Genomic DNA, 288,358 nt, shown 5'->3' with positions numbered 1-288,358 from the left:
TTAGGCAGGCAGGGCAGCTGTAATAATAAAACCTCCCAGGTGTTCCTGGAGATTTAAGGCTGTTGCAGAAGCCTAAGCCTTCATTTCAGTCTTTCCACCGATCGTCTCTGCTGCTTTCCCACAAGTCCTTGATATTCATGTAGGGTCCCTGGGATTTCCAAGTGGTTCCCCCTTCTCAGCTGTGCTCTTCCAGGACCTCTGCTGAGGGAGGGCTGTGCCACATCACTAGTGTGCACTGACCAGCCAGGGAAGCCCTGGGTCACTGGGCCATGCAGGGGCACTCCCAGCCCACCTCAAAGATGTTTGAATGGGACATGTTAACTTCCCCCTTTTCACACAGCTCTGCCATCCCAGCTCCGGGACAATCAGCCATGAGTGTATTAAAGGCCAGTGTCCATGGCAAATATTGTGGCCTGTGTGTAGTACTGCAGGAGAGATTCCTCATCACACTGGGTTTCTTGGCATGGCTCTGGGCTGTGGGTCTGGCCCCGGGCAGGAGTGTCCCCTGCCTGCTGGGGAGATGGCTGCAAGGAATGCATTTTTTTTTTCTCCTTTTGGCTCCCCTCTGCTCCTCTGGTCTTGAGACAATCAGCAGCGGGTGCGGGAAGGGGTATCCTCCACAACAGACACTGAGGTATTAGCCCAGCCCGCTCCTGCAGTGCTTCACTGCGTGGCTCTCCTGTCGTATCTGCAGCGGCTCTTTTTTTTAAAAAAACTAGTCTGTCTCCAAATGCCAGCCCACTGTTTCCTTATACTGCAGTGCGGCTGGGACTTTCAGCTAACTCACTCACTCATTTCAGAATGCAGGCTCCTGGTTTCACCAAATGCACATTCCCTGTGGATTTAGCAGACCTTGTCCAGCTAGTGCATCACTGGAAGTGCTGTTCTGAGTCACTTTCTGGTTTTTATCTAGTATTTTTCATGGAGGTGTTTTTGTGCCCTGTCTCACCTAGCCACCATCTTAGGTTCTCTGAGACCCATTCTTTCACTTTTAACCCATTTTTGTCTGTGGACCTAAGGTGAGTCTTTTGCGATCAATGTATAGTTGGATCATACTTTTTAATCCATTCCTCCAATCTGTGTCTTTTGATTGGGGAGTTTAATCCATTACCATTCAGTGTTATTATTGTAATGGCATTACCTACCTCAGCCATTTTGTCCTTTGTTTTTATATATCATATCTTATTTTTTTATCTCTCTTTTCCTTTATTGCAACCTCCTTTTCTGTATAATGGATCTTGTGTGATATATCTAACTGGTCCTTTTCTCATTTCTCTTGCTGTATATTTTTAAAATACTTCCTTTGTGATTACCCTGAGCATTATATTATACAACCTACATCTATGACCTACTAACTTGAAAAGATACCAACTTAGCTTCAATAACATCCACATTCTCTGTTTCAATATTCCTCTGTTTTCCCTCTTTATGTTGTTTTTGTCCCACTTCACTTCTCTATAGTTCATGTCCATTATCAGAAGATATGCTTTTTATCTTTTCCCTGCTCAGATGTATTCTGACTCTTATAGGAATTAAAGAGTAGAGTTGTACACTGAGGATACAGTACTATTGGATTTTGCATTTACCCTTTTAGTTACTCTTAACAGACATTTCAGAGAATATATCCCAGAGTTAACATTTAAAAATATTAAAATGTACAGTGTGCAAAAAAAAGATTACAAGAAAAACAAGGAAATAGGAAATGATGGCCCATCCAAAGGAAGAGGACAAAAATCCAGAAAACATTAACAAAAAAGACCATATTATGAAAGTACCAGAAAAAGATCTTTTAAAAAAGTGAATTTCCATATTGTTCAAGGAGATGAAGGAAAACACAGAGAAAGCACTAAAGAACATCAGGAAAATAATGAACAATATGATAATCTCCATAAGATTATCTCAAGTGGTGTTATTAGAGGAATTTTATTGGGTGTCAGGAGCTAACAAAACCGAGCAAACCCAAGCATGAAAAAAAACAAAAAAACAAAAAAAACCCAGCACTTTTCACTTTCTTTGCAAGTTGGCTTTGCATTGGCTGGTGATTTCCTTCAGAGTTCAGCCTCTTAACAGGAAGGTCAACACAAGGTGAATGCAAAGTACAGGGTCTTCCCTGCCTTTCCTGGGTTTATGTCTTGTCCTGGGCTTGTGCTTACTAGTGGTCTTAGGAGTTTCCCTGTTTACAGGAGTTTTAATGCCCCCTCTACTTTCCTAGAAACAGACTTTCTTCCACTCCTGGAAGGTCCACTGCAGGACCTAAAGTAGGTAAGCCTTTGCCCCAGGCTGCCCTCCTCAATAGTTTCTTACATTGTTTTAGTTGTCTCATCTGCTTTTGCCTAGTCAGCAAATTCTGGGAGGGGAAGCACCATGGACATGAGATTGCCAAGTCAGTTTTTACAACGTGTAACAAGACCAGGGACCTACAGAGGAAGTGCAGTCTGGCTCCAATCTGCCCTGTGGAGGGGATGATAAAGAGGCCAGGAATGGAACCAGGAGCTTTTACCATGTCTCCCCAAGGCTGGATTGTCTTGATTTGGCACCTGCCCAGCAAGGGGCGCTCTTCAGCTCCTTTGCACCCCTGAAGAAGCTTACCATCTTGTCTTAGTTGGATTGGAACAATGAGACCACCTTCATAACTGGGCTCCCAGTGATCTGAAGTAGCTAACCAAAAGCAGTGAGCAGCAGTGGGATGGTAGCTCTCCCCCAATCTCCTGGATCTTGGGGAACTGGATTTTGTGGCCTTTTCTGGCGTCAGCATACTATGCCAAGGGCCAGACACTCTGCTTTTGCTGTGAGAGTGGGGCATGAGTTTTGGTAACCACTGTATTGAGAGGGCAATTCACTGGTATTTACTGCAATTTACCAACCTCTTCCTCATGCCTTTCCCTTGTTGCTTCAGTGTTCGACTGGACTCTTAAGTTTTGAAATAGTTGACTCATACAGTTCCTGCCTGTTCAATAGTTGATCTGGTAGAGGGACTGATTTTTCAAGATTTATGTTCTGACATCTTCCCACAATTCCCTTACACAATATTTAACATAGGTTCCCTTTATTTTCTGTAGCATCACCATTTCCTGGTTTTAGTTTTACTTCTTGTACCATGCCTTTTTAGACTCTTGAGGGTTTCTTCTCACTAAATACTGGCCATCTCCATATGGATATCTCATAGATACTTCAAACTCATGCATCCAAAATACATTCATTCTCTTCTTCACACCTGAGCTTTCTGCTGTCTTCCTTGCCTCAGTGAATAGCACCATCATGTTCCCAAATACTTAGAGCACAAGCTAGGTGTTAGCCTTTCATTTTTATCTCCTTCACTGTCCACATCTAATCAATCCCTGTTGTACATGGGATTGTATACCCCCAAAAGACATGTTCAAGTCCTAACTCTTGATCCTGGCTGTGAACTTATTTGTAAATAGGATCTTTGAAGATTTTACCAATTAAGATGAGGCCAGATTAGATTAGGGTGGGCCTAATCACAGAAGGCTGGTGTCCTTATAAGGAGTAGGACACAGACAGAAACAGAAAGAAAGAGATGGCCATGTGACAGAGGCAGAGGATGAGTTATGCTTCCATAAATCAAGGAATGCCATGGATTGTTGGCCACCAACCAGAAGATAGGGGAGAGGTATGGGAATATTCTTCTCCTTGAAGAGGAAGCATAGCTCTGCCAACATCTTGATTTTGGACTTTTAGGCTTCAGAACCATGAGACAATGCATACTTTGTTAAGCAGCCCTGGTAAACTAAAGTATTACCAAATCCAATGGATTTCCCCCATACAGGCCACCATAATTTTTCACCTATATTACTGACACAATCTTCTAATTTTCTTCCAGCTTCCAGCCTTGATCTCAGCTAATGCATTCCCCCAACTGAAGCCAGACAAATCTTTTTTTATTTCTTTTTGCAATTTTATTGAGATATAGTTACATAACATACAATCATCCAAAGTGTACAATCATCATATAGTTGTGCATTCATCACAACATTCAATTTTTGAACATTTTCATTACTCCCCCCCAAAAATAAAAATAAGAATAAAAACAAAAGTAAAAAAGAACACCCAAAACAATGCATCTCCCCCATCTTCCCTCATTATTCATTTACTTTTTTGTTCCCATTTTTCTACTCATCTGTCCGTACTGGATAAAGGGAATGTGATTGACAAGTTCAGGCAGATCTTTTAAAAACACAAATCCATTTTTTGTTTGTTTGTTTAAGTCCTTTAGTTCTCTATTATTCTTGGGCCCATGTTAACAATAAAGCCATGGCTTAAAGTATTTACAAGGCTTTACTTCGCTTGATTCCTGAGTACTTCTCCAGCCTCCTGTATCAACTACATCACCTTCACTCACCCTCCACCCCCTACCAACTTTGTTCAATAACAAGACTGGTTCCATGCTGTCTATAAACTCCAGTCCTTTGAATATTATTCTTAGCTTTGAAAACTTCTCTTTTCCTGGCTAGTTCCTACTCATTTTGCAGATCTGAGCTTCAATATCACCTCTACTGGAACATTTTCTCTGCTTCAAAGTCTCCATCATAGAATTTTTCAGAGGGTATGGTGATTGCTTTTCACTTTGTTGCTTTACTTATCGGAATATATTATGCCTGAGGGGAGCAATGACCAGTCTGCCACACTCCCAGGGCCTGACACTCACTGTTCTTTGCACATTGTGTGTTCCTCTTGAATAGTGAATGAATGAATGCATGAGGATTTGTTAAACTAACCTGCAGAAATTTGTAGAAATTGAGTTTGAACATAAAAAACAAAAAAGCAAGACCCAGATTTGCGGCCATTATAAAAGTTTGGCTCTTTTAAGAATCAAAGAGTAACACTAAGGTGGATTAAGAATAGATGCAAATTCTTTGCAATGACTCCTATTGAGAGGTGAAGACCTATTACCCTCTCTTTGAATCTTGAATGGCCTGTGACTATTTTCATCAATAGAATATGATAGAAGTGACTTTGTAAGTATGGACATGGAATTTAGGAATATAGGCACCTTCCACCTTGGTCCCTTAGAGTTCTGAGAAGTCATGTAGGAAGTCCAGCTATCCCACTTGAGAGGCTATATAGCAGTCCTGATACATGCGGAAGGAGAGGGGCCCAGCTGAGTCCATCCTTCTAATTATTCTTGCTAAAGCTCTAGGCATATGAGTGAAACCCTGTTGGATCTTCTAGGACTTAAGAAACCAGGCTATCAGGCACAAGTGACCCCAGTAGACTTCACATGAGCAGAAGAATTTCTTAGACAACCCTAAACAAATTCTTGACCCACAAAATCACATGACACAGTAAAATGGTTTTGTATTATGCCACTAAGCTTTGGGATAGTTTGTTATGCAACAGTAGATAACCATGAAGCCAATACTTCCTTTCTCCTGGCTACTGAATATCCAAGATATGGAAGAGATTTTCTCAATTTTGCCATGTTCTCTCTTCAGTTGCCATGGCTTAAGGCTTGAAGGTGGGGTGGAGAGATGTGTGTTCAGAGTTCTGGGTCCCAGCTCAGAGAATGTTTTCCTATAGCAACAGTTCCCTTTTTGTTGGGTTGCCAGACCAGCCTACAAAAACACCCTAAACTCACATGGAATTTGAAGGATTACTCTTTTAGCTTACACCAACAAAGTTTTGGAACCTGACTTAATTGGAAACTGTCAATTGAATATGTAGAAAGAGCCTATTGATTTTTGCCACTGAATAAATGGCAAAAAACAGCACTCAGTGGTCTGACTTGAAATGAAGCCTGCAAAAGAGGTTGACAGTTGATGTTGTGGAGAGGCAAATGGTGTTGGTTGATAGACACTCTATCCTTGCTACTTGTTCAGTTTCATCCAAGATTCTATGGACAGTCAAACTTCTGGGTGGAGGGAATGTAATGGCTAAATCAGTATCAGTTGGTATCCTGTGTGGGCCTACTAGGATTCCAATGCACCAAACTCTTAATTATCTTTACTCTATGTTCTAGTTTGCTAATGCTGCTGGAGTGCGAAACACCAGAAATGGATTGGCTTTGATAAAGGGGGTTTATTTGGTTACACAGTTACAGTTTTACAACCATACAGTGTCCAAGGTAAGACATCAACAATCTGGTACCTTCACTGGAGTATGGCCAATGGTGTCCGGAAAACCTCTGTTAGCTGAGAAGGCACATGGCTGGTGTCTGTTCCAAATTCTGGTTTCAAAATGGCTTTCTCCCAGGATGTTCCTCTCTAGGATGCAGCTCCTCTCCACAATGTCACTCCCAGTTGCTCTTGGGGTGTTTGTCCTCTCTTAGCGTCTCCAGAGCAAAAGTCTGCTTTCAACAGCCATCTTCAAACTGTCTCTCATCTGCAGCTACTCTCTCAGCTTCTGTGCATTCTTCAAAGTGTCCCTCTTGGCTGTGGCTCCTCTTCAAAATGTCACTCTCAGCTGCACTGAGTTCCTTCTGTTTGTCAGCTCATTTATATGGCTCCAGTGATTTAATTTAGACCCACCCTGAATGGGTGGGGTAACACCTCCATGAAAATTATCCAATCAGAATCATCATCCACAGTTGGGTGGGGTGCATCTCCATGGAAACACTCAAGGAATTACAATCTAATCAACACTGATACGTCTGCCCATGCAAGATTACATCAAAGGCAATGGCTTTTTGGGAGACAAAATACATTCAAACTGGCACACTCCACTTCATTGCTCTGTGCCTATATATATATACGTATTTTTTACCCAAACTCCAGTAACCCTAAGTTCAAATCTATGGCACCTGCTGTCACACATCTCTGACTCTTATTTCTCATCTGTTTAGAGACTCTGCAGTTCATGTGGTATTTAGAACTCTGAAGATTCTTGGCCTTACCTCTACCTACAACAGCATCCTGAGTTACAGACTCCATTTGTACTTTTTCCCAATCATCCCTATTCTCTACTTCCCTCTCCAGTTATTATCACCACCCCCCTGCATCAAAGGGTAAATCTCCAGTTGGTCCCAGTTGACAATGTGCCAAAGACTTATGCTTGACTTTGTTCCTAGAATCCCACCTTCGATATATTAGTCAGGGTTATTTCAGTTGTTAAGTGGCACACACTCAAGTAAGTCTAGATTATTCTAAAAGTGGAAATTCATTGCTTTCTGTATCTAACAGAAGGATGGGGGAGCTGTCCTCTAGGACAACTGGAACTAGGAAAAGACCCACAGGATTATCTCCTGATCATGTGTGTCTGCTTCTCTCATTCCCTTTTGCTATAATTGAGTCTGGAAAAAAGGCTACAGAAGTCCACATCTTATATCCTTTTAGTGAGACAATGAAACATAGACCCCTGGTAATGTAATCATATGGGTAATTTTAAAGATCAATACTATCATACAGTATTTTTTTGTTATGTAACTTCACTTTTTACTTCTTACGGTTTCTAAAATAAAAATCCATAAAAATTTACGATAAATCTTTGGTTTGGGACATGCAATGTATAAAGATATACTTTCTAACAAGTACAATGAAAAAGTAGGGTGGAGGAGGGGGGTAGGAACAATGTTTGTTCATGCTATTGAAACTAAGTTGGTATCAAATTATCCAATTATAGATTTAGGGTATTAAATTTAAGGTGCATGGTAACCACAAAGAAAATATATGAAGGACATATACAGAAGGAAATGAGAAGGGGCTCAAAATTTTGTTATTAATAATCAAATAAATATGAAAGTAGACACTAACAAAAAAATTAAGAGCCAATAAAGATATGGCTTACAAAGGCCAAATAGCAAAATGTCAGAAGGATGTTCTGTATTGTCAGTAGATACTTAAAATATAAATGAATTAAACTCCCCAGTCAAAAGACAGAAATTAGCAGAATGTATAAAAAAGTATAACACTACTGTATGCTGTTAAGAAGAGACTTACCTTAAATTCAAGGCATGAGTTGGTGGAAAGTAAAAGGATGATAAGAAAACAAAAACAGAAACAAAAACATACCATGCAACTAGTAACCAAAAGATTGCTGAATAGCTACACTAATATCAAATAAAATAGACTTTAGGTCAAAAACTATTATGAGGGAAAAAGAAGGCCACATGTACTGATAAGGGATCAATTCAACAAGAAGATGTAACAATCTTAAATATATATACACCTAATGACAGGGCCTCAAAATATATAAAACAAATATTGACAGATTTGAAGGAGAAATTGACAGATCTACATTAATAGAAGAAGACTTAAATACACCACTTTCAATAATGGTGTGAACATCTGGAGAGAATATCAATAATATAATAGAAATAGAAGACTCTAATTATACTATAAACCAACTAGACCTTACACATGTATAGGACATTTCACCCCAAAAAAGTATAATATATATTCTTTCTTTAGTGCACATGGGTCATTCTCCAGGATAGACCATTTGTTTGGTCACAAAACAAATCTCAATAAACTTAAAAATATTTTAATCATTTAATGCATCTTCTTCAACCATAATGAAATGAAGCTAGTAATAAATAATGGAAGAAAAACTGGAAAACTCACAAATATGCAGAAATTAAACAACACACTCTTAAACAACCATTGGGTCAAAGAAGAAAACACAGGTGAAATTAGGAAATATTTTTAGGAGAATGAAAGTGAAAACACAATACCAAAACTTATGAGATGCAGTGCTGAAAGGGAAATTCATAACTTGAAATGCTTGCATTATAAAATAAGAAAGATCTCAAATCAAAAACCAAATCTTACAACTGGAAAATCTAGAAAAAGAAAAACAAACTGCAGCCAAAGAGCAGAAAGAAGGAAATACCAAAGATTAGAGCAGGATATAGAAAATAGAGAATAAAGTCATGAGAGACAATCATTGAAAACCAAAGTTGGTTCTTTGCAAAGATCAAAAAGGTCATCAAGTCTTTAGCTACACTGACCAAAAACAGAAACAAAAAAAAAGAGAGAGAGAGACAAGAACCTGTTAGGGAAGTCACAGACATCTGTCAAGCTACCATTGCCAAGACCTCACCTACCCCCACCTCCTTCTTTGGGGAAGTCACAAACATGCTAAGCATCCATTCACATCCTTTTCTAGTGTGTGCAATTCCACACCCTGAGGGAGCTATTAAGTCTAATGAAAGGCCCTGACAGACCTTAAACCTAGAAACCAGGAAAAAGCAGCCCCAAATGCTTTTCAGAACAGGAATTCTAATTAGCATGGCCCTCTCCCCACAGAGGTGGATAAAAACCACACTCAAACAGTATAGATTGGTCTCTCTTCTCCAGCACAAAGTGGGGCATGTGGCACTGCCTTCTACTGACCTGGACCTGGGGCAGTTTTTGGCCACTACAGGAGACTGGCCATAATGGGAGACTGGCCATAACTTCTTCTCTTGCTCTTCTGGACTATGTAGGCAACAAGGAGATTTGCCCAGTCTGGACTCTATTCTGTACAATAAAGTGATCGTTTGCTGAAATTTTCTCTTGTATCTTGAGCCTGTGTTCCCATTATGCACTGTTATAATAACTCACTCCACAGACACAAATAAGTAAAATCAGGAATAAAAGGAGAGCCATTAATACCAACTCCACAGAAATTAAAAGCATTATGATAGGATACTTTGAACAACTGTAAGTCAACAAATTAAATGGCCTACATGAAATGGATAAATGCCTAGAAATACAAATACTACCTACACTGACTCAGGAAGAAATAGAAGATTTTAACAGACCAATAACAAATAAAGAGTTTTAATCAGTAATGAAAAACCTCTCAACTGATAAAAGTACAGGAACAGATGGGTTTACAGGGGTACTTTTCCAGATGTTTCAAAAAGAATTAACACCAATCCTACTCAATCTCTTCCAAAAAAATTGAAAAGGATGGAACACATCCTATTCCATTATAGGGGGCCAACATCACTCTAATACCAAGGCCAGATACAGATACCACAAGAAAATAAAATTACACACCAATATTCCTTTAAATATAGATGCAAAATCCTCAAAAATTATAGCAAACTGGATCCTACAGCACTTTAAAGGAATTATATGCCACGATAAAATGGGATTTATCTCAGGTATGCAAGGGTGGTTCAACTTAAGAAAATCAATTATTGTACTATGTTACATTAATAAAAGGAAAAATAAACACACGTGATCATCTTGATTGATGAAGAAAAGGCATTTCATAAAATCCAGCACTCCCTGTTGATAAAATCACACTTAGAAAACTAGGAAAGAAAGGAAACTCCCACCATATGATAAAAGGCATCTATGAAAAACCCACAGCCAACATCCTACTTTATGGTGAAAGACTGAAAGCTTTTCCGCTAAGATCAGGAACAAGACAAGGATGCCGTCACCAATGTTATTGAACATTGTTCTGGAAGTCATAGCCAGAGCAATTAGGCAAGAAAAAGAAATTAAAGGCAGCCAAATTGGAAAAGAAGGAGTTAAACTTTCCCTATTAGTAGATGACAAGTTCTTATACATTGAAGTTCCTGAAAAACCACAACAAAGGTACCAGAGTTAATAAATAAATTCAGTAAAATGGCAAGGTAAAAGATCAGCATCCAAATATCAGTAGTATTTCTATATATTAGTAATGAAAAATGTGAAGAAGAAATGAAGAAAAAATCCATTTATAATCACAACTAAAAGAATAAAATATCTAGGAATACATTTAATGAAGTATGTAAATGTATTGTACATGGAAAACTACAAAATATTGCTAAAAGAAATTTAAAAAGACCTAAATAAATGGAAGGACATTCTGCATTTATGAATTAGAAGACTAAATATTGTTAAGATATCAATTCTACCCAAAGTGATTTACAGATTTAATGCAATCACAATCAAAATTCAAACCGCCTTCTTTGTTTAAATGGAAAAGCCAAACATCTAATTTATTTGGAAAGGTAAGGGTCCTGATGAGCCAAAACCATATTGAAAAAGAAGAATGAAGTTGGAGGGCTCACACTTTTTAATATAAGGTTTTAAAACTTATTACAAGAAGCTAAGATGGCAGCTAGGTGAGACAGGGCAAAAAAACACCTCCGTGAAAAACACTAGATGAAAACCAGAAGGTGACCCAGAATACCGGTTACAGTAATGCACCACATGGACGAGGTCTGCTAGTTCCACAGGGGCTGTATACTTGGTGAAACCGGGAGTCTGTATTCTGAAATGAGTGAGTAAGCTGCTGGAAGACCCGCAGCTGCACAGTGGTCTGGGGAAGCGAGGGTTTGGTGTTTGGAGACCGACTGGCTCCTTTAAAAAAAAAAAGGGGAAAAACCCAGGAGCAGCTGCAGCTGCGATAGTGGGAACCACACAGTAAAACACAGCAAGAGGGGGCTGGGCCGGCCTCTTGGTGTCCGGTCTGAAAGATAGCCCGCTGCAAAAACCTTGGGGCTGGGGGAACGGAGGGGAGAGCTGGAAACAGAAAGAAACCCCAGGGCTAGCAGCTGGCCTCCCGGAGGGCTGGATAAACTCCTGCCCGGGGCCGTGCCCACAGCCCAGAACCCCGCCAGTTGTCCCAGAGCTGGGAAGGAGGAACTGTGCAAGGAGGAGGGGGTTGAGACGCCCCGTTAGGCTATTTTTGCTTCAGGCTGAGAGCGTGCCACTGCATGGCCCAGTGGCCCAGGGCTTCCCTTGAGGGACGGCGCACAGTGGTGACAAAGCATGGTATTCCCTTGGCAGAGGTTCTGGAGGATCGCGGCTGGGTGGGGGGACCCACTCGGAGAACCCAGGGACACTATGCCAAGTCCGGTGGTTTGTGGGACAGTGAGAGAGAGGGTCTGGGGTTGAAATGAAATGAAGGCTTAGACTCTTGTGGCAGCCTTGAATCTCCGGGAACCTGGGGATTTGAATATTAAAGCTGCCCTGCCTCCCTGGCCACCCATACACACACCCCACATTCAGGGCGGATGGCTCCAGCAACACACCCAAACTGAGTTCTTCAACTGAACCCCACAAGAATCATTTCCCCACACACTGCGGGGACAAGGTGGAGAACTGACTTGAGGGGTATAGGTGACTCACAGATGCCATCTGCTGGTTAGAGAAAGTGTACGCCACCAACTTGTATTTCTGAAAAATTAGATTGGTATTTTTTTTTACAACTTGAAAGAACCCTATCAAGCAAAGCAAATGCCAAGAGGCCAAAAACAACAGAAAATCTTAATGCATATGATAAAACCAGACGATATGGAGAATCCAACTCCAAACACACAACTCAAGATATCAGAAGAGACACAGTACCTCTCACAATTAATCAAAGGACTACAATCAAGGAATGAAAACATGGCAAAGGATTTAAAGGACATCAAGAAGACCATGGCCTGGGATATAAATGACATAAAGAAGACCCTAGAAGAGCATAAAGAAGACACTGCAAGGTAAATAAAAAAATAGAAGATCTTATGGAAATAAAAGAAACTGTTGGCCAAATTAAAAAGACTCTGGCTATTCACAATACAAGACTAGAGGAAGCTGAACAACGTCTCAGTGTCCTAGAAGTCCACAGAACAGAAAATTAAAGAACAAAAGAAAGAATGGAGAAAAAAATCAAAAAAATCAAAATGGATTTCAGGGACACGATAGATAAAATAAAACATCCAAATTTAAGACTCATTGGTGTCCCAGAAGGGGAAGAGAAGGGTAAAGGTCTAGAAAGAGTATTCAAAGAAATTGTTGGGGAAAACTTCCCCAACCTTCTACACAATATAAATACACAAAGCATAAATACCCAGCGAACTCCAAATAGAATAAATCCAAATAAACCCACTCTGAGACATATTCTGATCAGACTCTCAAATACTGAAGAGAAGGAGCAAGTTCTGAAATCAGCAAGAGAAAAGCAATTCACCACATACAAAGGAAACAACATAAGACTAAGTTGTGACTACTCAGTGACCACCATGGAGGTGAGAAGGCAGTGGCATGACATATTTAAAATTCTGAGAGAGAAAAATTTCCAACCAAGAATACTTTATCCAGCAAAACTCTCCTTCAAATTTGAGGAAGAGCTTAAATTTTTCACAGACAGACAAATGCTGAGAGACTTAGACAATAAAAGACCTGTCCTACTTCAGATACTAAAGGGAGCCCTACCAACAGAGAAACAAAGAAAGGAGTAAGAGATATAGAGAATTTTAACAAACATGTATAGTACCTTACATCCCAAAGCACCAGGACACTCATTTTTCTCTAGTGATTACGGATCTTTCTCCAGAAGGGACCATTAGCTGGGACATAAAACAAGCCTCAAAAAATTAAAAAAAAAAAAATTGAATATATTCAAAGCACATTCTCCAACCACAATGGAATACAAATAGAAGTCAATAATTTTTGAACTGTAACTCCACTATTTACTTCCTACATAATATAAAATACACAAACTCTAATGACAAATCAGTGGTTTTGAACTCAATGTAAATTATGTAATTTTAGACAACTATATAAAGGTGGGGGAATGGAGGAGTATAGGAACATAGTTTATGTGTCCTATTGAAGTGAAGGTGGTATCAAAGAAAAACAAGATTGATATGGATTTAAGAGGTTAATTTTAAGTCCCACAGTAAACACAAAGAAATTATCAGAGAATATAACCATAGAGATGAAAAGTAGAGTTTGGGTTAAGAGAAATGGGGGAAGGGGCAATGGGGAGTTAAGAAATGAGTGTAGGGTTGCTGTTTGAGGTGAAGGGAAATTTCTAGTAATGGATGGTGGGAAAGAGCATTACAACATTCTAAATGTGATTAATCCCACTAATGGAATGCTAGGGAGGGGGTGGAATGGGAAGATTTAGCCTGTATATATGTTTCCACAACAACAAAAAAAAAGACAGTCTAAATAGATGACAATTGAATGCCAAGGATGAACTTGGATGGTATTGGAGAACAGAGGACAGATGGTTCAAAGGGACACAGTTGAGACATAAGGAAAAGGAAATATAGAATGTAAGCTTTGTATCATTGTTGAATCTCCTGTACTTCTTAGCTGTGCTTAATGGGATTGCATAAAAGAATGTTCTTGTTCATGGGAAGTGTATACGTGAATTATAGTGTATGTTGAAGGATGTGTGCAGCTAGCTCTCATATGTTCAGAAGACGGAGCAATAGACGATGGATGATAGATAGGGAGGGAAAGAAATAGCGATGTGGCAGCATGTTAAAGTTGGTGGATTGAGCTATCGGGGGAGGGGGGTCAGGGTATGATGGAATTCTGTGTATGGGGTTGTTTTTGCAACTGTTCCTATAACTTTGAATTTATTTCAAAATTAAAAAAACTAAATGAAAAATAGGGTGGGGGGTGAATTGGGTATTCTTTTTTATTTTTATTTTTTATTCTTATTTTTACTTTTTCTGGTATAAGGAAAATGTTAAAAAAACAGACTGGAGTGATGAATGCACAACTATATGATGGTACTGTGAACAGTTAATTTTACATCATGGATAATTATATGATATGTGAATATATCTCAATAAAACTGAATTTTAAAAAAAGTAAAAAAACAAAACAAAACAAACAAACAAGCTTATTACGAAGCCACAGAATCAAAACAACATTGTATTGACACAAGAACAGATACATAGATGAATGGAATCAAGCTGAGAATCCAGAGACAAACCCTTATATCCATGGACAATTGATTTTTGACGTGTGCCAATTCCACTCAATTGAGAAAGAATACTCTCATCAACAAATGGTACTGGGAAAACTGGATAAACATATTCAAGAGAATGAAGGTGTATCCTTACCTCACACCACATATAAAAATTAATCCAAAATGGTTCAAAGACCTAAATATAAGAACCAGAATTATAAAATTCCTAGAAGAAAACATATGGATGCATTTTCAGGACATTGTGTTAGGCAATGCTGCCTTAGATTTACACCCAAAGCAACATAAGAAAAAAATACATAAATGAGACTTCCTCAAGATAAAAACTTTATTTCATCAAAGGACTTCATAATGCAAATAAAAAAAAAAAAAAAACAGACAGTGGGAGAAAATATTATGAAATCACATATCCAATAAGGGCTTAATAAGCATAATATATAAAGAAATCCTATAAATCAATAACAAAAAGACCATCAACCTGATTGACAAAAAAAGACTTGAATGGACACTTCTCTAAAGAAGAGATATAAATGACCAATAAGCACATGAAAAGATGCTCAACATCATTAGCCATTAGCAAAATGCAAATCAAAATCACAACAAGATACCATTTCACACCCACTAGAACAGTTACTATTTTAAAAATGGTAAATAAGTGCTGGAGAGGATGTAGAAAAATAGGAACACTTGTTCATTGTTGGTGGGAATGTAAAATGGTACAGTCAGTATGGCAAACTTTATGGCCATTCTTCAGAAGGCTAAGTATAGAATTACCGTATGATCTGACAACTTATTTTCTGGGTATATACCCAAAAGAATTGAAAGCAGGGACTCCAACAGATATTTGCACACCAATGTTCATAGCTGCATTAATCACAATTGCCAAAAGATGGAAGTAGCCAAAAGTCCATCAAGAGATGAATGGATTAGCAAAATGTGGTATATAGAAATGACGTAATATTATTCAATCATAAAAAGGAATGAAGTTCTGATACATGTGAGAACATGGATTATCCTTGAAGACTGTTGAGTAAAATAAGTCAGGCACAAAAGTTCAAATATAGCATGATCTGATATGAGATAATTAGAATAATCAAATTCATAGTCGTAGACTAGAATACAGTTTATCAAGTGCTAGAGTGGGGTTAGGGAATGGGGAAGTAATGCTTAATAGAGTTTCTGTTTGGAGTGACGGAACATTTTGGTCATGGATGGTGGTGATGGTAGCACAACACTGTGAATGTAAAAAACATTCCTAAATTACATATTTGAATGCGGTTAAAGAGAAATTTTGGTTGCATTTATGTTACTTGAATAAAAGTTAAAAAAAAAATAGCCATAAGACTGTACAACACAAACAATGATTCCTAATGCTAACACTATGGACTATGGTTAATAGAATAATTATAACAATATTGTTTCATTAATTGCAATAAAGGTACTACATTAATGTAAAGTGCTAATAATAGGAAAAACTGCGTGTGGGTGGCATATATGGGAACTCTGTGTTTTCTGCATGATTTTTCTGTAAAACTACAGTGTCTCTAATAAAAAAATAATTTAAAAAAGAATTTTAGGACTTGGTGAACTTGTGATTGAGGTATTTGTGCTGGTTCTGTGACAGTTATTTCCTGCTATTAATTCTGTTTTATTTGGATTGTGTTTGTTTCCCCATGTTGTACCCCAAGGATAATAGCTGGCCTTCATTTAAGCTGTTAGCAGACTCAGGAAGGGTGGCTCTGACCTGAAAAAGAGTATGAATTAAGATAAGTAGGTTTTTATTTTCTGCCAAAATTAGGTAAAAGGAAGAGAAGTAATTTTTTTAGAAAACTGTTTGAGATGGTGAAGGGAAAGCAAACAAGTTAAAAAAAAAACTCTTCTTAATCAAAGGAAGTTAAATATTTTGATTTTTATATTTTGAATGTATGGCCTAATTACCTTATTTAAAAATATCTTTTCAACTAAGAGAAAACAAATCACCAATTAAATCTTAGGATAGTGTTCTGTTTGTACATATTAAGACAAATACTTAAATCTTGCTCCGTCAACAGATTATTTTAAAACTGAACTGTGTTTTCTATTGCCTACCTTATTTTTTATTCTAAATTGAGTAAAATGAAAAGGAAAGTTTGGGTCTTCAGATGAGAGAATATCCTTTTTGTAGAAATTTAGTTTTTCTTTACAGAAAGCTAGGGTCCTGTAATTGGATGTTTTTCACAAAATCTGGCTCAGGGTTTATGGAGCACTCATACTTATGGTAAGCTGGCATTCCAGAGAAATTCTTATTTCAAATATATAATTCTAGTGAATGAACTCATGCATGTCAGACCATGTGTGTGGATATGGTATTAAAAAATCTGGATGTCCCAATTCTATAGCCAGAGTTGTGTAGACTTTACCAATTTTCTAATTTACACTTAGAAAACTTAGTTCAAATTCGATAAAATGGAAAAACTGTCATACAGTGGAAAGTGACTTAAAGAACACCAGGAGCATATTTAAAAGGCAGTGATAAAATACTCAGTCAAAATGAGGTGTTTAGTGGGAAGTTGCTGAGCTCTGTGAGGGCCAGAGAGAGCAATTTCATGAATGATTTTGAAAGAAAAGAAGACATGTTAATGAAGTTTGTTGAGGATGTTATAGTGGATGTGATTTGGGAGAGCCAAGTAATATACACATGGACATACATAGCCAAAAAATAAACAGCACTTATCCCCCAGAAAATGGACAAAGCAGTACCTGAGCCACATCTAGCATTCAGCTTATTAGAATGCAGATAGGACTAGAGAAAAATCATTACAACCAGCAATTCTCAATGGATGAGAAACTCACAAATCAGTCGTACTGAGGAAGATACAGATTGAAAGGTAATTTAAAACATCCCTGAGTGTGCTGGGTAGTAAGTGCATCCCAAAAATAGAGTCACGAAAATTGGTGATGAAAAGCAAAAGAAGGCAAAATGTTTCAGCTTCATAAAAAGAGGCAGCTTCTCACCCAGGTGTCAACGGATAACAATTCCGGTGAGGTATAACTGCCTTGCTGCAAAGCTACCTCATAAGACAGGTAGATAGAAAAAAGTGGAAGCAGTATTCCAAGAGAGTTCAGGGTAGTATTTGTACCCTTTAGGCCTTCCTTCTCCTGTGGGTTAGATGGTTTTTAAGAAAACTCTTTAAAACTGCCTGAGACAGTGGCAAATCACCATTAGACTACTGCACCTAACTACACAGGTGGACTTTCTCAGAGTCATTGAAAGCATCTCATTCATTAGTATAGAGGGAACAAAAGCAAAAAATCATTCTGCATGGGTGGGGTGAGCCCAGCCAATGAAAATCTCACATATAGCCACATTTTAAAAGAATTGCACAAGAATGGGGGATGGTGTATTGTAAGACATTAATATGCAAATTGTGTACCAATTCTGTAGCACGTAACAGGATCTGAAGGGCTGTGGCACATGGATAAATTTTGAGGGAGATTAAATAATGTGGGATATGTCTGATTCACTGAGTACTGACTTGCAAGGTATATCTGGAATTAGGAGTATCATTATATGAAACTAAGTATATCAGGAGCTATTAATAGCAGCCAGAATTTTCCAAGAGAAGGTGGCTTTAAAAGTATGGTGAAGGAACCCAATATGAATTTTGAGAAACATGTAAATTGTTTAACAAAAAGCCTGAAATATAATAAATATGATAGGCATCTCACCCTGGTCCTCTTCTCATATTGCTAAGGTAGTATCAACAACCCTACAAATTATGTATTTTATATATGAAATACTTTTGGAACTATGTCCTATCTGACTCAGTATCAGGGGAGGGTAATGTGTAAACAAATTAAGCCAAAATAGAAATTCTAATCTTTACTTGTCTTTCTCAATGAAGAAGTTCCAAATAAATATTTCATGGCAACTATATTAAATTCTCCTGTTTCTATTCCCCACTACTCCAAAACTGGGACTCTCTTATTCTTCTATTCCCAAAGTTCTTTGTTATCCATGTTAACCAGTCCCTATTATCCTTAGTTTCCAGGTCAACCCTTTTGTCTTGGTCATTTGTGGCCCCATGGCATACTCCTGACACTTCAAGACCCACAGAAGTAGTCAGGCCCCTGAGGAGCATAGCACTTCCTTTGCACTATTTTCTCAAGAAATTACATGTGCAGGAATTTTGTCTTTTGTCTCCTTGAAAAAGAGGAAAAGAAAGAAAATAAACAGACAAAAGGAGTCGGGGAAAGGGCTGTAAATCCACATCCAATGCTTTTATTCAATTTTATGTTAATAAAAAAACCAATATTTGACTTTCTTAGTAGCACATTTCTCTTCCCATCTCGACTCTACTGGATGAATATTGAACCTTCATTTGCAACCTATTAGCCAAAATTACCTGATGGTGTGTAGTAGGGGATGTATGCTGTGGATGGGGAAACAAGACAGAAATGAAAAACCTGATTTACAGAATTATCACCAACAGAAAAATGGAGACGCTGCTACATTTTCCTCACCCCTAAATGTTATTGTTCTAATCAACGCCTACTGACACTTTAAAATCGTACTTCTGCTTTGAGCTTTTCTGTCTCCCCCAGGGTAAGCTCTTTATCACTGTGACACCATATCACTTATTACACAGTTATTTCTGTGCTTATTGCTTTGCAAATTGTTGATGGAACTACCTCCTCACAAGATTGTTGATCCTTTATGGGCAAAAACATGTATCCCTGACATGAAGCACATACCTATTATGTATTCTCTAAATATTGAATAAATATATTAGACTATTTCTATTTTCAGTTTATCTGTACTTTTCCATGTGCTTCCAACTGTTTACAGTAAAGGCAACTGGGCCTACCTGGTTCAATAAGTGTGATATCATAACTTTCTCATTATAGGTTTTAATATGTAACTTTTGATTAAATGGTATAATGGGGGAAGTTTCTTTTGTATGACTGTTTAGTTTCATGGCCCAAATGACTGGACCATCATTATTTTAGTAGGGATACCATAGTATCTGCTAGTTGTATATGAATGGTTTCTTCTTGGAAGACAAGAGGACATCAAGAGACTGCAGGGAGCATGGATTCAAGAGATTATGAGATATTTTATTTATATAAATAGTTTGTTTTTTAGTTTCTAGGATACTAGAATAGCTAGAAGGAAATAACTGGCATGGTAGGACTGTTACCCATGATATTCTTTGAAATTTGCTCCTTAATTACTTGTTAAATTGTACTTTGAAAGGTATCACTTTCTGTTATATTTAACAGTAAAAAAAAAAATTAAAAAAAAGAGAGATCATGAGAATAAACCTGAAATGTGGCTATTGGAAAGTCATTGGCCCTCTTGCCCCTTTGCACTCAAGCCTCCATCATTTCCTTCTCAAGGACTGTCCTCAAACAGACAAACCAATTATCTATGGCCAAGAACTTATTTTGGTTGGCCCTCCTAATTTCTCTTTTAACCCACAGGTACCTGATTAAAATTGGCTGAGATATTTGCCCTAGAGGACCACAAGGGCACAGAAGTGCTTTACTGAAGATGAGTGACAGGAATTGAGAAATGCCTCTTTGTAAACCTGACCGAATGGAAAGATCAGCAACGTTTAGGACTAGAAAACCACCACTGGGGCATGAAAGAAATTGTGAAAAGTGAGAACCATTTAGAAGAGGCTCTTGCTTTATTGTTGGCCAAAATGAAGGTTTGCTGTTAATGTACACAGTATAGAAATGATTTACTCTACCACAAAAATTGTAAATTTGCTTAAACAAATAGGACTTAATTTGGCTACCACTCTGTTATTAACTCGAGTTAGCAAGCAGGATTAAGAGGTAAAAAGTACTGGCCTCAGAGGGACACACTATGACTGTCGCCAGAGCAATTAGTCTACAGACGTGTTGTCTCACCTAAAATGGTAACAGTTGTTCTCCAGGTGGAGGAATAAAAGTGCAGCTGCTCTATTATTGTCATAATGATAATGGAAATTATTGTTTCTGTTAACAGCAGGAACCTCAGAAAGCTAAAAGAACTTCGAAGTGCAATTTAGTGGAAGAAATTGCTGGAAGAAAAATTAAGCCCATTATTGTTTATCTCCCCTTTAATCCTTCTCTAAAAGAAGCAGAGAGGCAGAAATTTCAGGTCAAACCTTTTTATCAACAGAAGTTACAGAGAAAGTGCATCAGATGACTTCCCTTCCATTCCCTTAAGCCACAAATCAGGGTGAAGCTGTTTTGGACATTTTTATCCCTTCAAAGAACCAGGCTCTCTATTGCCTACTAAAAACCTTTGGGATCCATGCTTTGCAAAAGAGATTAACTAAAAAGCAAACATTTTATCTGACTTTACAGAGACTCTCAGCTTTGCTTCAAGTCATGTGCCCCCCTCCCCCTCAAAACAAATGAACACAAAGGGTATAAAAGCAGATATTTAAGAGGTCAAATATATTGCTAAAGGCAGAATGTGCTAACATTTCCTCAGGCTAACTGCTTACTTCCCCTAGAATTTTCTGTTAGCTTGTGGTATAGCTGCTAGAGTATGCATTAAACAGGTGTTTTGAGGTGTTGTGTATTATGACAGGAGAACTGTGAGCTACAATGGGACATATTGTGGAGGAAGATATTCTAGTCTATTCGAAAAGCCTCCCTGATGAAGTAATGTGTAAGAAGTGACCTGAATGATGAGTAATTCTGGAGAGGTAAATAGACCTTGAAGAGACTTGGAAGACATTGTAAACATTTTGGACTTCATTCTGTGTTAATAGAAAATGACTGAAGGATTTTACTTGGAGAAATGATTATCAGATATACATTTTGAAAAAATCACCCCAACATAATAGTTGTTCAGTCAAAGTTCATCACTGGATGCTAAAACATTAGGTAAAAGCTTCTTAGGGAGCAGGATATTGGCATGATGCCAGAGTTTCACCCAGTAAATCACTCTCTAATTGAACAGGGAAAAATATATACATTTACAATGAGGAGATGAGGCATCTGTCAGTCAGAAACTTAACTCAGTTTTAAAATTTAGCATTAGTAAATGCTGAGGAAAAAATCAACATATTCAGAATGTGGGACATTCTTCAATGCAGCTATCTTTAATTTAATAAAAAGTTAATGTCATTTAAAAATGTTTAAGGACTTATTCTAAAATAAAATACAAAAGCGATATAATGATGAAATGCAATGAGTTAATCTAGATAGAAACCTGATTGGGTGTGGAGGGAATAGCAACAGAAGACATTCTTAGGACAATTGGGGAATTGTGAATATGGACTGGATATTACATGATATTATGAATTATTAATTTTCTTAGATATTATGATGGTATTATGGTTACATAGGAAATTCTCCATGTTCGTAAGAGATGTGAACTGAAGTATGCAGGGGTGAAGTGTCATCTGCAATTTGATTTCAAATAGTGCAGATAAAAATATGACATAGAAGTATACATAAAAAGAGTGAAATTTTTGTATACAAAAAGTGTAAACCTTCTTTGTTTCAAGATGTTCATAACTGAAAGTTGGTAATAGTGATTATTGAAGATGATGGGACAAAGAGGACTAAAAGGACCAAGAGTGGATGTGGGGCAGTCAGTTGGACGTTATGGCAATAGTTCAGGATGCACCTGAAGCATGAACTAAGAGGGTGGTGAAAGAGAGAATTTGGTAAATTATATTGATATTTAGGTATCAGAATGGACTAGAGATGATGATTGTTCCAATAGTGCCTGACACCAAATAGGTACTCAAGGTATTGCTGCCTGAATGAATAAAAGAATGAATGTATAACACAGCATTAAAGAAAGAGAAGAGAAGGATGCCTTTCAGATTTTTTGCTTGAGTAACTGAATGCATAATAGGACCATTAATACATTAAAAAAACAGGAGATGGAGCACATTTGGAAGGAAAAATGATATGAATAGGTTAAATTTGAGGTTTCTTATAGATCATCGAAATGGAGGCTTCAGGTTGGAAGTCATATATGGAGCTCAGGTGAAAATTATTACAGAATTATTGGCCAGTAGAGAGTAATCAAAGCAACTGGACCAGAAAAAATGTCCAGGAAGAGTTTATAGAGTGAGAGCTAAAGGAAAACAGATAAAGCCGTGAAGCATTGTAACATTTAGTGTATGGGTAGAGGAGGGGCAGCTGGCCAAGGAGACTAAGGATGAGGGATCAGAGAAGTTGGAGAAATACCAAAAGAGGGTGGCAGCAAGAGGTCAAGGGCAGAGTGTTTTAAGAAGGAGGTAATGGGCAACAGTATCAAATGCTTTGAAAGATCAAGCAAGTTAGAGATTAAAACATGAATATAAAGACATGGAAGTGTTTGGTTGGTGCTTGAAAGAACAATTTTGGAGAGTTGTGAAAGTGTGCATTATACTAAATTGGGTTGAGAAGTTGAGTGAGAGGTGAAAAAATGGGAAAGGTGGGTGCAGCTAACTCTTTTGAGAAACTGGACACTAAGAGAAGATAGACTAGGAGTTGGAGGGAGGTATGGGCAGAAGTTGGGTTATTCTTTTTTTTTAAGATGGAAGACGTTTGGACATATGTAAATATAATTTGGAAAGAACAAGTTGAGAAGCAAGATTGCAGTTGCAAGAGAGAGAGGGAATAACTGATAATGCAAGGCCTTTGAGAAGACTGTCAATGTTGGGATCCAGAGCAGAGGTATTTAGTCCAGGCCAGAGATTGGAAAGATGACTCCCTGTTGCGATAAGAGAGTGGAGGAGAGCATAAATGCTGATGCCTGTGAGTTGTATATGTCCTATAGCAGGAAACTGGATGAGATTTATTTGGTGGCTTTTATTTGCACTGAAAAGGGGGGAGACAAGGACATTTGCTGATCATGAAAGGGGAATAAAGAATTTCAGGGTCACACCCACAACCATGAAAAAAATGGAAAATAACTAGTATTGGAGAAGATGTGTAGAAATTGGAACTCTAGTGAACTATTGATGGGAATGTAAAATGTGGCAGCCACTGTGAAAAGCAATATAGCAGTTCCTCCAAAAGTTTAATATAGAATTACCATATGACCCGGCAATTCCACTCCTATATATATACACAGAGAGAGTGAAAACAGGGTCTCAAACAGATATTTGTACACCAATGTTTATACAGCATTATTCACAATAGCCTAAAGGTGGAAACAATCCAAGTGTCTATCAACAAATGAATGGATAAAGAAAATATGATACATATAAATGATGGCCATGGGAAAAAATGAAGTTTTGAGACATGCTGCGTCATAGAAGAAACTTGAAATCATTATGCTTAGGGAAATAAACAAGGCACATGACAAAAGTTGTATGACATCACTTATAAGATATTAGAAATTCCAAATTTGCAGAGATAGAAAGCAGAGTAGAGGTTGGGGGCAGGAGGGGAAGGAATGACTGTAAAAAAAAAAAAAAAAAAAGAAGTTGAAGGTTTATGGCAAGTATAAGAGATTTATGAGAAAAACTGTGGAAAGGAGATTGAATAATCAGAAACAGCAGGATTTCTGGGCAGCATTAAAGGTCCGGTGAGATTGGAGATCCTATCCTAGATGCCACTCTTTTGTTCTAAATGTTTTTCACCAGTTGTCTGGGTGCTGTAAAGAGAAAGAAGATGGTTGAATTCAGTTGTTTTGAGGATTTCTTAGTGAGATACAGGACAAGGGACATTCTTATATCAGGTTTAGGACACCGTAAAGGATGGTTGAAAAGTTGGTGCTGGAATTTAAGCTTGAAAGGGAAGAATTTGAAGATGGAAGAGGCTAATGGATAATGAGAAAGAAAATAGAGGTAACTGGTGAAGTAAGAAATTGAATAATAAGTTGTATAAAGAGGAGACAGTTGTCAAAGAGAGTGACCATGGGTATGTCATCCATGCCAGGCTTCAAGTTTTTATTGGTGGAATGGAAGGCCTGGACTGAAAGATTACCAAGGTTTCTTCTAGCTCTAACAATTTGTTTCTGGATGTGAGCAGGGATGAGAAGTATTTGGAGGAGGGATCCTATTAGGCATCAAAAGTCTATAAAGGCCACAGGACACCAGAAAACCATGGGGTCTGGGGGTGACTAAGTTCCTGGGATGCTACCTGTGGGGGGATGAAAAGAATAAATTGACACCTGTGAAGAGCTCTCTAAACCCTGCTTTGCTGGTTGTTAGCACTTTTCTGCCCTAAGCAAGAACTAGAGGAAATGGAAATTTTGTCTTGCAGTTCTACCCATGGCTAATCTTGCATGTGTCAAAGCTTTAGGGTCACTTTGAAGATTAATAGCTGAATTTAAAATAGTTTCCTTTTAGGATTGTTCTTACAGGCAACTCTAGTAAAAGGACTTGACCTTCACACACATTTTTTTGGATTCCTGTGATGACTGCCTGATACAAAGATGTTGGAGAGATGCATACTTGGAATAGGGCAATGGTGATGGGGGGGCCTGGAGACGGAGACCTGAAGGTGGGTCAGTGCAGTGGAATGGAGAAAGGTGGCTGGTGAGATGGGGAATGATAAGCACTGATACTTGTGAATCGTGTTGGGTTGCAATAGTAAATATTTATTAATGTTAATGTGAATAACAATAATAATAATGACCAATTACTATGTGCTGGATGCCGTGGAAACTGTTCATTATCTAATGTAATTCTAAAAAAAAAAAAAAAAAAATCCTATGGGATGCTGTGATTATTCCTGTTTTAAAAATGAGGTAGCTAAGGCTTAACGAAGGTAAAGAATATGTCCTCAGGTCACATAGCTGGTATGTCCCCATAATTTTAGGATCTGACATTTCTGTGTCTAAAAGAAGCTTAATTTGAAATGAATATGGCTTTCCAGGCTAGTCTATTCCTTAAGTTCCTGGATCCATTGAAGTAAGAAGGATTGTGCTGGGAATATAAATAGGCCAGAAATATTGAATCCCAGAGACCCTTTTAGAACAGTTAACTTATTACTCATATTCCTGGCAGATGGGTTTACCACTCCACAGTCTTTCTTACTCATGATCAATGCCCTGGGCTCCTGTGATTCTCCTTTATTTGCCAAGGAATAATGCCTTTTGGTGGCTACCAGAAAACTTCCTTCAATTACCTTCCAGGCTAAAATGTTTAGCTACAGAAGAATCTGGTGAGTGTATCATTTAACCAGAACTATGAATTCCCCCAGAAATTAGTAATTTACTGAACAATAAAGGCTTAGCAATCTTTTTCTGAAGATGTAGCAGAGAAACTAAAAACAAAACAAAAAAAAATTGAAAATCTGTCCTACTTTTCCTTGGGATTTTATTTTGCTTTTTCTTTTGATGCCTTTTTATTTCACCCTCTTAACAAGTTTCTGTGAAGCCAAGCTTACCTACAGACTGTACATATGTCAGTTGGCAGAGCACTTTAATATGTTGCTTGGATACAGGTGTTTGGAGATACAGGAACATAATTTATACCTGCTTCTGTTGCTAAGGAAACCAGGAAAACTTTGGGATTTTCCTTTGGGAATCATGACCACAAACTGGAAAGAACTCTGTTAAGAGTTTGAGAAGAAGACAAATATGTAAGCTGTGTTTTAATTGTATTTCCATACCAGCAAGTTAATATTTAGAAGCTTCTGTTGCCTTTTCCTGCCTGTGGTATAAATATTGCTTCATAAGTCTTTTTCAGTAAGTTTGATCATATGTGGAGGTGGTCAGCATACTGAGATATAAACACAAACCACACTTGGAAGACATTACATTAAAAAGGCTATAAATAAAAGCATTGATGCTTTAAGGGATGACGCTTATAGGAATTTAGTTCTACAAACCTTCCTTTTGCAATCAGAGCATGAGATTTGCAGGAGAAAGTCTTTCCTTATCCCAACCCTACTAAAAAATCATCTCCGGGTAAAACAAACAATAAGTAAATTTGTGGAATCAATTTTTGTTTCTCCGGCTACAAGGAAATATTATGCCTGCCTGAGATTTCCTTCAATCCCAATCCTGACAGGCTTCCTTAGTACTATTGAGGCTGACAGTGTGAGAGTTAAGTTTAGTATTGCAGGAAAAACTATGCCTGCCCAGGATAGATGATAGAGCCTTTTTATATGTGTACACAATTGGGTGCTGAAGCATAACTGCCCAGGAATGCAAGATTGTTCTCTTCCAGACAGTTTCTTTAATAAAACTCAGCTTTCTTGTTGTAACTCAAGCCATCTTCTAAAAACTGCTGCAGCCCGACTGTAGGAAGTAACTTGTGTCCATACACAGAGCCCAAACAATGCTAAAAAGGGAAATGGAACATATGGTAATAAACTCTCGGAAGCTTTGATGTGGGTTGTAATCGGCAACCAGAACTCCGAGAGCCACTGGCAACCATGAACTTCCCCCCCAGGGCCTCATTAACCAGGACGACTGTGCCGCAGTTGGGAAAAACAGTATCCGCACTTGAGGGAGATCATAGCCTTTCAGGGTAAACCTAGAGTTTCCTTTGGCTGGAATGAGAGTGAATTTGAAGGTACGAAAGCTTCAACAAGAAGCTGGGATTAAACCACTGTCCCAGTGGCCCCTTTACCAGAAATATCTCTGTTTATTTGGAAATAAACAAAATTTATCAACTTGTGAAAGTTTGTTTCAGTCAAAGGTTGCATGAGGAACACTGATGGTAAAGGGTCAGGAGATTTACTCTTTTACTACTCCCAGCTCTGACCATGACAGTGGGATATCACTCTTTGCCTCAGCTTCTCCGTGGGTAGAATTGGATAGTATCACTGGACATGGAGTGCATGTGTCTGGCCTGAGTGTTCTCTAGTATCCTCCTAATATCCCCCTAAGTTCCTCCTCCAAACAAGAACACTGATTTGCAGACATTATGTTCAAAGGGTTAATTTATGGGAGCTTCCAAGTCAGTGTTTCTGTATTTCTTTTTAAATTTCACAAGACTACCTTTTGTACAAGTAGTTCTGAGAGGTACACACACATCCTACTACCTCCTGCTCTTCTTATTTCCTCCATTTCCTCCTTCTTCTCTTTTTCTTCTAACATTCTTATTAAAGATAAATTCTCAAAATTCTTGGTAATATGTTCTTAAAATAACCCAATGAAGTAAAAGAAGAAAAGGTTCCAGAATGGGTAATATCCCTTGTTTGGCTCTTTTCATCACAATAGACTTTAGCTATCCATGCACTATGTATTATGAACTTATTTGCATCCCGTTTTTTTTTTCATCATAACTGCATCTTAACGCTTTGTTGGCTTGAGCTCCATAATATTTTTCAGATTTTCTTTAAAAATGATAATTATTATTATTATTCAGCAGTTATTTATTCAGTGCTTGCTACATTTTGTATATTCAACATCACATTAATCCTCACAACAAGTCTTTGGCATTACCACCCCCATTTTATAGATGAGGAAACTAGCTCATAGAAGCTTAGGCAATTGCTCCAAGTCACAAAATTTGTGAGTAGCAGCCTAGATTCACAGAGCTGTAAATTCATGCTGTAAGTGTGCCACATATTCGAGAGATTGGCAGCCATAAAATTGCCAGTGAAATATTGAATAGGATGCAAAAAAAGTGGTTGAGAAGTCAAGAGATTTGGATTCTACCCTTATCTCCATGGAAAACAACATGTAAGGACTCAAGCAAGTCACTAGACAGTTTGTATTTCTATTCCTCCTCTGTAAAATGATTAGTGATTTTTTTCAAACTGATTCCATAAATAGTTTAAAAGAGAAGTATAAAACTCCTGTTAAGCTTGTGGCATAGAGAAATTAACTAACATTTGTAGCATTTTGCAGTTTTTTATTACTCTCACATATTTTATCAAATTTAGTCACTTAAAGCTTCATGGCATCTCTTAACAACTCAGATATGCGTTCTAGATAAAATGTACGTCTACATTGAATCACTTTCTTGTCTTCCTGGCACAGGACTCTAGGTTGAATGGAGAGAAAAGGAACAGAATCCCATGGTTGTAAATGTCTCTGGACCCCAACCATGGACCTTAAGGCCATGATGACTTTCTATCAGGGTGTCCTAGATCATCCGTCTGGAAGAGAAACAATGAAAGTATGGAGAGAAACCTGCAAATGCACCAAAATTATTTGCTGAAGTGCTTGACTTTCAGTTCCACCCCACAGACCTACACATGTATACTTCTGGCTCCATTTCTTGGTAGTATAAGGCATTGTGATCATCAGTGCAGCTGATTCCCTAGAAAATGTTCACTCTTTCTGGAAAACATGGGTTGGTAGCTGCATCTCCTCTCAGCAAGAGAGCTGCTACTCCTTGAACCCAGACAAAGCTGGGGAGAACAACCTACATTTCTGTTCTGCACTAAGGGCAGGTTCCACAACAGGGCTGTGCTTAGTGGACCTTTCCCTGCTAGAGCCCATGGCACCTCTCTTCCTTGGAAGGGGTAAAGGTGAACCACCCACCACCCTCTTAGGGAACCCACTTCCTTTCTCCTCCATGAATATTTGGTATGGTCTATTGTTGTTTTTCTGCCAGATCATGTCTCTTATCCATAGATTCTTATTCTAATAAAATACCAAGGTCTTTCATGCAGGGACTGTCAATTTGGACACCCTTTGGATACCCTTGTAATATATTGTTCTACAAATGGCCAAACTATAAAACAAATATCTGTTTGTTGAATAAATCAATAAACTCTTAAATGCATAATGAGGAAACACCATAATTCCTCTACCTTTCCAATGGGATATTTTCCAAGCAAATCACTTAGCTTCTGTTTGGGCTCCTGCTCACATTACAACATGGACCAATTTTGCAACAGCAACTGCCGAGCTGAGATGTGGAACAAGGAAGTTTATTCTCACATACACACTCATATCGTCAACCCACTGGATACCTCTACTTTGCTATACAAAATTGCCTGGAATTACCATAGTCTGCACATATAAACTATTGGCAACTGTATTCTTCTAATACAGAGTATTCTACTCTGGCCAAAAACCTTCTGTCTTCCATGACTCCTCTCTTTCTTTTATACCCCACAACCAATCTGTCAGAAAATCCCATTAGCTCTATCTTCAAAAAATATTCAGAAATTGGCAACTTCTCCTCATCAGCTCCATCATCTCTCACCAAGATTACTGCAATAGTCTACTAAGTGAACTCCCTGTTTCTACCTTGTTACCATATAGTCTGTTTTTTACCCAGTGGTCAGAGTGACCCTATTAAGATATAAGTCAGATCATATCAATCCTCTGGTGAAAACCTTCCAAGGGCTTCCCTTCTCATCTTGGAATAACAGCCACTCTTTACACTCTGGCTCCTCTGCTATGTCTTAGAACTCATCTCCTATTACTTCATCCCTCTCTCTCTGCCTCAGCCACACTGGCCACCTTTCTGTTCCTTGAACACATCTGGGACATTTTTCAGTACTTTTGCATCTGTTCTTGTTCAGTCATCCACTGGCTGGCTCCCTCATCTTCTTTAGATCTTTATGCAAATGTCTCCTTTCCAATGAAACCTTTCCTGGCCCATTTAATACCACATCTTACCCCACCCCCATATGTCCTATCCTGTTTTCCTGCTTAATTTTTCTCATAGCATGTATGACACCACTTATTATACTATATATTGTACTTTTTTGCTTTGTTTGTTGTCTGTCTCCTCCACAATAGAATGTAAGCTGGGGCGGGGGAGGGAGGTACACTCCTTCAAGCTTTTTGTCCCATACTGCGTTGACTCTGTGGGATTCTACCCAATCTGACCTCTGCCTAAGGATTGATTTGCCCTAAAGCTGCATGGTGAATCCTCAAAGGAATCTCTTGAAGAGACAAACTAAACTCAGAATAAGAAGTAGAAATTCTAGCTCCCATCCAAGGATAGTAGAAGAATAACTAGAAGACAATCTGAACTGTGGTGCCACCATGCAAGAAACATCCATTTGTACTTCATCTAATGATGACCAAGTGCTCAGTCTTAGTGGTGAAAGGACTTAGTCAAGTGCCAGTGTATTAGATGAAGAAAAGGTTGATGGATCGTTTGGACATAGGAATACATACACCACAGAGAATTCCTGACAGTTATGAGAATATCTTAGACAAAAACTAACTTGTCTTTATTTCTTTCTCATATTGTCAGTTTTAATAACTTTTAATTTTTTCACAGCATTCAAAGAGTCTCAATAACACTATGCCCAATGGAAAATGTATTACCTTTGTAACACAATTCTATGCATTATTGAATTTTGAAGGTAGACATATTAGAAAAGCAATGCACATTAGACAAAGCATTTTCTAGAATGCTTTAAAGCATTTAGAATGACACCAAAAATAATGTTGTCCATCATCTAAGAAATGCCTAATACCTTGTCCGTAGTCCATAAATATAAATAGAAAGTGTTGGAGGTGAGGGGGAAGGAACTGAAAAAGTAAGAAAATGAGAACTCTAAAGGCAATATAGTGTAATGGTTGGGGTAATAGACTTTGGAATCAAACTGAAATGGGTTTGAATTTGGGTTCCGAGACTCAATAGCTATGGAGAGTCACTAATTACTAATCCTATTTCTAAAAAATTACTGTCATACCTACTTCAGAGTGGATTGTAAATTAAAAACACATGGGAAATACTCATACTCAGTAAATGATACCCATTATTATGACATCTCCTTATGTACTTGCTACTATAAGTGAGATTTATTTAAATGCACTGTAAAGGATATCAAGTGAGAGAGAAACTTGGCTCAGTGCTGTAGAGCTGCTCAGAAACTCTTTTCAGGCAATGATCTGAGTTTGCTTGTTGATAATAACTATGAATGTGGGAAAGGAAACATTCACTGCTTTCCTGATTAACTACAGTATCACTTCCAATCATTATCCTTTTCATCTTTCTTGACTATAAATATATAATCTAATGATCCTTTCACTTAAATAGCTCCTTTAATGATGGGATTTTCAAAGTACTTTTCAGCCATTCATTAATTAGGCAGTTCCACCCATTTTTCTAGAGCCTATCACTGAAGCACTCTTTGAGGTTTGGGGAATAAGAAATTCCCCCTGATTTTCTGGAGGAAACACAGAGGCAGCCTCACAATTTTTGAAGCATCACGTAGAGGAAAGATTATTCCAGAAGTTAAATTTATCACTATTGCCTTACTAATCTCGCTTCTTTGCAAGTTCCCTTAAAACCTTTCACCATATGCATGAATTGTCCAGAGTACATGATATGACAATTAGTCCCTCCTGAAACCTCTGCCTCATTATCTTTATTATCTTTCCCTTTAGGTCATGGTATCATGAATTCTGATTTTCCAGCATTACCTTTACCTCTCATATTCCATACCATAACAGTTATCCAACTGAGCATTCAATTTTCCCCTTAACTAGGTGGGACTGGCTATTAAATAACTGTGAATTTAAAACTACCCAGCTAAAGAAAACATAGACTTGTAAATGAACCAGAAACTTGATGGGATCTGAGCTTTGGCTGGCAATCTGACCTGGTGAGCTAGGCTGTCAACAAATGAGGCATGTTTTAATTAAGAATCTTTGTTGCATCTTTACAGCGAGCAATGTCAATGTAGTTCTGGAGATTGTATGATAAGTGTTTAAGGAGGCTCTCTAGCAATGAGGTTTCCTCAGAATCTGACCTTTGCCACCCTGGAAGGTGATGAGAAAGAAAATATGCTATCTTTCTTGCCTTGCAGAAATCTTCCTGGCTAAGAAAATTAACGGATTCTTTGATATCGCAGAAAATATGTCCCTCTTCAGAAATATTTATTTTAGAAAAAGAGTATGAGATCTTTGCTGTGCCCTCTACAGAGAACAAGACCCAAAGATTCATTGTGGGGTGCTTTCCTCACTTCATTTAGTTCTCTACTCAAATGTCTAACCCCTGCCTTTATCTTTTTTGTGGCACATATCATAACATTTCCATAGTATTTTATGTTTTGTATGGTTATTTATTGTGTCTCTTCTAGTAGAATGTAAAGTCTATGAAGGGAGGGATGTGAGATGTTCGCTGCTCCATCCCCAGTCAATAATTGTTGAATGAAAGTTGAATGACTTTGAAGGAGATGGTAGCAAAGCAGAGTTAAAGACACATGGTGTAAAATAATGAAATGGGCACAATTAGGTAGTCTGCAGTTTATAGGACCTAGTTTCAAATAATTTTATAAAAACCTAACTCTTCCTATAAGAGCATAGTTTTTGTCAATGGGATAATGAGAGGCAGGAATAATTAAAATCTACAAAAAATCTTAAGAAGATCTTGAATTTTAGCCAATAGTTTAAACTCTCTACCAGAATGACCTAACTCCTATTCTCTGTATCATTCTTGTTCACCCAAGGAAGGAGAGAGAAGAGTTGAAGTAGGTGAGCATCAAAGTGTAAATGAAAGAAGGATGCTGGATGTTTTGGGGTTAGGTGGGCACTCCAAGTTAGTGGGAGGGGGTGAGCCTCCCTCCAAGAAGCTGGCAGCAGTAGCCTGATTCATGGCAGCTGAATTGCTCTATTCTCCATGACTCCTTTTCTCCTTTATCACTACTAAACTTTGCTCATTTCTTTCACCTTTGCTCCTTCTTTTTCAGTCTCTTCCTTTTCATCCTGCCTTCATGAATTGGGACAGCAGGTAACTCAGGATCCCTCTGATAGAAATCAGAGTATAAGGTTTGGAACTAAGGGACAGGGAAACCAAAGTATTTTCTGTTCTTTTACTTATTGATTGAGTGGCCCAGGATCTGTGGTTGAGGGGCTGAGTATAAATCATTCTTTTTCCCAGCCTTGACTTTTTTCCAGTGAGTTTTAAGGTTAAAAGAAGTTTTAAATGCATTTTAAAAAGTGTATTTATATTCATCACTGTGTTTCTGCTTTGAACAAATTTATTGGCACACTGCTAGCTTTAGTGGAAAATATCAGCTAAAAATGATGATGATGAAGATGATGATAGCCACCATGTTTGAACATGAATGTTCCAGGAATAATACTTAGTGTTATATTGTATATTGTTATTTTGTTTACTATTCTCAACAATGGGATATTAGAATTCTTATTAGAATTAGCTGCATTTAACAGATAAGGAAACGAAAATTTAGGTTAAGTAATTGCTTAACATCAATAGCTAATAAATAGCACAGTTAGAATTTATACCTAATCCTGTCAAAATCCCAATATTTTCAGGGCACTTGGAGAACTACAAAGGAACAACTCTGCTTTGAGTCCAAATCAGCCTTCTGTGTTTGTGTCTCAGATGCTCTGACCAACATGACAAAGAAGTTAGTATTTAAAAAATGGGTAAGGTTTGAGTTCCAGATTCCAACCAACTGGTTTCAAATCTCCATATTCATGCACGAGATTGTGCTCTTTGTTAATTTGGTATCATCCTCCTTATGTCATGATATGGGTGGCAATTTTAGCTCACTTGGTAAGGCACTTTTTTTTTTTTGAGGCGAGCGTCATTTGCACTGCCTATTTGGACATAGTTCAGGTGTTGTGGCAAGCACTATTCTGCCATACCTCATGGTCTCTGGTTAGAAGATATCTTGTTGACAAGTTTAGTAGACAATGGAGTGAATATAGTTCTTTTATGGTCTAGCCCCTTCAAAGTCTAGACTTAATACATGACAATTCACAATGAAGTATGGAGAAAGACAACTTTGCTTAAATTTACTTAACAAGAACTGAAGATCTAAATTCACTTATCAGCATCTGCTTTAATGACTTCTGGCAACCAATATGAAAGAAGATGTCCAAAAGAACATGGGGAAAAATTAAAATTTATTCAGAGAATGGAGGAGAATGTATATACATTAAGCAAATAATGTAGGCTCCCTGGGCCATAGTTTCTTCATCTGTAAAGTGGATTTTATAATAGTATGTACTTCACTGGGTGGTGGGGAGGATTAAATGAGAAGATTCTAGTTGTTCTTACTGCTCCTACTTGTGCCCTCTTAAAATTATTTGCAACAGCAGTCAGAGTGATGCTTTTAAAATGTATGTCAGATCATTTCACTTCTTGGTTCAAAGACTGCAATGTTTCCCTCTTTCACTCAGAGTGAAAATCATAGTCCCCAAAGTGGCCTGGAGGCTGTACATGCTATATATGATCTGATCTCTTGTAAATTTCTCTGACATTCCCTCTGTGGTGGTTTGGAACTGTATGCACCCCAGAAAATCATGTTTTTAGGTCAATTCATTCCTGTGAGTGTAAACCTATTGTAAGCAGGAACTTTTGATTAGGTTACTTCACTGAAAGAGTGGAGTTCTTTTACAGGATGCTTACTGGAATCCTTTATAAATGGGATAAAGAGAGAGAGAGAGAAGGGGAGCGCGAGAAAGAGAGAGAGAGACATGGAAGCAAGAATCTGAAATCGATGAAACCCAGAAGAGAAGGAAGAGACCAGCAGATGCAGCCGTATGTCTTGCCATGTGGCAGAGGAGCCAAGGATCACCTGCAGCCAGTCTCAGGAAGAAAGCATGGTACTGACGATACCTTGATTTGGACTTTTTCATCAACTCCAAACTGTAAGCTAGTAAATTCTCATTGATTAAGCTGAAATCATTTCATTATATCTGCTTTGAGCAGCCTAGGAAACTAAAACACCCTCCTAATGTTCTTTCCTCACATGCTCCTTGTTAGTAACATGACCTTGAACATACCAGGAATATTCCTTCCTAGGGGCCTTTGGCTGACTGATCTTTCTGCTTGGAACATTACATGCTTTGTTTCTGTCTGTTATTGTCTGTGTAGCCTACTAGAATTGAAGTCTATGAGCACAGAAATGTTTAGCTGTCTTTTTTTCCCTACAGAAGCCTCAACACCTAAAAGAGTCCTTAACACTTAGTGGATATTTAATAATAATTTTGAATGAATGAATGAATCCATGTAAAGCACCTAGCATGGTTCCTGGGACATAGTATGAGCTCAATATTTGGTAGCTATTTTACAGGTTTGCAGACTAGTTCAATTGGAAACCAGATGAAGAGTGTCTTAGTTTGTTAGGGCTGCCATAACAAAGTGCACAAACAATAGGGCTTTAAACAACAGAAATTTACTGTCTCACAATTCTAGTGGCTAGAGGTTTGAAACAAGGTATTGACAGGGTCATGTTCCTCTGAAGTCTATAGAGTTCTGCAGGTGGCTTGCCAGCAATCCATGATGTTCTTTAGCTTGTAGTATGACTCAATCTCTGCCTTTGTCCTATGGCTCTATTCTCTGCCTATGTCAAAATTTCCACTTCTTGTAAGGACACCAGTCATGCTGAATTAGGACCTACCCTAATCCAGTCTGATCTCTTATTAATTAATAACATCTTTAAAGATCCTGTTTCCAAATAGAATCATATTCATGAGTCTAAGGGTTAGGATTTAACCATATTTTTGGGGGTGGGGCACATTTCAATCCACAACAGGGAGCCTTGCATTTCTATTGTAATGAACACAAGGAGCAAAATTTATCAGACACATCTAGGAAAAGTCCCTTGATACCTGGCCTTCAGCATTTTTGGTCCTATACCCTAATTGTAGAAAGTAGAGGACTGGGAATGGTTTTGAATGTTATGTAATTTAAAATAAGCAAGCATCTCAATAAACTATATCATCATCAACATCTAAGTTTGTAGAATGGAACTTAGATATTTTTTGATTAACCTCTTAATCGTCACTCTTTAGTTAATTGTGTGACTTTGGCAATTCATTAGTATCACTTGATATCAATCTGCTCACCTTAACAGGAGGGTAAGAAAGGTGACTGGGGATTGAGGTCCCACCAGACTCAGACACAGTTATGAGTGTACTACTTCCAGGAAAGGAAGTTGTACCATCTCACATTTCCATAGGGTAAGAAGGTTGAAGATCTTCATTTAGACACATTACGGACAGGGCTAAAGCTCAGGAAATATTTAAATGGGTACAAAGTACCAGGTAAGCTGTGCTTCCAAGACAACCTTTGTCTCAGCTAAATTTAGCCTCAGGTGTTGACACTATACATGTTTTTATGTTTTTGTGCTTTGTTAGTTTTTTCTCCCTCTCTTTTTTTTCCTTCTTCTCTCCCTTTCTTTCTCTTCCCTTTTCTTCCTTCTACATTGTATAAGAGCTCTGATCTTTGATGAGGCTACTCTGATATCTGCTCCCAAGATGGAGATGATCTAGCCCTAGATTTTCCCTATAGAAAATAAAAAGATAAAGAGAATATTATGAAAATGTTATGCAAATAAATCTTAGATGAAATAGTGAAATCTTTTTTAACACAACTTACCAAAATTGACACAAAATAGAAGATCTGAATAGGTCTGTATCTGCCAAAGAAATTGAATCCATAATCAAAATCCTTCTCACAGAGGAAACTCCAGGCCTTCATGGCTTCATTGGTTAATTTCTCCAGAAATTTAAGGAAGAAATAGTACCATGTTTAAACTGATTTTTTTTTCAGATAATAAAGAAAAAGGAACACTTCCCACTTCACTTTATGATGTCAGTGTAACTTTGATTCCAAAACATGAGAAGGAGATTACAAGAAAATATATATATTCCCTTTTCTCCCAAGAACATACATTTGAAATTCCTAAATACAATATTAGCAAAGAGAATAGAACAATATAGAAATAGCATAATATCTCAATAGACCAAGTAAAGCTTACTTCAGGAATGCAATGATGATTTAATACTGGAAAACCAATCAATGTAATTGAGTACAATAACTGAACAACAGAGAAAATTGTTTCATCTTAAGAGATACAAGAGTCTTCTGACAAAATTTAATGCCATTTATAATGTAGGAAAAACATCGCAGCAAACTAGGACTACAGAAGAATTTTCTTAATGTGATCAAAAAGGACTTAAAAAACAGTATGGGCTTCACATTTAGTGGTGAAAATTGGATCTTTTCCCCTAAGTTTGGGAGCTTGACAAAGATGTCCTCTATTTCTCTTTCTATTCAATATGCACTTGTGAATCTAATCAATGGAAGAGAAAAGAATGAAAATTATAAGTACATTAAAGAATGAAAGAATTAAAACTACCTATTCACAAGATATAATTACGTACCTAAGAAATCCTAAAGAAGTTATAAACTATTAGAATTAATAAACAAATTTATCAATTTTTCTAGATGAAAAGTTAGTATAGAAAAAATACCTTTATTTCTGCATACCAGCCAAAAAAGAAAAGGAAATTAGAAAAACAATCCCATTTACAATTGTACCTAAAAATCATGTACCTATGGATTAGACATACAGAAGATGTGCAAGACATCTACAATTAAAACTACAAAATATTACTGAAAGAAATTAAACAGAATCTAAAGAAATGGAGAGATCTACCATGTTCATGGGTTGGATGTCATTTCCCCCAAAATGTTTTATAAATTCAATACATTGTCAATTAAAATCCTAGCAAGTTTTTGCATAGAAATTAACTAAAATTTATGTGTGTTCTAGTTTGCTAATGCTGCCGAAATTCAAAACACCAGAAGTGGATTGGCTTTTATAAAAGGGGGTTTATTTGGTTACACAGTTACAGTCTTAAGGCCATAAAGTGCCCAAGGTAATGCATCAACAATTGGGTACTTTCACTGGAGGATGGCCAATGGTGTCCGGAAAACCTCTGTTAGCTGGGAAGGCACGTGGCCGGAGTCTGCTCCAAGTTCTGGTTTCAAAATGGCTTTCTCCCAGGACGCTCCTCTCTAGGCTTCAGCTCCTCAAAAATGTCACTCTTAGTTGCTCTTGGGGACGTTTGTCCTCTCTTAGCTTCTGCGGAGCAAAAGTCTGTTTTCAAAGGCCGTCACCAAAATGTCTCTGTAAACTGAAGCTCCTCTCTCAGTTCCAGTGCATTCTTCAAAGTGTACCTCTTGGCTGTAGCTCCTCTTCAAAATGTTACTCTCAGATGCGTTGAGTTCCTTCTGTTTGTCAGCTCATTTATATGGCTCCAGTGATTTAATTTAGACCCACCCTGACTGGGAGGGGTAACACCGCCATAGAAATTATCCAGTCAGAGTCATCACCTACAGTTGGGTGGGGTGCATCTCCACAGAAACACTCAAAGAATTACAATCTAATTTACACTGATACATCTACCCACACAAGATTACATGAAAGATAATGGCATTTTGGGGGACATAATACATTCAAACCAGCACAATATGTAAATAAAAAGATCTAAAATAGCTAATTCAATTCTGAAGAAGAACAAAGCTGGAGAGTTTACACTACTGCATTTCAAGATTTACTATAAAGCTCCATAATTAAGACAATGTGGTATTGTGCATAGAGACAAATACATCAATTGAATGGAATTAGGAATCTAGAGATAGATTGACACATGTAGAGTCTACTGACTTATCATAAATGTGTCACTGGTGTTTAGTGGAAGAAAAAGAGGTATTTTCATTAAATTGATCTGTAACAATTAAATATTCATATGGAAAACTGAACCTTGATTCCTACACTGCAGCATATGCTAAAATTAATTTGAGATGGAGTATAGACTTTTATATATAAACAATAGAAAAATACAATTGCAAGAAGAAAACAGAAGAATATCTTTATGACCTCAGGGTAGGCATGGATTTTCTTAGGACATATAAAGCACTCAGCATAAAAAAACAAAACTGGTAAATTGAACTTCAATAAAGACAAGATTTTCAATTCATCAAAAGATACCCTTCAATACAGTAATGAAAGACATAACATGCTGGGTGTGCTGGTTTATATCTATTATGAACCCCAGAAAAAAACATGTTCTTTTAATCCAGTCTTGTGGGGCAGAACTATTGTGGGTGGGACCTTTTGATTAGGTTGTTTCCATGGAGATGTGACTCACCCAAGTCAAGGTGGGACTTAATCCTTTACTGGAGCCCTTTAAGAGAGCTCATGGAGAGACAGATCTCTGAGAAGCTAAGAGAGATGCTTGGATGGAAATGCCCCAGGAGAAACAAGTAGAGAGCAGAGAGAAGCTAAAATATGTAATCCAGAATTTGCCCCTAGGAGAAGCTACAAGAGAAGCTAAGACAGAAGCCCAGGGACATTTGGGAGAAAGCCAAGGAAACTGGAAGCTAAACCCAGGAGAGAACCAGCATACTTTGGCCATGTGCCTTCCCATGTTATAGAGGAACCCCAGATGCCAATGGCCTTTCCTCAGAGAAAGAAACATCCTGTTGATGCCTCAACTGGGAAATTTTCATGGCCTTAGAATTATAAATTTTTGAACTAATAAACCCCCATTGTAAAAGCCAACCCATTTCTGGTATATTGCATTTTGGCAGATTTAGAAAACCAAAACACTGGGAGAAGATATTCATAATTTATATATCTGACAAAGAACTGGCATCTTGAATATATAAATAATTCATTAAAATTAATATGAAACAAACAAACCATACTGTTTTAGTTTCCTAGGCTGCTCAAGCAAATACCATGAAACGGATTGGCTTAAACAATGGGGATTTATTAGTTTATGGTTTTGAGGTGAAAAGAAAGTCCAAATTAAGTCATCATCAAGCAGATGATTTCTCCCCCAAGGCTGTAGCTTTCTGGAGCTGGCTGCCAACAATCCTTGGCTCCTCTGTCACATTGCAAGGCACATGGCGGTGTCTCCTGATCTTTTCCTTCTCTTCTGTGTTCCATCTTAGCTTCTTGCTTCCTGTGTCTCTCTGTCTGTGTGTCTGAATTTCATTCTCATGTAAAGGACTCCAGTAATAAGGTTAAGATTAAGACCCATGCTAATTGAAGTGAGACACACCTTAACTGAAGTAACCTCATCAAAAGGTTACTTCATACAAATTTAAAATTTTCAGACATTTCATAAAACAGGATATCTAAGTAACAATCAGTATTTCAAAATATAATCATTATTACTTATCAGGAAAATGTAAATTAAAACCACAATTATATAACACTTTATACCCACTAATATGCAAAATTTAAAGGATTTACAGTATTAAGGCTTATTCTCATATACTGCTGGTGGGAGTATAAATTGGAACAACCACTTTGGAAAACTTACAGTATCTACTAAAGCTAAATCTATGCAGTCTCTACAATCCAGGAAATTTCTTTTAATTTTGTGCTGAATAGAAATGCATGCATATGTTCACCAAAAGACCTCTACAAGAATGTTAACAGCAGGGTAATGAATAAAAATCCACAGTGCATTCATACAATGGAATATTATAGGCAATAAAAAAAGAATGAACTACTGATACTCAAGACAACATGGGTGAATGCCAAAATAATTATACTTTAAAAAACCAGACCAAAAAAGAGTATATAATGTTTGACTTTATTTCCATGAAGTTTGAAACAAGTAAAACCAATTTATTGGCAGCAGAAGTCAGAATAGTTTTATATCTGGGACGAAGGCAGTGCATGTAATTACTGGGAGGGAATATGAAAGAAATTTCTAGGATGGCAGTAATGATCTGTACCTTGATCCTGGTGGTGACTATACGGGTTTAAACGTGAAAACACATCAACTCATGATTAACGCACCTTACATACTTTACTGTATATCTTATACTTCGATCAAACAAAGCAAGAAAATTAAAAATTAAATTTTAAAAGTATTGAAAGTAAATGGACACATCTAGAAGAACATAATGAGACAGGACAAGATAATAAAAGATAAGCTGACAGGTGGAAGAACACAAGATGGTTATCCCGCAGCTGTGGGGAAAGAGCAGGCAGGGTGAATGGAGATCTGCTCAGGATTTAGGTTTACTAGAGGTCAGCTAACACCCTCAGCAGCAGGCTTCAGAGTCAGGCGCCCTTGGGCTCCTGTCATAGGCTCAGCTGATATCAAACAGGCATGAATACCTCTAAGAGAACTGAGCGATAAGCAGCCTCAGGCAGCCCAGCTGAACTCAGCAGTCCCGTAGCCTCTAGCAACCAGAAAAAAAAAAAAACTTTTGGCATTGAACCTGCCCCATCTTTTCCCACCAGTAGACACCTGAAGGTTGCTTCTTGCCTTCACTGGCACAGAACCTTTGCCTTTTGTTCACTAACAGGCAGTTCCATTCTATGCTTCTTGATGATAGCTGCTCAGGGCATGTTTAATAGACTACCACTAGGTAATCTATTTAAGGATGCTGGAAAACTGTTTACATATTATTACAAATTATTCTGATGGAATAATTTGTTCAAGAACTGGAAAGTGTTCCAAACTTGGTGTTTGAATTTCATATCAGCTCTTTAAGCTCTACTATGTAAAATGGATGAAAGTAATGTCGAACGAGTCCTGTCTACATCATTCTGTTCTGTTGTGCTAAGCTTGCTCAGCATGGACACTCTCCCAGATGCTGAGCAGAACTGAGCACATCATGGTAAACTTCTAGTCTTTTGTGTCATAAACCATGATGACTAAAATAAATAGCTCTATATTGGTGGTTACCACCTTGACCTCTTAGTCATCCTAAGTTGTAAAAGGAGGTCCATTAGTACTCATGGTCACATATTGACCATTTAAAACCTCACAGAGTGCTTTCAAAAGCAAGTGAAAAAGTGATATTTTAGGGATGAGGTAGTGCAAAGAGCAATAATTATTAGCTCTGTGCTCAGCACACACTCATATTAATATGAACTTATATTTGAATGGGACTTTACAATTTCAATGTTTTCATACACATTATCTCATTTGAATCTCATAAGTTTCCGTAAAATAGGTATCATATCCACTGTCAACGAAGACATGGATCTCAGAATCTGTAAAGGGGATTTTTCAAGGTCCCCCAGTAAGCAAGGATTGGGACTGTGGTTGATGGGGCTGGACTTCCACAGGTGGAACTTGCAGCCAGTGAGCTCTCAATTCTGAGAGCTTGAACTAGGAAAAGCACTTTCCCCTTCTATCTCATATTGGCACAAAACCTTGCAACCTCTGACATTTAAAGAGGAGGTGTACATCACACCATTCTATGAGACAGATCATACAAGAAACATGGACCACATGGAGATCTCGTTGTATTTCCCCAATTAATAGATACTTGTGATCAAAGTAGGGTACCTGCTTTGTTTTTAAAGATAAAGCTCCACATTTTGCTTTCAGTTTAGAGACTGACAAAAACATTTTTACTTAATCATTAGAGAAGGGAGTCAAAAGAGCATAGCTGCTATCTCTAGCACCTGAGACATGACCTCGATATTTTCATAAAGTATCAAATATAGGATTTAACTGTAAGTAAGAAAGGGATTAAAAAATTAAGTTGTCCGTAAGTTCATTAAGCATTTGAAGTGCTTGGTAATAGATATCATTCATAAACGCTCACTGTTTTCTACCCTATCCATAATCTTTTCTCCACTGTTTTATTAAGGCATAATTTACATACAGAGTCCTCCTTTTTAGTGTTCAGTTCTGCAAATTTTGGCAAATACATAAAATTGTATAACCACCACCACAACCCAGCATAGAACAATTCTACCATCCCCCCAAATCCTACACTATCTATTGTTTATGACTTTTTACAGTTACCTAAAATATATTTTACAAACCATGACATCCACCAACAAGGAAATTACAATGTGTATGTATATGGAAAATACGTATATATTGGGTACTATTTGTCCTAAGTTTACAAATTGAGAATTTGAAGCCCAGGAAGGTAAATAATTTGCCTAAGTGGTAGTGCCAGAGTTGAAACTGTATCTATCAGACCTCAAAACTTATCACTATACCAGGGTATGCACTGTTGAAATATGGAGATACAGAGTTAGGGAACACCTCAGTGTCTGTAGATGGAGCTAAGAGAGACCCTTGGTCAGAAAATGGGAGCTGCTGGAGGGAGACTGCTCCCCCTTTATGAAAATAAAAGATGTCATCTTCTTTTTCTTTGACAATGTAAACTCATCATCAATAATTTTCAACTTATCCCAGTGTGAGAACTTTCGAATACTACTCTGATCCTTTCATTGGAAATTTGTTAGAAAACAAACAGAGCTGTACTGTACTTGTATAAATACTTAATTCCACAGTTTTATGATTCTAGCTGCAACTTGACCATAACATAAGGGGTGCTTATGTTAATCAATATGCAAGATATCTGGAATTGAAACCCCGCAGAAGAGGGAACTATTAATCAGACAAGTAAAACTTTGCTTCTTATAGCATCTTCCAGCTAGGTATATAGCAGACATCATTATATTTTGACAGGGTGGGACTGCTTGTCTTGATTACATCTTAGTCAATAAAAATTACCTTTTAATGGATTGATGCTGTGGGGTCTGCCTGTTTCCTGAAGCTACAGAGACATGCTGAGATTTCAAAGAAAATTATGCTCTGCAATACTTAATCAAGTGCTAAAAAGTGCTAAAGAGGCACAGTCCCTTGCCCACTAAAAATGAAAATAATCTTTTTCCTGAAAATTAGATTTAATACCATGTTTAATTTTTCTTCTTGAAACAAAAGATTACTTAAATAATTTCATTAGATCCAAGGTAGAGTGACATGGTAAAAATAATTAAATGAAAAGTATAGTTATCCATTGGATATCAGGAAAAAAGGACAGACAGATTTTATAATAAAGTGAAACTCAAAGGAATCAACTTCATTCAATTTTCAGTTAAAGCACACGTTTCAGACAGTAGGTTATTCAGCCTTGGCAGACTGGCTGAGTTAATTTATGGACATTTAATTAACTCCACAGGGTGGAGTCCCCTGTTGTTGCTTTGTGAATATAATACTTATATTGATAATTATAAAACTAATTTAAAATAGTAAAGGATACCTAAGTGAATAGAGTAAAGCCTATACCCTCTTTGTCCCCAAGTGGTCTCTGTCTCCTTTCACCAACTGACACAACAGTCAGCAAAATCTTTACTCAGGGTTTTGGCAATGGTAGGGGACAGCAGGAGTGGAATGGAAGAGAAGTAAAATGAAGCAAGTTACCTTTCATTTGTTGTCTTTGGGGCCAGAAGATCTAAAGAGTGTCCTGTATTCTTTTTGTGGTCTTGTCTGAAAGGAAAATAAGGAAATGCCATCTTTAAAAGGAAATGCCATCTTTAAAAGATACAGACCACTGAAAGTCAGTCAGCCAATTAGCTTTTATTCAATTTATTAAAAAAATTCAATGATTTTTAGTTGTTTCTCATTTTCCCCATCTCCTACACAGCCACAGTTTTCTTTTATTAAGTTAGAGGCCATAATATGCCTTTTGCTCTCATTCTGTCTAAGAACTGACTCAATAGTCTAGACTTCACTCAAGGATCAGCCTCTACGAGCTACAGAACGCAGAGGTTTATGTATGTCTGTGCTCTGCCAACAGCAGAGAGGAACATTGTTGAGTTGAGTGGGCAGAACTCTCCTGATAAAAAATCCATTAGAGACAAACTTTGTAGAGGAAATAATGGGAATGTAAAAAGAGGTATTCGTTGATAATATGGGCACTTAATGGGCAGTGCAGTGTCTGTACAGTTTGCTCTGAGCTCCTTTCTGCCTGTCCTTGGAGAGGAGAGTGGGAAGTGTTCATTTTCTAAATTGTCTTGAGTTAAAGCAGTGACTGGTGATAAAAACACTAGAGAAATTGCCAGTAAAGTAAATATGTTTTTAAAATAATAAAAACTTCTAAAAACTCAGAAGTGTGTACTTGAAGTCCAATGCTATAGCTATCCACTACAATACCCAAATCAGAGAAGGCTCAGTAAAATAAATTTCTTAACCTAGCATTTAACCAAATTTTAATGGACTTTGCCAGTTTCATCATCTTTCTGTGAAAACAAATAATAATCACCTATTCTTTGAGAAGAAAACTATGGAAATCAGAAATATGGGATGCTGTTGAAGGTGGTAATCAGCTCTATTTCATGGAAAATTCTGAAACAACCACTTCAAACTTTGTTTATCCAGGTGCAGTACAGTATGTTCCAAAAATAATAACTGGGGGGCTGTTAAAACACATTGGCTATACTTATTAGGCCAATGGCAATTGTTCCAAACCAAATCACATTTTTTCATATTTTATTCTTTCCCATGAAGTTTCATCAACCCTTAGTATTTTGACATCAAAAATCAAACAAACAAACAAAAAAAGCTACTAACCTCTCAAATTAGTAAACTTCCTGAAGAATTATTCTTGCTGTGAAGAATAAAGACATGAATCTGTGACAAACAACTTGAGAAGGATAGTTCCTCAGGAGGTTGCTTCATTATAACAATAATTACTTAGAATACATAATAGATCTAGGCTGCAATATCAAATTTAGTCAAAGGCACTGCTATGTAACACAATTGCATAGCTATATTTTATTTAAGCTTATCATTGTACCTTATATAAAATGAATCAATCCTGCATCTCCATATATATGTATATACTTAGGGATATTTTTGCTTAATTATTATAAATGTTTCCTACAAAAATCATTCATAACTCAAAGAAAGAAAGAGTTTTGATTGATGATAGAGAAAAAAAAAATGCCAGCAATCATGCTTCAGCAAATAACTGGTAATTCCATGAAATATATTTTCATCACCATGAAACTCCTAGCATCTCAGAACATCACAAGTCTTATAATGGCCTCTATCTACCCTAGGAAAATAAACACACAAAGGCAGCTGTATTTATGTCTTGGGAGGAAAGGCATATTATACAATATGAAGTGGAATGGGTGAGTTCAGTGCTCTAAGGGAAGTTGAATACAGGAAAACTAACAGCTAGTTTGTGCCCACTATATGCCAGATACAATTCAAAGAGATTGACTTGTGTTACTCGTTTCACTTCACCCTCATAACCACATAATGGAGAAGATTCTATTATCATCCCATTTGATATCATCCATTTTATTGGTAAGAAAAATGAGACAAAGAGGATAAATAAATTGGATTTGAGCCCTGGCAAATGACTCCAGAGTCTTCATGCTTAATCATTACTCATCCAATGTGAGGAAACAAATTTCTCTGAACTCCAAGCATTTTGAGGTAGTTAAGTTCATAAAATATAGTGTCAGCACATTTTCCTAGAGAAAGAGAAATTCTATAACTACTTGTGCCTTTGTCCCCTCAATTCCTTCATTGCTTGAAATTGACTTAACTTTTTCTTTTTTAAGAATGCAAATGTTTTTGAGAGAGTTAAGGGAGCATCAGTCATTTAAAGGTTAATGCAAATTAGTTCAAAATCTCTTTTTCTTTCAAACAACTAGCTGAGATTATTAACCCCTAATGACAAATGGAAATATTTTTTTTTAATTCTGTCAGATGTACTTTGGAGCATTGGACACATCTTGAGAGATCTTAGTAGACCACATCTGTGGGGAGAGAATTGAGTCACAATATAGAATGAAGTAATTTATCATCCTCAATTTTAGGTACCTATGAATAAAGGTGAGAGATGTCTCCCAACAGGTGTTTAGTAGTCTTTAAAGTTGTCTAGGACTGACTCTTTTATTAGAATAATGAAAAAAGGTAGATAATAATCCCTGCTCTCAAGCAATGAAAATTAATTAAGAAGACAAATACATACAAAAATTAGAGGGAAAGTAAACACAAAAGAGTGCAATAGTGATGGTGAGTACATATCATGTATTGTGAAAAGAATGTTTAGTGTATGATCAATATTTGGAGAAGAGGTCATAAAATAACGTTTGTGATGGGTTTTGGAGAATTAACAGAATTTAGATATATAAAAGAAAGAAGACACAGATTCACTGTATTGGCCTCTTTGATCTCTATACACTACCATAGAGAAATGTACTTACCTGAAACAAGCCTACCGGGAGATAAAGGATGGCACATCATGCTGAGGTACAGATCCTATGTTATTAAAGAAGGAAAGAGATTACCGGTGAAACACAGTCCACGTTTTATAAAGTGATGTCATCAGATGTTGAGAAATGCAGCTAAATCAAGACCTCATGTATTATTTAGTCTGATTCTCCCTTTTTGTACCAATAAAAACATCTTGACAAGCCATAGAGGTATCCCTGGTTTCAGTGGTCATGACAGATTCAAGGTTCAAATAAAATCCACTTACAGTTCGAACAGAGTAGTTCTGTAGAAATTCCCACAGCACACGAGCAAGAATTGTGAGAAAGTCACCCCACCCTGAGATGAGAGATTGTTGAAAAGTAAAGATAGCCAATGCATTGCTCCTCCTGGCTGCAATCAGATTAAATAGTCTTAATTTTTTCCTCAGGAATCAGTCTTAGGGAAGGAATTTAAGCTAATGTGACTGGCTGGTGGAGGAAACATTTTGGAGTAGCCAGAACTTTTTACCACCAGCTACCATCTTATACTCCCGGAAAAACCAGGAGACCAACTTCAGGCTCTACTCTACCAGCTCCCCGTTAATCGCTGGGCTAGTAAGAAAATCTACCAAGTAAGTATTCCTAGACCCCATCTGACTCAGTTTTGAGTTTCCTGCAGGCAGAACTCTGAGGCATGAACTTGAGTTCAAGTGAGGTGATACTAGGAAGAGTGAGGAAACAGAGAAATAGAGGCAGAGAAGGGAGAAAAAACAATAAAAGATGTGTTATTGAGTTGGTTATTGTGGTGGGCAACCACAGTAGAATAGAGTGAGCCTCAGAATTGTCATTTTTGAAGATGGGAAGCTAGGACAATTATCTGTCAATTCCTGTTCTCCACTGGTTGAGGATTTCCCTGGGACATGAACTCTCCTACAAGTCCAGGCTGTGTTCTGTCTGCTGAATGGCATTTTCTGCCTGGATTAAAGTCATTAGGCAGAAAAACAGAGACCTTGTAAATTGGCTAGCTAGGGGATTCTGGCAATTTACAAGGAACGGTCTACCCTAGCTGTGCTGAAATCAGGTGGGCCAAAGGGATGTGGCACAGGCACGAAAAACTTCTGCAACACATCCCATACCCTGTCATTTTCAGAAATACACCAGCCTCTCCTCTGACTTCTTGATTAAAAATAGGGATCCACAGAAGGGAAATCAGTTTAAGCATAGACTCTCTCATATGACAGAAGGAGAATAATTTGTATCTGCACTGAAAAGAAAAGTTGCTGCCACATATTTTACCACTGGTCTTCTAATGATTAGGACCCTGTACACCTTTTACAATAGTAAGTGCCTGAAAGTCCTAAAGACCACAGCTACCTGCTGTCAAAAGCAACAGAGCTGGTGGCAGTAATGGGGGGAGGTGTTGAAGTACAGTACCTTTAAAAATTGTAGCTATTGAGTTTCTGTCTGGTATCCAAATGGTTGGCTTTTGTCAAGACTACTGGTCTGATGCTGAAAGCTCTGAAAATGATATAACTGAGCCCAGATAAAATTCAACAATACCATAGTCAGTGAACTACAGATTTAACTACTTTTGCTAGATTTGTAATTCTAATCTATTCATTTTTATATGCTTTGATATACAGAAGCATTTCAATGGAGATAAGATTAGAAAATCTTATTCAGAAGGAATAGAATGTAACACAGAATTCTGGACTAGGAATCAGGAAACGTAAGGAATCAGGAAACTTAGCTCTTATTCCAGTTACAGATCTGTCTGTACTTAGTTTGTGACCTTGGGTGAGTCACTTGATTCTTCTATCCTTATTTGGAAAATGAATAAACAAATGGACTTGAAAAGAAGACACTTAATGTCTTCTCTTTTTATTGAAGTATACAATTTGTATGCTGTGAAATGCACAGATCTTTCATGTACAGTTTGATGAGTTTACATAAATTTTGACAAGAGTATAACCATCAAGAAAATAAAAATTTAGAAAATTCCCATCATCCTAGAAAGTTCCCTCATGCCCTTTCGCAGGTAATCTCCCGCAAGGTAAGCAGTGTTCTGATTTTCATCACTATAATTTAGTTTTTCTTGTTCTTGAACTTCATTAGTTGGTTGGTGCTGCATAGAAAGCCTCAATGTGTAGTAACTTAAAACAGCCACTTGTTCAGTTCACAAATAAATGGGTTAGCAATCTGTACTTGGCTCATCTATGTGGTTCTTCTGATCTCAGCTGGGCTGACTCTTGTATCTGTGATCAGCTGCTAAGTTTGAAGTTCTAGGATGGCCTTGGCTATGAGCATTAATCTCTACTTCATAAGGTCTCTTGCCTTCCAGGAGGCTATCCTGGATGTTTTTGTGTGGTGTCTGGGCAGGGGTTGAAGACAGAGAGTAGATGTGTGCAACAATCTAGTCTCAGATGGTCACATCATTATTTCCACTGCATTCTATTGACAAAACAGACACAGTCCAGCCCAGATAAAAGGGAGTAGATATTTGACCACCTCCTGATAGAAGATGGTTGTAAAACATGAGGGCATGGATAGGGATAGGAGCGATATGGCCGTTTTTGCAATCTACTACATTTATGTGAAGGAGATCATATAGTATCTAGTCTTTTACATCTGGCTTTTTTCTCTCAATATAAAGTTTTTTTAAATGCAATTTTATTGATATATATTCACATAACATACAATCCTTCAAAGTGTCAATATAAAGTTTTTGAGAGTCATCTTGTTGTCAGGTCAGTATTTAGTTTGGGCATTTTTATAGATGAGTAGTATTCCATTGGATGAATATATCTTGATGTGTTTATTTATTTTCCTGTTGATGGGCAGTTGGATTGTTATAAACATTCTCATACATAAGTCTTTTCATGGACATACATTTTGATTATTTTAGTGTATATCTAGGAATGGATAATAGGGTAAGCATATGTTTAATTTTTATTGGAAGCTACTGAACAGTTTTATAAAGAGGTTGCATCATTTTACATTTTTATCAGAAATGTATGAGAGTTTCAATGACCCTGTATCCTCTCCAAGACTCAATATTACAAGTCTTTTTAATTATAGCTATTCTTCTCCATACATAGTGGTGTCTCATTTTGCTTTTAATTTAAATTTCTCTGATGACCAAGAATGATAAGCACTTTCTATGTATTTTTTGGCAAGTTGTATATTTTCTTTGTAAAATGTCTGCTCAGTATATTTTTTTGCCTTTTTCTGGTGGGAAGGGGGGTTGTTTAACTCCTTTACTTTCACAATGTTACAACTCAATGTCATGTTGTATTAATTTCCTATCACTGCTATAACAAATTACCACAAACTTAGTGATTTAAAACAGCACAAATTTATTTTCTTACAGTTCTTGAGGTCAGAAGTCCAAAATAGGTATTACAAAACTAAAACCAATGTGTTGGCAGAGCTGCGTTCCTTCTAGAGGCCTAAGGGGAATCCATTTCCTTGCCTTTTCCAGCTTCTGGAGGGTATCTGCTTTCCTTGGCTCATGGTCCCTGCCTCCATCTTCAAATCCAGCAGGGTAGAGCTCCAAATATCTTTTTTCGCTTTCTCTCTCTGATCTCTGTTTCAGTCATCACATCTCTTTCTCTGACTCTGACCTTCCTGCCTCCCTCTTATAAGGACCCTTGTGATTACTTTGGCCTCACCAGAATAATTCAGGATAATCTTCCAATCCTAAAATCTTTGACTTAATCACATCTGCAAAGTCCTTTTGCCATGTTAGGTAACATGTTTATTCAAAGGTTTCAGGGATTAGGATGTGGACACCTTTGAGGGACCATCATTCTGTCTACCACATATAGCAGTTGCTAAGCTATTTTCCCTTGGTGACAAATTCTCTCTTCTATACTCTGATTTGAGATACTGGAACTCTGAAATCTGTGTTTCTACTTTATTAGCTGGTTCCCTGTTAGGTTCTGCCAACAGCGGGCAGTAAAGGACACTGGAAGACAGGAACAGGAAGAAGGGACTTAAAATATTTTGTCATGTTCCTATTGGCCTTGGCTCAGCAATGGTCCTTCTCGCTGGCAGCTGCAGATGGTGCAGATTCCAGCTTACTTTTCACATTCCCAGAATATCCACACTCCAAGAATGAGTCTCATTATGTATCTTCGGAAATACCCGCGCAAGCTGGGCAATGCCCAGTCTTCTGCATCCCTGCTGTTCAGAGTCAGGAGTCTGGATTCTGATAACCTCAAATTATTTTCTTTGTTTCTCCAACCCTATGGATGACAGCTGCTTCTTGTAATTATCACCACAGTGTTAAATTTTAGATTTTCAGTTCTCCAACATCTGTTTAACTATTTCCCTATATTAAAATTTCTTGTTTGAAATAACTGGTCAACTTTTGTTTTCCTGATGCATTTGAACTCTGGTGCATACAAATGTCCTTTATTTTATTTTATTTTGAGTTTTGTTTTAACATATTTTTAATTGTAGACTATAACATATATACATAAAAGTGACAACTTTCCAAGTGCAATTTAATAAGCCGTTAGAGAGCAAATTTCAAAGAATGTTATGGGTTACAGTTCCACAGCCTCAGTTATTTCCTTATGGTGAAATATAACATATATGCAAAAAGGTAAGATCTTTCAAAGTATGCTTTAACAGGTAGTTATAAAGGAAATTTCAAAAAATGTTAAGAATTACATACCATAGTTTCAGTTATTTCCTTACTGTGAAATATAACATATATACAAAAAGGTGATAACTTTCAAATTACAATTTAATAAGTAGCTATAGAACAAATTTCAAAGGATGCTTTGGGTTACTATTCGACAATTTCAATTCTTTCCTTCTAGCTATTCTAATACCCTAGCAACTTAGAAGAAGAACATTATATAGAGATTCAGTATTCATAATCCTTTGTTAAATTCTATCTTGTCTGTTGCTACCAGTTCTCTAGTTTAATCACTATCCCCAAGATAAAGAATAAGTGAGAAGAATCCTGAAAAAGTGGACTGAGGAATGGAGGATGAAGTTTGCAGCTATGATCAGTTCCTCAAACCTGCTGTCAAGTGAATACTATATTAAAGGAGTGCTATGGTAGCCTGAGAAGATGTGGATGGAAGAGCTTTGAGGGAAGATAAATTATCTCAAGCCTTTATAACACTGGTCCTTTATCAAAAAACACCATGATATAGAAAGGCAAGTCTATATTCCTAAGAAAATTGCTTCATAGGATTATAAGTTCACAATTTTTTTCTCAAGAGGAGAAACCAAAATCTTAAAGATATTTACATTGATTTTGATTATTTTTTAACAAAAATCATTTAAAGGACTAAAGGTTATTAGAAAGTTTTAATCCAACTTAAATTTAAAACTGCTGAAAACCAAGTTTTTTTGAGAAATTTAATTCAATAATGTTATTTTTAATATCAGTACTCCACCTCAGTCAAGATCTTAATAAACTTGCACACACACATGAAAGAGGGATTTATAAATTATATAGTCTTATAGCCCTTCAAATAAGCTGCAGAAAGAAACACACCATTTACATTTGAGCTCATTCATTATGTGTTTGAATATCCTTTTGACTACACTCTTGCCAGGGACAAATGCACTCAACAGAAAATAATAATTTTCCAATCATGTAAATGTGATCTTAATCAGGTTTAAATTTGCTTTATATGCTCTGACATTAAGTGGCAACCCAGAGCCCCTTCTTCCACACCCAGTTGTGGAAGAGGTTATTCATCACAAAGGAATGATATTTGTCTGGGAGTACACTTCTCTTAATGGACTTAATATCATTTTTTTAAAAATGTCCAGATCCTCACTCTGCCTTACAATCCCCACTTCCTGCCCTGGTTCAATGGCTTACATAGCTCTTTAAGGTCACTGGGACACTGAAGGAGGTAATGTGAAATGGATCCACTAGAAATCAAAGCAGTCAGTACATATGCATGAAAAAGAAAACATTGAAAATTATCATGTATCTGAACTGGACTGAAATGAACAGTGTCAGTGTAAAGGGAAAAATTATTTGCAAAAGGGAAAACTTAAGTGTATGTGTGTGTGTGTTTCAAGTAGAAAGTGGCTAACTTTATTGTGTTTCAATCTGAGGTCTGGTGATGTGGCAAGGGCCCCAAGGAATGTAACAGAAGTTCGGGTGTGTAGAAAGAGCTGGAGACAAACTCACACTTCTCTACCTGCTGCCTCCTTCAGTCATTGCACATCCATCTGCTGCACCTTCCTCCTTAAAGCACAGAGACTCAGACTTATCAAAGATTTTTTTCCATACCATAGGAGAGGTTATTTGCTGAGAACTTAATAGGGCTTATGAAAAGATTAGTTATGCCATTGTCAAATATGTTGACCAAGCATAGAAATGGTTTTAACAGTTTTGAGTTATTTTGCAATGTAAGAGATTCATAATGTATGCTAGTTAGAAAAGAAAGAGGTCCTATGGAAAAAAATTAATTTATTCAGATCTACATTCATTCAACAAATATTTATTTGCTACTCCCAACATGTAATATTCTTTCTAGTTTTAACTCATCCCATCAATAAATGTAAAGTTTACAAACACAGCTGTTATGAAATGAAATTATATAACATGTAAATTTCTTAACCTGATACCTGACATACAATAAGTGCTCAAAAGTGTAAAATATTAACATTATTATTTTGAATCTTGTCCTAGGATTTGAAAATATAGAGGCACACTAGACATATACAATTCTTGTCATTAGAGTTTAAATTTTAAAGGAATAATAGCAAACCTAAAGCTATCTGCATTGAAAGGAAGATCAAAGGAGGAATGAAATATAAGAACAAAACTCACCTATAAATTAGTTTCAGGTCTAAGAACCAGGTTAATGATTCAAAATTATGGGCAAAGATCTAACTGGCAAAAGTGTTACTATGCCCTGACTCCTACACACCTTGTCCCTTAACATCACAGGATAACTGAGTATTGGAAAGATGAAATTATTGGACAAACATATATTAAGGAATATAAAACTAGTCTGGTTGTAGAGATAGGGCTTGAGGATACCTAGTACATCAGCAAGAGAAATGTGTAGAGCAAGTACCATGAGTTAAATGGCAAATAACCATGGTAAATAAATTTGAGTGGATACATATTTAAACATCTTGACCTTTGTATTTTTTTTTCTGGTGATTCAATTGAAAGTCCAAGCCTGGAGAAGGGATTTTGGATGCTGATAGGTTAGAATATCTTGATACCCAGGTGAGAGTAATAGAATGATATGCACTATGTATTGCTTACCCTAGTGCCTACTGTGCATGGAAAGGACTCAGTAAATATTACCTGACATTATAGTGAGCCTCACTTCTTCCTTCATGGCAATTTTCAGATAATACATGGCAAGGATCTGGGTTGCTGTGATATATGGTTGATTAATTTCTCTTTTAATCACTATGTCAGAGGAAGGCATATTTTCTGACACTAATTTAAAAATATATAAAATTAGGTTTACAATGTTACTTTTCACCCTCTTCTTTTAGGATAGCATATCTCTCTAAGCATTACACAAAAATTTACTACTTTGGGTTTTGTTTTCTGTTGAAACGATATGTACTGCCAAAATACCTAAATGAAAAGGGAAAAAACTCAGGTCTTACTGATATAAGCAAAACATCTGAATAATTGAATGAATCACTATTTTCATCTGGTGTTTTGTTGGAGGTTAGCTTTAGTCAGTATCTACACAACAGAAAGTGAAGTGAAGAGTTATTGTTTTCAAATAAACAAGAATCTACAGGTGCCAAATTTAGTAATTTGATCCAAGCTAATTAGTCAAATTTTCAACAATTTTATTAATTGAAAAATTGCCAGATTTCTATTTCTGATTTATTGCATAGTCCTTCCATTTCACCCTTTACATTGTTTTTCTTCTAACTTGTGGGGTTTTTTTTTCTCTCATTAGCCTCCGATACTTTCATTCCATGATGGTTTCCCTATTTCTTCTTCTTCTTTGGTCCATTACTGCCAGCACAGATTATACAGGCTTCCTTATATACCAATTTTAAAAGAATTGATACTTATGAGTGGTGGATACTTAAATTATCCTTTCTTAGACTGAAAGGTATATCATGAAAATGATCTCTAACCATTGCATCATATTACTAATTAGCTGACCCTTCAATACTTGCCTTACACAAAATCTGTCCACATAATTTTTAAATTGTCTACAATACATTTTAATCTCTCTTGCAACTGTTAACTTTAGCAAAGGTCTTATCATCAAATCACTTTTTAAACACATTGAATGTGGAAATGTGCTTCCTTCACATCGCCTTATTACGATTTCCAAAAGCTATTTAGTATAATCTATTTTTAAATGGTTTCTGACTAGGTGAAGGTCTTCCAATCCCCTTTTTAACTATTGTAATGAACTGCAGTCAAGTCAAACCCACTGTTTTCAAACAGAGAATTTACCAAATCCTTAGGTATAAGACAAGAACCACATCTCAGCTTTATCATAGCCTGTGAAAGAAAATAAGAGCGGCATGAAAAATTATAATAATAGATGTATTCTTTCTCAATCTCACTATTCAAAGTTAATAATGAGGCTTAATGAGCAATATATTTGTGGAAAATTATACCAACAATTGTCATGTATGAAGAAATCAAGTTTTATAATTATGCTAAGTATGTGTTAATGCTGGGTTGTAATTTTCTTGCGATAAATTATTTTAAATAGAAAACAACTTCCCTGTTATCAACCACTGCATACTGGGAAATTCTTCCTCTGTTGTTTAACAGCCTGCAGGTGGCCACATCACTAAGCCATAACTTTAAAAATTGTTTTTTGAATTTCCATGGAAATAACTAGATTAGTCTTGTGATCATTTGTGTCTGAAAACTAGATATATCCCATTTTTCGGTGTTCTGATCATAGAGTTTTCTGCCAAACTCATTAATTCGGAGGTTGTGTGCCTACTAATTTTTCTGTTTTAAGGAGGTAGTCCCATAACTTTCTCATACCACAATGGTATAGGGCGAGTCTCCTCTTGGGCTATGTTTGTTTGTCTGTGCTATTCTATGTTGCTTAATGTTGAACTGAATCACAAATTAAATTCACTCAGCCACTGAAATAAGCCATCTAGGCATTTCTAGTGTCCTTTTGGAACTTTCTGTCAGTTGTTGTGTGATTTATGATAGATTTTGGCATGCTTCTCTTCTGGTTCCACAACTCTCTTTGCTGTGGCCAAGAAAGTGGGTTTTAAGCCATCTTGTACTAATGATCATTTGTTCTTATTTGGAGTTGTCTAAATTTCATAACACTTTCTGCAGTGTGTATAAAGACAAATTTATTTACAAGCTTCTTACCTAAACTTTTCAAAGCTACCTTGATTCCAAATACAGTGCATTAAATACAAAAATTGCACAATTATTAAATAGAATGCACTCCTATATCATCTCTCGATAACTTCCAAAAAAGGTGTTTTCATATATTTACAGAGATAAATGCAAAGATATTTTCAGCATTTTGTCAAATGTTATTTTCAAGATATATGCAGTATTAAATGAAATTATATTCTTCCGTTTGTGAAAGTATAACACATTTTATGTCTTATGTAGCTATGCTATGTAGCAAAATGATTAAGCAGTCATATAGAACACTTGGTATTAGAGAAATGAGAAATGAGGTGTAGGTCTTAGGTTTGTTTTTTTGAGAAGGTATGCATTTACTTACATCTTCTTTTTTGTTTTTTAAAGAAACAACACTGTGATGCAAATACACAAACTTCAATCATTCTAAAAAGAGAAGGGCTTTAGATTATTCAGAATGAATGCAGTGATTACAGTGGCATACACAGAAATTGATGATCTTTTTTAGCAGCATATGCCTTTAGCAATTATATAACCAGGTGTGTGTAGTTACTTTGAATTTAGGGTGGTCTATGTTTGTAAAGTTTTAATTTTACTTTTTGCAATTTTCCTGTACATACAACTGGAATTAAATAAGAAAGTAGATAAAGCTTTGTGTTTATGCTATATCTAGGTTGCCAATGGTCAAGCCAGTAAAAACTCAGTCAGTTCACTTGAATAATCATTGGTGAATTTTTTACAATGGACTGATTACATTTTCAAATTAAATCATCAAGTTTGTATATTGAAATATTTATGGAATAAATGTCATAATATCTGGAATTTCTTTCAAAATAGCCCAGTTTGGAGGGAAAGTGTATAAAAAGAAATCAAAATTGTCCATGAGCTGATAATTATTGAGGCAGGGTGATGGGTTACCTATCTCTCCACTATTCCAAGTTTTAGAACGTTTCCTAATAAAACGTTTTTAAAAACATCAAGTCAAAAGCCAGATGTTTCTGTCAATACAAAAAAAGTTTCTTGGTATTTACCACTAGGATAGTACAGTCACACAGCCGGCCATAAATAATCACATATGTAGAGCAAATTATGAATCTTCTCATGTTCAGCACTAATTTCAAGTTTTGTGTAGCTTCTAACTCAGATGCAAGATCACTCAAGTTTGTGCATTTACAAGAAACATGCAGGATCTGGACATTTAAAATTATACATATTTTTATTATTATGTTGTTGAAAATATAAATAACATACGTATTATTTTCATCATGGGATGAAGGAAAGATGAAATGCATTCCTCTTTGTTTGCCCCTCCCTTCCCATCATCCCTGTCATACAGGACTGTTTGACAGGAATGGTGTAGCCATATATTACAATGCTGGTTAACAAAAGTTAAGGCAGTATGTAAATAATGTGAATTTAATCTTTGCAAAAAAAGGGGATGTGATATCATTTTTTAAAAGCTTGGTTACATGTAAGCCATTGAACACAAACAATTATGACATGAAGCAGCTTCAATTTTTAAATGGTTTGTTTATAAGATGAAAACAAAAGAAGAAAAATCCAGACTTAGGTATTGGAGGTTGCATATAGTTGTAAAAAAGTGTTAATACTTAAAGAAAGGTGACTGCACAATCTTTAAAACAAAACTTTATTAGGCAAAACCATAGTTGTAAATGATACTAGACTAATAGCTGGAAAAATGAATAAGCACAAACAGTCATTGTCTCCATTTCTCAGTCTCCCATTGATGCATATTTCTTAGATCTTCCTGAACAGCCAGATGTCTTTCCTGTCTCTGGTACTATGCCCAGTTTTCTGACACACTCTTCCACAGGCTGATCTGCAGTTCTCGGACTAGGACTTGACTGGGAGTTAATTATCTGACTTTTCATCTCTGGCTTTATTTATCTAGATGTTAGTGGTGTCCCACAGCATTTTCTGTGCCTGTCAGAGAGCCCTAGATATAGAGGATTGCCTTTGGGGTTTGTAGAAGGCAATGGAAAGAAATGCATTTTGGGTGAATTACTCTGCTTCAGGGATTATTTTGCATCTGTTCTTTCAATATATATTTTCAAAATTAAGTAAAAGTCTGGTGGTTTAGCACTTAGTGAAGGAGGGCTTTGCCAGTAAGATAACAGTTACAAACAAGTCATTTATTTATTCAAGCATTAAACTATCATTTGCCTCTCTCTGCTTGGAATATAAACTCAATGAAGCCAGAGACTGCATGCTCTGTCTTCTCTCTCTAGGACAGAATTTGACACCCAATAGGTACTCTACAAATATTTGTGAAATAGCTGAGTAAATAAATGATTATATCAAGCTCTTATGTCTTAAGCATTGTGAGAGGCACTACAGATTGTGAAATAACCCCATCCCTGTTCACATCAAGCTTTAAAATTAGCTAGGGAATTAGGAACATACACAAGGTAGCTATAAACAATCAGCAATGGATGTTCAGAGAAAAGGAAATATTACTTCTATTACTGGAGAGTAAAGGAAGTTTCAGAGAGGAATTGATTAGCGTGGAAAGGATTTACAGAGATGAAGGCATGAAAGTACATTTTATGTGGGGTTAGGGACATGAGCAAAAACATGATAGGAACAAGAGGTATAACAATGAGCTATAGTTTATTGAACTCCCATTCTGTTGAATCAGCTTTAAATTCCTTACTTCACTTAAGCTTCACAGTGTCTTCCATATTCCCATTCTCAGGAGGAAATAAGTATTCTTCACACTTTTCAGATAAGGAAACCAAGAAACACATAGTCATTAACTGGTAAAGTCTGGATTTGAATCCAAGCCTTCAGTTTTCACAGCTTGTGAACTCAACCACTCATTTTCAGTGAGTCTCAATTAGCTTATTTTTGGCTTGCATATAAAGTATAGATATGGAGGAGACGAAGAGGGATAAGACTGGAAACTGCAGGGTTAAAATGGTAGAGGGAAGAGGGGGTGTGATGGTTAAGTTCATGTGTCAACTTGGCCAGTTGATGGTGCCCAGGTGTCTGGTCAAGTAAACCCTGGCCTAACCATTACTGCAAGGACATTTGTGGGTGGTTAATAAACCAGAAGACTGGTTTATTAAATCATCAGTCAATTGATTCCATCTGTGGCTAATTACAACAACGAAGGAAGTGTCTTCTGTGATGAGAGAATTCAATCAGCTGTGTTTAACCCAATTAGTTGAAGACTTTTAAGGGAGAAGAGAGAGAATTTTTACCTCTTCAGCCAGCCAGTCTCTCCTGACAAATCTGTTGAAGACCCTCATCAGAGTGCCAGCTGGCAGCCTACCCTATGGAATTCCTTTTCTTCAGCCATCTAGGCTCTCCTGGGGAGTTCATCGAAGACCTTCATCTAAGTTGCCAGCTCACTGCCTGCCCTACAGAATTTGGACTTGGTGTATCCCCACAGTTGTGTGAGACACTTTCATAAAATCTCATATTTACAGATATCTGCTGTTGATTCCATTCTCTAGAGAAACCTAACTGAGGGGGTTATCAATTTGAAGTACAAAAACCATTTTTGTACTTAACATACAATATAGTTCTTTGGATGGAATATCTAAGTAGAGGCTAAAGAGAATGGTAATAAAGCATTGATTATTTTTAGTTTTACAAAGGTTCTTTTTTGCCCTTTTGTATGTTTTTGTTAAGTTTGACTCCATAAATGTATACTTCTAAATATTGCATTTTTAATAATTTGGCTGAATTAATTCAAAGAATTCCTCTTTTAAAATATTACTCAGCTGAAATATGCTCTTATGTTTCCTGACCTAAAGGAATCCTTGTTTTTCAGAACAAAAGTCAAAATAAATTTGTTAACAAATAAAACATATATATCTCCATCAACTAAGGAAGATTATGAACTAATGAAAGAAAATATGTAGTGAAGAGCCACATTTTTCTGTGTTCTAATAAATCTTTATTGACAATGAAATGAGAATTTCATGCAATTGTTACATGTCATGAAATATTATTCTTTTTTAATTGTGCAAGAATATTCATACACATTTTGTTAAAATTAATGAAAAATTGGGATTATTCAAATATGTTTACTTGCTGTGGGTGTTCATAAACTTTAAAAATAATTGTTTTCAGAAGTATACTATTTAAATAGTATTTCATAAGCAGACATTTGCACACTGGTGTTCATATTGCCATTATTCAAAATTGCCAAAAGATGGAATCAAACCAAATGCCCATCAACCGATGAATGGATAAACACAATAGGGAAATACAATAACTCAGCTGTAAGAAGAAATGAAGTGATGCATGCGACAACATGGTTGAATCTTGAGGACATTATGTTGAGTGAAATAAGACAGACACAAAAGCACAAATATTGTATTATCTCACTGATATAAACTAATTATAGTAAGCAAGCTCATGAAGTTAGAATCTAGAATATAGGTTATGAGTATATAGAATGGGGATAGAGAAAGGGGAACTGATGCTGAATTTGTGCAGAATTTCTAATTTTGTTGATTGCAAATGTTTGGAAATGGATAGTGGCGATGGTAGCACAGTATTGTGAGTGTAATAATTAGCACTGAATTGTGGATGTGAATGTGATTGAAAGGAGAAATTTTGGGTTGTGTGTGTTACTAGAAGGAAAAAGGATAAAACATGGGACTGTATAACAGTGAACCCTGTTATGAATGATGACTGGGGTTAATAGCATAAATGTAAGAATGTTTTTTCATGAATTATAACAAATGTACATCCCTATTACAAGGTGTTATAATAGGGTAGTATATGGGAAAAATACGTCCAATGCAAACTATGGTCTATAGTTAGTAGTAATATTTTAATATTCTTTATTAATTGTAACAAAGATACCACATCAATGCAAAGTGTCAATGATAGAGGGGTATATGGGAATGTTGTATTTTTAAATGTCTTTTATATAAACCTACAACTTCTCTAATTAAAAAAAATAATTTAAAAACCATTATGCTAAGTGAAAGAAATCAGATACAAAGTACTACATATGATATGATTCATTTGTATAAAATGTAAATATAGGTAAATCTCTAGAGACAGAATTAGATTAGTGGTTATGTAGGGCAGGGGAAGGATAGAGGGATAGAGAGGTAACTCCTAAAAGGTATGGGATTTTTCTTCTTGGAGTAATAATAATGTTCTAAAATTGATTGTGGTGATGAATGCACAGCTCTATGATTATACTAAAAGCCATTGATTGTACACTATGGATGGACTGTATGATATTTGAATATATCTCAATAAAACTGCTTTTAAAAAAGTGACCCTAGAGATTGGAAGCAATCTAGTTTAGTTTGTCAGTGGGCAAACTAAAGCCCAGAGAAATGGCATGATTTCCCCAATGTCACTCAGTAAGGGGTGGCAGAGTTGGTTAGTGGAAAGATGGGGAAAAAGGGTCATAAAATTCCCTAAAATATTGATTCCTAGTTTGGGAAAGGAATTAAAAACCAACAACTTTCAGCTGTCTTTTCTAGCAGGTTGCATATATATTAGAAATGTGCTGCTTTATGCTAACCTAATAGTTTTAAAAGACCCTGAAATTCAAAGCAGATAAATGAAGTGGTATTATTTGTTTGCTTTACCAAAAGGTTCAGTGTATGATTCTTAATAGAGAACATTTCCCTCCATATTTAAGGTGGTTTCACTTTTAATAAATACTTTGTAATCTTTCTGGGACACATAAGGTCAACACACTTGAACAGAGTATTTTTTTTTCCTGTCTAATTAAAAATATTCTCAACATTCAATAATTATTTCATCCTCTTGAAAATGAATACTTTATAAGGATAGAAAAGGCAGGAGAGTTGGAGAAAGAGGAAAAGAGAGAGCAAACCACATAGCTTGATATCAATGAACATAAACCTCACATTTTGTATGATGATTGGCTGTTAACAAAACACTTTCATTACTCTTCTTCCTGGAAGATTTGCTACATACTTCTGAGTTATTATCACCATTTCATAATGGAGAAAACTGGGGCTGACAGAGACTAGGGGACTTGCCCAAACTACTCAAAGACAGAGGAACTGACTTCCAGATGTGAGCTGTCCTCATTGTCCAACATTAACCAGAAGGGTGTTGTTTGTAGGTCTCTTGATCAAGGATCCCATAGTTACCTGTATTCTCACCCTACCAATGGAGTATGTGAAGTCTACTGTCATTGTATGAGTGTAAGATTTACCTTGGAAAAAATCCTGGTACGACTCTTTCTCATCCCTAAAGATAAATCTAACATATCCTCCTGAGGATTTGGATTTGATTCTGTGGAAGAGTACTGATTATAAGGATGATGAAAGATCTCTCTGTCTTTCCCAGAGTGGTCCCCATGTGTGAATGTATATTCTTTGGGCTCAACAACTTTTTTCAAAATAATCCAACTTTTAGTTTTTGTAAAATGCTAAATGGTTTACTGAAATGAAATGACGGATCTTGTGTTTTACAGCTCTCTCTCTTACCTTCATTTTCATTTCCCCAACCTAATATAATTAAGAAAAGAAGGATTTACACCCCATTGGATGAAAAAACAGAGGTATCTTCTACATTTTCTGTATTGCAAAGACCCAGCACATTTTCACTTACATATGCCACCACTGGACTCATTCCATTTGTAAGACTTGATTTCTCTCCTCTTCCTCATCTGAGAGCAGGTGGGCCAAGGGAGTTCTTGGGGACTTAATGACTGATATCTCTTGAGAGAGGCGCATCTCTCTAGTCTGCTGAGTAATGAAAACTCAGACACTCACATGGGTCACGTTGAACAGTGCCAAATAAATTCCACCAAATGCTACTGGCAATTATTACAGCATATCACTGGGAAATGTGGTGATAAAAACCACCTAGAAAGTACTGTCTTTTGCTGGAGCTCCACTTGTCAACCACTCCAGAGATTAGGCAAAGTGGTGAATAAAGACCACCATTTCGTTATGAGCAGGACTGTAGGCTCTGACTGAGGAAAGGCATAACCTGTTGTAGCTTACAAAGAGGAAAGCTCTTGGGTAAGAATGGAAACGTCCTGAAAGCCTTCATGACAGTCTGCTTCTCAGGAGGTGATAACATCCCCAAATCCACCAGGATTTTAGGTTCAACCACAAGACTTTTATACAAACAAGACCGGGAAATCATATCAAAGGGCAGAGCAAGACCACAAGACCGCGGGCAAGCCGGCCAGGCGGACCAAGTTTAAAAAAAATAAAAGAAGAAGCAGCAGCAGCAGCCCAGGAAATCGGAGGAGCAGCGAAGACAGACAGAGACGCCAAGGAGGGATAAAAGGGGAGGAGGGAGTCGGGAAGGAGGGGAGAGAGCAGAGAGCTGAGCGCGGACGTTAGGAACAAAAGCTCAGGCGGGGTCTGGCGGAGGCACTAAGGGAGCATGGGGTGTTTTGAATAATTATTAAAATTAGCATGTGTCTGCGCCATCCTGTGGGTGTGGCGCAGAGCAGAGTGTAAACTCTAGCGGGGCTGGAGCAAACATTGGATTAGCGGCAGCAGCCTGCCAGCCAGCCCGAGGAGTGCGGAGAGCAGCGCGCGGCACGCCGACCAGCACCATGGCCTCATCTCAGGGGAAGAACGAGCTGAAATTCGCCGACTGGATGGCAACTCTTCCGGAGAGCATCCACAGCATCCCCCTCACCAATTTAGCCATCCCAGGTAGGCGCGCAGAGACTGCCGGCGGGGCACCCGGCTCCTCTCCACCCGCCCCGCCTTGCTTTATCAGCCTCTAAGTGGTAACTTGCCACGATGTCCGCGGGAGCAAAACTCGCCTCCAGGGTTGGGTCTCCGGCCAGGCGAGCGCGTGCCTGGGAGCCTCCGGCTTCCAGGCATTTTCCAAACCTTGGGGGACCCTGGCGCCTGGAGTCAAGGTGACTGCTTCCTCCCTGGGCTTTTGAGGCAGGCTGTCTGCGCTAGGCTGGGGAATGGGAGAGAGGCTCCCACGATTTTTTCCCTCAGATTTGAGGGCTGGAGGGCGATTTTTGGGTCTGTGGGGTGACTGTGCGCGGTGAGCGCGAGCCGTTGTCCTGGGACTTGGCTCCGATGCGTGGACATTGGTTTCCATCCCTAAAACGAAAATGAGAGGTTTTGGTAGGTTTCTCGGGTGGAACCTACTCGAGTCATTAATATTCATCCCTGGTCTCCTTTAAAGAGACAAAGCGCTTTCTGAAGAGTGATGAAAGTTCAGGGACCTGCGACGGCGTGATCGCTGCCCTTGAGATGGAACTAAAGGGGGAGAGGGGCAGAGGGCACCGTTTCCTCATCTGCGTGGACCCGAGGGCCCGGCTGGGTGTCACTATCCTGAGGCTGGCCCAAGTGCGCCTTAGCAACGTGTAGCGCCCGGGTCAGGGAAACAAACCCTTGCGGACCCTGTTTTAGCTGCTTGGGACAGAAGTCTGGCAGCGGAACCTGCGAAAGCAGAGGTGGAAGGGTAGGGTTAGCAGGCAAACTGTAGGGAAAAGATTACTGCGTCGGTGTCCAGACAGCCTAGAAGGAAGGAAGGCTGGACAAAGCGAGGAAAAGACAGACGGATTGAGAGGCTTCAGCATGGCGCGGCGACTTGAGCCAGAGGGCCCAGCAGCCTTCTGGGGCGGGAGCGCACAGCAGCCTCTAGCTCAGTTGTCCAGGAGGGAGGGTCGTTTCAGGGCAGCCTACAATGGTGACAGCCAGGGACACGGCCATACCTCGCAACGAATTGCGCTGTGCATTTGGGCTGAGGGAGCAAACACCTGATCCTTCCATGACCGGGGTGAAGGGCAAATTGCTCATTGGTAGTCGCCCCCCCCTCCTTCCCCCAACATCTGAGCCTGGTTATCTGACTCCTCTTGATCTGTCCTGTCCAGCACCCTCTAACTGAAAACAAGGATTCTCTTGAAAATTCCCAAGGAATCCAAGCAACAAGGCTGGAATTGCTCCTGTAACTCAAATAAATGGTCCTTAGTCAGTTGGATGCTTGGTGGGCTATGGCAGGCACAGGCTACCCTTGGGGATCGGTCCTGGATGGGTTTGTCTCCTTGTCTCTTCTTCAGGAGTTAGCTTTCCAAGGGCCTGGGGATCTCCAAGGAAAAGAACAACCCAGATCCTCCACTCTGCACTTGCTTTGCTACCTGGATGAGTCTGGGGATTGCTCTTTTGAAGGAGACAGTAGAAAGCACACAACTTCCTTGGCAAAATTCCAGTCTCACTTCCAAAGACATTCCATCCTTTTTTCTTCTTCATTTTTATTTGATTTTTAGACTACTGCTTTCGCTTGGTCTAAATTGAGCATTTCTGTACACATAGAAGGTAAGAAGGGCAAAGTCTGTGATGGCAGCATTCTGATAGGTGATTCTCTGGGGGATGTAAGGAGGTCAAGAAGCCTAATTTCATATAACTAGTTCTGAAAGATGGATACCAAGTCCAAGTCTACTTTACATTTTTGTAATACTTCATTTTTTAAGCCCTGTTATGTACACGGGCTCATGGTTCATATAATCCTTCCAAAAACTCTGTGAAGCAGTCATTGCTGGTACTTTTATCTCCATTTTACAGATGAAAAAAACTGAGGATCAATGAAGGAAAATAGCCTACTATCAATCAGATCAGGAATCTAACCCCTAAACTGGAATTTAGGGAATATCTCCTAGGAATTTTGGAAGGAAAGTCTTTGGGGTTCATATCTGGATTTGATAACAAGTACTAACCAGGCATTAGCAACTTTCCTTCTCTTCCCATAGGACTTGCTCTTGACTAAAACCCCTAGATTCCAAACTGAAAGACAGAGATCAAAGACTGATATTCTGGTGATCTTGAAGTAGACAAATAAAGATGATGGAATTGGAACACCATGGCAATTTCCAGGTCTTTCTTAGCCCTTTGGTATTTTACTCAGTGTTTACCCCTGCAAAGCTTCCTCTTCTCATCCCCAACACTTCAGAGTAAAAAAAAAAAAAAAAGAAAAAAGAAAAAAAAATCTGAAACAAATATTTCACCAAAACCTTGACCTCTGAATAGCCAATGCTTCTGGAATGTAGGTCTGGTAGATCCATACATATAAAATTGGGTTTGAAAACGTCTTCTTTGGAACCTTCCTGCATTACTCAATACTGAATTTTTTTTAGAGGAAAAAAGCAGTCAAACTTAGAGAAGACTAATTGGAGGCTATTAAACACTAATGGAATAATTGCCTTAAAATCATGCTAATAGCTTTCTGGCTGCTACATGTTTACTTGGCCAGTCGCTACAGCTTGAATTAAGTAATTATCTCCACCATTTAAAACCACTCCTGGTGCGCCACACAAGTGTTTCTGTTGGATGGGAACAGCTGCTAGGTCATCCTCAAAGCCTCAGGTTTTCTTAGGTTTTCTTAGGTGAAGCGACTGGAGAGTGAAGAACTGCTTAATTATGAGACTACCCGCTTGGGGCAGCTGACCCAGTTTACACATGGCTAGGGGAAAGACCGATCGGCAGCTGTGAAATATTTCCCACCACAAGTGCAGTTTGGACATCTCTAAATATTTCTAAAGTGTCTGCATCTTTAATGCTTTCAGAATTATGTCTCTCGGTGGCTGCTTTGCATTTAAATGGCCTCATGATTTGATATTGACTTGCTGAGGAATTAAGTTAGCAATTGGTATTAGTACTTTTACTTTCCCTTTATTTTTCAAAAGAATGGTGCTGCGGGAACACATTGACAGGTACTCTGACTTCAGTCTCATTTATCATTTCTTCCTTTCTCTGATGGCACCAAACTAAGTTTCCATTCATACATGTTTACTTAACAATACCCTGGTATTTGGATTATGACGAGTGCTCCCTTTAACCACAGGCAGCTGAGAGAGGATAAACAGAGATAGAAGCAGTAAATCCAAGTATAAAATTCAGGTAAAGGTGAGTCTGTGAATTTTTGTCATCCACGCAGCAGAGTTCTAATGATGGCTCCAGAATTGTTTTAAAGAGATCCATGACGGGATCAGACAAGGTATTGCTTGATCTGGGTCAGGTGTTGCAATGTGAGGGCTGGGGATCTGGGTTTATACTGCAGTAAATTGACCGTACGATAAAGAAATGTTGGCAAAAATGTTGTGGGCTGGAACTTCAAAGTTTATGTTTTCTTAAACTGGGAATTGCTTATTGTTCAAGAACACAGAAATACTTTAGAAATCAATGATTGCACCTGTGAATCTTGTTCATTTCCTTAAAAAAATGCCAATACCAGTGAAAAAGAAGTTTCTCTTACGGAAATTAGGTGCTTAAACAGCTTGTATTAGTTTTTAATTTCTTCTCTCACAGTGATTCCTTCTTGCTGTTGTCAGTGTTCCTGGCACCAGCTGTCTTCTACCTTCTCTTTATAATAAACTATTTCTATTTTGATCAGCATGAGATAATCTACAGGACAAATCTGAGACTTCGTCAAATTGTACAAACATCTGAAAGTTTTTGTTAATTTTAAAACAATCAGAATACAAGCCAATTGATTAGGATGAACACCCTCTTGTATTGTCCCTCCAACTCCCAGTTTGGTTTTTGATTTGCTGAAAAGAAAAAGCATAGCACTATCTGGCCACATAATTTGTTGTGGGATTTTTTTTTCTCGGTAAGTTGAATTGAATCACCAACTATTGTTAGTCGATGTAAAGTGGTATTTATGCCACTTTTCAGTTCACAAAGTGTTTTCCCATGTACACACATGCTTGTCATGTGTCCTGTCAATAATCCTCTCAGGCCTTCCTTCTCAAAGTTTGTCCAGGGAGCAGGAGCATGTGTCTACCCGGGAGCTTTGTAGAAACGCAACATCTCAGATTCCACCCCTCAGCCCTATTTAGTCACCATCTGCATTTTAACAAGATTCCTAGGTGATTTGTATATAAAGTTTGAGAAATACTGCTTTAGGGCATCTCTAAGGGGATCCTTTAAGTAAGTGGCAGAGCCGAATTTAAATATATATCTAGCTACTAGGCTGTTTCTATCAGACCATGAAGTCTATCCATGACTGATCAAATTTACAATCAGGCTTAGAACCAGAACCCCATATTTGACTCAAGGTTAATGGCCTGGGTTGGGAACATTTCTGATAACTGGCATTAGAGTTCATCATGCACCTTGAAAGATAAATGTGATTTAATTGCTGCTTAAGTGTTCAAATTAGGTCATTGTGATAAATGCCAAACCTTCCCCTCATTTCCTTAAAGTCTTGCTGCACATTGATGTTAGCCATCAACAGCACTTAAAATCAGCCCATCTGGTGCTACTAGTGGTCACTAATGCCTATTTAGAAAACATCCCTATATTGGGTCTTTGTCCATTTGGGCTCATTCTTTGTCGTGTACAGACCCAGATACTTTTGATCTCTTTATAAGTTGCTGGCTAATTCAATTTATCTATAAGCTAGATCTTATCAATATTACTTGAGTGAAAGTGACATCATGAACACATAATGCAGTAGTAATCAGCATCAGAAAGCTATCAAAAATGAAGGCAAATGCTAAATTCATTTCTGATAGGAAAAAAAGGGGTTCATCCTGTTTGTATTTGCAAGCCAAACCTCATTTATTTGAAGCATGGTTTACATAGGAATGGAAACAAGAATAAATATGGTTATAACTTACTTGCATGAATTTCAGTTATTTGGCATCAGCAATTTTCTAAAATAGTTAAACTCTAGGAAAAAAAAAAGAGAATACCTCAAATTGCAAGGCTCAAACACTTCACTCATAAGAAAATGTTTCATACCCTTACTTAGAGTTTATTTTCTCTTATTTTATTACAAACTTACCCTATCAGAATAGAAAGTGTAAATTACAAAGAGGAGGAAGAAGACTGCTGGTTCAAAGAAGATCAAAGAGTAGTGTTCCCTAAACCCAACCAGCCCAAAAGTAAAACCAAGCTCCTAATAATTACCAGTTTCAGTTCTTCTCCAGTACCTTCTCAATGGTCTTCCAAGTAGTAGGAATCCTTGGGGAGATTCTTAATATGGTCTACAAGCTAATCCTTTGGGTGTACCACATGGTGTCTGCTATTTTCCTTCTTCCCTATTTTGGGGAAGTTTTGGGGAGTTTTGCTGATTTGACATGTAAAAGGGCAGTTCTTCCATAGTTCTATGCCCAAAACACCACTACACTGGCGGTGCCTGCCAGGGCCTGAACTGTGACTGCAGAGGCCTAGCATCAAGGGAGTTAATGTATGACAAGGGCCCTGTTCTCCATGGTGGTCACAGGCAACTAGAGCTGGACCCCCACTGTGGAAGCTGTTGATGCCAATTTCTACCCCTGCTGACTCTTATCTGCCGTCACTGCCAATGCTGTGAGTCCCAACACTGCCAGCACCTTTCAGTCTTTATGCTTGGTATGGATGTCAACAAAAGAGCTCTTTGAGTTTATATTGATTCTTTTGTTGTTGCTCCCATGACCTGGGATCCAGGTATGAGTTTATGAGAAATGGGCAGAAGATAATCCGTAGGATAGCTTTTGGGCTATACTCTGCATCACTTTAATTGTTAGCTCAATCTGTGGGCCTGTGTGTGTGTGTGTGTGTTTGTGTGTGTGTGTGTATATGTGCTGACTTTCTTTTTTGGATAACTTCTTTTCCAGGAAGCCTCTTGATTTCTCCTATAAATAGGCCTCTAGTTAGCCTATCAAATCATTCCTCCAAATAGGCCCAGAGAGGCCTTGGTCTCAGTAAGAATGCAGCTGGTGTCCGTACCGTTCTCATCAAGCACTCTGGGATGATATAAATAAAGCCAACTAATCTCACATGTTACAGTAATTGATGTTCTCCAAGCCTTCAAGAAAATGTTATATTATACACATATGCACACACGCATACATGCACACACATTTTAATTCTTGTTGCTTAAAGGGGAAGCCTCTGTTACCTGGAAAATGTACCTATTTTCATTAGTGAGGGTTTCTCTCACTCAGAAGCATTAGATTTTTGAAACCCAAGGACATGCCACCATTATGGGCACTCAAAGAATTAATTCCCAGACACAATCATGAGATTTGATGTCTTCATGAAGCTTGTGTGTCCTGATATCTCTTCTTATCTGGTTAGGATCAATCTCAGAAGTTTGGAGACCAGAAAAGTATATAAATTATATATTACAGGAGGAAAAGAAAGTGAGAGAGGAACTCACCACAGTGCAGATGAAATTCTGCTGCCAGAAGCTTTCTACAGCACCATATGCTTTTATTGCACTCTATTAAGAGAAGGAGCTAGGTCTGGAATAGAGGGCCAGGAGGAGATGGTTAAACATTCTTGAGAAGCATCCAGGATTAGTCACCTCCGGAGACCAGGTACTGAAACAGATGGCCCATTGATTTGTTAGATGTGCTCTTGTTATGTTCCTATATTTTGTTACGGTTCCTGGGCATGGACAGCTCTTATACATTCTATCTTAAATGCCAGCTAATATTATATTCACATAGATGAATTCTTTCTGTGAATTAATTGTTCTGAAGCAGCCATGTTTATTATCTTCAGTCAACGTTATAAATGATGGTTTTGTTCCTTGGTTCACTTGGAGAATTTGTAATTCATGAAGGAAAATAGACTCTGGTGAATGGATCTTAGTTGCCTGATAGTCTTTCCTGGAGGCCCTTCTGGCTTGTTAGGTGGTAAAGAGGAAGATGCACTTGAAGGAGTCCTGATGGGCCAATGGGAACTTATCTTACTTGGAAAAACTCCAGCTTAGTTAAACTCAACTTTCCACTTACCCCTATCCTATACTTTGTCAGTCAAATATTGCTGGAGAAAAATTACACAGCCTGGATAACTGGACTTAATTAATATTTTTGACCATGGATCTTAAATGGGGATTCAGTGCTCCTGGACAATCTTAGTATACTTTCCTGGTAAATTCATTTTCCTATAAGGTGATAATTTCACTTTTCCCTTGCTCCTAAAATAAATACCTCCTTCCCATCACACTCTAAACTGATGACCTTACTTCTTATTTTATAGAAAAAAAAACGATGCAAACAGACAAGAACTTCCTCAGTTTCCCACCACTTTATACATCAACCCACCTGCATCTATTTCTGCATACTCTACATTTCCTTTAGTTATGAAAAAGACATGGACTGGTTCCTCCCGTCTCCTCCACTTGTGCTCTGGATCACATCAACTTGAAACTCCTCAAAAGTTACTCCTGAATCTATTCCCTCTTTCTCCTGCATCATCATTTTTATCTCCTTCTACTGGATTGCTCTAGCCAGAGTGATATATTCATATTACCCCTCTTAAAAGGACACAACTTCCTATGACCCCACATCGGCCCTTATCCAATGCCCTATTTCTCTGATCCTTGTAAAAATATCTTCTCTATCTTTGGATTATTTCCCTTTTTCTCCCTAGCCCACTTTAATCTCATTCCCTCATCAATGAACTAAAATTATTCTCCTCAAGGTTGCGGATATCTTGTATTTTGTCACAGTGAGTGGTTAATTCTTTATCATCTTATTTGACCTTTCAGCAACTTATGGTTGACCACACCTGTCTTCTTGAAACATATTGTTCTCTTAGCTTCTTGTTTTTCTTACATTACTAGTTGCATGTGTAAGACCTTCTTTGCTAGCCTCCCCTTTTTTTCTTGACATACAAAGAAATGTGTGGTACACATGGTTCAGGCCTTGACTCCTTTTAGCTATAACTACACTTTCCCCTTAGCTGAAAGTCTAATCCAATGGCTTGAAATAGCATCTATGTGCTATTGACTCCCAGGTTCCTATCACTATCCCAGATCCCTCTGCTGAATTCTATTTATACACATCCCACTGGCTTCTCAACATTTGCATTTGAATGTTTTATAGACTTGCCAGAAAAGAACTATTAATTTCACCATCAATTGCCAAATTTGTACCTTATTAAATTTCCCTCCTTTAAAGTATCATGACCTACCAGTTGTTCAAGCCCAAAATCTTGGAGGCATTTTTGTTCTCTCTTTTTAACTCAAACCCTAAAACCAACCCTGTCATAAATCCTGTTCATTCTTCTTTCAAAAGATATCCCAAATCCTCTCACTTCTCATTACTTCCACTGCCACAGTCCTAATCTAGACACTTCTATCTCCCACATGAATTATTCCAAGAGTGGCTTAACCAGTTTCCATACCCTACCTTTTGCCCCTGCATAACCCCACCTCCACAAAGAGTATCTTTCAAAAATGTAAATTAGGTACGTCATTCACTTATATAAAAGACTCCGTGGTGACTTACCATCTGGTTCCTGTCCATCTCTCTGACCTCTTGCTCTTCCACCCTTTCCTCATTGTCCAATCCCAGCCATTCTTTCTGGCCTCACCCTTCCTGACTTCTACTTGTTTTTGAGCTTTGTTTGGAATCTTCCTCCAGATCTTCAGAAGCCTTCGTCCTCCTCCTCCTCCTCCCCCTGCTCCTCCTCCTTCTTCTTTCTGTCTCCAGTATGATGCCTTCTCTTCAGGAGTCATTTCCTATCACCCTAATGCAGTCTACCCCTGTCCTAACAATTACTCCGGTTTGTCTCCTTCATGGTGCTTATGACCAGCAATAATTAGCTACTTTATTTGTGTGTATATTTATTATCTGTCACCTGACTAGCATATAATTTCCTCAAGAGCAGCATCTTGTCTGGATCTTTGCTGATGCTCAAAATATATCTGGTCTATAGTTAATGTGCAGTAAATAGTTATTGACTAACAAATAACAGAGCCACTATAGAGATTCTGACCTTGCACAAAGGCTTCTGATGATTTGTAAGCAAAGTAACCAAAGAAAGTGGTCAGGTCAGCTCCATCACTGAAAATTCTTAAACAAGTCCTGACTGAAAAACAAAAATAGATTTGAGCAAAACGATGATTTTTCATGACTGTCAATCAAGGCTATACCAGAACCCAATATATCATCCAAATTTTCTTCCCCCAGGTTTGAGATCAGGGCACCATGGACCCTATTGAAAAGGGAAAGGGCAGCATGAGATGATAGTGTTTTGTTTTCTAATCATGACTCTCATGGTGGGGAACTTTGTCTATTCATTTAGAAATATTTATTGCCTCCTACTATAGGTAGGCATTATTTGAATTTTCCTTCATTTTCATGTAACTTATCTAATTAAAATATTCATCTTGGTAGTTACCACAAAAAAAGTAACACTGGGCATATCTCAGGGGGAACAAAGACCAAAATATCTTCACACATTGAGCTTATAGTGTAGTGAAAGGAGACAGTCAAGAAATGAACAAGCAAGATAAGTGATATTTCGGATAGTGATGAGTTCTATGGAGGGAAATAAAGCAGGGAAGTGGATTAAAATTATGAACAGTTTGGTTGGGAAGGGCCTCATTGCTAATTGAACAGAAGCTGAAATAATAAATGAAGGAGGCAGCCATGCAGACATCTGGGTCAAGAGTAGTCCAGCCAGCAAGGATGGCAAGTACAAAGGTCCTGAGGTGGAAAAATTGACTTGTTACATTTATCAATCTTATTAATTTGTTATATTAATGAGCTTGTGGGAAGTTAAATGGTTTATCTGAAGTCATACACAGTAAGCCAGGGGTGTAACCTGAATTAGAACCAGTTCTTATGACTCCTAGTCCAGTTCTTCAAAACTCGCTCTCCAGGGCAGGAATGTGTTGCTTACCAAACTGAATTTATTAGTTAGAAATTCAGCCCAAACAATAAATAATCCATAATTCAGATAACCAAAAAAAACCTTACAATCTTTAATGCATTTGAAACTTTGTTTTACACTCTATTTTTTGAATGACACTTAGGATAATTGAACAAAATGAAATAAGAATTTATTTTAAACTACAGCTTTTAGCCATTATAGCACTGTATATTCAATCAATTTTCCTATAATTTCTTTATTTATATGCTTAATGGTTATTGATCATAATAAAGACTTTGAAGAAATTTCAGATTTAACTGTGCCTCCAGAAAAACTATGTTATCTTTAATATTGCTTTGGTTTTTGAGTTTTGGGTTTGAATTATCTGTAAGTTGGTAATTCAAGTATTATCTACAAAGTGACTTATTTAACCAGAATATAGTAGCAATACTAAACTCCATAACTATTTTGAATTATCTTTTTATTATTTTATTAGCTTCTGTAAAGGAATATGGGAAATTCTGTTAAAATACAGGAAAAGTATTTTGTGATAGCCACAAGGCAAAAAAAAAAAATAAAAATAAAATTAGATGATCTAAGAAACCAATATAACAAATTTAAAGTGCCATGTTCAAAAGATATGACTGGCAAATGATTATAGAAGTGTGTCAGCTGGCTAAAGTCAAGAAGAAATTGACTCTGTTGCTCAGATGTGGCCTCTCTGTCTCTAAGCCCACTTTGCAGGTGAACTCACTGCCCTCTCCCCTACTACGTGTGACCTGACTCCCAGGGGTGTAAATCTCCCTGGCAATGTGGGACATGACCCCCAGGGATGAGCCTGGGCCCGGCATCATAGGATTGAGAACGTCTTCTTCACCAAAAGGGGGAAATGAAATGAAACGTAATAAAGTTTCAGTGGCTGAGAGATTTCAAATGGAGTTGAGCGGTCACTCAGGATGGCATTTTTATGTGCTATACAGATGTCCCTTTATAGTTTCTAGTGTATTGGACTAGCTAGACGGAAATACCTGAAACTGTTGAACTGCAACCCAATAGCCTTGATTCTTGAAGACAATTGTATAACTATGTAGCTTACATGGTGTGATAGTGTGATTGTGAAAACCCTGTGGCTCACACTCCATTTATCCAGTGTATGGATGGATGAGTAGAAAAATGGGGACAAAAAGTAAATGAAAAATAGGGTGGGATGGGGGTGATGAAATGCTTTGGGTGTTCTTTTTTACATTGATTTTTATTCTTATTTTTATTCTTATTTTTTTTCTTTTTGGAGTAAGGAAAATGTTCAAAAATTGATTGGGGTGATGAATGCACAACTATATGATGGTACTGTGAGCAGTTGATTGTATACCGTGGATGACTGTATGAAATGTGAATGTATCTCAATAAAACTGAATTAAAAAAAAAAGAAGAGGTTGAGACTAAAACAGTGAAGACAATACGAAGATCTCTCTTAGCTGTGTTTGAAGTTAGAAGTAGTATAATGAAGTGTTAGAATATTGCTTGGGACAGATATTGTGAAATAAACAGATAATAAAGAGAAAGAAGCACTACCTATTCAGGCAGAATGAGGTGTAGTTTAAGAATGTAGACTCTGGTTTCAAAACCTGGGTTTGAAGCCTGGCTTTGCTATTTATTAGCTGCATGACCTTGGGCAAATTACTTTAACCTGTGCTTCAGTTTCCTCAAAAATGGGGATAATAATAAACCTCACAGGGAGGATGTTGTAAGGATTAAATGAGGAAATCTGTGTCAAATGGCTAAGGGTGACTCTGTGCAATACAGGATGCTCTCAATAAATACTAGCTATTAGTATTTCGTTTGTTATTTTCAATCAGGATGAATAATCTTCAGAAGAAAGGAAGGTGAGAAAATAGTAAGAAAAATATTTTCAAATGTGTTCAAGCTTTTGTGCCAAGATAATATATCTCTCCAGGTACTAAGGGAAAAAAATCCTGAAATAATATTACAGAACAAAAATAGTCCTGTTATGGGGATTGTGAAAAATGAGGGTTTTCTGCCTCTCAGCTCCTTTTTCCTTGTCTCCCTCAATTAAAGTCCCTTGACTTTTCCTCCTCTCTCTGCTGGCTCAGCCCTGCCTTAAGCTCCAGATCCAGTCCTACCCATAGACTGGTGAATTTGAAGAGACCTGTTTCAACACATCAGTTATGTCCAGCATTCGGCTTCTCTGGTGAGGTGGGTGCAGAGAGACGAGCTGTTACAGGAGGGGCGATTATAGCAGCCTAGATGGGAAATGGAATCTTCCTATTGTGGGAGAAGCTCTGGCCAAGCAGACACAGTGGCCTGCGATGGAAGAAACCTCCTTATCCAAACAGGACGGTGATCAACAATAGTTTTGGTTCAGCTGGAATGTGAACAGGGTCCGTATAGGGACAGAGATAACAGGAAATCTGAAAGCAGTTTCCCTTAAAACACAGTGAAGTTGCTGCCAGGTTGAATTTCCTCATATGATATTTACTTGTCTGAGTCTGAGTTGTGGACACCTGTATTAATCACGTTTTCAAGCTTTAACATCTATCCGTGTTCGCAGGTGACCAAGCCCTACCTATATATCTGTTACTCCTAGATAATTCTGAACCCAGCCTGCTTACTAGTAAACCACCTCAAACTTGAGAGGGTGCCACTTTCCAGTCTAGTCAACCAATCCCCCTTTAGGGTACCCCTGCCTCACCCTTACTTGCTTCCTGGGGGAAACCACAATAAGGGTACTTGGTTCCAATCTCTCTCTCTTTTCTCTCTCTCTCTGTCTCTCTTTCTCTCTCTCTCCCTCCCTCCCTCCCTCCCTCCCTCTTTCATAATGGACCCTGTTTTCCCTTGTGGCCCTATGTGGAGTGCTGTGTTCTCTTCAGGGAACTGTGAATATGATAAGTCTTTAAAGCTCTTCCAGTCTCTCTCTCTTGATCTGCCCAGAGCCTTACCGTACCCCACACAGGCAAGACAGTGCTCAGCCAGGGACAAGGCATTCTGTGACCGGGAGGGAAGGCAGAGCCTTGAGAATCACTCAGAACTCTTCTCATCTTGGCATATGGGTATGATCTGGGACTGCGGAACTTACTCCTGGGGAGAAAAATGTGGTCGTTGAAGGTGGTACTGTTTTGTTTATATTACCTGTGTGAGGTATGATAAGGCTTCATGGTGTTTCAAAGCTGATTGATACTATAGGTAACAGAAACCTACAATTGAAAGAGATTTAGAAACTTGAGGACTAATTGGAGCTGTTAGGATGTCAAGAGTCAATGTAAAGATTTGCCCTAAAACTTAAAAGAAAAATCGACTCTGTAAGAGCAGGTCAGCAGAGACCTGACTTAACTATGGTTTGTGAGAAAGAAACCCAGGGTATGTAGCCAACTGGGAACCGGCTATAAGTCCGGAGCATGACTTGGCAACAATATCATGTACGCTCCTTTGGGCTACATCACACCTTAGAGCAAGGGTGTGCTAGCCCTACGGACCCCCTACTGGGAGGAGCTCACCTGCAGTGCTGTGGTCAGTTCTGGGCTTCAGGGTTTACAGACACTATTGCACTGTATTGCTGGGTTGGGGAGTGGAGGAGTTGGGAGGTTTGGGGGTCGTGGGAGTTGGGTGATGTGTTTGGGGGATGTGGGGAAGGGCTTTACTGGTCCATTGACTCTGGAGTTTCTGGAAACACTTTATGTAAAAATGTAGCCACCTGTCTTTAAGTACACCAACTAGGGAATTTCTGGAGTGCTAAATTAAAACAACCAAAAAATATAATTTAAAGCTATGGAGGTTTTGGGAAACTGAAAAGAAGAAACTTTTTATCAATGTGATCTGTTAAGTAGTGAACTCACCCTCTCTAGTAGAAATATCCAAAGAGGGGCTGAATGGCCGTCTTCCAAATGTCAGCATTGGCAGAAGGTTTGAGCCAGACAAACTCTAAGGCTGTTAGATACTGGGTGATTTGGGATATATTACTTATCCTCTTTGAATATCATTTTTCTCATCTGAAATGGATGTAGGAATAGCAATCATCTTAAGATTGCTGTGTAAATTAAATGAAATAATTCATATGAAACATTTAGCATAGTGCCTGACACCTAGTAAGCACTCAGTGAATGACTTATGGGTTGTATAATGTTACCCAGTGAAAAAAAAAAAAAAACTGCTGGACTTAAAGCCTAGAAATGTAAGAACAAACACTTTGCAAAAAGCTGCTCAAAAAGACATGATTCAGGCAGGTTATAACTTAAACATGGCTCATCTGCTTTGAAGTGTGCGTGTATATGTTATCGAATGCTGCCGTGCGTCCATGTGCTAGGATTCTAAATCAAAGTCTGTGGTATCAAATATTTACTTTACCAAGTCTACCTGATTAAGTTTTGGAAATAATATATATAGATTCACTTTCTCCTGCCTCCAATGTACATGTTGAAATGAACATTTTCGTTTTTTAGTTATAACAATAGTATGGACCTATAGGGTGGAAAAAGTCACTCCAACATCTTTGTGCTTCTGCTTTCCTACCTTTTAGATGGTAATATCAAAAATTGAATTTTTAAAAGGACAGGAGATTCTATGTTAATGCTTTTGGAGCCTTTAAAAAATATGAGTGATAATCCCAAGATCAGTAAAATTAGACCATCTTGTGTGTGTGTGTTTGTGGTGGTGATAGTATTGTTACAAAATCTATATGCCTACACATAACTCTTAATTTAAACAGAAAATTAATATGAATTTCTACTTCCAAAATAATTAATCTGATTCAGTGTTTATTTATCATGATTTACATACTGTTATATTTTTAAATTTCTTTAAAAACAATTTTGTCTTTCACTTGTAAAGCACTTTAGCTATTACAGAGATATAGCATGTGTTTTATCTTATTAGTGCATCAATAGTCTTAAGGTAGGTGGTTTTTTTTTGTAATTTTATTAGAGAAGTTGTGGGTATATAGAGCAATCATGCATGAAATACAGGATTCCCATATACCACCCCACTACCAACACCTTGCATTGGTACGGAAATTTTGTTACAATAGATGATAGCACTTTTTTTTATAACTGTAGTATATTTTTAACAGTAGTTGCCTTTGTTACAATTGATGAAAGATTATTAAGATAGTGCTACATTAGCTGTCATCCACAGTTTACATTAGTTTTCTCCATATACTACCCTATTATTAATACCTTGTATTGGTGTCATACATGTGTTATAATTCATGAAAGAACATACTTATACTTGTACTACTAATTATATAGTTGTAGATGGGGATTTTAATCCTCATTTACAGATGGAGACTCAATGTTCAGAGATGCTCAGTGATTTTCTCTCACTCTTCTAGTTAGTTGTAGACCCAGAATTTAAACTCAGGTTGTCTGGCTTCCTGTCCAGTGTTCTTTTAAATGTTCAATTAAGGCCATGTGCAGTGACTTGCTTAATCCCATTGATAACACAAAACTAACTCATTATCTGTTTTCACCTGATCAATCAAGTGACTGGACTTATTTTTCTTTGATTGTCCTAACCTAGTGAAAACTTTGTACTTGTTTTCTAGGTTCTCTTTTAATCCAAAGTATTTGAGATTTGTATTTTCCTGCTAGGTTTATATAGGGTTCATTTTAATTGAGATCCTTTATGCTTTAAATAACAAATGTAAGAACTGATCGTAAAATGAATGTCCCCAGGTAGGTCAAGTTTTATTGTTTTTGATATAAGCCTCCAGAGGTTTGACCTACAGTTTTTGTAGCACTCATAATTCCTTGAGGTGCTAACACCAAGAAAGGGCATCTTCTTTAGCTTTGCTCCTGGCTAATGAAACTAATAATGTTATTTTTACTCTTCTTATTTCATACAGGGATTCATTGATTGAAGATGCCCCAAAATCACTTTACCTTTCTGGGTCTCTGTTTTTTTTAGTGTGATGTCGGATTACTGTACTTTGTCCTCTTCAGTGCCCTGCTGGTACGGGTTAATGAAATAATATATGGGAAACATCTTCCTGGGATATAAAATGTTACTTAAAATGTTATGATTTGCATTACCTAAAGATACTATCCAAAGAAGATTTCTCTTCTTAGTTGGAGTTGGTGGCATTGTCATACAATTTGGTGGACAAGCTCAGGATTCATTCATTCAAAAATCATAATTTCCTAAGCAATTTAACTCGCACAGTTCGTTCAAATACCATAATCACATGAAACTTTTAATAGGAAGTGAGACCTGGTAGGTTTGAGTAGGTTAGTGTGAAAAAGCTACACATCCCAAAGTAATTTGGACAGAGAATAAAAATATATATGCCGGGTCAACCTGAGGAGCTGGGGGAAAATGCAGAGGTATTGGGCTTCCTCACCCGGATTGTTGCTGATGTTCTCACAAACATTGAGGACTGGCGGTTTGATGTGCTGAGCCCTTATGAAGCTCGTCACTGCAAAGGAGAGGCCAAACCTGCTTATAATTGTGCCTAAGAGTCTGCCCCTGAGTACCTCTTTGTTGCTCAGATGTGGCCCCCTCTCTCTAGCTAACCCAACTCAGCAGGTGAACTCACTGCACTCCCCACTACGTGGGATCTGACACCTGGGGGTGTAAATCTCCCTGACAACACAGGGTATGACTCCCAGGGATGAATCTGGACCTGACACTGGAGGATTGAGAACATATTGACCAAAAGGGGGTTGTGAAATGAAACGAAATAAAGTTTAGTAGCTGAGAAATTCCAAATGGGGTTGAGAGGTCACTCTGGTGGGCATTCTTATGCGCTATATAGATAACCCTTTTTAGGTTTTAATGCACTGGAATAGCTAGAAGTAAATACCTGAAAGTATCAAACTGCAACCCAGTAGCCTTGACTCTTGAAGATGATTGTATAACAATGTAGCTTACAAGGGGTGATAGTGTGAATGTGAAAGCCTTGTGGATCGCACTCCCTTTATCAGTATATGGACAGATGAGTAGAAAAATGAAGACAAAAAACTAAATGAAAAATAGGATGGGGGGGAGTGTTTTGGGTGTTCTTTTTTACTTTAATTTTTTATTTTTATTTTCAGTTTTTCTGGTATGAGGAAAATGTTCAAGAAATAGATTGGGGTGATGAAAGCACAACTATATGATGTACTGTGAACAGTTGATTGTACACTTTGGATGATTGTATGTTATGTGAATATATCCCAATAAAACTGAATAAAAAAATTGTATACTGAACACTAAATATGCTTCAGGCTGTGAAAGGAGCTGGGAATGGAGATAAACAAGATTGATTAGGCCTTTGCATTCTAGTGGTGGATGGGAGACCACAACAACCAACTACAGAGACAAAAGACCCTTGGAAGAATTCACTTAAACCAGAGGAATTACACTGATTTTTATTGAAATATCTAAGCTCCGGATGAAAACATGTTCTCTTGGAGAACATCACTTCTCAGTTTCACATTAAAATTTTGAACATGGGCACAATTGTCATGTGTTCTCATAAGCATCCTTTGGTTGTTATCCATGTGGCTTGGGCCCCAGGTATCCAATAAGACAATGAAACATCCATTCTTTATTTTAGATAGTCTCAAATATCTAGGTGGTGGCCTGACCTCTCACTGGGATGTTTTTGTGGATTCACTTCCCTCTCTTCATACCACAAAATAGGAGAATGCAGGGAGGCTGTGGTTGTGTTTATTCCAGAGGGCAGGACAGTTATTCACCAGCCTCTCTCCTTCCTTGAACCTTTTTCCCCACACAGCTTCAGTTTCTTTTACTGTCTCTCCCCAGGCCTGGTAACAATTGCTAGTAACCATATTACACTGTCAATTTACCTCTAACCTCAATTTCAGACCTTGACCAGGATAATATCTGAAGAAAGCATCTGTTTTTGTCTGGCCCTTTTAGAAACAATTGATGTAGATGGAGGGTATTTGCTGAGTTTTAGGGTCACCCTGTACCTTGGGAGTCTGAAGAAAGTTATTCCAGAGGTGATGAAAAGATAATTGATGGTTTTGCTCCATATGTGTGATTCCAAAAGTATAATTTGACTCATCTTCAGTAGGCTGGAAAACTCTCACCCAGGGAGAAGTCCAGTTCTGGGAGATCTAGCTAAAAGTATTATAGCAGTATCTTCAAAGAAGAGATGAGAGTAACAGCTACCATTTATCACGGGCCTGCCCTCTGCCAGTTGCTTACATATATTAATTCTAATTCTTATAACAAACCTACAAAGTCAGTATTATTTGCATTTTACAGATGTGCAATCTGTAATGCAGTTTACTTCTGAGATTGAATACTCAAGTCACAGAGATATTAAGTGATGGAACCAGACAGATTTCCAAGTCCAAGCTTTTTCTGTTTGACTTCATAACCTGAATAAAACACGTAAGTCTTGAATAGCAGTCATTAATTTTCTATGGTTATCTCCATTGATAATTATAAATTATATTTTTCTGCATGTTTTTCTGCTTTAAGTAAAGTGCATATTATTTAAGCCCTTTTATAAACAATCAGTATTCATTTAAATATTTTAATGGACTTTTCCATTATTCTGTGACTTTAAAAATGGACCTAAGTATTTTCTTAAATCCTTAATCTGGTAAGGCAACAAACCTAATGGTACTTACATTCAGCAAAAGTGAGATTAAAAGTTTGCTTTATGCCTTATACCCTGAATTGTGTTTCTTCTCTGCACTGTTCCTCTGCTGCAAAATGTCATCATATCATTTTCTATCTGATGAGAAAAAAGCAAATGTTATAAATGAGGAAAATGTTCAGTGCAGCTCCATCAGCCTCACAAGTACCTAAGTGGAACTTTAAATCCCAATGTTATATTCAAAAGGACATTGCTGTGCAATGAAGCTCAGAGAGTCTCTCAATGGGTGACTCATTGGTCCTTGACCCTGGGAGATGGCATTTTGATTTTGATTGCTTTTTTATCAAGAGTTTAAAACCTTTCCCAGAATATGGCTTTCAGGGGATTTTTCTTGGCTAGGGTTTGGGTAAAAATTATTTTTATTCCTGCTGAAAGGAATCTTCTTCACCAAAATACAGAACAGAATAAAACAGACGGATTTCAGTTGTGATATTTACGGACAATCATAACAGATGCACTTTCCAAAACTTTAACAATGTTTTAATGGAAAACTAAATGAAAGAAATAAATTTCAGTGATTATTTTCTCCATTTAAAAATCATTAGGAGCAAACTGTACCAGCGTTTAATGATTACTCTTTATATTCCAGGCTGTGTGTTAAGTGCTTTGGCAAATAGTAGCTCATATTTATATGTAATGAACCAGTGGGGTCATTTTCTAAATTATAAAATACGCCCCTTTAAGGGTGATGCTATGATTAATTTTAACAATTTGAACATAAAATTAAAAACAGGCCATTCTTTCTCCTTTATTTTAAGCAGAGTACTAAGGACTAATATAGTTTAATCATTTTTGTGATGTAGTAGTATTATTAACATCAGTTATTTAACTATATATTATACAAGAGATATATTTTTGAAAGATTGGTTGGTACATGCATAGCTATTTGTGTCTACACTCGCTGGCCTAGACATTTGTATTTTAAAGTTTTTGCTTTTGAGTTTGATAATTTCTCCCGTCTTGCTGCCATTTCTTTGTATTGTTAGTGTGCCTGCCTTTGCTTTTTCTACCCAGCTCACCTCTTTATACTTTGCTGTTGGTTATTTTCTCTTTGCTGCAAAATGATTTAGCTAAGTTGATTATAATTGTGCTTAGAATAGAAGTAAATAGGCTCTGAGTAAGGTCCTGAGGGACATTTAATTAAGTGAAGTACATTAGCTTTAGTATATACATTTTATGACATCTATTTTAATTATGGAAAAGACTTTTAAATCTTTTCAACTTCTTGTTGGTGTTTTAGATAACTGAGATTGTAGGAGTAGTGACTTCTAGATAAGTAAAATATTATAGTTATTTGAATTCACGTTCTTTAATCTGGTTGTTAACTGTGTGTGATAATGTGTTCTTATTACAGACAAAATATTGGATAATGTATGTAGCAGAAAGATTTTTTGAAAATTCATGAAATCAAGTTAGGTATAGATGCTTATTATGTATCTATGTCAGGATCCAAGCACCGTTTTTTTTTTTTTTTTAATTCAGTTTTATTAAGATATATTCACATATCAGACAATCATCCATGATGTACAGTCAACTGTTCACAGTACCATCATGTACTTGTGCATTCATCATCCCAATCTATTTTTTTGAACATTTTCCTTACACCAGAATCAGAATAAGAATAAAAAATAAAAGTAAAAAAGAATACCCAAATCATCCCCCCATCCCACCCTATTTTTCATTTAGTTTTTGTCCCCATTTTTCTACTCATCCATCCATACACTGGTTAAAGGGAGTGTGATCCACAAGGCTTTCACAATCATACTATCACCCCTTGTAAGCTACATTGCTATACAGTTGTCTTCAAGAGTCAAGGCTACTGGGTTGCAGTTGGATAGTTTCAGGTATTTACTTGAAGCTATTCCAATCCAAGCACCACTTTGAATTCACATGTGGAAGTACTGTGTGAGTCTGAATCTCAGCTATGAAATGCAAATATAAACCTTCATGTATCTGCCAAACAATAAAACGAAACAAAACATAATTTCCTGGTGGTACAAATGACTTTAATGATAGCCAATAATTTCACTCAAAAAGATACCAGTAAATAATATGGCCATCTGGACAGGAGATTTAATAGACAATTTGCAATGGTTATTAAATGTTAGGTTTTCAGCCATGATATGTGTGAGTCACCCTAAGACACCTTCTCAATGGTCCATTGTTTATCCTCAGACTTTTGAAGAATTACCATCACTACTGCATGATTCCAGCAAATTTCCTTCCATGACTCCCTTCCTATTCAGGCAAGACAAACTACCCATCAAACACGGTTCTCCTTACAGTCCAACCCTAGCCAGCACATTTGTCCTGGTTCTTTATCTTCATTCTCATTTGTGCTCTGGGTCCGTGTTATCATTCCAATGGCTTTGTCCCTCATTTCCTTGTGCTTCTTGTGCTTGATGACAGAAGAGAAAAAATAGTGCTCTGAAAAATAAAGTAGAAAGATTTAACTATGTTAGAAATTTCATAAAAACCAAGACCGAAATAAAAGAGACTTCTTTCCCTGAAATGGGGAAGGTAGAAGAGTTTATTGAACACAAGGAGTAGAAAATCTGTAGATCTTTCCTTTTCCCTCCCTCCCTCTTTGCCTTCCTTCATTTCAATCCTTCAAGGAATGTTTACCCTGTAGAGTTTATTAGGCACTGCTAGGTTCTATGCTTACAAAAGATGAATAAGGTAGCCTTTACCTTTTAAGTAGATCATAATTTCCTGGGGGGAGATACACATGTTAAAAAATGTAATATAGTATGGTCAATACCAAAATGGAGGTCTACCTAGCTCCTTTGTGATTGTATAGGAGGGGGTACCTGGGATTGTATAGGCACTAGGGGGAATGGACAGGGAAGATAAGATAAGATAAGAGATAATGCTGAGGTTGAGTCTCAGAGAATGAGTAGGTTTGCCTGGTGGAAAAAGAGGCCAAGGATAATCTTGGGAAGCAGTGTCAATAGGTGGAAAAGTATCAAGATGTCAAAGAATGTGGTGCATTCAAGAGTGGTTAGTTGTTTGACATATGGTGACATGTTCAGAGATGAGACCGACGCTTGGATGAGAGCTAGAGGAGAATGAGATAGAGTTTCAGCTGGAGCTGGAAAAGAAACATCCTCAGAACAATTCTCAGGTAAATATAAAATACCATGTAGTAAGAAGGACTGCAAAGTAAGACTTAATTTTAGAACTGAAATGAGTCTATGGAATTCCATGTCCTTGAATTCCTTGATCTACTCAGCCCTCTCTTTTTAGGGTGCCCAGCTCCAGTCGCTGCATCTGAGACTGTCTCTGGGCAATGGGAATATACATTCAATCACTTCCAATGGCTCAGTCACTTAACATTAGCTTCATTTCCCTGGACTTCAGTTTTACAATTTGAAAGAGGCTATTGGAATAAATTCTCAGTTCAATTTGTGATCTCACTTTAATCTTTCATACAATTACAACATTGTGCTTTATGACGCCTGAGCCGAGACTTCATACTCTATGTTGTCATTTTAAGGGGGAGGGGAGGCTAAAAATAGCATTCCACTTCTAAATAAATTGAAATACTTTTGGAAAAATTCACTTATATTCATAGGCAAATGGACTTTTTAATACATAGACCTAGAATTGGACTGGCTTGTCCTTAGGGACTCCAGTGTCAACCAACAGGCAGGTGGGGAGCAGAAAAAATACTACTCTTAGAGGGCAGAATGGCTACCAAGAGAAAGGGGAGGCCTAAATGTGATAGTCATTCTTCCACCCACAATGGGACAGACTAAGGAAGTAGGCAGAAAGAGGTCAAGGATATCAGAAAAGAGGAAGGAATTTTCTCCCCTCATGCATTCTCTGTTGAAGTTTCTACAGGACTTGATCTTTATTTTTCTCCATAATTATGAAAAGGACTTAAACTCTGCCTTGAATCCTATTTCCCATGATTGCTTCTGCTATCGAGCTGGACATGAGGATACTGTCCCCATCTCTGTTTTCTCTTTTGCCTCCAATTTATAGTTCCATAATTGACTTCTTGTCTCAGCTCCTTCAGCTGTCAACCAAGCCTACCAGCCAAGTATCGTTTATGGTGGGTGACTTCACTAAAACTTTGCAACGTTCTATTCCTTTAGAAGGCAAATCACAGTATGTGTGATTCATCATGGTTCGAGAAATGTTTCCTCTTACTAGCTGTCATTTAACTTTTCTGGTACTCAGAGTCTCATCTTAAAAAATTGAGGGTTGGACTAGGTGATTCCCAAGTTCCTGGAGGCTATTTTGTCCTATGATTGTGTAGTAGATTGACATATTCAATTCCTCACCCTTCCCTGCATCCATTTGCCATGGCCTCATCGTGGGTGGAGGATACTTCCTTAACTCTTAATTTGAAATTGGCCATATGACTTGCTGAGAATGTATCAGAAGGGGCAGTGTGCTAGTTCTGAGCCTAGACCTTAAAGAAACCTTCCTCTCACATTTCTGTCATTGTTTGAGAGTAACTTTTCATGCTAGCCTTCCACCCAAGAAGAGGATGAGAGCCTGTGGAGCAGAACCACGTAGGCCAGTGCTTCCTGAAGTAGAACCTGCCTAGCCATCTCAAACGTGAGCAAGAAGTAAATGCTATTGTTATGTGCCACTGAGATTTTGAAGTTGTTTGTTTTTCATTGTTATTGTGGGAACACCTAACTGCTCCAGCCTTCATGGCTGTAGTGTTCTGCACATAGAAGACTCAATAAGTATGGACTGATTGAGTCTATTATCAATAATTGTTTTATTGTATCTATTTTTGCTTGAAAGACCATGGTCAAAATAAAATGTCCTCTGAATTACACATTTTATCAATCTGAAGACCAGTGACTGGTGGATTCTTAAAATTCTTTTATAAGGGAGGAGGGAGTATAGTTATCAATTCCTACATTTTTTCATGCATTTCTTAAAGTACCTTTACTCCTGCAACATCCCCAACCCCAGTCCTAGACAGTGCATTCCCCCTTACCAGTCCTTAGGGGCATCACTCCTTGCAAGCTCCCTTTGGAAGCTTTGTAATTTTAGCTGGCTGCATTTGTCCGTTCTGACCTAGATTATTTGAAGAGGAAAGAGAGGCTGCTAAAGAGATGAAGGCTTTTAATGAGCCTCTTTTCACTGGAGTCTTTACAAATTAGGTCAGTTGCAATCTGATAAAAGCAGGGGATGGTTTGTAGTGGATAAATAGGAAATTGCACTAAGATATAGGACAGCCTCTTCGAAATGACGCCTAATTCTTAGATGAGTTTTTCTGTAGCAGGCTGCAATGCTGAGAAATCCAGGGTTCAGAAGTTACTATGGTGCAAAGGACCTGGATCTTAGAAATCATGGATTAGGCATCTAGATCCTAAGGACCATGTAAACCAAGGATCTGAGAAAGATGTACCTGGTTCTTTGGTGTGCCCCTCAAAGAGAAGCCAGGCAGATGTCACAGGCCTACTAACAATGAGGTTGCTGAAACTCAGAGAAGGTAAGAAAGTGGCCCAAATTCACTCAACCACCAAGTGAAAGATCTGGGAATTGGATCTAAGCCATCTGATTCCAGAATCCTGATTGCTTCCATAATACCATACCAATAAACTGTGTTTTTTTTTTAATTGAGCATCTACAGTAAGCTCTGCACTATACTAGGAGATGAAAGGATTACAGAATGTTATAGAAACAACAGCTACTACTAGTAACAACTACCATTTTTTGAGTTCTTACTTTGAGCTAAATGATTTTATATGTATAATTTTATTTAATATTATCACACCACAAGAGTGATATTATTATTATTCTCAGTTTTTATATGAGGAAACTGACAAATAAAGCAAGGGATTTTCCTCCAAGTTCACGGGCAAAGAAATATAAGACATGGGCTCTGGTTTTTCAGATACTGATGGTTTTCTTAGAATCACATGGCTATGGGAATGCCGTGTGGGGGGTAAGAACAATACAAGTGGCATAAGGTTGGATAGGAGGGAAGGGCCCTGGACATGAAGGGTCTGGAGGAGAGCTTCAGATGTTTTCTGGCCACTGAGGGCCATTTGGTCTCTGCTGCCTACTCAACTCTGCTGTTGTAGCAGAAAAGCAGCCATAACAATACGTAAGCTAATAGACATGGCTGTACTCCAATAAAGCTTTATATATGGACACTGAAATTTGAATTTCATATAACCTTCATGTTTCATGAAATATTGTTGTTCTTTTTACTTTTTCTCAAGCAGTTAAAAGTGTAAAACCATTTTTTAACATGCAGTCTGTACAAAAACAGGTGGTGGAATAAACTTGGTCCATGAGCCCTCCTTTGCTGACCCCTGGACTAGTATCCAGCAGTACCTTTATATTTATTTCTTGCAGTAACAAGAAAAGGGAAGAACACAGTACCAACAGGGAAATCTATGGAAAGTCCGTTTTGTAATCATCTCAAATATAGTGGAAGTTTGGGTGGTAAGTGCTGTTGTGTCCCCCAGAATGATTTTTGACACTTACTAAATAAAAAACTTGCTTGGAAGTTTTGGATTTTCTTAACTTTTCTGTACTTCAGTTTTTTCTCCTATAAAATATGGACAAGAAGAGCACTTCGTCTCCTAAAGTGTTGAGGATTAAATGAGATAATGGATTAAATGAGATAATGCATTGTGCTTAAATAATGCTTGGTAGAGAGTGAACCCACAAAACTGCAAACTTCACTCTCAGCAGATTAACCAGTAGGCAAAGAAGGCAAAAAGAGAAAATCACACAGGGTCACAGATATGGCACATTCTTTTGTGGTTATATGTGTGTGTTATGAATCATTGCACATGTATATCTACATAGAAAATGCCATTAATTTCATCCTTCAAACTGTAGTAATGAAAAATACTGCCTCCCCTGTAATCTCTTCAGGGTTATGCCTTATTGGCTAAAGAGATCCTTAGAGAGGTTCACAACTAAGAGATATGCCATCCTGAGGTTCAAGGTTCCCAGGAGGGTGGAGGATGCCTACTTGCTGGGAATCCTGAAGATTTGCAGATTTGTTTAAATTAATAAAGAAGAAGGAACCTCCTGTTGTAAGTTCCCACTGAAGGACTAGATGGCACATTCAAGTCACTGTATAATAGTAACTGACAGGGTTATCCCCATGGGCTCATCTCCTAAGTGCTTTTGTCTCTACTAAGGAAGCCTGAATAGGGAATGCTTCTACTACCTAAGTCATTGCCTTGCCTACAATTGGCACCAAGAAAAGAAGATAAATGTGCTATCAGTTTGTATTTGGGAGCAAGTCACTATTTTGTTTTGTGCTGTTGAAATCCCAGTGGTTGTAAATTGATTAAAGACCCAAAATATCAGAGTTCCTCCTTTATTCTATTAAGATACTGTTAATCCTCAATTATCCACCAATGGATTTTCCAGTTTGTGGCTAATTTAGATGCAAATTTTAAAATACCAGGCAGGGTCTCTAGTGTCATCCAGAATATTTTCCTTCATGTACAGATTCCTCTAGACAATAAAAATGCTTTAGAAAGTAAAACATTTAAAAAAGAAATCTTCTGCATACAGTATATAAAATGTTAAGTAGACAGGAGGTTTAAACATTTATTTTTTTGGATTATTTACAATCTTGATGCTGATACTTGAGTCAACCATGGGTTTTTTCCTAAAAACATGCATTCTCTAAAAAATAAAAACACAGTTTTTTCATTGTTCTCTTCTTTACACATAGTAAAACAATTATGTGTTTATAACATAGACATAATGACACTTTTATGAGTATCTACAGTAAGCAGTTTTTGCTTTTTGGTCAGCTAATGAATCCCCTGAGTATTGAGGAATTGGGTCTAAGCTAAAGATCATCAACTCTTTAATAATCTAGCCATTATCTGACAAACACCATAACCTTCAAACCATCACTGCTTCTTAAAAAGTAGAACTTTAAGCCACTGCAATGACATCTCTGTAATAGAGCAACATGACCTGGCTATTCTGGGATGACATTTCATATTATTTTATTATATAGAAATTATGGTCTAGATTGTATAATTGTTTTCTTTTTAAGAAGCTTGCTTTAATTATTCAAGGACTTTAAAAGAAACCTACTTGGGTGAAAAGTCAATAATGCAGTCATTTCCAATTCTATTACATAGTCTACACAATATAGTTTATATGCATTTTCATCACTTCAGCTCTCCTGCTGAGCTTTGTAGGCTAGGAAATCTTAAGACATAAGAAAAACTGTATTCATTTAGACAACGAAGAGAATGAATGGTTTACCTAATTCTTAGGCTATAGCCTACTTACCGAATGGTTGAGAAACCAGGCAGGGCAGATTGGATGTAGCCAGGATGCTTACAGAGCCAGTTGTTAAATTTTATGGGATGGCATAAGCATCACAATTTGCAAAATTAAAGTACAAATTGCCTAAACAATGCATCTTTTGTAACCAGGTGAGGTTTCCTTTATTCTACAGGCCTACTTGACTATATCATTCAATCTGAAACTTAATTGTCAACTCACTACATTTGACAACTTACACTTTAAGTGGGATATATATCTGATTTAAATTTTGTGGCACTTTTCTGGGATTGATCCAAGGGGTTGGAGTCTGAAATGGCAAAGGAGGAGAGAAGGAATTATAATAATCATTAAAAACAGCTGTGTAGAGAGGGAAGCAGGAAGTACAGCAATGTGAATGAGGACGTGTCCTTGGGTGGGAGTAAATCAACAACATTTTGGTTTTGCTTACAAATATTTCTGTAGGTAGTAATTGGAAAGCCTATCTTTAGGTCTGATACACAATCATGTCTGTATGTAAGCTAGGGTCAAAAAAGGAGTGGGCAAGTAGAATCTCAATTTCAATATCAAAACCTTGAGTAGTGAAATAGAAGGGATTTTTCTTTACCTTCAAAGATGAATGTAATGAAATGTTCCTTCATTTATGGCCTCCTTGGATTCAGGATCAATATTCAATAAAATTTTCATTTTGCTTAAAACACATATAGATCTATTGCAGGTCTTCACTTAAATTATTAAATTAAAATCTGATATTAAATTAACTGTTATTCTCAGTTAAATTTTAAAACTTGCTTTTATCCAAAAAGTCCACTTCTAGGAATTTATCCAACAAATATACTTGCATGTTTGCAAAACAATATACATATCAAGATATTTCAGCACTGTTTCTGGTAGTAAAACATTGGAAACAGCATAAATACCTATCAGTAGAACTCTGTGTAATTTATACTGCAGCGACTACTCTGCTAGCATTAGAAAAGAGCCTAAGGCAGCTCTGATGTGGAATGAGCTTCGAGATATTTTAAGTGAAAACTACCTTGCTGAACACTGTACCATATGTAACCATTTTCATGAAATATATTTTTGATGCTTATATTTATGCATGTGTGTATATATTTATGCTAAAACATATGCATATTCATGCTCAAAAACTCGTTGAACATCTTTGGAAGGTTGTTAATTGGTAACAATGGCTGCTTCTTGGGAAATGAAAAGTTGCTGGAGAACAGGGATGAGAGGAAGATTTAAATTTCACCATATATACCATTTTATACTTTTTGAATTTTTCAATGTGTATGGATTATCTATTCAAAAACATTATTTTCAGAAATTCACCTGCCCAGGTAAAGCAAATGGATTTGTTACCTGTTCTGTAGATTACTTTGTTCATACTCCTATTATAACTTTTATAAAATTGTATTTTATTAAGTGTTTTCTGTTGAATTCCTTTGCTAGTTTTTGAGCTCCCTAAGCTTAGGACAGTTTTATGCATTTTAACATACTTTGGGTCTAACATGTATGACATGTGGTAGGGGCTTAAAATGTTTGAATGAATGAATGCATTTTATATGAATTTTTACATAAATGTATTTTATATACCTTTGGTTACTAAGTTTTAATTTATTATTTTATGTTAATTTGCAAACAAAGTAATAGTTTAAAAATTATATAGTACAAAAGGCCTGTATTGAAAAGCAGCAATCCATTGCCCCACCTAGTCCCTTCCTATAGGGAAAACCACTCTTGACTTTCTTTTAACTGCATCTTCTGGTATTTACTTCCTTACCTCTATATAATAATCCTATGTGTTTAGATGCTTACTGATTTGTCAATTTGAGACACTATTTACTTCCTGCTGGAGTACTTGAGGACTTGGCTTTCTTACTGACTCCTACTGCCTGCCATCCATGCCCTCTCTTCACAGTCTCATGATAAATACCATTTTGGTTAACCATTAGTTGGTGTTTACATTCCTATGACTACATAACTATTATTCACTACTAAGCCAAGTAATGTACTATGACTATATTTCATACAGTTTTTTTCTAAAGTTAAAGATTGAATTTAAATTGTTTTTTTTCTATATGCTTATGGCTGTTATACTGCAAATGTTCACAAGGATTTGTCACTTGCCTAAAATAATTCTTCCAAATGTTCACGGTTCCAAATACTGCATTTGCCTTAATTTTCCCCTGGACGCCTCACCCCAGAGCCCTCCACCCCCTGGTCTAATATGGTTTGCTGTCTAGAGCTTAGTACAGCTGCACTTCCCTTTTCTGCCCTGTGTATAATTTTCTATATCTTGGCTACCAAATCAGTATCTTCTGTGATGTATTAAAGATAATGATGACACTAATTAGCATTTACATGTGCCAGGTACTATTTACATGCATGGACTCATTAAATCCTTGTATAGTCATAAGGGGTAGGTACTATTATTGTCCCATTTTACAGATGAGGAATCTGACACACATGGAGGCTAAATAGCTTGCTCAATGTTACACTGCTAGAAAGTGGAAGATTCAGAATTCAAACCCAGCACTCTGATTCCAGGGTCCTTGCCTTAATCACTCTAATATACTGACTCTTGTTTTCAAGATATGTCTTTATTACATATGAACCAGTATTTCAGTGACTAAAATTTTGAGTCTTTGCATGTCAGAAAATATCATTATATTATCATGATTGACTGATACAGAATTCTAAGTTGAAAATAATTTTAACTCAGAATTTTAGAAGCTTTGAGGCATTGTCTTTTACATCTGTGTTACTTTTCAGAAATAAAATGCCATCTGTTGCCTTGTGTATGACCTATTTTTAAATAACCTCTGTCAACTCTTGGGATCTTCTGTTTCTCTCTGGTGCTTTGAACTCTGGTTGATTTCCTTTCATTCACTCATTCATTTTCTGGGTAATTGGTGGTCCTTTCCATTTATAAACTTATGTTTTCAAATCCCAGAAATTTTCCTTTATTACTTTTCTAATTTTGTCCTCCCCATTCTTTGTTTGTTTGTTGCTATATACAAATCCTATTAATTTTTGTCCTTAGAGATTCCTTTTTTGTTTGTGTTTGGTCTCTCTCTTTCATGTTGTAGTCTTCATTAAGATATGTGGTGATCCTTGGATGTCCACTCACATTTAAGAATGTGCTTGTGTGTATGCTTGTGTGTGTGTGTGTGTGTGTGTGTGTGTGTGTGTGCGCGTGCTGAGGAGAGGACCTGGGGGTGCAGTTTATCAGCTATTGAGCTTCGTTGTCTGGTGCATGTCTATTTACCTCCCCGGTTTGTTTTGTGGAAGTATTTTCTTGGAAGCTTTTCAGATTATCCAGAAAAGAATATTCTAGTCTTTGCCTTGTCAAGCTTTCAGCATTAGGGGAACAAGACTAGGTAGGGGAGCTGGGATTTTCACTGTTCGGTGGCATTTGCACACATTCCATTCAACTTCTACCAGACGTATGCCCCTACTAGATCAATTTCTCTGTTCTCTTTTCATTTTGAGGGGAGGAAAACTTGCCCAGTTGCATGAGATGGAGGAAGGACTTGGATATAAATGTTCTGTATCATAAACTCTGACTAATGCCCCATCCTCTTTAACCTATCTCTTCATTCCACCTTCCGTGATACTTGGTGCTTCTAAATCCTATACTTTTTCAGGGTTCTGTAGAATGACTGTCTTGTTTTTCATCAGTATGCTCCTCTGTAGGGCCTTGGGTTTCAGCCCCCTCTGCTCTGATAAGTCATTTATCATTCATTTGTTCATCCATTTTCTATCTTCCGGGTATTTGACAGCAAATGCTATGTTTGTTTCCTCTTACATTCTCTTTATCTTGTAATTTTTAAATATTTTGTGTGTGTGTGTGTGTGTCTGGGATTGAGAAATAAATAGAGATAAATGCACATGTGTAATTTGCCATGTTTCCTAAATTCATTCCACGTTGTGCATTTTTAAACAATACTTTCACTGGCAAAATATTTGATCAGAGGTACTTGTCTGGATCATACCAAAGAGTTCTCTGTTCAGTTCTTTCTAAACTAGCTGTTAGTAGTCCATTGTTATTCTTGGCCTTCCCACTCTCATTCTCCAAATAACTCAAGAGAAACAACATGTTTAAGAAAATACAGACTATGGATAAGCTCTATTGGTACCTAAGGCCTTTAGTGAAAGAATATGGTAGATGAATTCATGACTCAAACCATTAAGGAAAGTATCACCAATACATGTTACAATACTGAAAGGACATTTTCCTAGCAAAGTAGAAAATACACCCTAATTTTTCTCATTTATTATTTCATTGATGCTGTTTTTAAAGGTAAATGCTGCTATCTTATAAAAATGTAACTATGATATCCACATTTACATATAATTTTTCTTCCCATGTTGCTAGAATCAATTAACTTTATAAGCTTTTTTTGATATTCCTTTTCTGTACTGTGCTTGATTTCCTGACACATTTGAAAATACTTTTCAATGAAATCTTTAAAAACAATGTTCTGACCCTTAAAATCTATTTTTAAAAAGGTTCTACATAGTATTTTCAGGTCAAATTCTTATTAAAATTTGAATTCTAATTTGAGACTATGACACTTAAGGAGATAGGGAGAGAGGGCATGAAAGAGAGCATTTTAAAAAGTATTGGTTAATGAGATCTAGGGAGAAAGATGAAATAAATGGGTTTCCTTTTGCGTTTGCAGAATGATAAGGGGAGAAGAAGATGTAAGGATTTAATCAGGTAGTTTTTTTCTTAGTCAATATCTTTGTTGTATGGATTAGGAGACTTCGGGGCTTAAAATCACTTAGGGAAATTCAGAGCAGAGGTATGTTTTCAAATTGCATTGAGGGGGAAAGGTCTTGTGAGGTTAGTAAGAAGCATCAATAAGGGAGCTGAGGCAGCAGCTTTTACTCCAGGCTATTTGAAAAGTCAAGAGCAGGGCTAAGAATAGATGTTCATAATGGCTAGTCCAGTTTCTAGACCACAGACATATGCTCCCTGGTCCCCATGCCTGTTTTGAGCATCATTTTAGAATAAACAGTGGTTGGATTGCTCTAAAGAAATTCTGAGTCACTTCCCTACTCAACCCAACTTTTTCTTTTTCTTTTTTACTCCCCCTAATTTATCCTCTGGACTGAAAGCAAAGCTGGGACAAGGATCAAGGAATGGCTTGTGGTCCAAAAGAATGAATTGAGAATTGAGCACATTATGAATCCTCTGCCATCTGCACCAAACTCTTAAAAAACTACACGGAAAATACTTATAAAATTAAGATAATGCATGATTATGTTACACTCTAGGAAAGAGAAGTCTCTGGAGACCACAAGTAGAGATGTCTTTTAAAAAAAGACAAAATCTCATGGGAATAAGTAGGAACTGTAGTTTAGGGACATAAAATGATGTTGCTAAACTAAGATTCCCCAATAAAGTCCTGAGTACTGGGCACTACACAGTCATTGCTGGGGCATCCATGAAACTACTGTGGATTTATTTATATATAAGATGACCTTAGAACCAAGGAACCCAGAGTACTGAGGAAGTCAATATCATGAAAACAGTAAGTTTAGCAAGCTTGGGAATCTATATCCTCCCAAGTAGAGATAATTGAACAACCTGAAAAATATTTTTAAATAAATATTTTAAATACTCTTTAAAAGATAAAATAGTAGAGGGAATCATATCTTTAAAAGATTAAAAATGGTAGAGGGAGTAGTAAAAAAAAGGACAAATAATAATGAAATAAGAAGACATACTGAAAATTACCAATCAGAATTCTTAGGACTTAGTAAAATAGTTATTGAAATAAAAAGAAATAATACACATATTGAATAGAAGACTGGACACAGGTGAGGAGAGAATAGTGAACTGAAAGAAAGAATCAAGAATCACCTAGACCATAACACCAAGACATAGAAATGTAAAATATGAAAGAAGAGTTAGGCGATAAAGAAGATGGATTCAGAAAATCCAACATATGCTAGCTAATACAAGCACAGAAAGAAGAAACTACAGAAAATGTAGAGAAACAATGTTTAAAGAGATAATGGCTGAGAAATTCCTAGAATATAAGACATAAGTCTGCAAATTAGAAAGCCTTCTGAAAACTGATCAAGAAAAACAAAAATGAGGGAAAGCTAAAGGAGCACTGTTTTGAAAGTGAAGAGTAGAAATAAATATAAATTTTACCCACATTTATTTTATCTCATCTTCTTATTGCTATTTTTAGAATATGCTTTATACTGTTCATGATATTCAAGACAGTAGAACATGTACGTGAAGGTTTCTACTGTTAGTGATGCACTGTCAAATGTTTGGAACTCTGGTTACTAGGAGTATAATCTTATTACAAGTGCTCTACCAGATAATGTAATTGAGCTCAACTAAAACTGTGGTAACTAGATAGATGGCTTCTCCAATGTTCTGAAACTAAAGACCATCGAGTCCTTCAGATTAAGGCAGACTGGTAATTGAACACAGGGCACAGGCGGAGGGATTCAGTCAGACTAAATATGGACTGTTCTGTGAGTGGCAATTGGACAACACGATTGTGGCATCCAGGGTGGTCAGCAAGAGCCTGATAGTGTCTAGAGCAATGCCTGTAGCATAATTGCTAATAAAATATTTATACATCAAAACACATCAGAAAGTGTTGTCACTGATGTTGTTGTGGCTATGAAGCCAAGGATAGAGTGTTCCAAAGGGTTTAGGAACCTTAATTCTCTCTGAGAGGGCAAGTATTCAGAGAGGAAACAGCACAGAAAATGAATGCTATGTTTGGCAGAAAAGAAAACACAAGGAAAACCAAGCCTAATGGTGGTTAATGCCAACACGTAACACAGAGAGGCTTAGTGACAGTGCAGCAGCAGTGTCAGGATTCCACTAGGGTCGGGAATACAAGTCTGTGCATTACGGTAATTTAGCACTGGGGAAGACACAGAGCCTTCTCAGTCAGTTAGGAAGATCCCTAAGAAGATCCCTAAGAAGTTGCAAACATGAATTAGAGGTAAAAAAGCAAACCAAAAATATGAATCTTTCACCAGTGGAAGCAAATACAATATGAAAAATTCTTATAGAGGCAGAATGGGTGATGAGATGATACCACTGCTATTTTATACTGGTAGACATAAAAGAATATAAAATACATAAAACTTTTCTCACAGGCAGGTTGCTCAAAATTCTATACATGCTATCTCCAGTTTCTTCTAGTTCATTCTTCTGTACAATTCAATCTGACGGCTATACTCACCATACTAAAAATGCTGTTTCTAAGTCACCAATAACTCTAGGTTGGCAAAGCCAATGATCACTTTCCAGTCCTTATCTCAGCATCATTTCACAAAAGTTGAGCATATCATTTTTCTTTAAAAAGACACTTTATTCTATGGGCTTCTGCTACATGGCACTCTCATGGCATTTTCTCCTGCTTCTTGAGTCACTCCTCATCAGTTCTCTTCTACTAGCAGATCTCTAAATATTAGAGTTAGTCTTTGACCTGGACCTTCTTTACTCACTTTATATGAGATCATTATTCTGATAGCCCTGAATGCTATCTATATACACAAAACTCCCAAATTTATATTTCCAGTCCAGTTCTCTCACTTGAGTTACCAGATATCCAGTTGCCAATGTGACATCTCCATTGGACTGTCTCACGGGTTTTGCAAACATGTTCAAAGCTGAACTCTTGATCATATCGCCTTTCCCGGCTGCTTGAGAATCTGACCTTTGGTTAACTTGCTAGCTCTGTTCCTCTGGTAACCTGATAAGGGTAGGAGGTCAACTATATTTCTAGGCAGAATTGCTTATGATATATATAACCGTTGATTGCTAAATTGACTCTGGACTAGGAGCAACTCTATATAGATGATGTGGACATCATAGCTCTGGGATTTCCTGAATATGGTGACTTTGTAACTGGGTATGTCCCCTGTGGAAGCTCTGCTAATTAAGCTAATAAAGGAGATACTGGCTCCTAAGGGGTGTGAAGCTCTTAAGTCAGGGCTAATTCCACACCCACCTGAAGTGATTTTATCTTCTTGCACTTGAGTCCTCGTATTGCTTTAAGGTCATTTACAAAAGAACAATCCCTGACTGTAGCCTACTGTTAAGCTGTGCTCCTGTTCTACATCTGACTATGCTGGGGCCAAGGGTGGTTTATGACAGTTTTAAGAGTCTGGACACTTAATTAACCTAAGAAGACTCCCTGGTGGGCATTTTACCCCCTAAACCTCCTGTTCTTTCCTCATTTAGTTAATTAATCCAAAACCTAGTTTGCATGTCTCTATAAATGGTATCTCAAACCAGAGAGTTTCTCAAGCCAGAAACCTGTGGTCTACTCCCACCCTACCCCAGCTCTGAGATTATGTGTGACTTTTCCCTCTCCTTCACCATTCAACCCAGTTCTCAGGTCATGTTGATTGTATTTCTGAAGTATATCTTGAACCCCTCCACTTCTCTTTCATTTCCTTTACAACCATCCCAGATGAAATCACCATCAACTCTCATCTTTATGCTAATGAAATGCCCCAATCTTAGGTGATCTCTCTATGTCTACGCTGGATGCCTATCAACCCATTCTCCACAAGTGGGCAGAGATCCTGTCAGATTCTCAATCCTTCAAAGCCTTCCCAGTACATTTAGGATAAAATCCTCAGTATGCCTCAAGGCCTTGCATGGTCTGACTCCTGCCTGTCTCTCTAATCATGTAGTGCACCAGTCTCCTCATTGTTCTCAAGGCCACAGCTCACATGTCTTCTCTTGGTGGCTGGAACTCACTAAATGCATTTCCGCGTCAGTGTTTTGCTATCAACTTCCTTTTTTCTGGAATGAGCTTGGGCCTACTTTTGTGTCTGGTTAAATCCTATTCATTCTTCATGTCTCAGAGTAAATGTTTCTTCTTCAGTAAGATCTTCCTGGTCCTGGCCAAGGTCAGGCTCTTCTACTATACTCTGTAATTGCATCTTGTGCTTTTCCTTCAAAGAAACTGATGATAGTTTGTAATAACTAACTATTTCTTTCATATTCACCTCACCTCTAGATTATGGGCTTCATAAGGGAGTTGTTCTGTTTTTATTCCCACTGGACCTGTTCCCCAACTCTGACACGTTTTTTTGCCCAATGTATATATTTTGACTATATCAGTGGATACAGGGATTAACTGTGATGCCAAAGTTAAATATTTAAAACACCTGTAAATTATTATTTTCATTCTTTTTACATATCCCTTTTCCTTCCTTTCTGAAGTTCTGAGTTCGGTCCCTTTAAGTGCTTAAACCAGATATACTTGAATGATTGGATTCGGTTGGATATTCAGTTGTCACCTAAGCTTGCTGGGCCACCAGCTGAACAAGTGCCTCAGACACTGTGGCCTGAAAAGGGACCTGACTGGATTTTGCCAGGTAACATAGCATTACACTTACAGAAGAGAAAGATTTCTGTCAGGTCTGTGAGGGAATATATGCAACATGCTTATGAATAAATGCAAATCAAACCAATAAAAGTCACTATCTCCTTCTCCACTAGGGCATAATAGTTCACTATAATGAGTAAAATTATCTCTTTGCTGTTCATGTCACATATATTATGTTCAATTTAGGTGAGAGGCTGTTGGCAAAGTTGGTATTTCACACAAGCCATTCATTGGAAGTTTGTTCAAGCAAGAGCAGAGCAGAGTTTATGTCAGGAGGCAGGTAGTGACCAACAGACAGGAGTGGTAGGGTTGAGTCCAGGGATAGGCCATGACTTGGTGTCAAAACAGACAAGGCTCTGAATTCAGCAGAAATGGTAGTTCTGGCCATCTCTCAAGAGCCAGAACACCACTATGAACTTGGTTGTGGGCTGCCCTAGGGATGGATCCAGAGTGAAAGCCTGAGACATGCAGGTGCTTTCGACTTCTCAGAGAAAAGAAGACAAAGTTGTCCCAGATATTGGGTAGTGTTTACAGCTGAGCTGAGAAACTCAAGGTTCCACTTCATGTGGTAAGTTCTGGTAACCTCCCGGATTGATGGCCTCTGACTCACTGATACTATCTCTCATGAAGCTGTGAGGGAAGTGTGGGGGTGTTGGAGAGGAAGAGGGAGGTTGAGCTCACTAACTGAGCCCCAACGGCTCCCTGCAGGAGGCTTTTGGAATATTGAAGGGTGTGATGGCTGCTGCCTAGGCTAAAAGTCCTCCGAAGAACTAGCCCGAGTGTACGTGTAACCTTGAGGCTCTTTCAGGCTGCTGGGAACTGTTTTAATACAATTAGTTCTTCACGGCTGTGGGTAGAACATAATTGTCAAATATGACGACTCCTCTTCCTCAGTGGATTTGATACCTAAATAAATATGGAGTCTGTTAATGCAAAACATAGAAATCTGTGACTAAATTAACACAACTTGATTTCTAAAGAGTAGTCCCTGTGAGAGAGTGGGAGGCTGAACTGTTGTCGTGGAGCCTGACTAATTTCTGACCACTATGCTGGAGTGTGGTCTGCTGCCATGATTTGGGAGTAAAATGAGATGCTCCATTCACCCACACCCAAGCAGCTGCTGTGACTCCTTTCATAGTCTTGCCATTCCTTTCTCTCTCAATTGTCTGATCACCTAATCATTTGGGAAGTGATCAGATACCTCTAAAATACAGTGAAACAAATGCTAAAAGTAAAAATATCTGTGTAGATTAACAAGTGAGGCAGTGATGACAAATGCTACTGTAACTCAGTGTCTTAGAAAGTAACCAACACCATTTTGCAGCACACTTTATGGTGGAGAGAAAAATAAATTCCCAAGTGTACGTGAAACAGATCACAGTGACTTAGTGTGGAGTTTTTACTTGAAAAAATCACATTATTCATCCTCTTCTTTTACAAGTTCATGTGGTAGGAGGGATAATTTCCTGATCTTTCATAGGATATACATAAAAGAAGAAAAGGAAATGATTTCAGTCATGTGTTACACAGAACTTGCAGGCTTCTTTAATTTAGGATCTTGTTCCCTTCATTCTCAATACAGAACACACTGATGTACATGTGCTGGCTTGGATATATTATGTCTCCCGAAAGCCATGTTCTGTAATGCAATCTTGTGAGGGCAAACATTAATCTTCTGATTGTTTCCATGGAGATGTGACTCACCCAACTGTGGGTGATAATTTTGATTAGATTATTTCCATGGAAATGTGGACCCCACCCATTCAGAATCAGTCTTAATTAAATCACTAGAGTTCTTTAAAAGAGCTCACAGACAGAAGGAGCTCAGAGCAGCTAAGAGATATTTTGGAGAAAGCCATTTTGAAATAGTCCAGGAGCAAAGGACCAGCAGACACCAGCCATGTGCCTTCCCAGCTGATAAAGGTGTTCTGGATGCCATCGGCCATTCTTCAGTGAAGGTATCCTCTTGTTGATTGCTTAGTTTGGACACTTTTATGGCCTTAGAGCTGTAAATTTGTAACTTAATAAATCCCTTTTATAAAAGCCAATCCATTTCTGCTATTTTGCATAATGGCAGCATTAGCAAACTAGAACAGTACCCCTTTTGGTTTTTTCTGCTGAGCCAGGTTGTAGATTACATAGACAAGTCTGCCTCAATATTTAAGAGGAATATTTTATTTTGGCCAAAATGTTTGATTATCCATTTCATTCATTGGGTGTATCTCCAGATAACTTCTGATCCTTTCAGAAAATAGCAAACTAATTTTTATACAAGAAAGATTCAACACTTTGAGGGTATTTTGAAGGCATTTGCCGATAAAATATAGAAAATCAGCATTATACCAAATTTGGAAGAACTTGTTTATAAGTCCCTTGATCAAAGACAAGGAATGTTTAGGCAACAATAAGAAAAACAGCAACAGGGAAAAAACAAAAAGAAAAAAAAAAACACCTGACAATTCCTAAACAACCAGAAGGTATTTCCAGTAACTTTACTTTGTACATTCATAAACAAGAATTTTAAATTGCTTACAGAATGTAGAATGTAGGTCACTTGTTAAATATAATACATGAAGTCTAATTACCAAAGATTTCACATGACATTACATTTTACAAATACATAGCCGATCTGTCATAAGTAGGGCAATGAATCTTACGATTCTTGCAGAGTAATGAGGATCTCAATTGGTGAAGCTATTTGCATGGGAAGTCACTGAATTTCCTGTTCTCCAAGGGTACGGTAGAGTAGAAATCATACGTAAACTGCCTGGTCTCTCCCAGCTTTCCACACACTCTGCTCTAATATACCCTGGAATTTCCATGCTGGGAATTGACAGCTCTCATTACAGTTTCTCCAACTTAAAAAATAGATCTGATAATGTACATATGCTAACAGAGGTTGAGGAACACATATTAACTGCACACATCAAAATTAGACCATACACCTGAGCAATTCTGATCACCCAGACTTTGAATGGTTTAAGTACAATTTGGCAGGAGCAAAGGGTGAGGTGCTTTAAAATTGAGCCAACAATCACCTTGAGAGCTAGCAGTGTGGTTCCCAGTGTGGCAGGCACTGCAGTACTGAAAACGGTAATTCCCTGCTCCTGAAAAGTTTACAACACAGATGGGAAGATAGAGAATCCATAAAAGCACTATTTGGAAGATACTGGGACCATTACGTTCTAGTCTATATACACATATTTGTTGGAAAATACAAGTTAATGTAATCTTCTAAATTTTAACTACTTTTCTCTGCATTGTGAGGCTGGACCAGTTGTTATATAGGTCTTGATCTGGAATTGTTTCTCAGAGCTGTCTTGAACTCGCCAGCATTTGCCCTTTGCAGGACTTGTGTTTTATCTATCTAATCATTCTTCCTTCCCTTTACCTCCATGACATCTTATTCCAGTGACAGTCACAGAGTAGACACTTGTCACTTGCTTGATTGTGTGCTTAATGGAGGTAAACCTTAAGTTGGGCACAAAAAAATGTTGGCCAAGTCAGGATCTGACAGGTAGACAGACAGGACTGACTGAAGCTGTTGGCGAAGAAAGAACATAATGGTGGCAGTCTCTGATGGATTGGAGTGGAATATGTTGAGAAGCAGTAAGAGATGTGGAGATCTAGCCAGTTGGCAGTCTTGAAGTCAGGACTGTGAAGTTTTGTTATTGACCTTACAAACATGTTATTTTAGGATTATTAACTTGACCTTGATACGCCAAAAGGACTTTAGCAATGTGGTGGTAGTTTGAGATGTCCCATACATTTCATGCACATGAATTTACCATTCTTTCAAAAGTAGTGAAATTAAGCTAGACTTGTAATGTAGTATTCATTCATCCTGGTGTTATTTTTTGGTCCCCGGGTTGTGTCCATTGATTAAAGCCCAAGCTACTTCGCCACAATGAATTGTGGACAATTTTTTTTTATAGCATTTCTAAAATACTGGAGGCCTTTTTCCTTTTATCTAATCTAAATGCCATTTATATTTGGAAGAATTAAGAAATGAAATCCTCCTAACCTGTTCAAACATGAAAGTGGTTGCAAACATGTTTTTTGTCATTTGTGTTTCCAAGTCAAATCCTTTCTACAGCCCGGAACCTAGGTGAAGAGACTCAGAGAAAGAAGGGAATGTTTAATCGATAACTTTACTATTCTATTTAGTCAATTGAAAGATTACTCAGCATTTAAAGGAAATACTTTTTTTAGAAAAGAATAGACAAGGAAGAAAGAAAAAATCAAGCAATGCTCTGTGGGAATAACTAAACAAAAGATGATGCTTTTAATAAGGAAATAAGTTGTAGAAACAGATACTCTGAAAAAAATATAAACAAACCATTTTTTGTTTTGAAAATGTAAAATAGAATGTAGCATATTTTACAGTCTGATAGGAAATATTCCCTGTTAAATGTGCATGTAATTCCTGAAATAAATGAAATTTACTTGGATGTCTTAGACTGTTTTGCTTCTGAGTCCTTGTTTTCCCCTTTATCCCATTCTTCCTGCTTTAGCTTTCTCTGGACTCATAGTGCTAAGGAAAGCATTCAGATTTCCAGGGGAGGACTTCAGCCATTCATTTGAAATGATCTGACCCTGTGCCCTGGCCACTTGATTTCAATTTGTTTTTTCTCTCTTTGAAGTTTTATTTTTAAATTAAATTTATTTAAATCCACTGTCTTGTCCACCACTTGATCCCAGCACTTAGTACAATGCTGGACACAGAGTAGGCCTTCAATTAATGTTTATTGAATGAAAATGATAAAAGTTCCTTATTTTTGCCCCAACTTTTTGCTTCTCGTTTTTTCTTTCCTTGTCACTGACAAACTTTTGCTTAGTGATATTTTATATCTCTTATTCATCCTCATCAGATATCTCTTTTCAGCATTTCCTTTCTCCTTACCCACAGAATTATATTTTCTTTACTTTTGGTTTTATTTTAACTTTTCAGTTCCCATTTCTAACCTTTCATTTCTACTGGAGAGTTTCGGGCCATTCATTGGGTACTATATCCTTTCTATATTTCTTAATTATTCTTTCATTAGTGAATACCTGCTTGGGTCAGCTGCTTGGGTCATATCTGAATCTGTTTTCTAAAATATTGTTCTGACCAACCCCTACTCCCCTCACCTCTGCCCTAGCTACCCTTTACCCCTATGGACATCAGTTGGGATCGGGAAAGAAGAGGAAAAGCAAGTTATGAGCACTGACTAAACACCTTTCCAGTAGCAACTTGCCTTTTTTTCCTCTCCCTTTTAAATCACTGCTGTGTCTCAAACACATTCTGTATAATGGTGGCTGATTTTGCTCTAATTTAACTTGTTGCTTCTATTGGTTCTTTCTCTCTGTATCTACACAGTTTTCCTTTGCATCTATGGACAAACATCCCTCTTGTTTGGTGGTCTATGGATGTTTTTTCAGAACTAGCCAAAGTTTTTTTTTTTTTTCTTCTCAGAGAGCAAGCTGAAACACAGTGGGGTAGGGAAGATCCAGTCTTCTTGCATTTCCTCAGAGTTCTTTTCTCTCCAGAGCCCTGTCTCAGTGGGCATTCTGTTATATTTTGAGCTTTTGTGTACCTGCTAGACTCTACGAGCCCAGCCCTGTGGAAGAGTCTCATGGAAGTCTTCTGAAATAAAAATAGGAAAGAAGAGTTTGTGTGAAATACTTCAAAAGGCTCCACTGAATGTAGCCATACTTCTCTGAGGAGAAGATCATTTGAACACAGCCAGACTAGGTTCTTTCCAGTGTTACATGTGAGGCATGGTCAAAGGAACAAGTTGCTCAGGAGTGGGCCAACCTCCCATAGGAAAGGGCACACTCTGGGTTCCAGTCACCTGGAAAGAGGGTGGTGGTGGGCATTCCTTTAACTGAGACTGAACCCTGATATCTGTTTTCTCTGAGTGCCCTGCCATCTCCAAGGCATAGGAGTTTCATGTGGATTGCTGACTCTACAATAGCCATTTAAATGTGCAAATATTTACCTCTATTATTACTATTGTCATGGTTATACTCAATTTTATTATTCAAAAAAAATATATAGCATTTGCTTAATGGAAAGACAGAGAAAACATAGCTTCATGCCAGTTGCTTTCCAGTGGCTGGCTAATGTGAGAACAAGGTGGATAGCAGGCCATATGGATGTCAACAGGCCCTTAAGTTGAGTATCCAATGAAATTAAATGATATATTTCAAGTACTTATTCTGACTTTAATATTTTTCATGTTTATGAAATAGCAAAAACATATATATTTATAGAAAGCTCTTATGCCCCATTGATTTGTATGGGCTGGGTGTGGGCATTTTCCCATTAGTGCTAATATGTTCTCATAAAACACCACCCACTCTAAAAGGAAGGGGGAGCCAAAAGGAAAGAGCTCTTTCTTAATGCAATGGGTATCTCCAGAGTTTGAGAACTTGTATTTTTTTTTTTTCAACACGAAATATCATTTTATTTCTCATTCATCCTTTTAAAGATATTTCCATCTGGACTTACCTCCTTTGGAAAAGGAAGTGACCCACTGTGTATACATTATTTCATACTTAGTAGCACCCAGAATGCTTTGGAACAATAGATCTTAATGAAGTATAATGGATGTCTATGTTTTCATTTGCTACATGCTTGTACAAAGATTATAAACAGGATTGAGATAGCATCCACAAAACCAGACAAAATCCATGGTGACAGAATTCCAGAATTCTTCAGGATAATAGACAACTATGTATTATCTATCCATGTGGATAAATTCCACACTTCCTTCAGATCTCTTTTCAGTTGTCGCTTTCATTGTGAAGTCTACTCACCATCCCATTTAAAATTGGACCACTGTCCCCGACTCAGTGTTACCAATACCCTTTAACCCACTCTACATAGCTTAATAAGAGTACAGTCAGATTTGGATCTCTACTTGCCTGACTCCAGCCTCCATTTATCACTGTATCATCTTACGTAGTTACCCGGAAACGGACTAGGCAGTAGCAGAAGTAACACCTTATACTTTAAATATTTTTATAGTTATGACACATTTTAACATGATTTATTTTTAATAAAATACTGATACAGAATAATAATCTTATGTGTTTCTCTTTCTCTCAAGACCTACATTATCATACCTGGAGATGTAGTGAGAGCAGTATACATTCCTGAAATCCCTCTTGGGTTTGGAACAGGACAGATGATGGTCCTAAAGCCTTTTGTGAATCTTCTGGAAACAAATATTCTAAAAATATAAGCAGATCTTTCAGGGCAGGCACTATATCCTTTCAGAATGCATGTATTAGCCCTTTTGTATTTAGTTTTATTTTTTGGGTGGGATCGTGTTCTTGTGCTTTACTCCACAAAGCTTTACACCTAACTTTGCTCCTTCTTATTTCCTATTTCCATCAGAGTTGAGGCATCTCTTTTTTCTTCATTTTTGGATTCTCCAGTGCTGTTCAGCCATTGCCTCTGCCATATGACCTCATTGCCCTTCTAGGAGAGATGGATTGGCCATTGTTTTCCGACTTCACTTATACTTGTCAGCATATTTAGACCAAGAACATGATGCCTTAGGCTGCTGAGACTGGGAAGAGAGAGAGAGTTCAGTCAGTGGAAAAATAAATGGAAAGACCTCATGATCTCTTTCTAGCTTTCAAAAAAGTGCTGGTATTATGAGATGTTCTTATATATGAGTTAGCAGATTTCTGGAGGGCCCAAACCCATGCCAATAAAGATATTTTTCTCTTGTTGATGGAGGTGATGTGCAGAACTGGATTTTTGGAATACGGAAACATAGAAGCCTAAAAAGTCATGATCATTGATTTGGATAGGACCTAATAAGAATACATAATTGAACCATAGCCCCACATGTTAAAATGGGGTCCCTTCATCCCAGGATCAGTACATAGAATGAAATCACAGGCAATACTGGCCTCAAGTATATGAGGGACTAGCTGAGTCACTCTGGGCAATTCCCCATTCCCTAGCTACATCTTTCTGGGGAAGGGTGTCTAGGACAAAAATTTCCTAAGCATGAACTTACTCTCCTGCCCAAGGAGTGGAGTCTGGGGTTATACAAGCCTGTACAGAGGAAGCTTTCATGTTCAATTGAGGAAATGTATTTAGCAACTACCACGTGCTAGGTGCTATGCTAGGCTCTCTATAAAACATAAGTAACTCATTTATAACAACCCATAAAATATTAATTATTAGTCCCATTTTGCAGATGGGGAAGGGATATTTAGATAGTTCAATAACTTGCCCATGATAAAGAGTTCTGTCGAGGCATTGAGCCATTGAGCCAGGATTTGAGCCCAATCTGTCTGTGCTTATGCCAAACAGCAGAAACAAAATGAAGTAGACAAACTCTCTAGGTAAGTGGCTAAATGATATTGAGATGTTGAGGAAACCAGTTCCCGTGTGGCAGGTTAAAGAAGACAGAAAACCAACAATGAGCCTAGTAGCAATACGTCCAAACAAGGGCCTGTGACACTTGTATTAACTCTTTGACTTAAGAATATTGATAGACTCTCAAGCAGAAATGTAATGGCATGGGATTTTTGACACTGGAGTAGCTAGGGGAGCCTCAGAAGTGTGTTCTGTAAGTACAAAGCATTTAAAGGTCTTGTATTAGGTGGGCTTGCCAGCATTATTCAAGAAAATCATTAACCATTGTTTAAATAAATATGCCTCTTCCCATGCTGATCTTGAAGCAGACTCTACAGAGAAGCCCATGTGCAGGGCAGCTTGAATTTGTTTCACTGTCTAGAGTTGGAATGTCTGTGCTTGTGATTTTTCACTTGGTGTTATATTTAACTGTATATTTTTGTTATTTGTTTTGTTTTCTCTGTACTCTATGGCATGTCTCCTTATCAGCAGTTATACAGGTCTCTTGTGCTAAGTTTCAAGTGCCCTGGGAGACTGCCTACTCATTTTAGGTGCCCAGGATAAATGCTTTATAGCTTCTATTGATAAAGTTTAGTCTACTTCAAATGTATTTTCCAAATTTGGTAAAAATTTAAGCAGTTTCAATTTATTTTGTAGATTTTTCTGAAATATTTCTCCTTTGGCTCTTCCTTAGTATTTAGTAAGGTTCTGCCCTTTTGAAATCCTGATGCTATGGTACTAAGGAGAAGCAAAGGAAGATGGCTTGGTCCAAACTCTGACAAGCGATTTAGCAGGAGACAACATCAGCAAAATTTGCAAGAAGAGGGAAGGGCAAACTATGGCATGTCAAGCAGGTCTTGGGAAGTCTCCAAACCAACCAGAAAGTGATATTTTATCTTATCATTAATGAACCAGTTGATTATATTGTTTAAAGAAAATTACCATGTGAAAGCTCTGGAATGGAGTGACAAATGTGAAAAAAGGAAGAAGCCCATGGAAAGCCCTTCTTAGGACACAGTCTCCCTCTAATTTCTTTCCTTAGGTGAGATTATCTGGCCCTTTGCTGATAACAGAGGATGAGTTGTTGATGCCCAGTGGTAAATAAAGAGCTCATGTCTACCAGACAAAATAATAGCTGTATTCCTCCTCTACAATGTGCCTCAGAAGCCTTTGGCAAAGCAGCACCTTTTCCTCTCTGTGTTAGGGATTGGGGCATGGCACTTTTATCATAATAGTCTATATTCATATTTTCTGCTAGACAGTGAGCTTACTTTGGCAACAACACGCACATAAAGGTATATGGAATTGAACTGTAAATATAAATCCTACCATCTCCCTCCTCAAGCAGGGATCTTTTATAACATTCCTCAAAGATCATCATATGGAAAATATTCTACATATTTCTGAGAACAAAGAATTCACTAGCTTACAAAGTATTCTACATGTGTATCTCAGGGGCCCCCTAAAATAAAAAAACAAATTTAGATTTGCATGTCTGCTTTTATCTGGGATGTCTCAGGATATTGTGAGGTGTGCTGAACCCTTGAACCTTCAGTATCTTATGAACAATCTACTCTAGAGTAAAACTCTTTGTTCAAATGTACCAAAAGAACGTTGTTTTCCCAGATTTCATTTATTTCATCTGACATGTGTAACAGGGGGGCTTGTTCCCAACTTGGAGGCCTCCTCCAGACCAGACACGGGGTGGTACTCCAATGTTTTATTAATTTGGGATAGAGGCAGCAGGAGCTCTGACTCTGGCTTTGCTAATCAGACTTCTATTCTGCTTCCTCTTTTTTGCTGCATCTGTCCTCCTCAGTGTCTGTTCTATAACCCATTTCCTTTTCTTCCCCCTTCCTTCTGTCCCTCTTCTCTCGATGCATCTCTCTCTGTGCTATCACCTGAACTGAGAGGAGGGAATGAGTGAATGTCATCCTTCTCCTTATGCCTCTTGGAGGAGGATTTGCATGCAGACATGAGAGGTGCCCCATGGATTTAGGAGACCTGCATTTGAAAATATGCCACCGATAAGGAACTTCTACGGGAAGTCTTGAAATGTCAACCCTTCTTGGGAAGATGAGAATTAAATCTGAAAACAGTAAATTTCTCTCTCTCAGCTACCAAAGTCGGTGTGTCTTTGGGAGAGTCTTTCAACCTGGTTCCATTGGTGTTGTCAATCTTGTAGGTATAAGCTACCAGCAGCTCTCCTGATGCCACCTTTCTTAGGCACCACCCAGGGAACTTCGTTTGTAAACTATTGATGAATAGAAGGTTAAATTTTAATTATCTGTCAATTGAAACTTGCTAATTAAAATTCCATGTTCTTTTATCCTGGAGACCTTTGAAAAAACAGAGAATAGAAGCTTGTCAAGAGATAGCATAACTACCAACTGGCTTGATGTGCCTAAGATGCTATAAATGTCAATTTACTATTGATTGAAACTAGGAAAAACATCATCAGGCTTTCTGCTCTCTGTGCATCAGCCTTTTATACGGCCCCTCCAGGCCTGTCCATACCTTCATCAGGCTCCTCAACATCTTGATTTTGGGAAAATCAAGCTAAAACCAAGCGTAAATTTGAAACTGGAGAAAAGGATGGTGTTCCAGAAGACAGAGTCATCTTCTTTCATTCAGGTTGTTTTCAGTGTACCATTTCTGTGCGTAGATGAATTTACTCTATCGTTTGCTCTCTTGCATACTCTCCCAAAGAAAGCCATTGACGTCTTTTTCAGAATTAAAATTATAAAAGGGTCCCATGTCTGTACCATTTCTCTGGTAAGGGATTAGTTAGGAAGTGTCTTCAATACTTATGCTATTAGATACATGCCATAGCAGACACTCTTGGTGCCCTGCTCATATCCCCTTGGCACTTAACTTTCTTGTGTCTACCAATGGCATTTTAAGGTTACACCCTGTGATTTGGGGTTGGGTTGGGATGGATCTTTAATCCCAATCCCAATCCCAGCCTCCTCCACCCCAGGCACAACAGCTCTGAGACATGCTGCTCTACATCATATCCCAGACATCCCCAGTTGAATGGGCCTCCAGTTCTCAGAATTGTATCTGGCTCATTAATGCACCTTGCCTTGGCTTCTATTCCTTCCCTATCTCACTTCCCTATTCTCCTGCTGGTGATTCTGGGATCACCTTCCAAATAAACCACTTGCTCTAAATTCTTACTCTCAGGGTCTCCTTTTGGATAACCCAAACTAAGGTACAAACACAGAGAGAATACATTTTATTTTTTGAACATAAGATCTATGGCAGTCACTGATAATAGTAGAAAAATCTATCATTAAAAAATTAGAAAGTTACCTTGATATTAGGCCAGGGTCTACGCTCTAACATTTCTTCTTTTTATTCTCAAAAAAATCAATCATTTAGTCACTCAATAATTTTTTTTCTAAGCTTGTTAGGTAAGGCATTAATGCAAATTACTATGAGGATATCAGTAAGTCTAATATCTTTTCTTATTGAAATAAATACAAGATTGTACTTCTAGAGAGAAGGGGAACATACATAAAAAGGTAAATGATAATAGATAAAATAATATGAGGGAATGCTAAGGAGTAAATGGTAATAAAATTCACATGAAAATAAAAAAAATACATACTTCATTAGTTAAGAGAGGAAGACATGGGTATGAAAAGTTTCCTGGAATATATCATGGAAGAGGATCCCTGACAGGGGTAGAGGTAGTTTCAAAGGTTCTGGAAAGTGTTGCATGTGTGGTATGTTGGGTCTGGGTGAAATGGAGGCTTCTTTTAGGGGAGTGCTAACATTAAAAATATGTAGGTACATTGTCCTTAAGTTAAGAAAGACCTGAATGTCAGGCTAAGGAGTTTGGGAGGTGAATTTAAGTTTTCTTTCTTTCTCCCTCTCTCCCTCCTTCTCTTTGTAGCAAAGAGGCAGCATTCATTTATTCTGTCATTCATGCATTTGTTAAAACTCAGCATCTGCTCTATTTAATGGCATATAAGGGTTTTGTTATCCAGTGAAAGAAGAGGGAGAGGAAGAAGGAAAGCGTGACTCAATACTTGGATGATTGAGAAGTTAGGAATATTAGAAGAGGAAAATGAGTTTGGTTTAGGCAATTTAAATATTTGTTTATTCATTCACTGCCTTTTTCAGAAAAATTTAAGGCAGGTTACTCTAAACCCATATAACCGCTCCTCTGTGGTTTTACAGTGTGAGAGATATTACAAGTTTATTTCAGTCTCTAAAATTATCCATTTTCTCAGTTACTCTTGGAACATCAAATTGGCACCTATTCCCAAGGCATTGTTCAAAGGATTACAACATTGGCTAGTTGGGCCAGTTTGGGATGTGGGAAACGAGGAGGCTCTAGTCAAAGTAAAGATGTCCTAAGCTTGGCCTCCTTGGACCTCTCATATTCAAGGACAGGTGGGTTTTTCACCCTTCTCAACTGGTTGAAGTCAACAGGGTGCCTGGCTTGGATCAGCTCGGCAGGCTCCAGCAGTGATGGGAGAATCGGGTCCAGGTGCTAGTTAAGAGCACATTGTCAGAAGTGTTGATTTCATAAAAACTTTGATGTCTGTTTGGGTCCTGGAGATTTAGGAAAATATGATCTATAGAAATGATGCTCCAACTATTTATGGCATTTTAAGAGCTGTTTGAGGCTTTGGGTTACAGCTGCACCAGAGCCGGAGGACAGGCTTCTCTCCTTTCTCCTCTATAATTTTGGTGTGGAGATGATTGGTGGTATTTGTACTGTTATATTGAATGTCAACCAACAACAACCATAATGCTTCTGAATCCACATTTAATTTATTCACAGCACAGTGTGAAGCCAGCTGATGATGGTAAGTTAATGGGCTTTGCCTTAATGAGATAACTGGTTGCCTCCCAGGTTTGGAGGTTTATGCTAGTTTTATTTGCCTGCCTAACCCAAGCAGGAGCTAGAAGAAATTGCAGCTTTATGTAATCAGGTCCATTTGCAGAGAGAGACAGATGTTATGATCTCCTCTTCCTGCTCTGTTCTGCGGGCCATTTCAAGTATTATTTTTTCCTTTAATCCTAGCAATTAAATGCAACAATCTTGGGGCTCACCCATGTGGCTTAGATTAAGAGGTTATCCAAAGTTGTACACATTTCATGGACTTGCATCCTAATTCTGATATGTTGTTATCAAACTGTGTCTTTAAGGATACTAAAGTGTGTGGTCTCTTTCTGTCTCTCTGTCCCTTTCGCCTTGCTTTCTTCTCTCCTTCTCTCTCTCTTTTAATCCAACATGATTTAGGATCCTGGAAATAAAAAGAATTGAAATCTTAACGTCTTCCAAAGAAAGGGAAATGAGCAAAATGATTGGCCTTAGCTTTTTAAATGTTTGGGCCTTGTCCTTTGCACATAGCCAAATTCTTTTTCTTCATTCATTTCAATTAACCGCTAAGTGTAAGCCAGGCTGATGACCACCTCTTTCCCGGTCTAACTTTCTGGTAACTTATTAATGCTTATCCATGAGAAGAAAAGGTCAACAGCTCTATTAACACAACAAATTGATTACGTAATCAGACATGAACCAGGCACTGGGTAGGAGTTTTACAAGTGCTAAAGGTTAATAGAACCATTCTCTAGCCCATTTTCCAAACCAACCTTCACGAGGATTTCTGACCTCCTACCCCAGATATTCGGCCACTGCGTAAGAGCTTTTGGCATGGGGGCATGTAGGTGGAAGTTATTTCTGAAAATTAATAGCTTTTCAACTATTGAGCAATTATTTGAGCACCCCTGCATGGAACCTCAGCTACATTCAGAATAAAGCAATTATATTGTTAATTTAACATTTACATATCTGGAAGACTGGCTTCCAAATTAAAAAGCTTGTTTAGTTGAAACCAGCACTTATTCATTCCATGGGGATTTTTACACAGGCTCCATTTGCCAGTATGAAATACCCATGTAAAGTTCTTTTTCAGAATTGACCAGTTGAGTCAGATCACTGTCCAATCAATTTTAGTATGAACAGCCAGCTGGATGGAAGCCATACTTTCCATTACTGGATAATTGCTTTGGTATGAATGCGATCAGCTAATCCACCCTCCAAGGCCAAGGAGACTTCAAAATGTCCTGTAAGTGGTACTTTACTGGTAGGAAAGAACCAAACAATGGCACACTCACTCTCCTGCTCCAACACACAATTCTCTGATTGTTCTGAATAATAGTTTCACCTTTCTCCCACTGCCCCAAAATAGATTTTGCCTTGTATTTTATTTTTTGGTGATCTTATTTCATTGATCTCTTCCTCAAAGAAGAGTCTCATAATCAGCTTCACAGAGAGACCCAAAGAAATCTCCTCATTGCATTTCAGGCCCCACTTCCCAGTGACAATTGGTGGCATCAAGGCCATGATCCCACAGAGAGAGTCTCAGAGACTTTAATAATCCTTGTGCCTGCCGAATGCCCTGCATGCATTTAAGGTTTGATGTTAGTTTTCCTTTGATTTGCTGGATAAAAGGTGGCATAATAAGGATGCCCCAATCAACATAATTCTTTTTGGGAATCAGGTTGATCTGATTTATGTGCCCTTCCTTATGAGAGACCCTGAAAGCTGGGTATAAATAAATTGGTGTTTGAAAATAGTCTGTCACCAGGAGTTACTCCCTACAATGCAGTAAACCAGCATTGTTTTGAATTCAGCCAGTCACAAATCAAAATTGACCTTCCCCCTTGTTGATTATGCTCAGAACTTTAAAATAAAGAAACCGGTTTCTCTTCAGGGTCATGAAGTTAGATTCTCTCAATGGAGAATATTTTTTAGAGCTATGTCCAGAGAGAGCATGTCACACATTTTTACACATTGTTGCTAGCTGTCTATGTGACAAAAGCTTACTGAATAAGCCTTTCTTTTCCCTTCACCTTAAGAATATGAACCAATTGTTATTTCCTTCTTCTCATTTTCCTTTTTTAAAATACAGTACCCCAAAGTATTTTACTAATACTAATGGCAAAATTAATACTCATGCTGATAGCGAACCCTCATATAGATCATACTGTTTGTTACCATAACCAAAATAAACACATCAGGTACTAATAAATGTTCCTTGGCAAGGCTTTACTATGAGTGATTTGCTTGTACCTCTTTTCTTTGATGTACAGTCAGTGGGCTTCAACCTTTGTTACCTATGGAAAATGGAGTTGGCTATTTGATTATTCATTTTTATTATTATTGTTATTTGTATGTATGGAACTGCTTAACATGTGTCCTCTTTTGTTAATTTATGTGTTATTATCCTTCCAGCATGTATTGCAGCTTAATAGGCTGTATAGGACCTGACTATTTGTTTAAGTAGTGAGGACAAAATAAGAATTGAGCTTATATTTCAGCAGGAGGGGTTTAACTCAATTGTAGATAAACAGGCTGCTCTTGGCAGACAAAGTTGATGCTACTGTCCTGATGAAAGTTATTGCCTGATGCTATCTGAGGGGCACTGAAAGAGCCACTCCCTCCAACCAAAAATATGACTCCATCTGTTTCTCTTGGAATCTGAAGTGCTATCATTAGAACTTCTTCCTTCTGATTCTCAGTTAGGACTGGTTATAGTATCAATACTTGTAAGAAAGTTTGAGGAATCTTGGGGACAAATGTGAGGAACTAACTCAAAGGAGATACTCATGGTTAGACCAGAGGACAGGATATTTAAAATACCAGACGGATAACCAAATGACTGTTACATGAGAAATAATGGTTACCATCACTGTTCACCTCTACTTAAGGCCACCAATTATTGAGTGAAATCTGGCAAAAGTACATGAGAAGAAAGCATATATCCACAGACCAATCTGTACTTCACTAAATTTTCCATATAAAATAATGCCTGTAATAATTTAGAAAAAAACAGATTTCAATCTTTACCATCAAGTTAGCTCAGGAAAAAATGTTCAGACAGAACAGGGTTAGAAGGAAAACAAAAAGGTACAAAATAGTACACATGGATTCTCAGATGAATTTGTTATTTTTAGCACAATCACAAGCTGTCTCAGTATTTATACTTAGGACTGGTCTGTCTAGTTCATCCAACCTGCCCTGAAATGCTTGTCAAAAAAGGTAATTGTTTCATTTTATCAACATGCCAAGTTTCCTTAAAGGGAAGCCTCGGTTCAGGTTTCTTCCCTCAGATTTCTAACTTCAGCATTCTTGCAAAAGGTTGGCACAGTCTTTCCACCCTCCATGCTGTGCCTCTTATAATAATAATAATAATAATAATAATATAGTTATAATAGCAGTAACAATATACTATTGTTACTTAGTACCAGGTCCTCTTATGACTGAAAAATATTAATCTGTGTCATATATCTAGTAGTACATTACTGGAAAAAATGTTAATGTGTGAGGATTCCCTGCATCTCCCCCTTCTCACAATGAGGAGAATTCTGTCTTTGAGATCTTCAGTTTTGAGACTGGTGTAGGTTGTAAGGGTGAAGTGGAAGAGCCATGACAAGTTGATTGATTCACATTGAAAAATACAGACAGCGAAGATGAGAGGAGAGGGGAGAAGAAAGACAAGAGCAATATGATCGTGTTTGATTGACTTCTTTGGGTGAGGAAAGGGGATTTCCAAGCAGCAAATGAGAACGGTGAAAGAAGACTTTGTGAAGTTTTTCCTCTGTGTGGTGAATGAAACTCTTTAGCATTTTTTTTTCCACTACAATACAATTTTTAAGCTTACTTAGTTTAATTATGTTTGGATGTTGGGAAGGTGTTATTAAAAAACTCCGCAGTGTATGTTGTATATGGTTTTACACATTCATTATCTCATTTAATCCTCACAATGTCTCTTTGAGGTTGACTTTTATTACTCTTCCATTTTACAGATGAGAGAACTGTGTCTTAGAAACATGTAGTAGTCTGGTCCTAATGTATATTTGTTATCCTTTTTAAGGTATGTGAAGACATATAAAAGGTGGGGATGTAGTAACAGGCTAGAACATATTAAAGAGTTTCTTTGACACTGGGAACTGTCTAATGAACTTGAAAGAGTGTAGAACACTGTCAACTAAATCATACAGAGCTCATACTTTGTGCATTCACTTCTCTGTTAGTTAACAACTGTCTTATATGTTTATTCATTATTACCTGTGGATTTAGAAGGGGAATTCACTAATATAATAGCATATAGAGGGTTTGTTCTTTGGAATGTTATGTCCTTTTCATATTTGGAATGGTTAAAATTTCAACATGATCATCTAAATGATAGTTTGGAATCCTTTGCTAATCTGCATACTGCTCTTTAATGGACATCAACAATTGGGTCCACTTAAGGGAGAATCAAAAATCTAAATTTTGTTTTTACAAATTTAGTAAGAGTTTTAAAAAGAATGATTTAAGCCCAGATATTGAAGTCTCCTTAAAAATTAGTCTTTATATAGATTGTTTTAAGGCAATCAAAGCAAGAATCTGTGTCCTGTGTGCAAAGACATTCTGAGTCTTCACATTTATAGCTTGGACCAGATTATTATTCTTGTTTTAAAGGTAGGGAACATGAAATGCAAGGACGCAAGATGATCCCTTCATATTCTCTGGAAGAATTGAAATTATCCCAAGACTTGGTCTTGACTTCCTCTATGGGTGACATTTCAACATTCAGAGAGAGGAAAAGAAACTAGAAATATCTTCTAAAGTTTAATCTACCTTAAAAGTTCATTGTGAGATCCTGAATATTTAAATCTGTGTAGGGAAGTGGTTGTGTATGTGGGCAAATAGCAATATTTTGGAGAAGGCCCTTAGATCTACCTGTACTCCCTTCTGGAAGGAGGTTCCCTACTCCTGGGAGAAAGCTTAGAGAAGTAGCTTTTCCTGGCTGAAAAGAGAAACTGGCTTCCTGAAAGAAGGATAAAGGTGAAAATCAGAGCAGAACTGATGGATTCTGTTGCATTTGTAACTTTTCCCTGTGAGAAATAATGAGCTTATAAACTGTGGTGGAGAGGATGCGTTCTCTCTGTTGGAGTTGCATCATATTTAGCATTGGCATTGAATGAGTAAGGTTTCTAACACAATTCTCTTTAGTGTCTTGGCTAGTGTTGTTCCTTTTTGTCAGGTATCCACTTTCCTATCAAGACTGTATTATTCAAGGTCTGTCATCCTTTAGAGTTCCAAAAGCCCACCTGGAATTACCTTAAGCAATAACTGAATGAATGAATGAATGAGTAGGATTTATTGGAAAGATATTGGAGTGGTTCACAAAATTAAAGCCATGACTATAGGAAGCAGGCATCTCTGAGTCTGTGGGTCTTAATTGCCCCCAGAGCTGTCTCAGCATCTCCCTGTACATTGACTTTCAGGGCCACTCCTAGGCAGCCCAGTCTGTAGCTCAGTCTTGTGCTATCCTCTGAAAGAAATAGCATGCAGGTATCACACCTGCAACCCAGGCAGCAGGGAAGGAGGACACTCCTTCATGGGGAAGCTTCTTTTGGGGAGACTTTCTGAAGGTCCCAAATAATACTTTAGCTTACATCTCATTGGATAGAACTTTTGTATGGCTACTCCTAGATTCAAGGGAGGCTGGGGAGGATAGCCTTTTATTTAAGCTGGTAAGATGACTTCCTAAAAATCAAGTTATAGTATAACTAGGAAAAGGGAGATTGGATGTTAGGTAGGCAACTGGTAGGCTTTGCCTCAGAAAATAATCTGTCAGATTTTTTTTTTAAAAGGACAAATTTTACATTCGTTACCCATGTCAGAAATTAAAATCTGCTCTGGGTGGCCTATGGAAGGTACAGGAAATTGGAGAGCAGCCTGAACCCCTTTCTGCGGAATCCCTGCATATCTTTAAGTGGCTACTGTAAAGAACCAAGTATGATTTTTCCCTTTGATTAGATTGCTAAAGACGGGACTCCCCTACATTTAAAAAAAGCAAACAAATGAAAACTTGAAATCATACCTTGATAAAGATATTTTTCTAGTTATAGAAATAAATAAATGTAAATCTTGGCATTTTTAGGGGCTCTTTTCTAAGGAGAAACATTTGGCTGATCATTTAGATTTTTTTTTTTTTTTTTTTTTTTGCTCTTATTTTAGTTGCTATAGATAGCTTGCAAAGTTCCTTTTTTAATCATAGGGTCAGTACGAAATAACAAGTTCCAAATGACACTTCCAGTTAAACAACCTTGGATATTTTTAGTGGGGAGATTTTCACGTGTTAATGTGCTACCTTCATTGTCTTGTATATTACTCAAGGTAAAATGATTCAGCTGCTGAAATAAGAGACCTGATAATACTTTGATTTTTAAAAAATGAATTTAATTTCCCTCTCTCCTGTGAGTTTCTAAGCCTAGCAGTCTGTCGTGATTGTTCTAAGTTGTCAGGCAGCCCTGTTTTACGCAGTCATTCAGGGACCCAGGCATGAGTTAGCTAGTGGTCCATCACCTTTGCAGCCAAGTTAAGGCAGAATGAAATGGAATCCAGGGTTAGGGATTTCTTCTCAAATACATAGTGAAAAATTGCACGCATTACTTTCCTCACATTCCAGTGATGTGCATTACACCTGTCTATAAGAGGCTGAGAAATGTACTATAGTCTCTGCCAAGGAAGAAGGAAAAAATGGGTATTAATTGACAGCTACATACATTCATCACACATTGATTGACAGTAGTGTCCCTTCCACTCTCTGCACCTCATATTCCAGCCTCCACTAATAGGAAAAGAGGTTTTTTGGGGAAAAAAACAAACAAACAAACATAGATCAGACTATTTACCTAATCCAATCCCTGCCAGTGATTATCCATAATATAATACTTGAATTAAGTCCAAACTTTTTGCCACTATCTATCTACCAGACATGATATGATCTGTCCTATGATTCTTTTCACTCCACCTCCTCCGCCCCTACCCCCTGCACCACTTAGGTTAGCCACATTAGCTTCTTTCTATTTGTGGAACTAACCAAGCTCTTTTCTGCTTTAAAGCTTGTGCATTCATTGGGTTGTGGGTCTGGAATGGAGTACATCAGATGCTCAAATTGCTGCTTCCTTTTTATCATTCCAGTTTCTCCTCAGATGTCACACAGCAAGAAAGCCTTCCCAACCATTTCCTACTGCCACCAGTAATTATCACAAGACTTACTGTCTAATAAATTTTGAAATTGCCTTTTATGTATTTACTTATTATAGTGATTTTTTATTTACTAAATATCTATTGGCATTTAATAGAATGAAATATCCATGTGGCCAGAGCCTCTATCTGACTGGTTCATTGCTGTATCTAAGTTTCTAGCCCTTTCTGGTGGGCCTGATGTCTCAGTATTTCACATTTCTGATAGTTTATATTGTAAACTCCACAAAGACAGGGGTGATAACTTTTAATTCACTGTCTCTTTAAATTCCCACTAGGGTGAGTTTATTAAATGAAACATAAATGTGAAGAAATGCAGAAGGATTTAAAAAGAGAATGGGCTAGGGGGCTAACATTTCAATAGAAGATCAGATTTTACATCACTCCTCCCTTTCTAACCTAATGAGATGTGCTATGACTAGCCTTGCCCATATGGTGCTTAAATAAAAGAGCTTTCAGAAAGAATGAAAGGGGGAACTTTCAAGTCCGTATCTTTCCATTGACTATACTAAGTACCCCAAAGTATAGAATCCATGAAATAAAAGAACTGAACTTTAGGTGAATTCTATAGATGAATTATTCTGGTTTTCAGTGCCTTCAGTTTGGTTTTGAATAACCTATTCAAAATTAGGTTTCTATCTTTTGTCTAGTCCTGCCCACGGAAAAGTGAAGTAGTTTTCTGCTTTTTGCACACTGTATGCTTGGCTCTCTACACTCTCTTGTGATGCAACTGACAAGTGCTTAATAAGTGGTGGTTGTAAGGAATTGATAGGCTTCAGGGTTTCTTGTCATGGTGGGCAGTGCTGGAGGGTTGCAACCTTCTACTGTTGGAATTCTTTAGTAGAATGCTTGCTGCTGCTAATACAAATAAGTGCTCAGTAGGAACTCTTCATATAATTTCTAATTCGTAATATCTATCTTTATTGGACCATTAAGTAGCAAGCTCTGAACTAGTATTGTGTGTATAATTTAACTATTTCAACAGTCTCTGGTTAGAGATGAGGCAACCAAGGCTTAGAAATGTTAAGTAACTTGCAGATGATCACATAGCTAGTAAAAGGTGAGAGTAGAACTCAACTCAGTCTGATAACAGATCCCATGCGCTTAAATAATGCTAAATTTCCTCACATTAGTGAGCATTTATAGGGATGGTGCTCAGTGATACATATCTTAGGAAATCCTATTCTAGATAATTGCTAAGGTACGTTCCAGGGTTGACATTTATAAGTCTATGAATGTTCCTCTTAATCTGTCTAACCAGGGATGATATTCAAAATATTTATCAATTGGTACAGGCATCAACAGTCTGAATGGATGCTAGCTAATCTGAAAAGCTCCTATCTGGTACATGTTACCTGATGCATCCTGCCTGAGCATCAATCCTATTCTAACTACTCCTTCAATATTCACCCCTTCCTCAGAAGGTTCTGTTTAGTATGACACTGAATGGTGGTCCTTTCATATTCATGGGAGAAGGCAAGAGAGTCTCTCTTTTTGGCTAAACTGCATGAGAACCTCAGCTCCTTTAGTCTTCAATCTCACTGCTAATTTACTAACTTTCCTCAGAATTAGTATTTTGGGAAACACTATCTAATCTAAATTGCTTCTCCCCTTCTACTACCCCCATCTCTGTTTTACATATGAGGAAATTCAAAGTCATAGAGGCCAAATAGATTTTTTAATGCAATTTTATTGAGATACATTCACATGCCATATAATCTATCCAAAATATACAATCAAAGGCTCACAGTATCATCATATAGTCGTGTATGCATTGCCACAATCAATTTTAGAACATTTTCTTTACTACGAAATAAAGAAAAAAAATAAAAATAAATAAAAACAAGCAAACGAATAAAAAACACCCAAAACATCTCTTACCTCTTATCCCCCCTGTTATTTATATATATTTTTGCCTTCATTTTATTACTTATCTGCCCATACACTGGATAAAGGGCATGTCAGTCACAAGGTTTTCACAATCACATGGTCCTATGATAAAAATTGTAGAGTTATACAGTTATCATCAAAGAATCAAGTATACTGGATTACAGTTCAACAGATTCCAGTATTACCTTCTAGCTATTCTAATATACTAAAACTAAAAAGGAATATCTGTATAATGCATAAGAATAACCTCCAGAATGAACTTTCAACTTTGTTTGAGATCTCTTAGCCACTGAAACTTCATTTTGTTTCATTTCTTTTCCCCTTTTTGGTCCAGAAGGCATTCTCAATCCCATGATTCCAGGGCCAGGCTCATCTCTGTGATTCATGTCCCACATAGTGGGGAGGGTAGTGAGTCTACCAAATGGCTTTTAGGGTCATTTGGGGGCAAAAGCTGAGACTCAGATTCAAAGCCTTCACCCATCTGACCCTGTACTCTTTCCATCACATCACTCTGCTCACACACTATTCTAGTTTGCTAATGCTGCCGGAATGCAAAACACCAGAAATGGATTGGCTTTTATAAAGGGGGTTTATTTGGTTACACAGTTACAGTCTTAAGGCCATAAAGTGTCCAAGATAATGCATCAGCAATTGGGTACCTTTATTGGAGGATGGCCAATGGCACCCAGAAAACCTCTGTTAGCTGGGAAGGCACGTGGCTGGTGTCTGCTCCAAGTTCTGGTTTCAAAATGCCTTTCTCCTAGGACATTCCTCTCTTGGCTGCAGCGCCTCTTCAAAGTGTTGCTCTCGGTTGCTCTTGGGGTGTTTGTCCTCTCTTAGCTTCTCCGGAGCAAGAGTCTGCTTTCAAGGGCCATCTTCAAACTGTCTCTCATCTGCAGCTACTCTCTCAGCTTCTGTGCATTCTTCAAAATGTCCCTCTTGGCTGTAGCAAGCTTGCTCCTTCTGTCTGAGCTTATCTAGTACTCTAGTAAACTAATCAAGGCCCATGCTGAATGTGCGGGACCACACCTCCATGGAAATTATCTAATGAAAAATCTCACCCACAGTTGAGTGATTACATTTCCATGGAAACATGCAATCAAAAGTCTCCAACCCAATCAACACCAATAGTTTCCTGCCCACACAAGACTGCATCAAAGATAATGGCGTTTTGAGGGACATAATACATCCAAACCAGCACACATACCACGTTGGACCAGTGTCCAGGTGAGTGGCACTCAATGAACCTCGACTATCAGATGATGAAACCAGATACTGTTCTTGCATTTCAAAAGCATTTTTCTGGCTTCCCTAAGGGTATTTAGCAGAAAGTGGCTTATAATAGCAGAGTCAGAAAATAATATCCATCAACTTGGGACTATAAATTACAGTTATGTAAATTATAGTGTAATTGTACAGTGACACCTACCATCTTCATAAAAATGATAACCGAGTTGGACACTTTTTGAAATGCCCAGGCATATAAAAAAGTGATAATGGCATGTTAAAAAATAGTATTCTCAGTATGATGCCATTTAAAATCATATGTTATCTTTGTACATGTAGATGCATGTGTGTATGCAAAGAAAAATGTCTAAAATCCTATAATCAATTTCTTTGACTAGCAAGATTATACGTAATTTTAAAATTTTCTTCATTTTTTTTTTGTACTATTCAAATTTTTTTTATAATGAGTATGTACTTCCATTAAAACTGAGGGATAAAAGCCATGAAGCTATTTTCACTTTAAAAAACAAAAATTAGGCTTCCTCCCTTCCCTGCTTATCAATTTCAATCCTACCTATTTTTTCTAGTCCTCCACAATACCTACTGTTTAATGTTCTAGGGCTGCTGTAACAAAGTACTACAAACTAGGTACTTTTAAAACAACAGAAATGTATTGCTTCCTAGTTCTGGAGGCTCATGACATCTCCAGAACCCTGAGAAGCCTTCTGGAGACAATTTCTTCTCCCACTCTCACCAGACTCACTTTTCTCCAGGTCCTTGTTAATCTTCGTTTCCTGCTTTTCTACACAATACCTGCCTTTTCTTCCTTAACTGTATCATCTCCATCCACCAAAATTCTATCCATTTTCAACATCCTTCCAGGCTTCCTCTCTGGAAAACTCAGACTCTTAGTGTGTCCTTGAAATCATTCTACCTGATTGTGTCCTTATTCTGCTCATACAGGATTTCCTATCCCAGAGTTGAGTGCAGGACTTCTTTGCCCATTGTGCCCTGCATAAAGGTACATGCCTGAGGGGAGTGAGTGGGGCAATCTGTTGACCACACTGTGCTCCCTGACCTGCTTGACTAGGTCAGATCCCTCTGTTATTACTGTTGCCATCTCCGCATTACCCAGGAGGACAGGGATAGGTATGCATTTGCTCACCATCATATCCACAGCACTCAGCACAGTGTCTGGCACATAGAAGATACCCAATAGATGGTCAATGAATGAATTAATAAAGGAATGGGAGTTTAACTGACTTGCCCAAAATCAGACACAGAAATCAAACTGGAGGTGTTCTGTAATACAGCATCTTGGGTAGCAGCCATCAGGGCAAGTGGAGGTAAGCAAAGATATGTAGAAGAATTACAATGTTCACAGTGGGCAAGTAGCCCTCAGTATCTATTCTTCAGCAGCTGCCTGGATGTCTCTTGCTGTTTCTCCATGTGGTGGGATAGGAGTGAATGGCTTTAGCTCTGCTGCTGATTGTGTTTACCAGGCCCGAGCCACCCATGCTGAAACTCTCCATCCCATTGACTCTGTACAGCTACAAAAGTGACTCAATGTTTTCCCTTCTCACCCCCAGGCGTTAGATGGAAGGATATTAGAAAACGGGAAAAAAGTCATAGTCACCTCAAAGGAGAAGAGGCATTTTATGTTTTTGTTTCTGTGCATTTAAAGAATTTATTAATGAGATTTTTAATGCATTAGTTGATATTGCAACAATTTTCTCTCCCTACTGTGAGGGTGCTGATTAGGTCAACTGACATGAGGAAGACTGTGTTCACACTACTTGAATCATCCTCAGGATGAGCATTTTTATTTCTTGATTTCTGTTGTCATCTTTGTGAGTCAGTTATAGAAGAATCATTTCGGCACCAAGAGCTCGGGTCTCATTTCTCCTGTGCCTGGGCAAACATGGAAAAATCTATAAAATTGCTCTCAGAGGTTACTGAGAAATTAAATCTGACTGCTTCCATCTTGAGATGAAGGAAAGTGGTGTTTTGGCAAAGATTGAGTGGGATCCTTTATAATAGGGATGTTTGGGGGAACTAGTGTCAGCCCATTTTTCTGGCTTTCTCTCTAACACTGTTTAGGTACACAATGTGTGAGAAAAGGGGGGCCAAGAGGAAAGAGATAATTACTATTTAATGAATACTCACCTTGTTCTAGGTTGTGAACATTAGGGATTTCCTATCTCATAATCTTCAAACAAGGCAATGAGGTTGCTGTGATTATTTGCACTTAGGATGTACACTCTGAGTTTCACAGAAGCTAAGAAGTTTGCCCAAGGCTACCTGGTTGGTAAATAAGAGTCCAAATTCTCGTTCTGGTCTGACTCCATCAAATGTATGGCTCCAAAAGCAAAGGAAGGTAACCAGAGCCCTGCTTGTTATTTCTTAGTGCTTCTTTCATGCAATGGAGAGAATTGGTTTCTGGACACACAGATTCAACAGAGCCTCAGGTGTACAATGTTCTGACCTCACCATCAGCTCCAGCTCACTGCTCTGGAACCTTCAAAATAAGATCAAGTTTTTTATAACATAAGAAAGTGGTTCTAGGCTAAAAGAAAACTAAAGGCAAGACAGGGTGATATGGACAAGTAGCCATCCCCTTTTGCCCTTCCATAGGAAAGGAAAAGATCCATCAGTTGATTCAACCTGTAAGCCAGTCAGTTCAATGAAAATATCAAGAAAACCAGTGGAGTGAGGCTATTTCTTTGAGACAAAACAACTTGTTGACTATGTTTATTATTTTTTTATTTTCATGTGTTAGTTGGAAATTTTTGTATAAAAATAAACCAAATCCTTTGCTCTTATTTATTTATTCAGCAAATGTCAATTCTGCACTGGCTGTGTGGCAGACTCAGCTGGGTGCTCAAGGCATCACCAGCCTGGTCCCTTCTCTCTTGGAAATCTGCTTTCTTACTTTCTTTTCTCTGGCATGAAACCATTCCCTCTCATTTCGCCTGTCATCTTGCCTTATTTATACTTTGTTGTACCTTGGAAAGGACAGTTTTAAAGTAATTTCTGGAGGACTAGATCTTGAAAAAAAGAATGTGCAGTTTTTCACTCTGAAATGTTTAAGATCCTATGAAATGCATAAAAAATAAACAATTCAGTGCATTTTCTTTCTGCTCTCCCCTCCGCTTTCCTCCTCTCACCTCTTCTCCCCTCCCCTCTACTCCTTTCCCCTTCTATCCTTTATTGTTTTAATAAGCCCGTGCTTATTTCACTGAATAAGCCATGCTAACCAAAGTGAGACTTTCACAATTAGAACATTTAAAAAGACACTCCTATAATTTTAACACAAGTATAAGAATTGTAATTTCAGCATTAAATTATTTTTATTTTTAATTACATGGCTTGGGGGGGCTTTAATTTTCTTCAGGCTAGGGGCCTCTAAAAGTCTTAACCTGTTCTTAATAACAGAGTCGATTTAACCAATCTGATTTGCATCCAAGAAGGAAACCAGGGACAACTGGTTATTTTGTGAGTGGACACTGGGTAGTTGGAAGAAGTCTTTCTTTTCTCCCAGACAGGAGAGATCTATCATCTCTGCTTCAGCTTTCTGTCTCCTCTATTCTCCCCTCACCCATCACTGGCTTTTTCTGCTCACTTATCTTACTCAAGACCTCACGTAGCTGCCTCCAACTCTTCTTTATACAACAAACATCAGCTCACAGGCATGTTTGTTGATGTCATCATAGATCAGTTGTAGGAGAGTGCCTTGAAACTGGAGGTAATCAAAATACTATTCCCCATGAAGTTGTGAGGCATGCAACTAGGTGAATGAAACTTGAGGACATTATATTGAGTGAAATAAACCAGAAACGAGAAGACAAATATTGTAAGATTTCATATTCCAGTTTGCTAGAGCTGCCATTATGCAAAATACCAGAAATGGATTGGCTTTTTTAAAGGGGGTTTATTAGGTTACAAATGTACAGTTCTGAGTCCATGAAAATGTTGAAATTAAGGTATCAACAAGAGGATACTGTCACTGAAGAAAGGCCAATGGCATCCGGAACACCTCTGTCAGCTGGAAAGGCATGTGGCTGCCATCTGCTGGTCCTTTGCTCCTGGGTTGTGGTTTCAAAATGTCTTTCTCCAAAATATCTCTGGCTTCTGTCTCTCTCAGCTTCTCTCCCTCAGCTTCTTTGCATCCTTGCTTGTTCTCCTAGGGCATTTCTCTCTAACTGTCTGGATGTCTTCTCTTAGCTTCTCCAGGGCAAACTCTGGGCTTCATCTCTTAGTTTAGCATCTCCAAATATCCTTCAATCTGCATCCCCAGTTCTCCAAGTGTCTGCGTCTGTGTCAGCTCTTAGCTTTCTTAAGTACTCCAGTAAACTAATCAATACCCACCCTGAATGGTGGTCCACACCTCCATGGAAATAATTCAATCAAAAGTGTCACCCACAGTTGGGTGAGTCACATCTTCATAGAAACACTCAATCAAAAGTTTCCACCTGATAAGATTGGACCAAAAGATCATGGCTTTTCTGGGGTCCATAAGAGTTTCAAACTGGCATACCTCACTAATATAAACTAACTATAGTGAGCAAATGCTGAGAACTGAATTTGAGAGCATAGGTTATTAGGGGATAGAATGTGGACAAAGATTGGGCAGTCAAAGATGCAGGAGTGTGGAGTGTTCAGTTTGGCTTGTAAGGGTCTGGAGATTGTAAGCTCTCATAGCAGTCGCATCTATTCCTGAGTTTTGACTGTAAAGAGATGTTTATTTGGTAGAAAATTTATATTCTCTATAGCACACATTCCAATATATATAACTTGTATGCTCAGTTTATTTAAACAACATGGCTTCATGGAACCTACAAAGGGGAATGAGATCTTGTTATTCTGTATAGGTTGATGTGATACCCTGATGCACCCCACAGTACTTTGGGCAGAAAATAAAAAGGTATTTGCAAAGTCCCCTTGAGGGAGTGGGGAAAATTGTGGAGATATTAAACTCCCTGGGGAATTCTTGATATTACCCCAAGTATTAGGGAATCCCAATTTAATAAGTCAAGCCATTGAACTTGGGGCTTGTCCTTATGAAACCTATTCCTGCAAAGGAGAAGCTAAGCCTACTTATAATTATGCCTAAGAGTCACCCCCCAGAGAACCTCTTCTGTTGCTCAGAAGTGGCTTCTTTTTCTCAGCCAGCTTTGCAAATAAACTCACTACCCTCCCCACTGCATGGTACATGACTCCCAGGGGTGTAAGTCTCTCTGGCAATGAGGGACAGGAGTCCCAGGGCTTCATGGGATTGAGAATGCCTTCTTGACCAAAAGATGGAAAAGAAATGAAACAAAATAAAGTTTCAGTCACTGAGAGATCTCAAATAGAGTTGAGAGGTCAATCTGGACATTATTCTAATGCATTCTATAGATATTTCTTTTTAGTTTCTAGTGTATTAGAATAGCTAGAAGGAAATGCCTGAATCTGTTGAATGATAATCCAGTAGACTTGATTCTTGATACGTGTATAACTATATAGCTTTTCTCATGTGATCATGTGATAGTGAAAACCTGGTGACTGACACTCTCTTTACCCAGTGTATAGGCAAATGAGTAATAAAATAATTACAAAAATTCATTTCCACAATCAATTTTAGAGCATTTTCATTACTCCAAAATAAAGAAAAAAATAAAAATAAGAAGAACACCCAAACTATCCCATACCCTTTATCCCCAGGGATAAAGCATAGTTTCTTATGTATACATAGTGAATATTTTCCTTTTGTTTCTTGTTCTATAATCTCTAGAAACTCATCAAGATTATCTACCTTGGCATGAAAATTTAGGGTAAATATATTATGAATGGGATTGTGTTACATGAATAGAACTGTAAACTAATACAAAACTCACCACAAAGCAACTTGTAAGAATTTGTAAGTCTACATATTAAGAATTTTGTATACTGGAAGTGCTTTTTTTACCTTTGTAAACTCTTGGCATAGTCTTTTCTTTCTCATCTTTTTTAAATTAGAGAAGTTGTAACTTTACAGAAAAATCATGTGGAAAATACAAAGTTCCCAATTACTTTGCCTTCCACACCCAACACAACACACATAGTTTTCCCTTCTATTAACATTTTGCGTTAGTATGGTAACTTTATGCAACTGATGAAACAATATTATTATAATTATGCTATTAACTATAGTCCATAGTTTGTGTTAAGGTTCACTTGTGTTGTAGATCTATGGTTCTAAAAGTTGTCATTCTGATAGCATATATACAACCTAAAATTTCCCATTTGAAACATTTTCAGATATACAATTCAGTGGCCTTAATCACTTTCACAATGTGCTACCATCACCACCATTCATTACCAAAATGTTTCCATCACCTTGATCAGAAGCTCTGTACAATTTAAGCACTAATTCCCCATTCCTACTTTCACCCCTGCTCCTGGTAACCTGTATTCTAGTTTCTGACTCAATGGATTTGTGTGTTCTAATGATTTCGTATCAGTACATACAATATTTGTCCTTTTGTGCCTGTCTTATTTCACTCCACATGCTGTCTTCATCCATGTTGTAGTATGCATTGGAACTTCATTCCTTTTTATGACTGAATAATATTCCATTGCATGTATACCACATTTTGTTTATCCAGTCATTGTTGATGGACACTTGAGTTTCTTCCATCTTTTGGCAGTTGTGAATAATGCTGCTGTGAATATCAATGAGTAGCATAGTTTTTCACGTATACTCAAAAATAAATAAATATTTTTCTCTTTCCTATGCAAATCAGAGAACAGGCCAGTGGTCTTATCTATAGCCATGCTTCAAAAAACAAAAATTTGAGGAATAACTCAAAATCTAATGTTTAGAATTCAAAAATTCCTCAGTGAGAGGCAGAAGCCCTACAAAGATATAGATTGATGATTTCCAATTAGAGAGTTGGCCTTGATCTTCTCTGGCTCTGAGGTTTTGTGCATCTGCTAGGTAACTGTTGCCCACCATATAATGAGCTTCTCAGTGGAGAATTCCTTTCTGGAATGTTTCCAATTGAAGACAATTTTGTCAAATACCCATTAGAGGACAACCAATTTGTCAGTCCAAAACAGGGGGAAAAATAGTTGTTTCTGGAGCCAGTTTGGATAAGCAGCAGATGGAAGCATTTTGATGGGTTGTGGGTTCAGAGCTCTAAGGCACCAACATTTCCTGTCTTTCATTGTAACTTTTCTATTTTTTTTTCACTTGGCAACACATTTTTAAGGATGATTTTATAAATTAAATATTTGATCCCCCCAAACTCTTGGATAATTCATATCTTCAAATTATGCCAACCCCAAGTATTTCTCTGAGTAATTTCCTCCAGCATACAGTGCACACCAGGTCAGAGAAATCTCTTTCAGACTCTTTAAGTTAATTCTTGACAGGTGAAAGCCCTGGCAGAGAGGCAAATGAGAACTAAACCATGCAACAAGCATTTTGTGTCTTTTCTGTATATTCCCCACCTCATTTAAGCACCGTTATCAGATGATGTGGAAATTTTTGCTGCTTCAAGCTGCAGCTATTTTCAATAAATTGAATTAATGCTGTTTCCATATTTGAAATTGGAAAACTACAGACTGGACAATTCTTTATGATTTCACTTTGTAATCTAATTGTACCAGAGTTCCAAGCAACTATTCAATTTACTTCAATTCAGCAAACCTTTATTGGGTTTATTTCTACCAGATTGCTTGCTCTTCTCTCATGGAAAACTAGTTAATTAAATGTATGGATCCACTTTATTTACAAACACTTATATAGCTTTACAGATATTAACTCATTTAATTCATAACAACCCCCTGAGGTAAATACTATTATTCCTATATATGAATGAGGAAACTAAGGCACAGAGAGGTTATGTAACTTGCTCAAGGTTGCATATTTAGTAAGTGGCAAAGCTGGGATTCAAACTCAGACATTCTGCCTCTAGCATTTGCCTTCTTACTTCCAGTAAGAAGATGCCTTGCAAACATGGCATTAGGTTCCACCTTTGATGTTTGCTATCCTCTGATACATAAATCAGTGTTTCCAGAAGCATCTAGGTTGATGAGAAGTTGAAAATTTTTCTAGCAATATCATACTTGTAATTAATTGATGCTGAGTAAGAGCATTGAACATAAGTTAAAACTTTAACTTGTCAGACTCCTCAAATGATTTATAGATTTTTAGATCTGTTTGAATGTCAATAGAAGTTCTCTCTTACAAAAATGTCTCAGATCTGAAATCCTTCCTTCCTCATTTCCTTTTTCTCTTTTTTTCCATCCTCTTTTCTTGCCATATTTCATAGTTTTTCTTTTTCAAGGGCATTTTCTAAAGCACCCACATATTCAGTGTCCATTCCCAATAAACCCAACTGTACCTCCATGTTCGAACTAATTTGGAGCCCAAATTCAGAGGCTCAGAAATTTCAGTACTGCAAGATACCAATCCACAATATTTTCCTTAAATAATTTGGCATATGCTCCTCTTTAATCAATCTTTACAATTCAATTTGGTCAGGTGTGTTGGTAAGGTAACATGAGACGGCATCGTTAGTTCTCTTTCTCCCTCTTCCCATCTTTCTTTCCTCCATACACTCCCCATTGTAGACTATCTTCAGATACTACATGGGTCCCCCCACCCCCATATCAATATCTTCTTTGTCCTAATCCATTTAATTTTCAGTCGCAATCACTGCTGACTTCATTGGATTATCACTTGGTCATTCTTAGGCAAGCTCTAGCGGAAAACATACCATGGACACATTGACTTCTTCTAGTGGTCTAAGTTTTCCTTACTTAATTTCCCATTTTTGTTTTGGTGATTGGCAATACTTTTTATGTGATAGGATGAGCAATTCCCATTTGGGGCTGAATCCTCCCAAAGTTTGTGCTGCTTGGGTATAGACTTAGTGTGGATATGGAGAGAGAGCTTCTTGGAAGCTGGGCTAAATCAACCCTTCTCAAGGTAGATGTGCCCTCTTCCAGCTCCCCTGAGTCTATCTATAGTCTCTGAAATTGTCTGATCTCAAGGAGGCTTTGAAATTTTGGATGTATAAAATTGGTGGTTGTTTTATCCCCATCTTATTTATTTCATTGTGATAACAATTTTTAAAAACTATCTTTCCCCACCATCTATTTATTTTTTAGTAGCTCATGAAGCCTCTATAAAGTCTTTCCTTTGGGTAGAAAATGCACTAAATTTATGGGATGGAAGTATGGAGGAGGAGGAGATTGATTTAAAAATTGAACAATTTCTGGTAAATGTCAGACTATACTAGGTTGGAGACGCTTCTGCTAAAACACCTAAGGATGCTTGGAAAAAATATAGCAATATTTAAAATATCTGTTTTTGTTCATAGGAAAAATATAGAAATTCCTATGTGCTAGAGGCAGAGAGGTAGTTGAAAGCCGTGTAAACAGATTCCTTTTAAGACATGGCAGATTGGGGTATGAGGTATGGGGGGAGAGATAATGTTTAGGTTTTAAGGTCTTCAGAGGGATAGAGGACAAGACCTATGACCCCCAGAGGTCTCCCAGAAGGTGGAAAATGGGAACTAGTATTCCAGACTAAAGATAGACACCTTGAAGTGCCACTACCCCAGGTAAAGGGGGACTAGACAGGTTTACACCTAGTTCAGGAAAAATGCAAGATGTGTGTTTCTGTTCTGGTTTTTAAAATATAAATGTTTCCCATGTTCCTTCAATGGGTTTTTAGCCTAAATTTATCTTACCTTATTGTTGCTACAAAACTGTAGGCTGAAAAATTAACACAAACATTGTCTCACAGTAAATGTTACTTCTGGGGTGTATGGAGGAAGAAGTTACCAAACTATTTGAGAATGACAGATCAATAGCCCAGACTGTCAAGATTCCCTTAGGAAAAACCATCCTTGCTTAAAATATAAAGAATTCCCAAAGTTCCAAAGCACACATGGAACAGATCTACTGTGAATACGAGGCAGCAGACACTTACATGGCTGGCTGGAGGATTAGCAACCACAAAACTTGTAATAATAGACAAACAAGCATATTTAAAATTATTAAAGAGATTAAAATAAGGCTTAGAAGTCATAAAAAAGAGCAAACTGCCATTTAAAGAACAAGGGTAATATGAAAAATAAAAGAAATAAAACTTCTATATAGAGAGTTATTCTTCACTGAATTCTAAAACCACAGCCTAGGTAAATGCAGATTATATACAACTGAAGAAATTTAATGAACTAGACAACAGAACTGAGAAAATCAACTGGACAATAACACTGAGAGAAAGAAATGGAAATATTAAAGAGAGGCTAAGAATCATGGACTATAGAGTGAGAAAATCCCAAATATAGCTAATAGAGTTTCTAAAAGGAGAAAATACAATAGGAAATGGGCAATATTTAAAGAAATCATGGCTGAGAATTTTTCAGATTTGATTACTGACTTGAATCCTCATATTGAGTAAGCTCAATGGGCCCTGAGTAGGAAAACATATTGTTGCAAAATTGCAAAACAACAAAGACAAAGAGAGGTCTTAATAGCAACCACAGAATAAAGTTATAAATTTAAATTATCAAATCAATTGCTAGAATTTTCAGTAGAGTCATTAGTGATCAGAAAAGAGTGGAGTAATTCCTTCAAAATACTGATAGCAGTAATAGTCAATCTAGAATTCTATGTGCAGCCAAATTATAATTGGAAATGACAAAATAAAGACATGTTCAGGAATATAAAAACTAAGAAACTGATCACTAAAAGAGTCTCATCGAATGAACTATCTTAAAAAAAAGGAAACAGAACCTAAAAGGAATGAAATGTAAAAATAAATGTAAGCAAATAAATTGGTAAATATGTATGTAAATCTAAATTAACATTAACTGTGAAACTTAATATAGCAATAATTAATTTAATCACAGGATTAAAAACTAGTGGGACTAAAATTCTAGACACTAACAGTATGTAAAATGGGAAGAGAAAATCAGTTTCTAATGTACTTATTTACTTTAAGGGAAAGGTATCGATGTTAGACTGTCAAATTAAGTATGTGTGTTAAAATTTGAAGGATGATCATTAAAATAGAAATAAGAATGTATAACTTCCAAGCCAGAAGAAGAAAGAGGGAAATAAGGAAAATTTGATTAATACCAAAGAAGGAAGAAAGGATAAAATAAAACAAAAAGAAAATGTATGACAAATAAGGTGGTAATAATAATTAATCCAAATTGATTGATACAAAAAATAAACACATTAAAAAGATAATTAAAAGACCGAATCAAAGATTTCTGCTTTTATGTCTACAAGAGATGTATCTGGGAGTGATGACATAGAAATTTAAAAAATGGAAGATATGCTAAGTAAATACTAACAAAGGAAAGTTGGTATAACTATATTATCACACAATTATAAGGCAAAAAAAATCATTATGAGAGAAAGATGGTCACTATACAATGATGAGAACAATTCACCAAGAAGCTCTAACAGCCTCAAAGCTGCATATGCCTAATAAAATATGCCTCAAAATAAAGTAGAAATTTATTGCATTTAGATAGTTCAATCCACAATTTTAGTAGAAAAATATTTTTAGCATAGTTCTCATATCATATGCTAGATCATGCTATTAAAAATTGTAAGGTTATGTATAATTTGACAACACAGTAAACAAGCTTGATATAATGGTTATATAGAATTGTGGCCCCTAAAATGAAAAGATACTAAAATTAAAGCACACATGTAATATGTTTAAAAATTGACTACATATTAGGTTACATAGCAAGTCTCAAAATATACTGAGTAATAAATATTATTATACAAAAAATTCCTTATTTGCAATGCAAATTTTTTTTAGAAATTAGCAGCATAGAGATAGAAAATTTTTTTTTAAAAGATTAGGGAATTAAAAATTAAAATATTTTTTGGGTCAAAAAAAAGTAATAGTAAAAGCAGATATCTAAACTCATGGAATAAAGCTAAACCAGTCCTTAAAGTGAAAAATTCATAGTCTTTTATGCGTAGGTTAGAAAAGGAAAAGTGCACTAATGAGCTAATTATCCAGCTCAAGAAGTTAGAAAAAGAAAAAGAGGGAAAAAAGAGATAAAGAGTAGAAACTGAGTGAAGATTAAAAATAAACCAGAAAATATAAAGAGAGTCAACAAAATCAGAGTCTTTCTTCTAATAAAATAATGAAACCTCTGGAAAAATTGTTCAAGAGAAAATAGGCATATAAAACTAAATAAAACTAGAAATGAAGGATATAAGTATTGGTGCACGAGAATTTTAAGAGAATTCCATGAACTACATTATGCCAAAAATCTGAAAAACTTAATGTTTTAGAAAAATAGTACTTATTGAAAATGAATCAATTAAAAAGAAAGTCCAAATTGGCCTGTAACGATTAAATATAGAAAAAAAGTATTTAAAAATCTATCTGTTCTGGTTTACTAAAGCAGCCATAATGCAAAATAACAGAAATGGATTGGCTTTTATAAAGGGGCTTTATTAGGTTACAGATTTACAGTCCTAAGGCCATAGAAGTGTCCAAACTAAGACATCAACAAGAGGATGCCTACACTAAAGAAAGGCTGATGGCTTCTGGAACACCTCTGTCAGCTGGGAAGGCACATGGTTGGTGTCTACTGGTCCTTTGCTCCTGGGTTCTGGTTTTAAAATGGCTTTCTCCAGAAAGTCTCTGGGCTTCTGTCTCAGCTTCTTTCTCTCAGTTCCTGTGCATCCTTGCTTGTTCTCCTAGGACATTTCAGTCTAAGCATTTTGGGGGCTCTCTCTTAGTTTCTCCAGGGCAAACTCTGGGCTTCATCTCTTAGCTTAGCATCTCTAAATGTCTTTCTGTCTGCATCTCCAAGTGTCTGGGTCTGTGTTAGCTCTTAGCTCTCTTAAGGACTCCAGTAAACTAATCAAGACCCACCTTGAATGGGCAGGTTCATGCTTCCATGAAAATAATCTAATCAAAAGGTCTCACCCACAGTTGGGTGGGTCATGTCTCCATGGAAACAACCTAATCAAAAATCCCACCCACAATAAGTCTGCACCCACAAGATTGCCTTAAAGAACATGGCTTTTTATGTGGTACATAACAGATTCAAACCAGCACACTATCCTAATTCACAAATACAACATTGGACCAGACTATGTTCCCAGCAAAATTTACCAAACATTAAAGAGCAGATACCTCATATAAATTGTTCTAGAGAAAAGAAAATATTAAAATAATGTCAGAATCAGGTAGAACTTCTGCCAAGAATGCAAGGATAGTTTAGAATTAGAAAATTTGTTAATGTAATTCACCACATTAACAAATTAAAAAAGGAATAGAAGATTGACCATCTCACAAATACAGAAGGAGCATTTGGTAAGATTCAGCACCCTTTCATAATTAAAAAAACAACACATTTTAGCAAACAAAGAATAGAAGAGAGATGCCTTAAAGCCTATCTACCAAATACCTAAACCTAGCTTTCTATTTAACAGTTTAAAAGACTCTTTCTCTTTAAATCAAGAAAAGAAGACAGAGGTGCCCACTAGCTGAATATACAGCAGTTAGAGCACTAGCTGAATATTAAGAAAAGAAAAAAATAAATAAAAGCACACATACTGGAAAAAAGAAATGAAATTGCCATTTTTCATAGCAAACCAAGCCATAAGATATCTAGAAACAAATCTAACACAAGGAGCATAGGAACTTTATGGATAAAATTATAAAGCTTTGTTGAAGGACATAAAAGAAGACCTGAGTAAATGAAGAGAAGTATGATAATGGAAGTAGGAAGAGTCAATAACATAAAGGTGAGAATTCTCTCCAAGTTACTCTATCAACTGATGCACTCCAATCAAAATCACAACACTCTTTTCAATGGATCTAACTAATACATTCCAGAATTCATAAGAAAGAGTAAAAAACTCCAGGATTAGTCAAGCATTTTGACCAAGAAAGGAGAGAGGGAGGATGAGACCCATCTTAACCAGATACGCCAAGACAGAGGTTGATAACTTTTCCAAGGTCCCAGAGCCTAGTAAAGGGCAGATCCAGAATTAAACCCTGGTTCCTATCGCTGAAAGCCCACACTCCCACACTCTTACCACCATACCACGTTCCTCAAGGAAGTTGAAGTCATAATTTGAAGCCATTTCTAGGATTCATAAAATGGAGAAAGTGCATGTAAAAGAGAAGTCAGGGGTAAGGAAGTTATTCATAGCTGATTAATTTGGCTGTTGACCGGATTGAATCTACATCATGAATATTCTTCAAGAAGTAGGGAGTTCTAAAAACCTTTAAACAATGATATATATTTTGTATTATCTATAAAGACCCAGAATAAGGATAAAATATACAATAAGCATGTTAAAATGAATATATATGTAAGTAACTCTTCAATAAATGTTGCTAATTTTTAGATGTGTTAGAAGAAAGTTATATTTAGAAGAATCTAGTTTATCATTTTTGTGAGCAATACTGAGAACTTTAGTGTGTGTGTATATATAAGGAAAAGCATGTCAAAACATCAGACTTGTTTTATTAATGAGTAACTGGAGCATGAGCTCTCATTGCTTTGCCAGTAAGAAAATTCTTTAGGACACCTCTGTTGACTTGAATCTGAATTTTTGTTAAACTTAGCTGAAATTAGAATGTATATTTAAGCTTTCTATTCATCTGATCTCTACCAACTAGTAGTTTTTTAAAGGTTCTGTTAAACATCCAATACTTATAGTACTCTATAGACTCTTAAAAGATATGTAATTCATGGACTCTACCTACTCTCAAATCCCTTATATTTTAATTAAAGAGATGTGGCCCACAACACAATTAAAAAGGAATTAAATATTGAGCAATGTGGAACTGATGATAATTTTTCTAAAAGAGAAATGTAAGTGGGGAAGAATTTAATACACTGTTTTAGTATCTGGAGTCCTGATACTAAATGGAGTCCAGTTTTTATGTTACCAGAAAACAACTTTTCTAAGGTTTCAGAAATCAGATATTGTTACTGGAAGGATTTTCTCTTCACCTCGGTGGGAAGGATTCAGCTTAAATATCATAGAGAGAAGCAGGGAGAAGTGTCCGAATCTGTGATCTTAATGACTAGCAGGATTTTATTATTTGTAGCCTCACATAATGGAATTATTTGGCCATGTGATTGCAGAGAGAAGTTGCCTGAAAGAGTTAGCATAGTGAAAACATCCAATAACTTGCAGACAATGCAGAGGTGATGTAACAAAATTAGGGAGTGGGGGAAAGCTACAATGTAGAAATAATGTCATTTCGTATCCGTGTTCCATGTCCTGGCTTATTGTCTGTAATTACTCTGCTGTGCAGAGATAAATTCTCTCCATGAGCATCGGAGGTTCTGCTTGCGACAGAGGAAGCAGTAGGAATTGGATTGCTGAGCATGGCAGGTTTGGCAGAAATCCAGTCCGAGAGATGTTAACTCCTTTGCTGAGGAGTGGGGAAAGGAGTTTTGTAGGAAGGCCCCCGCGGTTTAATTCTTTTGCATCTTTTCTTGTTACCCTTCACATTCCTAAAAGAAAATGTGATTATCATAATCCTGTTTCATGTGAAATCTGAAGTTGGCTGTTTTGGAAGGGTAAGGAATTCTGAATTTGTGCCAGTAGGGTTGTTGAGTAGCTTGGGCTATGATCTACATAACAGCTGCATGACTTTAAAAATTTATATTTCTGGGATGAAGAAGAGTCAGGCAGACATAATAGATTCATTTCAAGTAAGTCCTAGTTAAGTGATACGCATGTGTTTTCTTGTATTCCCTTTTGTTATATTCTCTAATAATATACATCCAGAAGTTCTTTCTTTGTTCCATGGGTAGGAATTAGATTTATAAGAAGTCAGTTTAAAACTCATAGATGAGATACTTGATATAGATGCAATAATTGTCTTTATTTTTATTTATAATTTATATTCTATGTGCTTTTTGAGAACACTTGAGACGTATTACAGTATCAACAACATATTCAACCAGAATAATTAAAATTAAAAAAAGAGATGAGTGATTGTGAAAAAGAGTTTAAAAGAACTGCCAGATACCTCTAACATAGGATTATTTAGTTATTAAAGGAGTTTACTAAGGAAGCTCATAGCAAGCAAATTAATAGTATAAGAGAAATAACTTTTTGGTAATAGTAATAATAATTGTTAAATCTTTGGCACTGAAGCTATGTTAGGCACTTGGGTTATGCTTAGCTATGCAGAGTAACTTAACCTCTGTAACATAGCTAGAAAGTAGTGGAACTGGGTCATCCAATTCCAGAAACCGAGCCATTTGCTCCAGTACGAATGTTGATGTGATCATTCAGTGGACAACAATTATTCTAAGCAATAGTAGGATTTTGCCCTCTGATTTCTGGGGACAGTCTCAGTATTTTTTTTTTTTTAATTGTTTCTTGGTAAACATGGGGAAGACAAGATTTCTACCCTTTTCCCAAAACTCCAACTATGTCATGGCATCATGGAGATTTGCCTGCCTCTCCATATGATGTGTTGTTGTCTCGTATTGGAAAGACAATACCGTGTCCTAGGAAACCACTTAAATGTCCTCCCTGACCCCAGTTCTTTGACTCTAATGTTCTAGGAAATTTTTCTAAATGAGGAATACATTTACAGGACATGGACCCTAATTTTCTGTGAGGTCCCTTTAATTATCATGAAACCTTGGAATCACTGAGAGTAGGGGATTTGTCTGATTTGGGGGAAACTTGTGACTGTAAAATCTTGAGCAGAACTGGGAAGGGAAGGACTCTTGCTGCTGGCAATATTTCCCTACTATCTTTTCTCAAAAAACCCCATTAGAGGACGTTTTCCCTCAAGATGATTATATACTCCCTCCACACCAAAATATGGATTTTCCAACTTTTATGTTTCTAATCTAAGCAGAGTGAGAATAGGGAACTAATAATAACGTAAAGTAAGTCTTATTGTCTATCAATCAAGGGCAGTGGCCTCAATAATTCTTCCAAGATGGCAGAATCTAGAATTTTTTGTTGCCTGCTGTTCAGCCTTGGCTCCTCTTCCAGCTCCTGCTGCTTTACATTTATGAGGTGAATTTTGTGATGAATGTTATAACCTTTTGGGGTATAATGGCTCATCATTTAATCATGAATCCTAGAAAATGTCAAAATATTTTGGTGTCATATGCTTCCCCCCAAAAAATGATGAACAATTCACTGTCACTGTTGGAATAATGAATGAGTAGGAAAGTTTATGAGTGGATGCGTTTTCTGATGGTTGCTGTGGTGGGAGATGTGGGGAGGGGGTATGGAAGGAAGATGAGAGGGAAGTAAGAAACAGGATATTACTTCCTCTTCAGGAACTTTTAGTCTAGTTTAATTCATAATCTGGGAGCCTTAAGAGTGAGGTTGTGTATTAATCTGCTTTGTATTTGACTGAATGCATAGGCTACTGCCAGGCCTGTGTTAGATATTAGGTAAAGTTTACCAAAAAAATTAAAATAAATTGTGTATATTTTTTTATCTTCAGTTTTCAGGTTTGATGAAAGACCTCAAGGGCTCTTTTTACTGTCTGTCCCTCTGCTTATGCATAGACTGTACAACACCAGAATTCCTTAGCATATCCCACCTAAGTACTTCTAAGGACTGCATATGAAAAGCAGTCACCAAACAGGTCCATGTCATATTCATAGTAGCTTGCCACAAGGGAGAAAAGGTATCGAAGTTTCAGGTTTTATCTTAAAAAACAAAGGGAAATTTTGCCCTCTTCCCCCTAATGTGTGTGTGTGTGTATGTGTGTGTGTGTTTTGGATAAAAATTATCTCTTTCTCCTTCAAATATCAGATAAAACTGATGTTCTAGAAATTTATGTTGTGCTTATGCATTAGTTTCTATAACACTAGAATAGAATATCCCAAACCATCTGCATAAATTTGTCCTTAATGATGAAGAGGCAATAACATTTGTTGTAGTAGTGAGGAGCGAGATGAAATACCACCTGAGAATTTTCTTTTTAATATCTTATATATTCTGATCTCCAAAGACCTGCTCAGTCAATCCCACACATGCACCAGATCAGGGCCTCCTGTAGGCAAGTGACCCTGGCTGCCTTCCTCAGGTATCCATGGCCATTTTCCTGAAGATTTCTGGTCTCCACAGAAAGCCCCATCATCACATATTTGTGTAGTACAAATCTGTGCTGTGGTTTGACAGCTTTGTGATGGCAGTATTCTCCTAATTGTCAGAGAAAAGGTCGGTAAACTCATTTGCAACAATTAGCTGCTAATCAGAGAGTAGTTAATATTAATGTGTTATACTGTTCCAGGACTTTTTTTTTCCCTCCCTTAGAATCTCTCCAAAGATTTTTCAGAGGTCTGATAGTCCCCCATCCTTTGTTATTCAGACAGCAGCTCTACCTTCTTGCCTTTCTGGGCAAGACAAAGGCATGGGAGTACTTTTTCACAGTCTGACCAAAGAGCACCCTCAGTCCCTCTCTTGGTATTGAGCCAATTGTCATCATCTGCCTCCAGCTTCCAGTTCCTGGGGTAGGAAGGAGAAAGCCTACCCAGGAATTCAGCTGGGACTCCTGAGAAGACATAGTTCTTCACCATATCCACACACACATCCGCAATGAAACTAGGGACAATGGATAACCATCCTGCAGGATAGTGGCCATGCTAAGGGGTAGAAGTAATAACTGTTATAGGGTTGGAGTCCTGGAGTTTACAAAGTGCTACTTTACTGTTTTGCTTGATTATCTTAATAGTCCAGTGAGGCATGCCAAGAAAGTAATGACGGGCACCATTAGGGTAGGCCACAAATTTGAGGAGAAGAAAAGACAGAGGTCTAGTAGATATCAACTAGATCATCCAGAGAGGAGCCTACCATGTCTTGTCCACACCATTGTTCTTATCAGGTATAAGAATGTCATGTTCTGGCGCTGATGGTTGGTCCTGAGAAGTATCCGTTATTTGCATTGGATTAATTGGTATCTCATCCATGCTCGCAAGGTTTTCATTTCCATAGAAGATGAATTCTCCTTTTTCATGCTCTGAGGCTCTGCTGCATTGGAGATTTAGGAAAGCTGCCTTCATGCTCACAAAAAGATGTGCCTCTATTTCTGTCTTCTGGAGTTCAGTTCCACATCTGACTGGAGCAGAGGTCTTAGACAAGGGCAAAAGGACACTGATGGCTCTTGAACTTTTTCATCCTATCAGATCTCTTTGCACCTAGAAAGATATTTCACAGAGTTAACTCGCAAATTCTCAAAACTAGCATGTCTCTTTAAAATCAGACTAGATTTGTATTTGGCTGTTGTCCCACACTTCACAGAGGGTCCATCCTGCCATATGCTGGGTTGTGTCACTGTTTAGCAGAAGAGGATGCTGAGTGGATCTGGTTGTTTGGAACATTCCACTCACTTGGCCCTGGACACTACACTGGCTTCCCATCTGCTTCTGAGTACAGGTCTTGGATCTGATTACAATTCTGAAAGTAGGAGATGGTCTGAGACCTGCCCTCATTGGCCCTGACTCAACTTTAGGTGTCCAACAGATTCCTTTTGGTTTGGGAGCTTTCATTCAATTCAGTCCAGTTCAACTTAATTCATTAAGCATTTTTGAGCAGTATTAGAACAATTATGTTCTCATTGATAGTGGATTTGGAGTTAGGAGACCTACATTCCAGCCAAGGTTATATAGATTTTGTCTCTTTTTGCCTCCAGATCTCTCCACCCTCCTTCACTTTGCCCTTGGCCCCAAAAGGCTACTGTGGAATCCATTATTGAGTTTCTGTGTTCTCAAGCTTACAACTGGGTTTGACCAATGGAGGTACTATGGCGGGATAAAGGAGGGAGGGAGGAGTGGAATCAGACCATTTATTCTTCTCCATCTCTCTTTGGGAGGTTGCTTTGGATAGCTGAGTCCCGTGACTGAAGGTCCTTGTTCCTCTCTAGGCAGCCTTCATTACAGGACCCTCTTCCAGATTCTGGTAACAATCCTCATCCTTTGCTGCCCATGAGTGGTAACAGCTCTTCAACTGTTACCAGCTGTGAGACACTGCCTTATAACCTCTGGCTTCCTTACTCTCCATTTATGTGGTCCCATTATATATGAACTCTCCTTGAATTATCTTAATTGAATTGTGCCAGCTGTTTTCTGTTGATACCTTGACAGATACACTGTGTGATATGGGATAAGTTATTTCATGGGACCAGTTACCACAAGTGTAATATGAGAGGTTTAAAGAAGATAATTGCTAATATCCCTTCCAGCTCTGAATTTGCTTGGCATTGTAGGGACTGCACAATAAATCTCTTCTCTGGGAGATTAAGGCCTCGTTGAAGAGATAAGCCACATACCTATGAAATGCAGAATAGGACCAAATGAACAGAACACATAATAAGTGTTCTTAGAATTCAGAGATGGGCAGGGGTGGTGTGAACTGAAATGGTCTGAATTCAGATATGGATCTGCCAATAAATTTGGCTGCAACATGAAAGAACCATTTGTTTGTGGATTTTTCATCTAGATCCAGATGGATGTTGTATTCAAGGCTCTTCCAAAGCGCATAGCCTGTCTTGAATCTATTCCAAAGAGCCCACACAGTACTGGTCAATCTAAAGCAAGGTCTCCTAGAAATGATTTACTCTTGAGCCTGGACTCAGCCACATCCCATAATAAAATATAAAACTTCTTGGACTTCTTGAACTGAAACATTCTTAAAAACATACATGGAGAGAGCAGGGAATTAGGAGTTGAGAGCCTGGAGTTATAATCTTAACTGTCACTTACTAGCTGTTCTTTAAATGATTTTTAATCTGTAAATGATCTTTTATTTTATTTGTTATAGGCTATTTTATTTCTTTCATTTGAAGATAATAAAGACATACACAGTGATATAAGGAATAATGTTATAATCACCCTTATATTCACCACACAGTTTTAGAATAAAATATTCCCAATATAATTGAAGCTCCCAGTATCCTTCCCATATTGGATACTTCTCTTTTTCCACCAATGATAATCCCCACTCCCCCTTCTCCTGATCTTCCTTCCCCTACCCCAATCCCCTCCCCCCAATCTGGAGCCAAGACCAAGACAGACTAATTGCTTTGCTAATTCCCTGTGTGGTGGGGCAGCCTCACTTTCACTGAAGGTATAGGGTTATACTATATCTTCTGAGTTTCTCATATTTATGCATATACTGAATACTGCTTGCTCAGACCCAGGCCTATCTCCTATCTCTTGAAACCCAAAGCCCTAGGTTTTTGTATCAGTAAATGTCCTCAGGACATCTAAGCCATTCAGGGATGGCTTACTCCACGGGATTCCGTCTGCTGTTTGGTTTGTTTTTGACCCTTAGAGATTTTCCATATTTTCTGACTCTCTCACCTATGCTTTTTGTATATAAAATACTTTTTTTAAAAATATGTCCCTGTAATTTTTTTGTAGCGGGAAACTTAAAAAAAAAAATCTAGTTTACCGTATTGTGAAGTTAGTTATCATATTGTACCACTCATCTTGGGAGTTTGGGAACCCCTCCAATCTTCTTCCACTTCACAAAATAGCCATTGCCTGAACTAAACATAAAAATAGTCAGGAAGCTAATCCAGCTAACCCAAATCTGCTGCTATCCAAGTACACTGCCTGCGAGAAATTAATAATGGAAAAGTGAAAGAATGGTCTCTTTTGGCAGTATTCTCCAGAAAACTTTTCACTTAAAATTCCTTAAATGTAGGCTTCATTCTTTTAAAACATTCATTTGTGTTTATTGGAGCCAGAGATTGTCTTATTTATTTTTACATCTCTCATGGTGGTTAGCACAGTACCTTTCACACCGCGGGTGTTCAATACCTATTTGCTGATTTGATTTGGATCGACTCTTCCAATGTCAGTGTCAGAAAATAATGGCCCTAATGTTTTCACTTGCTTAGCCTGTTCTGACACTGAAATTGAACAAGCCCACAGCAATCCCTTCCTTATATTACACAGAATTTGTGATTTTCATGATCTCTTCTTGGCTTCATTCACTTACTTGTATGAAATGAATAACTTGTAACTAGTTCTTGTTATTTGGTTATTTTCAGTCTTGTGTGGTCAAATTTCAACTCTCAAATTAAAAATAAACTCTAACAAGTGTAATTCAGTAAATGGCAGGGTTTTTGTTTGTTTGTTTGTTTTGTTTTTTGTTTTTGTCTCAACCTGGGATCATTAGAAAATGACTGGTTTTCATGGGAGATCATTCCACCCTCTTATTTCCTTTTTCCTGAAAAGAACAAAAGTGGATAAGAGCTGAAGTGCATGTTGGACCTCAGTTTAAATCCAATCAGAACAGTTCTTACCAGAAGGCAATAGAAATAGTCTGGTACAATACAAAAGCTTTTAAAAAATAGCATCTTAAGAAATAGAATAATTGTTTGAGATGCTTTTGTTTCTCTGTGTGTGTTTTAAAAGGTGTGTTTCCAAGTCCAGATAATATCAAGACTTTTGGCATTGAAAGAATCTTTGAGGTAAGATTTTGAGTGGATAACATAAGAAGTAAGGATAGGCAAAAGAGAAGAAAATAGAGATGGGAGGCATCAAGGCTGAAATGAGGGGTTGAAACAAGAAATGCCTGTGTTCTGGGGGTCGGGAGAAGCAGACTAAGAAAGGGATGCAGTTGGAGGAGGGGATCATTACCAGGAACGAGTGGCAAAGGAGCCCATTGCCACTTTAATTTTTTCCCACTCATTTCTCCCCATTGCTTCCATAGCTAGCTTCCAGTATTGTTTACTTCTCTTAAGATAGTTAATCCAACTCTAAGAGGAGAGAGGATCAAGTAATAAAGTAGAGGAGGAGCAAAGAGTTTATTGAATCACATTCTCAAAAGTGGGACTACTGAGTTTTGAGAGTTGTACGAGAATAATAGAGATGAAGTTGTTCATTTCAGTATAATTTATATGAGAAGAAATTTAGAAATGCATACGAATAGAGGAATTGTTGAGCAAAGTATTTATCAGCATATGCAGTGTAATGCAGTCATTGAAACTATCTACTGATACGGAAAAAGCATTGATGGTATGATCTATCATGTTTGGTATACAATGTTAAACTATATAAAATATGAATCTGTGTGGATATGGATGCATACTAAAAGGAAATATAGGTAAATGGATAGTTTTCTCTAAGGTAGCTATCTCAGGAGCAGAGAATTGCATATCTTCTTTATTTTTAAATTATCCTTTAATGTTGTCATGTTTACTTTGCAGCCAATAAAAATACATATGTGTGTTGGGATGCGGAAGAGGGGCACGGCAAAGTTGGCAGAGATTGAGACCATCAGACCCTGAAGGAGACTGTTGTTGTCATTTTTCCCGAAGTTTCCTTTGCTGTCTTATTTTCCCCATTATAGACTAAGAAAGATCTGATATGGCAGAGAATGACTATTTTCTTTTATATTCACTATTAGCCTTCTGCAGGACACATAATATGTGCTCATTAAATACTAAATTAATGTTCAATAATAATTACATTTCAGGTAGTATTGCATAGTATTTTTCATTGCACAAACAGCAACATTCAATGATTCATTTTAGATACAATATAAAGTCATTTCTTTATGATTAATACCCATTCTACATAACCAAATCCATTGCAAGAAATAATGCTATATTACAAATATGTACTTTGGGGGTAAGTGATTTGGTAATGTTTGTATGCCATGTTATGTGTGTGTGTGTTTGGATATATGGGACAAAATATCATGTTGCATTAAGGTAATGCTATTCAGAATCTTCTTATGATAGGTCATGGTTCTTTAGGGAAACAGAACCAACTGGAGATATCTGTAAATAGTATGAGATTTTATAAAGGTGTCTCATGCAACTGTGGGGATGCATGAGTCCAAATTCCATATGGCAGGCTGTGAGCTGACACTCCGATGAAGGTCTTTGATGAATTCCCCAGGAGGGGCTGGCTGGCCGAAGTAGAGATGAAAGTTCTCTCTTCTGTCCACTGAAGCTATCACCTCCCCCTTAAAAGCCTTCTGTTGATTCCATTAAATGTCTCTCACTGCAGAAGACACCCCCCTTGGCCAACTGCAGTTGTAATTAGCCACAGATGAAATGAAGTCCTGATGATGTAAGTCCACAAAATGTCCTCTCAGAAACTGATAGGCCAGTTCTTGCTTGACCAGACAACTGGGCAGCATCACCTGGCCAAATTGACACATGAACCTAACCATCACAGTCCAATATTGGTACCTATGTTCTAGTTTTTTAGATAAAAAGTCTGTAGGTGTGCACCAGTTTGACAAACATTGCTTTTTTTAATTAAATTCAGTTTTATTGAGATATGTTCACATGTCATACAATCATCCATGGTGTACAATCAACTGTTCACAGTACCATCACACAGTCATGCATTCATCACACCAATCTATTTTTGAACGTTTTCCTTACACCAGAAAGAATCAGAATCAGAATAAAAAATAAAGTAAAAAAGAATACCCAAATCATCCCCCCCTTTCCACCCTATTTTTTAGTTAGTTTTTGTCCCCATTTTTCTACTCATCCATCTCTATACTGGATAAAGGAAGTGTGATCCACAAGGTTTTCACAATCATACTGTCACCCTTTGTAAGCTACATTGCAAACATTGCTTTTTATCCATACTGTGCTTTGAGGATGGAAAGCAAGAGAAAGTATGCTATTCTCCAGATATCTGTATCTCAAATCCCAAAACTGGAGGAAAGGAAAGGGAGATTGGCAGGAAGACCAAAGGAATAACTAATTCTCAAACCTCAAACATGCCTTTGATAAGAAAAGATTCAACTGTTGACAAGAAGTGGTGTTTTGTGAGGGCCTCATAAAATCAAAGGTTTGTATTTCAAGGAGATGGTTGTTCTGTAGCACCGCCGTGATTAAGGGTAATACTGTGTTATTTCAGATTTTCATTATTCATAAAAAGAAAACCAATAGTGCCAGACATACAGGAACAAAGTGAAACAGTTGAACTTTAGGGACCTTCTTGTTCTCAAATCTAAGAGAACTTAATAATTGGACTGTTTATTTGGCTACGTTTCAAATTTGTTTTCTGCTTAGAGGGAAAACATAGTTTTTTGTTCAGCACAGTTGGTTTTAGTGATATGGGTTTGGTCTTGTCTAATCCACCTTCCTCCCCACCCCACCTCCCCCCAGGCCATTTATTCTGTCTGGTTGGGTAACCGGAGCTGTTTGTTCCTCTTGTTACAGAGATTCAAGGTTGCCCCAGGCTCTGAGGCCTGCTGCTACCAAAAGGCTCCAGTGGGGAGACCCGGGGTGAGGGTGGGGGTAGAAAGAGGTTGTATTAAAAAGATGTCAGCTTCTTACACAATTGGCCCTTAAAGAGGAATGGGGAAGACTGGGCTGACTGTGTGGTGACCACATCTCCTTCTGCAACCTTCTTTCCTTTCCCTTATGATGCATGTTACCTGCAGGTGACACTAAATCTCCTTTGCTTCTTCTTCAGTAGTCACTGTTGATGCTCATTTTTTGGTACCTGTCACAAGGATAAAATTATTGGGGAAAGAGGTAGTCATAGAGTAAGCTGTTTTATACCTGAACCTCATACAGGTGACCTAGGTTGAAGGAAAGTTACCAGTTCTAGCTCTGGATATCAAAAGGAGAACATACACTCATGATAAGAATCTGGAATGGCACATGTGTAAGGAGCAAAGCTTTCCCGAGTTGATGGGGCTTAGTGTTGCTGCAAATCTAGGACAGGAAAGGGAACCCATGGTCTAGAGAGTCCAAAAAGGAGGGGACTTTAAGATACATTTATCTATCCAAAGTACCCCTGGAGGCTCTGGCAATATTTTCACAAAGTTCTAAAACCTTATGGCAGTCATAGGTGTTTATAACTTTGGGTGCAATTCCTATTCATTCATTCATTCATTCATTCATTCCTTCAGCCAACATTGGCTGAGAGCATACCACGTGCTAGGCAGATAGTTCTTAATGCTAAGAATATAGAAATAATAATTTATAATAATAATAAAAGCAAATATTATTGAGTATTTTCTCTGTAATCCATGTTAAGTGCTTATCATGTATTTTTAAAAATTTTTATCAGTAGATAGTGTTATCAATCCCATTTTACAGATGAGGTTATTGAGGTTTAGAGATATATAAAGATGTTAATTCATACAACAAATATTTATTGAGCATCTTTTATGGGCCAATCACTGTTCCTTTTATCGCAGATATAGTAATGTGCAAGACACGTTAGCTACCTGTTTTCACGGAGTTTAAATTCTAGGGAGAAGGTTAAAGATAGACAATAAGAAAATAAACAATTAGATAAAATGAAACTTGCAGCTAATGATAAATGCTATAAAAATGGAAGTTGATCATGTGGTAATGATTGACAGGCAGTGGAGTGGGGTGGGGGCTTTAGATACTTTAGATACAGAGAGTTTTATTTAAGAAGATGGCATTTGAGCTGAGACTTGAATGAAAATTGCCAGCCATGCAAACAACCAAGGGTGGAACATTCCAGGCAGTGGGCATAGAGAGAGTATGCAGTGTCCCTAAATTAGGAATGAGATCAGCATATTTGATATGCAGAGAAAAGCCCAGTGTAGCTGGAGCCCGGGAGGGATCTACAGTGGCCTTAGGACCGTGGCCTATTCCTGGGAGCCCAATTTCCTTTGGTTTCATGGAGCATCATTTGGGGCAGTGAATGGGGGAAAGAACCTCCATGCTGGTAAAAGCCAATTTTATTGCTTTTTCTCTAAGGTTGAGATTATCTCAGTCCTTTCTTGGGACATCCACAGCCTTTGAAAATTGAGGCAGAACAGAATACAGAAGGTATCTGATTTTCCTCTGGTTGTTGTCCAGATTATTCTCTGACAGACTCAATGACTGCAGGAGTTTGGGGTACTGTTCTGGCCCTTTAGCTGTTTTTTTAATAATCTGTAGAATATGATGTCTGTTCTAGTTTGCTAATGCTGCCGGAATGCAAAACACCAGAAATGGATTGGCTTTTATAAAGGGGGTTTATTTGGTTACAAAGTTACAGTCTTAAGGCCATAAAGTGTCCAAGGTAAGTCATCAACAATCGGGTACCTTCACTGGAGGATGGCCAATGGTGTCCGGAAAACCTCTGTTTGCTGGGAAGGCATGCGGCTGGCGTCTGCCCCAAAGTTCTGGGTTCAAAATGGCTTTCTCCAAGGACGTTTCTCTCTAGGCTACAGTTCCTCAAAAATGTCACCCTTAGTTGCTCTTAGGGTGTTTGTCCTCTCTTAGCTTCTCCGGAACAAGAGTCTGCTTTCAACGGCCATCTTCAAACTGTCTCTCATCTGCAGCTACTCTCTCAGCTTCTGTGCATTCTTCAAAGTGTCTCTCTTGACTGTAGCTCCTCTTCAAAATGTCACTCTCAGCTGCACGGAGTTCCCCTGTCCGTCGGCTCATTTATATGGCTCCAGTGACTCAACTTAGACCCACCCTGAATGGGTGGGGTAACACTTCCTTGGAAATTATCCAATCAGAGTCATCACGCACAGCTGGGTGGGGCGCATCTCCACAGAAACACTCAAAGAATTACAATCTAATCAACACTGATAACGCCTGCTCACACAAGATTACAACAAAGATAATGGCGTTTGGGGAACACAAGATATTCAAACCGGCACCACGTCCAACTCAGGACTGAACTATTATTCTGCCAAAAGGAATCACATATAGTTTATCATAGCATCCATCACACTTTATGGTCATTGTGATTTTTTTTTACCTCTCTCTCCCCACCAGGATATAAACTCCATGAGGACAGAGTCCAGAACAGTCTTTTATAGTGTAGTATCTCCATATATCTGACCCAGTGCATACATGTGATAGACACTCAACAAATGTCTACCAAATGCTAATACTACACAGTGGGAGATGTGGCCTAAGAAACTTGTGATAGGAGTAACCCCATCTTCAATTCCCTTTCTTGATAAATGCTATTATTTTAAACTTATCCCTGACCTGCCATCTCATCTCAACCACACATCCTATTACGGTGTCTTTCTTGCAACAGGTACTGAATTTATTTAATCAATTAAAAGATAAGTATACAAATCTTTCCCCCATGATGCTATGCAAAAGCTTCTGGAGTAGAGATGGGGCCAATAAATAAATGATACCTATCTAGAAGGTTTGATTTAAGCCTGAAATCTTTACTGATGATCTTGAGATCATCTTGTCAGAAATAACTGAAAAGAATTTTGAAATAAAAGTCAAAGATTAGTAGAAATAAATGCCAGCACCACAATTTTGTTGGGTTTCAAATGAACCCCAAAGCAACATCTCATGCTCTCATAGTTTTCAATTGCTGTAAGAATTTAGAACAACGTTAAGGGGGATGACATGAAAAGTATGTGAGCAATGAGTTATAGATGTGGTGGAGGGAGACAGTTAAGAGTATTGATTTTTATCTCTAGAAATTACTTTATCTGCCAGTATAGTTTCCACTAGTTTCTCAACCATTGCACTGTTTGGAGCTGTTATGTACCCCAGAAAAGGCCATGTTCTTTTAATGCATTCTTGTGGGTGCAGACCTCTTGTGGGTGGGACCTTTTGATTAGGTTGTTTCAATTGAGATGTGACCCAGCCCATTCAAGTGTGTATTAATCCTTTACTGGAGTCCTTTGTGAGGGGGAAGAAAAAGGCAGAGACATTTGGAGAGAGTTTAGAGAGAGAAGAATGCCCCAGAGATGCTCAGAGAGAACCCTAAGATGCTCAGAGAGAAAGCCAACTGGAATCAGAAGCTGAAAGCAACAAAATCTGAGAGTGAAGGACCAGCAGACACTGACTGTGTGCCTTGCTATCTGACAAAGGAACCCTGGATGCCTGTAGCCTTTCTAGAGAAGGTATCCTCTTGTTGATACTTTAATTTGGACATTTTCATGGCCTTAGAATTGTAATATGTAACTTAATAAATCCCCCTTGTAAAATCCAACCGATTTCTGGTATACTGCATTCTGGCAGCTTTGGCAACTCAAAACAACCATGGTACTAATGACATTTTGGATCAGATATTTCTTGGTTGTAGAAGTCTGTCCTAAAGAATTAGGATGTTTAGCAGCAACCCTGCGCTTTATGCACTAGATGCACCCCAATCCAGATGTAACAATCCTAAATGTCTCCACACATTGTCAGATGTCCCCAGGGGTAGGGGTTGCACTAGGAAATCAGAGGCTCAAGAGCAGATTGTTGTATTATGCTTTCTCATTACCTGACAAGTATTGCTGGTCTAGTGATTTTCCTCCCAAGTCTTTGTAATTTGGATATAAATTCTTCTTGGTTCCAGTACCTTCCAATTTTAAAAGCTGCCTTCACCAATTCTGCGTTGCTAGGTTAAGAAGGTTGTGATGCTGTTGTTGGATTAGCAGCCCACTATCTACAGCAAAACCTCAGAGCATAATTCCATTGGACTCTGTGCTCAGAAGGACCCAGACTGATGCTACAGTGGAAAGGGAGAATTCATGGCCCACCTGGTTTACAGGAAGTTGGACAATAATTTAGGCATGCCTGTTTTTTTGAAGTCTCTTTAAATTATTTTTCTGGCAGCCCTGTGATAGTCCTTCAAAAGAAGTTCATTTGAAAAGGAGGCTTAATAGTTTCACCAAAGGTGGCAATTAGAGCAGACTACTTTTTTTCTGCCCCTTGGTCGGAACACTTGCTCTTAAAGGATTGACTGTCAGCTCAGTTATTAGTTTAAGGAACTGACCCAGCAACTTTACATAAATTGTGATGAATATTGAACTTCTGGGCATCACATTTAACATCTGAAATACAGCATTTGAGATCCTGGATCAAAAACCCACCTCCCTTTACTTCAGCTGACTGAGATATGCTAAGGGCCAGAGGGTTTTACTCAATAAGAAAAATACAGATTTATTCAAAGGGAAATCACGGCATGACTCTTGATTTTTCCTTTACAAAAGGATTAATCTTGCTACTCTATGAGATATATTGATTCTATTTAATACATCTCTATACATTTATTATGTGAATGAAGTATACATATTAAATTACAAATACATTGTTTTTAACTATCTGTCCAATTCTAGAAGTGTTTTGGTTTGTGATACATATTGTGCATTGTCTCTGATAACACAAAATCTGTTGTATTATCTACAAAGACGCTAGTGACATGCTGGAAGACTGAGGCAATATTTTGTGCCAGGCATAAGCAGTGACTCTTTCTGCTCAAGGTTTGGCCTTTGAATCCAACAAACCCAGATAATTGATCACTTTAATCAGTGGGGTAAACAAAAGCTAATGAGGCTAATTGTAGGCTATCAGATTTGTAAAAATCAAGTGATTAACTTTGAGGATACTTTTACTGTCAAATTGAGCACCAGGTAGTCACAATTAGAGAGGACTGATTGCCTTCCAAACCAAGTGAAAGTAATTTTGGAAATAATATTGTTCTCATAATTTGTGTATTTTCTCTTGTCCATTATAGTTAAAAACAAGAATGGATTTTTTTTTGTTATAAATCCTGCCATGAATGGGGCAGTACAGATCCACCCGCAGCAAGGATCATGTGTTACGGGCAAAATCCTATATGCCATTAGTCAGGTTGTAGCTTCTCAAAGCTAGAGTCCATGCAAAGGGTTGAGTTTAAGAATTAGGTACAAGGTAACAGGAAATGGAGCAGACTATTCAATACTCTGGATACAGTGGAATTGAAGGAATGCCAGCAGGTAGATGGACTCAGCAAATCACCATGCTCTAGCTACCAGATTAGCAATTAATGATGGGATTTCACATTTCCTGGCGGGTAGAAGAGATTGTAAGAACAACTAGTTCTCTTAGAGAACTTGAATACTAGATAAGTTGCCAAGTCAAAGTCCTGTTAATGAAAATGGAACACAAAGCAAGTGGAAGTTGTTATATGCCAGTGTATTGGGCTGGAATTGATTATATATCTTTTTCCTAAAATTAAATCCATTCTAGAGCCTGAAGACTGAAAGAAGGTTGAGTGGTGGCAACTTGGATGAAGGAAGAGCTTTAGAGGCTGGAATCAAAGCAGTTCCTGAAAGCTGTTTTGGCAGACGCAACAGAAAACCAGGGAACTGGCAAGGGAATGGAAAAAGAACAAATCTGAGAGAGGCTTTAGAGGTCAACATATGGAACTTGATGACTGATTGAATGTGATATTTAAGGACAAGAAAAGTTGATGAATCTAAGGATGAGATAGAAAGATGAGATAATTATGTACTATAGGGGACCAATGAGAAGGAGCAGGTTTGAAGGGGAAGATACTAAGGTCCTTTTGTGGCATTTTAAGTTTGAGGTGCCCTTTTGGGCAATAAAATTTAGTTGTTTGGTAGAGAGACTGGTGGTCTGGAAATCAGGTCAAATTAAATGGCATCAATTTATGATGCATCTATAGAAAGGCATGCGGCCAAAGAAATGGATGAGATCACCCAGGGAGAAAATATGGAGCAAGCTGAGGTCTTGAATAGAGTTTTTGATAACATCTTCATTTAAGAGTTGACAGAGGAGAGGTAAAGGATGCATTGAAGGAGACTGAGAAGGAACAATCATAGAGAGAGTAGAAAAACTGGGAAAGTCATGTCCCAAAGGCCAAAGGAGAAAAGTATTTCAAGAAGGAGTATAGTTCAGCATTAACTAAATGCCTACCATCTTCTGTGCTAGGATGTAGAAATGAGAACAGAGAAGTGGCTGGTGGGTTTCCTTTAGTTGCCTTCCATGACGTTTCAAAGAGGTTTGTTATGAGTTGTAGTGATAGCCTGATCACAGTGGGTTAAAGAGAGAACCAAAGTTACGGGAGACAGCCAGACTGTGCAGGCTAATCTGAGAAATCTGAGTTGAAAAGAGAAAGAAAAAGGGAGCCCACGATGGCCTAATCTGTAAAAATGATTATTAGTAGAAGTAATTTCACTTTTGTAGCATATTCCATATGAACAATTTTGACTCATTTGACGTGAACTCGATGTTAATCCAGCTGGATGCTGTAGCAGGCACAGGGAATTATAAAGCCTAGTTTTATTTTGCTTTTTCTCCTTTTAGGAGGCTTACACTCCAGATTAAAATCAAGTGTGCATTTATGGGAAATCATAGGTAGAAAGCAAGAGATAAAGATAGAGAAAAATTCAATTAGCATAGCAAGTGTTAAGTAACAACAACCAATAACAGTTACTAGTTGCTGAGGGGTTGCTGCTGGCAAGATGAATAGTGAATTCAGGGGAAGTAAAGATTAACTTGACTGAAGAAAAAGGCTTTGACAAAGAGGAAGGCACACATGTGGGTCATAAAAGAAGACTAAGATTTTTATAAGGGGAAGACGAGAGGGTGAGCTTTACACCAGACCCCTGTCTTTCCTTGGAATGGAGATCCTATCACCTGTGTATCTTCCACCTTAAAAAGAGCTTCAAAAAACAAATCTGTCCTCTCACTTCCTCACCCAGCAGCCGTCTTTTGGTTCACAGATGGAAGATAAACATACTTCCCCACTCCTGTGGTGCTGACCATATTTTCACAAAAGGTACCAAGGTATCAAACATGCAGGAAACCTGATGCCAGGAAGCAGGAGTCTTGGAAACTTCAGAAGTTGGAAACTTCCAGCCAAATGACAGGAAAAGAACAGACAAGAAGAGGGACACACGGTGTCCCATAAACAAGCTGTTGCAAGCAAGCTCAGTGCTCTGCTGAGGCAAGGAGAGGAGAAGTTCTAATTTTGATGGAAGTCAGAGCCTGAATTCTAAGGTTAGGACATGGAGACTGGAATTATACATTCATGGGCATATCAACCTTAGCGCCCTGGGCCTTTTTGGTCTGAAGGTTCACAGATGAAATTGGCTTGATACATTTTCTTTAAGTTTATTAAACCCATAATTTTTTTAGAATTTGAAAGGGAACTTATGATCAAACCAAGAAATGAACCAGAAGTTCATCCCAAAGAACTGTCTTTTATAAATAATGCTGGAAAAATATTGAATGGAGAAGGGTTAGTGTATATCACATATTGATTGCCATAACATGGCAAAATGTAAATCTTAAGCTTCTATTCAAAGCAACAAGAAATAGGGTAATTTTGATTGTTTTACATTTGTAAAATCTGAGAAGAGTGAGAGATAAAAATCTTGTTTTTTAAAGAGTATTTGCAAACCTAAATACTGCCATTTAAATAATTTCTCTCCCTACCTGCCTCCATGTGAGCTTGCCCTGACACTGCAATGTGTTTGTCTAGGTGGAGAAGTTTTCTTAGCCTCAAGTGAATAGACATTCATGACTAATTATATCACTATAAGAAAAGAACAGTAATTTAAGTCCTATATTCTTTTTATGAGACTTTCATACACATGGTGTTATTTGCTCCCTGTGAGAGTTCTGTGAAGCAGGTGCAGAAAGTGTTTTAATTTAGCAAATCCAAAGCCAGAATGGTTAATGATCTGATGATCCCTCAGTGTCAAACCATGAGTTAATGTTTGAGCTTGAATTTGGTCTATTCTCTTGATTCCTTCTTTAATGCTATTTTTGATACACTGCATTGCCTAATGTGTTTCAATATAGAAAGCCACTTTAAATGAATCATCTTCTTGTAAGATTCAGCTTGAAAGTCAATATATTTTGATACCTGCGTGTATTTAACACTTTTCTTCATTGAACAGCCATGTATTATCTTTTTTATTTTTAAGAAAAAGCTAAAATATAAACATGGTTTTTTAAATTTAGTTTCAGAAAATAACTTTAAGAAATTCACCTCTACTAACATTGTTTTATGGTTTGGAAAGAACTTCTAAATAAAAAATGCATTTTGTATTATACCTATAAAGTAAATGATTTTTTAGTAAAGTCAAAAAGTTAGAGCATCTAGCTAAAAGTGAAGATAATACGTAATACTAAGAATTATTCAACTAATCCAAAAAAAGAAAAGAAAGGAGGAGAACAGGAGTGAAGAACAGAGGAGAATCCAAAAAATCAAAGAAGAGGGAACATTCTGACTCATTCTTTGAGGCCAACATCACCCTCATACAAAAGCCGGATAAAGATTCCACAAGAAAAGAAAACTACAGCCCAGTATCTCTTATGATATAGAAGCAATAATCCACAACAAAATGCTAGCAAACTGATTCCAACAGCCTATAGAAAGAATTATACACCATGCTCAAGTGGGATTTATCCCTACTATGCAAGGTTGGTTCAACATAAGAAAATCAATTAATGTAATACGCCACATTAACAGAATGAAGGAAAAAAAAACCAATCATCTCAAGCGACAAAGAAAAGGAATTTGACAAAATGCAGCACCCTTTCTTGACAAAACCTTGCAGAAAATGAGGAATAGAAGGGAAATTCCTCAACAAAATGAAAGGCATATTTGAAAAAACTACAACTAACATCATACTTCATGGTGAAAGTATGAAAGCTTTTCCTCTAAGATCAGGAACAAGACAAGAATGCCCACTGTCACCGTGGTTATTCAACATTGTACTGGAAATCCTTGCCAAAGCATTCAGACAAAAGAAAGAAAGAAAAGGCATCCAAATCAGAAAGGAAGAAGTAAAACTTTTCTTAATTGCAGAGATGATCCCATATACAGAAAATCCTGAAAAATACACAACAAAGCTGCTAGAGTTAATAAATGAATTCAGCAAAGTGGGAGGGTACAAGATTAACACCCCAAAATCAGTAGTGTATCTATAGACAAGTGATGAACAATCAGAAGAAAAAATTAAGAAAAAAATTCCATTCACAAAAGCAAATAAAAGAATCAAATATCTAGGAATAAATCTAACCAAGGATGTGAAGGACTTTTGCACACAATGCTACAAAACATTTCTAAAAGACATTAAAGAAGACCTAAATAAATGGAAGGCTGTTTCATGTGCATGTATTGGAAGACTATCATTAAGATGTCAATGCTACCCAAAGCAATTTATAAATTTAATGCAATCCCAAACAAAATTCCAACAAACTTCTTTGCAGAAATTGAAAAGCCAATCATCATATTTATAAGGAAAGGAAAGGGGCCTTGAATAGCTAAAACCATCTTGAAAAAGAAAGTTATTACAAAGCTACATGATCAAAACAGCATGGTACTGGTACAAGGACAGACATGTGGAATAGAATTGAGAGCTCAGAAATCAAGCCTTACATTTATGTCACATATTTATGGCAAATACCACTTATTTCAATAAGAACAGTCTCTTCAACAAATGTTGCTGGGAAAATTGGATCTCCATTTGCAAAATAAAAGGAGTACCTCACATCATATAAACATCAAATAAAAAAATCAACTCAAAATATGTCATCAAAATGGATCAAAGACCTAAATATATAAGAGCTAGAACTATCAAATTCCTAGAAGAAAATGTAGGAAGGCAGCTTCAGGACCTTGTATTAGGCAATGATTCTTAGACTTTACACCTAAAACATAAGCAGCGAAAGAAAAAATAGATAAATGAGTGTATTAGTCAGGGTTCTCTAGGGGAACAGAACCAACAGGAGATACCTGTAAATATGATAATCAAAATAAAAAATCTTGTGTTCCTCAGAGGACTTTGCCATGAATGTAAAACAGCAGCCTACACAATGGAATTAAAATATTTGGAAACCACATATCTGATAAAGGATTAATATCCAGTAAATATAAAGAAATTCTTCAACTTAACAACAAAAAGACAAACAGCCCAATTTAAAAATGGACAAAAGACTTGAACAGACATCTCTCCAAAGAAGATGGCCAGAAAGCACATGAAAAGATGCTCAACTTCATTAGCCATCAGGGAAATGCAAATCAAAACTACAATGAAATACCATTTCACACCCAGTAGAGTGGCTGCTATTAAAAAAATGGAAAATCACAAGTGTTCAAGACGATGCAGAGAAATAGGAACACTCGTTCATTGCTCCTGGGAATGTGAACTGGTGGAGCCTTTTTGGAAGACAGTTTGGCAGTTCCTCAGAAAGCTAAGTATCGAACTACCATATGACTCAGCAATCCCACTACTCTGTATATACCCAAAAGAATTGAAAGCAGGGGCTTGAACAGATATTTGCACACCAATGTTCATAGCAGCTTTATTCACAGTTGCCAAAAGATGGAAGCAACCTAAATGTCTATCAACTGATGAATGGATAATAAAATGTGGTATATACATACAATGGAATATTATTTAGCCATAAAAAGGATTGATGTCCTGATTTCTGTTACAACATGGCTGAACCTTAAAGTCATCATGTTGAGTAAAATAAGACAGACCAAAAGGACAAATAGTGTATGATCTCACTGATTGGAAACAATTGGGATAAGCAAATTCATGGAGTCAGAATCTAGAATACAGTTTACCAGGGAATGAGGTGGAGATAGGGAATAGGAAGTTAAGGCTTAAAATGTACAGGATTCCTATTTGGAATGATGGAAAGGTTTTAGTAATGGATGATGGTGATCATAGCACATTATGAACACAATTAACAGCACTGAAATATATATCTGAATGTGATTAAAGGGGGAAATGTTAGATTGTATATATGGAATAGAACAACTTTAAAAAAAAAAACCTATGGAACTACACTACAAACAGTGAATCCTAAGTTAAACCATGGAATTTAATTGATAGTACAATTATAAAATGTGCTACCGTCAATTGTAGCAAATGTTCCATACCAATTGTAGCAAAGGTTTTGGTGGTGAAGTAGTTATGGGTAGCCTGTATTTTAAGCATGGTTGTTCTGTAAACTGCCAACTTCTCTAATAAAGGAAAAAAAAAAAAAACAGATAGAACAAATGGTGGGAAAAAAATAGCAAAATTTTAGATTTATCCAATCATTTCAGTAATTACTTAAATGCTAATGGTCCAAGCAATCCAATTCAAAGGCAAACATTGTCAGACCTTTGATAAAAATTGAAGTCCCCATGATTTGCTGTCTGCAAGAAACCCACTTTACATATTAAGACACAAACAGCTTCAAATAAAATGATAAAAATGATATACCATATTAGTATCAGATGAAGAACTCTCTAGAACAAGGAATATTACCAAGTATAAAGAGGAGCATTTTATGATTAAAGAGATCAATACATCAAAAAGACAAAACAATCACAAATGTTTATGTACCTAATGACAGAGCTTCAAGATGCCTGAAGTAAAACCTGGTAGAACTAAAAGGTAAATGAACAAATTGACAATTCTAATTGAACATTTAAAACTCCTTTCTTGGTAGAAAGATGTTCTTTTCGGGAAATTTGGCAGTTTCTTATTTTTTTTTCTTAATGAATTTTTTTCTTAAAGAAAAACATAGATTTGCCACATCCAACCTGCCCGCCTCCCACCCCCCTCACTCAAAAGCTGTGTCTCCTCTCTGCCCTCAGGTGCCCTTCCTCCTCTCCCCACGCTGGAGGGCTGGGGGTGGGGAGATCTCCCGACGTCTTAGTTTCCACAGTAAGGTTTGCCTGCGTACAGACCTCCGTTCAATAAATTATTGGCATGAAAAAAATACATATGCTTACTGTTGGAGGTTGAATCATGTTCCCCACAAAAGCCATGTTCAAGTACTAACCCCTGGTCCTGTGGGTGCAAAACCATTTGTTAATAGAACCTTTGAAGATGTTATTATTATTTAAGTTGTTGCCAAACGGAACGAAAGCAGACCTTAACTGAATATGACTGAAGTCCTTATAAGCCAAGGAAATTGGACATGGAAGAACCAGAAGTCAGCAGAAGTCAGAGAATGAGGAAAATTGCCATGGGGCAGAGGCAGAGATGAAAAGTTAGAAGCCCTAAGGATTGTGGCAAGCCATCACTAGAACTTTATAGACTCCGGGAGAAAGCATGGCCTGTCAGGACCTTGATTTTGGACTTCTAGCCTCCAAGACTAGGAGACAATAAATTCCTGTTGTTTAAATCAACCACTTCATGGTATCTGTCATAGCAAGCCTGGCAAACTAAGATACTTCCCATTTATTCCATCAATTTTACTCTGAAAAGAAATGAAGGCATACAGCCACACACAAAATTATACAGTGATGTTCATAGTGGCTAATAAATAGAAAAACCCAAATGGCTTGAAAACAGATGAATGATCAAACCAATTGTGGTATATCTGAACAATGGAATATCATTCAGCAATACAAAGGAATACTGATAGTGCAACAACATGGGATGAATCTCAAAATTATAATATTTATGAGGGAAAGAAGCCAAATTGAAAAGAGTACATACTGTACGATTTCTAATCTGTAGTGATATAAAACAGATCACTGGTTGCCTGGGTCTGAGGGTATAGGTGGGAGTATGTACCACAAAAGATCACAAAGGAAGATTCTTGTGATGGAAATGTACTATATCTTGACTGTGGTCATGGTTATAAAGATATATACATTTGTCAAAACTTGTTGAACTCAACACTTACAATGAATCCATTTTATTGTATGTAAATTATTACTCAGTAAAATAAACTTTACAAAGGAGAGGAGTGGAAAACATTTCACTAACTGAAAGTTACCATATATGAGGTATAGGATGTGCATATGCATATTTTCAGAGATTTAGAAAATAAAAAAAAAGTAAATTTAGTGCAAAAGTTTTACTGATCATAACTTCCTTTTCTACATGAGGTCTTCTTTAAACTTCTTAAGTTTCTTTTGGGCGTCTTTATCAACATCAATATCAGTGCCCCATAGACCTGCCAAAGCAAAAATGGTGTTGAGTGACCGAATGGTCACTAGGCATGTAACTGATTCTGAGTGCCAAAACCATAGGGGAGCTTTCAGCAACAGTTGGATTTTGAGTGTGTCCACAGGAAAGCTCCTACTATTTTGGTACTTTTGACTTCAATTGCAAACAAACAATCCCCCCTGCCCCCTCCCCCCACAACCAGAATGGCTTACTCTGTGCTTTATAAGTTAACACTTGTTGCTCAGAAATGCAGATATGTCTTCTCATATAATTGTTCTAGGATATGGAAGAAGGAGATGTTCTGCTTAATTATTCTCATTTCCCAGTAGGAGATGGGAAGCAAGGAAGTAGTAAGGAAAAGTGTTATGTGGTTTATTCCAATGCCAATGTTTTGCAACATGAGAAGAAACACTGAGGGGCCACGAGTTGCCGATGTATTTCGTTGTACAGAGATGCTCTGTATCTGGAATCACTGGCATTTCAATAGGTTTTAACTTGTTTCTTTGTATCCAATATTTTCTAATTCTAGTCCTTCCAACCTAATTCCTTCAGTGTAATCTTCCCAGGTTACTAAATCAGAGGCCTCCCCATCAGTCTAAAAAAAATCAAATATGTTCTCTTGCTGTGTATAAATTTATTCATAAATTACATGAATATGCTTATATGTATTTATAAATTACCATAAATATATTTATGTGTATATTATATAAGTACTACTATGCTAATAAAGATGAAATACATGCTATTTTTAACTGTATTTCTTATTATAATGTCATCATTCTATTATAAGCTAGTATTTCAAAGCATGATCTATACTTAGGATGAAGTTCATAGGTAAAGGGAATACACATGTCAGTATCTTCTTGATAATTTCAATATTTTCGGTTACCTTTTTATTAGCCAAAATTAGACCACAAAAATGTGACTAATTAAAATCTCATAGTAACAGTAGAGATGTTAGTTCCTAGTTTTCCTCTTTGCTTATATGAATTATCTTTAGTCTGGGTTTATTTTTTTCAAAATCTTTTAAAGCTACATGACTATTTTCGGAGTGTTTGGATAATCAAACTGTACATGTCTAACATACACTTAACAAGTCAAGGTTAAGCAAATTGTAATACAGTATAATGTGACCAAATGAATGAGGGTGGCATTCAGTCCAGTGGAATCCCCACTTTATTCTTAAGATACTGAATATGGTATTTGGCTCTCTAGGGGTGGCAGTGGCAGTGCCTTGAACAGAATTGCTACTCAATAGATATCTGTTAAAGGAGTGAAGAAATGCTAGCTTGTATAAGGATTTATCTTTTTTATGACTATGCTCAGCCTCCTTAATTAAATTGTGAGCTTCTTGAGGAGAAGGGCTATCGCTGCTTGTATGTGTATGTATCTCTATTCCACAGTGAGAAAATTTAAGGCAGAATCAACTAGATGTACACGTTTTGTTTATGTGGCTCCCAAGAAAGCTTTACTAACATTTAACATATGTACTGCCACTGTCACCCTTACGAATAGCCAAAAGCCATACTCAGGCAAAGTATCTTAAGGCAACAGTAGGATTCCATCAAACTGAACGCTACCCTCAGTGCTTTATCCCTTAACCCAAACGGCAAGATTATTTTTGCATTTAGTCTAGTTCTTTTTTTAATTATTTGCATATGCCCATTGATAATCAATTATGAAGATATTTTCTCCTCTCCCCCCACCCCCACGGTACCTAATCCTACCTAAAAAATGGTCACCAAACTGTAGGCTAATTGTTTTTGTGTATCAGAGATTAAGCTATATATTTGTGGGAGTGGGTACATTCTTTGTCCTGTGCTTAACCTAGTAGGTGTTTCATAGATGTTTGAATGAAGGAATAAGTGAAAAAGAAAAATTTCTTTCCACACGGTGACCACTTTACTTGATGCAAACATTTGCAAAAAAAAAAAAAAAAAAAAAAGAATCAGTAGTAGATCTTGTTTTCCACACAGAAAAGCTAACTTTATTTTAAATTTTTTGTTAAAGAAGTTAGCTTGTTGTCAAAGAAACTAAAGTCAAGCAGTGTCTTCATAAGCAAAATAAATTGTGATTTAGGTGTTGGAAGTTTTTCATAAATTAATAAACATAGTTAACTAAATGTTTTAGTTTTCTATTGTTTTATAAGACTACCACATATGTAGTCACTTGAAACAATACAAATTTATTGTGTCACAGTTCTTGTGTATCAGAAGCCTGGGCATGAGTTAGCTAGGTCCTCTTCTCAGAGTCTCACCAGACTGAAATCAAAGTGTTGGCCAGGTCTGCAATCTCATTTGAGGCTTGGGGTTTTCTTCTAATCTTGCTCATTGCCAGCAGAATTCATTTCCTGAAGGGTCCTGCCACATGGTTCTCTCCACAACATGGCATTCTGTTTCTTCAAGACCAACAAGAAAGCATCTATTGCAGCTTCTTGACGCAATCAGGGGGCCCCCTGATTAGGTCAGGCCCACCCAGGATATTCTCTCTTTGATTAACTGAAGGTCAACTGATTAGGGAACTTAACTACATCTGAGAATAACTTCCTTTCTATATATGGTATCATAATCACAAGAGCTATATCCCATCATATTTAGCACACTCAAGGTGAGATGCCAATAAGCAGAAGTTGGGAAGCTATCTTAGAGTTCTGCCTATCACACCACATGATAGGATGAGAAGCTGTAAAAGCCCAGTACTACTGGAGACCCTAAAGTAAGATGTTCACATGTGTTCCTTACCTTCCTGATCTAATAAAGTGAATGTTAAATGCCAGTTGGTTAGACCAGATGACATCTAAGATCATCTTTCACAGTATGCGGAATAGAATAACTCCATCTGCATATTCAGGAAGGCTTTTTAGTGTTGTGCTTTCTGTTTCTTACCTAATATATGGGTAAGAATTTAATTTTCTAAGTTATATTAATTTCTGTTCATTAAAATTCCAAATTCTCAAATTAGGCATTTGGGTCTGTAGATCACAAATCCACTCATTAACCCCCCCCCCCAAAGTTATTACAACGTATATTAGTTATCTATTGCTGCATTACAAATTACCCCAAAACCTAGTGGCTTCAAACAACACATGTTTATCGTCTGACAGTTTCTAAGGGTCAACAATCTGGGCACAACCTAACTGGGCCCTCTGCTTCAGGGTCTCCCACAAGCCTGCAGTGACGATCTCCCCAGGGTAGGATCTGCTTCCAAGCTTACTCCATGGTTGTCAGCACCATTTGGTTCCCTGAGGTCTGTTGGACTGAACACATCAGCTTCTTGCTGGCTGCTGGCCAGAGGCAGCCCTCAGCTCCTCACCACATGGGCTTCCCCAGCAGGGCAGTTTACATCATCACAGCCAGCAAGAGGGAGTGTTTTCTAGCAAGACTGAAGTCACAATCTTTTATAACGTAAACTCAGAAATGATATGCCATCATGTTTCTCTTATTGCATTCATCAGAAGCAACTCACGAGGCTCAGCAAACACTCAGGGGAGGGGACTACCCATGGGCTTGAATGCCAAGAGGGGAGGAATTACTTGGAGCCATCTTAGAAGTCTGCTTGACCACACTGTCTGAGTGATGAAATGATTTGACATTAATAAATGCCAAGTGAAAAAAACTAATAAAAATGCCTATTTCCAAGAAATGGAGGAAAATGTCCTCTTCCATTCCTTTATTCAGAGCCAGAGCAAATGGGATGTGTTGGACTGGGTACTTATGTCTACTACTAGATTATAGAAGTAACCAATTACGTTCATCCACCTTTCCTTCTCATACCTAGAAACTAACTTTTTAACTCTTATTTTGAGGGTGTTTACTGTTTAACCTATTTGAATCCTAAATATCATTTAAGTCATAACTCTTCTTAAACTTATCTCTTTATTTCTTACCGTAAACACACCCCTTTGTCTATATTGAGCAATATATCACAGTTTGTTTAGCTTCTTAATTTATATTAGCAGTTGACTGTAAAGCAACTGATAAATCAACATGCAGAAATTTAAATCTCTATTAAAATTCATCAATGCTGGATCTAAATTGCCAGTTTTGCTTGTTCAGACAGTGCTGACATTTTCTTTTCCTACTGTTGCCTAAAGATAAATAGATCAGACTGTTCCAGATTAAATTAAACATGGCATTTATGTATTTTTGGGCTACCTTTCATTGTTTGAAAAAAAAATCTACTAATTCTATGTAATATCTTTACCGAATCTTAAAGGTTATGGTTCACAGGGCATCAAAATATTCTCCAGAATATTTTCTCCAATGACCCACCATGGGACCATAAACCCACACTTATGATTACTATGGTCTGTTAAAGCCAGACATAGACATATAGATATATGTATAGATATAAATGTAGATATAGGTATATCTAGCTATGGAATATATACAGATATAAACATTTCATCACTGAAAAAAAATTGCTTCAAATAGCTTATTGGAGCTCTGTGGTGATAGATGGATAAATCTTTGAGGTATGCGTGTGTGTGTTAACGTATGTATTTTTAGGTGGGGAGAGTGAAAGAACTAGAAAAAGGGATGCCCCAAGGGGCCTAAATCAGGCAGAGAATGATGATACTGGGACAAGGGCATGGGCAATGCAAGGGAGTATGGACACACAACTTACCTCGCCACATTTTCTTGTCTTGCTGTATGTTGTCTTCATAGTTATTGAGAGCTGAGGATTTTAAAAATCAGAATTTGACGTAAACTTGCCCTTTCTAAAGTGTGAAGTGTCCAGGATAATTTCATTGTAGCTATTCAACATGTCATTTCCAAGAATTAAAGAGGCTTCAAAAACTAAAATTTAAACATGAAACATTTTTCTTTATTGAAACCAATTATTATTTTTTAATATTCATTTTATTGAGATGTATTCACATACCACGCAGTCATACAAAACAAATAGTACATTCGATTGTTTACAGTACCATTACATAGTTGTACATTCATCGCCAAAATCAATCCCTGACACCTTCATTGCCACACATACAAAAGTAACAAGAATAATAATTAAAGTGAAAAATCGCAATTAAAGTACAAAAGAACACTGGGTGCCTTTGTCTGTCTGTTTGTTTGTTTCCTTCCCCTATTTTTCTACTCGTCCATCCATAAACTAGACAAAGGGGAGTGTGGTCCTTATGGCTTTCCCAATCCCATTGTCACCCCTCATAAGCTACATTTTTATACAATTGTCTTCGAGATTCATGGGTTCTGGGTTGTAGTTTGAAAGTTTCAGGTATCCACCACCAGCTACCCCAATTCTTTAGAACCTAAAAAGGGTTGTCTAAAGTGTGCGTAAGAGTGCCCACCAGAGTGACCTCTCGGCTCCTTTTGGAATCTCTCTGCCACTGAAGAAACCAATTATTTTTTAAACGGCACCTTGTACCTACTTGATACAAGTGTTCATTGCTATGTTTCTGTGGTTTTGATATTTGTAGTTGTCAAAAACAAGTAAGTAAATGGTCCTTGTTCTTCCTACGAAGAAATTCTTCTAAATTTGGAGAGCAACTTCAAAGAAAGCTTTCACTGTTGAGAGGAAATATCTGCGAATAAAATCATCTAGCTATTAATTTTCAAATGCTTTCAGTTGTGTTCACTTGCAAGAAAAAGTCCTTGTTTTTTAATATCTAAAATCTACTAGACCTCATCTGAGTTCAGGACTGCCCAAATATAATGTTAAGAATAATGTTAAATTAACAGCATTGTATTCTCCTCTTGCCTTCTTTCCATCTTCCTCCATTCCTTTGACCTCTTTGTGCTTTTTAAAGTGTATGTAACAATTCATACACTGACTGTCTGCTATCAAAAGAGCTTCTTTATTCATTTAGACAAACCCCCTAGGCTTAAAATCAACTCAAAATGAAGGGAAAGCACAGGGTAAAAAACAATGCAATTGAGAAATGATGAGTCAGGATAAATCCCATTTTGTGAATGGTTACGTTTTACAGCTTAAGTGGAGAGCCAATCCTATGAATGCATTAAATTGTTGGTTCTCACAAGTAGAAGGTGATGGTTGGAATTTTAAAATATTGATCACAAGGAATTTTTCTAATCCTTGTATAATCATATTTGATATATTGAAGTGCTCTGTGTCCTGTACTAGATAATAAAGAGGACTCTCCTACGACATGGGAATTAACTAGGTAAACATTTAGTATTTCCTTTGGCTCTCAAAGGGAGAAGTATGGACATTGCAAGAGGGAAAGGAGAAACTGAAAGGACAAGGAAAGACTCTGCCTTTAAGGAATGATTATAACCATATTATGCGTTGTTATTCTTCTAGGATCTCATGATTCCTTCAGTTTCTACATTGATGAAGCTTCTCCAGTGGGGCCTGAACAGCCAGAAACAGTCCAGAATTTTGTCTCTGTATTTGGAACTGTGGCAAAAAAACTGATGCGGAAATGGTTAGCCACTCAAACAATGAACTTTTCTGGTCAGCTGGGAGCGGGAATCCGTTACTTTGATCTTCGAATTTCCACCAAGCCCAGAGACCCTGACAACGAACTTTACTTTGCTCATGGTTTGTTCAGTGCCAAAGTCAATGAAGGGCTTGAGGAGATCAATGCGTTCCTCACAGACCACCATAAGGAAGTAGTTTTCTTGGACTTCAACCACTTTTATGGGATGCAGAAATATCACCATGAAAAACTGGTCCAAATGCTGAAAGACATCTATGGAAATAAAATGTGCCCAGCAATTTTTGCCCAGGAAGTTAGTCTCAAGTACCTCTGGGAGAAGGACTATCAAGTGCTGGTGTTCTACCACAGTCCGGTGGCTCTGGAGGTGCCCTTTCTCTGGCCCGGGCAGATGATGCCGGCACCCTGGGCCAACACCACAGACCCTGAAAAACTGATCCAGTTTCTTCAGGCATCCATCACTGAGAGAAGAAAGAAGGGCTCGTTTTTTGTATCTCAGGTGGTGCTGACCCCCAAAGCTAGCACCGTGGTCAAGGGGGTGGCCAGTGGCCTCAGAGAAACGATCACGGAAAGGTAAGTGCTTTTCGGGTATCAGGGAGAATGTTTGAGTAATACAACCTGAATTCATAGAGCTAGTAAGGGGTGGAACTAGAACTTCACACCCATGTATATTAGTCAGGGCTGTGTCTGTGTGTGTGTGTGTGTGTGTGTGTGTGTGTGAACTAGTAAGGGATTTATCATAGGAATTGGCTCATGTGACTATGGAGACTGAGCTATTGAATTCCATAGGACAGGCCACAAGTTGGGAACCCCAATGAAATTCTGATGAATTCCCCAGGAGAAGCTGGCTGAATTAGAGATGAGGATTAGAGATAGAAATTCTTCCTTCTGACTGCTAAAATCATCAGGTCTCCCTTTAAGGCTTTCAGGTGACTGGATGAGACCTCCCATTGCTGAAGGCAATCTCCTTAGTTGATTGTAGATGTAATCAGCCATATATTTAATCAACTGACTAATGATTTAAATCCACAAAATACCATACCATCACAGTAACAATCACGCCAGTGTTTGCTTGACCAAACAACTGGACACCATCACCTAGCCAAGCTAATACATGAACTTAACCATAATACCATGCATTTTGACTTAATGCCCAGGTTTCTTTTCACAACATTACTCTTCACATTTGTCTAGTGTTTATAGATTACAAAGCCCTTTTTTTACAGTTTGCAGAATCTTTTACACACCTAATATATTTGATATGCAGAACAGCACTGAAAAGTAAATATTGTCTTGCAGCTTAAAAAAAAGATGAAGTTCAGAGATGTGAAATATTTTGCCTAAGGCCACTTAGATAGTGAGTGATGAAACAGAGATCCAAACCCCATTTTTCTCAAGCCATATCCTATGTCCTTTACATTATACCATGCTACCTGATAAATAAGAGCACTTTCTAGAGAGTGGACATTCATTTGGTCAAGCCCAGTTCAAACATGTATAGTAGTAAACTGCAAGATATAATTTGAGGGATCACCAGAGATCTCTATAGTTTTTTCTCATGAGTGTGACACAACATGCAGAACTGTACAGTTTTTATTCTTTTGAGTAAAGGTATTAAATAATCAAATGTTATCTGAAAAGAGAACACACATTCTCATCAGACCTTTTAGTTTTATCTTTAATTAATATTTTGAATTGAGGTAAGAAGGCAGAGCCTGAGTGTTTTGTTTGGACTCAAGGTCTTTTCAGATAAGGACAAGAAGATACACAAAGATTGGAGGTGAAAATGGGTTGGGTGAATTCACAGTATAGGGTGTGGGGTGGGGAATGACAGAAGATGAAACTTGTAGTGGGGGCAGGAACACACTGGCAAGAAAGCTTTTAGCTAGGACACAGGGAACTTCATCTTGGAGCAATGGGAAGGTGGGAAGCTAGAAAATGATGTTTAGTGATGGAGTGACATGATCGGATCTACATTTTAAATAGGTAATTGAGACAGCATGGAGGATAGATGGATTGGAGAGTGAGAGAGTAGTTAAGAAGTCTTAAGAACTGTTTTAGGAAGATACTGCAAACAACTGAGGAAGTGAGAAAACGCAGAAGAGGATGATATGATTTAGGGATGCCTGGACATGCAGTAGAAGGGGAGAAAGGAGTAATGGATAACTCCACAATTTCTGCTTGGAGGTGGGATGGTTGATGGAGGCATTCACAGAGGCAGAAACAAATACAGGAGAAACACAGGACTTGGGGAGGAAGTGGTAAAGATACAATCAGAGTCATGATAAATTTAATGTGCCAGTAAGAAAAACATCCAAATAAATGTGGTCTGTTGCTCATTAAGAATATTGGCTGATTCATTTGGGGATTATTGGTGTTTTGGGTTATGAAAACCAACAACCATTGAAGTGGAAGTTCTTCTATACAGAACCATAACTTCCTTCTGTAATTCAGCTATTAGCTGGCGTCTCCCTATTCCTTAAGTTGTAAATAAGATTGCCAACCATTTATTGCAGGTACAAAGCCTTCCCTACAATTTCTGAAAATATTTAGATTTCTTATATTCCTATGGTCTGAGCATTTGCTACAACTGAATTACATCGTTTTATGAATCAGTCCATGTAGATTGAGTCATGGAGTTTGCTTCTTGCTCAATTTTCATAACGGGTAAGGGCCTGAGATGAGCTGACCCAATTTTCTCCATTCTCTCCACAACTTCAATGAAAGAACCTCCTTTTGTGACTTGTACACATTGGGCATGCAGGAGTCTCCCTGTGGGCCCTCCCAGCTTTACCATTCTGTTGTATAGTCAGTCCTATACTTGAGAAACCCCTTGCTGATATCACATGCCTGCTTTGCATTTGGCTAAGAATCATACCCTTAGTTTACCTTAGTTTACCTGTATAAAGACCAGTCTTTCAGAAGCCAAGAAGAAAAGTCCAGTCAAGGAATAAATGACTTTTATTTTTCTCTCTTATGGCATATAATGCTGTTCAGGACATTGAAAATTAGAAGTTGAACTACTTTTTGGTTACTCACGCTCTAGTACAGTATTATTAAAGTAGGATTCATGGCAAAGAGATCAAACAAGTTAGGATAATGCTAAAAACTCGCTCAAAAGATGTACAATGCATGTTAGTGTATAAAAGCCACTGACAAATATTTTAGTGAAGAAACCTCATTACACTTAACCAATACAGTTTTTTCTAAGCACTTGAACTTTTTTTTCGTATAACACTTATTAACAGCCCATGGAATTAATTTTGAAAAACTGTCCTCAGCCATATGCTGAAAGAGAAGTATAGGTAGAAAATTTTACAGAGTAGAAATGAAGACCACAAAGGTAGAATCAACTTTTTCTCTCCTTAGGATTATGAAAATTATGTACAAACAATTTGCAAATATATCTAAACCTTGCCTTGATGTTTGTGCCATGAGCATTCTCAGTGGAATTTAGTTTTAGAAGTACTAGAAACTGTATTAGGGTTCTCTAAGGAAACAGAATCAATGAGATATTATCTATGAATATAAGATTTATAAAAGTGTCTCACGCAACTATGGGTATGCAAGAGTCCAAATTCCATAGGGCAGGCAGGAAACTGGCAACTCCAATGAAGATATTCAATGACTCCTCAGGAAACAAACTGGCAACTTTGACAAACTCCTCAGGAAATGCTTCTCTGGTCAGCCAAAGAAAGTGAAGGTCTTCTATCTGTCTCACTTAAAAGTCTTCAACTGACTGATTGGATTAAATCCAGCCAAGTGCATTCTCTCATTGTGGAAGATATGCCCTTTGTTGAGTCATCAGTCACAGCAGCAGCCAGTTGACTGATGATTTAATAAACCAGCCTGTTGGTTTATTAACCAGCCACAAACGTCCTTGCAGCAACAGTTAGGCCAGTGCTTGCTTGACAGACAGCTTGGTACCATCACCTGGCCAAGTTGACACATGAACATAACCATCACAGTCCACCCCTTGTCAACTTGGCAGTTATACACGTCACCTAAAACCATACTTTATCTCTAAGTAGAGAACAGTAACAGACATATATTTTGTCTAATGATACTCCACTGTCCAGTGTACAGCACTAAATCTCTCTAGAATAGGGTGCAAGACCTTGGGTGACATTAACTCTTAAAATTGACTTCCTTTAGCTTAAATACAGCAAAATGAACAGTACAGCTTACATTATATGATAAGGGGATAAGACAGAGAAGAAAGCAAAGATATTTGCTTTAGAGAAAATATAAACATACTCATAACAAAACAAGGAGGAAATATTCATGCCATCATAGTCCTCGTTTCTGTAACTGGTCACATGGCCATAGTTCATATTTATCACCACCTTCTTCCACTACCCATTCCATGTTCCCCTTTACCCTCAGCAAGCACTTCAGCTGGCCGTGGTTCTGTGCCTGGTGGGGTGTCCCAAACCTTCATTCCTGGAATTTCTTGGCCATTGGTAGTCCTGCTGGATTGGATTGTTGCAGTTGTCCATTGACTTTAATCACAGGGCATGGTAGTACTAAGAGACGCCCTAGGGGATCTCCTGTATTCCAGGAAAACTCTTCTTTACTTCCATTATGTAGTTGCAGTGCTATTTCCCCCTGATAGTCAGGATCAATCACCCCAGCCAGCACAGTAATCCCCTTCCTTGCCTGTTGATTCAGAGGCATAAGAAGCCCAAAGTGGCCAGGTGGCAGTCTTAACTTCCAGTTCAATGGGATTATTGTTGTGTTTCCTGGTGGAAGCACTCCTCCTTTTGGAACAAAGACTTGTAGACCAGCAGAGCTTAAGCTTGCAGGGACAGGAAGCAAAAATTTACCTAGTGGATCACTAGGCGTGATAGTGAATGGTGCCAATCCTGTTTCCACCCCTGATTCCTGGACCCGTGAATCCTGGCTATGGGAGAAACAGCACCATAGAGTGGACACTGATTCAGAGCATACACAGCCTCCTGGAGAACCCTGCCCCAGCCCTGCAAGGTATTGCCACCTAGTTGGCACTGTAATTGAGTCTTCAACGGGCCATTCCACCATTCTATCAACCCAGCTGCCTCTGGATGATGGGGAACATCATGAGCATGTTGACCATGAGCATGTGACCATTCCCTCACTTATTTGCTGTGAAGTGGGTTCCTTGGTCCAAAGCAATGCTGTGTGGAATACCATGATGGTGGATGAGGCATTCTGTAAGTCCACGGATCATAGTTTTGGCAGAAGCATGTCGTGCAGGGAAGGCAAACCCGTATCCGGAGTATGTGTCTATTCCAGTAAGAACAAATCGCTGCCCTTTCCATGATGGAAGTGGTCCGATGTAATCAACCTGCCACCAGGTAGCAGGCTGATCACCCCGAGGAATGGTGCCATATCAGGGACTGAGTGTGGGTCTCTGCTGCTGGCAGATTGGGCACTCAGCAGTGGCCGTGGCCAGGTCAGCCTTGGTGAGTGGAAGTCCATATTGCTGAGCCCATGCATAACCTCCATCCCGACCACCATGACCACTTTGTTCATGAGCCCATTGGGCAATGACAGGAGTTGCTGGGGAAAGAGGCTGATTGGTATCCACCAAACGGGTCATTTTAACCACTTGTTTATTAAAATCTTCTGCTGAAGTCACCCTCTGGTGAGCATTCACATGGGACACAAATATCTTCATATTTTCTGCCCACTCAGAAAGGTTTATCCACATACCCCTTCCCAGACTTCTTTGTCACCAATCTTCCAATCATGTTCTTTCCAAGAACATCCAGCCAAACCATTAGCAACAGCCCATGAATCACTATAGAAATGCACCTCTGGCCCATTTTCCTTCCAAGCAGTGCACCTGAACAACCAGGTGCACTGCTTGAAGTTCTGCCCACTGGGAGGATTTCCCCTCACCACTGTCCTTCAGGGACATCCCAGAAAGGGGCTGCAGTGCTGCAACTGTCCACTTTTGGGTGGTGCCTGCATATTGTGCAGAACCACCTGTAAACCAGGCCCAAGTTTTCTCTCCTCAGTCAATTGATTGTAAGGAACTCCCCAAGATGCCATAGCTGTGGACTGGGAAAGAGAAGGTAAGGTGGAAGGAGTAGAGCCATGGGCATTTCAGCCAAATCCTCATATAACTTACTTGTACCTTCAGGACCCGCCCGAGTTCTATCTTGTATATACCATTTCCATTTTATGATGGAGTGCTGCTGTGCATGCCCAACTTTATGCCTTGGTGGGTCAGACAATACCCAGCTCATGATAGGTAACTAAGGTCTCATGGTAACTTGGTGGCCCACGGTCAAGCGTTCTGTCTCTGCTAAGGCCCAGTAGCAGGCCAACAGCTGTTTCTCACATAGAGAGTAGTTATCTGCAGAGGATGGTAAAGCTTTACTCCAAAATCCTAAGGGCCTGTGTTGTGATTCTCCTATAGGAGCCTGCCAAAGGCTCCAAACAGCATCTCTATTTGCCACGGATACTTCCAGCATCATTGGGTCAGCTGAATCATATGGTCCAAGTGGCAGAGCAGCTTGCACAGCAGCCTGGACCTGTCGCAGACCCTCATCTTGTTCCGGTCCCCACTCAAAACTAGAAGCTTTTCTAGTCACTCAGTAAATGGGCCGGAGTAGCACACCTAAATGAAGAATATGTTGTCTCCAAAACCCAAAGAGGCCAACTAAGCGTTGTGCCTCTTTTTTGGTTGTAGGAGGGGCCAGATGCAACAGTTTATCCTTCACCTTAGAAGGAATATCTCAACAGGCCCCACACCACTGGACACCTAGAAATATTACTGAGGTGGAAGGCCCCTGTATTTTTGTTGGATTTATCTCCCATCCTCTGCAACGCAAATACCTTACCAACAAATCTAGAGTAGTTGCTACTTCTTGCTTGTTAGATCCAATCAACATGGTCAATATAATGGACCAGTGTGATGTCTTGTGGGAGGGAGAAACAATCAAGTTCCCTGTGGACAATATTATGACATAGGGCTGGAGAGTTGATATAACCCTGAGGTAGCACAGTGAATGTAAACTGCTGGCTTTGCCAGCTGAATGCAAACTGTTTCTGGTGGTCCTTACTGATACCAATTGAGAAAAAAGGATTTGCCAGATCAATAGTTGCATACCAGGTACCAGGGGATGTGTTGATTTGCTCAAGCAGTGATACCACATCTGGAACAGCAGCTGCAATTGGAGTCACCACCTGGTTAAGCTTATGATAATCCACTGTCATCCTCCAAGACCCACCTGTTTTCTACACAGGCCAGATGGGAGAGTTGAATGCCGATGTGGTGAGAATCACCACCCCTGCATCCTTCAAGTCCTTAAGAGAGGGATTAATCTCTGCAATCCCTCCAGGAATTCGGTATTGCTTGTGGTTTACTATTTTGCCAGGCAGGGGCAGTTCTAGTGGCTTCCACTTGGCCTTTCCCACCATAGTAGCCCTTACTCCACAAGTCAGTGATTCTGCCAGTTGCTGAGTATGTCTATTCCAATTCTGTACTCTGGCACTGCAGAAATAACCACAGAATGGGTCCAGGGGCCCACTGGACCCACTGTGAGATGGACCTGAGCTAAGACTCCTTCAATCTCCTGACCTCCATAAGCCCCAACTCTGACTGGTGGACCAGAGTGATGTTTTGGGTCTCCTGACATTAATGTCACTTCTGAACCAGTGTCTAATAATCCACAAAATATCTGATTATTTCCTTTTCCCCAATACACAGTTACCTGGTAAAAGGCCATAGGTCCCCCTGGGGAAGGCTGGGAGGAAGATTAACAGTATAAATTTTTGACAGTTAACTGGGGTCCTTCCCCAAGGGTACCCAGCCTTCCCCTCATTTGAGGGGCTCTGGATCTGTAAACTGTCTCAGGTCTGGGACTTGATTAAGGGGCCTTGACTCTCTGTTTTTGTAATTCAAGGAGACTTTTGTTAACTTGACCTAGAATTCTTCTGTTTATATAGTTCAAACAAGAATTTAGTCACTTGCCTGTCTATTTTACTACTTGGTACTCCATGATCCACTAGCCAATGCCTTGTCTCTGTGAGTCAAATTATTTTGATTGCTGCTTTGAGCCTGTTTTCCATTATGGTAGCCACGCCCACCTTTTCTGTAGCAGTTAACTGCAGCCCCTTGGCTTCTGCCGACTCAGGATCCGATTATCCCCATTGTGTTTAAGGATTCCAGCTCAGTGACAGCAGTTCCTACAGCAGTATCTCTCCTACAGAGAAGGGCAACTACAGAGCTCTTCAGGGATGATGGAGCTAGCCTCACAAATTTATTCCTCACAGTCCTGGTAAAACGTGTGTCCTCTGGACATTCCAGGGCTGTGTGAGCAGGTCTTCCATGATAAATCCACTCTAACATTCCAATCTCTCTAAGCCTTTGAATCCCCTCCTCCACATTGTACCAGAGCAGTTCTGGCATTTCAACCTCCGGTAATGCCGGCCACCTTTCAATCCGTGTTTCAGTCAACCATCCAAAAAAACTGTTAACACCCTTTCCAGCCCCTCAAACTACAACATTATATGCAGAATCTCTGCTTGGTGGACCCATACCAGTAAATTCAGCCTGATCCAACCTTATATTCCTTCCACTATTATCCCATAACCTTAATATCCATTCTCACACATATTCCCCTGGTTTCTGTCTGTATAAGTTAGAAAACTCATACGGTTCTTTTGGAGTATCATGAACTTCCTCATGGGTGACACTTTGTACCTTACCCTTTGGAGCCTGTTGGGACTTAGTCTAGTTATAGGTCTTAAAGCAAAGACTAGTGGTGGGGGTGGGTCATGAAAAGAATTAGAATTATCCCTCAAGCCATTTACCTCAGGACATTCTATTGCATTTTCATCTCTTAAAACAGGATTAATCTCTCCAGACAGAGGAGTGAGGGCTGCTTCCTCAGGGGAGGTAATTACAGGATTAGCAGGCACTGAAGGGTTAATTTCTTTAGGTGGAGGTTGGATAGCAGGCTCCTTAGGGCAAACTGGAGGTGGGGAAGCTGTTTCCTCAGGACAGCCCTCTACAGGTAGATTTAACAATGACTCAGCAGAATCTAGGGTTCCAGTGACCTCACTGCCATTATTATCAATCCATATGTCCCCATCCCAAGTTTCAGGATCCCATTCTTTTCCAATCAATTCCTTTACTTTAACAGCAGACACCCTGAGAGGTTGAGATTTTAGTTGATGTTGTAAATCTGCTATTTGCCCAATGAGAGTCTGTGTCCAGTTTTCATAAATCTCAAGTCTGCAGCCACAGAAAATGAGATTTTCTTTCAGGGCACACATAGAAACCTTTACATCTGTCATACAGCATTTAAGTTTTACATTTGAAGCCTTTAGCTGGTCCCCTTCTCCTACAATTTTATCCAATGTATCTAAGAGCAGCCAGCGAACATCATTATACCTCTTAACTCGGCAAAACTCTGTTAAGGTGTTGAAAACACTGTCACCCAGGGCCTTGCTTCGTACAAGAGTATGATTAGGAGAATCAAACAGTGCTATTTTGCATATCTCCTTTGCCAACTCATGCCATGGACTGTCAGTGCCCTCTTGATTATTGGAAATGGAGTCATTAGTGCCTTTGAACCTAATCAGAGCAGAAAACAAATTGTAAAAGCCCATTTTAGGATTCTGTTTCTCAAGTACCACTCCTGGTACCGAGTTGTATTAGTTATGGTTCCCTAGGGAAACAGAATCAATGAGAGATATCTATGAATATAAGATTTATAAAAGTGTCTCATGCAACTGTGGGTATGCACAAGTCCAAATTCCAAAGGGCAGGCAGCAAACTGGCAACTCCAATGAAGATGTTTGATGAACTCCTCAGGAAATGAACTGGCAACTTTGACGACTCCTCAGGAAACAAACTGGCAACTTTGATGAAAGTGTTCAATGCACACCTCAGGAAACGAACTGGCAACTTTGACGAAATCCTCAGGAAATGCTTCGCTGGTCAGCCAAAGAAGAAGTGAAGATCTCCTATCTGTCTCACTTAAAAATCTTCAACTGATTGATTGGATTAAATCCAGCCAACTACATTCTCTCATTGTGGAAGACACGCCCTTCGTTGAGTCAGCAGTCACTGCTGCAGCCAAATGACTGATGATTTAATAAACCAGCCTGTTGGTTTATTAACCAGCCACAAACATCCGCCCAGCAATGGTTAGGCCAGTGCTTGCTTGACAGACAGCTGGGTATTATCACCTGGCCAAGTTTTCACATGAACCTAACCATCACAAAACACATCCTTTTTAACTAATTGCAAAGCCTGTATTTGCAGTATGATGTTAAGTTGAAGCTCTGGGTGTTCGTTTGTTTGTTTTTATTGTTTTTAACATATGTCAGCCTTCTGAATGAGGCCTTCAGAAAAAGGTCATCAACAGCTCTTGGATGGTGCCTTGAAGAAGTAATTTATTTACCTCTGAAAGAGGCAGTGAAGGAGCACTTGACTCCCTAAAAACACATTGTTTCTCTTTTGTCATCCAGTGGTGAAGCCTATGAGGACTGATTCTACCAATATCCTCTTGGCTTTTATGCAGAAACTGCTCTTTCAGAAAGTCCTGTGTTCACACTAGTGCAAGGTGTAAATAATAGGGAGGTATATTGGAACTCTGCATTTTATGCATGATTTTTCTGTAAACTTACAACTTCCCAAATAAAAAAAAATGAAAACCATTTGTTGGGACCAAAAAATATAATGAGATTCTTTTCTGCCACCAAAGAAGAGGCCCCTAGGCAATTTTAAGACCTCTCTGGGACTTGGTATTTTGATCTGAAAAATCCAGGATTTGTACTAGATTTTCTATCTTCAAGATCCCCTCTAGTTTTAAGGTCCTATAATTCTAAAACCCTGCCATTAACTACTTTCTGTATAATATTTGGGTTAACAAAAATCTGAGAACATGCATTTAGAAAAAATATTTGGAGGCGTGGGTGGCTTTCAGGAAAACTAAATATAGCTTGGAGTCAGGTACTGCAGCTTTCAATCTGGCCATGGATTCCAAACACTGCAGATGTGTTTTTTATTTTTTAGCACTGCCAGAAGACACAGATTTTTATTTCTTAAAGAACTATTTTTAATTTATTTTTCAAACACCAGCTTTTGCACTTCACCCCCACATAATTCACACATTCTTATAAAGAAGGTGTGCTACTTGAGTCAAGTCCATCCCTAATTTGTAGAAGTTTATTAAATTATAGATTTCTGTAGTTGGAAAAAAAAAAGGTAGTTAAGCCACTGCAGTCAAGATGGTGGAGTAAGAAGTTTCAGGGCTTCATTCCCTCACAAAATCTTTGAATAACCAGCAGGAACGAGCAGAAACATCTTTCATGAAGTTCTGGAAAACAGTTAAAGGATTGTAGTAACAGGGTGAATGGCTAATCAAGATAAAGGCCACATACAAGTGATAGGATCTACTGACTCGTCCCCCACCTGCTCACTGTGTCAGTACAGAGCTGACCATGCTCCTAGTGAAGATCCCAGCTCCCAGTTCTGGAGGAAACATGCTAACTTTCATGTACATACTGAGATCAGGGATGTCTGGCCCAATCTGTCTGGTAGTAGCCTGAGGGACTCATTGTACCAGACTTGTCCTGCATGTAAAAGGCAGCTCACTGAGCCCTCCTACAGATTGCTATGGGAGAACAGTAAAGTGGTTGCCTGGGGCAAGGGATTGCTTGCTGTAGGACATGTAGGGCAGTGTCTAGGACCATAAGGAAACTATTTCCTAAGGAAGAGAGGGCATTCATATCTGTCTTAATGGGGGATTTCCTAGGGCAAAATGTGCATACCCAAGACAAGACTTATGAACAGAAAGGATGAGGGAAGCTCCTATGCTTTGGCCTGGAGCTACTCTCTAATCTCATTGTATGAATAAGCTCTGAAGTAGAGCACTGGCCTAGCTCAGTCTGCAAATACTAGGAAAGGCCTTCCTTCCTTCCTTCCTTCCTTCCTTCCTTCCTTCCTTCTTTCTTTCCTCCCTCCCTCCCTCCCTTCCTTCCCTTTTTTTGTTAGCTCCTGGCATTCAAGGAAAGCTCTGTCATAACACTAGCTGATACAAACTTAAGGAACAGATACCTCAGTCTAAATTCTGTGATAACACATTATATATCAAAATTCTCAGGTTACAATAAAGAATTGCAAAACATCAGAGAAACAGCAAGTTATGGCACAGGCAAAGGAGATTAAAGCATTAGAAACCATCAGTGAGGAGGATCAGACCAGGGACATTCCAGACAAAGACTTTTTTTAAAATGTCCTAAATATGCTCAAAGAACTAAAGGAAAACATGACAAAGAACTAAAATTCAGGAAAATGATGGATGAACACCAAGAGAATAGAGAGATGGAAATTACAAAAAGGAACCAAATAGATCTGAAGACCACAGTAACAGACACTAAAAATTCCTTAGAGAGGTTTAATAGCAGATTGGAGCTGGAAGAGGAAAGAACCAATGAACTTGATAAGACATTTGAAATCATCCAATCTAAGGAGCCAAAGGAAGAAAAGTAATGAAGAAAAGTGAACAGAGACAACAGCAAACACACCAATACATGCATTGTGGCGATGCTACAAAGAGAATGAAGAAAGAATATTCAACAAAATAATGGCTGAAAACTTCCCACATTTAATGAAAGACACGAATTTATATCCAAGATGCTCAACAAACTCCAAACAGGACAAATGAAAATAGACCCACACTGTGCCATGTTATAGTCAAACAGGTGAATGCCAAAGATAGAGAATTCTGAAAGCCACAAGAGAGAAACAATGTGTCACATACAAGGGAAAATGAAGAAGATTAAGCTCTCATTTCTCACTGGAACCATATAGGCAAGAAGGCAATAGGAAGACATATTTAAACTGCTGAAAGCAAAATGTAGCCAACCAAGATTCCTATATTTGGCAAAACCCTCTTTCAAAAATGAGGGAGGGATTAAGACATTCCCAGGTAATAAAAAGCTGAGGGGCTTCATCACTACTAGACCAGCCTATAAGAAATGCTAAAGGGAGTTCTGCAGGTTGGAATAAAATGGACACTAAGCAATTGACTGAAGCCACATGAAGAAATAAAGATCTTTGGTAAAGATAATGACATAGATAAATATAAATACCAGTACTATTGTACTTGTGATCTGTAACCCCACTTTTTATTTCCCACAGGATCTAAAAGGCAAATGCATAAAAGGTAATGATAACTGAATGGTTTTGGACTCATAAGGTATAAATGTGTAACTTGTGACAAGAACTACATAAAGGTAGTTTAAATGTTATTAAAGTTAAATTGGTATCAAAGCAAATGAGATTGTTAAAGATTTAGGATGTTAAATTTAAGCACCATGGTAACCACAAAGAAAATATAAGAGAATTTGAAAACTTATAGAAACTGAAAGAATTCAGGTTACCAGGGGTGGGGGACAGAGGAAATGGGTAGTAATGCAAAATGACTGCAGGATTTCTGTTTGGGGTGAAGGAAAAGTTCTAGTAATGGATGTTTGTGAGGGTGTATTAATTAATTAATCACATTGTGAATGTGATTAATCCTACTGAATGGTATGCTTGGGAGGGGTTGGGATGGGAAGGTTTATGTTGTATATATGTTTCCACAATTTAGAAAAAAACAAAGAAAAACTAAAACAATAAAAAAGCAAAGAAAAACTGGCAGCACCTTGACTGAATCAGCATTATAGTCAGGTGGACTGGACAGTTCGGTTTAGTACTTACCTGTTGAAAATTAAATGTAATACATTATGCTGGATAGGATCTAAAAATGGAGGAGAAAAAGGTGCAAAAGGACATTATTATGGCATAAAAAATAGAGCATAAAATATAAGCTTTATGTCAACTTACAATTTCTTGATCATAACAACTGCACTTAAGGTGATTACATAAGTGAATATCCTTGTTTGTAGGAAATGTACGTGGAAGTATTATGTGTTTAAGCAGTATGATGTGTGTAAGCAGTATGCTTTCAAATGTTGAGAGAAACAGAGAGAGAGAGAGAGAGAGAGAGAGAGAGAGAAAGAGAGAGATGGATAGATAGAAAGAAAGACTATTATAACAAAAGTGGCAAAATGTTAAAATTGGTGCATTTGGGTATCTGGGTAGGGGTGGTATTTTGGAGTTCTCTGTATTCCAACTGCCCTGTAAGTTTGAAATTATTTCAAAATAAAAAGTTAAAATACAGTCAGACACCATCAAAATTTTTAAGGAGCAATGCACCTTTGCAAGTAAAATGATGCTGAATTAAGTTAGACAATATTTATACAGGCCAAAAATGATGATGATGTTGATAATGATGATGATGATGATAAGCTAGTTTTAATTGCTCTCTGTTGGTTAGGTTCTATAGTAACTGCTTATATGCATTGTTTTATTTAATATTCACAAAACTGCCAAGGTAGGTACTATTATCATCCCATCTTAAAGGTGGAGGAACCGAGCCTCAGAAAGTTTAAGTAACTTACCCAAATCACATAGTTAAGAAAGGTCAGAGTCAAGATTTAAATCCAAGTTACTCCACTTATTCATTTATTTATAAAGCAAACCTGTCTGGATGCTTACTTTGTTGTAGGCACCATACTCGGACTGTTTGGCTTTGGATATGGTGACTTAACACCCTTATACTGTACTGTCCTCTTGATAGCTGTGAGAATCCAAAGAGGTGACTGGGTTTTTCACATTTCATTATCTGGCAGCACCTTGACTGAATCAGCATTATAGTCAGGTGGACTGGACAGTTCGGTTTAGTACTTCCCTGTTGAATAGCTCCTCCAAGTAGAGTTCTGTGTTGTGCTTTGAAGCATATTAGAATTAGTAAGATGCCATCATTCCCAACAAGCATCAAGTAGGGTTGAAAAGTCAAGATATATATGACCTAAATACAAATTAGATAAAAAGAGAATTAGAAATCAAGGCCTGTGATGGTTTAAAGGAAGGAGATGCCTGGGAAGATTTTGATCAGTTCAAAGAAAGAATAGGATTGTGACCGGCAGAGATGGACGAGGGTGGCATTCCAGGCTGAGGGAATAGCAAGAGCAAAGCACTGAGGTAGGAAATCTTGACGAACAGAAGTCAGGGTTAGCCAGAGCAAGCTGAAGTGCAAAGGATCATGGGAGACAAGTCTAGAAAGGTGGAGGCAGGGCAGATTATGGAGGACCTTAAATGCTAGGCTGGGGATTCTAAATTTAAATAGTTATGTATTAGGGAGACACTGAATAGGACAATTCAGAACTGGGCATCAGGGCATGAAAATGACCCAGTTACATAGGTCACAGTAGGGAATGGAGAAACTCAAAGATGGAGCCACAAGCTCAAAGCAACAAGATAAGTAGGATGCCAGGAAGTGGTTGGGAAGAGAGAAAGGTTAAAGAACCAACTTAGTGTGATTTCAGCCATGCTGATTGCACTGCCACTTTGGAAACTGGGAACACCATTCTATGTGAATTTCGCCCTGTGGAGTAGTACAATGTGTAGCCCTGCCCACTTACTCTCAATATTTACTGGATGAGATTGTTAATATGCACAAATATTACCCAACTGGGGAATGGAAGGCAACTACAGTTGTTGAGCCCACATTATGTTCCAGGTACTTTGCTAAGTGTTAGTCCTCCCCACAGCCTTCCAAGTTAAATTATTAGAAACATTATAAAGTGGAAAAATTAAGGCTGAGGGATTCTTGTACCTTGCTTAAAATCCCATGTTTATTTAGAAGAGCCAGAATTATTACTTGTATGACTCCAGATTCCATTTTATTCCTGCAAATTATGTAAATATTTATATTTCTTAGCACCCAGGTGCATATAATACATTATCTGTCATCTTGGAAGGCAGAGTCATGTCTAGGGTTTTAGAAGGTAAATAATATTGGAGGTGGGTTTGGCAAGGCTACGAGAAGAGGTCTGAAGTGTGTGGCTTTTCTTCAGCAAAGCAAATCCAGGTAGGATGCTGGCATGGGGGCCCCCAGAGAAGCACTGAATCACAGAATAATGGACCCAGAAGGGAATTTAGAGGTGATCTGGCCAAATTCTCCTTGCCTTGGGCTGGCTGCCCATTTGGGCATTTTCCATTTAGTCAGAAAATTGAGGCCTGAAGGAATGATAAGTGGTCACAGAGCTAATTGGCAGTAGAGATGGGATTAAAATCCAGGTCTCCAGGCTCCCAGTCCAGAGTTCTTTCCTCCACACCTCAGGGAGGAATGAGAGGACTGAGGCTGGACAGGAAAATGGAGAGGTCCAGAGAGCATCAGGCTGTGGGACCAACATGAGAGGGGGGAGCCAGTTCTCAGTCTGCACTGCATTTAGCACTGCATGATGCACTGGGCCCAGTAGCACAATATTCCCAGAGATGGCCTTGATGAGAGTGGGCAGAGGGGGGACCTGGGGATTAGGCCATGCATTTTGTGAAGAGCCTACCACTCGAGGGCACTCTACCTTTGATTCATGAGCCCAATAGACTCTATTTTTCCTATTTATGGGGACACATCCCAACTCACAACAACACCCCAAACAATCCTCCTGTTGTCCCACTTACTTTTTCGTTTCTGAGACCCAGCAGGTGTGGGACTAGTTACTTAGAAGTTGTTCAGCTGCAGTGCTAGTCATTTTAGCCACTTTGCAGAGCCAAGAAAAACCTCATTGATGGGCTGGGACTCAATGGTGTAAAGGCAGCTGCAGAGTGATATGAGAGAGCACCAATGTCCATGAAGAGCAGCTCTTTGGCTCCACCCTCTGCCACCCAGGCCACACCCCAAAATAGGATCAGCATGCTAGTGGAGCAGCGAATAATGAATGAATCTATTCCTCCCACAAAAGGGGATAGCTACCCCTTCCCATTACATATACCCAAAGAGAAAGAATATCATAGGAGGCTACAGAAAAACAGCATTTGAATATCAATTGTTTACATGATGCTTTCATCGTAAGATTTATTTCTTCAACATATATTCTTCAAGGTCTCTTATGTACAGCTAGTGTTATTCCTAATTTGTGATTTAAGAAACTGAAGATCGTAAAGGCTAAATGATTTGCTCAGCTGGTGCTATAACCCAGTGCTGGGATCAATTCCAAATCTAGGTCTTTTGAACCCCTAGAAAGTGGTTTCTGTTTCATAGATGGAAAGAATTTCCAGAAGGCAACCCTTTTCCTAGGCCAGTGCTTGGCAAACTGGAACATGCCTATGGAGAAAAGAGTTTATTAGAAGACAGATTCCTGGCAGCTCAAAGGTTTTCATTTCTAACAGACTTCAGATGAGTCCACTTTGAGTGGAGGGAGAGAGGAGAGTGAGAGCACATGTGTATGAGAGAGAGAGGAAGAGAGAATATACAAGTACTTTTCTAAAAAGCCTGGCATAGGATAGAGGTTCACTCACTTTAGTAAACTTCTCTGGGCTTCAGTTTCCTTATCTGAAATTGCTGTATGAATTGAGTTTAATATCTGAAAAGCAACTAGCAACTAGCCTAGTATATAGCTGGCACTCACAAAAGGCTGAAAGTTGGAAGGTGGATGGGAGATAGAGGGAATGAAGATGGAGTGTCCAGGCAGAAGGGATGTTTAGTTAGGTGGATGGTGGCATACTCGTTAGGAGACTTCAGCTAGCAACAGGACAGAGAGGGAGACTTGATGGGGATTTGAAATGAACCATAATGCATATTTTCTGTGGATGAGCAAGTAAGATGTGTCTGAGTCAAGAAATAAAATGGACCAGATTTTGGCAGCTCAGGCTGCACTTTGAAGCATGAGAGGAAGCCTTTGGGCCTGTCCTTCCCTTCCACTGACAGCTGATCCCCTGTGCAGGCAGGGCTCTTGAAGTCGGGTGCAAGTCTATTCAGTTGAAAACTTGTCCAAAGAGCAACAGCTCCACTCTGGAGAGAGTTTTCTATTTCAAACTTGGTGGAAGAAGGGCATAGACTTACGTCAATGCTCTTTAACTGAAGACCACCAGGGGCACACATATAGTTGAACATTTTGGTCTTATTATTTGCAGGGAGAGAAAACACACGCAGTGGGGAACAAGGAGATGTCCCAGTAAAAGGGTGTTAGAAAGAACTTCTTATAGGATTTGGGCTTTTGTTGGATGATGTGGGAGAAGGTCTAAGGAATCAGGGTTTCCCTGTAGATGCTGTCAGAAAGCGGATCCAGTTCTCTAATTGGGTATCTCAGTGAATCTTATCTATAAGGCTAAAGTCTTATCTGTAACAATAAAGTGTTAATTGGTAAAGAAGTAGCGGTCATTCACTTTAGTCAAGAGAAGGGGATGTATGATTATTTGTGGGTGGCACAGTGATCTTACTGTCCGTGCATAAACAAAATTATGACATGGCCTGTTTTGTCTCACATTATCACGATCTCAGAATAACCTTGTCTGATGTTGGTATTCTGTGAGATTGTTGATGTCCAACAGGAGAATAAATGGCATAACTGAGAGTGACAGGCCAGCTTCCGGTTGTCAGAGGATGCCGTGACACCCCCTCTTTACTCAAGGCAATGTGAAGAAAGAAATAGCATTTATTTTTGTTTGGTCTGAAAGCCTCTGGTATGAGTTAGGCTTTCCACGTACTATTTCCTCAATGCTCTTTTTCTTATTGAAACAGTCAAGGCTGTGTCTATAGGGAAACCCAGAGCATCTTGATAGTGAGGCAAATCAAAGAGTTAATAATACCCCAGCTCAAGGGGTTTCTACTGAAAATGCAAACTCTTCAAATTGAACTACATTGACAATCACTTTGACTTTCTTTTTCTGTGGTCATAAGTTCCCCCTTCTGCCTCACTGTGCAGTAGTTTGAATTGATTGACAACTATAAGGAATCCCAAGGTGATGGGGATTAGAGGGGTTGGGGGTTGGAAAGTGTCCTAGTTTGCTAATGCTGCAGAATGCAAAACACCAGAGATGGACTGGCTTTTATAAAAAGGGGGTTTATTTGGCTCTACAGTTACAGTCTTAAGGCCATAAAGTGTCCAAGGTAACACATCAGTAATCAAGTACCTTCACTGGAGGATGGCAAATGGTGTCCAGAAAACCTCTGTTAGCTGGGAAGGCACGTGGTTGGCATCTGCTCCAAAGTTCTGGTTTCAAAATGGCTTTCTCCCAGGACATTCCTCTCTAGCAAGCTTGCTCTTCTTCAAAACATCACTCACAGCTGCACTCCGTTCCATCTCTGAGTCAGCATATTTATATGGCTCCACTGATCAAGGCCCACCCTGAATGGGTGGGGCCACACCTCCATGGGAGTATCCCACCAGAGTCACCACCCACAGTTGGGTGGGGCACATCTCCATGCAAACAACCTAATTCAAACGTTCCAGCTTAATCCCCACTATTCTGTCTGCCCCACAAGATTGCATCAAAGAATATAGCTTTTTCTGGGGGACATAATACATTCAAACCGGCACAGAAAGAAACATGAGAACACAGTTCTTTGTGAAGGGAATTGCTGATTTTTAAATATTTTGAACATTCCACTTCCTTCCTAAACTTTCAAAATTCATTCAGTACAAAAGAAGCAGACGATGGGATGGCAGACTACCATATATTCAGCTGAGTTGTTTTCTTGCCATTTTGGGGTGGGGAAAGAGGCATATTTTATTGGACTTGTTTGAGTGCGTGCCCCTGAAGGCTTGTGATCCAGATATTTTGGGTGTACCCAGGAGACACAGCTTTAGGTAAGTGATTTACTGATTACCAAGGGCGATTCCAACAAGTATAAATGTTTTTTTTTTTTTTAAGTGAGATGTTGTAAGCCAAAGCCTCTCTGTCAAAGGATAAAAGGGTGAGTAGTTGCTTTAAGTGCGCCCCACCTAACCAAATTGTTACATCAATTTCAAATAACTTATTAACATGCCTCCAGGCAATGGCAGTTCAATTTTTCACTACCACACTTGGTCAATAAAATGTTTTCTCCCATAATACTTTCAATATAACAATAATAATAAAAAGCAGGAGATGTGAAATTTTCTCAGGAGATCTGAACTTAGAGGATTTTAGAAGAAATCCTACATGCATAGAATGCAGACATTAATATTTGGCTTAGTTGTGTAGAGGGCAAATCTTCTGGTTCTTGCCTCTATGTCTGGGATTGCAGCCTATTGCTAATTAACTTAAAGGACTAAAAATAATTAGACAAGAATAGCTAGAGACTTCCTTGTCATAACTGATTTTTTTTTCAGAAGTCACAAGTATAACTTGACTTCTTGCTTTAAAATATTCCTTCCTCCTGCCTCCTCATCAATTAATTCCCTGTGGTCCCAACTGTTAAAAGAAAAAAAGCTTACACATTGTTTCTGGGGCTGTTACATCTCTCTTGAAGGAGCGGGATGTGGCAGTGAGACTGTGATGTGTGATTTCATTAGCGAATGCTAAAAGCACAGGCTGCCCTTTGGAAATGCATGTGAGATTTGGCCAACATAAAACCCAGTGAATTCAGTGTGTAGCTTCTAGTTTAGTTTACGTACTAAATGGAAAAGCCATTGCCAATATGATTTCATTCAGGTTCAAAAATGAACCAGTGAGGAAAATAAATAACACAATAATGCTATAAAAAGTTATTTGTGAATGTACATCGTTCAGGTTTCATGGTTCATTTCTTAAGAGTTTAATTCAAATTGCCTGTTTCTCCAAATAATTTACTTGTAATAAATAGCTTGTAAGGAAACTCTGTTCCCTTTGGCTGAGTGCTTAGTTCAGTCTAAGTTCAATATGTAAACAGAACATATATGGATTCAGAGGAAACATGATGGATCTATTGCCTGGAAACTTATTTTTAATCCTGTCTCAGCTTTCTATTTACTGGTGAGTGGTTAGGGAGTTATTTAATGAACTTGACTCTTACTGCCATGCACAAGTAAAGCAGGCTGCCATAGAAATTTTTACCCGGTTTTATATGGCAGAATGAGAATGTCACACCATTGCATGCACACACGTGCTTACACTTCACCCATGTGTGTTCAGGGCAGCTCCCAGACAGGATAATGTGGCTGACGATTCCTGTATTGAATAAATACTTGGAGGCTCCTTAACATCATGAACCATGAGCAGCGGCATCTCAATGTCTCCATGGCCTGAGCTGTGCACATAAAAGCTGTAGCAATGGTCCATCGTTTTCTGCTCCAGCAAGCACTGAGTAGCCAGCTCTAGACTGAAAATGTACATGTATGTTCAGGTATGCATGTAAGTGTGTGTATTGGACGTGTGTCTGCTTGTGTGTTGAAAGGGGTGAAAGAGAAATTTAAAAAAAATAAGTAGAAACCTAGTCTCCTTTCCATACCTGTGAGAGTACCTTGCTTTCCTCATGCTCATAAAGGAGAGAGGAGTTTCAAATGCAGTGTGCCCTTGTCTCCCAATTGGGGACACAGATGGTGGCCTCCCGAAAGTGCTCAGGTATCCAATGTGGTGCTTTCTCACCCAGTGTGCCAGTTTAAATACATTATGTCCCCCCAAACACCATTATCTTTGAGGCAGTCTTGTGGAGCAGACATTTTGGTGCTGATTAGATTTGCATGGAAATGCACCTCACCCAACTGTAGGTGATAACTCTGATGAGATATTTCCATGGAGGCATGGCCCCACCCATTCAGGGTGGGCCTTGATCAGTGGAGCCTTATAAATGAGCTGACAGGCAGAGGGAACTCAGTGCAGCTGTGAATGATGTTTTGAAGAGGAGCTACAGCCAAGAGGGACACTTTGAAGAAAGCACAGGAGCTGCAGATGAGAGAAAGTTTGAAGACGGCCGTTGAAAGCACTCTTGCTCTGGAGAAGCTGAGAGAGGACGAATATCCCAAGTGCAACTAAGAGTGACATTTTTGAGGAACTGCAGCATAGAGAGGAATGTCCTGGGAGAAAGCCATTTTGAAACCAGAACTTTGGAGCAGACGCCAGCCACATGCCTTCCAAGCTAACAGAGGTTTTCCAGACACCATTGGCCATCCTCCAGTGAAGGTACTCAATTGCTGATGTGTTACCTTGGGCACTTTACAGCCTTAAAACTGTAACTGTGTAACCAAATAAACCCCCTTTATAAAAGCCAATCCATTTCTGGTGTTTTGCACTCTGGTAGCATTAGCAAACTAGAACACCCAGGTTCCTGATTGTTCTGGAACATTCCTTAACAATCTTTCTAGCTTGCTCTGGATCTCATATTTTCTTTAGTGTTTTTTTCTGAGGGATTCCTTTGGCAGTTGTAGCTAGGAAAAGTTTCCCCTACCCCTACATTAGATGGTTTGTTCCTGTGATATTTGGGGGTTTTCCTTCTATGACTCTGGCTAAAAAATCAGACAGAAATTATATATGGTGGGGCATAGAGAAGAAAAAAGAGATTAATTTTAATATAGACTTCTTGGTGACTAAGATGTTATTTATGCTGTGACTTTAGGGAATTATAATTTCTCTTTTTTTGAAGGGGACTAAAGTACTTCCTGCCAGAGTTCAAGTACTCTTCATATTACCTACGTTCAAGGACAAGAATCTATCAGTTCGTTGAGTCACCTAGTCACTCAACAAACAAAAATGTATTAAGAACCTGCTATGGACTAGGAGGGACAGAGGAAGACACAGTAGTGTCTTATGAAAATGTACATCATGACCCTTGTCCTTGGGTTACGGGGCATCTGCTTGGAGTGTGAGATCTATATAAGAGACACAATTAGAGAATGGTACAAGACATAGTTTTCAATTGAGTACTAAAATTTCAACCTGTAGATTGTATATGCCACAGGAACTCAAAGGAAGGAAAGATGACAAAAGCAACTTTTTTTTTTTTTTGAGGAAGAAAATTGAAACCATTATGTGAAAAGGTTCTCTGAGAAAGTTTTCTGAGAATACTTGATGACTACATGCTTTATTTTTTATACTTTATTTTTAAAGTTTGAGGAGGAAAAAATATGATTTTAGGCTTAACATTCTGTCCGGCACAGATTATTTGCCAAGATCTATTCCTCGATTAGCGAAGAGCACACATCAAAATGAAGTATATTCCTTCACTTATTGAATTGACAAGAGAGCCACCATTGGGACTTCTGAGACACAGCTGAGAAACAACCTTTTGACGCGTGGTTGGCCTTTGTGCTGTTTTCCCCTCTCTTCCTTCTCAGTTTTGCAGTGAGAAGGGACAATTTTATAGCAACTTGGCAAAACAGTGCAGGAAGTCCCAGCTGTTCTTGCCCCAGCTGTCTCTGAGATCTAATAATATAGGGTGGGAATAGCACATCTCCCTAAAGAGCACACACATTTTAAGTTGCTTTAATTTTCCTGCCAATTAGACTTTTAAGATGCCAAATGTATCTCCAGGCAACCTCTGTGACAATTTAATACTCTTTGGTAAAGAAGCCTAAGGCAAAGGGGGTTTCAAGCGGCAAAATAACATGGAAAAATTTACTCTTTCATCATCAAAGAAAAATACATGTACACGCTTTTGCTTATGGAAATATGAGGACACGGGGATGTTAACATGGGCCTGAATGAAGGCTGTGGAAAGGCTGCAGTCAGAATTCTCAGCTGAGAGCAGGGTTTCTCAATCTCAGCAATATCAACCTTTTGCAAAGGATAATTCCATGTTGTGAGGGCTGTCCTGTGTGTTATAGAATGTTTGGCAGCTTCCCTGATGTCTGCCCACTATATGCCAGTAGCACTGCTCTCCCCCTCCAGTCATGACAATCAAAAACGTCTCCAGACATTGCCAGTGTCCCCTGAGAGGGTCAGGGTTGGGCACAATTGCCCTGTTTAAGAACCACAGACATATATCTTGGGAAAATCACTTTTCTTTACTTTTTAAACAGATGATGCCATCTGCCCAGGGATTAGGGAAATGTATAATATTTACTTATATATTTAGTTATATGCCTTTTTAAAAAATAACTAACATGCCAGAACTTTTACATTTCCAGTGCCTACTAACATCTTCAGGTTAGTCATCTTGGGAATTTACTCATCTGCCAAGTCGTGCTGAAGCTATTTTGAGGGTAGCTTTTGTGGGGGGAGGGGGGGTGGGAGTGGGGAATCTTTATCCTTTCAAGGTGAATTGGTTTTTGAAACAACCTAAACTCATTCAGAGCTAAGCTTAGTAAACAAAGTGATTGAGCAAAGCTAATGAATGCTGTTTGTAGTCAAAAAACAAGTAGAAGAATAATGAGATAGATTTTTCGTGTGTGCCTCATGAATAGACTCTGGAGACAATTTCAAAAGGGAAGTCATAAAAAGATTTTGAGTATTCCCATCATTGATGGGATAAATGAACAATCATCTCCACAGATAACAATTCTGTGGAGTGATAGCTCCACAGACGTGATCGCTCTCTTTTCAGTAAGTTTTGGGGAGTTTGTTATAAAAAAAATTCCACTTTATAGTCATACCTCATAGAATAAGATAAAATAAGAGAAAATATTCTGGTTTCTTAAAAATATGTCTTTATTTAAACAAATGTATTATTATTTGTATTACTTGGATCAAACAAGAGACCCTTACAGAACTTTTACTGAATCTGTGCTAAGTGTCTGTGCCTCAAAATGACAAAGACACAAGGTGCTTACTTCCTAGTGAGGAAAGGCAGATGCAAAAACAATGTATTGCAATTTAACATGGTAAGTGCTAAGATAAATCAGAATCAAGTATGAACTATCTGGTTTGTCAACACAGTACTGCCATTGGCTAACTAACTGTATAACTTGGAGGAAGTCACTTAATTTCACCTCTCTTCAATTTCCTGATCTGTAAAGTGAAGGCATGGACCAGCTCTTTATCCCCTATTCTAGCACCAATAATCTGATTTTATGATAACAGTAACAGTTTCTATGAGCATATGTATTGCAATGTTTTGTAAGGGAAATCTGATCATATTGTATCTAAATATGAATCATTATTTTCATTTTAATTATTGCTAAAACAGAAAAAACTGCCCAAATAGATGTTCATGAACATCCAACTCTTGAAGTGTCTTACCTGTTACTGGTAGTTCAATATTGAAAGAATGATTATAAACCTAATGGATTATCCTTACTCTATTCTTCACTGGCCATGAAAGCTTGTAATGAGCTACCTGTAGGTTTGGTTGGCCAGGAGCTCTTGATTCATCCAAAAATGGTAAGCAGTGAATAGTGAAGTAAAAAGTCCACATTTAAAATATAACTTACAAATCCTTTATAATTTAAAATAATGCATTATTGGAAATTATATGGGTAGCATCTATAAGCCTAGGTTCAAGTTTGTATTACTTTTCTGACATCAACTTTCTCAACTCTAAGATGAAAGGATTGAAAGAGCAAATAGTATATTTTGAATGACTACAGTAGACACTGTATGTATGTTCTCATTTTAATGCTCACAACTGAATAATGTCAATATTTCCACACACATTTTACATATGGAAAAAAAATGGGGCTTAGCAGAGTAAAGCAGCTCATCTACTCACACAGCATCTGACTATCAGAGCTGGAATCCAAACATGTGTCCATCTGATTTCAGAGTCTGTGTCTCTTTTTTATCCCTCTACACATCACTCAGCCTTTTGAGCTCTCTCTGATGAAGCTTCGAAATTAGATGATTCCTTCATAAGAAACACAAAGCAGTTATATGAAATTATCGCATGCTTAGTACGAATTGCAAAATGAAAGAGAACAGAATGTTTATATCCACTTCCAAATTCAGGGATTTTAAATGACAAACTTAAAATTCATGGCCGATGAGTAGATTCCCCCAACATGTGAATGTGGTGTACAAAGAATGTCATTGATTTATATCCAGAATATTTTAAAGTTCCCAAAGCTTCAGTGATAGAAGAAAAGGCAATCCAATTTTCAGGTTAACATCTTTGGTCAATGTACCGACATGCTACTATAAAAATAAGGGTGGTGTTCTGTTTGGAAGCTTGCCCAAAGAGCAACAACCGCCATTTCTATTTCTTAATTTTCGTCCATGAGAAGCTTAGTGATTCAACCATTAGGATAGTAAAATTGTGATAATTAGTGCAAGGTTAAAAAGTCAGTTAAGTGAATTACCTGTTTATACAATATTGCTTTCATACGTCACATTGTTAAAACACACACACGCAAGCATTGCACTGAATTGTAGAGCTATCGATTAAGTGATAGCCGTGAAATATGACTTCCAACAGAGTGGCAAAGCAGGCTATCCATTCATTTCTTCATCATTCGTTTATCCTTCCATCCTGGGAGTGAGATAGGTTCTCCTGTTCATTCCATTAGGCCCCTACTTCGCGTCTCTAGGAGTTAGGTAGCTCCTGGAGTTTAGGTAGCTCAGGGCACGCACTCTGGGCAGACAGGCCTGGGCTTGTTCTGACTCTGCCCCTGGCTTTTATGTGTTATTAGGCAAGTTCCTTAAACACTCTGAGCCTTGGTTCCTCTTCTGTAAAATGAAAATAAAAGTACAGCTGTCTTATAGGGCTAGGGTGAAGCATATATGTGATAATGACTACAAGATGCTTAACTCAGTGCCTGGAACACAGTGAGTGACATATAAATATGGGCTTTCGTTATTACGATTACCGTCACATTCTTGTAGGCACACACGATGGCGCTCTGCTAAGTTTAGAGAGTAAAATATCCTTTTTGAGAACCTAATTTCCTAGGAACTGATTTAATTATTGGGAATAATTAAGTTTACTCTAAATAGAAGCTTATTATAATATAGCTTATGGTTGATGATTTGGATGTTTGCCTAGATGTAGGCACACATAACAACTCTGTATACTAATTGTCAGATGTTATATGGCATCTTGCAATAGATATCTTAAGAATTTGTTTTTCTCTAATACCAATATTGTAGGCTTCTGTTATGCTTATTATTTTTTATTTTAGGCTGTAAATTATTTTTAAAAGCTTAAATCTGATACAATGATTCTGTGTATTGGAATTATTTGTGGTGACCTGTAATATACCTTTACAGTCTGTACTCACTCAAGCTCTCTCTCTGGAGATTTTGCAGTGAGTCTGGATACCAATGCTATTTTGGTTTTGGGTTATATTTGAGATCCACTGGTTGCTAATACTATAGGAACCTTAAAGAGAGGGACAGGAACCTCTTTAGCTTTGTAGCCCCTATATTGGTTCTTAATAGCTATTGAAGATAATTAAAAAAAGGTGATTACATATTCCAAAAAGAAATAAAGCCTTGATTGTTTAAAGAAATGGAATAATATCTGATGAATTCATAATGGGCCAGTCCTACCTTAAGTTATGAAAATAACAATTTTTCACTGATAACTTTTTTTTCTAAAATGCAATCTCTAGCTTTGTTTTTTTTGTTTTTTCTGTTTTTTGTTTTTTTTTTTTTTTTTTTTTTTTTACTGGCAGCTATTGCTTTATACAAAGGAGCAAAGATCAGCCACAATTAACAAATAGTTTAAATATCTGTCCTTCAGTGAACTGATGACAGGGTAGGGCTCACTGGGTAATGCAGACAAGGCACTATTCTGAGAAAGATATGCTGTGGTTATTAATCACATTTCCATTATTTAAATAAATCATTCAGTGCAGCAGATTCTGTCGCAAGTAAGCAGATACCCATCTCGGGGTTAGGTCAAGCATGGCTATGTATACATGGTTGCTACAGTAAAATGGAAAATGGTTCATTGAGCCAGTTCTGGGTTCTCTGGTCACTCTGAAATAACTTGTGTGACCAGGATAATTGTGCAGCTAATTTCAGTAGCTAAGGGTGGACCCCCTGGGATGTGTGAGCTCTCCACACCTCTGGTTGCCCTCCCTAAATGCCATATGGTTTGAGAAAACAGTAGACAGCATGGCCTAATGAGCCTTTCCCACTTTGGCCCCATCAGCATAGAGATGGAAAGGGAGAAAGATGACCCCTCTCTGTGGGGGGTCACTCCCCTAGGAGGTTTCAGTAAGAGTTCACCGGCACATGTTTCAGACAACCATTGATACCAGAAAGGTACATGGTACTCCGTAAACTGGATTATATTTCAACTGCCTTATTGAGATACTGTTTTCATTCTTCAAAACTAGGATCCACATAGTTTGGGGATTGTTGATCTCCCCAATAGTAAGACTGTTGATATTTGTGTTAATGAAGGAACAATGAAAAGGAGTGACCTCAAAGTCAGTTAATAATAATAGCCTCTGAAAATTGAGGATGCTTGGATTCTTTTAGATCTTCACACCTGATATGACTTGCCCAAAGTCACCTTGCTAATTTGAACCTAGAATCAAAGTCTCCCGTAATCACACCCAGTTTTCTCTGCACCGACATATACCATCTCTCAGGAGTGACATCTACTAATGCAGTAAATTTTTGAGGGAAATCAAGATATTCAGGTTTTTCTGGAGAAATGATTGGGTAGTAAAGGTAAATGACCTTGGCTATTTGCAAACTACTATTTCATAGAAGTTAACATAGAAATCAAAGGAAACTATTTGACCTCCAAAGAAAAAAGATATACCAGTAGGAAATTATATAAACCCTGAGATGGGGCGAACAGAAATTTTCTCCTTCTCTTACCACTGTCCCCACCTGTCCCAATCTAAACTTGAGCCTGACCAGCACTCCCATATGCTCACTCTCCATTTGATTGGGATTATGTTTTATATGCAACTCACTCTTGTGTTTAGGGCAGCTTGGTTAGGGTGGAAGCCATCATTTGATGAATGAAAGCAATGTAAAGATGCTCACTTCCTTTAAACATATATAGCCTGTGTCAAAACAATTAAAGAAAAATCCCTAGGCAAATTCTTCCAGCTCCCCTTGCTGAAGTTGAGTTCCTCTTCGGAGTGGCAGAGAAAGTGTTTGGATGGAGCATGAGTGAACATTGGCAGTCCCTGAAAGACTGTTGAAAGTCCAGAAAAAGCTAGAGCTTCAGGTTATAGCAGGAGCATGGAGGTTGGAGTCCAGGTGGGTTGTGAAGTACTTTATTGCCTGGAAAGATGATTATGGAAGCTAAAGTGTGTTAGAGTGCACCATTCAGGTTGGAAAGGAGTTGTTCGCAGTACGTTGTGATTCTTTGTAGTTCTGTGCATTTTAAAATATGATCTCCGAAGACAGGAAGTGTCATTTATGTCACATAACCCAGGTTAAGACACCTGAAACTCCACAGGCCTCTTCCTACCATTCTTAGTAGACTGCTTCCTCGTGTCAGGTTAGTATTGGAGGAGAGAGGGGTGGCAATGAGGTTTCTCTTGGAGTAGACATGGACACAGTAGGGGTATCAAAAGCTTTATGTTTGTGTATGTTTGTGCATGTGTGTGTGTCTCTGTGTTGTGATGGGAGCTTTTGAAACACATGGGACTGTATGTGCCAAGACCTAGAGGTAAGAGAAAGTGCTCAGTACTTAACGAAGATTGCAAGTGGATATGTATGTGTAGCGTTTGAGATTAGAGCAAGAGATGAGTCTAGAGAGGGAAAAGGGGAGCAGATCCTGAAGGACCTTCCTTGTATTTCATGCTAAGAAATTCAAGGGTTTTCTTGAGAATAGTGGGAACTAATTTTAAAGGGTTTTATGCAGGGAAGGGATATGATCAGACTTGGATTTAGACAAATCACTTTCTCTGCAGTAGAGGGAATAGATTTGGGTGGGACAGTGTTACAGACAGGGAGAGCAGAGAACAGTTACCAGAACAAAATCCCCAATGGAGATTGCTCCCTAAGATCTAGGTGAATAATAGGTTGTCAATAAATGTTTGTTGAATCAGGCTATAATAGTCATTTAGATACCATATGATGGTGAACTAAACTAAGATCGTGGTAGTAGGGATTAGGAGAGGTGGACAGAGCTTCTAAACATGTTTATGAGGTAGAATCTATAGGGCTTGGATATTTGCCTTGGTATAGAGAGAGAAGTGAAGGAGTTGAGATAAAACAGGTTTCTGGCTTGGACCACTTATGATACCATTCACTGAAATGGAAGACATCAGAGATAGAGCAGATTGAGTGAAGGGAAGATGAAAAGTACCAGCAAATACGTGGACTTCGAGAGGCTTCGAGGCCAGCCAAGTTCTGATGACCATAAGGCACCCTGGTTAGAAGGGTCTAGAGCTCAAGAGAGATGTGTGGGCTGCAAAAATTGTTTGGGAGATTATCATCATGTAGATAACAATTTAAAAAGCTTTGGGAATAATGAGATCGCTGAGAGAGGGAATGAGAATCCAGAAAGAAGTGGACAGAATTCTGAGAATCATCAGCATTTTAGGTTTGAGCAGAAGAAAAATAGTTGCAGAAAGACTGAGGCGGGGTGGGGGATAGGGGAGAAACATAGGAAGGAACTACCTAGAGAAGTGTGGCATTCCAGAAACCAAAAGAGAGGAGTTCAAGAAGGGGTACACATTCTAGATACTGAAGTTATAAAGGTAAAAGAAATACAGTTCTTCTGGGGAGAAGTTCCAGTTCTCATGAGGGAGGCAGAAAAGTAGATAATCAAAGCCATTAGTACCCACACGACAGTAGTACAGAAAGTGCTGGTGGAGCCCAGAGGAAAAAATGTCTCAACCGGTCCCTGTACCCCTAAGTCCCCAACTGGAACAAACCCAGATGTAGAAGGATCCTTAACCATTGCTGACCTAGTGTGTTGGTTTGGTAAGATGGCACAATTCTGTGTTTTATCTGATGATCTATTTAAATAAGATCGAAGCTCCACACAGGCATGGATTTTTGTCTTTTTTGCTCCTGCCGTATCCCCAGTGCCTAGAAGTCTGCCTGGCATACAGCAGATGCTCAATAAATATTTGTTAAATGAATAAGATGCCAGTTGTACATATGGACCAGGTGTGTTCTGACCTCAGATAATATCTGGAAAGCCTCCTTATATAGAACACCCATTATGAATTTATTTTCTTGTGTATGGCTCTTCCTCTTAAAAGTGGAGCGCTCAAAATATTGGCTTTGAAAGAGGATTCCAGTATGCAGAGTTTTAGTCAACCATGTGTTCACTGTGTCTTGACAGTTATTCAAAGCCTCTAATAACCTTCTTAGTTTTTGATGTGTACTATCTTTAAATCATATGAGAAAATATGAATCTTTTCTTGCCCTTTAAAAAATTTTCACTAAGGGAATTCCCCTTCACATAGATCTAACTCTGGGAAGTTTTATACAACCAGTGATGACCTGTTGGGACATTTTTCAAATTAACTACACTCATTTAGAAAATTATCTGAAACTAAAAAATAATCCTTGGTTCACAAGCGAAAGATTTGTTTTAAAAAAAGGTCTCATTTTAAGCTCTCTGAACAAAGCATTCTTCAACTGTCAAGAATCATTCAGATGTAGGTTTGTTTTTTGTTTGAGTAACTCTAAAACACCTGGGTCTTAAAAGTATTAGAATTTACTAGTGCAGAATTCTGAATAGAGAAATGTGGTTTATGTAATGGGTTACTACCTTTATTCCAAACAGGTACATTAGGAAAAACAAGTAGTGATTTAAAAGACTGGGCTAATTATTCATTCATTTCTCAAGCCCATTTTTGCCAACCTTTGCTAAATGCTGTAGATTTAAATATAATACTGACCCTGTTGTCATGAACCTGGGGATTTCCAGAAAACATCATAGAGAAAGTGATATTTGACCTAGGAATTAAAATAAGTAGGAATTTCCTGGGTGAACATGGGAAGAAAGAATTCTCAAGGCAGAAGGAATACTATACGCAAGTCAGGAGCTGTGAAACAGGCCAAGTTGTTCATGTTTAAGATGCAAAAGAAGTTTAAGGGATCTTGAACCTAACTTCCTGAGGGCAAGGACCTATGGAATAACCAGAAGTTTAAGCAGAGATCAGAGGGCCCCTTGTATGCTGCCCCATTTGACCTTCATCCCATCAATAAAAAGGACAGAGTCCTTTATGTTACCATTTTCATTATGTATGTGCATAGACAGAGAGTATCTGTGGCTGCAGCCCGTACTGTGATCAGTTTAATCATCAGCCAAGTTCATTGATTAAAATTCTCACTATCTGGCCATTGTTGAGAACAGGCCATTTCTGGCCTCATTAAGCCAATGTTGTTTAATTTTGCCATAGGTAAATCGGAAAAAATTTACCTAGTTGTGAAATTTAATAGTCACTATGTCTACTCTTTTGCCCTGAACATTGAAATAATTTTGCTTCTTGTTTCAAATGTTTCCTTAAAAAGAAAATGTCATATTCCTCATCTGTTTCTAAACAGGAAAGTGAAGCAAGGAAGTAGAATGATATGATCGAATTGTGAAATAAAATAAGCTAGAATTAACTTAAGACCAAGGTCTGTTTGGTCCTCAAAGTGCAAAGAGAAGGAGCACTATGACTAACGTTGCTTATTTATGCAAGTAATAAATTAACAACCTACTGCACTGCAGCAGTGAGCACCATGGAATTTGAAAACCTGAGATCTTACTGCTCTCCTTGTAGCTACTTCCTTTTATGGTGCAATTTAGTAGAGATAGGATTAAAATCTAGGCCCTTGGGCTCCCAGTGCAAAGGCTCCTTTCTACCATATATCCCCTGTATCATTGAGATGACCTGTTTGAACTGTCCCTTGTTCTGCAAGGACCCAAAGTGGGGAGTGGGGTGAGGACTTCACTCCCTTTGGAACCACTGCAAGTTGGCCATGTGCCCCGACCCCACGCCAGCTTCTAGGAATCCAGCGATGAACAAAAGGAAACAGGCCCTTTCTATCCTGAAGCTACAGTCCAATGGAGATAAGATATTAGTGTGATACTAATAAAGTCACACTGGTGTGAAATGATGAGTTGTGGGGATTGTTAAACGGGGAAGTTTCATGGTCCAACAAAGGACATATCCGAGGCACTTAGTGAGTCAGGCGATTGACTCTGATTTTTTTTTTTTCCTTCTTAAAAATCCAACAAAGATTACAGCAAGTTTGCCCCCAGAAAACTGCTAGGAGAACTTGAGGTTTTTGATAGCTTGTGGACTGTAATACTGCTTAATTTAATAATGTTCCATTCCCTACCACAAACAATATTATAAAGTATGGTTTGGTGAGTTTTTACCACTGTAAGAGCAAGAATCATTTCTTTCCTGAGCTTTCCACTTCAAGATGGTGATAAAGGCATAAACTGTCAAAAATAGAAAGAAAAAAAAGTGAATTTACATGACAAGTCTAAAATTCTTAAAAAAAAAAAAATCAGCCAAGATCTAAAGAGGAAGTTAAAGAGCAAATAAAATATATTTTGGTTTGTTTGCACAATGTATTTACCAGACTGTAAGAGGCAATTTTCTGGGGAAATAAGATTGTCTATAATTACTCTACTTCATAAAGCTCTGTGGGATTTTTCTCACATTAAGCCTTCCTTCAATAGCTATTCAAAAATTTTCTTGACTTTGTTTTTGGGCAGGATTGTACCTGATTTTTCTGATTCATATTACGTGCTTAGATTACCCCACTGTATTCCTTTAAGTATGACTTAAGAAATTGGAAATTTGTATTCAATTACCCAGTTCTTCCATGCTTTGACAGAGTCTTTCTAATGGAATGTACCTAAGCTCTAAAATAGAATCTCATGAAAATTCAGAGTATCTTCTATATAATGGAGATAGGACCTAATATCCTAAGATTATTACTCTTGCAGTTTCAGATGGAGAAAAAGGAAAAAAATGGAAAAAAAGAGCAAGTGAAGAGAGTCACAGAGAGCTGGGGAGTACAGTGGTTGTGGAGTTACATGGTGGGGACTATAGTAGACAAAGCTCTCCCAGTAACTCCCTGCAATGAGGTCTCCTGCATATTTGGCTGAAATCAAACACTCCTCATTCATTTTCAATGAGTAAACAGAGAGGAGAACCTAAAAGAATAATAGAATTTTGCTCTTAAAGACAGGTAGGGGGCAGAGAGCCTTGCCCTTACCAGGATGAGAGTATTTCAAGCCCAGTCACTTCTAGGATGCTAGTTATAGAAATGACCTTGAACATTTTAAAGCAAGGGTATTCAGCCAGGATGTTGCAGAACTGCACAATGAGCTGCCAAATTTTGATCAATGTGTAAAATTTATTCAGGCATTGTTGTGAAAATGAAGAAAACAGACTGCCGCTGATGTTTACTGACATTTACTACAAATCTACATGAAGAAAAGACATAGCAGATTCTCAGCCTGAAGGCAAATGATTCAGCTTTCCAGGCTCCTTGCTACCTTAAAGTTAAAAATTTTCTATGTGGAATTACTTTAAAAACTTGGGAAAGCAGGAGCTATGTGCAGACTGTGGTATTGTGCGACACAGGGAACAGTGAAATGGGAGGCATGGGGGCTCTGAGTGGAGTCTTCATCAACTTTAATCATTGTGGTGTCATCTATGGATAGATACCAGTGCAACTGAGCAGTGTAGAGCAGGATATAGTTCCCTGCAATAAAGAGGTACAGAGTACTAAATAAAGGCAACAACAACAAAGAACCACAAAACAAAACAAAATTCTGCACATTTACTGGGACATTCCAGAATTTGGCCTTGGGAGTTCACGTGAGTATGGTCAGGGCAGGAAGTACAATAACATAGTGCTTACAGTAAGATAAAAATGCTCCATAACTGTAGGATGGTTTATAGACACACTGATACATGTGATTGTTTTGGAATAATCACTGATTTGTTCAGTGCTTTTTTTTTTGAGTATAAATCTCCTCCAATATGCAGCAAAAATTTCTAGCATGTTGAAGTGTGCTTTAAACCTCCAAAGTACAAGAACTAGTGCTTGGACCATTTCTTTGGGGAAAATTTTGGGAAGTTTAATATGCTTATGAAAGTCCTTCACCTTCCCACCCCCCACCTCCCCACCTCCCAGACCTCCCCACCCCCAGACCTCCACCCCTGTGAGGTGAGATGTGCTCCAGCTGCTGCAGGCTGTAGTTTAAAGGAATTTTTGCCTCTTGGGAACAGTGTCCTTTTAACTCCATCTGTTGCAGGATTTAGTATAACAAAAACTTATAAAACTCCATACTGTTTTCCAAAGAAGAGCACTTGACTTCTCCGAATTTCAGAGAAATTATTTCCCTGAGAGTTGCAGCCCTCCTTGAATGCTACTTGATGATCAAAATGGCATTTTTCATCCTGACATAACACATTGAACTTCTTATTGCCTCTTTGTTCCTAAAGCCGTGTTTAGTATCCTTACAGCTTTTAGTGAGCCCAGTCATCCTTTAAAAAGTAAATCTTGTTTTGAAAACAGAAGAATAAACTCAAGAACAATTTTCTGACCATTGCACAACTACTGTATAGGACTAGATGTCTTCACTTTGCATATGCAGAATTGACAATATATAGGTATCTGGAATCTTTCTAATACTTCTGCACTAACAATCATTACCTGTTGAAGAATATTGTCAAAAAATCATAGGAAAGGTAATAAATCACATTGTAATCATCTAGGAATTCTGAATTATATGTTTTGATCCAGCAACAGGATAACTGGAGCAAGGACATGCATATGTAATTATTGTTTGACCTATTAGGCCCTACCACTTTCGGCAGACTTTCCAGAGCTCCATATTTCTATACTTTCTCTGAAGGTGACAGACAGTTTTTTTCTCATTCCCGGGCAGTTTAAAAGTCTCCCTTCTGAGAGAGGGGCAAGATGCTGCATAGAGAGGAGTGAAATTTAGTCAGTCCCCTGGAACAACTAATAAACAACCAGGAACAATTAGTAAATAATCCAGAATAACTGCTGGGGAACAGCCATGACTATCCACACTTCATACACCAACCTGGATTAGAAAGAATGCCTGAGATGGGAGCACAGAAGCTATAAATAAAAGCTGTGGAACCACGCCAGGAGCCCCCTCCCCCCATAGCAGGCTTTGCTGCAAAACCTTACTTTGGTAGAAACTAGCAGCACTGTCCGAGCCAGTGAATATAGCTCAGCTGAGCTCCAACTGGGGTTTTAGTTGACAAATGTAGACTGCTGAATACAACCCCCCAACAAGCAGACAGAGGCTTTTAGTGATGACTGACCTTAAAGAAACCAGAAGACTCATCTGTACTGGGAGGGGAGCCCAGAAGACCAGGTGTTATGTCTGGCCAATGAGTGAAACTGGGGGGCCATGTACTGGCTCCAAAAAGAAGCTTTCTGTCCCTTTTTTCTCTTTCTCAACCTCAGGGGCTTAGAAGAGAGAGCCACAGCCATTTTCAGTTTGCAGCCCTCTGACCCAGACAGGGGTGGAGATAACAGAGACAGGGAGAGAGAATTCAAATGCAAATGATAAATCCCTAGGGGGTGAATTTTCCCTACAAATAAGGAAGTGGGGCCCATCTTTCCCTTCAGAACCAGACCCCAGAGCCTGGGGGCAAAACAGCCAAAACAGAAACTGAAGCCAAAACACATCTGCTTACACCAGTCAGGAGTGACAGGCTGACAGGTGCCACCTTCTGGGCAGGTTAGGAAAAGCACAGTGACTGGAAACATCACAGGAAAGCCTATCATTCCTCTAAGATACACCCTGAATATAACCCCATTCTGAGACCTGAACCTGTTCTGGTCTGGGAAAATCTGACTGGGTAACCAAGGAAACCAGATGCCTAGACAACAGAAAACTACAATCTATACCAGGATAAATGAAGATATGGCCCAGTCAAAGGAACAAACTTACACTTCAATCAAGATACAGTTGAGATATTGTTTCACTTTAATGAAACAATCTATTAGAGATTTTCAAAGAGATATGTTACATCAAATCAAAAACCAAATCAATGAGTTCAGAGAAGATATAACAAAAGAGACAATGGCTATTAAAAAAACATGGGGTGAACATAAGGTAGAAATCAAAAGTTTGAAAAAACAACTGGCAGAAGCTATGGAAATGAAGGCACAACACAAGAGATGAAAAACAATGGAGACATACAACAGCAGATCTCAAGAGGCAGAAGAAAACACTCAGAAACTGAAGAACAACCTGAAATCCTACACACAAAAGAACAGATAGGGAAAAAAATGGAAAAATATGAGCAACATCTCAGGGAATTGAATGACAACATGAAATGCATCAATATATGTCATGGGTGTCCCAGAAGGAGAAGAGAAGGGAAAGGGGGCAGAAACAATAATAGAGGAAATAATCAATGAAAATTTCCCATCTCTTATGAAACTCATAAAATTACAGATCCAAGAATCATAGGGTACCCCAAACAGAATAGATCTGAATAGACCTACGCCAAGACACTTAATAATCAGATTATCAAATGTCAAAGACAAGGAGAGAAACCTGAAAGCAGCAAGAGAAAAGCAATCCATCACATAAAAAGGAAGCTTGATAACACTATATGCGGATTTCTCAGTAGAAACCATGAAGGCAAGAAGGAAGTGGTGTGATATATTTAAGATACTGAAAGAGAAAAAATGCCAATCAGTAATCCTATATCAAGCAAAACTGTCCTTCAACTATGAGGGAGAGTTTAAAATATCCTCTGACAAACAGACAATGAGAGAGCTTGTGAACAAGATACCTACGCTACAGGAAATACTAAAGGAGCACTAAAGACAAATAGGAAAAGACAGGAGTGAGAGGTTTGGAACACAATTTTGGGTGATGGTAGCACAGCAATGTAAGTACACCAAACAAAGATGACCTTGATTGAAAGAGGAAGGTTAGGAGCATGTGGGACACCAGAAGGAAAGAGGAAAGATGAAGACTGGGACTGTATAACTCAGTGAAACCTGGAGTGCTCAACAATTGGGATAAAATATAGAAATATGTTTTTACATGAAGTAGAACAAATGAATGTCAACCTTGCAAGGTGTTAAAAATAGGGTGGTATTCTGTTTATGCTTCCTTTAATGTAACAAAGGCAATATACCAAAGCTAAAGGCCTATAAGAGGGGGTCATAAGGGAGGGGTATGGGACTCTTGGCATTGGTGATGTTGCCTGACTCTTTTATTCTACTTTAGTTTAATTTTATCTTCCCTTCCATTGCTTTTTAGCTGTCATGGTTTTTTCTTTCTTTCTTTCTTTTTTTCTTTTTCTTTTTCTTTTGTCTCTCTACTTTCTTTGACTCTTCCTCCTTCTTTGTGGAAGAAATGGAGATATCCTTATATAGATAGTGGTGATGGTAGTGAATACATAAATATGTAACTATACAGGGAACCATTGATTGTTTACTTAGGATGGAAATTATGGTGGATGAACAAAACCATCTTAAAAAAAACAGGTTGATGAAATCTTGAGAGCACTACATTGAGTGAAGTAAGTCAGACACATAAGGACAAATATTGCATGGTTTTACTGATGTGAAATAATTATAATATGTAAACACATAGACATGAAATATAAGTTAACAGGACATAGATCGAGGCTAAAGAATTGGGGGCAGTGCTTATTATGAGCAGAATGTTCAACTAGGTTTAACCTAAATGTTTGGAAGTGAACAGAGGTAATGGTAACATGTTATTGTGAGAATAACTGACAGTGCTAAATGGTGTGTGAATGTGGTGGAAAGGGGAAGCTTAGAGGCACGTATGTCACCAGAAGGAAAACTGGAGGTTAAAATATTGGAATGTATAAAACAGTGAATTTTGTGGTGTACAATGTCTGTGATTAACTGTACAAATATTAGAAATCTCTTTCATGAACTAGAATAAATATATGACACTATAACTAGAAGCTAATGATAGAGGGGTATATAGGGAAAAATATATACCTATTGCAAACTATGTACTACAGTTAACAGTATCTTAACATCCTTTCATCAACAGTAACAAAGATACTATACCAATACTATAAGTCAATAATGGAGGGGAGAGGTGAGGGGTAGGAAAGGAACTGAGTTTTCTTTTTTGTCTTTATTTCTTTTCTGGAAAAAAATTAACTGTGGTGATGGATGCACAGCTATATGATGGTACCATGGGCAATTGATTGTGCACTTTGGATCTTTGGATAATTGTATGGTATGTGAACAATCTCAATAAAACTTTTTAAAAATGGCATTCTCCAAAAAAATAAAAAATAAAAAATAAAGTCTCCCTTCTTCTTTGCAAGGGCTAACTGCAGGTCCTTGTTCTCTCCCGACGCCTTTTTACATGGTATACGTGCATTTTTGAGACTGTCAAGCATCAATTTTATTTGACATCATGTCCGGTTCAGTGCTCTTAGGGTTTAAATTCCATGTGCCTAAAACAAAGCAAAACAAAAGACCCCAGTAATTTCCCCTATTTTTTATTCATTATTTTATATTACGTGATGCCGTTTCTAGAAAAAAAATCTGTTTTCAAAGTTGGAAGACCTTTTGGCATATATTTGCAAAAGGCACTCATCTTGTTAATTAACTAGTTATGCTACAGCAATAGATAATGACATTGCAAAAGACTACCAGGAATTGCTGGATTTTTTTCCAGTTTCACACACCAACTCAAAATCCTGCTTTCATTCTTGTGATACCAGATACAGTATAAAAATCCAAAAAAAAAAAAAAAAAAAAAAAATGAGTTCCTCACAGGAATTCTCAGAGTTTTGTGATTACTTCTCATCCTCCTACCCTTTCCCTAAATATTATCTCATCTCTATTTGAAGAAGATGGTTATCTGAGTCTATTTGGAGCCTCTATTTGACCATAATATCACACAAGCAATCATGCCTTTGTTTCACAAATAGCATCCAGAAGAACTGCTCTCTTAACTCATTTAGGAAAAGAATCTAGTACCACTAACCTTACCTCACACATTGATAAGCATTTTACAGTAGAGAATCCCAAGAAGTGTTAAATAATCATTTGGAAAAAGTATTTGTTTCGCCAAATACTCACTAGAACTTCCAGAGAACATCTCTAACAAAATCTCCAACAAACTGTTTTGACTTAGTGCTTTGGAGGAGCCCTATATAGTACTGGCAGGGTAAGGCCAATACTTACCCTGGTGTAACAAAAGAGATGCTGGTTTTGTTTTTACTAGGGGAGGTAGGAAAGCAAATGGAAAAAGTGATAAGGCCAGCCAGCTTTCAATTGTTCATGAACCAATTACCCATATTTTTGCCACTTTCGTTTTTTTCTCTCTCAGTGTTTCCTTTCCTACCCCTATTTGGTGATTCTTTGAGTAATAATGCCTCCACCTGATCTAGAATTAAAGTTGGGAAAGACTGGACCAATTGCAACTCAGGGCAAAAACGTTAGAGAAGATACTGAAGCTGAAGGCTAGGATGAATCTGAGTTGGTCTCCCATGCCCTCCACTCATATCCATCATAATCGGAAACAACTGTAGGCTGATAGCCACTATATCTAGGCTCTATGCTAGGCACTGGGGTGCACACATGGATAAGACATGAGCCCTGCCTTTAGGACCTCAAAGTCCAGTGAGAAAGACTGACATAGCAATAAATTTTTTCAGGTTAGTGTGATAAACAAGATAATGTATGTATCTACAGTGTACTGTAAGAGTTATGAGGAGAGATCAATTCTTTTGCCTTGGAGTAGAGGTTGCTAGAGACCTATGAAATTAATCTAATAAATACCCAGAGCAGACCAACTCTACTGGTTGGCAAGCTGTGCTAATAATGGCCCAGAGCTCATTTTGATAGGTAAAACTGTTTTATTCCTTTTTACTGTGCTGAGACATTTCTTCTAAAATTTCTTCTAAAATATTCATTTGGATAAAGTCAAATAAATATAGCAAAAATTACATATGGAGTTGACCATAAATTAAAGTCAGTTTTGATTTAAGGAAAATAGTCAACATTTATAAAAGTTAATGGTTTTATCAACCTGAATATATACAACATGGGGTAGAGGATGGAACATGGTAAATAATTGTTTGGAAATTTACCAAAATACTTGGCTGAATGCATAAGCTGTTGTCTGTTTGTTTGTTTGTTTGCTTTTTATTTACCAGTTCCTAAAGCTTTGGATGACAAGTGTGTTCAGAAGACAATCGATTCCTCATAAATATTCTCCAGGCTTTATTATTATATTGCTCATCCATTTACTTCCTCATTCATCAGAGTAGATAACATTAGACAAACCTCATCCAGAAGTGGTATGGGCCAGTGGGGTGCACCATGGACAGGGTTTTAGCATAAGTTCCAGTTTTATCTCTGCCACTGAATGAAAACAATACAGCAACAAGCTACTCACACTCCCTCAGACTTAGCTTCCACATCTATCCAAAAAGAGTTGGATGAGAAGATCTCTGAACTCCATTCTTGCTCTCAAGTTCTTTTGTCTTGTGTGGTTCATTTTAACCAAAGACATAATTTGAAGAGTCACAAAGAAAATCCATGTTGAGATTATTTCATTTTGAGACAAATCTGTTGTTTGGCTTACTGTATCAATTACTATTTTGACTTTTAAAAAGAAAACCCCAAGTCAGTATCCTGATTACCCTAACTAGATTGTTGTCCTATTATATGCTCTTATAGAACCATTTAGCTGCCTTTCATATCTCTTACCACAGTTTGTAATTAAACTTTTTTTTTTTTTTTTGGTTTTTCTAAAAGGGGGTTTATTTGGTTACACAGTTACAGTCTTTTTTTTTAATTTTTATTTTGAAATAAATTCAAACTTACAGTAACAGTTGCAAAAATAATACAAACCCCATACACAGAACTCCAGCATACCCCAATCCCCCTCCACCAATACCCCGGTCTACCAACTTTAATATTTGTCACTTTACCATTTCTTTCTTTCCCTCCCTCCCGCCCTCCCTGTCTATAATCCATCATCTATTGCTCTGTCCTCTGAACATATGAGAGCAAGTTGCACACATCCTTGAACAAATAATATAATTCATATATACATTTCCTATGAACAAGAATATTCATTTATATAATCACATTAAGGGTAGTTAAGAAGTTCAAGAAATTTAACATTGATATAAAGCTTACATTCTATGTTTCATTTTTTTTTCTTATGTCCCAATTGTGTCCTTTTGAGCCTTTTCTCCTCTATTCTTAGATCTCATCCAGGATCATCTATGGCATTTAATTGTCATTATCTATTTAAACTGTGTTTTTTTTCAATTGTGGAAACATATAGACAGCATAAATCTTCCCATTCCAGCCCCTCCCAAGCATTCCATTTAGTGGGATTAATCACATACACAATGTTGCAATGCCATCACCTTCCCACCATCCATTACTAGAAATTTCTCTTCATCCCAAACAGAAACCCTACACTCATTTTTTAACTCCCCATTGCCTCTCCCCCCACTTCTTGTAACCCATATTCTACTTTTCATCTCTATGATCATATTCTCTGATACTTTGTGTTTACTGTGGGGCTCAAATTTAGCATCTTAAGTCTATAACAATCTTGTTTTCTTTGATACCAACTTAACTTCAGTAGGACACATAAACTATGTTCCTATACTCCTTCGTTCCCCCACCTTTATGTAGTTCTTGTCAAAAATTACATATTTTACATTGAGTCCAAAACCACTGATTTATCATTACAGTTTATGTATTTCAGATCCTATAGGAAGTAAATAGTGGAGTTACAAATCAAAAAGACAGTAGTATTGGTATTTATATTTACCATGTGATCTTTACTGGAAATCTTTATTTCTTCACGTGGTTTCAGTCAATTGTTTAGTGTCCCTTCCTTTCAGCCTGCACAATTCCGTTTAGTGTTTCTTATAGGACTGATTTACTGGTGATGAATTTCCTCAGCTTTTGATTATCCGGGAATGTTTTCATCTCCCCCTCATTTTTAACCTCCAGGTGTTTGTGAATTTTCTAAGTCTCTGATGATTATTGACTTCTATTTGTATTCCACTGTGGTCAGAGAATGGAATAATCTCAATTTTTTTTAAATTTATTGAGGCTTGTTTTATGTCCCAGCCTATGGTCTATTCTGGAGAAAGTTCCATGATCACTAGAGAAGAATGTGTATCCTGGTGATTTGGGATGTAATGTTCTATATATGTCTGCTAAATTTCTCTATATCTCTCTCTCCTTTCTTTGTTTCTCTGTCAGTAGGGCTCCCTTTAGTATCTGAAGTAGGGCAGGTCTTTCATTAGCAAAATCTCTCAGCATTTGTTTGTCTGTGAAAAAATTTAAGCTCTCCCTCAGATTTGAAGGAGAGTTTTGCTGGATAAAGTATTCTTGGTTGGAAATTTTTCTCTCTCAGAATTTTAAATATGTCATGCCACTGCCTTCTTGCCTCCATGGTGGCTGCCGAGTAGTGACTACTTAGTCTTATGTTGTTTCCTTTGTATTTGGTGAATTGCTTTTCTCTTGCTGCTTTTAGAACTTGCTCCTTCTCTTCAGTATTTGACAATCTGATCAGAATGTGTCTTGGAGTGGGTTTATTTGGATTTATTCTATTTGGAGTTCACTAGGCATTTATGCTTTGTGTATTTATGTTGTGTAGAAGGTTTGGGAAGTTTTCCCCAACAATTTCTTTGACTACTCTTTTTAGACCTTTACCCTTGTCTTCCCCTTCTGGGACAACAATGAGTCTTATGTTTGGACACTTTATTTTATCTGTCATATCCCTGAGATCCATTTTGATTTTTTCTATTTTTTTCCCCATTCTTTCTTTTGTTCTTTCATTTTCCATTCTGTGGTTCTTGAGGTTGCTGAGTCATTGTTCAGCTTCCTCTAGTCTTGTACTATGAGTATCCAGAATCTTTTTAATTTCGTCAACAGTTTCTTTTATTTCCATAAGATCATCTATTTTTTTTATTTACTCTTGCAATTTCTTCTTTACGCTCTTCTAGGGTCTTCTTCATGTCCTTTATATCCTGTGCCATGCTCTCATTGTTTGTCTTTAGTTCTTTGATTAATTGCTCCAAGTACTGTGTCTCCTCCAATCTTTTGATTTCAGTGTTTGGATTTGGGTTATCCATATCGTCTGTTTTTTTCATATGCTTTAAAATTTTCTGTTGTTTTTGGTCTCTTGGCATTTGTTTTACTTGATAGGGTTCTTTTAGGATATGAAGGATTATTCAGACACCAATCTCTAATTTGTCAGATCTCCAGCTTGGTGGTGTACATTTTCTCTAACTAACCAGTAGATGGCATCTGCAAGTCACCTATTCCCCTCAAGTCAGTTCTCCCCAACTTTGTCTTTGTGGTGTGTGGGGGTCTGGTTCTTGTGGGGTCCAATTGGTGCACCAATTTTGGGTGTGTTGTTGGTCCTGTCCGCCCTGAATGTGGGGTGTGTGTCTGAGTGGTTAGGGAGGGAGGGCAGCTTTAATAATCAAACCTCCCAGGTGTTCCAGGAGATTTAAGGCTGGTGAAAGAGTCTAAACCTTCATTTCAGTCTCGCCACAGATTGTCTCTGCCACTGACCCACAAGTCCTTGGTATTGGCATAGGGTCCCTGGGTTTTCCGGGTGGGTTCCTCTTCCGAGCTGTGCCCTTCTGGGCCCTCTGCTGAAGGAAGGCTGTGCTACATCTCAAGTGCATGCCGACCCTCAAGGGAAGCCCTGGGCCGCTGGGCCATGCAGGGGCGTTCCCAGCCTGCTGTAAAGATGGCTGAATGGGGCGTGTTAATTTCCCCCTTTTCACACAGCTCCACGTTCCCAGCTCCAGGACAATTAGCTGTGGGTGCACGAAAGGCTGTTGTCCACGCCCGATACTGTGGCATGTGCACAGTGTTGCTGGAAACACTTCCTGTCACACTGGGTCCCTTGGGCGCAGCTCTGGGCTGTGGCTCTGGCACCAGGCAGGAGCGTTCCCAGCCCACTGGGAAGATGGCTGCAAGGGGCGTGTTTTTTTTCCCTTTTGGCTTTTCTCTGCCCTCCTCGCTCTGAGACAACTAGCAGTGGGTGTATGAAAGGCCATCTTCCACGCCAAATATTGAGGAGTTCATACAGCCCTTTCCTGCTGCACTTCACTGTGTGGTTCTCATTGCCATATCTGCAGCTGCTTTTGTGTTTTTTTAAAAAAGAGCTAGTTCATCTCCAAACGCCAACCCATGGTTTCCCCACACTGCAGTGTGGCTGCCAGATGTTCAGCTGACTTAGTCACTCATTTCAGAATGCAGATTCCCAGTTTCACCAAGTGCACGGTCCCTGTGGATTTAGCAGAACTTGTCCACCTGGTGCATCACTGGAACTGGTGTTCTGGGTCACTTTCTGGCCTCTATCTAGTATTTTTCATGGAGGTGTTTTTTTGCCGTGTCTCTCCTCGCTGCCATTTTAGTTCTACAAACCTGTAATTAAACTCTTATTACTCTGCATGAATCAGGAAACTTCCTAAATGATATTCAACTTATGTTGCAGGTTTGAATTGACTATTTTCCCACAGGAATGTAGGAATTCAAATTTTTTAATACTCAGTTAATTTCTGGTACATAAATGATCTTCTGTTAACTGATGTGAGCCACAGGCATAAGTTGCATATATACATTTCTTATCTAAAATAGTTTCTGGGAAACATAATGAATTAAAATATATAAAGTTATAAGAGCAAATTGTCTTTAAATATCAACATGGAAATGGACTTTGCACTTGAGATTTAAATGCTGTCTCTTCATTTGACGATTTGTTCATTTGGAGTTCAGAATTTCACTTTGCTTAGGAAAAAGAAAATGAAAAAAGTAAAAAGTCCTACTTTTTGTTTGAATAACAGCTAAAGAAATCTGAAACTAATTGTGGAGTCCACTCTTTCTAGAAATAAGTTGCTTTTCTAGATGGTTGGTTCTATGCTTAGTCTTTTGGTCAAATTTGTCAATAAAATATTGGGCAGGCTATCTTTTATCTTCTCTTATCCTGTGTTCATGGAGATGATTCTAAATGGCAGCTTGATGCTTGGCCTTTATGACCAATTTATTATTCATATTTTAGAAGTCCATCTGAAATCATTCTTTCCAAACATGTCCATTAATTCAGAACATCAATTTAGGAAGATTATTTCTTCAGTCCAAGACAATGTTTTGTGGCAAATGGAGAATCATAGATGCCATTTAAAACCTAGAACAAAAACAAGATTGTAAGAGAAGCAATACAGTTTTTTGGTGCTTATCTGAAATTGAAATAAATGCCTGGGGTGTAAAGAAGAATTTTTCTTTTCAAACAAATGAACCATTCAAATCAGCTTAGGCAGGTAAATAATGAAATTCATGGAAACGTTTGTCTTGCATATAGCAAATATATACTCGGGCTTTAGGGGGAAATGTTTTAGTATGACTGTGCTTGACACTGGAAAACATTTTCATTAAGATCAGAAAAATGTCAGAATTCACTACCAGCTGATGCCATTTTTTATTTTCTCCAGGTTTAAGCATATTGGATTTTCATTGTGACTAACTTTGTTCTCAGTCTAGACATTGTATTATAGTTTTACACTATTTCAGTCCAATACTCAGGCTGTAAACACAGAGCTTAGTGATTTTTTGTGATAGTGTTAACAGTTTTGTGAAAACTGCTGCTGGGATTAGAAATCTTGACTTACTTTGGAACCAAATTGACCATTTATTTTAGTCAAAAGAAAGAACTTACTTTGCATGTGAACAAACTGAATTATCATTTTGCCTAATAGTAAAAAAAATTCAAAATATTCATTGCATACCTGGAGTTGTTTTGATTTGGCTTTGGGCTGATTTTTTTTTTTTTTTCTTGTTCATCTAAAATAAATTTTTGAAGCAAAACAACTAGATTCCAAGCCAACAAAAAAAATCTTCAAATTGCATAAAGACGGAAAGTCCTTCGATTTGAAATAAAAGAGCATGCTTTTAATTTCATTAATCCAATTTCCTTTTACACTTAGAAGCCCAGTAAGTGGAAAAAGGTGGAGATACTAGAGTTTATGTCTCAGGATCTTACAGCACTGTAACAACACAGTTGCATTAATGTTAATGAAGTAATTATCTTTACCTTTCACTTGCTTCTTATGAAAAGAAAATATAAATTCACATCAAGGCAGGTATAGATTTCTGAAGTTGTCAATTTTCCAGTTTTGAGATCTTGCAAGCTTCTAGGACTCATTCATTATTCTTGCTTTTTGTTCAAGTTAGATAAAATATTATAAGAAAAGGGACCATTGCTCATATTCTTCTATATATAAAACACAGATTTGCACTTAATGAAATAACTAACTACACCACAAATTCTTATATATTTGAAATTTGGAATGAATCAGCTCCTCTTTATTATTGACATATTTATATTTATGCTGCACTTGGAGGTTTTGCTTCTGTACTGAATTTTTTTCCTATAACAAATGTTTTTGCATTTTATTAGATTAAACCAAGATAGAAAATGAGATCCTGAAGCAGGTAATAGAATGTCCATTTTAAATTTCAAAGCATTCTGAGTACCTTATTTTAGTATAAATGGTATCCAGCTGCACGATTTTGTATATCCAGGCAGATTTAATTTGTAAACCTTCATCTTAATCATCAAACTGCCATTTGGCCCCAGCTGCTTGGAGGCCCAGACTTTCTGTACCATTGTTAAGGAGTTTGGGGAGCACACTCAATAACACCTAATTACTGCACAGCTGATGAAAATAGTGCCATTGTCTGAGTATATGTTCAGACTTTCTAGTTTTAGCTAGAAACTTGAATGTCTCATTTTCATGTATTCTTCTGAGCTCGCTCTTCAGCACCTAGGAGAAAGCCTCCATTGCCAAGCCCAGTTCCTCGCATGCACTAGGTTTCATTCATTGAATGAAAACTATGGCATCTTTAACCAGAGGGATTCATATATTGAATGGGATACCCTTCTTGAGTTGATGTTACCACCATTCAGTCATTTAAAGGATATATGGAATCCCCCATGGGGACAGGGCCCTCAAAATCATATCTGCATGGTGCTGTGCATTTCCGAAATGAACAGATCCCTTTCTGGCTACCCAGATTTATTCTTTTATAAAACAATTTTTATTTTGAAGTCTAACAGATATGCAGAAAAGTGATAAATTTCAAGGTACAGTTTAACAAGTAGTTATAGAGCAAATTTCAAGTATTTCCTTCTGGCCGTTCTAATACACTAGAAACTAAAAAAGAAATATCTATATAATGATTCAGAAGTCACAATCATTCGTTAAATCCTAACTTCTCAGTTACAACTTCTCTCTCTCATTTGATCATTCTCTCAAACTTCAGGGATATTTGGGCAATGACCCTTCTAACATCTTCATGCTGAAAAGGGGTGTTAATATTATGGGGTAGGGGAGTGCAACTGGTTACTGTTCTTGGAGAGGTTAGTACCTCTGGGTTTCAGGGCTTATCTGGCATAGAAATAATCTGGAGGTTTTAAGTTTCTGGAAAAATAAACTTAATAAGTAAAACTTTTATAAAGCACTGGGTATTCTTTAGGGTTTTCAGGAATACTGTTGGTTGGGGCTTGGCATACCATGGTGATTTACAATGTCTAGCTGAATATGCATAAGAGTAACCTCCAGAATGACCTCTTGACTCTGTTTGAAATCTCTTAACCACTGAAACCTTATTTTGTTTCATTGCTTTACCTCCTTTTGGTCAAGAAGGCATTGTCAATCCCACAATGCCAGGGCCAGGCTCATTCCTGGGAGTCATGTCCCACATGACTCCAGGTTTATTCTTGAAACCAAGGTAGGACTCAGCCCCATGGTCAAGTCTCATTTATTAGCAAGATTGTAAAAAAGCCTTCTTGTGGATGGCAAAAACTCCAAACTGGTTGAGGGCTGTGGTGGACTATTATCTAGAACAAGAAAACGGGGCTAAAAGTGGATTCCTTTGCAACCCAGTTGAGTTGCCTGATCCCTATGCAGTGTGATAGACTTTCAGTTTATTACCTGTTGGTATATCGTAAGTATTTGGCTCCAATTTCATTTCAGTTTCAAGTTACTTGAAATCATCAACATGAAAGATTCTAAGAAATGTAAAAAGAAGTGATGGAAACTCTTTTCTACCGTGACCTTCACTATTTCCCCACTACCCTTTATGACCTCTTAAAAAGTAAAAGGAAGGATGCATGCCCAAGTCAGGATGGGTGAACAGACTTTGCAAACACAATGTCAGTCCAACTCATTTGCAAATGAAAAGTTCAGCTGAGGGCCAGGAGACTATCTAGTATACTTAATTCCACATAATTCATTTAATTGGAACATCTTAAATTTGTGGAGCACTTTGCAATTTTCAAGGGCTTTCACAATCACAACTCCTTCTGAGCTTCATGATGACCTTGAGGTAGATTGATGTTATTACCATCCTGCACATTGCACAGAAATCTGTGGCTCACAGTCATGATTCAAAATAGGGTCACAATTTCAAGAATGACTTTGCATGGTCAGGAAGAAGCTGTCCATTCTGGACATTAACATAGCAGTGCAGAGACTGACGGCACTGTCTTCCATGGGTAGCCTGTGAGTGGAAGAGACAGATTCATAATTTTTAAGCCAATATTGTACCTCTTAATGATTTTGTTTCCCACTAAATGTAATTGTATAAAGTAGCTAAGAAAAGTAACTGAGCATTATGAACTTTTATTTGCCATTAGAAATATTAAGAGTGGCTTTCAAAATGGCAAGCATTTCATCAACATATTATAAATTTATCCACAAGGCCTTATTTTGCTAGGATATTAGCAAAGGTCCCTGTTTGAAGTTTAATACCAAAACTTTTTAATGCCCTAAAATGGAATTGGATACCAGGAAGAAGACGTGTATAAGGTACATTCTGTTATAAGTAGATAAGAAGGTCACAAATTTGAAGATATTTTCAACTGTTTCCTGCTTTATGACCTCTAGAGGGACATTAATTCCTAAGAAAATTAGCAGCAATATTCTTTGGTTTTTCCCTGCTAATTCCAACTTTTAGTTGATATGCATTCAGTACTTCTTTCACTGGAAAATCATTCTGTCCGAAACAGTTCCCAGTCAGAGACACTTCACCACCTTGGGAGAAGGCTTTGCCCCTTCCTGGGAGCTAACTGATAAAGGGATGAGCAACTGGCTCACGTGGTCATGCGAGGCAACCCCACCACTTAGGACCGCAGTGTAGATCCCCCTAGAACTCCTTCCCTTTGTGGGTTTCTTTTCAAATTTAAACTCTGGTGATTTGAAAGAAAACCATTCAGTCCACAGTGGTGAAGAATACACAGGATTAAAAAGATTTTTTTTTTTCTTCTGGTTTAGAGCAGAGAAACTGAGAACAAGTGGCATTTATTTTTAAATTTTTGGTTAATTGATGAAACCAATGTATTTTGTTACCTCTAGAGTAATTCTGTATTTCAGGATATTACTTATTCATTTATGTCATTTATAGTATCAGGGATACCATGTGCATTCTGGTTCAAAATTCAGTTGTGGGCAAATGCGCTGACACAAGGCAAACTGTGGTGGATGCTGTCCACCTCGTGCCCTCGGTGAAACTGCTTCTTAATTACCTCACAGACATGCTGCTAAGAGAAGGACCCAGGAGAGCAGCATCTATAAAAAGGTGTGCAGTTAATGCACCTGTAGGGGTGGCTGTTTAAACTGTGGAAGGTAATTGAGATTCCAGACAAAATATATATGTATATATAGGCCTTCTCCTAAATTTTCATCAGCTCTCCATGTGTCCATTAGAAGGCTCCTCTGGCCTTCTCTTTGGCCAGCATTTATTATGGTTTATTAAGGGAACATCCCTGATTATTTCTCTGTAGAGCAGTCTGTGAGCCACATATATGTGTAAATGCTCTAGAACCCCCTTAAAAAAAAGTAAGTAGAAACAGGTGAAATTAATTTAGCAAGATATTATATCTAACCCATATCTAAAATATTATCATTTCAACATGAAACCAATATAAAAAAGATTAATGCATCTTTCACATTCTTTTTTTCATATTTTGTATTCAAAACCATTTGTGTATTTTATACCTACAGCACATCTCAGTTTAGACCTGCCACGTTTCAGGTGCTCATGTGGCTTGTGGCTTCTCTGTTGGAACATACAGCTGAGAGATACTTGTGTTATAGCTATAAGTCATACAGTCCCTATAATCTACAAGAAATGTAAGTTCTCTCTGAAAGAAATCTTATTTTCCATGACTCCTCTCTTCCACTCTGGCAAAGCTCCTTTTACCTTCACCTTCATTCATCCTCTCCTATTACAATGAGACTGCTAGTCTCTATCTGATTATATTGAGTTCCTTTCCCGCTGTGGACACCATGGTGGATGACTGACCATCATGATTTCCCTGCAGAGCAAATCTTCGAGTGTTGGAATTAAAGATCTTCATGGAGCAGCCTGACCTTACCTATGAAACTTTATTTCCATTCACTCACCAACACAAACCCACTGCTTGAGTTAATTAAGTTTTACTTCCGTCACAATCCTTGCCTTTTCCTTTGGAACATCACTCATTATTAATCCCCAGATCTTCTCTCTCCCTCTAACCCTTCCAAATCTTGCATGATCTGAAAGCCCCAATTCATATGATGCTTCCTTCAGGAAGTCCTCCTTGACTGCTTCAGCTGACAGCAATTGCCATCAGTTTCATAGCCATAGCATAGATAATTTCTGTTTCTCCTTTATATCATGTAAATGTATAGTCTTTTCATTCTTGTTTTCTTACCTATCCACTTCTTTCCAAGACCTGTTTTCTTCATTAGGTTGCAATTCTCTTCTCAGATATAAGTTCACTTTCTGGACTTTCACAGTGAAAGCATATTACCTCAGTATCACATATCCATCATAGAGCCAGGATGTAGGTTTTTCTTATTATGGGATAGCAGGAAATTCCCTAAATATTAAGGTAAAGATGTGTCATTAGTTTTTACCTCCTGTATCATAATTTCACTCCTATAGTCTCATTATGTAAGTGTTGGTGTTGTTCTCTCTCAGCGAACAGGATCACGTATTTGCACAATATTAAATATAATTGTTAAATTATTTTATGTGTAGTAGCGTAAAATGAAAGAAGCATGCCTTAGCTTCGGCAATTTATGTAGAAAATGAATCATTCTAACAAAAAATAATTCACTTTAGACTTGTTAATGCCACGAGATTTATAAGTGCAGAGCAATGGAGGAAGTCTTGCCTCTATTCCAGCCAGGATAAATTCTATAACAACTTTAAAAGATCTATTCCTGCCAGCCTCCCCTGCAATTATCCAAGAGTGATTACGGTATGCTATAAGAAAGCATTTTATTTCACCTTTTTTTTTTTTAGAGTCATTTTATAACATTAAGATTAATGTGAAGGAAGATTTTAATTAAGAAAAAGTGTAGAATTGTTCTTTTAGGACCATATTTTCAAAAGCTTCCCTAAAATACAACCAGACACAGTTGCTAATTATGCTTCCCTTTCATAAAGCACATTCTAAGTTCAATGACTCTTAGAATCAATAGCTAGTTAATTAATGACTTAATTAAAGTTAAAGTGAGCACCGGCCCTGAGGAAGGGCAGCATTATTGTCATTATGTCACCTTCCAACTATTCTTCTGTGTGCCATTGGTCATAACTCTAAGTGCACAATACATCAGGCAGGCAGCTGGTTTACATGTTCTTTATGCATGTGTGATCCAAATTTTGAAAACAAATATATTTACTTATTTAATTTCTCTGTATCCTTTGGACATCTTCACATTAAAATAAGCCAGATAAGACTCACCTAGATAGCTAGCATCGCTTAATAATACCATTGCTACTGCCAGCTGTGGCTACCGTCCAGTAGATTCAAACTTCTGTATTTTTCATCTGCTCCCACCCCTTAATCTGTAGCTGCTATCCAGCCTCAGACCACTCTTGAGGGTTTTTCTTACACTTTTGGTGGAATCTCATCTCCCACACACTCTATAGCTTCTATGGAAGAAAAAATGAGCTAAAGAAGGAGGAGAGTAGGTAAGGCAACAAGCCTGTCTCAGCTCTTCTGGAACTGGAGCTGCTTCCCCTCCATCCCTTCATCCAGTCCTACCTAATACCTGACTTCTCTAACTTGCTAAAGAATTCCAGGAAAAGGGTGGTTATAGAATGACTGCAAAATTTTAATAAAAAAATAGCCAAAATAATCTTTGTCTGTCATAAGAGAACAGCAGTATATCCAGAATAAGATGGAGACACTCTGCTATATGCCACACTCCAGTTAGAAAATTGCATTAATTTCCAGACACCTCTTTTAGAGGAAGTACAGATAAAGTTCAGTATTCAGAAGGGTGACAAGGACAATAAGAAGGTTTGAAACTGAGTTTCCAAAGGGAAGGAAATGAGGATATTTAAGTTGCAGAAGGGAAAATACAGATGGTAGAGATTAGAGAATACTAATTGTTTTCAAATATTTAAAAGAATATCATTTTGAGGAGGAATAGAATTGTTCTGTATGAACTTAAGTAGGACTAGTAGGTGGTTAGAAAGAATCTTCTAATAGTGGAAGCAGTTCAAAGATAGGAGGGTCTGACTCAAGAGATTGTGAAAGTTCCAAGTCTCTGAAACATAAAACAGATTGAGCCATTGACAAGGATACTATATTGCAATATTTCCAGAATTGTGTTCTGTAGATCATTAGGTCTACTAGATGGCCATTGGTGGTTTCTGGGAAGAAATTAAAGGAGTGCGTGTGTGTGCGTTGTTAGTGGTGGGGATGTTCTTAGGCCAAATAAGTGTGGGAAACACCAGTTTATAAACAAGGAAATAAGTTCCTTAACTTCAGGACATTGTAATGTCCTTAATCTGCTAATGTGCTTAATCATGCTAACATGTGGATTATGAACATCTGAGAGGCTTCAACATTGCCCCAACTTATTCACCCAATGAAACCTTTTGTTTTAGGAATGCCTTTTAATAGCCCATGAAGCATCATTCCATAGATCTCAGTTTAGGAAACACTTTTGTAGACAATATAGTCACTGTTTATAAATGTCTTAAGGACATTTTCAAACCTGATGTTCTCTGAAAAGTTTCTAAATGTAGCAGAGAGAAAATATACAGGGAAGAGAGAGGATGTAGTGCTAATTAAAACATATATAGCACCTCTTGGCAATATTAGTTGTACTTTACTGATTAAGTTCCTAGGAATTTTCCATGTTGCAAAAAAATTCTAAAGTGGTCAAATAATTTTAAAAGTGTCAGGTAATGTGATTTCTCAAAGATATAACTCACAGATAACACAATGGAAAACACTCTTCTAACTCAGGCTAATTGACTTAAAATGTTGCACTCTGGTACTATTAAAAGACTCTGTCTTTGTAAGACTGCTGTCAGAAGGAAATTATAGAATTAGCAGCATAATGAATATTATTCTCTTGCAGAACAGATGATGTATTCCTCTACCCTTTGCACCTGCAGTTGTCATTGATTAAAGGGCAAAAAAGCAAAGAAATCACCCCTGATAATTATGCCTGATTATGGGTCCACAGACATATGAACACACTAGCACCTGGGATATGATCAAATTAAATTCGATTTGTGTTCATTCTGCCTGTTAGCATTTTGTGTAAGGAACATGAAATTTCTAATTTGGCTTTTTAAAAATTGAACATCTGATTTGGATCTATAACCACACGTATCTTTGAAAGGACATGTCAGGGACATGGAGTTGTGCAAAGTACTGTGCACAAAAGGCCATGACAATACAATAAATACTCCCCAAGTGTGCTGGTTTGGATGTATTATGTCCCCCCAAATGCCATTATCTTTGATGCAGTCTTGTATGGGCAGGAAACGTGTTGATGTTGATTGGGTTGGAGACTTTTGATTAGATGTTTCCATGGAGATGTGATCACTCAGCTGTGGGCAGGATCTTTCCTTGGATGGTTACCATGGAGGTGTGGCCCCTCCCATTCAGCACAGGCCTTGATTCGTTCACTGGAGCCCTATGTAAGCTCACACAGAAGGAGCGAGCTTGCTACAGCCAAGAGGGACACTTTGAAGAATGCACAGGAGCTGAGAGAAGAGCTGCAGATGAGTGACAGTTTGAAGACAGCCTTTGAAAGCAGATTTTGCTCTGGAGAAGCTAAGAGAGGAAAAATGCCCCAAGAGCAACTAAGAGTGACATTTTGGAGGAATTGCAGCCTAGAGAGGAATGTCCTTGGAGAAAGCCATTTTGAAACTAGAACTCTGGAGCAGACACCAGCCACATGCCTTTGCAGCTAACAGAGGTTTTCCGGATGCCATTGTGCATCCTCCGGTGAAGGTACCGGGTTGTTGATGACATACGTTGGACACTTTATGGCCTTAAGATTGTAACTTTGTAACCAAATAAGCCCCCTTTATAAAAGCCGATCCATTTCTGGTGTTTTTGCATTCTGGCAGCATTAGCAAACCAGATACCAGGTTCTGCTGAGTAGTTTGGACTAGAGAAGTCTCCTATGGCAGTGGCTGTGACAAACATTTTCTTTAGAGGTGGGTTTAGATTTCATGAGCCTGTCATACACTATTCATGGTTTAATGGTATACAGATGGAAATCCTAGCAAAAGGCTGAGGTAAGAGTCTATGGCGACAGTTTATAAACAAATTATTGTCTTAATTTTGCAGGCTTTTCTGCTTTGTTGAGGGAAGCAAAGTCTGCACACTTTTTTGCACTAAGGTTAAGCACCCTCTTTCTCAGGCAACCCCCCAGGTCACCCTTAAACCAACCTAAGATCTACCCTGGTTACATTTTGGAATTGGAATTACTGTGTTAATTTCTCTAGCTCACTAAATATGCCAAACAGTGCTCAATTCTTATCGAGATGAAGGAGAGATTCTACTGATCACAGAATTTCCTACTATCTAAATTGGAGACTTGTAAGTTGGGTTTCCTAGGAAACAGACCCTGAGACACTGATTAATGTGTAGAAGGTTTATCCTGAAGTTCCCTTGGGCTCAACACCTATGGAAGAGTGAAGGCAATAGGATTGGAGACAGGGAAAAGTCGGGCTGTGATGTGGTCTCAACAAGGGCCTCAGCCAATTGCACAGGGAGCTCTGGGGCCAGGATGGATGTTCATAGTTACCCTGCCTTCAGGTAAGTGCCTTTATACAACCCTAGCCAGAGATCGGTCACTAGATGCCCCAAGGAGTGTCACTAGATGGCCTGGAGTGACGTAGCTTTTTTTGGCTGTGGGAAATTCTTGAACAGAAATTCAGCTGAGAGCTCACAGACAACAATTCTCCCAGAGGCTGGGAGAAAGAGTGCCTTGATCCAGAGAGGGTGTCTGGGTGGTTCATCATAGCATTCATCGCATAGCTGAACAATAAAGGGTAACTTTTGCAATGAGTTGCCTTAAAGTATGCTGAAACTGAGATAAATGAAGGCAGCTAGTATTTATGCATTGTCTACTTTGTGCTAGACACTTTAAGCATTAACATTAATAGGAGTAGCCACCAATGTTTATCAAGTTCTTAATATGTCTTAAGTATTGTTTTAACTTCTATGTGTATGTTATTTCATTTAATCTTAACAATCCAAGAATTACATACCCTTATTATTCTCTTACACTGAAACTATAAAGGTTAAGTGACTTGCCTAAAGTAACAAAATTATAAGTGAGTGTGCCAGCCTTTGAAATCAGACAGTCTGCTCCAAAATCTTCGCTTTTAACCTCTACATTATGCCATCTCTGTTGCACCATTTTGTTTTATTCTTATAAAAACACTGTGACATAAGCAGCATTATTATCCCCATTATATAATAAGGAAAATAATCTCAGGGAGTTAAAGTGACCTCCCCAAGGACACACAGTTTTAGTAACTCAAGTAAGGCTCTGATTCAAAGCTCTTGTTCTTTCTACTGCCCCTGTACTGATTGTAGGCAGTCCAGGAAAACTCAATAAATATTCATTTAACTTATGAGGCCTTAGATAGCAGTTTTTATTTGGCTTTGTATATTTGTGAGAGTCCACAGAATTGGAGTATTTGTCAATAAAGAGAACCAGCATCTAGTTCATGAGGCCAAAGGAAACTTCAGGGACATCTCTCCTTCCACACAAGACAAATCAGAGTACTCAAGCAATTCCTATTTGTAGCAGTCCAGGGAATTCAGGAGCTAATCCTATTGTAAAGGCAGGGGCCATGCCTGATCGGTCCCTGTATCTGCCCCAACATCTGCCTCATGGTAAGTACTCAATAAACATTTGATGACAGTATGAACAAATGTATTAATGCAATGGAGACTGGGGTTTCACCACCAAGTTCTTCTTTCCTCACAGAGCCCTTTACCACTTGATAAATGTATATTTTGTAGGTAATAATTTATTTCCCCATTGCTTACATTAAAGGCACATGAAATTCCACTAGAACTTCCAATAAGCAGTTGGTAAACAATACTAAAACTGAATTGATAAAAGCATTCTGCTAACAGTAGAGGGAAGTGACATTTTAGTGAAGTCATATGACCACAGATGGTGGGTAAGTGATTTCTGTTGTGGCTTTCATCATTATTATCTCTGATATCCCTAAGTTCAGGGCCCTCAAGCTGGAAGCCATTGAAAGCAGAGAGATAAATCTAGATAGTCCTTGAGATGCTTGCTCCAGGCAAAAACAAAGATGTAAAACTTCCTTTCAGGACAACTTCAGCTGCAACTCTTTCCTTGCAAGTGGAAAACTTTCCAAAGAGAGGAGAAAGGAAGGTCAGGTGCTGGCAGATAGAAACTATATGCTCTGAATAAAGTAAATTGCTTCTGAGCTTTGCGTACCCAAAGTCTCCCAACATTTGTGCTGAGTGAGGGGCTATTTGGTACAAATAAGAGACTCTCAAGTGAGAATACTTGAATCCACACAGGAGTGTTCATTATATTGAGACTCTACCCATGAACAGAAACTCATTGTCTACCTCCTGGCAATCTAAATCTTATTAATATACCAAGGGGCCCCTTTATTTAGAATTTACAAAGCTTTTTTTTCTTCTTTCATTCACTGGAAACATTAGCAGAAAGAATAGTCCCTGCACACCAGGAGGCCCCCATTGAAGGGCTGGCTGCTCTCACCTTCTGTCTCCTAGCAAGGTTCGTGACTTGTTCTGAAACATTGGCTCAGAGCTAACGATGAGCCTGAGGACCACTGCATTTTATGAACTCTAAACACCGTGTTTTTTTTTTTTTTGTAGTTCATACGATTATATTTTAATTGAAAATGGATTTTTAACGGTTTTCTACCTAACCACAACAAAAAGGGCTGCTCTTGCTATCATCAAAGGAAACAGATGGTATCTTTTCCTCTGATTTGATTGATTTGACCGCATCCCTTAATGTCATAAACAACACAAAAACTCAACAAAACTAACAACCTGCCCCACATGGGAAGGAGGTGAAATAGCTCACGGGTACTCTTGAGGACTTGGAATTCTGCCCTTGGAAAACATAAAGCAGCTGGTATAGTTAGAGTGAGGGTAAGGCCTGGTTAGTCCCTGTGCCCCAATATTCTTGGTGTGACAGCAAATCTTGTGTCCTTATCCTGCTGCTCCAGGGCACGTCCGAACCAATAGCTGCAGCTGAGTAATTATGAACAGTCCCAGACCTTACATTTGAATAGTACTTTCATAAATATCACCACTTGTGTGCGTGTGTTCTTGTGTAAGATCCTCATCATAACCCCATATATATTATTAGTTCTAATTTTACAATTAAGGAAAATTGAGATGCAGAGAGTTTGCATAATTTGTATAAGATTATAAATAAAACACTTCTCTGTAGTCAGGGCCAGAACTGAAATCTCTCTCTTAACACCAATTCAGTGGATGTAATCATTTTTATTATTATTAAAATCTCTCAGACTGTACCAGGGGAGCAAGGGAGCAAGGGTTATGTCTGTTTCACTATTCTGTCCTCAGTGAACTGAATAATATTTAGCACAATGGTGCTTTATCAATATTTGTTGAACAAATATCTTTATAAAAATCACAAATGGAGTTTGAACTTGATTTGAGCAGAGTCTGGGAGAGTCAAGCAATGAAGGATTTCTTCCTTTTGTAGCTACAGGAGGAAACATTGAGATCAACTCTATGCTCAGTTGTGCTTTTATTAATTTCTGTGTTACACCTAAATGGTCACAGTCATTTGGTCCCCAAAGTGTATAGTGCAGGACTTAGGACGACTTACAAGAACTTTAATCTCCTATTCAGCAAAGCCCAGGTCACCTAAAATATCTGGAAATTTTTCATAGGTTGTGGTTGTGTGGACAATTCTTATGACTTAATTCTTTCTCCAAGTGCAAATTTAGGGAAAAATACTTTTAAAATGAGCTGTTTTCATGAGGCATAAATCAGATATGCTATTTCCTGAGCATAAACCGGCTTAGCAAACAATGATAAGCCTTGTGTTTATGGAAGTTGCGATTTGTATGCTACAGCCCTCTACTCAAGGTTATTTTGAAACCCCTGCCATTGTTTAAATTTATAGCTGCAAAGGCCATGCCTTTTATCATTGTATGCTTCGGCAAATGAAATGCCAACCTTTTGAGAAAGAGTATCTTTTTGTTTTCTCTTTCTTTTCTTTACATTTTTAAGTGAAATTTTTCAAGCTCTCAGAAATGGCCAGATAGGCTGAAATTCATGTTTTAAAATTGGTCACGCTTGGTTTTAATAACTTGGTCCTGGGTGACTCCGTTGCTCAGGGGAAGAATGACCTGTGATCATTATTTTAAACGAATCAACAAAGCCTCCATTTCCCAGGAGAGACCAGGATGGGGACAAGGCAATAAAGAGGCACTCAGTCATTTTCTTAATAATCTTTATCCCCAAGGGCATCAGAGAGTACTGTAAAAATTAACAAATTGATTTTGGAAACTTTATTCCATTCAATGAAAAAAATAGCTCACTGAAAATTAAGTGCATTCAAATATAATTCACTAAAAGACACAACTTTTATTATCCACAATTATTCGTAACTGCAAAGTACAACAGTTTAGAGAAGTTGTCTGAAGTTATCTAAAATAGATAGATATTCTTTAGATAAGGAAGTTATCTAAAAGACATATGTTTAGATATGTCTAATAGAAACTTAAAATATATGTCTGTATATTGAGAGAAGTAGCATATATATATGTGAAGGTGGTTAAAAGAGGAAATTTTAGGCCATATACATGTTACTAGAATAAAATGTAACAGAAAACAAACATAGGACTGTTCAACACAATGAATCCTATTGTAAATGATGGACTATAGTTAATAGTAAAATTTTTTAAATTAAAAATTAAAAAATTTCCTTCATAAATTGTAACCAGTGTACCTCACTAATGCAGGCTGGTCTATGGGGACTCTGTATTTTATATATTTTATGCATGATATTTCTGTAGACCCCCAACTTCTCTAACAAAAAGTTATTAGTTGACATCTTGACCAAAAGGGGGATGTGAATGGAAATGAAATAAGCTTCAGTGGCAGAGAGATTCCAAAAGGGGCCGAGAGGTCACTCTGGTGGGCACTCTTATGCACAATATAGACAACCCTTTTTAGGTTCTAATGAATTGGGGTAGCTGGTGGTAGATACCTGAAACTATCAAACTACAACCCAGAACCCATGAATCTTGAAGACAATTGTATAAAAATGTGGCTTATGAGGGGGGACAGTGGGATTGGGGGGGCCATAGGGATCACACTCCCATTTGTCTAGTTTGTGGATGAATGAGTGGAAAGGTGGGGAAAGGAAACAAACAAACAAACAACAGACAAGGGTGCCCAGTGTTCTTTTTTACTTTAGCTGCTCTTTTTCACTTTAATTATTATTCTTGTTATTTTTGTGTGTGTGGTAATGAGGGTGTCGGGGATTGATTTTGGTGATGAATGTACAACTATGTAATGGTACTGTGAACAATCAAATGTACAATTTGTTTTGTATGACTATGTGGTATGTGAATATATCTCAATAAAATGAATATTAAAAAAGTTAGTTGAAAAATGCATTTTGTGCAAAATTGTGTCTATGTGGATTCAGTTGAATATGGATTTAACATGGATTCATAATACATTTCTAATAAATTTAATTTTAATTAATTGAATTTTGAGTAATTATAAATTGATAAATAGATTAAAGGAATCTGATTAATAAATAAATTTAATTCTAGTAAATTTTATGGATATCAAGATGACGATGATGATTACTACTATCGACATCATTATCACAAAACCACATGTATAATGTATAATATATTTATGTATAATGCAGAGAGAGTCATTTGCCAATTGACTGATCAATCTGAACATTTGTAGGTGAGCTCTGCCAAGTGCAGAAAAGGTTTGATTAATTTAGAGCTTAAAATTCGAGTCGGTTTTATTCAGTTAAACAGCAGTGAGAAACTAAAATCTGTAGCAATAGCTACAGTGAGGAAAACTGAGTAACATTTTGATGAGTTATGTTACACACAGTTATATTCTATTCTCAAAGTAAATCTTTGTTTCTACAAATGAAACCCTTTTTATTTATTCAGCAAATGTGTACTGAATGCTTACGATATGCTAGAAGCTCAGTACTAGAGATACGAGAGTGGGGAAACAGTCATTGTCCTCAAAGAGCTCACAGACTAGTTGAGAAGGCACACATTGACCAAACACATAAATAGCTATATAATTAAAATTGTCATTAGTATTTTAAAGAAACAACATTTAAACTTTCCACGAAAGATGAGTAAGTTGGGCAGGTGAAAGTCAGGGAAGGTAGGGCATTCTTGGTGTGAAAAAAACCCCCAGAGCATTTGCAAAGTTCCCTGAGGAAGCTTAGGCTGTTCAAGAGGAGCAAAATGGATGGTGTGGCTAATATTCAGTGAGGGAGAGTGTGACAGGAGAAACTGGAGGTGTAACTAGAGGCCAGTGTTCAAGGACCTATAGGCCAGCTAAGGGTTTTTATGTTTATCTGAAAAGCCCTGGAAGGTAATTGAAGCTTTCTAAGTGGAAGATGGACATCAATTAATAAGTTGAGGTCAGAACATTGAGAGTTACTAAACTCAGTGGTATGACCTGCAAAAGAACTCAGCACTACCTAAATGCTTTCCTTTAAATCCTTTCAAAACCAGTTCATAGAGCCAGCACATCAGACAACCTCGGCTCCCACATCTCTCTCTCCCTTCTTCCTTGGCAAAGGGAGACTTTCTCTATTCTAAGAAGCCTGCAATCTGTTTGGAGATGACTTCTTCAGGACTGCTCTACATTCCAGAGAAGGGCTTTGAGGCTTCGTACAACAATTGCCTTTACCAACTTAATTTAGAATTGATGATGGGTCAAGCATACTCAGATGTTTGTCCACAACCATGTGCTCAGGAAACAAAGCCCTTCCAAGGACATTTTCCCCAAAAGCCTTGCCACTGGTTTGTCCTGACTGCACCAGGACATCTACCTCTCCTTTCTGCCTTTGATTGGAATTGTGAAAGTTGAAAAGAAACCCTGCAGACTCATTTTTACATTAGAACTGTCTTATGCCTGGATGTTGATCCCTGGGTCTCAGAATTTCCTGTTGTTGTCCTTCTTTGAGACTCTGTAGTTTCTGGGAAAGGGCACTGTGTAGACTCTCATCCAGTGGGTATTCAATACAATAACACAGAGAGCCAGTAACTCTTTCAAACACCTTATGTGCATTAACTAATGTAACGCTCATTATTTTCATGCCCATGTTATAGATGGCAAAACTGAGTCACAAAGGGCAATTAACTTGCTCATAATAAATGATGGAGCTGAGACTTGAATAGAAACAGTTTGGTTCAAGATTTGGCACTGATTTTATTTATATCTTTATTTATCCTAAAATGATTCTCCTGGTAGTCAGTGACATCTTGAAAGTAAATAGAGTTTGAATCCATGCTATAAGTCCAGCATCAAATGGAAAAAAGGAATTAAAAAACAACAGGAATATATAAAATGCATTACAGTACTTGTATAATTCCATCTTTGAACACCAAAGTCAACCATTTTATAAATAGACTCAAAAATATTAATATACAAATTCAAAGCAAATTTAGTAATATCTTCAAATTACATAACTCATAACTCCACTTAGAAATACTTTCCTTCATATTAGTGAACACTATCCAAATCCCCACTAGCAACCTCTTGGTTGCTTTTTAGGATCTGATTGCAATCTAGCTGACAGGTTTCAAAGGGAAAAAAATGAGCCTTTTATTTACATGTGAAGAGAATGGAAGTCTCAGTGTCAATAGATGCAAGACTTTGAGTGGAATTAAAAATATGCATAAAGAGATCTTCTTTAATTGGACAAAATTAACAGCAGACCTTTTATTGCAGACAGGATGAAGCCCCCCAGAGTGTCAAAGGTGGCCCTTATTCTGACCAACACACCTGTTCTACTCCTCCCCACTCCTGTCCATTCACCTTCTGTCCCCACACCCCACTGGCTACTACTGTCTGGTCACCTTGTCTTTCTGAATCATATCATGTCTTTCATGCCCATATGCTTTTGTGGGCCTTGTTTCTTCTTTGTCTAAAAAAACCCAGTTAAGACCAAGCTCAAATGTCACCTATTTTGTGAAGTGCTCCTTAAATCCCTCCTTAATTTCTCCCAAATGAAATGTATCATTTCATCTACTATGTTCCTATAGTATCCTACACCCAGTTCTATTCTAGCATGTTAATTTATTTTATTGCCATGATTGTTTCAAATCTCATTTGCCCATTAAACTTTGAGACATCTGAATCCAGGATTCCTAGTTCAACATTTGAATTCAACATATGTATTTTTTCCTCTTGAGTTCCAAGGACTGTGGTAGGAAATGGAATATATTGATGGCTATGGCATGATTCCTGGTGGTTTTTTTTTGTTTGTTTATTTGGTTTTTTTTGATGTATGCAAGCACTGATAGAAATGGGCATGGAAATGCATCAGTTCAATGCAATGTGCTAAGTGCAGTCCTAGAACTATGTTTAAGAAGCATAAAGAGGGGTTCTTCACTCGGATAAATGAAATTTAAGTGGAAGTTATTGGATGGGGCTTCTGAAAATGATTGACTCATCTAGCATGTATCACTTGCTCTTTGACTTTCTTCTTTCTTCCTGGAAGGTATATAAATTGGATGGATCTCTAGCAGTTTCTTTTTTTTTTTTTTTTTTTTTTTTTTTTTTTTTTTTTTTAATCATCATTTTATTGAGATATATTCACATACCACGCAGTCATACAAAACAAATTGTACTTTCGATTGTTTACAGTACCATTACATAGTTGTACATTCATCACCTAAATCAATCCCTGACACCTTCATTAGCACACACACAAAAATAACAAGAATAATAATTAGAGTGAAAAAGAGCAATTGAAGTAAAAAAGAACACTAGGTACCTTTGTCTGTTTGTTTGCTTCCCCTACTTTTCTACACATCGATCCATAAACTAGACAAAGTGGAGTTTGGTCCTTATGGCATTCCCAATCCCACTGTCACCCCTCATAAGCTACATTTTTATACAACTGTCTTCGAGATTCATGGGTTCTGGGTTGTAGTTTAATAGTTTCAGGTATCCACCACCAGCTACCCCAATTCTTTAGAACCTAAAAAAGGTTGTCTAAAGTGTGCGTAAGAGTGCCCACCAGAGTGATCTCTCGGCTCGTTTTGGAATCTCTCTGCCACTGAAGCTTATTTCATTTCCTTTCACATCCCCCTTTTGGTCAAGAAGATGTTCTCCATCCCACGATGCCGGGTCTACATTCCTCCCCGGGAGTCATATTCCACGTTGCCAGGGAGATTCACTTCCCTGGGTGTCTGATCCCACGTAGGGGGGAGGGCAGTGATTTCACCTTTCAAGTTGGCTTAGCCAGAGAGAGAGGGCCACATCTGAGCAACAAAGAGGCATTCAGGAGGAGACTCTTAGGCACAAATACAGGGAGGCCTAGCCTCTCCTTTGCAGCAACCGTCTTCCCAAGGGTGAAACTTATGGTAGAGGGCTCAACCCATCAAACCACCAGTCCCCTATGTCTGTGGTCATGTTAGCAACCATGGAGGTGGGGTAGGCGAATACCCCTGCATTCTCCACAGGCTCCTCAAGGGGGCACTACATCGTTTTTTTTTTTTTTTTTTTTTTTTTTTTTTTTTTTTTTTAACTTTCCCTTCTTTTTTCAAATCAACTGTATGAAAAAAAAAGTTAAAAAGAAAACAAACATACAATAAAAGAACATTTCAAAGAGACCATAGCAAGGGAGTAAGAAAAAGACAACTAACCTAAGATAACTGCTTAACTTCCAACATGTTCCTACTTTACCCCAAGAAAGTTACATACTATAGCAACATTTCAGTGAACTTGTTCCTACTACATCCATCAGAAATTAACAGACCATAGTCATTTCTGGGCATCCCCAGAACGTTAAATAGCTTATCTGTTCTTCTTGGATTATTGTTCCCCCTTCCTTAATTGCTCTCTACTGCTAGATCCCCTACATTCTACATTATAAACCATTTGTTTTACATTTTTCAAAGTTCACATTAGTGGTAGCATATAATATTTCTCTTTTTGTGCCTGGCTTATTTCGCTCAGCATTATGTCTTCAAGGTTCATCCATGTTGTCATATGTTTCACCAGATCGTTCCTTCTTACTGCCGCGTAGTATTCCATCGTGTGTATATACCACATTTTATTTATCCACTCATCTGTTGATGGACATTTGGGTTGTTTCCATCTCTTGGCAATTGTGAATAATGCTGCTATGAACATTGGCGTGCAGATATCTGTTCGTGTCACTGCTTTCCGATCTTCCGGGTATATCCCGAGAAGTGCAATCGCTGGATCGAATGGTAGCTCTATCTCTAGTTTTCTAAGGAACTGCCAGACTGACTTCCAGAGTGGCTGAACCATTATACAGTCCCACCAACAATGAATAAGAGTTCCAATTTCTCCACATCCCCTCCAGCATTTGTAGTTTCCTGTTTGTTTAATGGCAGCCATTCTAACCGGTGTTAGATGGTATCTCATTGTGGTCTTAATTTGCATCTCTCTAATAGCTAGTGAAGCTGAACATTTTTTCATGTGTTTCTTGGCCATTTGTATTTCCTCTTCAGAGAACTGTCTTTTCATATCTTTTGCCCATTTTATAATTGGGCTGTCTGTACTATTGTCATTGAGTTGTAGGATTTCTTTGTATATGCAAGATATCAGTCTTTTGTCAGATACATGGTTTCCAAAAATTTTTTCCCATTGAGTTGGCTGCCTCTTTACCTTTTTGAGAAATTCCTTTGAGGTGCAGAAACTTCTAAGCTTGAGGAGTTCCCATTTATCTATTTTCTCTTTTGTTGCTTGTGCTTTGGGTGTAAAGTCTAGGAAGTGGCCTCCTAATACAAGGTCTTGAAGATGTTTTCCTACATTATCTTCTAGGAGTTTAATGGTACTTTCTTTTATATTGAGATCTTTGGTCCATTTTGAGTTAATTTTTGTGTAGGGGGTGAGGTAGGGGTCCTCTTTCATTCTTTTGGATATGGATATCCAACTCTCCCAGCCCCATTTGTTGAAAAGACCATTATGGCTCAGTTCGGTGACTTTGGGGGCCTTATCAAAGATCAGTCGGCCATAGATCTGAGGGTCTATCTCTGAATTCTCAATTCGATTCCATTGATCTATATGTCTATCTTTGTGCCAGTACCATGCTGTTTTGGCAACTGTGGCTTTATAATAAGCTTCAAAGTCAGGGAGTGTAAGTCCTCCCACTTCGTTTTTCTTTTTTAAAGTGTCTTTAGCAATTCGAGGCATCTTCCCTTTCCAAATAAATTTGATAACTAGCTTTTCCAAGTCTGCAAAGTAGGTTGTTGGAATTTTGATTGGGATTGCATTGAATCTGTAGATGAGTTTGGGTAGAATTGACATCTTAATGACATTTAGCCTTCCTATCCATGAACATGGAATATTTTTCCATCTTTTAAGGTCCCCTTCTATTTCTTTTAGTAGAGTTATGTAGTTTTCTTTGTATAGGTCTTTTACATCTTTGGTTAAGTTTATTCCTAGGTACTTGATTTTTTTAGTTGCTATTGAAAATGGTATCTTTTTCTTGAGTGTCTCTTCAGTTTGTTCATTTCTAGCATATAGAAACATTACTGACTTATGTGCATTAATCTTGTATCCCGCTACTTTGCTAAATTTGTTTATTAGCTCTAGTAGGTGTATCGTTGATTTCTCAGGGTTTTCTAGATATAAGATCATATCATCTGCAAACAATGACAGTTTTACTTCTTCTTTTCCAATTTGGATGCCTTTTATTTCTTTGTCTTGCCGGATTGCCCTGGCTAGCACTTCCAGCACAATGTTGAATAACAGTGGTGACAGCGGGCATCCTTGTCTTGTTCCTGATCTTAGAGGGAAGGCTTTCAGTCTCTCACCATTGAGTACTATGCTGGCTGTGGGTTTTTCATCTATGCTCTTTATCATGTTGAGGAAGTTTCCTTCAATTCCTACCTTTTGAAGTGTTTTTATCAAAAACGGATGTTGGATTTTGTCAAATGCTTTTTCAGCATCTATTGAGATGATCAATTGATTTTTCCCTTTCGAGTTTTTAATGTGTTGTAATACATTGATTGTTTTTCTTATGTTGAACCATCCTTGCATGCCTGGAATGAACCCCACTTGGTCATGGTGTATGATTTTTTTAATGTGTCTTTGGATTCGATTTGCAAGTATTTTGTTGAGGATTTTTGCATCTATATTCATTAGGGAGATTGGCCGGTAGTTTTCCTTTTTTGTAGCATCTTTGCCTGGTTTTGGTATTAGATTGATGTTAGCTTCATAAAATGAATTAGGTAGTGTTCCATTTTTTTCAATGTTTTGAAAGAGTTTGAGTAAGATTGGTGTCAGTTCTTTCTGGAAAGTTTGGTAGAATTCCCCTGTGAAGCCATCTGGCCCTGGGCATTTATTTGTGGGAAGATTTTTGATGACTGATTGGATCTCTTTGCTTGTGATGGGTTGGTTGAGGTCTTCTATTTCTTCTCTGGTCAGTCTAGGTTGTTCATATGTTTCCAGGAAATTGTCCATTTCTTCTACATTATCCAGTTTGTTGCCATACAGTTGTTCATAATATCCTCTTATAATTTTTTTAATTTCTTCAGGATCTGCAGTTATGTCACCTTTTTCATTCATTATTTTGTTTATATGGGTCTTCTGTCTTTTTGATTTTGTCAGTCTAGCTAGGGGCTTGTCAATCTTGTTGATCTTCTCAAAGAACCAACTTTTGGTGATATTTATCCTCTCTATTGTTTTTTTGTTCTCTATGTCATTTATTTCTGCTTTAATCCTTGTTATTTCTTTTCTTGTACTTGGTTTAGGATTGGTTTGCTGTTCATTTTCTAGCTTCTTCAGTTGATCCATTAGTTCTTTGATTTTGGCTCTTTCTTCCTTTTTAATATATGCGTTTAGTGCTATAAATTTCCCCCTTAGCACTGCTTTTGCTGCATCCCATAGGTTTTGGTATGTTGTGTTCTCATTTTCATTCGTTTCTATATATTTAGCAATTTCTCTTGCTATTTCTTCTTTAACCCACTGATTGTTTAGGAGTGTGTTGTTTAACCTCCAGGTATTTGTGAATTTTCTAAGTCTCTGATGGTTATTGACTTCTAATTGTATTCCATTGTGGTCAGAGAATGTGCTTTGAATAATTTCAATCTTTTTAAATTTATTGAGGCTTGTTTTATGTCCCAGCATATGATCTATTCTGGAGAAAGTTCCGTGAGCACTAGAAAAGTATGTGTATCCTGTTGATTTGGGATGTAATGTCCTGTAGATGTCTGTTAAATCTAATTCATTTATCAGATTGTTTAGGTTTTCAATTTCCTTATTGGTCTTCTGTCTGGTTGATCTATCTATAGGAGAGAGTGATGTGTTGAAGTCTCCCACAATTATTGTGGAAACATCAATTGCTTCCTTTAGTTTTGCCAGTGTTTCTCTCATGTATTTTGTGGCACCTTGATTGGGTGCATAGACATTTACGATTGTTATTTCTTCTTGCTGAATTGCCCCTTTTATTAGTATGTAGTGGCCTTCTTTGTCTCTCAAAACATCCCTGCATTTGAAGTCTATTTTATCTGAGATTAATATTGCTACACCTGCTTTCTTTTGGCTGTAGCTTGCATGAAATATTTTTTTCCATCCTTTCACTTTCAGTTTCTTTGTGTCCCTGTGTCTAAGATGAGTCTCTTGTATGCAACATATTGATGGTTCATTTTTTTTGATCCATTCTGCGAATCTATATCTTTTAATTGGGGAGTTTAATCCATTTACATTCAACGTTTAAAACCGTGAAGGCATTTCTTGAATCGGCCATCTTATCCTTTGGATTATGTTTGCCATATTTTTCCCTCTCTCTATTAATATCCTTTATTGTACCCATACCGAATCTCTTTAGTACTGAACCTTTCTCCAAGTCTCTCTGTCCTGTCTTTGTTTGTCTGTCTGTAGGGCTCCCTTTAGTATCTCCAGTAGGGCAGGTCTCTTGTTAGCAAATTCTCTCAGCATTTCTTTGTCTGTGAAAAATTTAAGCTCTCCCTCAAATTTGAAGGAGAGCTTTGCTGGATAAAGTATTCTTGGCTGGAAATTCCTCTCACTCAGAATTTTAAATATATCGTGCCACTGCCTTCTCGCCTCCATGGTGGCTGCTGAGTAGTCACTACTTAGTCTTATGCTGTTTCCTTTGTATGTGGTGAATTGCTTTTCTCTTGCTGCTTTCAGAACTTGCTCCTTCTCTTCTATGTTTGACAGTGTGATCAGTATATGTCTCGGAGTGGGTTTTTTTGGATTTATTCTATTTGGAGTTCGCTGAGCATTTATGATTTGTGTATTTATGTTGTTTAGAAGATTTGGGAAGTTTTCCCCAACAATTTCTTTGAATACTCTTCCTAGACCTTTACCCTTTTCTTCCCCTTCTGGGACACCAATGAGTCTTATATTCGGACGTTTCATATTATCTATCATATCCCTGAGGTCCATTTCGAGTTTTTCAATTTTTTTCCCCATTCTTTCTTTTATGTTTTCATTTTCCATTCTGTCATCTTCCAGGTCACTGATTCGTTGTTCAACTTCCTCTAGTCTTGTACTATGAGTGTCCAGAATCTTTTTAATTTGGTCAACAGTTTCTTTAATTTCCATAAGATCATCCATTTTTTTATTTAGTCTTGCAATGTCTTCTTTATGCTCTTCTAGGGTCTTCTTGATTTCCTTCATATCCCGTACTAGGGTCTCATTGTTCATCTTTAGTTCTTTGAGTAGCTGCTCTAGGTGTGTCTCTTCTGGTCTTTTGATTTGGGTGCTTGGGCTTGGGTTATCCATATCGTCTGGTTTTTTCATATGCTTTATAATTTTCTGTTGTTTTTGGCCTCGTGGCATTTGCTGACCTTGATAGGGTTCTTTTAGGGTTTGTAGACCAGTTGAAGTCCTTATCTCTAATTTATCAGATCTACAGCTTCGTGGAGTACACTTTCTCTAACTAACCAGCAGGTGGCGTCCACGAGCCACCTGTTCTCCACAAGCCAGATCTCCCCTGCTTAGCCTTTTTGGTGAGTGGGGGAGTGAGTCTTGTGGGGCCCAATTGGTGTCCCAAGCTTGCGTGTGTAGTTGGTGTTGCCTGCCCTGTATGTGGGGCGTGTTTCTGGGCAGTCGGGGAGGGGGGGTGGCCCTAACAATCAAATCTCCCTGATGATCCTAGAGTTTTAAAGCTACTGCAATAGTCTAATCCTTCAGTTCAGTCCTGCCACAGTTTGTCTCTGCCACTGACCCACAAGTCTTTGGTATTGGCGTATGGCTCCTGAGACTTGCAAGTGGGCCCCTCTTCCAGGCTGTGCACCCCGGGTCCTCTGTTGAGGGATGACTGTGCTATGTCGCAGGTGAGTGCCGTCCCCCCAGGGCAGTTCTGGGCTGCTGGGCTGTGTTGGGAGGCTCCCAGTCTGCTCAAATGATGGCTGAATGGGGCTCTGTTAATTCACACTGCTCCCCCTTCCCAGCTCTGGGACATTCAGCTGAGGTTGCAGGGAAGGCTAATGTCCACGCCCAGTTTTGTGGTGTGTGCCTGTTATTTGAAGCACTTCCGTCACACTGGGTTGTCTGGGGCAGCTCTGGGCTATGGGGCTGGCGATGGGCAGGAGTGTTTCCTGTCCACCAGGATGGTGGCTGTGAGCGGACACCCCCCTTTTCTTGGGAAGTTGTGTTGTTTAGTGAATTTTCTCAGCCACTGGATTATTGCCTTTTGTCTCAGAGCTCTCTTAGTTCTGCTCTTGACTTGACGTGCCCAAATTTCAATTCTTTGAAGCTTTCTGTATTGAGCTTCTTAGAGTAATTGTTTTAGAAAAAGCAAAAAGGATTTAAAAAAAATAAATAAATAAAAAAAAACGGCCCTCCTCAGAGATCTAATGGGTTATTGAAATGCTAATAGACAAAGCAACCAGGGCCATTAAGGAAAAGTGCCCAGGGCAGAGAGATCAGCCTTGCTTCGGGATTTGCATATGCGCCTCAAGGCCTGATCTCCGCCCTTCCCCTTTCTGTGTTCACCAGAACTCCAAAAATCCTCTGCTTTTATTTTGGAGTTTTTCGTGTTGTTTTTTTTTCTATGCCTGTCTCCTCTCTGCTGGGCTGGCTGCTCTCAGAGTCTCTGGTGTCTGGCCTCAGTCTATCTATGGTTGGAGTTTGAATCAGTAGAATGAGTTTCCGGTAAGAGCAGCCACTGCAATTCTCCCTTCTCCTTCCTGGAGCTGACAGCCCCTCCTCCCCCGGGACTGAGCCTGGCAGGGAGGGGCGCGGGTCCCCTGGCCGCAAAAACTTACAGATTTCGCTGATCTCAGCAGTTCCACGTTTTCATGAGTGTTGTATGAAGTATGCCCAAAGACAGATTGCTCTGTGGTGTCCAGTCCACGCAGTTCCTGGCTTTTTACCTACTTTCCTGGAGGAGTAACTAAAACATACAGCTCACCAGTCTGCCATCTTGCCCCGCCTCCCTCTAGCAGTTTCTTGAAAGCATAGTAACAAGATGACGTTTTAAGGATGAGAAACAGTAAGCTAGAATGACCCCAGAACCCTGATAAAATAATGAAGCCACAATACCAGGCTGGACTGTGTGCTACAAAGCTTCTTTACAGGAGAGAAGAATAAAATCCATCTGGTTAAAAACAAACAAACAAAATAAAGAAAGAAAGAAAAAGTTTCTTTAACCAGATTTGAATGGGAGGGATTGAAACTATGTCTAAGCCAGATCTTGAAGAGTAAGCAGCTGTTAATCAAGCCAAGAAAAATACTAGATGAAGGAGTGATGTTTTTGTGAAGAAAAAGCCTGAAAATTGCTCAGAGTCACGAAACCACAGGGTGTAGTTGGGGGAAAATACATGAGCATTTCTATATTCCAGGAGGCCAAATGAGCAGGGAGGGAATAGCCCTAAGTGAGACTAAAGAGGTGTGTGGGAGACTGGAGATGTGGGGAAGGCGTGGAGGAGGGACTTCTACACATTACTGAATAGCTTGGACTCTAGTCCGTAGGTGAGAGAACATTTTGCACTGATTCATGTAGAGGAATGATACGCTCAGATATGCATTTGTACCAGTCGTTCTGACAGTGGTATGGAAAAGGTACAAAAGTCAGTAGAAGTCCAAGATTATGGCAACATCTCTCCTAGAGAGAGATAAGGAAGGTCTTAACAAAGGGATGGCTCCAGGGGCCACTAAACAACAGTGTCTTCCAAGGAGTGGGCTGGCCATACATTTGTTGAGTGGTGAATGAATGAATGAAAAACTTAAAGTTCAGCCAATTTTTCTTATATCTTAAAAATCGTTAAGTTGAACCAAGATTTTATTACTCTCAGAACAGCCTTTTTAATTCACTCTAATTATCTGTCAAACATTTAATAAAATCAAGGACTTGCAGATTGGCTTTAAATCATGCATTCTCAAGAGAGGTGATATTTCCCCTGGGAGGTGAAAATTGGTTCTTGAGGGAAGGGGGTTGAAAAAATATTGCACTTTTTATTTATAAATCAGTTATATAAACAGAACATAAGTGGATATACTGTCTATCTGTGCTATTAATATGTCATGGAGGAAAAGGGCAATTGGGGGGAAAATGCCTAAAAAGGCTCCTTACGGGGGGCAATAAAAAAAAAAAAGGTTAAACATTGCTACCCTAAATAATTATAATGTCAGTAGCATTTTAGTGTCATGCCAGTATATTTAGTGTTTTTGTTTAACATAATTCTACTTAAGACTGACTATATAAGATTGTCTATAGTATCATGTTGACTTTAGGAAAGTATGTATGAGAAGAAAAACAGAACTATTCCCATGACTCAGAGAAATGGTATTTTAAATGTAAAACTCATATTTCATCTGAGGACTATAAGCTATTCCAAAAGGATGTTTCATAAATCCTCAAAGCAATCAATTTTATAAAGTAACAGAGAGGAGCACTCTTGTGGTTCTTCTAACCTCTGTTCCTTGGGGATAACAATTATTTCTAAATTCAGGCCCAGGTATTTTAATCTTAGGGTAGTAGAGGGAATCTTAGGAGCTGGTTCTAAGATGGGGATTTGGTTGCCCAGGAACCTCCTACAACCTGGTACTGCAGGGAGCTGATGAACTCGCTACTCATTTGAAGTCAAGACAGTCAGCACAAGCCTCAGTTTCATTCTTATCCACTCCACCTCTCATCTCTCTGGCCAGACTATCTGTTGAACCTCAGTTCTTCCCAGGAAGTCTACTGGTTGTGCTACACCTTCAAAAGAGTGTTTGCCTTTCCTAAAATGCTAATGTAATGTTGAGTTACCAGACAACTATTTCATTTCTTTAGCAAGTCCAGGAGAGAACGTAATGGAATTCAGATCCAAGTGGCACATTACTTGATGCCACCATGTCTTTCTTCCTAATGAACTTGAATACACTTGTGTCTATCTCCAGGGATCCAGATTTTCCATTTTAAGGTAGAATTCTCTTCTGAAATGGTTGCTGTGATGACCAAATTTCTTCACCTGCCCGTCTATTTTCTGAAGACATTGGGCCTATTGGAGCCACAGTGATCTTTTAGAGCAACTAGTTCCTCCACTGTGTTCAACAGGAAAATGTATATGCTGAAAAATATGCATCAGGATTTTAAAACTATTTCCCAAAGGATTAGTGTAGCCCAAGGCAGTTGACCTAGTTTTGCCTGGATGGGTTGAGTTTGTTTAGACTACGTATGTTTCTGAGATCTGGAAAAATGTATGTGTTGCACCCCATACCTCAACTTCATTGAAATCGTCTAGGTTTCCAAAAGGAGGCATGGTTTCCTTCTTTCCTTGATTTTCATGACACTAGATTGTCCTGTTTTTTCCTTCTACTTCTATGCTTTCTCCTCTTTCTCTTTTACTATACTTTTTAATTATCTTTTCTGCCTATTCCTTAAATGCTGCCAATCTTCAAAGTTCCTCTTCTCTTCTTCCTCTACACAATTTTTCCAGGTGATCTTATCCACCCTCATAGCTTCACTATTCTTTACATGCAATGGCCCCAGACCAGCTCGTTGTCCTCAATACCAGAACTGTTCCTAACTGCCACTTGAGATCACAACTCATGTGTCCCATGATTGCCTTAAAATCATATGTCTCTGAATTTAGCACCTCCTTTGGGAAGCTTTTCAGTCCTATGTTCCCAGGATTAGTGAGTGGCACCCACATGCAAGGACACTCCTGGAAATCTGGACTTCATCCATGGCCTCTGTCTCCCTCTCCATCCACATTGGTTCCCCACCAGATGTTTTCACTACATCTTCTCAATCCCTTTCAAACAAATCCACTGCTGCAACTGTAATTCAAGTGGCAGATATCTCTGGCCTAGATTACTTCAACAGCTCTCTTATTGTTATTCCAGCCCCTACTCTTGTTCTTTCCCATTTATTTGTTTATGATGAAGGCAAACTAATCTCTCCAAATCACAAATCTAATCATATCATTCCCCTGGTTAACAGCTTTCAGTTGTTCTCCCAACAGTTTTCAAGATTTCCTAAAAATTTTGATGTAAGTTCTTTGAGGTCCTTAAACTCATTGTTCTCCCTCTCCATCTCCCTCTCATTCTTCCTCCCCTTTCCTTTCTCCCCTCTCTCTCCCATCCCGTACCCCTCATCCAGGAATTTAATGTCTGGATGTGTTTTCCTCCCTGTTTCTCTGTTAATGTGCTAACATCCTTGGCCTCAGCTTACTTACCTACCCTGCCCCACTTCAAAGGGTTGTCATAGGATATTGCACATTGTAGATATTACTCACTGGTAACATCACCTATATCTGTCTGTCTCCACCCCCCACTTCTAAGTAAACACCATGATTCTAGCAATGAATGAAGAAATGATATTCCTTCCGCTGGAAAATGCATTGCATCATCCTTCACCCCCCCTACCCACCTTACCCAGCTAACTCCTCCTAATCTCACAACAGCTATCTCAGGGAACAACACTTCTGAAAAGTTTTCCTTGACATCCAGGGCTAGGTTGATGACTCTCCTCTCTGCTCTCATGGTAAAAAGTGAGTTTTATGGTGAAAGTCAGATCATACCACACCTCTGCTCAAGATCTCCAAAGACTTCCCTATCATTCAAAGTAAACCTCAAAGTCCTTGCAATGACCCCCAGAGGCCTCTCCTAATTATCCCTGTGACCTCAACTTTCAGTTTTCTTCCTTTCTTTTATCCAAACATAGGAATGCTACCCTCTTAGGGCCATGACACTAGCTTGAATGCTTTTCTCCAAATATCCACATGACTAATTCCCTCCTCTCCTATACCTTTGCTCAGATGTCTCCTTCTTAATGAAGTCTATTTAACCACCCTCTTTTTTTTTCTTTTTTATTCAATTTTATTGAGATATATTCACAAACCATACAATCATTCAAAGTATACAATCAATTGTTCACAATACCAGCATATAGTTGTACATTCATCACCACAATTTTTGAACATTTTCATTACTGCAAAAAAAAGAATAAAATAAAAGTAAATATGAACACCCAAAACATCCCATCCCCCCATCTCCCCTTATTATTCATTTAATTTTTGTTCCTATTTTTCTACTCATCTGTCCATATACTGGATAAAGGGTGTGTGCCACCCTCTTTTAAATGGAAATTTTCACCATTATTCTCCATCTGCACCCTCCTAATTCTCCTTTTCCCCTCCATTTTAATAGCATTTTTTCCCTCTCATAAAACTATGCAGTTTATTTATAGTTATTATTTATTATCTGCCACTTCTTTATTAGAGTGTAAGGTTCATGAGGAGCAGATATTTTTTGTCTATTTTGTACACTCAAGTTTACCAAATATCTACAATTGTGACAGGCACATAATAGGTGCTCAGTAAATGTGTTTGAAGGAATGAACCCTGATTATGCTGTACTGATGTTATCTTCCTTGTGTACTGGGCCACTACCCAACCATGAACTCTTTGAAGGCAGAGATTTATGCCTTTTCATCTTTTTTCAGTATCTAGCAAAGGTCCTAAAAATATCAGGTTCATGATAAATGTTTGCTTAACACATATAATAATCTCCTTTCTCACAACCCGATAGCCTGGCAGTCTTTGTAATCACACCACGACAAACCAGAATATGAGGGCAAGAGCATTGTTTTCTTAGTGAAGTAGCTTCACTGTAAGCTGTCAAAGCATCTGAAATTTCCAAAGATGAAGAGTCCAATGTGGACCAATATGATGAATAGTTCTTCTGCAGAGCCTCTTAAGAGGTTAAGAATTTACCATTGTCCATTTAGCCTTTTCCTCATTCTGTACATATAATTGGGACAGTGATTGTAATAAGTTAAAAAAGTGAAGGGCAGCCTGGGAATTGTAGAGCTTGAGAAATAACACCTTGCCGTCTGTAACTTGTCATTTTCTATCCCTTCTCAGAGCCCTTCCAGCCATGATGCAGTGGGTTCGCACACAGAAGCCCGGAGAGAGCGGCATCAATATCATCACTGCTGATTTTGTAGAACTTGGTGATTTTATCAGCACCGTCATAAAGCTCAACTATGTCTTCGATGAAGGAGAAGCCAACACTTGATAATATCATTAGGACTGTTCATGCATAAGACAGAGAAGACTCATAGTATTAGGCATATTATCTGTAAACCCACTGATCTTCCTTTTCCACTGAGTCTCTGAGGGGTTTAGGGCTGTTGGGTGGGAAAAGGGATAAAATCATTTTTTCAGTGACTATACTCGTAATCTACATCACTATAAATAAGTCATCTCCCATTTGATGAGCAAAATCACCTTCTAGTGTTAGGGATAAAAATAGATCAGTGAATATTTGTTTTTCAAAATTAGTCTTTGTAATGTATAACTCATGAGTGTTGACTTGATTGTGTTTCCTAATTTCAGCCTAGGGCTCCTACACCATCTATATTCTCTAACTGAACCTTTCTGTGCTCTCTCTCTTGCTCGCTCTTTTTAATCAGACCTTGTATGGGGATCAAAACAATTGAATGCCCAACATGAAGTGTTTTACATTGTTGTGCTCAAGTATATTTGCTTTGTGGGACTTAGCGTAATATTCTGTAGTCATCTGTAATTGGACAATCATAGCCTAACTTTTGGTCATAGAAAATATGCATTGATTCAGTTTCCCTGCATCAGTAATACTGGAGGCCATAATCATTGATTTTTGTGTTAATGAAAAGAATAGCATTTCACAGTATTTCTATTTATGGCAGCTATAAATATAGAGTATAAAATTTTTGGATGAACTATTAGTGCCAACTCCATAGTGAAAAATAAATAGTAGTGGTGAAGGGGGAGATGGATGATCATTTCAATTCAGGAATCTCTTAAATAAGATTGCCCTGCAATTGCCCGGTAAATGATAAATTATAATGAGTGAGCTAAAATCTGAAAACTCTGAAAGGAACCCTTACAAAAGTATACCAGTAATTTTCTTGATTAAAAAAGAAAGAATGAATGAAAAGAAATAAAAGGGGAATAAAAAGAGAGGAAGAAATGAATGAATGAATGTGCACTCTTTCTTACCAAATTGAGATTTCCAATTACGTAATCCTTAATCCCAGATTTTTAAGGACCATTTTTCGAGAAGCTTTGATTCAAGTTTTTGACTTGAAGGAACGAAGGAGAAGGGACTGAGAAGGACTTAGAACATGTTCTTGAATCTATACCTGTGAAATCTCAACGATCCACAAACATCTTTAGAAGCTTCTTGAAATATGCATGGTCTGGGCAGACTTGTTGAAAATTAGCACCCACTCATCACTTCTCGGTTCCATCCTACTGTAGGGCAAGATTAAGGAAGAGGTGAAAGTTTGACACAAAGTTTCTGTGGCCTAATATTTGATAGTCCAGGTTTATAGGGAAAAACAATGAGCATTGCTTCCTCCTGGGTATCTTTGTGACATTTAACAACTCCAAAATAATCTTAAAAAGAGCACAATAATCCTTTCCTATGTACCTCACAGGAATATTGTGAGGAATTTGATAAAAATCTATAAAATATGCTGAAATTCTTAAAATTATGAATTATTTTATCTTCATGTTTGGAAATAATAACACCTCAATAGTTTCCCTGGACAATATACTCCATGCAAACTGGGGCCATAGAGAAATGAAAACAGCCCTCAGCTTTTAATTAAGTGTAAAATGTTTTAATCTCTTAGACCTAGATAAGAAAGCCGATTTCAAAATTATAAATACTTATTTTCAGGAAGTATTTGATATTTATTAGCAACTGCAGGGAGGAAATAGAAATTGTTTATACTCAAGAGAAGGTTTATGGCAAGAAGTGTATAGGTATGTGGGATAAACCAAATAATATGCATATGGATATACAGGTTGTGTGTATATGTTTTGCCATACACAATATACCCACTCCTATGCAGGCAGACAGATACAATACAAACACACAGAGACATGGATACAGACACAATTTTTCCTCTCAAATAAAAACATTGCTCATATTAAATAATTTAATTTTTAGATTGAAATTCTTAAAGCTGTGTATAAAAGACTGTTAAGATCTTTGAATGTGGAGTAGTTGAACATATTCAAATATTTTTGTAAAACATACTCTGGCTTGGACTTAACTATTTGCAAAATACAGTTCTTTACTTCTTTGTGCTCCCTCTCCTTGCAATTTTATTGTCTTTCCACCTCTTTCACCTACTTTACATATATAACTGAATATGAATCCTTTTTAAAGGATTATGGATTATTGAATTTTATGTCCTGTAAACTTGCTTTTGGTGAGATTTTCTCTTTGACTATTCATTATCCATCCTCAGGAGGATCTTTAGCCAAGCACACTTCCAATGACACAAGGATTTAACTTAGAAATATGGCAGAAAACAGATCTTTCAATGTATTAATAAAAAATGAATAAAATGTAGCGGTAACGATGTTGTAATTTCTTGAGCTTAGATGCTTTCTTATAATGTTTGCTTGAATTAACTTTGTCCTATTTGTCATTTGGGTGCTGGAAGAAATAAACATGCAGTAGACTAATTGCGCAGTTTCTTAAGTGGTGGAAAGCTTTTTATTGCTATTAATGATATGCACACTGAAACCCTGTTAGATAAAGGGTACTTTCAAACCAATGCTATGGTTTCCAAGGGATATGCAGTACTTATATGTAGCAGGCACTGAGAGCAAATGCATTTGCCTTAATTTCTAAAAGAGTAAGCAGTACAGGGAAATCACGGGTTATCCAGCTAGTGGGAGAGTTCACTAGGGAAGAACTCCTTGGGAAGGAGAATGGAGAGAAGGTGCCTTTTGAGGTCTTCTGTCTATTGGCCCTTCCCTGGAGCACAGGTAGGAAAGGCCACAGGCTTAAATAAAGCGAGGGGAGGAGGAGATTACTGATGAGTGGTCAGATTTTATTCTCAACCTTTGCTCCCTTGTCTTAGCTGGGCCTTGTCTTTCCAGAGCACTAGAAGCACAAGGGCTACAAATAGGCCCCGAGATGGTAGGAGATACATCTTGGTGCACGTTCTGTTTTGCGTGTTTCTTAAGATTTTGCATCGTAAGTCCTACAAGGCAAAAACAGAATCAAAATCCAACTTTTATCCAATCTACAGCAGGAAATCAAAGGAATAGGTGGGACTAGGGAAAATATGCAAAGAGTATCAATTTTAGTTTTGTTTTCCTGTCTGTAATTGTGAAAGACCAATATGGTGAATCCTTCTCCTGCCATTGCCATTTATGTCTCCCTTCCACTCATGTGAATGCAAAGAATGAGGAGGCATCTTTTAAAAGCCTTAGGATATTCTATATGATGACCTCAATATTCACTTTCAGCCATACTGGGAAAACTCACTTTTCATGGAGTGCCACCTAACAGTGAATGTATTAGAGCATAAAATGGTTGGCATGTATGCACAAGTGTGTGAACATGCAAATGATCACATAAGCACACACAGAATGCACACACACGCACACTGATATGCACACATAATATTCAAGTTGAACCTACATTCTAATCACTCAATCTGATTTTATTGCCATCTTAACACTTAAAATCACTATCTCCCATGTTAGTAGTCATAAACATAATTCAAATATTTAAATATTTAGGAGGAAAAAAATCACTAGTAAAACAAAGAAAAATGAGACCATCAAAAATAAGAAATGCCTGGTTGTAACAGTCTAACTACACTGTCAATTAGACTTACAGGGCTGTAGAATCTAAGGCAGACTTGAATATAAATTACAAACAGACAAGCTTTAAGTTCTTGGAGGTTCTGACATTTTTCAGCCCGAGTTACCTGTTCGGGTTCTCTCCTATCAGGATTCCAGACTGGAAAGTTGGAAGTCTCAGGAAATGCATGTTTTCAGGAATTTTTCAGTTCTTATTTACAGATTCAATGAGATAATCTAACCTTTGGTTGCTCAGCCAAATCGAAGCTCCATAGGTAAAGTGCTTGCATTTTGAATTGCTGATAAATATAATGCTCAGTGTCCCTCAGGATATGCTAAACAGGTTTTCAAAAGCATTTTATTTTATAGCACTTGTCTTTTCATCTAGATTTCAGTGACATGATGATGGTGTATATACTATATTTGCCATAACTTATTGGTGGCTCCTGTGTTATACAGAGTTTTAAATAATGCTCTAAATTGTTTGTTTTCCCAATGACAATGAAAAAATGTTCTGTAGAGTTTGTGAAATGTATTGATTGAGTCTGTTAAAAATCATGTAATTTTTTATTTCACTTGTGATACTATTTTGTAGGCATTAGTTCTAAATGTATATTTGTATGAGTCAAAAGTGGTGTGGTTTGTGTATGTATATTGTAGTTTATGGAAAATCAAACTTATCCTAAAGAAAAAGGGCACATTATGACCAGCCTTAATTCATTGCTATATTTTTTTATTGTTGCAATTTGGATTTAAAATTCGAACAGAAATTATGTTTTGTTAAAAGATGACTTCTCTTTTTTTGAAATCTCATGAGGAATGTGCTTTAAAACTTACCTGAATTCCCACAAGCAAAGGATACAGCTTGTGGAGCACCCCATTGTTCTCAAAATTAGTATCAAACTTCAATTAATGGATTAACCTCATTATCATACACACAGACGAAATTCATATTCACTTCCATCAGCAACAGAACCAGTACACCTCCAAAGGTGTTCTTCCAAACATGGAACCCATTTTGCTTGCAGTGATAAGATTCCCCAAAAAACTGTGCTTCCCCAAGCAATTGCCTTTTAAAAACTACGTCTTCTCAAGTAAGAACTGTTTGGCTCTGTGAGAGTTGCTAAAGACACATCAACATTAGATGGTCCCAACATGGTTCCCTTCTCAAAAAGCAAGCATGCGATATTCACACCTTTGCGGTCTGCCTACGCATAGACTAGCAATAGAAAACTCATGACTAATTCTTGGATCTGCACAGGTTGTCATGGTTGAAGCAAACACTCTGTAATCTTCTTTGGTCCTGAGATCTAGGTACATAATACTAATCAACTTTCTCATTTCCTCTCTTTCCCCATCCTCAATTATTTCCTTTCAATATTTAGGGTTGCAAAATAAAATACAGGACACCCAGTTAAATATGAATTTCAAATAAACAATGAACTTTTTAGGATAAGTGTGACCCAAATATTGCATGAGACATATTTATATTAAAAATATTACTTGTTTATCTGAAATTCATATTTAATTGGGAGCCCTATCCATACTACCTTTTTACCTTTTGCAGCTGGACTACCTATAAGAGATGAGATCCTACCTCTCTCCATACCCCTCTGTTAAGATACCTCATGAAAATCTGCAGTCCCAATATCCTTCATGTAGGAGAAGGCTAGTCCATGTCAGATTCCACAAATGCATTATGGGAAAGACCAACTCAGGTATAGATGGAATAAACAGGCAAGTACCTTTATGAGACAGAATAATTCCAGCTTGTTCCTTTCACTTGCCTGTTGGGAGACCCAGAGTTTCCACATTCACCCCTTAAATGGCACTCTGTAGTAACTGGGACAACCAAAAACATACCTACACATTTTCAGTACCCCTGGCAAGTATCAGCACCTTCCAACCCAGTACCAGGTCCTCTTTTTAAATTGTTTGTTTTCTTTCAGAGGAGTAACAAATTAATCCATTACTCTTTCATTAACTCCTTACTACAAATTATTTTTATCAGATTAGAGCTCATCATCTCTGAAATTGTAGAAAATCAGACATAGAAAGAAACTCTTTTGAGTGTTGGAGAAGAGACAGGAAGAATTTGATGTACAGCCGGCCCTGTCTGTGCTTTCTCAAGAAATTTGGTGGGAGTTAGGCAGCAGGTGGAGGACAGCCTGGGGATGCTGAGGTGAAACTTGACAGAGGGACTTGCCAAAGCAAACCGCAATGACCAGCACTTTTCCTGAGGAGATGGAAACCCAAGAAGGCCTTGAGTAAGAACGGTGAGATCTATGGTCAGTTTCTAGGACTGTTTGCAGAGAATAGAACCATGTTGTAGTTTTCACATACTGTTTTTCCAACAGTAAATCCTTGACATGGCCTGAAAGCCAGTGGAGTTTTGGAACATTTTTGGTAACTACCTTCTCTTTTGAAATTTCTATAAGTTGGAAGAAAATCTGAATCCCTTAATATAACATTTCCATCTCATGGTACCAGCTTACCCACGTATGTGTTGATTTGCTTCGTTGCTGAAGGAATGGGAATAATGCGGTGCTGGTAACATCCTTCATTAGAAACCAGATATTCACCAGAGGGAGACAGATCTGTGCCTTCTCTTTTTAGGATCTGGTCATTGATAACTTTAATAGATGTAGTGTAAAGAAAATATATGCCTACAGTTCTGTATAGCAAATGTGAATTTTTTTGATAAGATTGTGTTCTTAATGTTTAAAAAAAGTTTCTTTGTATTCTGTGAAATGCCTAATAAAGTCCTGGTACCAGTTATCTTCATTGTTTTTATTTCATATATTCATTCAGTGCTTCATCATAAGGTGAAAAATGGATCTCTTAAATAGGACATGACTCAGAACATCAGAAAATATAATTCTTTTTTAACAATATGAATCATCATGTTAGGACTTCCTTAGTGAAAAGAATATATTTCCACCAAGAAAGGCAATGCCATGAGTGCTTCCGTTACATCAAGGCTAGATATCATCTCCAAAGCCCGATACTTTTGGTTTCTGAGATTCTGACAAAAAGACCGATATCAACATAGCAATATTAATATAGTATTTAATATTATAAAACAGTATCTCGAGGTCACAAGCTCAGTGGGAAGGAAACTCATGTTCACTGAGCCTCCACTATGCCCAACGCATGAAACGTAATTTTAGGGGTGACATTGCCCTTGTATGTCACCAAATCAATCTTATTTTCTAGGGTTCAAATCATTCCTTCAAACAAAGTTTACTCCATATAATAGTATTTTAGAGACAGTCCAGCTAATAAACGTGCTCCAAGATTATCTTTGAAGTTGAGCTTGGACATAAGTACCCAGAGCAGCCTTGCTTATTAGATACACTGGTGGGCTCACGGCATTCAGGGGTTTCTATTTATGACTGTGATGATTTCTAACATTTAGGAAGTAGTGTACATCTGCAAATGATACTCAACGTAATCATATATGTGCATCCCTAATGTGACATTCATTTATTCTGTCATTTAGCATTACGTGGCAGGCTCCCTCCTAAACACTACAAAACATTTTTGAGAAGTTCCATAAATACGCACGAATGAAGGACATTTTCTTTGGTAGTTTCTCACTAGAGCTAAAAGATGCCACCATTTTGTCCTCTAAACAAACAAAAATGACTGTGCAATATCCTTTTCAAAGTAATATCTCCAGATAGTAAAACTGTTTGAACAACGGTTACTCCTGAAAGCCTGAGAAGAAAGGACAATTTTTTTAAAAAGTATATTCAGAAATGAGTTGGTAGAAGTCGCCTATAATGACAAGTGGATTCCCCCTCTCTCACTGCCAAACACCAGACAAGCTCTGCTACCACACTCTATAGCTATAAAACAGCAAAAATAGAGGTTCCACCCCTACTTCCTCCCCTAACCTCCAGAGCTTCAGATGAAACTGCTTTTACTCTAGAGGAGAGGCTGGCCTCACCACTGAGATGATATCAAGAGGACTTGTATTTTGGATGTAAGCAGACCCCACAAAGTGAAATATCTCCAGGGTTAAAATGGTGATGCTTCCTACATCAGAGGGATAAAAGAAACAGCTGAAATTGGAAGAAATATTTCCTTTCTTTCTTTCTTCCTTCCTTCCTTCCTTCCTTCCTCTCTTCCTTCTTTGGGTTCCAAGAAAACTTTATTTATGGACACAAATTTGAATTTCACATAATTTTCATTTCTCACAACATATTCTTCTTTTAATTTTCTTTCAACCATTTAAAAAATTAAAAACCATTCTTAGCTCACAGACTGGATTTGGCCATCAGATTGTCCATACCTGACATAAAGAGCTGAGTTGTTTAATTTGTCCATTCAATTACTTGTCACCAGTATGTAGTACAGTGTCTAGTAGATTTTTTTCTATACTTCTCCTTCACCCTTCCCCCCTTCCCCCAGCCCCTGGTAACCTCTAATCTACTTTCTGTCTCTGTGAAATTGCTATTTCTAGATATCTCTTATAAGTGACATCATGTGATATTTGTCTTTATGTCTCGCTTATTTCACTGAGCATGTTTTCAAGGTTCTTCCACGTTGCATTATCTCAGAACTTCACTCTTTCCTGTGATTGAATAATATCCCATTGTGTATTGGTGCTGCATTTTGTTTATTCATTCATTTGTTGATGGTCACCTGGGTTGTTTCCACTTTGGGGCTACTATGAATAATACTGCTATAAACATTGGTGTGCATGTGTCTGCATAAGACCCTGTTTTCACTTTCTTTGGTTTTATACCTTGAAGTGGAATTTCTGTGTCCTATAGTAATTCTAAACTTAACTTTTTGAGGAACCACCATATGCTTTCTACAGCAGCTGCATCATTTTACGTTCCCACTAACAATGCACCAAAATTCCAATTTTTACACATCCTCTCCAAAAATTGTTATTTTCCATTTTATAAATAATAGCCATCCTTGTGGATGTGAAGTGGTATCTCATTGTGGTTTTGATTTGCATTTCCCTAATGGCTAAGGATGTTGGGAAATATTTATTTTTAAGTGGGAAGTAATATTGTGTCATGACAGAAGATTTCAACCATGGCTCTCAACATACAATTCAATATACATCCTTAGTAATAAGCCGTAATAGTGGTTGCATTGGAATTAGGTAGCACAAAGTAAACCTAAAGGTAACCAGACACCTACTATCAGATTCAATCCTGTGAATAGAAATATTCCTCAAAACATCTGGGGCTATTAGGCAATGGTGAATCATATTAAATCTATAATAATTCTAGAAAGTGGGATTTGGTGTTCTACATGACAGAGTAATAGAGAACTACAATGCTGGCAGTTCCTAAACCACTCCTTTGCAGAATTTTTATCCTACACATACACTTTTTTCTCATAGAACTGTGAGCTTGACCTCCTGGGAATTTACTGAGAAATAATTAAGAAAATGTCTTTTGCCTCAACACAACTGCTTAGCTACTATTAAATTGTGCATTTTCATTTTGAAAAACAAAAAGGGGTTACAGACTGGTTTCTATATTGGTATGGGGATAAGACAGAGATATTAATTTAGAATCAATAATCCTTTTCTCATTGGACTATGAGAATATTAACCTTGATTTAAACATTGAAGGTAAAAGGCACATCTAAGCTATTTTAGTATTCCCAGGGCATGGCAAGTATTAAAATATGTTTGGAGAAAATGAAATTGTGGCTGGTTGTGACCCAATCAAATGGTAGGCAAGTGTTGGATAAGTACCACGCCATAGTGAGTACTTAGGTGGTAATGAGGGTTCAGAAACAAACAATGCAGTGTCCTTCACCTTTTGTATTCCCCAGAAAGATACTGAGAACATTAGAAGAATTTACAGGAAATACACTGCATGGTGTTCTCTCTAGGTACAGAAAGACCCTGTCTCTTAGCTGTAAAATCAACTCTAAATCTTTGGGAAGAATTGCATTTTGAGCTGAAACAAATTATCTTGTTAAATTTCTCCATCTCACGCTCATAGATACAAGTGAGATTGCATGAATACATTAAATCAAATTCTACAGTCTCCTGCTTCCACACAAAACTCCTGTACACACACCCTTTAGAAAAGCTGCCCCCTTTCCCACACCTGTTTCAGTCCCTAGAAGATATCTTCTTTGTGCTTCATTTTAAAAGTCCACTGCCTCTACCTTCTGCTTCTGCTGTGCTTCTATGTCCTCCTCTCGCTGCCCACTGTAGCCTCAGTTCTCTGCCCACCTCCACTAGACCCAGTCATCTGCCTGGGATGGCACTGCTTTCTCCCCAGAGAAGCCTCACTGGAAAAGAACCTGAAACCCTCAGAGATCAAAGGGGTAAGTGGTCTGTGGCCAACTGAAGGTAGGAAAGAAAAGGCTTCTCCTCCCTTTATGTTCCATTCTAATAGAGGACCTCAAATATAGGGCGCTTATGTCTCAATAATACCTGAGGTTAGGGGTGGAAATCTCATTCAATTTTTAGATACAGCCACACCCCACACACACACTGTCTCAAAACAAATATGCACCATCTATGGAGCTGAGGACAGAAATTAAGTCCAACAACTACCACCATGATATTCTCAAAGTCACTACTCCCTTCTGAGGACCAAGGTTTTCTTTCAGTGAAGTTTATCTTCCTGGCTTCTCCTTCTCTCAAGAAACTATTCTAGGGTATTCTTTGGTTCTAAAAAACAGGTCTCTGATAGACCTACCCTCTCAATTCTGCTATTGAAGTTCCCTCTAAGACACCAGGCACATGCAACCTAAAAGAACCTGCAGGTCCTCCCAGCACTCATTTCTGTTTTATGGGCAAATGACAAAATTGGGTGGGGACCTGTGTGTTCACATATACAGACCCCCTTTATTAGGATTCTTTTTGCCCCCATTCATCCCAATGAAAACCTAGTCTCTTACAAACAATTTCAAAGCTCATTCACAGTAGTTTAAAGGGTGGTTTTCAAATGTTTCTTACTTAAAGAACATTTACAGAAGAGTAGAACTAACAAAGCAAAATATTAGTAGATGACCTTCATAAAGGGAAGGTCAAACTCTGTGTGTCCTGCTTCCCCACCTCTGGGTACTTCTGGGAGGCTCTATGGAAACTATTTGGGTTCTTCAGTACTTCTCAAACTTGTTCCTTCTATCTTTTTTTCTTTCCTTCTTTCTTTCCTTCTTGCTATCTTTCTTCTTTCTTTCTCTTTTTTGTGCATACAGTTACCCAGTGATTTTGACAAAATACAGATTCTGATTCAGTAAATCAGAGATGGGCCCCAGATTCTGCATTTCTAAAACCTCCTAAATGATGCCAATACAGCTAGTGCAACACCACACTTTGAGTGCTAGGCTATAGAGCCCGATTTCCAAACAACTTCTTTCTAGTCTTGACTTTTCCATGAGATTTGCTTTTGGGGAAAACAAATGACCAGATCTTTAATTATAAAACCAGTTTGAGTGGAGAAATTATTATAGGAGAATTCCAATAATTAAAATCCTTTTGTTTTCCAAGCCCAGTCATCCTGAGACTGCCAGTACCAACTTGTAATCTGAGAAAATTGACCCATTGCAATGAGGGAGAAGGCAAACAAGATGAAACATTGGTCATCTCATGAAACAAAGGAAAAGATAAAATTGTTACAGTCTGTGGAAGAGTGGAGTTGAGATGAAATTTAGATGAAATAGTATTTTAAAAAGCTCAGAGCAAAGTAGGGCTGCTAAAGGGGTCAACATCAGGTCTGGACACTGATGTGGACCGAGGTCCTCTTTCCTTTGACACTATAAAGTTAAGATAGCTGCTGAATATTGTGTCCAGAAATCCCTTATCTGAAGTTCTGTTCCTGGGTTGTAAATTGAGACTGCTTCTCTGTCAAAGGGACTTAGATCCTCCATGCAAGGGTAGGGATGTTTCATTCTTATTCGTATAATTTCAAACAGCCATAGTCACTCAAAGAAGGGGTTTATTATGACACTTTAGAGCTGCAGGGTGCCCTTGGGAGAAATATTGTTTGTTGTTGACTTTGCAAAGCTGGCGTTATCTATGTCTGTTATTCCAGCCTGATGAATGGCCAGGCAGATTTTATTTTCTCAAACTGAGCTCTTTTTTTATTAAAGAAGTTATGGTTTTCCAGAATAATCATGTATAAAATGTAGGGTTCCCAAAGCAATTTGCATTGTTATGGTGTATTTCTTACAATTAATGAAAGCACATTTTTATAATTGTACTATTAACTATAGTTGATGGCTTAACTTAGTGTTCACTGTTTGTGTCATACAGTTCCATGGATTTTTTTAAATATTTTTTATTCTAGTAACATAAATACAACCTAAATTTTACCCTTTAACCACATTCAAATACATCATTCAGTACTGTTAATTATGTTTATTAAGGATGTGCTACCATCCCTACCATCCATTACCAAAACTTTTCCAACATCCCCAAATTCTGAGCTAACTTTTGCTTTCTCAGTTTGCAAGTGACAGAAAAACAATTCAAATTAATTTAAGCAATTAAATGGTGCTTTTCAGACTAATTGAAAGTGAAAAAGAAGTAGCTTTGGGTGTAACTGAATTTGGGGCCTCAAACAACATCATCAAGGCTTGATTTTTCTCCAACTTTCAGTTTTATTTTCTTCTGCATTGAATTGATTTAGGTAGAGTCTTTCCACACTGGGTCAAGGATACCAAAGAATACTTTTTTTCCTGATAGTTTCAACCAAAAAGAAGAATTGAGTCTTGTTGTCCTGGACTTGGGTCTGAAGCCTCTTTCCCAATCAAGCACTGCACATCTGAGAGTAGAGATTCCGATTGACCTGTCCTGGGTCAGCCCCACCCCTGACTGAGAGTGAGGAATCTGGTGATTTTTCCATGAGATTTGCTTTTGGGGAAATACAAATGACCAGATCTTTAATAATAAAACCAGTTCAAGTAGAGGAATTATTATAGGAAAATTCTAATAATTATAAGAAAAGTTGAAGCTCTGCTTCCAGTCAGGCAAAAATAGCAGATGTCTTCTATTAAGTCTTTCTCAGCAATACTGAAACCATGCCATGTATGTGGACCTTGCCTTTGTTTGCTGTTCTGGTTGGCCTTGATTGCTCTGACTTCAATTCTAGACTCTGAGGGAAATGAGAAAATAGAAACCAACATTAAGTAGATTTTTTTTTAATTTTAATGATTATTCTTTCTTTATTAAAAATATCTGGGGATAACCTAAGATGGCGGCTAGGAGAAGCAGGGCAAAAAACACCTCGGTGAAAAATACTAGATAAAAGCCAGAAAGTGACCCAGAACACCAGTTCCAGCGATGCACCAGCTGGACAAGTTCTGCTAAATCCACATGGACCATGCATTTGGTGAAACCGCGAGTCTGCGTTCTGAAACAAGTGAGTAAGCCCACTGAATATCCGGCAGCCACACTGCGGTGGGGGGAAACCATGGGTTGGCATTTGGAAGTGGACTAGTTCTTTTTTAAAAAACCCAAAAGCAGCTGCAGATACAGCAAGAAGAGCTGCACAGTGAAGTGCAGCAGGAACGGGCTGTGTGAACGCCTCAATATCTGGCATGGAAGACAGCGTTTTTTGCACAGCCAGTGCTAATTGTCTCGGAGAGAGGAAGGCAGAGGTGAGCCAAAAGGGGAAAATAGCCATGCCCCTTGCAGCCATCTTCCTGGAAAGCTGGGAATGCTCCTGCCCAGTGCCAGCACCACAGCCCAGAGTCGCACCAAAAACCCAGTGTGATGGGAAGCGTTTCCAGCATCATGCGCACACGCCACAATATTGGGTATGGACAATAGCCTTTCATGCACCCACAGCTAATTATCCCAGAGCTGGCAGGGCAGAGGTAAGTGAAAAGGGGGGAAATTAACACGCCCCATACAGCCATCCTTACAGCAGGCTGGGAATGCACCTACACAGCCTGGTGGCCCAGAACTTCCCTTGAGGGATGGTGCGCACTTGTGACATTCACAACCTTCCCTTAGCAGAGGCCCTAGAAGGGCACAGCTTGGAAGAGGGACCCACTCAGAAATCCCAGGGACCATATGCCAATACCAAAAACTTGTGGGTCAGCAGCGGAGACAATCTGGGGCAAGACTGAAATGAATGTTTAGACTCTTGCAACAGTCTTAAATCTCCAGGAACACCTGGGAGGTTTGATTATTAAAGCTGCCCTCCCTCCCTAATCACTCAGACACATGCCCCACATTCAGGGTGGATGACACCAACAACACACCCAAACTTGGTGCACCAGTTGGACCCCATGAGAATCAGACTCCCACACACCACAAAGACAAAGTTGGGGAGAACTGACTTGAGGGGAATAGGTGACTCACGGATGCCATCTGCTGGTTAGTTAGAGAAAGTGTACACTACCAAGCTGGAGATCTGACAAATTAGAGATTAGTCTTTGAATAATCCTACATATCCCAAAAGAATCCTATCAAGTTAAACAAATGCCAAGAGGCCAAAAACAGCAGAAAATTTTAAAGCATATGAAAAAAACAGACGATATGGATAACCCAAACCCAAACACCCAAATCAAAAGATCAGAGGAGACACAGTACTTGGAGCAATTAATCAAAGAACTAAAGACAAACAATGAGAGCATGGCACAGGATATAAAGGACAAGAAGAAGACCCTAGAAGAGCATAAAGAAGAAATTGCAAGAGTAAATAAAAAAATAGATGATCTTATGGAAATAGAAGAAACTGTTGACCAAATTAAAAAGATTCTGGATACTCACAGTACAAGACTAGAGGAAGCTGAACAACGACTCAGCGACCTTGAGGATCACAGAACAGAAAATGCAAAAACAAAAGAAAGAGTGGGGAAAAAAATAAAAATAATAAAAATGGACCTCAGGGATATGATAAAATAAAACATCCAAATATAAGGCTCACTGGTGTCCCAGAAGGGGAAGAGAAGGATAAAAGTCTAAAAAGAGTACTCAAAGAAATTGTTGGGGAAAACTTCCCAAACCTTCTACACAATATAAATACACAAAGCATAAATGCCCAATGAACTCCAAATAGAATAAATCCAAATAAACCCACTCCAAGACATATTCTGATCAGACTGTCAAATACTGAAGAGAAGGAGCAAGTTCTGAAAGCAGCAAGAGGAAAGCAACTCACCACATACGAAGGAAACAACATAAGACTAAGTAGTGACTACTCAGCGGCCACCATGGAGGCGAGAAGGCAGTGGCATGACATATTTAAAATTCTGAGAGAGAAAAATTTCCAACCAAGAACACTTTATCCAGCAAAACTCTCCTTCAAATTTGAGGGAGAGCTTAAATTTTTCACAGACAAACAAGTGCTGAGAGATTTTGCTAATAAAAGACCTGCCCTACTTCAGATATTAAAGGGAGCCCTACCGACAGAGAAACAAACAAAGGAGAGAGAGATATAGAGAAAGATTCAGTACTAAATAGATTCAATATTGGTTCACTAAAGAACAATAAGAGAGAGAGGGAAAAATATATCTGAAAAACATAAACCGAAGGATAGGATGGCTGATTCAAGAAATGCCTTCACAGTAATAAAGTTGAATGTAAATGGATTAAACTCCCCAATTAAAAGATATAGACTGGCAGAATGGATCAAAAAAATATGAACCATCAATATGCATAATGTAGGGGAACTAGTGATAGCAATTAAGGAAGGGGGACTGATAACCCAATAAGAACAGATAAGCTATCATGGGTAAATTTAACATTCTGAGAATGCCCAGGAATGACTATGGTCTGTTAATTTCTGATGGGTATGGTAGGAACAAGTTCACAGAAATGTTGCTATATTAGGCTATTTTCTTGGGATAGAGTAGGAACATGTTGGAAGTAAAGTAGTTATCTTAGGTTAGTTGTCTTTTTCTTACTCCCTTGTTATGGTTTGTTTGAAAGGTTTCTTTTATTGTATTTTTTTTATATATATAGTTGATCTTAAAAAAAATAAAAGTTTATTAAAAAAAATGAAAAAAATATGCAGAGCCCCCTTGAGGAGCAGGTGGAAAATTCAGAGGTGTTGGGCTTCCCCACCTTGATGGTTGCTGATGTGCTCACAAACATAGGGGACTGGTGGTTTGATGGGTTGAGCCCTCTACCACAGGACTTGCCCTTGGGAAGACTGTTGCTGCAAAGGAGAGGCTAGGCCTCCCTATAATTGTGTCTAAGAGCCTCCTCCCGAATGCCTCTTTGTTGCTCAGATGTGGCCCTCTCTCTCTAGCTAAGCCAACTTGGCAGGTAAAATCACTGCCCTCCCCTCTATGTGGGATCTGACACCCAGGGGAGTGAATTGGAATAGCTAGCAGGAAATACCTGAAACTATCAAACTACAACCCAGAACCCATGAATCCTGAAGACGATTGTATAAAAATGTAGCTTATGAGGGGTGACAACGTGATTGGGGAAGCCATATGGATCACACTCCCCTTTGTCTAGTTTATGGATGGATGAGTAGAAAAATGGGGGAAGAAAAAAAAAAGAAAAAAAAAAAAAGACACCCAGTGTTCTTTTTAACTTTAATTGTTCTTTTTCACTTTAATTTTTATTCTTATTATTTTTGTATGTGTGGTAATGAAAATGTCAAAAATTAATTTTGGTGATGAATGTACAACTATATAATGGTACTGTAAACAATTGAATGTACACTTTGTTTTGTATGACTGCATGGTATGTGAATATATCTCAATGAAAATGAATTAAAAAAATCTGGGAAACTGAAAGTTTAATAGTAACAATGGTTTTAGTATAATTAGTAATTTTGAGTGTATACATGTTCTTCATTCAGCTTTTTTCCTTTTTTCTTTGTTTTTTTATGCAATTTTATTGAGATATGATCATATACAATCATTCAAAGTGTACAATCAGTTGTTCACAGTGACTTCATATAGTTGAGATTTTAAACCTTTATGTTTTGGGGTATTTTTTTTACTTTTTAAATTTTAAACAATTTCAAATTTATAGAAAAGTTGCAGGATTATTACAGAATACTTCCATATACACTTTCATTGGTGTCATTTTTAAAATTAATATGTTTTCAATATTAAGTTTTTAACATTGTTAAAGTGTTTTAGAAGTATTATTAACATTCCAGAGGCAAATTTTGTTATTAAAATGTTTTAATTGAAAACTTAAAAAATCTATATGCCTATAGTCATTCATATAATAAAAGAAGTCTTCATTCTAAGTTCACAATGTATTAAAGCACCTCAGAGAATATAAAAATAAACCAATAGTTCATATAAAAAGAAGGGAAAGGAAAATCCCTAAAAATATAATACATAAGGGGATGTCATATATACTGTTTTGTCTAAAGCAGATGTGGGCTAGTTTCTTACTGTGAGGGAATTAGCAGGCAATTCTTCTGAGTGACTTTTTCCAGAAGAAAGTGTTAATGTTGTCAAATTAATGGTTCTGCATAGGAGGAAATTATAGCCTTGATAGCACCAACTCATTGCTCCCTAATCAACCCTAATCATAAGAGATCCAGAAGTCACCGGCTCAGTTCTTGGGATCACTGTTGAAATCATTGGCTGAACCAAATCTACCGGATACCTGAAAGAAGACTAATTAATTTTTGAATTAAGGAAGTGGACAAAGTACTGTGTGTGTGTGTGTGTGTGTGTGTGTGTGTTTAAGACCTCCATAGGATTCTCTGCAGGATTTTCTCTTAAAAATTATTGTATCTAATTAGATGCCTTATGAGGCTACATTTCCAAATTTTCAGCAGCTGCAATTCCTGATGAAGCCACATAAGGCAAATGGCCTTCTAAAGTAAAAATATGTCATGGAAAGGAGATGATTGGCAGACCCATGAGGGCAAGAATGATTTTTCACTTATGTACCAGTGAATTCCCAATACCTCATACAATAAATGGTACCTATCTTAAAGAAATGTTGCAAAAGTCACTGTTTTCGTTTCCTAGGCTGCTGAAAGGAAATACCATGAAATGAGTTAACAATGGGAATTTATTAGCTTACAGTTTTGAAGCTGAGAAAAATTCCAAATGAAGGCATCATCAAGGTCATGCTTTATTCCTGAAGACCGGCAGCTGGTTATCGTTGACTCCTCTGCCAAGGGCAAGGCCCGTGGAGTGTCTCCTGGTCTCTCCATTCTCTTCCAGTTTCTTTGATATCAGCTTCTTGCTTTTATGGCTTTCTCTGTCTCTCTTTCTCTATATTCATCCAGTTTATAAAGGACTCCACTAAGATGATTAAGACCCACCCTGGGTCACACCTTAACTGAAATAACCTCATCAAAAGGTCCTACTTACAATAGATTTACACCCACAGAAATGGATTAGTTTTAAGAACTAAAATGTTAGTTTTCTGGGGTGCATACAGTTCCAAACAACCAAAGTCATTATATGTTACAAAATGATATAATTCATCTTTTACTTGATACATTCCCCCTAAAGTTCAGGGAACAGTTCAATGAATTTAATTTAAATCCAAGCAATGTAAAATGCAATTCAAATTACTAGTATGTGAAAACCAATTAGGAGCATGTTGGTCCTATAAATATGATAACATAACAAAGAAATGCAAAAACTGGACCCCAAAACAAAATTTTCACATTTTTATGTAACTCTAAAAAATAATTTTTAAAAATTATTTTTAAGACATACTTTGCTTGAATAGTGTCTTTTCCCTACAATTTCTCCCTTGTTAGATTTATTCTTGAGTTTTTCTCAGGTAGAATGACTACATGATCAATAAATCCTTTTATATTTACCATTTATTAAATGTTGTACTTCAAGAGATATAACAGAATAAGCCAGTGTTGACAAGTGTACAGAAGGACATCAAGATGGAACAGAGTTGTTGTCTCATGGTCCCATGCAGGTAATAATAAACTCTGGTTTATCAGTCAGGGTCAAGCAAAGAAACAAAATCACACAATAATTTGAGCAGGAAAAGTTTAAATAAATAACTTTTAACTCTCAGGGGATTAAAGTAATGGGGTATTGGCTAACATGAAATAAGAACTCTAAATAATACAGGAACAAGGGAAGTTAGGAGTAGCCACTTTCATGTCCAAAGGAAAGGCTGTCTCAGGAATGAGAATCTATTCTGGTTAGAGAGCATGCAGTGGTGGCTCACTGAATGTTAGAAAAGTTGCCAAGGTGCCATGCCAGTGGAACTTGCTAGAAATCTACCCTCTGGAGGAGGCTATCCCGAGGGAGGTGTTGAGCCTTGGAACTCCCTGCAAAGTTGCACAAGGGAAGCTGTTCACAGTACGTGTCCCATCAGCGGCTTTCTGCCTCAATGCCACCCAAAGGAGTAGCAGGAAAAAGCTGCCGGCAGATGGGTGCTGGAAGCTGCTGTGCATGCAGGACTTGGGCACGCAGAAACTGCACACTGCAGGAAGCTAGCACTGTATAAACAAGTTGCAGGGGACTGGCAAGAGGAACAGAGAGCAGGAAGAGAATAATCCTTTCTGCCTCCAGTTTCCCTCCAACATCCTCTACTAGCAAAGCCTAACATTGTGCCAGCTGACAAAGGAAATCTCTTTAATGTACCCAGATATGGTTTCACAAAGCAGGCGATGAAGAGTGGATTTGGAGGTGAGGTGCTAAATAACTGATACATCTGGATATAATTGATAACTGGCACCTCTGGACAACAATTTCCTGAGTTTATTTCTCCATTGCTTAATGGGATCTTCTAGACTACCAGAACACTAACTTACTGGGAAAAAACAGTTTCTCTAAATTATACAAGTGTTAAGGAACACCATAATACTGGAGCCCAAATATGTCCTTATCTATTTGTATGACATTGTTATACAGTGACCTTCAATGCTTAGACTGTAGCAATGCTTTTGATCTTTGGTAGAACCAAAATTGAAATTGTTACATAGAATTATTAATTTTAATTAAAAGGTCTAATTAGTATTTTAACTAATTTTTTTCTCACTTCATGTTTTTCCTACTCTTTTATGACTATGTTGTTGTTTCTTGCTAAATGTTAAGCCTGGGAGGATCTAACTTGTGCTAAACATCTTTTATGCACTATATATATATATATATTTCTATATATAATCTTATTTAATTACCAAATACTTACACTTTAAGCTTTAGTATCATCATCTCTGTTTTACAAATAAAGAAACCCAGATATATAAAAAGTTCAACAACTTGCCTAAGAACATACAAGCTAATAAATAGTTGAACCAGGATACAAATACATACACATCTGGCTCAGAGTCATCAATGACACATAAAGGTCCCTAAAGAAAATAATAAAATAATACTAATTATTAGTAAGGAAATTACAAATTAGTTTGTACCAGTGCGACTGACTATATGGGTCCCCTCCCATTCAACCATAATCGTACAGAACATTATTAGTTCTTGAAGAGTGAGTAGATAAAGCAGACCAATAATGGTTATTTTCAATAACATATATCATAACTTAGGATGCTTATCATAGGAACTAACTTCAATCATTTTTTTCCACTTCACCTTAATTTTGTCGCACTCCATTTTACTCAGTACCTGGTGTTCATAAGCCCTCTTCCATTATCACTCTCTGATTCACAGGGAGCCACTGTTAACATCTAAGGAAGGGCTGAAGAAACAAACCTTGTGATGATTTCCAAAAATATTGAATCAAACAGATCTGTAAAGGAAAATATTAAAAAGCAACTTAGAATAAAGAGGCTGTGCAAATAAACTTGCTATTGATCAGGGGTCATTAATGAATCTTCTTATTCAATAATTTGCTTTTGGCTCATCTAGAGAGTACTCGACCCTGTCTTTTAATGCTTAAAACATTTGATTATTTGAAAAAAAAAACACATGACCTATGAATCTATTAAAGTGTATATGTAATTCTAACTGTATTTTGAAAGCTCACAGTCCCAATTTCAAGGATTTCTATAAATAATTCTATAAATAATTCATTCACCAAATACTTATTGAATGTACACTATGTGCCAGCCTGGGGACACAACAATGAACAAAACAGACAAAAATCTCAACTTTCCTAGAGCTTGAAGTATAGTGAAGGAGACTGATAATAACCAAAATAAATAAGTAAATTTATATGTGAAAAAATGAAGCAGAGGACGGGAGTAAAAATATGCATGTGGCTACAATTTTAAATGGGAGATTGAGGAAATGTCTCACTGGAAGGTGGCATTTGAGCAAAGACCACTTTTGCTCAAGGGTGTAGCGAACCATTCGGGCATCTAGGGAAGGACATTCCAGGAAGAATGTATCAGACATCTCTCATACGTATTTGAGATCCTCTTGGCCTCACTTGTGTCTTGTTCCAGTTCTGCTGGGCTCTGATTGATTTCACTTCCTTCCTTCTGTACCAGTATTTCCCTGTTGGTTCTGCTGCAGCCTCTGGGGCACTTAAACCTGCACATGTATAAGCTGGTAGTGCAGAGGAATTAAGACCCATGGGATAAACTTCAACCACTGAAGAGAGGCGCCTATAAATAAATTCCTCTCCATTTATGTCCCCAAGAACACTGCTTGCTGCTGAAGGGAAGAGTACTGTGAACTGAACAGCTGATTGCACTAAGTGGAGCCTAGCTCAATAATGTGCCCTTGTAGTGGTTTTCCCACCTTCTTTTCATCACTCTTCTGTGCCTGGCTCCTGCTCCCTGGGATTGGACTCCCTGATTTCATACAACCCATATGCCTCTGTTTTTGTGCAGCTTCCCTTCACAAAGGGAAAATCAAGTGCAAAGTCCTGAAGTGGCACACCAAGGGCAAGAAGAAGGCCATTGTGGTAAGACCAGAGGGAGCAAGGCGAAGTATAAAAGGAAATTAAATTGAGAGGTAAGGAAGGGCAAATAATGTAAGGTCTTATAGACATTGAAATGATCAATAGATGGGAAGCTATTGGCATGTTCTGACATAAATTAACAGGATCACTCTGTGAACTGTGTTAACAAGAGACTAAAAGGAGGCAAGGGGTTAAATGGAGGATCAGTCAGGAGCTTCTGTAATAACTGTGGTCAAAAATTATTGTAATTTGGGCCAGGGTAGTAGCAGCAGAGATAATAAGATGTGTGGATTCTGGTTATATTTTGAAGATGAATCTCTCAAGACTTTCTTATGAAGTGAGAAGGAAAAAAGAAGCAAGGAGGATGCCAAGGAAAAATTGAATTAATATTAGCTGAAGTGGGGAAGACAAAGAAAGGGTAAATATAGGGGGAGGAGGGGCTCAGGAATTCAGTTTTTGCCATTTTTAGTTTGATATACCCATTAACTCCAAGTGGATATGCCAAGTAATCAGTTGCAGGTATGAGTCTGGAATTCAAGGAAATTCAAGGGAAAGGCCTGGGATAGAAATCATTGAAGTGAAGGAGACTGAGGAGCCATCATTGAGGATCATGAAAACCAGGAGGGTGGAGTCCTGGAAGCCAACTGAAGAAGGCACTTTAAAAAGAAAGGAGAATAAAAAAAAGAAAATAAAGAAAGTAAGTGATGTGTTGTGTTAGAAACTGCTGAAAGAACAAATAAGATGCATACTGAGGATAGATTTTCAGATTTAGAAACTGAGCTTCATTGTTCACAAGAGAACTCTTGCTGGAATGATGGATGCAAGATCGTGACTTAATTGGGTTTCAGAAAGAATGGAAGAACTTCTACATATACACCCAAAAGAGTTGAAAGCAGGAACTTGAACAGATATTTGTGCATCAACATTCATAGCAGCATTATTCACAATTGCCAAAAGATTGAAGCCACCCAAGTATCCATCAACTGATGATGAATGGATAAATAAAATGTAGTAAATACATGTAATAGAATATTATTCAGTCATTAAAAGGGATGATGTTCTGATACATGTAACAAGATGCATGCACTTTGAAGACATTATGTTAAGTGAAATAAGCCAGACACAAAAGGACAAATATTGTATGATCTAACTGATATGAAACAATTAGAATAACTGAATTCATAGAGTCAGAAACTAGAATATAGGTATGAAGAGCACAGATGGGGGTATGGGGAGGCGGAGTTAATGGTTAAATTGTACAGAGTTTCTATTTGGGATGATTGAGTATTTTTGTTAATGTATGGTGGTGATGTTAGTATAACATTGTGAGTGCAATTAATAGCAATGAATTGCATATTTGAGTATTGTTAAAAGGGGAAATTTTAGGTTATATATATGTTACTAGAATAAAATTTTTAAAAAACCATAGGACTGTAGAACACAAATAGTGAACTTTAATGTTAACTATAGACTATAGTTAATAGTATAATTATAATAATATTGTATCAATTTTAACAAAGGTACCACACTAATGCAAAGTGATAGAAATAGGGGAAACTGTGTGTTTGAATGGGAGTATATGGGAACTCTGTATTTTCTGTATGATTTTTCTGTAATCCTACAACTTCCCTAATTAAAATAAGTAAAAATTTTAAAGAATAGAGAATGGAAGAGGAGGGACTAAATATATTGAGTCTAGCCCACACTTTTGAGGAGTTTTTCTGTAAAGGAAAGCAAAGAGATGGAGTGATAGCTACAGAGAAAAGTGGAGTGAAGAGTGAGTATATTGAAGACTATAACACATTGCATAATATCTTATAAGTAGGTAAATGAGAATAATTCATTTTGAGGTAGCATTGATGGTGCAGGAAAGGCTGAAGAACATTGTTGCAGCAAACTATTCCTGAGAAGGTGAAGAGAATGGAATATGATGGATGATTGAAGAGGCTGTTCTTAGTAGGAACACAGACACTTCATCCACAGTAGCAAAAGGGAAGGCAAAGTATAAAGATAAGGATTTTAGTCATTGGGTAATTGCGATGTGCAACCTTGGGGATGTTCACCTCTGATTACCACAGTTTTGTCAGTGAAATGGAAAGCAAATTCATCAGCTAAGAGTGAGGATGAGTGAGTAAGTGTTGCAAAGTAAGAAGAGAAAGGAGACGGCATGAAATAGTCATTTATGATTCTTTCTAATTAGGAATTAGGGGTTTCTTTTATCTGAGATAGCTCACCCATCTCACCTACCTCAACTACCAATGCTATATGGCAACAAGAGTAGAGGGATTCAGGGAGCGTATCAGACTGAGTGGAACCTGATCAAGCAAACCAGGACTCAGTCCAGTCAAATTCCGCTGTGTTCCATGGGGCCACTTGGGACTCGGCTCAGAGTAGGCTCTGTTTCTATCACTTAAAATCTTTGTAGCACCAACTTATCCATCTTCATGTCCAATCCCAGCAGCCCAGCGGACACCATCTCGGTTCTGGATGTGGGAAAGAGCTTCTCTTCTTGCTTGGAATACCTGCGTGCAAAAAAGAAGAACCGATTTTCTCTGGTAGGCAAACAGGGAATTCTGGAGTTTGCAATGACTCAGGGTGAAGCCAAAGTTATCTTCCTTCCCTCCAGGGTATCTGCCATAGAAGGATAAGTTATAATTTCTATACCCCAGGGAAGTCTAGGAATTGAAAAAATATTGCTCTATTTCCTCTCCCTCTACTTTCTTGATTATATTCTTCATTATATTGTTTTCCTGAATACATAGCCAGTCCCTCTTCTGCAAGTACAAAGACAGGCCTTCTGAATTGGGAACTATGCTTTACTTTCCCTTATGAAGAGAATAAATTACAATATTTAAAATGCTTCCCAGCTTAACAGAAATGTTATGCATGCATTATCTCATTTAAAACTCACAGAAACCCTACTAGAAAGGCATCAAATTTTATAGATAGAAGAACTGAGGTTCTGACATTTTAAATGATCTATCCAGTTTCAACAGCTAAAAAGTAATGGATGATTTTTACCCAGGGCCTCTGACTACAGATGCCATAATCTTTTCTCTATGCTATACTATAATTACCCTTTTTTTTCTCTGCCATTCACCTCCTTCCCCATTACAATTACACTGCTATTTTGCTGACCCAATAAGATTCAAGATAAGATCAGCTAACATAAGCTCACAATATACAACTAGATATTGATCAACTGTGAACATGTAGCAAATTAAAGAAGGATTCTAAACTCTTCAGTCAGTAGACACACACTCTTCATCAGTAAAAAGAGAAGTAGAATTTTTCACTAGTTAATAATATACTTAAGAAATGCTGAAATTTCCCTAAGTTACAGAGTTCTGCAGAATCTAGTCAGTCAACATTCTGGAAATTAAAGACATCAAGGACCTCACAGACCAGAAAGACCAAGAGGAAGAAGTTGGAGTCACAAAAAAGAGCAAGAGGGAAAATCAAGGGACAAGGAATATGAAGAGAAAAACCAACATTTATCTAGCTTCTATTATCTGCCAGGCACTTTATGTATGATCTTTTTTATGTCAACCTTGACAACCGTGAAGTAAAAAGAAGCAGCAGGATCTCTCAAAGGACAATAATGTTCTCAGCAGCACAAAATTTTTAAGTAAGAATAAACCCAGGACTGCCTGACTCCAAAGTTCACTCTCTTTTCACTAAAACAGAGAGTTAAGAAAGAAAGAGGAGAGGGTGTTCTATTCGCAAGAGTTCTGATGTATTTACCGATAGCAATATGGTTACGGTACGTGTATTTATGCCAAAATTACATTCAAAGCGGTCTGAAACAGGTCAGACAATACGAAGTCTAACTATATCACCTGTTAGCTGTTCCTGAAATTGCTCTGAGTCATCCTTATTGATCTGATTTGTTTGTTCTGCATTTTCCTTTGGCAGGTGCTTAATGATGGCTCTCGGTGACTAGTTACAACATGTGTCTGCCCAATAAGATATAAACATATATTTATCTAAGCACTTAAACAAAAGAACAAGGTCTGATACACTTATGATGTGACAACCCAGGCAATTATCTAACACAAGTTCAGAATCACAAGACTTTTTCTCATCTTGAGAAGCATTCCGTAAAGCCTGCTGTCTTCCTGTTCATACTGTTTTCAAGTGTGAAGAACTTGTTACCAAGACAGGTAAAAGGAAGGCAATTTTACCAAAAAGAATAACATGTAGTCCAATGTTTCACCTGCTTTCATCAATTCAACCACAGAGGTTTCAGTCCAACATCCATGCCTTAATTCAGAAGTCAGAATCTTCTCAACTAATAGCTGAACCCTCACAGAGAAGAGACATTCATTCATTCATTGAATTAATATTTTAATCAAGCGCACCTATTTGCCAGGTACTCTGCTATATTCTAGAGACACAGAGGCAAGCAAGATACAAACATACTTCTCCTCCTAAAAGAAACTTTCATTATAGCAGGAAAAACTAAAACCAATTATTAGAAAAATAATTATGTATTCACAAATGTGATAAGAAACATGAAGTGAAAGTAATGTATTGTAGGTACGTGTACAAGCAAAAGAAGGACCTGTCTTAATTGGGGGCTAATGGAAGACACCTAGAAGAAATGATGCTTTAGTTGAATTCTGAAAGGTAACTGGATGCTGGCCAGGTGAAGAGGGAGAAAGCTTCAAGGGGGAGCATAGGGAGTAGCATAAAGCGGAAGCATAAAATGCTAGAATATCACAAAGAATTCCAGTGAGCTGGTGAAGAATGAAAAAGGAGGAGCTTGAGCTGGAGTTAAAGAGGTTGTCTTATGGACTGTGAGAAGCAATTTGGACCATATTTTAAAGGCAATCAGATGCCACTGAAGGATTTTAAGCAAGAGAGGGAAGTGATCATATTTGTTTGTTAAAAGATTTCCCTGATATTTTATGCATCATTGTTCTGTAAACACACAACTTCCGTAACAAAGAGGAAAAAAAAAACAGATTTCCCTGGATTCTGTGTGGAGAATAAATTTGAGGAACAAAATAAAAGGATTTTTCAAGAATTCAGGAGAGAGAGAGAGATGTTGATGGTTTGGACTAGAATTATGGCAATGGAGGAGGAAAAAAGTGGATGGATTTGAAAACCGAGGATTTAGTGTTTACTGGATATGGGGGTCAGGAAGAAAGGGGGTTCAAGATTACTCCCACATTCTTAACTTAAGCAGATTGAGAAATTGTTTTGCTATTTACTAAAATGGAAGATATTCAAGGAAGAGCACCTTTGGAAAGATGGATCATTGGTTCAGCTTAGGACTTAATGAGTTTTAGATACCTATGTTATGTAGGACAGTGTTGAGCAGGCAGCCAAGTGGACTGGCTGAATATATATATATATCTTACAATAAAGAGCAGGAGAAAAGCTCCAGATCTATTTAGAAACATAGTCTGCATTAAAACAAAACTAGCTGTCAATTATTAAGGTTGTATTAAGTTTGTATTAAGTGACAACAGGACATGAACATGAGAAAATAGATACTTTGAATGGATCTCCATGGTGACTAGTGTTCTCCTCTCACATGGATCCTCAGGCCCTAATCAACCCTACATTATCTAAATGTTTTATTTGGATAGGAGTTGAATCATCTGTCAATGGACATGAAGATGGGAGAGCAACACTGCCAAGAACTTTATTTCCCAAAGAGACGCTAAAGGCTAAAATTTTAAGTATAAAAGGGCATATTCATTGATGAAAATTTCACAATGTATATTAAACAAAAACTAGGGGCTAATATCAAGAAAAGAACATAATTCATCAAGTATAAATTCTCAACACTGATCTAGGTGGGACACAGGGTAATAAAAAAATATCTGCTGCACCTCATGCTTGTGATTAACCCAGCATAATGATGCATAAATGAAAGACACTTAATTGTTGGAAAGTACTAGTAGAAAATGTCAATATAAGCTCATGTGCATGGTTATTTGTTCAATCAACAAACATTTGGCAGACTCTATTGGGTGCTGGGGATTCAGAGAGGAATAAAATATTTCTTTCATCATGGAAACAAGCTTTAGGGAAGAGAGCAAGTAAAAACCAAACAGCTACAAAGCATAGGTGCTAGAGATAATATTTGTTGCCATGGAAACATGTAGACAGGATCAATTAAATTAGTTGGGGTGATGGCATTTGAGTTTGATATTAAAGGATGAATATGTCAGATGGAGTATGGTAGAAGGGTTTTTAAAACCCAAGGAATATTATGGCAAAAGATTGGACAAATGAGAAATTGTGGTGGGCTGGGTGACTGATGCACAGTTGTATCTTGAAAAATATGGAAGAAGAGTTTGGAATGCTGAGTTGAATTTTGTGTACTGTGCCATGGATTTTATCCTGCAGGTAATAGACAAGTATCTGATCTGTTTCCAAATGGGAGGTGAGCCATGTACCAGCATGAGAGCTAGGTCTGGGAACCAGTTGAGCAGTGTGGTTACTAAAGTAGTCAGAGGACTATACATCTTTAAAGAGTGCACAACTGCTCAACATCAAATAAGCCAAATCTATAAAGTGAGAGAGGTGAGCACTATAGTTGAAGCCAAGAGCTTCACAAGGCAAGTGGATGTAGGAATAGTGTGGTAACAAAAAACAAGAGTAGAGTAAAATCAAGGGTCCCAAAGTCTGGAAGCTCCAAGATTTGTTTATTTGGCCTGTGGCTAGGACATGGATGAGCTGACTTGTCAAAGAGGCATGGAAGTGGGGACCTCTCACATAGAGAGACATTGATAGTTGTTAAGCAAGAGGTTAACATAATCAGGTTGATATTTTGGAAGGACTGCAATGGGCATGGGAAAGTGGAGTGGAGAACAACAACAACAACAACAAAACAAACAAACAAAAAACAAAACAAACAAAAACAAAAAAACCTGGCTCCTGAGAGCATGATGCATGATTTGTGAAAGAATAAGAGAAAGTTGATGAAGGCCTGAAATAAGAAAGTGTCCATGAAGCTGGAGCAGTTTGATCAGGAAGGAGAAAGATAATTTGATGCCAGAGTGGCTGGGAAAGACTCTTCAAGTCATTTGCAGGATAGTTAACTTGATAGTGAGGAATGAGGAAGAGATTCCATGTTGGAGGGAAGGGCTATGGAACTTTTTACAGGAATGCAGATATGGCAGAACCCCAAACTAACCTCACATGACATTCTTATAGTCATATCTGTTTCCTGGTATGAGCTCCATCTCTAGGAAGAATCTCCAGGTGAGCCTCAGCACCATATTAGTTACCAGTTGAGTTCAGTTACTTCCCGCATTTGTCAGCTCTTCAAGTTTCCACACAAAAGTTTGTGGTTGGAAACCCATAAAGCAAAAGCTAGTCTGTGGGCTTGAAGTCAATTAGGAGTCTACTGACAATTTTCCAGAGGTCCTGAAAAATCTATTCTCATCTTCTCTCCAGTCTATGAGCCCTGCTCAAATGTGGCTGACCTTTTACTCAGGATTATGCACCGTGATACAGTGGAAAGAACTTGAGTTTTGACCACATATTAGCTAAATGATTGATGAAAATTACCTTACAATAGGAAAAGACGGCTGTTTGTTAAAGAAAATAGACGAAATGGCTTAAGTATCTGCACAATGAGCTGCAATAGCTTCAACTGAGACGACCTGCAGACTGGTCACTGCTTTTTAATGATTCCATTGACGTCAGATGGTGTCTAGTGCAAGCAGCTATTTTTATAAATCAATTGAAAATTCAGCAGCTCTCGATCCCCTGAATTAGATCACAGAGCAGCAATGAAATGTGTGCCTGAGTCATAAGGTAGATGAATAGGCAACTCTGGCTTATGTTAGAGAGAATATGAGTTTTCTTCAATTTGCCCTGGAGCAATTTTTCTGGTTGTCAATTGGACAAATCACTGGGTGCTTTTTTTGCAGTGTTTGTAAAGAAGGAAGAAAGGGAATATTTTGCTTTGCTCACCTGAGAGTAACTACAAGAAAGCTGAGCACAGTACACAGAGCAAGCCAATCATCTTTAGGAGAGCAGCAGGATTGTCAGTGCCAGGCAAGAAAAAGAAATCCTTGATGCCCTTTTCTCAATTTTAATGCTGACTCTCTTAAGGCAGATTTTCTGATTGTCCTGAAAAATAAAGTGATGATCAAGTTCAGGTCCAAGAGATCATCCAAGCTCCAGGGTTCTGAGGGTAATCTTCTGTTACTTTTGAGGATATATCCAATTGGATATATTCTGATACAAATGTTTCTCAGAATGCCTCCTGATGTTACCAAATAAGAATCTCTGGCCAGAAAACCTTATGCATAAGCACACAGAAGCATCATGACTGTTTTCAGTTTATGAGCAGAATCCCCAAAGTAGTTTTGAACATATGTTCATGACCTTTGACTAGAAATAAATCAAATAAATGATCAACAGACATCACATGATACAAGTTCAAGAAAATCTGTTAATCGTGATGATAAGGGTCATATAATGGATTTTTAAATCCCTCTCTATAAAATCAGTTTCTAGGACATGTAATTTTCCCTGTCATGGAAAGTCAAAACTCATTTTTTTAAATACAGGGGTGAGGTGGACAGGAATAAACATTAAATTCAAAACCACTGACTTCTTGTGATTCTGTGTTTTGTGTTATTTTTTTCCATCCAGGTAAGTGCCTGCATTCCAGTAAGACCCTTTGTTTGCTGGATTGCATTATATGACTGAACTTTATCAATTCTGAATTTTAAATTGCAGATGATAATATCAGCTCCCAAATGTCAGACATCATGATGAATTGGCTTTTCAACTTTTCAAGCCATTTGCTTTCCCTGTTTCTGAAATGTCAAATGTGAAGGCTCCTGATAACAGAGCTGAGCAAAGCAAGTTATTATTTTTTGTAGCAGTCATAGTACTTAATGGGAAATTCTTCTGAAGCTTGCTTCACATGTAAAAGCCTGTGTTTTTTGCTTGGCGTTCTAATTGTGCTGACCAAGTCAGCTTTTAAGTAAATTAAGCAGAAGAATCTAAACCACCTCCAACATAGCACATTTGAAATTATTGATTTCACCACCTCGGTAGTGCTAAAATTTGTGTTTTAAAAATGTTGATTAAATGCTTAATTAATCTCTTGTTTTTAATTTGTCTTTTGTTCCAGACACACAGAAGTTTCTTTGTCCTTTTGGAATGTGAAGGTAGAGCAGCTAAAAAAAGATTTCAAGGTCATGAATTTTTCTTCACTAACATCTTAATCTAGCAAAACTGACATAAGAATTGTCATCTTGCATTTCATGGGCCCATGCCATGGAGTACTAGAAACTGCACTGTTTGTCATGCCTTTCTTTATATTTTGATCAGAGCTCAAGTAGAAGTACTTTGTTGAAAAGCAAAGAAATTAAACCATAGATTGTTTGATGGGTTGGCTGATTTATTTATATAGTTCTTTGTTTACTCATTCATGCAACACATATTGCACATATTACTATGTTCCAAGCTCTAGGCTAGGTAAGAAATATAAAGATAAAAAAAAAAACATGAGTTTTTGCCCTCGAGGAGTTACAATCTAAGGCTGATCTAGGTTATGCCATAGCCATAAAGAACCAGTAGGTCAAAAAAGATTCATTTCTACTCTCTGGACATGACTTTGAAGTTAAGCTCAGGAAGTGCTGAAAATGAATATTACATAATAATTCTTTAAAAACTTGCCTAAATTTTTAATCTAACATAAGATATTCCTCCTTTTGCTTAGCTCTCATCACCATTTAGCTTTTACCCTCTTATTTATAGTTATACCTCCTCTATTATAATGTATGTCCAATAACATAAGGCAGAGCATAGTGCCATTGTGTATTCCATAGCACAAACAAATACAGATCCCTAACTCTGATCTTCATCCAAACAATTCTATATGTTGCTTCCATTTTTAGCAGATTATTTCTCTATTTTCTTTTTTTCCTCTCAGGAAAACAAGTTGGCTTTCTAGCTAATTCTAATAATCTTTCTTACACATAAGTTTCAGACAGCTTAACTAATGACCAAAATATGTCAACACAGAAGTCTCAAAACCACTTTCTTCCATATTGACAAGGGAAGAGAATAATGATAATTATATGACTTACACAAAAATATCTCTGGAAGGATGTGCAAGAAACTGGTAACATCAGTTGTCTATGGGGTTGGGATCTGGGTAGCTTAGAGGCAGATGTGAGAGGAACAATTCCCTGGATGTCTTTGTGAATCTTTCAGATGTGTTCAGCCATGTATTATTACCTGCTTTACACACACACACATACAAACACATAGGTGTGTTTGAGATTAGAAATATCTCAGATGCACTAAGCAGTATATCTACCCTCAGTTCCAAGACCCTCCACCAATTATCTGGCTCTCTATCTCAGAGGTCCTAAAATTCTCAAGTTATGCACACACACACACACACACACACACACACACACACCATCAAGTCAGTAGGTTCTTCCACATTCTGTTTTGTTCCTCTGCAACCTCTCTCTCAACATTCCAAATACCTATGATCTTGAATTTTCCACTTGCCCTGCCCGCCAGCATGCCACTTCTTCTGTTGTGCTCTAAGTAGTTCAAATTCTCTGGGAAACTGCCTTTGTTAACTAACATGGGATAAATGTGTTAGAGAACCTTCAGGCATTTTATAAACATTAGTTTCTCCTATCTTGTATTCCTGCCTCTGCCCTCCATATAGAAATAAATTGTTCTCATAGGATAAGTTAAAATCTATGTGGATTTAAGAAATACATGAAAATCTGTCAATCCTCATCTGGTTCTCCCCACACTGATCTGTGATTCCAGATGTAACCATACAAAGATGACTTTGAAACACTCATCATTTGGGGAGTGAAGCCTTTTTTTTTTACCTATCCCCAAGGACAGTTAAAAAAGAGAGGAATGATACTTTCTTCTTCCTGGTTAAGGACTTCTTGAGGCCACATAATTTATTCCCCATCCCACACAACCTGTGAATAACCTAGTAAAGTATTGCTTTGTCTCCTTCCTCCATTAAAAATAAAGTAACTACTTTATCCTGCCTTCAAATTCCTTTTATAGCGATACCTGATATCCTTGCCTGATAGATTCCAAGGAATTGACTATTACATCTAAAATGACGTTTTTAATGAAATATTAGTCACATATTTCAAGAAAGAAGTGCCTTTGTTTTAAGTGATACTCTATTTTTGAATGAGTGCCAAAGATAGTGAATCTAGAATGGGGGTAAAATCTACTTCAACATTCCTCAAAAGGAGAAAATACTGCTGCTTAATAGAATTCATGGATGTATCACCTTTACTGATCTCATTCTCAAAGAAAATGAAATTTTTTTGCTTTTCTTTAAAAGAGCATAAGGAAGTGCCTTTCAATAGGTTCAATCTGCTATTAGGAAATTAAGGAAAAGATAATAGCATCATTAAATTGGGTCAGATGTACTTGACTTTGAAACTTAATAGGACATACAGTAGGGAGTTTATATATAATGTTTTGAACTGTTATTTAAAGCATGTATTATTTATTTTATGTCTTGTTTCTTAAAATATGCTACATGCTCCTTGTGGAAGGGAGCCAAACCTCAATTAATCCACAGCATCTATTCAGCATCTGACATATAAAAAGTCTTCAAGAAATTCTTGATGAATAACTTAAGAAATTATAGGGAATATACAATATACAATTTGTATATTGTATACAAATATACAAAGGGGAAATATTTAGGCCAGCATGAATAAGTAATTTTCACTTAGGGACTAGTATCTCTTGGGGATTGAATCACATCCCCTGCAGAAGACATGTTCAAATCTTAATCCATGTTCCTGTAAGTGTGAACCCATTTATAAATAAGACCTTTTGAAGATATGTTTATTAGTGAAGGTGTAGATAGTTTGAATCAGGATGAGTCTTAATTTGTATGATTGGAGGCCTAATAACAAGAGGAAGTTCAGATGCAGTAAGTCAGTAGAAGCCAGAATTCAGAAGAAGCCAGAGAGGAAAGAGAGAATGCCATGCGATGGAGAATCACTACTGACACTAGGAGAAAGCATGGTTTTGTTGATATCTCAATTTTTGACTTTTAGCCTTCAAAACCATGAGATGATAAATGCTTGGTGTTTAAGTCAGCCCATTGTGTGGTGTTTGTCATAACAGCTCTGGCATAGTAAGATGGTATATTTAAAAGGAGAATTAAATGACCGTAAAGAATAAGAAATTTTGCTTTGGGAAATAGAGGAAAATATAAAATATTCAATCTTCCTGCTTTTAAAAATGAAAATGGGAGAGGTTTCTGGGGAAGATAGTGAAGTAGGGAGCTCTAGTACTCAGTCCTTCCACCAAAACAACTATTAAACAGACAGAAACAGTTGTCTGAAACAACTGTTTTGAAAACCCAAAGGCAAGAACACTGCACATACAGGGGATAGCAGGAAGAAGAGATTGATAAATTATGGTAAAGTGTGGAGAGCCGTCTCCCGGGACGGGCATAGCGCATGCGCTGTAAACCTGCTCCAAAGTCCTCCCGCCCATCGAATGAGCCAAGATGGCGCCCATATCCTGCTTCCGCTTATGACGTGCACACTCACTATTCCTATCTGCCAATTGAGTGCATATGCGCGGCGCTAGATCATTGGTTATGAGTAGAGTACTTAAGAGTTTGCCCAAGCGAACCTCGGGGAGACAGCCCACTAGGAGCCGTACCTGACGGCCACATCGAGGCTGCTCTCCCGCGAGGCACTCTGCCCCGCGTGGAAACCTGTAACAGAGAATGCTTATCTAGCTTCAGTAAAAGACTTGCTCTCGCAACCGCCGTGTGGCTCGAGTCGTGACTTCCAGCCAGGTCAGTTTGCGTGGTCTGCATCTCTCTCTCTCTCATCCCTTGTTTCTCCCCTCGCCGGCCGGGGAACAGGGGTCGAGCGGGGCGGCGCCGGACAAGTGGTGGCCCGTACGGGGAACGCTCCTCCTCCTGCCTCGCTCTCGACGGTCCCTCTGTGAGGAGAGCAGCGCTGCGCATCGAGCTTACGGCGGACTTCCCGCGCCTGATCAACGCGAGAAGGTGAGTGCGTCTTATTACATGATAGTTAGGGCCCGTGGGTTTTCAGGTGACCCCGGGGGACTCGGAAGAGCTCTCCGAGTGACTGAAGTATAGTGCCGACTGCAATCATGGGGCAGTCCGGAAGTTCACCTCTCTTAGCTCCCTTAAAGAACCTTTTGAAACAACGGGGTATCTCGGTCAGGAAAAGCTCCCTTCAGCGTTTTCTTGATGATGTTGATACTTTTGCCCCTTGGTTTGCCTGCACCGGCAGCCTTAGCCTACCCTCTTGGATGAAGCTCGGTCGCGACATAGACCGAGCACGCCAGACGGGCGTGTGTATGGACCCGATTCTAGTACCCATATGGGAGACCGTCCGTGCGGTCCTTGAACTAGAATCGGCTGCCGGCCTAAGCCCGTCCTCTGCCTTGCAAGAAGCACGGTGCGCGCTCCAAGAAACCCAGTCAGTTTCGTCAGCGGACGGCTCCTATAAGGGCAAACCGCCGGAGTCCAGTGACTCTGACTCAGAGTCAGATAGCGATACTGACGAGGAGGCGGAAGCATCCCCGCTACTTGAGTGGGAGGAGCCTCCCGCCACACCCGTGCGGCCTTCCGCCCCGCCAATGTCTACCGCTGCACCCCCAGGGACACCCCAGCTCCCAACTGACGCCTTGGGCGGTCCCACCAAAGGACCTCGCCGAGAGCTCCCTCTAGTGGCCATGCCCAGTAAATGTAATTATCCTTTGCTGCCAGACCCGGAAACCCCGATGGGCCGGTCAGGGGAGGGGCAACCTTTGCCGTACCCCCCGCCCGAGTACACAGGCCCTCAGGACCCTTTGCCATTAGGTAGTGGTGGGAGACATTTCTGGAGATGGAACCCTTTCACAACATTTAGACCTTTTGGCATGCTGGGTGGCTACCAGCCACTTGAGCCGCAGCCAGTCTCAGAAATGTACCCGGTTATTATCAATCCCCAAGGTGGCAATCAGCACGAATCATATGATTACAAACTATTGAGGGAATTGAGGCAGGCCGTCCATCAGTATGGCCCCAATGCCCCTTATACCTTGAACATGATCGAGAACCTCTCTGCTCTAAATCATACACCCGCAGATATTTTTCAGCTAGCCCGTGCTTGCTTGCCGTCAGGCCGATTCATAGATTGGAAAGCATGGTTTGAGGAGTTAGCTGAAGAGCAGGCCGCAAGGAATGCGGCAGGGAGACGTGGCGGGTGGAATGCTGACATGCTGTTGGGGAGAGGCGCCCATGCCCAGAACCAAACGGGTTTCCCACAAGAGGTCTACGCCCAGATCTTCCGCTGTTTTGTGGGTGCCTGGAAAAAGCTAACAGGTAAGGGAGAGGCTCAGGCCTCACTCAGCAATATACACCAAGGCCCCACAGAACCATTTGCGGATTTTGTAGCCAGGATGCAAACCGCAGCTGAGAGAATCTTCTCAGATCCAGGAGTAGCAGAGACTGTGGTTAAGCAAATGATTTTTGAGCAGTGCAACAAGGAGTGCAAAGTTATCCTGGCACAAACAGAGCAAAAAATTTGACAGAGTGGGTCAGGCTCTGTAGAGATACTGGCAGCCCTTTAACTAATGCAGGTCTAGCTGCCATGCTAGCTAGCTCCCTACAGGTGGCTACAAAAGGCCCGAGAACCTTAGGGGCAAAGTCTAACGGGTGCTATGGCTGTGGCCAATCAGGGCACTTTAAGAGAGATTGTCCCAATAGACGTCAGCCCCCTGCCACTCAACGGTTTGGCGAACCAGGTGCAGTAACCAGGCCGTGTGGCCGTTGCCACAAAGGCCCCCACCGCGCAGAAGATTGTAAATCGGTTTTCGATGCGCAGGGTAGACGCCTCTCTGGCCGCCCCGAGCAGATTCCAAAAAACGGGAAGAGGGGGTCCGCCCTTTCGACGGACCCCCTTGCATGCCATTTGACAACACAGGATCCGATCAAATTCGTGCGTCCCCCGGCTCAGCAGGACTGGACCTCTGTGCCACCTCCAGACTCGTACTAACCCCCTCCATGGGTGTCCAGTTAGTAGGGACCTCCTTCAAGGGGCCCTTACCGGCTGGTACTGTAGGGCTCATATTGGGGAGAGCATCCACGGCCCTGAGAGGATTAACAGTTATACCAGGACTTGTAGATTCAGATTTCACAGGCCGTGCCCAAGTTATGGTTCAATCTCAGCGGGGCACCTTAGTCATTGCAGAAGGTGATAAGCTGGCGCAGCTCCTGCTCTTACCCAGCTTACATGCAGTCTTTCCAAGCAGAATCAGACAGAGAGGGGAAAAAGGGTTCGGATCCAGTGGAGCGATTTTTGAGGGACTCCATATGTCCCTGGAGTCTCGACCTATGCTAACCATTAAGGTGCAAGGCAGATCTTTCTTGGGCCTGCTCGATACAGGGGCCGATCGGTCTATCATAAGACAACAAGAATGGCCCCCCACCTGGCCAACGAGCAGGGCGGAAGAGCCCATTAGAGGAATAGGCCAAATTTCAGCGCCCATGCTCAGTGCAGCTGCCCTTCATTGGGCCGATGAAGAAGGACACCAAGGCAGTTTCCAGCCTTATGTATTAGCCCTGCCTGTGTCTTTGTGGGGAAGAGACATTCTGACCCAAATGGACGTTACTTTAATTAGCGGCTACTCCCCAACCTCTAAGCGACTGCTAAAAGAAATGGGGTATACCCCCGGCAAGGGTTTAGGAGCTTCACTGCACGGACGTGCGGAGCCTATACAAGCTGCCCCCAAGTCTGACAGACGAGGCTTGGGTTTTTCATAGGGGCCACTGAGGAGAGATTCCCACCCACACCTATAAAACTAAAATGGAAAACCGAGGCTCCGGTGTGGGTGCCTCAGTGGCCCTTGCCACAGGAAAAACTTGCAGCGTTGCACGCCCTAGTATCAGAACAACTAGAAAAGGGCCATATCGCTCCCTCCACGTCACAGTGGAACACCTCCATATTCGTAATAAAAAAGAAATCTGGAAAATGGAGACTGCTGCATGATTTAAGGGCTATCAATGATTGCCTGGAGCCTTTGGGACCCGTTCAGATGGGACTGCCCCTCCTCTCGGCGTTGCCAGGGCACTGGTCGGTTGTCATCTTAGATCTTAGGGATTGCTTCTTTTCTATTCCACTCCACCCCGAAGACACCCCTAAGTTTGCCTTCACTGTGCCCTCTCGTAACCAAGAGGAGCCCTGTCAACGCTTTGAATGGACGGTCCTGCCCCAGGGTATGGCTAATAGTCCTACCATGTGTCAGCTGTATGTTGCTACAAAGCTAGTTGGCGCCCGGCAACAATTCCCTCACGTAAAAATCATTCACTATATGGATGACATTCTGTTAGCCCATAAGGATGCTGTAATCCTTGAAACTGTGTTGTCACACTTGGTCTGTGACCTTAGAAAAGCTAACCTGGAAGTAGCCCCTGAGAAAATCCAAATGACTGACATTACCACTTTCCTGGGAGCGAAACTCACGCCTACTCATGTCTCCCCCCAGAAGGTATCTCTCAGATTAGACAATATACGTACTCTGAATGATCTGCAAAGGCTCTTGGGAGATATCAATTGGATCCGCCCGTATTTGAAATTACCCAACGCTGAGTTGGTGCCCCTATTTGACTTGTTGAGAGGAGATTCAAACATAACTTCGCCCCGGCACCTTACTCCCGAGGCGAGGCAAGCACTGTACCGGGTAGAGCAAGCGCTCAGTTGCGCCACTCTGAAAAGAATAAACCCCAATGAGCCTTTTGAGGCCTGCGTGCTGCCAACAGAATTACAGCCCACTGCAGTGCTGTGGCAGCAAGGACCGCTGCTCTGGATCCACCCTGGGGTTTCCCCCCGGAAGGTTCTAGAGCATTATCCTACAGCGGTTGCAGAGTTAGCCCTGGAGTGTATTAAAAGAGCGGTACAGCATTTCGGCCAGCAACCCAGAAATCTCCGAGTGCCTTATTCTTCCCAACAGCTTGAGATACTCACTGGATGTATCGATCAATGGGCCGTCCTCCGGTGTACATTTCTCGGAAGCATTAACAATCAATTCCCTAAAGCTCCCCTCTTGCAGTTTGTCGCTCGGCACCCAGTGATTTTTCCTAAGGTGACCTCGCCTAAGCCGCTAGCGGATGCCCCCACTGTGTACACAGACGGCTCCAGCTCCGGCACAGGGGCGTATTGTGTCGAGGGGGACACTCCCAAAACAGTACTCTTCCATCCACAAAGGCCTCAATGGGTAGAGCTACAGGTTATCATCACTGTTCTGAAAAGCCTCTCTGAACCCTTGAATGTTGTCTCGGACTCTGCTTATGTTGTAAACTCTGTACAGATACTAGAGACAGTGGGCACTATTAGGTATTCATCTACAGTAAGAACATTCTTTATCAAATTACAGGAAGTTATATGGGCCAGGCGACACCCTTTCTACATAACTCATATCAGAGCCCACACGGGCTTGCCTGGCCCCATGGCCCAGGGAAACCACATCGTAGATGTGGCCACTCGACAGCTACACATCTTTCCCACACTGGTGCCATATCAACAGGCCCGAGAGTTCCACGCCAAGTTTCACATCAATGCAGGCACCCTAGCTAAGCGGTTCAGCATACCACGTGCAGCTGCTCGAGATATTGTCCGAGCCTGCAGCAATTGTGCGGAGCAGAGAGCAGTCTCCTCGGTTGGGGTCAACCCTAGGGGTCTCACCCCAGGGGATACTTGGCAGATGGATGTCACTCATCATTCAGAGTATGGTAAGGTCAAGTACTTACACGTGTCGATAGACACATATTCCCAAGTTTTGTTTGCCTCTGCTGAACCAGGAGAAAGAGTCTCCCACGTCGTTGCACACTGCTTGGCTGCATGGGCGGCTTGGGGTAAGCCAAAAACGTTAAAGACAGACAACGGACCAGCCTACACTAGTAAATCCTTCCAAAAATTTTGTGACAACATGGGTGTCCAATTGAAACATGGCATCCCCTATAACCCTCAAGGGCAAGGAATCATCGAGAGAGCGCACAGGTCGCTCAAAGACCTGCTTAGGAAACAGAAAGGGGGGATAGGTCACGGCTTGTCCCCAAAGGCTCAATTGTCTATAGCCTTATTTACATACAATTTTTTAAATGAAAATTCACAGGGAGTGACACCTGCCCTGCAACACACCACCCCGAGTCCTCAGCATAGAGGTCTAGTCCGTTGGAAGGATGTCCTGTCGGGGCAGTGGAAAGGCCCTGACCCGGTGCTCAGCTGGGCCAGAGGCTCTGTTTGTGTTTTTCCCCAGGAACCAGGACGTCAACCAGTGTGGGTTCCGGAAAGACTGGTGAGAACCGTGACATCACCTGAAGAAGCCAAGGAACAGCTGTCAGAAACGCCAACGAATATACAACCTGAACCATTAGACCAAGCCTCCGACCCTGCTGATGATGGCGACGACCGACAAGACGATAATAGTAGGACTGACCACCCCGCGGTTGCCCAAAAAGAGGATCGGTAACTCTGTTCTTTGCTCTCCTATAGCAATCCTTCTAATCTGCCTTTTTCTTTTTTTAGTGGAACTGTGGTAGCGCAGGAGAGTGGTCTTTGGGGCCTGTGGCATCATCCCCCGACCCTGGCCCCATTCTCTGCTGGGTCTCCCGCCTCTCCTGTGTTTTTCACTCGTACCCTGTCTCTAGGTCTCCACCACCTGCCTTCTGACAGAAATATTTCCTCCACAAGCTTCAACGAGTCCTTCCCCCTCACCAATGACACACTGATCCTCTCTTTTGCTAACCTCTCTGTCAAGGTTGTCAACACCACAGTTGCGGCGAATGCTACTTGTGAAACTGGTAATGGCGAGTTAAGTAAGGGAGTCTTGCTTGAATTTCTTAACGTTACAGGGAAGAGCCGCCAGTCTTGTGAAGGGATCTTGAGTAAAAATGAGACTCAAAGGTGCCTTTTCCTTCCGGGGTTTGCTCCTACAGTCTGCAACCGTTCCAAAGACCCGGATGCCTCGCCGCCCCGCTATCCTAGTGTATCGCCCAAGTTATGTCTGGCTCCCCGTCAAGGCAACCGACTGGGTTGGCCCTGTTTCTCAAGTTGTTTCACTTAACAATATCCCCTTCTCTAAGTCTAGGCGTCCAAGAGGCATACCTTACCCGAGACGTGCTACGCCGCCACAATCAGATGCTGAACTTAAATTTCCAGGCCATTCAGAAACTCCTAGCGGAGATAGATGAACTTGGACTAGAAATAGATGGACTCTGGAGAGTTCTCCAGCAGACGTGTGATACCCGATGGTTATTCGGGAGGCTTTGTGTCACCCCGGTTAGGGTGAACTTGACAGAGGAGCAGCAAGATGTCGCCGAGTGGCTCAAGGACACTTATCTCCCCAACTTCACCAATCTCTCCGACCAAGTGAAATCCGACCTTCAGGGACTTGAGAACATTAGGAAATTGAAGCCTGTTAGTTTCGATCTTTCCACACTGGGCGAGACTGTAAAAAATCTGTGGGACCAAGTCACCTCTTGGTTCTCTTGGCCCAATTTGACTAATTGGATTCTCTTGATGGTGGGACCATTGGTGGGATTAGTCATTGTTAAATCTTTGCTAGAACGCCTGTTTCAAGCGCGGCAGTACCGTGTTACCACTATGATGGCTATGTCCTCCACCTTTGATACCCCCAACAGCGACCATTCTGATGGCCATACCCCATCCTGGCCGCCTCGGGCGGGGCACTCGGGAGCGAGGTTTGTAGCTAAGCGCGCAGCTGTGTCCCGGGTATAACGGGCGACGCCAGCAGTCATAATTTTTGTCTCAGGTAGGTCCCTAAGGCAGAGTCATAGTTGTGGCCAGACTTGACTCTAGCCAATGCATAGGGACGCCTAGTGACGCCTCCGACTCTGGTTAATGCTATCCCTGCCCCCGCCTTTGTCCCCCAGTTGCAAGGCAAAGCACTGCAGGGAGAGTCATGTTGTTTCCAGCTCACGGACTCTCCTGTCTCCATATGAGGTGAGCATTCTGGTCGGTGCTAGAGGCTCCGCCGCTAAATGGCTGAGACCTAGTCCAGACTCCCCAAAGCACCGGAACAAATTGTGAGCCATCTGGGTTCACGGGAGCACACTCATCACTGGGGACACTGGGTCGATATAAATAATAAAGGGGGAGATGTGGAGAGCCGTCTCCCGGGACGGGCATAGCGCATGCGCTGTAAACCTGCTCCAAAGTCCTCCCGCCCATCGAATGAGCCAAGATGGCGCCCATATCCTGCTTCCGCTTATGACGTGCACACTCACTATTCCTATCTGCCAATTGAGTGCATATGCGCGGCGCTAGATCATTGGTTATGAGTAGAGTACTTAAGAGTTTGCCCAAGCGAACCTCGGGGAGACAGCCTACTAGGAGCCGTACCTGACGGCCACATCGAGGCTGCTCTCCCGCGAGGCACTCTGCCCCGCGTGGAAACCTGTAACAGAGAATGCTTATCTAGCTTCAGTAAAAGACTTGCTCTCGCAACCGCCGTGTGGCTCGAGTCGTGACTTCCAGCCAGGTCAGTTTGCGTGGTCTGCATCTCTCTCTCTCTCATCCCTTGTTTCTCCCCTCGCCGGCCGGGGAACAGGGGTCGAGCGGGGCGGCGCCGGACAGTAAAGAGCTATAAATTGTTCTCTTTGTGCAGCGGCTACCAACCACGCATCTCCTACTCACTTGGCAGGCCACCATGGGGTCCAGTCCCTGGCTAGTTGCTGGAATCAGAAAAGGATGTAAAAATTGCCTTCCCTAAGAAGATGGGTGGGCACAGCTGATTGCTGATTACTGCTTTTGATTAGCTAATTAAGAATGCTGGGTCCCGCCTCTGAGGGCAATTATTGTTTTAACCCACCCCAGAGAGCAGAGGAGACAGTGGAGATTTAAAGAGGCAGTGCTTCCTCAGAATGTGGGGCACAGTTGGTAAAAGGGTTGCATTTGATTGACAAGACTGGAAAGCTCAGTGGGTGAGAAGATTTTGGTGTCCTTCCTGATCCCCTCCCCAGGGCACTTTGGAACTGGTCTAAGCACCCTTTGTGGTCCCTGGTCCTGTACTGGCTGGGAAAGTCTGACTTGGGAAAGTCCTTTCTGGGGTGACCCTCCTCCCAAAATTTGCCCTCCAGGCAAAAGCAGAGTGAGATAACAAAAGGAGTATAAAAAATTATAAAAGTAGACAGGCTGGAACAAAGGTCTGCCAGCTTTGAATACCTGGGAGAAGAAAGTCTGTCTCCTGGGAAGTCTTAGGAACAACCAAACTCCTGTAAATGGAGGAACTCCAAATAAACTAACAAGTAAAAGCCCAGGATAAGACAAAGGCTTAGAAAGACAGGGAAAACCCCCACATATACTGCATTCACCTTGGGCAGACCTTCCTGATAAGAGAATTGAAGCTCAAGAAAATCTATCTTATCAACAGCTGGTTTCAAAACCAAGAAACAAATCCCAGGAAGTAAATCCCAGAGTTAACATTTTAATATTTTAAAATGTACAGTGTGCAAAAAAAGGTACAAGACAAATAAAGAAACAGGAAAAGATTTCCCATCCAATGGAGGAGGATAAAAATACAGAAAACACCAATGAAGAAAAAGA

The 288,358-nt window shown here is 38.3% G+C and overlaps 1 protein-coding gene across 1 annotated transcript; it reads left to right on the top strand.

The window, feature by feature from the left end:
- The first annotated feature begins 63,904 nt into the window (after nt 1–63,904).
- PLCXD3 (phosphatidylinositol specific phospholipase C X domain containing 3) lies at nt 63,905–245,558 on the top strand. Its single transcript, XM_037799494.1, has 3 exons — nt 63,905–64,140; nt 168,741–169,449; nt 245,321–245,558. Exons 1-3 carry the CDS (start codon nt 64,038–64,040, stop codon nt 245,472–245,474), a joined length of 966 nt encoding a protein of 321 aa, XP_037655422.1. The 5' UTR covers nt 63,905–64,037; the 3' UTR covers nt 245,475–245,558.
- The last annotated feature ends 42,800 nt before the right edge of the window (nt 245,559–288,358 follow it).

This window comes from Choloepus didactylus, chromosome 11 (assembly GCF_015220235.1).
Source record: "Choloepus didactylus isolate mChoDid1 chromosome 11, mChoDid1.pri, whole genome shotgun sequence".
Lineage (NCBI taxonomy): Eukaryota > Metazoa > Chordata > Mammalia > Pilosa > Megalonychidae > Choloepus > Choloepus didactylus.
The sequence above is the reverse complement of the archived record's forward strand: the minus strand, read 5'-3'. Positions and strand labels throughout refer to the sequence as shown.

Coding starts and splice junctions, on each gene's coding strand:
- PLCXD3 (XM_037799494.1), top strand. CDS start 64,038: ATGGCCTCATCTCAGGGGAAGAACGAGCTGAAATTCGCCGACTGGATG. Junction 64,141..168,740: donor CACCAATTTAGCCATCCCAG/GTAGGCGCGCAG, acceptor TTATTCTTCTAG/GATCTCATGATTCCTTCAGT. Junction 169,450..245,320: donor AGAGAAACGATCACGGAAAG/GTAAGTGCTTTT, acceptor ATCCCTTCTCAG/AGCCCTTCCAGCCATGATGC.